Below are 288,358 nucleotides of genomic sequence, written 5' to 3'. Positions count from 1 at the left end.
TGCCAGGACTAGTGCTCCGCTACAGCTTGCATGAATGCCTGGGTTGGTGGAGCAATTTAGCTGTTTCCTTTTCCTTTAGGAGACCCTTACCCACAGCTGGAGTGAGTTGATTATCACTTCGGAGGGCTGGAGATGCCCATGTGCCACATTATGTATCCTATTCTGACTACTTTGTTTTCATTAGTTTTCTTTGTAGTTTTTATGCTGTAGTGCTAATTATATGCGCAGGTTCTGGTAAGCGTGAAAAGGTGCCAGTCTTTCTGTATGATCACAAAAGTGCTTTCTTTTCTGCTACCCAGTGGATTATCTACCAGGGAACAATTACACCCTGTTCCAAATTATTATGCAAATGATATTTTTCTCATTTACCTAAATAATTGATGTAAATAACAGTCAGCATAATTCTCATGTTATCAACTATTAACCCCTTCCCGTCGGGTAACGGCCAATGTCCGTCATTGGGGGAGACCCTTAACGCCGAGTGACGGACCTTGTCCGTCACGTGTTAAAATTAACCACAGATCGTCGCAATCGCTGGGTTAACGGTGCTCCAGTCTGCCTCTGTATTAGAGGCAGACTGGGAGCACCCGATCGTGCTACCCCTGCAGCAGTGCTCGCTCTGACAGGCTGTCAGAGCGAGCACATGTGCTGCATGTACTTACCTTTCGCCTCCCTGCACTTCCGGGTTCAGTGTGAAGTGCAGGGAGACGGATCATCAGTGATCTTCTCCCTGTTAAAAAAATAAAAAAATAAAGTTAATTTAAAATCCCACCCCCATTTACCCATTTTAATAAAAAATTAACCCCTTCCCTGCCAATTGATCACTGACTACAGTGATCAATAGGCAGGGTATACATTTTACTATGATCTGGTTAAGGATCTGAGGATTAACTTTTATTTATTTTTTTAACCCTCAGGGGTTCAATTTATTTAATTAATTTAAATATTTTATAATTATATATTTTGCTAGCTGGGGTGGGTGGGAGTTATGGGAAAGTGGGGAATTTACTGTTTGTGCTGCTTACTGCTAGTTAGAGGTTAACGGTAAAAAATAATTCGCTTATAAAAATGTTAAATCTGAAAAAAAAAGTTTTAAGAAAGTTTGGGAAAGTTTAAAAAAATTAATAAGCAAAACAAAAGTTTAAAAACTAGTTTTAAAAAGTAAGAAAAGTTTAAAAAAGTAAAAAAATACATTTAAAAACGCTCATTACCAGTACATCTGGAACAAACTAGAGAAAAAATTATCCCACGCTAAGGTTCAAAATACTCCTTTTGAATTACCCCAGAGTGTATTATTTAATAAATAGTATGTGTTTGTGGGGAAGTTTTAATAAACAACCTTCTAAACTTCTCCAAAATGGAACATGGACACAGCATAAAACTTCAAAGTTAGAAAAAAACTGAATGGCTGCGTCTCAAATGTGCCCCTTCAACATCCACATATTCCTGGCAAAGGTACATACGGGGGTATTGCTGTACTCAGACCACATAGCTGAGCAACATATGTACTATTATACAGTCGTAGCAAACATAAGGTTTGCAAAATATTCTGTGCAAACTCACTTTGTGTGTACAAAAAGGCAAAATAATGCTTATTACCACTACACTTGGTACAAGCTAGCGGAAAAATGATCCCACGCTAAGGTTAAAAATATGCCTTTTGAAATACCCTGGGATGTATTCTTTAAGAAATGGTATGGCTTCATGTGGTATTTGGATAATATAGCCTGGTAAAATACTCTAAAATGGGACATGGGCACAGCGTAAAAATTTAAAGTTTGAAAAAACTGGAATGGCTGTGTCCAAATGTGCCCCTCCGATGTCCACATATACCTGGCAAAGGTACAAATGGGGGTATTGCTGTACTCAGCCGACATAGCTGAGCAACATATGAAGTATTATACAGTCATAGCACACATACGATTTGCAAAATGGGGAAGAAAAAGGAGCTCTCTGCTGCCGAAAAGAGTGAAATAGTTCAATGCCTTGGATGAGGTATGAAAACATTAGATATTTCACAAAAACTTAAGCGTGATCATCGCACTATTAAGAGATTTGTGGCTGATTCAGAGCACAGAGGGGTTTGTGCAGATAAAGGCACATTGAGGAAGATTTCTGCCAGATCCATGCATCGGATCAAGAGAGCAGCTACTAAGATACCATTACATAGCAGCAAACAGATATTTGAATCTGCTGGTGCCTCTGGAGTCCCACATCAAGGTGTAAAGTCCTCCAGAGTCTTGCAACTGTGCATAAACCTTCTATTTGGTCTATATACAATTCCAATTGGCAGAAACTTATGTTTTATAAATCATCTGCATATACCACAAAATGAATATAATTCAGTACATAAAACTTGAAAAGTCCCAAATGAAAGTCTTTGTTTGATTGTTATTTTGTATCGCAGTGTCTCTTACTCAGTATTGATAGCGCCGGCTGAATAAAGCACCTGTGAATATGTTATACTTTAAGATTTTAAGAATTTAAGATAGATACAAAGTCCAAAATTGCAATGAATGGCAATTTAGTATAGATGAACTAAATGCCTTAATGGATGATCTCCCTTAAAAGATACTTCTGTTAATCTGAGTTGAAGGATAAAAACGTCTAAGATTTATTGTGCCAAAAACATAAAAGACTTAGAATTATAAAAATATAAAAATAATGGTGCAAAAATGAGGTAGGAGTACAGTCTGTTAGATCTCAGATAAAATAAAGTTAAAAACCTGTGATCCAGAACCGGATGGATGTGCGTGGAGGGACGCCCTACCTCACCAGAGGCTTGTAAACTCTCTTGTCGACAGTGATTTATATACCTTACATAAATTGTTAACAATCTACTCTTATTTTGATTTCATATGTATACAGGGAATCGTAAAGTGCTTATAAGATGAATTATAAACATATACAGTAATATATAGATCTATAAAAACAGTAAAAGTAATTATCACAGTAAAATTAGTATTACTGACTTGACGGTTATTATATATTTGTATTGGTTTACAAGGCTGCTGATTTTGTATATCATTTTGTCTTAATATCATCAAATTCATGTGTAATGCCTAAAAATAAATAAAAATACAAAATAAAAATAGAAATAAAACGAAGTATAAAAATAAAAAAATAAAATAAAACTGCTTTCTTTTCTGAATTAATGAAAGTGGTATATTCAGTTATTGGAAGAGTGAAACGGATAAAATGGATGGCCGATGGCAATACAAATTAGCTTCTGGCAACTTGTTCTGTCTTTACGATATTATTGACTTTTATAAACATATTCATTAGCTACATTGTAAATAACTGCATTTGGAATGTATCTATAATTCTTTCTAGTTTTTCCGAGATATTTCAAGTCGATAAAAGTGTGTGTGTGTGTGTGTGTGTGTATGTATATGTATATGTGTGTGTGTGTGTGTGTATATATATATATTGTAACAGATCCCTACCAACCTCTGGTGGATGTGAAACAAACCAGGGAATTACAACTTACACATCCATTCGTTCCATTCCTCTGTTCGTCTGGTTCCGTGCGAATTTCACGTGTAATGCAGAGGTGGCCGCCATTTCGGGACTTTCCACGTGTTCGCGGCCATCTTGTGTGCGAACAGCGGTGTTTGCCTGTAACCGCATGGAACTGAAAACGGATACGCAAACAGGCGAACACCGCTGAATCCTCCAGACCTCCATAAGTTCGTACGGAAACTACCGAACGTCCCCTCGTTCGGTAGTTATATGCAATCATCTATGGGGATTCCAGCGAACCCCGCGATTCGCATGGATGGCCAGAGTATCATACCTTTTTACCGTGCGAACGGAGACCGACCGCAAGGCCAAAACTCATGGAACTAATTTCGGCTAGTTGGTCTGTGCGGTCGGTCAAAACTTTGGAACGTTGTATCTCCCGAACTGTACATCCGAATGGGGTGATTTTTGGATATATTGTCCCCCTGAAGGAGAGCTATCCAGCGCTACCGGATTTAAAGCTGTACCCCCTGTTTTTGGGGTACATCCAGAACTGGTGGAAAAATGTGGACATTTTAATTGGGTTATGTAGTTATCTGAGGGGAGGAGACGTGGGGGTGTTACCATCTGTATTATTGGTTGTTTTCATCCTCCCCCTGGGAGTGTTCTGTGTGTATCTATTTCTAATAAAAAGCAGGCTGGGTGTTCCAGTCCTCAGTTCATCTTGACCCTTCAAAACGTAGCCTCGTCTCGTTCTTGGAAGGGGATTATTTGGGAATATTATTCTGCTCCTGTTTACAGCTGAACCTGCTCCTCACTCTGGATATCGTGGATGGGATTACATCAGCCTACCTCTCCACAGCAGCTTGCAGGGAAAAAGGACGTCTTCAACGGCAGAAACCCTCTCTCTATCGGGGTAGCCGTTACATTGGTTGGCAGCGGTGGGATGGTTCTTTTTGCCCAAGGAGCAAGTGCTGAATGGAGTCTCAGTATGCCAAGCTGAAAAGACCCACACTGAAAGATCTATTGGAAAATCGTGGTAGGAGTGCTAGTAACAGACCAAGGAGAGAGCTGATAGCTGACCTACTGGAGCTGGACGAAATGGATAGATCCATGGAGGTAACTGAACCCATTGCACCGGTCAGCGAGAACGATGTACTCACTGCTATTGTACAGCGAAGATTAGCATTATATCCGGAAAAGACCACGGAGCTATTAGACAGACTGTTCAAGAACGCAAAAGAGGAGATCGAGACTAAGAGGAGGCAAGACACGGAACATGTATTGGCGCAACAAGCTAGTACACATATAGTTCCTACGCCTCCTCCCGTTGCTGCAGGGAGGAAAATACCATTTACTGCATTTAAAGCGTTTGCAGAAAATGAGGAAGAGATTGATGGGTATTTGGCAGATTTTGAGCGGCAGTGCTCACTGCACCAGATACCCCCAGACCAATGGGTTACTATTCTGGCTGGAAAACTTTCAGGAAAAGCAAATGAGGCTTTTCGGGCACTCACGGCCGAAGATATCACACAATATCAGCGGGTGAAAGCCGCACTACTCACCCGATACGCAGTCACCCCAGAGGCGTATCGCCGTCGCTTCCGGGAGTCCAAAAAGAAGGCAGCGGACTCCCACATGGAATGGGCAAACAAGCTACAAAGGGTGGCATCACATTGGATGCAAGGGTGCAATGCTAACACCGGAGAGGAAGTGCTACAATTGTTCTTGATGGAACATTTCTTCCAAGATTTGGCGGCAGATACACAGGATTGGGTGAGAGATCGCCGCCCAGCCAACTTAAATGAGGCAGCACGACTAGCGGACGAATATGTGGAAACAAGAAAAGTGAGCCAAGGTACTACACGACCAGCACCTAGAACAGAGGCCCGCACCCCAACCTACGCTGCACGCACAGAATTCCGGGCCCCGGTACCCCCAGGACCTCCACGTCCTCAAGGGTCTAACAACCAGCCCCGGGAATCCTACAAAGTGACGTGTCATCGCTGCGGCAACCTGGGACATATTGCCCGTGTTTGCCCGTTGGGATCAGCCAATAATAACTGGAGGCGCACATCTAACACCGAAAGCCCATCTTCACGCCCCGCTGCTGCTCATTGCCTGGAAATTGAAGGGAGCCCTGAGGAATGCCTGGGAATATTATATGAGGCCAACCCCATACAAGCGGCTTCCCCAGATAATCGCCAGCACCACCGTCAGGAGGTGCGTGTAAATGGACAGATAGCACAAGGCCTAAGGGACACTGGCGCTACCATCACTTTAATACAAAAGCATCTGGTGAAACCAGAACTTGTGTCTAACCGTACTGTTGCTGTTCGGGTCGCAGGGGGGGCTGTTTTTCGCTTACCCACCGCCCGGGTACACTTGGATTGGGGAGTCGGGTCAGGAAAGACCACGGTGGGCATTATGGACAACCTACCCGCTGAGGTCGTGTTGGGCAATGATATTGGCCCTCTAGCCTCGGCCTTTTTACCCACTACTGCTGCGGCTTGCCCCGTGACCACCCGCTCACAGACCCGTATCGAGGACGATCCGCCAACAGGTCGGGAGACCCAGGTAAGCCACCGACAGACACCTAGCAATGACACTACAGATAGACCGCTAGCTTGGGACACCCCAGAGGAGTTTGGGAGGGAAACTAGACAGGACCCCACCCTCCGAAAGTACCGAGAACTAGCTGACAATAGAGGGGATGAGCGGGAACGTTTTATATGGGAGGGGGACCGATTATACAGATTAACCGAAGGCAGGAAGAGAGGCTGTGCTCCTTCGCAGAAGCGCCAATTAGTGGTACCTAGAAAGTACCGATTGGAGCTTCTCCGAATTGGCCACGACATCCCGTTAGCAGGACATCTAGGGGGTAACCGCACAACCTACAGAATCACTCAGACCTTCTTTTGGCCAGGAATCTCGAAGGACGTGCGCCGTTACTGTAGCACGTGTGATGTATGCCAGAGGGTGGGGAAGAGAGGGGATCATCCGAAAGCTCGACTGTCCCCTATGCCTGTGATCGAGGAACCATTTAGCAGGGTGGCAGTCGATCTAGTAGGACCCCTACCTAACCCCAGTCCCTCTGGTAAGAAATACATTCTTACCGTGGTGGACTATGCCACCCGCTACCCAGAAGCCGTCGCTCTGACGAATATCCAGGCTGACACTGTCGCCAGTGCGCTAGTCGGGATATTCACCAGAGTAGGATTTCCCCAGGAAATCTTGTCGGACAGAGGGACCCAGTTTACCGCAGACTTAACCCAGCAGTTGTGGAAGGTCTGTGGTATTAAGCCCCTACTTAGTTCACCGTACCACCCCCAGACTAACGGTCTCTGTGAACGCTTTAATGGTACCCTAAAGCAATTGCTACGGACCTTTACGGCGGAATACAGAGACTGGGAGCGATTTTTGCCACACCTCCTGTTTGCTTACCGGGAGGTACCGCAGGAGTCCACTGGGTTCTCTCCCTTTGAACTGCTCTATGGACGGAGGGTGCGAGGCCCCCTCGACCTCATCCGAGAGCACTGGGAGGGAGAGATGGAACACGAAGGTGTCCCCATCGTACCATATGTGCTAGAAATGCGGGACCGTATGGAACAGTTAGCCCGGATGGCCCGGGATCATCTCCATGCGGCCCAGGGTCGGCAGAAACATTGGTACGATCGGAACGCTAGGCTGAGAACATTCCAGGTAGGGCAGAAAGTTCTAGTACTTAAACCCGTTCGAGGAAATAAATTGCAGACCTCCTGGCAAGGCCCCTACAAAGTAGTCGCCCAGGTCTGTGACACCACCTATATCATTGCCAGTAGCAAGGACGAAAAGATACAGAAGTCCTTTCATATAAACCTATTAAAGGAATACCAAGAACGGCCCGAAGACATAGCCGCCATATGCATCCCCGCCACTGAGGACCCTGACAGTCTCCCCATCCCTGATCTATTAGCCAACCCCGAGTCCAAAACTCTGCTTAATACAGTACAGCTAGGGGAGCGATTAACTCCCACAGAACGAGAACAACTCCAACAACTACTAGTTGAAAAGAGATTAACCTTTTCCCAGGAGCCAGGTTACACACCTGTAGCGACCCATTACGTAGAAACCCCAGGACAAGCCCCGCTCCGACAAACTCCCTATAGAATTCCCGAGGCTGTAAAAGAAGAGATGAGGAAGGAGATTCAGGAAATGTTAAAACTAGGGGTTATAGAGCCATCCGACAGTCCCTGGGCATCTCCCGTCGTCCTAGTCCCCAAAAAGGACGGGACGACCCGGTTCTGTGTCGATTACCGACGCCTCAACGACCGAACTGTGACAGACGCATACCCCATGCCCCGAGTAGACGAGCTATTGGATCGCATTGCCAGGGGACGCTATCTGACCACCATTGACTTGTGCAAGGGGTACTGGCAGATTCCCCTGGCCAAGGACGCTATCCCTAAGTCGGCGTTTGTCACCCCGTTTGGCCTGTACCAGTTTAAGGTCATGCCTTTCGGGATGAAAAACGCCCCAGCTACTTTTCAGCGCTTAGTGGACCGCCTCCTTGATGGCTTCCAGGACTTCGCTTGCGCATACCTGGATGACATTGCGATCTATAGCGAGACTTGGGGGGAACACCTACAACACATAGAGACTGTGTTGGATCAGATTAGGGCCGCCGGCCTAACTCTAAAGCCGGAGAAGTGTAACTTTGGCATGGCTGAAGTCCAGTATTTGGGACACAGGGTGGGGTGTGGGAAACAACGACCAGAACCCGCTAAAGTAGAGGCCGTAGCCAATTGGCCCACACCCCACACTAAGACACAAGTGTTAGCATTTTTAGGGACAGCAGGGTACTACAGGAGATTTGTCCCTGACTACAGCGCCATCGCCAAACCCTTGACAGATTTAACAAAGAAGAATTTACCTAGAGTAGTCCTGTGGTCTCCCGCCTGTGAAACAGCATTCCAAACCTTGAAACAAGCCTTGATCAATGCACCTGTTTTATCTGCCCCCGTCCCTAACAAAAGATTTGTCGTCCACACAGATGCGTCCATGTACGGACTGGGGGCAGTGCTAAGCCAGGTCGGCGAAGACGGGGGCGAACACCCTGTCGCGTATCTCAGCAGAAAACTGTTACCTAGAGAAGTGAGTTACGCGGCAGTGGAAAAAGAGTGCTTAGCCCTGGTCTGGGCCCTAAAGAAATTAACCCCATATCTATATGGTCAAGAATTCACCTTAATTACTGATCATAACCCCCTTGTATGGCTGAACAGAGTAGCTGGAGATAATGGACGCTTACTGAGATGGAGTCTCGCACTACAGCCATACAATTTCTCCATCCAATACCGCCCTGGCAAGTTTAATGGGAACGCGGACGGTCTGTCCAGACAAACAGAACTATTGCCCTAACAAAGGACCGGACAGCCCCAAGTTGACCCGAAAAGGATCAATCCGGGTCTGCCGGAGTGTTCCACAAAAGGGGAGCAGTGTAACAGATCCCTACCAACCTCTGGTGGATGTGAAACAAACCAGGGAATTACAACTTACACATCCATTCGTTCCATTCCTCTGTTCGTCTGGTTCCGTGCGAATTTCACGTGTAATGCAGAGGTGGCCGCCATTTCGGGACTTTCCACGTGTTCGCGGCCATCTTGTGTGCGAACAGCGGTGTTTGCCTGTAACCGCATGGAACTGAAAACGGATACGCAAACAGGCGAACACCGCTGAATCCTCCAGACCTCCATAAGTTCGTACGGAAACTACCGAACGTCCCCTCGTTCGGTAGTTATATGCAATCATCTATGGGGATTCCAGCGAACCCCGCGATTCGCATGGATGGCCAGAGTATCATACCTTTTTACCGTGCGAACGGAGACCGACCGCAAGGCCAAAACTCATGGAACTAATTTCGGCTAGTTGGTCTGTGCGGTCGGTCAAAACTTTGGAACGTTGTATCTCCCGAACTGTACATCCGAATGGGGTGATTTTTGGATATATTGTCCCCCTGAAGGAGAGCTATCCAGCGCTACCGGATTTAAAGCTGTACCCCCTGTTTTTGGGGTACATCCAGAACTGGTGGAAAAATGTGGACATTTTAATTGGGTTATGTAGTTATCTGAGGGGAGGAGACGTGGGGGTGTTACCATCTGTATTATTGGTTGTTTTCATCCTCCCCCTGGGAGTGTTCTGTGTGTATCTATTTCTAATAAAAAGCAGGCTGGGTGTTCCAGTCCTCAGTTCATCTTGACCCTTCAAAACGTAGCCTCGTCTCGTTCTTGGAAGGGGATTATTTGGGAATATTATTCTGCTCCTGTTTACAGCTGAACCTGCTCCTCACTCTGGATATCGTGGATGGGATTACATCAGCCTACCTCTCCACAGCAGCTTGCAGGGAAAAAGGACGTCTTCAACGGCAGAAACCCTCTCTCTATCGGGGTAGCCGTTACATATATGTAACCTCGTGAGGGGACGACTGTAAATAGTCGATTTTTTTCTATAAAAGATAACCTTTATCAACTCACAATATATTATATTTGTTCATAATATATCCTTGTTTAAAATGTGCCCTATATAGCTCATATCACCTCCAATAGATATAGCAAAATAAGGTAAAATATAATGAAAATGTGGGACATCAACTGTACATTCAGGAAAGGTAAAAATACATAATAATTAGAAACAGATACTGGTTACAATGTGAATTGAGTTATCCTATTCATATATCAGAAAATGTTTCTAAGTGAGGTGCATAACTAAAGTTTTTCCAAATTATTCAATCTAAAGATACATCGTTCACACAACAGTTTGTACATTGGTGACTTATGAGATGATATTGGCTGTCTCTGACAGCTCCAACCTGTTATTGTAAGGGGTGCAGAAATCATGAATCAGTGAATAACCTACTTAGGTAAACCATCCTTAATCGCTGAAGTACCGAGACAGGTGATTTATGTGCAGGAAAAAGGATGGAAAAAAATTATTGAAGAAGGATAAAAATCATAACAGTAAAAATCTATGATGAATATAATCTAAAATGTGAAGTGATAATTTTAGTGCCCCCTAGATATCTCTTTAAGGGTTTATTAACTAAACAGTAACAATAGATGGATGAGTTTGAGGAATTTGCTCTATAGTGCATGTTGGAAGACTATAGCTCCCACATACAGCAGGTGGTGTGAGGGCATACTGGGACATCAGAGCAGTATTCCCTCTGTTCCTTGATTTCCTCCCCCATAAATATAAATCAGAAAGCAAGACCTACCTGAGGTGGAGCAAACCTTAAATATGGCCACTCCTTTTATGGTGTGGCATGTCTCTGGAGCCCCATCTGTGCTAAGTGCTGATGTCTGCTGCAGCTCCAACACATATAGGGACCTCTTCCTCTTTGCCACAGCATTCAGAAGTGGATCGGCGGGTAGGAGGCCAGGTATGTGTGTGGGCCGTGGTACACTGAAACGCGGCAAGCGCCATATTAACGTAGGCCCCACCCAATTCTTTTAGCCCCTGCAGTGACATTCTGTGTATAAGACGACACCCAATTTTAGATAAAAAAAATAATTGTAAAAAAATATCTTATACATGGAAAAATACGGTAATATGCAAATATCACCCTTTTATCTCGGTATTATTTGACATAAATAATAAATTATATGAAAATTATGTCAAAGAAAATTGGCACATTTTTTTTTTCAAGCATTTAATTTGCATTGGTGTATGAAATGATAAAGATGAAATCCCCAGTTAAACAAGCCCATACTAAAAATACCAAAACTGTTTAAATGTCAAATATAACATAAACTGGTATTTAATGGGTTAGTTTGACAGTGAGGAAGCCATCATCACAGTTTTGGTTTTTTTAATTATTCTGTTTATTTTTTCACTTGCTATATAATAAAAATGTAAATAGAGTTTTATAAACAGAACACTTCTATTATTTTGAAGCTTACAGTAGCCGCTTAATTAACATAACTAAAAGTGCGACTGAATCAAGGAAGAGTTATAGAGCTAAATGAAAAATGATCCATTTGTTAATTTGCTATGAAAGAATTTAGCATTTTCATGAGTGGCAAAAAAGAAATAAATGTTATGTAAGAACATTTGCAGGCAATCTCATGTACAGACTGTAATTAGCAAAATAATATAGTGGATACAAGATTACAGTTGTAATTATAAAATAGGAGACATTTAGCTTTATGTCTATATAACAACCGTAAGATGACTGACATTTGAAAAGGGAGAAGAAAAGGACAAGGCGACACAATGGCAAAATGTTTCAAAAAAATGTTTAATACAATGGTAAAATTAGAATAACATGAAATCGCACTGATTAGGTATTTGACAAAGTCATCATTTACTGATCTTCCAATAGAGTGATCATGTACCATTTCATAGTAAAGAGATTTCCCACATACAGCTTTATTGCGCTCACTCAATACTCAGTGGTGTATCCTGGTTTAGTAGCCACTTAGTCACAAACACTGGCCAAATATTAGTTTTTTGCTTTTTTCACACAAAACAAATATGAACGCTAACTTTGGCCAGTGTTTGTGACTAAGTGGCTACTAAAAAAGACTAAACATACCCCACGTTCAATACCTTGGGTTGTCTACTTTTTCAAATGGTATGCCATTATGGGGGTAATTCTCATTCCTGGGCTACCACACCGTCTCAAAGATAACATTACTAATCTGGCAAATTTCAATTTGAAAATGGAACGTTCTATATTTGACCCTGTAACTTTCCAAAACACCATAAAACCTGTTAATGGGGGGTACTGTTGTACCCGTGAGACATCGCTGATTACAAATATGTGCATTTTGTTGCAGTAAAACCTAACAGTATTATGACATTTACAGCTAAAATGTGAGGCGGAACTACAAATAAAAAAAAAAAAATCAAATTTCTCAGTTTTTTTTAATTTTATTCATAATAAATTGTTTCATATATAAATATTTTATATGAAATGAAAGCCCTGTTTCTCCTGAACAAAATGATATATAATAAGTGTGGGTGCATTTAATATGAAAGAGGTGAATTACGGTTGAACAGACATATAGCACAAATTCTAGTTTTTGTTTACGTTTTGTTTTGATCAGAACGTGCACTATTGACTCCGTCCTGAAGGGGTTAATATCAAACATAAGAATTGATTTCAAAATCCGCATTAAGACCTATCGGTATTAAAGTGTCCATGTTGAAAATCCACCTCATCTATGTTTTACTAAGAATATTATTTTTATCACCACCTCTCAAGTGGACCTTAATATGTTCAAATTCCAGGCCACATTTTTAGCAATTGAACATATAAGGTCCACTGGAGAGGTGGCGATAAAAACACTGGAAGCAGTGTGGAGGTCAGTGGGTATACAAACGTACATAGCGTCCCGCCCACACAGGGGATTTGTCTCACCTGACCACTGGTTACCCTGTCTCCTTACATAGGTCCTTTGACCCCTCCTCATGGGAGGGCCCTTATTCCCTTTCCCCTATAAAAGCGCAGAACACCTTTGGTTCTGTGCTCAGTTGTTTTGTTCATCCCTAGGAGTAAAGAGCCATCTTCTAAGGCATATTGTCTACCATTGTTTATGGAAAACCCTTGTGTATCCTATGTTCCTGCTTCCTGCTGATTCCCCTTTAAAGGACTTTTGCATATTTGACCTCACATTGGATTAACCCTTGCTACACTGATTCTCCTTTGGACTGCCTTACGTAGTGAAGTAAGTCTGGTAAAGGACTCTATTTTCTTTAGACATTTATTTGCACATTGAAATTACTTTACTGTTCCTTTATTTTTCTTTATTTTCTATGAAACCTGCATTTACGTTACAAATAAAAGACCTGTTAATTTGGTGACTGTGCTTGCCTACATCTCTGCATCCTTAGCCCATTCACCCAAACCCGTGACAGAATGTCACGAACCATCTGTAAATCTGTGTAGAACTTATTTTATTTATTTTTTGTAAATCTGTTTATTGAAGTGTAACAGTAGTTTCAGGTCGGCTCGCAGGCCCAAAAAAGATGCATTATTTCCAATGGGTAACAAGGTAGACAACAAGGTTCATAGTTCAATAAAGTACAATTAAACATAACATGTTACGTCATGGTTTACGGTTCCGGGTACTAGGCTATTTAAGTGAGTATTCGTAGCAAGTCATAGCACTCGTCTCGTTCACAGCAGTCAGTGAAGTTACACATGTTGTAAGCAATAATATAAGAGAGTGTATACCAAGCCACGTCCCAGTTCAGAGAATATATGTACGTGTGCGTATTTTCATTGTACAGTCCCTCAGGTGTCAGACATTGCTTGTACTCGTAACCCAAGTGTTTTAAGCATGGCTAACTTAACATATGTACAGACATCGCTTTAGGAAACATAGGGTAAATCGTACAATATCATGTCATAAGTAGGAGGGCCAGTTGATCTTCTAGTAAGGGACTGCCGACTCGAGTTAGGGAAAATAAAGTGGTAACGGTTTATGGTCGGGGAGTCCGTTGGGTCAAGTCGGGTGTGCATGCCCTAGTGTCGGGATCGGAGCTTCTTCAGCGTCTGGGGGGTGTATTAGATGGGCGTCTATCAGTGTTATGGTGCTTAAGTATCTTTTTCTGTTGAGATTATCAGCCCATTCCTCATCATTCCCCGACCCCGTAGTCCCCACTAGTGAGTATCCTAATCGTAGGAATCGTGTCAGAAGCGGGGACCGACCCATCCCCCGCGACCATCACCTGTAGCGGAGCTCGAGAGTTGTACATTAGGCTTTTCTACCCCCATGCCATCAGATCTACCCAGCGCCGTAAGATCGTATCAATAATTGCGTCCTGTCGGTGGTGACTTACTTTGTCACACGTACATATAATAAGCATCTGTCAGTCGGGGCATCAAGGGGTATGTTTTGTCCTGTTTATGTAACAGCCATGGTGGTACGCATCCCTGGAGACGGGGCTAGAAATCAGGGTCCAGTGTCCTTCATCAGGTCCCAGTCCGAGGGTCACTATCTGTTAGTGTCATTGTCCGTCATAATTCGTATGTCGTCATCTACCTGTCCAGTGTATGGTTCTACCAGTTCCGTTTCCGGGCAAGCCGATCCCCCGGTGACCCATAACATAGGGAGAAAGGAGGGAATTAGGGGGGGGGAGCATTGTAATCTGAGCAGCACTTCCTCGAGCGTCCGCCTCCTGTCGGTATCTGGCAATGTATAAGAACCACGGGGCCCACATTTTGGCGTGCTTGGTTCCCCTGCCCGTGATGGTGGCATGGGCTTCCTCTGCCCCCTGGATCTCTTCCACCCTGCGTATCCATTCTTGTTTAGTCGGTACCGTGGTCGTCTTCCAGTGGGCCGGGATGTTCGCTTTGGCGGCATTAAGCAAGTGTCGTAAGATCGATTTCTTGTATACTGAGATGGGCTGAGTGGAGATGTGTAGCAAGGCCAATTCCGCAGTCCAGTCCGGTATGTCTCCCAGGATAAGCTTCACCGTGGTTTTGATCAGGTCCCAGTAGGGAGCGATAACTCTGCACTCCCATCAGATATGGGATACCGTGCCTCGTTCTTCTTGGCATCTCCAGCAGACTGGGGAGTGGGATGAACAAATGTGGTGCAAAAACACCGGCGTCCTATACCATAGGGATATGAGTTTGTAGTTCATCTCCTGGTAGTAGGAGCTCATAGAGCTCTTATGTTGCCATAGCAACGCTAAATCCCATTGTTGAGTGGTGATTGTTCTCCCCAGCTGTCCTTCCGATTGCCGTTTAAACGCCATATGGGCAGGTGTGCCTCCGGTCAGCAGGTGTTGATACAGCGTCGAAAGTGCATGATCGAGGGTGGCCCCTTGGTCACAGAGTCTTTCGAACCACGTAAGGTCTCTACGTAAACGTTCGTTGTGTGGTATTGAGGCGTGGTAGTGTTTCAGTTGTAGGTATCGGAGTTGTAAAAGAGGTGTCCGCGGTCTGTCTGCCAGCAGTGAGGAGAAATCCCGCAGTTTTCCATCGGCAAGAACCGTATATATAGGTATATATTCGCGCGTACTTTTGATGGGCCACACTCCCACTGGGAGCCCTCCACCCAACTCTTCATTATGCGTGATTGGCAACATAGGGCTGGGTATTGGGGATACGTGAAATACAAGAAAAACACTATTTAACAGACAAGTGCCAAATTAGTGAAGGTGTGTAGCGCTGAAAAGTAGATTACTTACTCCCAAATTGTTGGGGATATAATAGTGTGCAAATGGCTGCAGAAAAAAAGGGAAAGGTATATAGTGCAACACTGTTAAATTAAAGTGGAAATATATATTCCAAATGGAAGCACTCACGTGGTCTAGAGCCTATTGTGGATTGGCTCTAATCACTTGCGCCTTTGTGCACTTAAGGTGGCACACACCTTATAGGTCCACGTGTAAGATGTTCCTCAGAAACATGTAAAACAAAGAGGTAGGGGGGGAGACAGGGAAAATTGCCCTGGTGCGGAAATCCTTAATCAGGTGAGGTATAGTGCAAACACATATAGATGGCTTCTCACCTTAAAAAGAGCCTATCACTTGGCTCTAAGTGTGTGAGTAGATGAGTCCAGTTCTGGGGTGACTCTACCCTTCTTTGAGCAGGATAAATGGTCCACCAATGTGTAGATTCAATAAAATTTATATTTATTCTATTAGTAAAAAACTTCTATAAAATAAGTTACAATACATACACAGTGGTGGTGAGTCCAAAGTCCAAAACGCGTTTCGCCGATTCTGTTCGGCTTTTTCAATTGGTAATATACTTCCTGCTCTTTCATACATATATATCCCTGTCTGAACACTGATTGGTTGCAGGAGATCGTGATACAGCCAATCACGAGTGCTCCTGTGGAAGAGGGGTGTGTAGCTTCAATGTGCCAATAATCTATCCCGTGTACGTGACGTCATCACGCACGCACACGCGTGCGCGTGACGTCACTTCCGGGAACCTGAAAAGTGTGTATACACCTCTATAGCCTTCTTGATCGGATCCCACTGGATACAGCAAACAGATATTTCTTCATATATTGCCTCCATAGTCCATAGTGCTTCATTATCCTTCATCAATATGGCGGATGGTTATGGCATTAGTGTCTTTATTCATTGTATTGATGTTCATGTCTCCATTTTAGTTATGGGCAAAGTCCTGGCATCACTCAATCCTTATAGTGAGTAGTTCCTAAAGCCATATGCTCATTATCAGAGCAAACAAGCAGATATAACAACATATAAAATAATTAGTATAGACATTGTTCCTATTAATACACTCTTATAAAAACATATTTTAATATAAATAGCATAAAATGGTGATGTGCAGAAATAAGCAATTGAGGACATAATTAATGTCCATAGGCTCTTATACAAGCCAGACCATACCAATATAAGTGCTAATCCACCCATTATTAGAATACAAATAGATCTTGACCCAAGATGATTGAATGAGCCACTGTTATGGATAAAAAATTATTAAAATAAATAAATATAGATAATAATTAATACAGGGCAAAAATAGTAGAAAATGTAAAAATATATATATTAAATTGATTATAAAAAGTGGCACAATTCAAAATCATCATTGAGTCCATGTGGTTGCATGGTATTAAGATTAAAAATCCACTGCATCTCTGTTTGTCCGATCAATTTTATGGGGTCCCCACCTCTCCAATTACCAATTACTTTTTGGATTCCCATAAATTTCAGCAGTGACGGGTCACTATTATGTTTATTCTTGAAGTGTAGGGACACACTGTGTTTTAGGAAACCATTTCTAATATTCCTAATGTGCTCTTGAATTCTTGTATTAAGTGTCCTCATCGTCCTCCCTATATAAGTCAGCCCGCATGGACAGCTGATCATGTAAATTACTTTAGTGGATTGGCAGGTAATAACTTGCTTAATTTTAAAATTTCTATTCACATCTTGTGGGTGATGGAACTCCTTTACCACTCTTCTTTTGCTCCTCGAGTTTTTACATGCTCCACACATGCCACAACCATAAAAACCATTAGATTCTTTAAAAAACTGACTTGTAGATTTTTTGGGGGGTATGTGATTCTTTACCAAATTGCTTTTTAAGTTTTGCACACCCCTATACACTATATTAGGTTTGTCCGGCAATATAGAATTAAGGGCAGGGTCATTTTTCAGTATTGGCCAATATCTCTGAATGATCTTTTTCAAATGCCTACTATTATGATTAAAGTCACAAATAAACTTCAGATTTTGTGATTCTGCATTATCAGTTTTCTCTTTATATTTAATTAGTTAATTCCTATCTTTTCCTTCGACCTCTTTAAAAGCTTTATTTAAAAGATCATCATCATCATAGCCTTTTTCCCTGAAATCGTTTAATATTTTCCCTGATTGCTCTTGGAACTTATGTTGTTCTTTTTGGAAAGTTCTAAAAAGTTCCCACAACAACAAGTGGATTTCATAATAGAAGGAATACACTGGATTTTAAACAATAATTATTTTTGGTATGGAGAACAATTTTATTTACAGACTTGTGGAACGGCGATGGGCACGAGGTTCGCACCCAGTTACGCGAATCTCTTTATGTCCCATTGGGAACAAGAATTCATCTATGGAGACCGTAGATGGGATGCGAAGCTCGTGACCTATCGCCGTTACATTGACGATATATTTTTTATCTGGGAAGGAAATGAGGAGTCACTGAACGTATTTTTAACCCATTTAAATACCAATGACTGGGGCATCAAACTTACGAGCCATTTTAGTAAAAACTCTGTAGAATTTTTAGACCTCAATATATATGTCGAACATAATGTTTTAAAGACTTGTACATATTTTAAAAAGGTCGACGTTAACAGCTACATAGGGGAGAAGAGCTGTCATTTCTCCCCGTGGCTGCTAAACGCTCCAAAAGCACAACTGTTAAGGATAAGAAGAAATTGTACAGAACAACATAAGTTCCAAGAGCAATCAGGGAAAATATTAAACGATTTCAGGGAAAAAGGCTATGATGATGATCTTTTAAATAAAGCTTTTAAAGAGGTCGAAGGAAAAGATAGGAATGAACTAATTAAATATAAAGAGAAAACTGATAATGCAGAATCACAAAATCTGAAGTTTATTTGTGACTTTAATCATAATAGTAGGCATTTGAAAAAGATCATTCAGAGATATTGGCCAATACTGAAAAATGACCCTGCCCTTAATTCTATATTGCCGGACAAACCTAATATAGTGTATAGGGGTGTGCAAAACTTAAAAAGCAATTTGGTAAAGAATCACATACCCCCCAAAAAATCTACAAGTCAGTTTTTTAAAGAATCTAATGGTTTTTATGGTTGTGGCATGTGTGGAGCATGTAAAAACTCGAGGAGCAAAAGAAGAGTGGTAAAGGAGTTCCATCACCCACAAGATGTGAATAGAAATTTTAAAATTAAGCAAGTTATTACCTGCCAATCCACTAAAGTAATTTACATGATCAGCTGTCCATGCGGGCTGACTTATATAGGGAGGACGATGAGGACACTTAATACAAGAATTCAAGAGCACATTAGGAATATTAGAAATGGTTTCCTAAAACACAGTGTGTCCCTACACTTCAAGAATAAACATAATAGTGACCCGTCACTGCTGAAATTTATGGGAATCCAAAAAGTAATTGGTAATTGGAGAGGTGGGGACCCCATAAAATTGATCGGACAAACAGAGATGCAGTGGATTTTTAATCTTAATACCATGCAACCACATGGACTCAATGATGATTTTGAATTGTGCCACTTTTTATAATCAATTTAATATATATATTTTTACATTTTCTACTATTTTTGCCCTGTATTAATTATTATCTATATTTATTTATTTTAATAATTTTTTATCCATAACAGTGGCTCATTCAATCATCTTGGGTCAAGATCTATTTGTATTCTAATAATGGGTGGATTAGCACTTATATTGGTATGGTCTGGCTTGTATAAGAGCCTATGGACATTAATTATGTCCTCAATTGCTTATTTCTGCACATCACCATTTTATGCTATTTATATTAAAATATGTTTTTATAAGAGTGTATTAATAGGAACAATGTCTATACTAATTATTTTATATGTTGTTATATCTGCTTGTTTGCTCTGATAATGAGCATATGGCTTTAGGAACTACTCACTATAAGGATTGAGTGATGCCAGGACTTTGCCCATAACTAAAATGGAGACATGAACATCAATACAATGAATAAAGACACTAATGCCATAACCATCCGCCATATTGATGAAGGATAATGAAGCACTATGGACTATGGAGGCAATATATGAAGAAATATCTGTTTGCTGTATCCAGTGGGATCCGATCAAGAAGGCTATAGAGGTGTATACACACTTTTCAGGTTCCCGGAAGTGACGTCACGCGCACGCGTGTGCGTGCGTGATGACGTCACGTACACGGGATAGATTATTGGCACATTGAAGCTACACACCCCTCTTCCACAGGAGCACTCGTGATTGGCTGTATCACGATCTCCTGCAACCAATCAGTGTTCAGACAGGGATATATATGTATGAAAGAGCAGGAAGTATATTACCAATTGAAAAAGCCGAACAGAATCGGCGAAACGCGTTTTGGACTTTGGACTCACCACCACTGTGTATGTATTGTAACTTATTTTATAGAAGTTTTTTACTAATAGAATAAATATAAATTTTATTGAATCTACACATTGGTGGACCATTTATCCTGCTCAAAGAAGGGTAGAGTCACCCCAGAACTGGACTCATCTACTCACACACTTAGAGCCAAGTGATAGGCTCTTTTTAAGGTGAGAAGCCATCTATATGTGTTTGCACTATACCTCACCTGATTAAGGATTTCCGCACCAGGGCAATTTTCCCTGTCTCCCCCCCTACCTCTTTGTTTTACATGTTTCTGAGGAACATCTTACACGTGGACCTATAAGGTGTGTGCCACCTTAAGTGCACAAAGGCGTAAGTGATTAGAGCCAATCCACAATAGGCTCTAGACCACGTGAGTGCTTCCATTTGGAATATATATTTCCACTTTAATTTAACAGTGTTGCACTATATACTTTTCCCTTTTTTTTCTGCAGCCATTTGCACACTATTATATCCCCAACAATTTGGGAGTAAGTAATCTACTTTCCAGCGCTACACACCTTCACTAATTTGGCACTTGTCTGTTAAATAGTGTTTTTCTTGTATTTGATGTAATAGGAATAGAGAGTTCCTATTTTTGTGTGAAAGCTGCTATAACTGAGAGCACTTTAATTTTTACTATTTTAAGCGCCTTATAACACAGAACACTTTGTATATTTATTGGGGATACGTGCTCCACCCCCTCAGTGCTTGCCAGCTAAGCAAGGTTTGTAGAGTCAATCCCTCATCAGTCGTCGAGGTGATCCGTCTCCCAGGCATTCCCCAGATCTTCACTTCCATTGCCCGGCCCATGAGGCCCGTGTCCAGGGCCACCCATTGTTTGGTCGGTGGTGTTAGGTGCCAGTCCATTATGCATTGAAGTACCGCTGCCTGATGGTACCTTTTAAAATCAGGTAGTGCCAGTCCGCCTTGTGTCCTATGTCGGCATAGGACGTCATGTCATATTCAAGATCGACCCCCGCGCCAGACATATTTAATCACCCCCGTTTTTAGGGCCGAGAAGAAAGTCACTGGTATGGCAAGGGGTATAGTTTGCATGAGATATAAAACCCTCGGAAGGATATTCATTTTAATCACAGCCACCCTGCCATGCCACGTGATATGTGGGTAAGACCAGTTAGCCATGTCCATCAGGATTTTCTTTAGGAGAGGTGTAAAGTTATGGTCATACATATCCTTTGGTTCCGTGGTCACCCAGACGCCTAAATACTTCATCTTGCCATAGCACCAATGGAACGCGAATTGTGATTCCAGGGCATGGAATTCCTCTGCAGGGAGCGAGATGTTGAGTGTCTCACATTTCGAAATGTTAAGTTTGAAGCCGGACATCCGTCCGAATCGGCTGAATTCTGAGAGGAGGCAAGGCAGTGTGACTCGAGGGTTGTGGACAAAAAAGAGAAGATCATCTGCGTAAGCAGCTACCTTGTGTTGTACACCCTGCCATGCGTAGCCCATGATGTTTGGGTTTTGCCTGATCGCCTGCAGGAGGGGTTCCAATTGGAGCGCGAACAGCAGTGGCGAGAGCGGGCATCCTTGCCTGGTGCCGTTGCGAATCGTGAAGTCGGCGGTTGTGGCACCATTAATCCGTACTGTCGCTCTAGGGTCCGTGTATAGGGCAGAAATCCACGTTAGAAGCCTCTCTCCGCAGCCTTGCCACTTCAGCGTCTCCATCATGTACGTCCAGTTGACCCGATCAAATGCCTTTTCCGCATCTGTCGATAGAAGCATCAATCGGGTCCCTCGTTTCCTAGCATGGTGTTGGATAGCGAAGAGCCTCAGTGTGCTGTCTCTGGCCTCCCTACCCGGGATGAACCCCGTCTGGTCCGCGTGTATCAAATCAGGTAGGAGATGTTTCAGGCGGGTCGCTAGAACCTTTGTAAACAATTTGGAGTCCAAATTTAGTAGTGAGATCGGGCGGTAGCTGCCGCACTGTAGAGGGTCCTTCCCCGGTTTAAGAAGTACGGTGATGGTAGCCGCCACCAATTCCCTGCCCAAGGTCCCCCCCTCATCTACTGCGTTAAGAGCATCAGTGAGCCGTGATAAGAGCAGTCCCGAGAAGTTTTCATAATATCCCAGGGAGATGCCATCTGGGCCAGGTGCTTTGCCGGTTTTGGACGATTTGAGGGCTGCTGCTATTTCTTCCACACTGATTGGTGCATCCAACATTGCCGCCGAGTCCCGGTCCATGATGTTCAGGGCCGTTTCAGACAGTCATGTATCGTCGAGCGATCCCGTGCAGCCTCGGCGCCTACGGTAGGCGGGTATAGGTTGTAGAGTTTCTCGTAAAAAATCCTGAATTCCTCTAGGATCTTATCTGGGAAGGGGGAGATCTCCCCCGTGGACAGGCGTATCTGGCGGATTTGCCTGTGTGGGACAGGGCCCTTCAGTAGTCGCGCAAGATATCTGCCGCCTTTATTAGCATGGGCATAATAAAAGCCTTTAGTACGTTGCACCGACCTTAGATGTCTTTTCAATAGAAGTGCCTTAAGTTTCCTCCTATGCTCCATTAGGTCGCCGTATACTGCATTTAGTTGGGATCTCTTGTGGCTACGTTCTAGCGTCGTGATTGCTTGGTGTAATTCAGTTAGTTCTTGCATAAATGCTTTCCGCTTCTGTGAGGCAAGGTGGATAAGTGTGCCGCGAATCACGCTCTTGTGAGCTTCCCATAGAGAGATCGGGGAAATATCCGGTGTATCGTTTTCCAGGAAGTATTGCTCCAACTCCTGACTTCTCTGCTCCTTGATGTGCGGGTCTAATAGCAGGGCTTCATTTAATCTCCAATTCCATCCCGCCGGTTTGAATAGGGGGGAGGTCAGCTCCATCTCAACAGAGCCGTGGTCCGACCAAGTAGCCGGGGCAATGTCAGCTCCCAGTAGGTGTGTAAGGCCCTCCCGAGTGATAAAGAGAGAGTCTATACGGGAATAGCGGTTGTGGAGTGCCGAATAGTAGGTGAAATCCTTCACCGAGGGGTGTAGTGCCCTCCAGCAATCAACTAATCTCAGATCCTCCATCGATTGTCAGATGGATTTAATAGTACGCTGTGATATGCAGCTATGTCCCGTCGAGGAGTCTAATATCGGGTCCAGTGGAGTGTTAAAATCGCCTCCTGCAATTAGGATGCCGTCCGAAAAGTCTTCCAACTGCTGAAGAGTGTTACGAAGGAAGGGAGCCTGCCTCTTGTTGGGTACATAGATGGAAGCTATCGTGTCAATCTTACCAGCTATAACTCCTTTAAGGAAGAGATACCTTCCCAACGAGTCCTGCATCCGATCCAATTCTTCAAATCCGAGATCAGCTGCTAGGAGAATGGCGACACCGGTTTTGTGCGACGTGGGGTGGTTACTGAAATAGTTACTGGGGTAATGGCGATTCCGTAACCTAGGCTGTGTCCCCTCCTTGAAGTGAGTCTCCTGGAGTAGGGCTATGGACACATGTTTTTTCCTCAGTTCTCTCAGCAGGTGTGTCCTGCGTTCTGGTATGTTGAGTCCTCTGCAGTTCTGTGTGACAATCTTCAGGGGCGTGGTGCGGTAGGCCATGGTTACCGGATCTGTCGGCGATTAAAGCACGTGAAAGCTCCAAGAAAGGCTCTCAGTCGGTAGGTCAGCTAGTACAATGCTCGAATGGGGAGAAAGGGATGAGGAGCAGAGATAGGGTGGTAGAGAGCGTTAGGTAGAAGGCAAGTGTGATAGTTAGAAGAATGAGTCAGGGGCCGGCGTCTCAGGCGCGGAACTGGTTATCTCTATGTTAGTTAAAAGGAGGTGTGTATCCCTGTCGTCGATACCCTCTCAGAGTTTGGACTAAATCCAAATCTATACCCCCCCTCCAAATCTATACTCCCCCTAACCGCCCCCTCAATGCTATGCCAATAGGGCAGGACGATCCCCGCTATAGGGCGTCAGCAGTGAAAAGATACATAAGCGTCAGGCGTTAGGTAAGCGAAGAATGCACTGAGTCTTATACAATCTGGTTGTTTCTAGAGGAACCCAGCATTCCCCAGGTGTCTCCCCCATACAGGGTACCTCCGTGTCACTCCCTCCCGGCATGGTCGGGACGTCCCCCATCAACCCGTGGGTCAAGTGTGTAAAGCAATGATGGTCAGGTTACATGCGTCAAGTTCCCTAGAGCATTAGCGTGTAAGGGAAGGGAGGGGGGAGGCCTGTACCTGCGGGATCGGGCGCTAGTTAGCAGTAGAGTGGGCCTTTCATGGGGTGTTTTCGTGAGCATAAGTATCAAGAGTGTAAGTAACAGATGTCAAGTGGATGTATTTACCGGTAGCTATAGGTGCACCTTCAGTAACAAACAGTTGCAACGGTCAATTGCATTTAACGTGATGTGCAGATCAGTACATGACAGCAAGTGAAGACATACGATAAAAATGAATACCACTAGACCTCCTCCTATGGTCCCCCCCCCACACCCCCACAGTGCTCCCACCAACCCACACCCCAATAGCAGGCCCCACATTTTCCCAGAATCTCATTAGCGGTGAGTCCCATCGCTTTAGTAGTGCGGAGTGGAAAGCTGCTTCACAGACCCGCCTCTCCCCCCACAGCCCCCCACCCAAGGATCTGCCAACCAACTCCACAGTGAGCAATATCATCGATCTGGAGTTCAAGTGTCTCACCGTGTGAACGGAGGGTTGGATGCATAAGTATGGCATACCCATCCATAAGCCCACCCACCCCGGTATCCCCCACCCCAGCCTTCAACAGAATGTCCCAAAGTACCTTAGGGTTCACTGTAGGCGAGTCTTGTTCCTCTCGGAGTAGTTGAGGTAGATGTGGGGACCCTGATCCCAATCAAAGAGAGAGGTACATGTTGCAGCGTCGGTGGTGTCCCGAGATATGAGCTGGAGCCGCCAGGAGAGATGTGGTGAGGAGCGCCATGCGGTTACCTGCAGAGGATGGAGGGAGCAGCAATTATTCCTCCGGAGATGTCGGCCTCCCATACCGTCCAGGTTGAGAGGCAGCGGGAGAACCTGCGGCCGTTGACGTGGTTCTCTCCGTGGTCTCGGGGGCAGGCCCAGCGTGCTCAGGATCCAGTTGGGGACTGTCTGTAATGGGAGGCCCAGTTCCCCCAGGAACCTCGGCACCTCCTCCGGCCATCTCAGGGTAATCCATCGGTTCTGGTGCCGTGCCATCAGAGCGAAGGGGAAGCCCCATTTGTAGACCACATTATGGTCCCTCGGCGTTGCTGTCACAGGGCGGAGGGCTCGCCTGGCGTCTAGGGTGATGGGGGACAGGTCGTTGTAGAGCGAGACCTGGGATCCCTGAAAGGGCCAGGAGGTCCTTTCCCGGGCCTTTACCATAACGTTATTCTTCACCCGGAAGGAGCTCAGGCAGCAAATAAGGTCCCTCGGGCCATCTTCCGCATTCCTAGGTCGCAGGGCCCTGTGGGCTCTGTCGAATTCAATTTGTGGTAGCAGTGTCGGCAGCATGATGGAACGGAAGAGCTCCTAGTGTGCCGCTTGTAATTGCTGTAGCGGGGGTTCGGCGGAGCGGAGCTCTCTCCTCACGCGGCCATCTTAGATGGAGCCGAAACCACGCCCCACCTGTAGAACTTATTTAAAGGAGAAAACTGAGATATTTATCTTAAGTTGTTTATTTACTCAAGGCTGAAATTAATCAACTAAATATACTCAAGTGCAAGTAAGTAAGTAAAACAGAATACTTCATGTATGGATTCTGAAGGATTTCACAAATATGCAACTAGTGGAGATGCTGAACGTCAATGCTGCACAGGAGGCACCACTAGTAGCCACATGAGGAGTGACCACTGAAGGTGTCCCTAGGCTGTAATGTAAACACTGCCTTTTCTCTGAATAGACAGTGTTTACAACACAAAATCAGTCCAGCAGGGACTGACTATACTCACCAGAACAAATACATTAAGCTGTAGTTGTTCTGGTGACTATATTGCGTGTCCAAAGCTCCTGCAATAAATCATTCTGTTTTTCTCTTCGGGTTGCTACTGCTGCTTTCACACAGATCCTGCCCCTCGTCCCTCCTTCCTCTTGCAAGCATTGCTTTTACTTAGGCTGAAGTCAAGCAGGAGAGATGCCAAGAGAAGTGTTTTCCTTCATGCACCTTGCAATCAGCACATACTGAATTGACTGACAGGAGAAGAAAGGCTGTTTTTAAATCAATTATTTTAAAGAGATCAGCTAGAACAATACATAGATTAAATGTGTATTCTTTACCATTTAAAATTAAATTGTATTGGTAATGACAGGTCATAAAAGGAAGAGCTGGTTCCTGAATATGATATGTCCTCCTCAAGTTCAATTAAAGTTTGAGAACGAAGTTGTAAATGGGTGTATTAGAGAAATTCCAGATAACAATACAGCCAGAAAATGTAAGCTTTAAGTTATAGAGATGGGTTCAACTCCTATGCACCATTATAACTATGTTTATTGTTATTGTGTCTTTTAGATTTTTTAGGATACATCTTGGATTTGTCTCATTGGTTTCATGAACAGATGCATTACAAACAGAAACAGGGTCATTCACTAAACACTGAAGCGTGAACTATAAAAAGCATTAAAATGGTTTAGCCAAAAAAGTATATGTGTGTGTGTGTATGTATATATATATATATATATATATATATACAATCCCACGTGTCCCGCACTCACAGCTCCCGGTCTTGTTAGTGCCTCAGTGCAGTCTCCGACCTTCGTATATAGTACCTTGATGGAGAGCACTCACAGGACTCAATATGTTTCAACAAAGTGCTTTTTATTTCAGCAACAGATAATCACATCCAAAGTGTCAGTGTCATCGTTTCAGTCCAACTGGACTTTTAACAAGACAAATGAACCATTTTAATATGTAATGCTCAAGTGTTCATTGGAGGGTGGGAAAGATGAAACCAGTGACATGTCTCTTTTCAAAAAACATCATCAGTGTAATTATTCCAACACTCCACAGGAGTTAATGATTAAGTATAGAAAAAAGAAAATAAAGTATATATAAATATATATATATATATATATATATATATATATATATATATATATATATATATATAAATCCAAAAGTAGATGGCTGCACTCACGGAATATTCGGTTAAAATATAGCTTTTATTCCATATCCATAAAATCGACGTTTCAGTCCCTCTTGTGGACTTTCATCAGGATTAAAAAATCATTAAACAACATTTTACTTATATAGGGATACAATTATTGAAATAAGTGTAATAACTCACCCCAGGTGTAAGTTTGGTGAAGTCCGGCGTTCTAGCCGTTGCATTGCGCCTGTGCGAGATAGTGCCCGCCCCCTTACGTGACGTGGTCACGTCATGACGCTTTCGTTAGTGCTACAATACGGAAGTGTATCAACCGTCACCATGGCAACCCTTTGCCGAGACCAAACCCGGTTAAAGTGCAAATGGCTGATGAATAGAGAGATAATATATGATAAACATAAAATATAACGGTGCAACAATGCCTAGATGTAATCTAGTGATAGTGGATACGTGAAACAGTGAATTTATAATATGCTGAAAAGCAGTCTATATATGTGGCCATACTGTTCATCTAAGTCACTGCAGTATAGAAAGTGCTTATGTGCAAGCAAAGTGCATGGTGCCTATAGTGCAAAGGGTGATAATAAAAGTGTTTAAACTTTTAAAGTGACAAAACATTGTGACAAATATTAAAGTGATGAAGTGGCTCCTATATACAATTTATATTTGCTATCACTGAGGCGGAAACTTTATACTTTTGTAAGGAAGAAGCTGACACCATTCTGTGGCAACAGACAAGTACGGATCTACCCCATAACCTGTCAGTAAAAGATGTCTACTTTAAACTCCTACGTTTATACAGGAAACAAATAGATCTAGATCTGCACGGCACTTTTTTGTCCGATTATTTCAAATCAAAGAGAATCCCAAGAGGATTCAGGATACATAATATCCCCACAATTGGACGGGCGAAGGCAGCGGTCTGTAAAGACTGGACCCACGTCCTCAATAAGGCGTCGTTTGACCTGATGCTCATTATTATCAAGGACATCAGAACAGACCTAATAGAAACTAATCAGAAAATCACTTCACTTGAAACAGAACATGCTTTGCTGCTAACAACGCCAGAAGGTATTAAGGCAGTACAAAAATTGAAGGAAGAGAGTTTAAGGTATAAAACAGAACTGATACATTTTAAAAAACAAAAATTTGAAAAGGTGACCCAGGACTATCTCGATCACAGAGTATATGGGTGGTTGACAGGGAGGTCCAATACCCAGAGACCCAGGAGACAGCGTAAGAGAATACAACGTCCTCCAATACCCACTATTGATATCACTTCGGGTGAGTCCGCTTCAGACACAGACAATCAAAATTCGAGTCAAGGAAATGCAACACCTTTTTTAGGTGCTGGGGAAAGTGGAGCGGTGACGAGAAGCCGAGACAGAGGAAACATAGAACAAGGACAAGGAGGGGACACAAAGGGAAGAAAATACATACAGGGGAAACCGCCACGCAGGAGATAATCCCCATATTCAATTTGTCACATAGAGCTCTAGATGTAGCAGACATAGACCTCCTTAGTAGGGGTCTATCGTTTGTGCCGACATCAAGAATGGATTCCTTTCAATGGAAAATTGAATTGCACAAATTTGGGAGAACTATGAGACTTAAGGAATAGTTCTCCAACTCACTTGAAACCATTGGGGATAGCACGGATAGAACAGGAGAGTCCTTCCGTGTGAAGTCCACTTTTGACCCTCTGTCACATAAGGCTTCCATTAAATCATTTTTATCAGTAATGAACAAGGATGCAGTGGGATATATGCAGCAAGATTACAACAAGAAACAAAATATAACGAAACAACAAAGGAAGGTCATCAAAAGTCTGGCTGAAGACCCTACAATCATAATAAGGTCAGCAGACAAGGGGGGAGGCATTGTTATTATGGATTATTCCTATTATGCCACAGAATTGAAAGCACAATTGTCCGACCGTAACACCTATGTACCATTGGAGAAAGACCCCACGAGGGATATCCAGAATAAAATTGATGACATCCTCAATATGGGCCTGATGGCAGGCTATATTGATCTAAAACTGCAACAGTTCCTTGCTAAACATTATCCACGAACACCTATAATATACACCATCCCCAAGATCCACAAGGATGCTAACCGACCGCCAGGACGCCCAATAGTTTCAGCAATTGGAGGCGTCCTAGAGCCTATTGCCAAGTGGCTAGACTACCTCTTCCAAGATCCAGTGAGACAGCTACATACCTGTATCAAGGATACGCCGACTCTCATTTCCAAGATCAAAGAAATACAATATATAGAACATAAACCTGTACTAATAACCATGGATGTACAAAGTTTGTATACAATAATACCGCATGAAGATGGCGTGGAAGCCATGCGGCAGGTGTTGTTAAGATCCACAGCGTATAAAGGTCCACCGGTAGAGTTCGTATTGGAACTTCTTATGCTCATACTTCAAAACAACTACTTCAGATTTGAAGAAACATGGTACCTTCAGATAGCTGGCACGTCTATGGGGTCAGCAATGGCACCCATGTACGCGAACGCATATATGTTCATCTATGAAGAGAAACTAATATTGGAACAATATAACAACAAGATTGTATCATACTACAGGTTTATCGATGATCTGCTTATTATCTGGAAAAAATCAACTGAAGAGGCACAAGAAATGGTCCGAGAGCTTAACTGTCTACCATCACCAGTTAGGTTCACGGCAGAAATCAGTACGGAAGAGGTACATTACTTGGATCTACGGATAGAGGTGGGAGAAACAAATCTTCATTACTCATTATACACTAAGCCCACTGATAGAAACACAATGTTACACTATCATAGCGCACACCCTAAAGCACTGCGAGACTCATTACCAAAGGCACAATTCCTAAGAGTCATCAGGAACAACTCGGATATGGTAACTATGGAAAGACAGATTACAGAGATGCGAAATAAGTTCTTACAAAGAGGCTATGATAGCCAGATTCTGGATAGAGCGCTCCAAGAAGCACAGTGTGCACGCGCCACAGAGAACAAGAACAAATCTACTGGACTCGTTTTTCCTATGTTATACCAACCAGCATCCCCGCAAGTAGCAGCATCAGTTAAAAAGAATTGGAAGATACTCATGAGTGATGAAACACTCCCGAAAGTATTTAAACAAGCTCCGATGATCTGCTTTAGAACAAATAGAAATTTAAGAGACCTTATTGTTCATACAGATCCAGTCAGAAGTTATCGAGCAATTTCCAAAGAACAAATAAGGGGGTCTGTTAGATGCCTGGGATGCGTCACATGCAGCCATATGATCCCGGCGAAGAAGTTTAACAATCCACACAATAATAAAGTGTACACCATCAAATTCACAATAACGTGTAAGACAACACACGTGATATATAAATTGAACTGTCCGTGTGGACTTTGCTATGTGGGAAAAACTGAAACGGCTGTGTGTGAGCGAATCAGGGGACGCAGGTCCAGCATACGGCTGGCCTACAGGGATGGCCAATCGTATAAGCCAGTGGCCAAACACTTTCTGGAACGTGGACACCCTTTAGCCGCACTTAAATTTGTGGCCATCGACCACATCCCGCTATCAAGAAGAGGGGGCGATAGAGGAAAGGTACTCCTCAATAGGGAGGCATACTGGATACACGAGCTGGACACTGTTTCTCCCAAGGGACTGAATGAGTCATTATCACTACATTCGTTTTTGTAAAGCATGAGATTTGCGTTAGCCCCTGATTGCATAATATATGATTTTGAACATACTATGCAGTATATGTGCTCTAATATTTTACAATTCCCAGATTTTACTAGTAACATGACGTAAAGTCATGATTTTATTAAAGACACGGAGGCTCCTATTATGCATATCTCTTTCTTTATTTCCTCAGCAGCAAAGATAGAGGAATATAAATATTATCAAAAAATGAAAGAAAAAACTGTACAGGCATAACAGGTAGCCAATCACATAACAGAGGAAGTAGCTATATAAGTCCTGTGTCTCCCACAATCCCCCTCTTTCTTGCGAAACCGAAGACCAGGTAAGAAAAACGATGTCCCACTTGATCCAAACAGGAAACGGGAAACAAAACGACAACTTCAAGCTAAAAAAGATAGAAAAATATGGTAATTTCCAAACTCAAAACTGTAGACTTACCAAACAGAAACGTGAGGGATCTACATGAAACAGGATTCTGAAATAGAAAATATATAAGATTAGAAATCAATATAAAACTGTCAAATCATCTAAGCATGACAAAAACTAGACGATACAAAACATGAACTCAATACAGACCTAATTGACAACATACTTGTATAGCATCGAAGCATCTCTAATCCCAAATCCACACCGGGAGGGTGGGAGGGAATAATACTCGCCTCCGTGTCTTTAATAAAATCATGACTTTACGTCATGTTACTAGTAAAATCTGGGAATTTTATTAAAGACACGGAGGCTCCTATTATGCAAGTTCAAAGCTGTGCTATCACTTGAGATGCGACGTGTTCAATTGGTCTGAAATAGAAGTCTCTGAAGGTCGACTCTCGGGACCAGTCCGCTGCGCGCATGATGTCCTCCAGGCGGCAACCAACTGTGGATGCCTTCAAAGCCATAGCACCCCGTACAGAATGAGGCGTAAAGACAGACGTGTCTATACCCGCTAGGGATAAAAGCCAACGAATCCAACGCGCCAGCGTCGGAGTCGATACTGGGCGATGAGGAGCCTTAAACGAAATGAATAGGGGATGGCGTTCAGATGAGCGCAACGTACGTGTAGCCTCTAGATAGGCCTTCAAACAATCCACCGGACAGAGTGCCGGACATAACGGGAATCTAGGATATACAAAGGATTTGGACGCCGACTTAGTTCTCCTAGATATGGTGAAAGTAACGCCATCCGGCGTAAACACAAAGGCACCCCAATCAAGAGCCCTAACATCGGAGACTCTCTTACAAGAGACCAGGCAAAACAGCATAACCATCTTGGAGGACAGTTGTTTAAGAGTCAAGTCCTGGTTAGGGTACCATTCCGACAGGAACCGCAACATAATGTTGACGTCCCAAAATGTCGAAAACCGCGACCTAGGCGGACGGACGAAGCGAATACCCTTGAGAAGACGGCATACAAAAGGATGTTTGCCGACGGGTAAACCTTCCAAACCACCATGACCGGCCGATATGGCCGAACGAAAAACATTGATAGTCCTGTACGCCTTGCCTGAGTCGAACAGGGCTGTAAGAAACCCCAGGATCAAATGGAGAGGGGCAGATATGGGATCCACTGCCCGTTCCACGCACCAATCAGACCAAGACTTCCATGCAGCTCGGTAAGCTGATCGCGTGCCCGGAGCCCAGGCGTTATCGAGGAGCAAGAGAGTTGACTGCGGAACGTCAGGGACAAGCCAGCGTCCCCTGAAAGGAACCATGCTACTAGGGGCAACTGGTGCTGGAGCACCAATTCGTGCGAGTTCCCATCCGGATCCAGAAGGAGGTTCTGAAAGTTCGGCAACAGACGAGGGAAGTCTATGGACAACTCCATCAAACGAGGGAACCACGGACGGGATCTCCACAGAGGGGTGATCAGAGCCAGACAACAGTCGTGACGAACCAGCTTTGAGATCGTACGAGCGATCATGTTGAATGGGGGAAAGGCATACAGGTGGCCTGGAGGCCATTCTTGAAGAAAGGCATCCGTCGCCACTGCCGCCGGGTCCGGTCTCCAACTGTAGAACTTCGGCAACTGAGTGTTCAGTCGAGATGCGAACAGGTCCATCTCGAACCGACCCCACAGCCTGGTTAAGCCTTGGAAGACCGAGGCGTGCAAACGCCAGTCTCCCGAGTCTCTCAAATGTCTGGAGTTCCAATCCGCACCTGAATTGTCCAGACCCGGAATATGTTCCGCCGTCACCGAAACGTTGTTTAGAAGGCAGAATTGCCAAAAGTCCTTCGCCAGCAGAGCCAACATCTTGGACTTGGTGCCGCCCAGGTGATTTATGTATCGGACTGCCGATACGTTGTCCAACTTGAGGAGAACACAACAGTTCGCCCTTCCAGGGGTAAGGCTGCGAATCGCAAAGGCCCCCGCCAGAAGTTCTAGGCAGTTGATGTGTAACGACTTCTCTGCATCGGACCATCTGCCCCCCGTGGAAATGTCGCCACAACGAGCCCCCCAGCCGTGCAAGCTGGCATCTGATTCTATGACCACGTCCGGAACGGAACCGAAAATTGCTTTCCCGTTCCAGGCTTCCATGTGTGCCAACCACCATACCAGCTCGTCTCTGGACTCCTCGTCCAGACAAATTCGGGATTCGTACGATCGACCCGAACGTAGGTGTGACCCCTTGAGCCGCTGGAGAGCCCGGTAATGCAAGGGGCCTGGGAATATCGCCTGAATGGAGGAGGCCAGCAGGCCGATGATCCTCGCCAACTGCCGGACTGACAAGTCCGAAGCACGAAGAGCTCGACGGAGCTCCTTCTGGATGGCTTTTATCTTGGATTCTGGCAAGTACAGGAACTGCCGTACGGAATCCACCTGGAACCCCAAAAACTCCATAGACTGGGCGGGTTTCAGGACCGACTTGTCCCAGTTTACCAGAAAACCTAGGTTCTGTAAGAGGTTGATCGTCCAGTCTAAATGCAACTTCAGGCACTCCAACGACTGGGACATGATTAGGATGTCGTCCAGGTAAATAATCAGTCGAACCCCTCGGGTACGGAGGAACGACACCACCGGCTTCATAACCTTGGTGAAACACCAAGGGGCCGAGGAGAGACCGAACGGAAGGCATGTAAAACGCCAACGCCGTCCGTGCCAGGTGAAGTGCAAGAAGTCCCTGGACTCCATCGCTATTGGAACCGTGAAGTACGCATCCTTCAGGTCCAATTTGGCCATCCAATCCTACTGTCTCAGAAGGTCTCTGAGACAATGAATGCCTTCCATTTGGAAATGCTGGTAGCGTAGGAAGGCGTTGAGAGGGCGAAGGTTTATCACTGGGCGGACACCGCCCCCTTTCTTGGGTACAAGGAAGAGATTGCTCGTAAAGCCTGGAGTGGCGAACGGCAATTCCTCGATGGCGCCCTTCGAGAACATCTCCGCGACTTCCGCGGAGATCATCGCGTCCTGCTCCTGTGGGAGGGACAATTCTCTGGAGTATACGTTTGAACAGGCAGGGAGACAAAATCTAGTTGGTAACCCTTTACGCATTGCAGAACCCAAGCATCTGAGGTTATAACTGCCCACCTTGGGTAGAATAAGGCTAGCCTCCCCGCCACCCGAACCTGATCGAGAAGGGAAGAAGGGGTACTCACCATAAGGGCGTCTGCCCGAAGACCCACCACGGGGGTATCTAGAGCCCCACGATCTCCCTCTAGCCGGGAAGAAAGGAGGTGTTTTCGGGTCCTGGAACCCTCGAGAGGGGAAAAAGGAACCTCTGTTGGCACGGAATGAGCCTCGGAAACCACGGCCGGGTGGACGGTTCCTGCTACGCCCGGCCCCACCGAAAACCTTGGGCGCGAAGACGCGCTTCATATTTGCCTGCGCCTTGTCGATAGCCGTAAAGGTTTTGACATAGGACCCCATGTCCTTCACAAAGGATGTGCCGAACAACATCCCCTCATCGGCTGAGTCAGGCTCAGCTACGGTCATAGCAGCCAACTTAGGGTCTATTTTCAACAGAATAGCCTTGCGTCTCTCGGAGGACATAGCCGTGTTGGCATTCCCCACAAGGCATATAGCTCGCTGGACCCACCCGATGGCCACGTCCATGTCCAGAACTGAGTCACCATTACGAGCGGCCTCAAGGAGCTCGTACAGCTTAGACAGGGGGCCCAGCGTATCCAGAATTTTATCCTGGCACCCTTTTAGGGAGTGATCAAGACCCTTTTTAGGCTTCCACCCAGATTTATTTAGAAATTGGGCGATTTGAGGGTCAACGTCAGGGGTCTTACAGGCAGCGCCAGGGAGGGAAGGCCGTGGGCATTCGGCACGTAATTTATTGCGGCCTTCCTTGGACAGAGGCGTGCGAATTCTCTTAGCCACATACTGGGCGATATGGTCCGGAGGGACCCATTCAGCAGACCGCGGGTGACGCAGGTCGTCCGGGTCAAACAGGGGGTTACCCTGTGGGTCTAAAAGCCCTTTTTCATTATCCCCAGCGGGGTCTGGCACTTTTCCACGGGGAATTTTTCTCGCCTGACTCGTCCTCCCCGTAGGAGTCATATTCCATAACATCGGAATCGTTGTCCACACTCCGGTCGGTATCCGACCCATCATCCAGGGCTCTAGCCCGTTTCCACAATCTAGCCTTTTTAGCCCGGCCAGGGGCTCTTGTGCGCGTGGGATGCGCGCTATCTGCGACCGCCAGAGGCGTGTCAATCATGGCAGGCAAAGCCTGCATCAAGGAGTGGGATCCGATATGTCTAGACTTTGCCTTCGCCTTACGGGCACCCGGCACAGTTTGGGCAGGGGAAGGGGACCCCACACCCAGGGGGTTAGGGGCAGCCATAGAAGGTAAAAGCACAGACTGAAGTGACTGGGCAAAAGAGGATGAGACAGTCCCCATAGCGGAGGCAATAGCCTTTTGAAGGGAGGAAGCCATAGTAGCTTCTAATAAGGCCTGGAGTTCCTGAGAGGCCACAGCGCCCTCAGGATTATCTATTGGGAAATCCTCAGAGGGGTCAGTAGGCCCATCCTTGCTATCCTGCATAATGAGGCACAAATAGAAGCAAAACGGAATACTAGAAATGGGTTGATTAACCCAGCAGAACAGAAAAAAGGCTAAACCTGATCGTTGGTGTAGCAAGGGGACCCGGAGCAAAGGGACCGACCGCACGGCAGAACAGGGTGATACGAATGACCGCCCAAAATGGCCGCCGCACGTGTCAGGGTGTGCCCGTGGACCGGCTCCAGGCGGGGGAAGGGGCGCGTGCACCTACCCGCGTGGGCACCCCGCGAGAGTGGAAAAAACTAGCACACTCAGCCGCGGTCACAGAGAAGGGCCACGCGGCCGAGATAGCGCCGAGAAGCGGCAACAGGGACGGTATGAGGGGAAAAACAGCCCGCGGCGGCGGGCAAAGCCCCCAGGGGAACCCCTAAATACACCAACGATGTAGGTACCAGATAGTAATCAACAATGAATAAAAACGACAATAATGAAACAAAGCATAATCAAAACATGAAGCACAAGTAAACAAAAATGCAATGAGTAGGAGAGCTCAAGTAAAATACTTAGCTGTCTGAGGAAGCAGCAAAGAAAGAGGGGGATTGTGGGAGACACAGGACTTATATAGCTACTTCCTCTGTTATGTGATTGGCTACCTGTTATGCCTGTACAGTTTTTTCTTTCATTTTTTGATAATATTTATATTCCTCTATCTTTGCTGCTGAGGAAATAAAGAAAGAGATATGCATAATAGGAGCCTCCGTGTCTTTAATAAAATTCTGGTTATACACACAATAGCCAATAATGGAGATCAAGTAATAATCAATAAGGTACAGAAATGGAATGCACAATAGTTTGTTGCATATGTATATGTGAATAGTAATTATCAATATACAGGGATAGTAGAGATCCTTCTCCATTGTTGGGCGATTTGTGTCGATTACCAGTAGTATTATTAGTTAGTTTTTAAATTATTTTATGTGATAATTTTAGTATGCATATGTATAGAGGTACGTTATTATTTCACTGATAGCAAATATAAATTGTATATAGGAGCCACTTCATCACTTTAATATTTGTCACAATGTTTTGTCACTTTAAAAGTTTAAACACTTTTATTATCACCCTTTGCACTATAGGCACCATGCACTTTGTTTGCACATAAGCACTTTCTATACTGCAGTGACTTAGATGAACAGTATGGCCACATATATAGACTGCTTTTCAGCATATTATAAATTCACTGTTTCACGTATCCACTATCACTAGATTACATCTAGGCATTGTTGCACCGTTATATTTTATGTTTATCATATATTATCTCTCTATTCATCAGCCATTTGCACTTTAACCGGGTTTGGTCTCGGCAAAGGGTTGCCATGGTGACGGTTGATACACTTCCGTATTGTAGCACTAACGAAAGCGTCATGACGTGACCACGTCACGTAAGGGGGCGGGCACTATCTCCACAGGCGCAATGCAACGGCTAGAACGCCGGACTTCACCAAACTTACACCTGGGGTGAGTTATTACACTTATTTCAATAATTGTATCCCTATATAAGTAAAATGTTGTTTAATGATTTTTTAATCCTGATGAAAGTCCACAAGAGGGACTGAAACGTCGATTTTATGGATATGGAATAAAAGCTATATTTTAACCGAATATTCCGTGAGTGCAGCCATCTACTTTTGGATTTATGGACATTTGGCCCTGGTAATGCACCCGGTTTTGACTGATTAAGCAAGGTTAGCTTGTGTGCAAGGTACAACCTATATTTTTTATATATATATATATATATATACACATCTATTTACACAATATAAGGATGGTTGTTGGGATATTGAGAGAGAGTATTATACGTAGTGATTGGAAAGGAAATGTCAATGTTATATCAAAGCGATATCTTGAGCGCCTACCAACAAATATACCCATAACAACCTAAGAGTCTAACTCCCAACACCGAGACCTTATCCCACGGTGTGCCAGTTAGTAGTAAGGAGTAAATAGGAAAAGTGAAACACCAAGTGATCACAGTGCCATTATGATATACAACAGCTTACTTCAGATAAATGCTGGTTACATTTGTAACAGAATATACAGCAACTGTCCATAATTATTATTCACTTTGTGTTTGTCAATACTGTCCTGCATAGATCTGTTGGTTCATACACGGAAGGTTGCTCCCTTTTTCGAGAATACATATTTCGAACGAAACCGAACAAAACGAAAAAGAGGTATGTTGCCAGTGGATTGGAATATTGAACAAGTGTTCATTAGATTTGATGCTGGTGGTAATAGAAGATGTGAGACAGGAACTTAAAAATTACTAAGTATAAAATAACCTTAACTACACCTAATTGTGATACTTTAATGCCAAAACTATCTGATGATTTAAAAAGCTATTAAATGGATTTGGTGAGATTTAAACCGCAAAAGCTAGATAAAGTACAGAATGATTATGCAGAACATAGGGTATATAAATGGCTGTCGGGGCATAATAATCAACCCTATCAAAGACCTTACCGACCACAGATAAGAAAACCTATTGGATCTACAGTGGATTTGACTTCGTGAGAGTCCACATCAGACACAGAAAATACCAGCTATCGAAGTGGGAAAATCCTAGCTAAATCGATCACTAGCAGTGATACCAATGTGGCTTTTTTAGAGCCAGGACTGTGTCTTACCAGAGAACCTTTAAATGTGGGGTTGCTGGGAAAAATAACTATAGGCTCAGAAGGGGAAGAAGTACCCCCAGAGGTCGACCTCCCAGAAGGTACTGGATAGCCCTGTTATTAACCTTTCACACAGAACTCTAACTGACATTGAAATTAACTTGCTGACTGAAATGTTGACACTGACACATTGGATGTGATTATCTGTTGCAGAAATAAAAAGCACTTTGTTGAAACATATTGAGTCCTGTGAGTGCTCTCCATTAAGGAACTATTTATATGCACATTATTATATTTATTTTCATTCTCCTAGAAATGTTTTGGTATTTTTAGAAAGCTCTATAAATTATGAATGCTTATTAATTCTAATTACAGTATTTGTTTCTTATTATGTATTACTCATGACAAACAGATAAATAAAAAAAGTTTCTTCTAACATTTATGTGTCCACTATTTTGATTTAATTTCTAAGGGCTGCTATGCTGTTCAAATTTGCCATTTACGGTCTAAGATTTATATTTCTAGTTTTGATTTTTGATGTCATGATTTTATTATTCTTTTTTTTTTTTTGCTTTCATTCTTATCTCAGACAATATCCTTCCAACTATCTTTCATTCAAACACTTCTGTGAGCTTTCCAAAAAGGTAAAGGAGGCAAGTGGCACCTGATGTATATAAGCTTGCTGTATATTTCTTATGATTTCTGTATCTCCATTACTTTTCCATGTGTCTACAGAATAGATTCAACGTTGATGATATCAAACTTTGAGGCATAAAAAGCTCCATTGATATCTGTAGAAAAAACAAATGCAATAGAAAAAAAATAAAGTGAATTTCTTGTTAGATGTGCTTGACTCTGTAAATATCCTGAATTTGAAAAGATAGTTTATATACCTGTCATGTACACACAACTTTTCATCAAATGATAGAGGAGATAAGTCATACACAGTAATTAAATTGATCATTCCTTGAGTGTGTCCTGCACTTTCTTAAAAGGATACTATAGGCATCAAAACTATTTTAACTTATAGTGAATCAGTTTTGGTATAAAGATCATGCCCCTGCAGTCTCACTGCTAAATTCTCTGCCATTTAGGAGTTAAATCACATTTGTTTCTGTTTATGCAGCCCTAACCACACCTCCCCTGGAAGAGACTCACATAGCCTGCATTGAAAAAAATGTGTTTCAATTTTAATTAAATTCTAAATTAAACATAATATGCAATAAAGGAGGTTTAAACATTAGATCTCTCTTTACAGGAAGTGTTTAGGAAGGCTGTGTAAGTCACATGCAGGGAGGAGTGACTAGGGCTGTATAAACAAAATGATTTAACTCCTAAATGGCAGAGAATAGCAGTGAGGCTGGAGGGACATAAGCTATACACCAATACCACTTCAGTAAGCTAAAGTTGTTCTGATGACTGTAGTGTCCCTTTAGTAAAAGAAGTATCCAAACTTTTTCACAATATAACAGATAAAATAGTACAGTGTAGTATACTAATTCATGGATATTCAATTCTTTCTACAGATTTATAATCTGATTGAAGTCTGCAACATTCCAAAGCATTTATTTTTTTTCAAGTTTATTTTAAACTACTCAATTTTAGCTTTAGCTATGTGTTAAAGGGACACTATAGTCACCTGAACAACTTTAGCTTAATGAAGCAGTTTTGGTGTATAGAACATGCCCCTGCAGCCTCACTGCTCAATCCTCTGCCATTTAGGAGTTAGATCACTTTGTTTATGAACCCTAGTCACACCTCCCTGCATGTGACTTGCACAGCCTTCCATAAACACTTCTTGTAAAGAGAGCCCTATTTAGGCTTTCTTTATTGCAAGTTCTGTTTAATTAAGATTTTCTTATCCCCTGCTATGTTAATAGCTTGCTAGACCCTGCAAGAGCCTCCTGTATGTGATTAAAGTTCAATTTAGAGATTGAGATACAATTATTTAATGTAAATTATATCTGTTTGAAAGTGAAACCAGTTTTTTTTTTCATGCAGGCTCTGTCAATCATAGCCAGGGGAGGTGTGGCTAAGGCTGCATAAACAGAAACCAAGTGATTTAACTCCTAAATGACAGTGAATTGAGCAGTGAAATTGCAGGGGAATGATCTATAAACTAAAATTGCTTTATTTAGCCAAAGTAATTTAGGTGACTATAGTGTTCCTTTAAGGACTATTATCCTGATGAAAGGCTCAATTTTGCTTTCTCCCAATTCTGACCAGTCTTTTACTTCCTCATAATGCAAATCATCCTCAAAACATGATAGTACCATTACTATAGTTCACCATGCAGATTATATTGTCAGGGTGATACGCAGTGTTGGCTCACTGCCACACATAACATTTTTTTACATTTACCATGACTCTCACCATTTACCACACGATTTTATGGTTTGTTTTTATTTCCCTCAGCAATGGCTTTCTACTGTCTATGAATCCATAAAACCCAACTTTTCTGAAGCATCTGGTTTATAGTTGTCTCTGTTTCTTCTATCTTAGCTGTACAGATGACCAACTGCTTCATGGTTACCTAGCCTTTATCCAGTCACAGAAGCTTGGTGGGCAGCCTTCTTTAGTTACAGTTGTGCCATATTCTTTCCATTTTTTTGAAAATCTATTTAAAGGTGCACCAAGAGATGTTTGTTTATACACAGGAGGACTCAATTCATATAAATGTATGACTACTAAGACAACTGGTTGTACTTTGAGCTTAGATATAGGTTATACAGCAGCAGAAGAGAATACATATGTGGCCAAAAAATGTCTGTGCTTGTTCTTTAACTAAAATTAGTTTCACAAAACAGATCTGTGTTCGTTCCTTTAAATATGTACAAAGCCGACATTATAGTGTAAATGAGAAAACATCCAAAAGGTGTGATTGTTATGACTTTGATATAGTTTTTAATTCACCAGCAGCCATTAACACGTCTATAATTATTAAATGATTGATAGTCATCAAGAACTGAATCACTTTCAGAGTGTATAAATTGAGGCAGAGGTAAAAATAAATTGCATGTTGGGAGATAAATTTGTAGTGAGATATTATTTACATGACAGACAACAACTGGTCTACTTGAATCTGATTAGTTAATAAAGTCAGAACCAAAAGCTCAGGAAGTGGTAAATAACAGAAAAGATGCTATCTGGCAACTCTCTTAAATACTAAACTCTTTTTAAAATAATTTTAACAAATATAAGACAAGCATCTTTTTTGCAACGATTAGAGGTTTGCCGTGAGGGGATAAAAGAAATTTCCATACATCCTTAGTTGTCGTACTTAGGAGGGACAGTCTCTATTGTAGGTCCAACTCATTCTGTCGCTTTTTTCTATCCTAATGTCCATCTTTTCTAGGAGCTCCACATCGTTGGTGTGTCTAAGTGTATCAGAGCTCCATAGCAATGTGTCATTAAACTACAGTAAATGCCTTTCAAAATAATTCTGTGTAAATAAGATATATTGATGTTTTTAAATAACATTTTGGTTGCCTAAGCTGTCATTAATAAGTCACTCACCTATGCATTTCTTAGCAGCCCTGGCTAGTAGCTTTGGTAATAGAACAACACTTCTTAGGAACTTCAATATAAACAAACAAAAGTAAGTCTTTAATTAGTAACCAAGTTTCTAGATAGAAAAGATATTTTCAGGAGAAAAAATAATTGAAATACATTTTATTCAACTGAATTATAACAAGTTAAATTATAATCACTGATTGCTATAAATCTAGAGAATAATCTAAGAGAGAAAACGAACAGGGTAAGAGATTAATTTGAGCATATCAATTTTGAATAATTTCATGATACATAAAAATTTACAAATGGTCACTAAAATAAGTGTTCATAAGCTGGCGTTTTATCTCCCTCCTTTATAATTGTGTAGGTTATTTAACTCCTTTACCATCAGTTATAATTCAGTGGAGATGGAACACTGTAAAGCGGCCCCCATTTGGTGCAATCTTGTCATCAAGTTTATGAAGACAAGTCCAGAGAGTGTGTAGCACTGCTTGTAGGAAGAGTGATTGCAGAGTGCAGATCTCCAGTGGAGCATATAATAGCGTGGGGTGACTTTGGAAAAGGAGTCCTCAGGAAGTTGTCAGCCTAATTCAGGCACTGGGCCAGTAAGAAACTGGATGATGTCCTTAAGGTGGCCCATGCCATCCTTCATTCAACTGAGCCAGAGCTGCACCCGAGCAGCCAGAGGTGCCTGCAGCAGGAGAGGTAGTTGGTGTATCTTGTGAGCATCCTAATTCAGACTTTGGGCTTTGAGTACATTGTGGAACATCTTCACATGCATGTTGCTCCCCTACTTCGGTACCTACTGAGTACCTCCACCAGGTCCGTTTCCTAACTGCTACCAGAGACTCTGGAGCATTTCAGTCCCAGTCGCCAAAGCTTGACTGGGGTCTCTGAGGTCCTCTTTCACTGGAGCAGACTATAGTGCTGATAGCTCAGGAGACCTTCTCTCCTGTAAAGCAGAGACTTTAGCTTTTCCCCACACATTAGACAAGTCTGAATACAGGGAGTAGAATGACTTTTATTGCACAGCCCTCAGCAATATTGAGTCTCCTTGCACAGGGTCTTCCATACAAATCAATGTACAGCACAATTGTTACACTCTGCCGCCACTCTATCTGGGGTCTCAATTACATTATAGTTGAATACAGGAGGCAGCTCATGCAACCCAAACTGGAGTTTCTCAGTTCCGGTCCAGTTAAAGATGTGTGAGGTGAAAGGAGGCTGTAGCCCTTTTAGGGAGTAAGACAAGAAGAAGAGTGTGGACAAATATGGTGTAGTATTTTTAGTGCATGTATATACAAGAAAGAAATGCCCTTACAGTATGTAGAGCTGAAGTTAGCTCTCCGTCTGTGCGCTTGGTCAGTACAATCCCCACCTGAGGATATATTTTAATCCAGTAGTAAGTCCTCCAACAGATATGTAAAATAAACATATGATAAAACCAAAACTAGTGCAGTATTTTATTAGGTAGAGGTAAGATTAAAATAAAGAAATACACTAACAGTGTATATAGTCTCCCACTACCTCAGAGAAAACAGCGTAGAGTGGTATAATCCCCATTTAAGGATCTGGTGCTTTTAGAGGCATATTGTGGTGTGTTGTATAGATAAAAACAAGAATTAAAAATGTAGTAATCACTGTTGTAGATAAAAATAACAAAAGTATAATAGAGGTACTTACTGCTGTTGAGTATAAGTGTGTTTTGCTCAGTTTCAGGTGCTATGTCGTAACCAGTGGCGTACATACTGGGGTCGCGGCTGCGACCGGGCCCGGCCCACCAGGGGGCCCAGCCGCCCTGCAACCCGGTATGTACGCCAGTGTGGCCAGCCTCTTCTCCTGGGGGGGCCCAGGAGCTGGCCACCTCAGGGCCCCCCGAGGCTGGCCCTGGTGTCACCGGGCAGGCTGGCGGGCGCGTGAGGGAGCACCAGGGCCCCATTGGTTGTGTGTACGCCACTGGTCATAACCAAAGGGGATGTAGGCTCTAAGGAAACAGTCAGGATAGGTCCAGGAATACTTTTTTTTAAATGTATTTATTGAAGAGAATGTTCTCTTTAAAAATCAAAGGTGTATATAGTAGTAAAAGCAATATAATGGGTTCAAAACACTAATAGTAAAAGCAGTATATACACCAACGTATTTCACCATAGAGGCTTTTTCAAAGTGTTTGGAAACCAACACCTGCCTTGCAAAGACTTCTCATCAAGCTGCATTGGAAAGTCTGTGATTGGGCAGCCTGGGTTAGAAGGGGAGATTTTGCAAAGGTTGCAATTAAGAGATCTACACCTTTTGCAAGCTGTTTTTAGATAGACCTCCAATGGGGAAAAAAATATGTATAATTAAATGTATGTGTTTTCATTTGGAGCATACCGTATTTATCGGCGTATAACACGCACTTTTTTCCCCTGAAAATAGGGGGAAAATCGTGGGTGCGTGTTATACGCCGATATCCCATAATTACTTACCTGTCCTGAAGCGTGGGCCGGCTTCACAGCTTGCACCGCGGTACAGGAACTTTAATTTCATGTTCCGGTTTCTGGCGGGACTGAAAGGAAGTGTGCACAATAGGAGGGGAGGGGAGGGGGGGGGAAGTACACTATGGGAGGGGAGGGGAGGGGAGGGGGGGGAAGTACACTATGGGAGGGGAGGGGGGGAGAATACTATGGGAGGGGGGGGAGAATGGGAGGGGAGGGGGAGAATACTATGGGAGGGGAGGGGGAAAATACTATGGGAGGGGGGAGAATACTATGGGAGGGGAGGGGGGGAGAATACTATGGGAGGAGAGGGAGGAATACTATGGGAGGGGAGGGGGGAATACTATGGGAGGGGAGGGGGGAATACTATGGGAGGGGAGGGGGGAGAATACTATGGGAGGTGAGGGGGAGAATACTATGGGAGGGGAGGGGGAGAATACTATGGGAGGGGAGGGGGGGAGAATACTATGGGAGGGGAGGGGGGGAGAATACTATGGGAGGGGAGGGGGGGAGAATACTATGGGAGGGGAGGGGGAGAATACTATGGGAGAGGAGGGGGGGAGAATACTATGGGAGGGGAGGGGGGAGAATACTATGGCAGGGGAGGGGGAGAATACTATGGGAGGGGAGGGGGGGAGAATACTATGGGAGGGGAGGGGGGAGAATACTATGGGAGGGGGGGGAATACTATGGAAAGGGGGGGACACTATGGGATGAGGGGGGAACACTATGGGATGAGGGGGGAATATTATGGGATGGGGGGGGATACTATGGGAGGGGGGGAAATTTCCTGGAATTTCTTTCTAAAAATGAGGTGTGTGTTATACGCCGGTGCGTGTTATACGCCGATAAATACGGTATTTACTAAACAGTTATTTTTTTTTTTCTATTTGGGCAGTGGAGTGTCCCTTTAACATTAGAAATAGTTGAGGTCACGAAATGATGTAGGACTCTGAGAGGGTGAAGCGTCCCATGGGTTTTGCGGGCCAGCCTTGTGAAGCAGTGGTTTCTTCCTTTCTTGATTCTAATGAGATCATTGTGTTCCAGGACCCCATTAAAAAATTAATCGTTGTAGGAAACAGACTGGGCAAGAGACTTTTGGAGTTACTGTAACCCAAGAAAGAGCTGTGGATTAAAAAGACAGATCGGGCATGGATAAGCCACCTGTGATGCATGGAGGAGAATCTGTTTAAATAGGAAGCCTTGTTCATACCACAGATAGAGATGGTTAAACAATACATTAACCCCTTAACGCCGTTACGGCGTGCTATGCCGTCACGGGTTAAGTGGGCTTTAAAGCCGTTATGACGGCATAGCACGCCGTAACGGCTTGCAGCCCCAGGAGGTAAGCTATACTTACCTCCGCCGCGATCCGCTTCGGGAGGACTGCCTCACAGCCCAGGCAGCCCTCCCACGGCAAATCAGGCCCCCGGGGGCCATGTGATCGCTCTCAAAGAGCGATCACATGGCCCCCTATAGCTGGCTGTGGATCTGCCAGCAGGGGGACTGTTTGAAATATCAGACAGTCCCCCTGCTGGTGGGAAGTATAAAAAATAAATAAAAGACAAGTGTAAAAATAAATTAAATATATTTTTATATATATATAATATGTATATATATTATATATATAATATATATACATATTATATATATGTAACGTCATACAAAGTGTATTTTAATATTAATATAAGTATATATATTAATATTAAAATACACTTAGAATGACGTTACATATATATAATATGTATATATATTATATATATAATAGATGTACATATATATATTATATATAAATACGTATAATTTAAATAATAAATAAATAAAATAATAAAATAAATAAATAAAATATTGAAACAAAATTTTATATAAATTATATATGCATATGTAATTTCATTCTAACTGTATTTTGTTATTAATATATATATATATCGGTAACAAAATACACTTAGAATGACATTCTCTATATATCTATATATATATAAAATACAAATAACCGCAAATATATATATATAGATAAATACATATAATTACATAAAAGATTACATTAGTATACACGTAGAATTTAAATACCTATAAATGCATATATATTAAAATTCTACATGTATATTTAAATAATCTTTTAACGTAATTATGTGATTTGATTAATTAAAATTTGATTGACATGCATGACAACACAGGGAGAAAGTGCAGAGAATTTAATTCGCAAGCACTATATTTGACCCTGTAACTCTCCAAGACACCATAAAAATTGTACATAGGGGGTACTGTTTTACTCGGGAGACTTCGCTGAACTCAAATATTCGTGTTTCAAACTGGTAAATTGTATTACAACGATGATATTTTAAGTAAAAGTGACGTTTTTTGCATTTTTTACAAGCGAACTGCACTTTTATGGTCTATATTATTGTTGTAATATGTTTTACTGTTTTAAAACACTAATATTTGTGTTTAGTGAAGTCTCCCGAGAATAACAGTACCCCCCATGTACAGGTTTTATGGTGTTTTGGAAAGTTAGAGAGTCACATATAAGGCTTGTATTTCATTTTTTTTCACATTGAAATTTGCCAGATTGGTTATGTTGCCTTTGAGAGCGTATGGTAGCCCAGGAATGAGAATTACCCCCATGATGGCATACCATTTGCAAAAGTAGACAACCCGAGGTATTGCAAGTGGGGTATGTCCAGTCTTTCTTAGTAGCCACTTAGTCACAAACACTGGCCAAATATTCGTTTTTTGCTTTTTTCACACAAAAACAAATATGAACGCTAACTTTGGCCAGTGTTTGTGACTAAGTGGCTACTAAAAAAGACTAAACATACCCCACTTTCAATACCTTGGTTTGTCTACTTTTTCAAATGGTATGCCATTATGGGGGTAATTCTCATTCCTGGGCTACCACACCGTCTCAAAGGTAACATTACCAATCTGGCAAATTTCAATTTGAAAATGTAATGTTCTATATTTGACCCTGTAACTTTCCAAAACAACATAAAACCTGTTAATGGGGGGTACTGTTGTACTCGTGAGACATCGCTGATTACAAATATGTGCATTTTTTTTGCAGTAAAACCTAACAGTATTATGACATTCACAGTTAAAATGTCAGACGGAAATGCAAATTTAAAAAAAAATCTTATTTTCTCACATTTTTTTTACTTTTATTCATAATAAATGATGTTCCATATATGAATAGTTAATGATAGATTAAAGCCCTGTTTCTCCTGAACAAAATGATATATAATAAGTGTGGGTGCATATAATTTGAAAGAGGGGAACTACGGGTGAACAGACATATAGCGCAAATTCCAGTTTTTGTTTACGTTTTGTTTTGATCAGAATGTGCACTATTGACTCCGTCCTGAAGGGGTTAAAGAAGCACATATAATGGACAAGTTAACTGCCCAAATCAGAGACACCTATCAGACATTTCTCAAGACGTGGGAACCCTGGGAAGACTACATAAATCACTGAGGGATCAGACCATACCCACAACATACCCCCAGCATACCTCCCTCCCCCCTGTATTACCCTACTTGTTCCTTATTCTTATCTTTCCTACTTCCCCTATATTTCTCACTAAAAACGAAAACCTCATGTATGGATGTGTATATGCAAGAGGCAGTCGACAAACTCAATGTACCGGTACTTTGGTAAAGACACAGCAGCTGTATGACGAGGTTATTAAGAATATGCAATATCGTTGTCGGACACCCTCGCAAGTCGAAACCGTACAACTTTGCGAACCATACCTAATAAAACTACTTGCGGGGTCCCTGCCAACGATGAAAGTAACATACCTTAATATACGTTGAACCTGTCTAGCTCAAGGAAATGCAATCACTATAACCGCTTGCTATGACCCTGTGAAAGTTATCACTGACTACCTGTAGCACATTCTGCACCTAAACAACCTGGTGAAAGAGGACGAAGAAGTCTGCGACGCTCCTATTCAACACCCTCGTCTGTACTTTAAGTTATAATCCATTGTACCAACAAATGTATGCATATGTCGCCCCCCTTTTCTTTTCTGTACAACCACCAATACATGATTGATAAATAAAGAATTAAAAAACAAAGGAAGCCTTGTTAAATGTGGAAGACACAAAGAGCCTGGGTAATAAAAGTAAGTGTAGTGGAATCTTCCCTTGTTAAAGCCATTATTGTTGGAAATATTGATAACTTTTACACATGAATTGGCCTTAAAGTATATTAAAGAGCTAAGGGTGATTTGAATACTCTACAAAGGTAATCCAAAAATAAGAATTCGTATATTTTGGAATTAAAATACGATTTGAGACTAAACATAAGAGAAGGGCAAGAGTTAATAATCATTCCAGGTGCTTCCTGTAAGGAAAATTACTTGTCCACCTTGTTTGAGTAATTTTTTATGTAAAATGTGGATAAGATTGTACTGCTACCATTAATGAGGTTAACACATTTGATGTTTGTTAAGTAGAGCATCATAGAAAGATAATTAACAGGCTGATTAAAATACAGTAATTGCTAAATTTTAGAAATATCCAAATTTATATTGTAACAGAAGAAAGATTTAAGGACATGGCAAATATAGAAAGAGTTGATATGAAACATAAATAGAAAAAAAGAAAGAAAACAGATTAGGGAGGCTATGAGTGAAAAATAATATCATCAATTTTTTTTCTCCCACTGTTGGTAAAAAAAAAATGATCTAATGCAAACATAATTTGGCCAAGAATCTGTATCATCTAATGAAACAGAACAGGAATATTTAACATCTGAGAGACTTAGTAATGCTCCAAATGCTGAACAACCTATTACTCAAGAGCATCTACAATTAAGCTTTGATAAACAGAGAGAACAGATCAAGCCAGATATGCAATTCTTCAAGAAATTAAAGAAATTAGCAGCTTAAAGAGCAGAGGCATGGTCTTGGAAAAGAACATTGAGGGGATGGCCTGTGAACTAAAAGAAGCGAGATATGAAATTCTAGAAGAAAAAAATAACTAATTTAGAGATAAAAGTCGTAAATACAGAAGATAGAGTGAAGAGTACAAGCTTGCGCATAAGGGGTATATCCAAAATAATGGGACAACAAAATAATGGGACAATAATTGAAAGAGCTCATAGGCTTTATAACCCCAAAAATGTTTCTGAAGGAACTCCAAGAGATATGATTGGTTCCAGACGTTTCTAATGAGGCAAAGAAGCATTTCGAAATAGTTCTTCTAAGGAGGAACAGTGGTTTCAAGATTTATTGGCATATATAAGACAAAAAAAAAAATCCCTGACGTTTTTAACTGAAACTCCAAGGAGCAAAGGAATAAACTATGCATGGGGTTTTCCTACAATATTTTTGGTGGAAAGAAAGATCTGTTATAAATGACTCTGTTAAAAATGCTCAAAATTGAAGAGAGAAAAACATAAATTAAGGAGAACTACATTACATTTTTAGTGGGGACTAAGATTTAAATTAAGTAAAACAACACTGATATATATTCTTAATTAAGTATAAATGGGTTATTTAAAAAAATTATTATTTTTTATTTTCTCACTTGAGGATTATGAGATGTTAAATTTGAGTTGGATTTTTAAAAATATATAAGGGGGATAAAGTAAATTCTAGGTATATAACTGAAAATAATAAGGTTTGTGTCTGATCATTTAAGAGTTCACAAGATAGACATTTTTTTTCTAGGATAGTTAGATTCTTGGAAATCACAAGGAGGTGAAAACTTAATTATATGTCTACAATAGGGGATACTTTCACAGAGGTATGATGTATATGAGAAAAGGAAACATGGATAAATTGATAAAGGATGTTAGGATTGATTCTAAAACTAAAGGCTCTTCTAGTGCAAGAAACTATAGGAAATTTAAGCTGCATGATGTATGATGCATTATGAAACCTAATGAAAGGGAATATAATTTTTTTTATGCAAGACTGGATATGATACTGACCAGAGATATGTTCATTGAGATGTGTATAGCAATTAAAATCAACAATATTCCATGGTCAGATCATGATTCAGTGACCTCGCAAACGAGAAGTGATTACAATCTAAACTATATAAACTGTAGTCTAAATGGATCACTTCTTAAAAATTTAGTGTATTGTTAAAGTAATAGGACAATTTTTCCAGGAAAATATGACAGAGAGGTGAATGGTTTACCTACAATGTGTAGTATGGGGGTAATTAATTAAACTATTACTTTAACAGAATAAATGAAGATCTAAGAAATTATCCAACCTTTACCTTCAATTATATAAAATAATAAGAGGAAATTCTAATATAATAGAAAATAAAATAACAGCTCAAATGAACAAACTGAAGAACAAAATAAAAAAAAGTAGAAAGTCAAAAATAGAAAGTTAACAAAATCCTGACCAAATTGAAACAAAAATGGTTTTATGTGGGTAACAAATTGGATAAGCTTTTGACAACCCAGCTTAAAAAATTAAATCTTTGATCCAGGATATCTGGACATCTTGCGTGAAAAAGGGGCGGATGCGGGCGATATTTTTAAGATGGAATCGACAGGTTTTAGCAACATACTGGATATGTGGCGCAGAGGTGAGGCCTGTAACAGATTCATCCGCACATAGAAATGTTTATGATGGAATTAACTGTCCTGACAGGAATAGTTGTTCCCAAAAGCAACCATGCACCCAAATACCTGATAAACCCAGCATGTCTAGGGACGCCGTCCGCTGCGGATCTATGTCACTTTATTGCCCCATGGCCGCCCACATTGATGACAACGTCAGCTTGCATTTGACATCACACGCGCGCTCGTTTTGGGGTCAAACCAATCGGAATAACTGGAGGGTTATTTAAACAAATTTTTACATTCTCTCATTGCCCTGTCGTGGTTTCTGCCCAAAGGTAATCCGAGAGTGCGTTACTGATCTTGATATTTTGGTATATGACTTTGACTTCGTTCTGACTTCCCTGATTTCTGGTATCCTTGACTTTTGGCTTTTTCTCATCATTGCGTCTGTATCCCTGACCTCAGCTAGTATTCTGACTATTCTTGGATCCGTTAAGTCCGGCCATCCTAAGGTCCGGTTAGACGTTATCCTTAGTCCTAGGTGTGATACAATTCTACGTGCTGGATCAATTAGTAATCCTGACAAGGCCAGGATCAAAGATAACACCAAGACAATGAGCTTGTGTCAGGGTACCTTTCGTGTGGGCACAGGATGTGACACACACTGAAGTCCTCTTGCAAGAGGCTGGAGACCTGCCCAGGCATTCTCCCACTGTCTCCAGCCGTTTTTGCGCCGGACGTGAACCCCCCTCCCCCCCCCTTTTTATGATGCGAAAAAGGGGCGTAGACAAAATGACGCTAATGATGTCACGGATCACCAAACCGTCCGAAAACTGATGTCTTGGGGGCGTGGCTATCATCCTAACCAGATACAGCCACAGTATAAAAGGGAGTTCTTGATTTAGGTTCCTTGCCCTGTTGTGGTTCTTCATAGTCCCAATAGCGCGTTGTATTTATTTGTATTTTCTGGTTTTTGACTTCGGCTTGCTTGACTATTCTCCTTTCTATTGTTCCTTTGACTCGGCTTGTGTACCTTTGTTCTTTCTGATCTCTGGCTCCCCTGACCTCGGCTCGTCCTGTTTATTCTCTATCTTTGTAACATCAACCCGGCCATTCTAAGGTCCGGTACGTTACTGCTTTTGTTTCATTCTGTGTTTAGTATCCCCACTATCCTGACAGCTTGCAAGAATGGACTGAGGCAAGTACCATCAACTTGCAGGGAAAGCGAAGGAGGAGGATCAGCACTATAAGGGGGAAAAATAAGAAGCTCAGTCTTAAAGAGATTGAGTTTCAGAAAGTGGGAGAACATCCAATCAGAAATTGAAGAAAGGCAAGCAGTGACTTGTTGCAGGTCCGCGGGGAGAGATCAGGGGAGGAGAGATATATCTGGGTGTGGTCGGCATACAGATAGTAGCGGAATACAAAGGAGTTAATGAGTTTGCCAGGAGAGGCAGTATAAAGAACAGAACAGTAGGGGATCAAGAACAGATCCTTGGGGGACTCCAACCGAGACAGGGCGAGAGGAGGGGGTGTTTTTGCAAAAGGAGACACTGAACAAACATAGTGAGAGATTGGAGGAGAACCAAGAGAGGACAGTGTCACAAAGACTGAGAGATTAAAGAATTTGGAGAAGGAGGACAAGTTCAACAGTGTCAAAGGCAGCAGAGAGGTCAAGAAGAATTAGTATGGAGTAGTGGCCTTTGGATTTGGCTGTGATTAGGTCATTTATAACTTTAATAAGACCAGTCTCAGTAGGGTGGAGGGGGCGAAAGCCAGATTGAAGAGGATCGAGGAGGGAGTTGGAATTTAGGAAGTGAGTCATATGAGTAAAGACAAGTCTTTCTAGAAGTTTTGAGGAAAAACGAAGCAGGGAAATGTGACGATAGTTAGAAGGGGAAGACGGGTCTGGGGATGGCTTTTGTAGGATGGGTACAACAGTAGCATGCTTAAGGAGAGCAGGGACAACACCCAATGAAAGAGAGCAGTTTAGGATGTGTGTTAAGGATGGTACAAGGCAAGGGGAGAGAGATCTGATAAGGTGGGAAGCTACTGGATCAAGCGGACAGGTGGTGGGAAGAGAGGAGAGGAGAAACAAAGCCACCTCATGTTCTGTAGCTGGGGAGAAGGCCTGTAGGGTAGGGAATGTACGGTCCATGTGTGGTTGTAAGAGGAAGGAGCAAACGGGGAAGCAATCTTTCAATCTTGTCAGTAAAAACTGAAGAGAGAGTTAAAAGTATTAAACTGATGCCGGGGATTGTGTGAGCATGAACTAACAAGTATAAAAGCAGAACATATTCGAAAGGCATTCCAAGAATTTTATGGTTCACTATATACCATCACAACAATATAAACAAGTAAATCACATATCAGGGAACATTAGAAGCAGAGGTTGATGTTTGTAACATTAATGTGTTCTTTAAATGAAGCTGTTATGGTGTATACATAGTGCCCCTGTAGTTTCACTGGTCAACTCTCATTTAACCATTAAATCACTTTGTTTATACAGCCCCAGCCACACCTCCCCTGGCTTTGACTCACAAAACCTCAGTAAAGGATTTCTGAAAAAAGAGTCATTTATTTTAGAGAACACAAACCAAACACGTCCTACATACCTACCACAACCAGCACATAATACACACACACTACATACAGACAGCACAAGCACACACACTACACAAGGTCAGCAGACACACACAATTACACAGAGCCAGCAAACACAATAGATATACTCTAAACACAGTCAGGACACAACACACACACACTCTTTCTCTGCATCCCCTGTGGAAGGTGGTTAAAACCAGTGTATTCGTATATTCTGCTGAAAAATGTGTTGGATTATGTGTCTGAGTGTGCATGTGTCTGGGGGTGTATCTCGGAGTATATATGTCTATTTATGTGTCTCCTTTTAGAGTACGCATCTGTGTGTGTTTATATATCTGGGAGTATGTGTTTGTGTGTCACCTGAACTAAATCATTTGCAACATGCCCACCTATTAGCCAACTTAAATTGTAAAGGTTGGGCATAGGATGTGAGCTTCCTATTTTACCAGAATTCAAACTCATACTCATACTCATAACAGAAGTCACATAGACATATAGGTATTTGTGTTAAATCAGCATTGAGCTATTATACCAGTCATTTGCTTCAAGGACTATTAACACTTTCACTGTATATTTGTTTATATCTGTAGATAACAAACAGACAAACACTGATAAATCCTCTCAGATACCCGGATCTATGGTGTGTTAGGGTTATGGAAATAGGTTAAGGTTATTTGATTTTCACTAATAATATATCTTGAAGATTACTAATCATTCCCCTTCATAGACTTTGATTGTAACAGTAATCACTTGAAATACCCTACCCTGCGTTTCTGTTCACTATACATTTGTTATTACGAGTAATTTAAGTTAGCATAAAATAACACTTTCCTACATCCATAAGGGTCAGTCAATGCCCTCATGTTCAAATTGTCTAAATTAATGAACATATGTAAAACTAAAAAAATCAAAATAAATAAAGCCAGATGGAGCCTTGCCTCCAGGAATATTCCATGAATTCTACCCCATAATATCTGTACAATTTAAAATAATGAGATGCTGAGATGTTTATAATACTGAATTAATTATATTACTCTTTGTAATTTAAAAAACAAAAAAACAAATATAACTATACAAAACAGGCATTGATAACAAATAATATATTTTTTTAAATATGATATATATATATATATATTGCATATTTCAAGCCAGCTTCAGTGGATGGGTGTTATCAAATATATATAATAGCAAGCTGTAATAATAACTATAATATTGTAATAATAGCTATGATTATTAATGACCTGAATGTGTCCATTGTAGTTACATAGGTAACTTGAGTGTTCAATGTTAAGACAACATATCATTTTCTTTTAAAGATACAATTTGTGCAGATGTAAGCAGCAGGCAAACGTCAAGTAGAACTTCAAGTAGTTCACAGGAAGGCGATTACATTAAGTTAATTGGTTATTCCAGCTGCTAGTTTTGACGTTTTGACTTCCCAGGTAAATCCTCACAGGTAAGCCCAAATATATAGCTATAGAATACAAGTTTACTAAAACTCACAGCTATTACAGAGAATACTGCCGAGGTGAAGCCCAACGACAGAAGATATGGAATGTGATGAAGTTCAGAACATTTGTAAGGATCTTGGTAGAGAGTGTATAATCAATATATAACAGAGAAATTACCATGCATCTGAGGTTTCCCAGCTTAGGAAGATCTACAACATTGGCTTCTAACATGTCAGTTTTGAGACTGCCCTTTTTAGAATAGAATTTTAGAGAAAGCTTTAAAATTAACAACATAATATCTATTTTTGCAAAATGTCTCTCTTTATCTACCTCTTTAAGTACACAGTTTCAGTTTGCTTGTTTTGCATTAAAGGGACACTCCAGGCACCCAGACCACTTCTGCCCATTGGAGTGGTCTGGGTGCCAACTCCCACAACTCCTAACCCTGCAACTGTAATTATTGCAGTTTTTTATAAACTGCAATAATTACCTTGCAGGGTTAACTCCACCTCTAGTGGCTGTCTACTAGACAGCCACTAGAGGTCACTTCCTCCTTCATAGCACAGGAAACCTGTGCTAGAGCGTCGCTGGACGTCCTCTCGCTGTGTGGGGACCTCCAGCGTCGCTCATTTCCCCATGGGAAAGCATTGAAATTGATCTGCTCTGATCTGCTCTGGCTGAAATTCCAGTCTGGAGGCTTCTGATTTCTCTGATTCAGATAGGAGAAAGGTAGACTAACTTCTACTAACAATGCCGATACTATTTAATTTAGAACAGGAAAAATCAAGTCCAGAAAAAGACAGGTTCAAGGATCATGGGGTACATGCTCCACAGAGACCCAGACATATATACAAACATAAGTTAGAATTGAATAAAGTCATCAATCTTTCAGATGTTGTATTGCTTCTACTCCATCATTTGACCTATTCAATTGGATTAAAGATATACATTTGTTTGGCCATGAATTGGCCTTACTAGGGCTGGATTTGCCACAAAGCCACAAGGGCATGGCTTCAGGGTGGCAGGCAAGAAAGGGGCAGAATGGCGGGTGAGGGATATGTATATATGTATAGGGCGGAGGTGCATTGAGGATACTGGCCTTCGGGCAGCAAGGAGGGTAAATCTGGCCCATTGCCTTGAACTAGTTATTTTGCTAAACAGGAGAAAATAAAAACCAAAACGTTGGCTCTTAGTATGAAGGACTACAAAACAATGTCTACATTACTAAAAGAACAACAAAATATTCAAACCCACACATATTTTAAACCTCCCACAAGTTTTACATAAAACTTTGGAGATATCACAAGTGTTGTTTTGTTTGTAGAAATGATGACAAGTGAAACTGAGATGATTGTAACTGGACTTGAGAGATCCAGTTTGAATCTTGCTAAAAATTAATAATTAACTCTTAAAGAATTGAGGGAAATGCCTGACTTAATTATATTGCCCTATGACAAAGGGGGCAGGCAGTTTTTTTGCAATGACCAAGCAGAACTTTCTGTCAATGTGCATGAAGAATTCGACAGATAAAGAAGGCTATAAAAAAAATAAACTTTCCAGGTATCCTATGATTGAAGTTTTTATTTTTCAGTGTATTGATTGTATTATTTTTGTATTGTATTGATTTATTGATTTTTAGCAAAGAGTACAGGGTACAGAGTGTGACACAATTACAGAAATATAACCAGCTGGATTAGAGAGCTGTACATGAACAACACAATGGAATGCCATTTAAATGTGTGACAATCGCTCAAATTTATAAAGCATTTTGCACCACATAATCTTTAACACAAAGCAGGTTTACGGGAGTTGCGTGCTAGCTCATAAACATGGACAATTTTCCTAACCATGAACAAACTGCCAAAGTGCTTCTACCAAGCATTGACAGTGTGGTAAATAACCAAGCAATCAAACATTTATTAACTTTGATGCCACAATGAAAATATTTTACACCTACTAATTTTACTTTAATGGTACAAAACAAGAAAGTGGTACCAAAAGAGTAGTGATGTGTTTATAAGTCAATGCAATTAAATCATTGTACTATTGATTAGAGATGTCCCGAATAGTTCGCTGGCGAATAGTTCCTGGCGAACATAGCTTGTTCGCATTCGCCACGGCCCCCTATTCGTCATCATTGAGTAAACTTTGACCCTGTACCTCACAGTCAGCAGACACATTCCAGCCAATCAGCAGCAGACCCTCCCTCCCAGACCCTCCCACCTTCTGGACAGCATCCATTTTAGATTCATTCGGAAGCTGCATTCTCAGTGTAGCTGCTGCTGAATTAATAGGGAAATCGATAGCTAGGCTAGTGTATTCAGTGTCCACTACAGTCCTGAAGGACTCATCTGATCTCTGCTGTAAGGACAGCACCCCAAAAAGCCCTTTTTAGGGCTAGAACATCAGTCTGCTTCTTTTTTTCCCCCTGTGTAATCTAATTGCAGTTGCCTGCCTGCCAGCGTGTGTGTCAGGCTCACAGCGTATACTGTGCCCACTTGCCCAGTGCCACCACTCATATCTGGTGTCACAATAGCTTGCATTTAAAAACAAACAAACTTTTTTGACTGTAATATAATAGCAGTTTCCTTCACACGTGTGCGTTTCAGGGCCTGCCAGGGCACAATGTCACACCAGTGCAACTCATATCTGGTGTAACAGTAGTGTACATTTAAAAAAAAAAAAAACTAGAAATTTGACTGTGAAATAACAGCAGTCAGTTTCCTTCACACGTGTGCGTTTCAGGGCCTGCCAGGGCACAGTGTCACACCCTTGCAACTCATATCTGGTGTAACAGTAGTGTACATTTAAAAAAAAAAAAAAACTAGAGATTTTTGCGATGTTCGGTCCGCCCCCTATTCGTCATCATTGAGTAAACCTTGACCCTGTACCTCACAGTCAGCAGACACATTCCAGCCAATCAGCAGCAGACCCTCCCTCCCAGACCCTCCCACCTCCTGGACAGCATCCATTTTAGATTCATTCGGAAGCTGCATTCTTAGTGAGAGGAGGGACAGTGTAGCTGCTGCTGATTTAATAGGGAAATCGATAGCTAGGCTTGTGTATTCAGTGTCCACTACAGTCCCGAAGGACTCATCTGATCTCTGCTGTAAGGACAGCACCCCAAAAAGCCCTTTTTAGGGCTAGAACATCAGTCTGCTTTTTTTCCTGTGTAATCTAATTGCAGTTGCCTGCCTGCCAGCGTGTGTGTCAGGCTCACAGCGTATACTGTGCCCACTTGCCCGGTGCCACCACTCATATCTGGTGTCACAATAGCTTGCATTTAAAAAAAAACAAAACTTTTTTGACTGTAATATAATAGCACACGTGTGCGTTTCAGGGCCTGCCAGGGCAGAGTGTCACACCAGTGCAACTCATATCTGGTGTAACAGTAGTGTACATTTGAAAAAAAAATACAATTTTAACTGTAATAGATTGAATAGCAGTTAGTTGTCTGCAAGCGTGTGTGTCAGGCCTACAGCGCCTACTCTGCCAATTTCTGCCAGTGCACAGTGCCACTCATATCTGTTGTCACAGTAGCTTGCACGCATAGTACCACTAATCGAAAAAAAAATGACAGGCAGAGGCAGGCCACCCCGCAGGGGCCGTCGTGGTTGTGATTCCCTTTGGCCCTAGAATAATGCTCAGTGTTCAGAGGTCACGTACCCTGAACTCAAAAAGTTCTGAGGACATAGTTGACTAGCTTACACAGGACACCCAATCTTCTACAGCTTCCGCTCGGAACCTTGACGCACCATCCTCCTCCAGCTTAACTTCGGGCACCTCTCAAGTTACCACTCGCCCGCCTGCCGCCACCACCAACACTAGCACCACAGCCACTTCACTTGATCTGTCAGAGGAGTTATTTACACATCAGTTGGAAGAAATGAGTGATGCGCAACCATTATTGCCAGAGGATGTAGATAACAGCGATATGTCTCAGTCAGGCAGCATTACACACATGGACGTACAGTGTGATGATGATGATGTTGTACCCGCTGCTGCTTCCTTCGTTGAGTTGTCAGATACAAGTGAAGCGGTTGATGATGACGATGCGTCCGTGGATGTCACGTGGGTGCCCGCTAGAAGAGAAGAAGAACAGCGGGAAAGTTCAGATGGGGAGACAGAAAGGAGGAGGAGACGAGTTGGAAGCAGGGGTAGGTCGTCGCAAGGAGCTAGTGGCACAGTCAGACAGCATGGATCGGCTCCCGGGGTCAGCCAGACAGCACGCCAATCAACGCATGCTGTTGCCACCACCAGAATGCCGTCATTGCAGAGCTCAGCAGTGTGGCATTTTTTTTGTGTGTGTCTGCCTCTGACAACAGCGATGCCATTTGCAACCTGTGACAAAAGAAACTGAGTCCAACACCCACCTAGGTACAACTGCATTGCAAAGGCACATGATCGCACATCACAAACACCTATGGGATCAACACATGAGTACAAGCAGCACACAAACTCAAAGCCGCCATCCTCCTCCTGGTCCAGCATCTTCAGCCACGTCAACCACTGCTGTCCTCCTTGCCCCCTCTCAACCATCCGCCACTCCGTCTCTCGCCTTGAGCAGTTCCTGCTCATCTGCCCACAGTCAGGTGTCTGTCAAGGACATGTTTGAGCGTAAGAAGCCAATGTCACAAAGTCACCCCCTTGCCCGGCATCTGACAGCTGGCTTGTCTGAACTCTTAGCCCGCCAGCTTTTACCATACAAGCTGGTGGAGTCTGAGGCGTTCCAAAAATGTGTAGCTATTGGGACACCGCAGTGGAAGGTACCCGGACGAAATTTCTTTGCACAAAAGGCAATCCCCAACCTGTACTCGATTGTGCAAAAGGAAATAATGGCATGTCTGGCACACAGTGTTGGGGCAAGGGTTCATCTGATCACTGATACCTGGTCTGTAAAGCATGGTCAGGGCAGGTATATCACCTACACTGCGCATTGGGTAAACCTGCTGACGGCTGCCAAGCATGGAATGCGTGGCTCTGCAGAGGAGTTGGTGACACCGTCACGACTTGCAGGCAGGCCTGCTGCCAACTCCTCTACTCCTCCTACTCCATCCTCTTCCATAACCTCCTTGGCTGAGTCCTCTTCTGCTGCTGCGTCTTGCTCCACATCAACGGCACCCCCGCAGCTCCCCAGGTACTATTCCACATCCCGGATACGGCAGTGTCACGCCGTCTTGGGGTTGACTTGCCTGAAAGCAGAGAGTCACACCGGACCAGCACTCCTGTCCGCCCTGAACGCACAGGTGGATCAGTGGCTGACTCCGCACCAACTGGAGATCGGCAAAGTGGTTTGTGACAACGGAAGAAATTTGTTGGCGGCATTGAATTTGGGCAAGTTGACACATGTGCCGTGCATGGCACATGTGTGTAATCTGATCGTACAACGCTTTGTGCATAAGTACCCAGGCTTACAGGACATCCTGAAGCAGGCCAGGAAGGTGTGTGGCCATTTCAGGCATTCCTACACGGCCATGGCGCACTTTTCAGATATCCAGCGGCGAAACAACATGCCAGTGATTTGCGACAGCCCGACACGTTGGAATTCAACACTCCTAATGTTCGACCGCCTGCTCCAACAAGAAAAAGCCGTTAACGACTATTTGTATGACTGGGGTGCTAGGACAGCCTCTGCGGAGCTGGGAATTTTTTGCCACGTTACTGGACGCTCATGCGCAATGCCTGTAGGCTCATGCGTCCGTTTGAGGAGTTGACAAACCTAGTCAGTCGCACCGAAGGCACCATCAGTGACATCATACCATTTGTTTTCTTCCTGGAGCGTGCCCTGCGAAGAGTGCTGGATCAGGCCGTAGATGAGCGTGAAGAGGAAGAGGAAGAGTTGTGGTCACCATCACCACCAGAAAAAGCCTTATCAGTATCGCTTGCTGGACCTGCGGCAACGCTGGAAGAGGATTGTGAGGAAGAGGAGTCAGAGGAGGAATGTGGCTTTGAGGAGGAGGAGGAAGACCAACCACAACAGGCATCCCAGGGTGCTCGTTGTCACCTAACTGGTACCCGTGGTGTTGTACGTGGCTGGGGGGAAGAACATACCTTCAGTGAGATCACTGAGGACGAGGAACGGGACATGAGTAGCTCGGCATCCAACCTTGTGCAAATGGGGTCTTTCATGCTGTCGTGCCTGTTGATGGACCCTCGTATAAAAAGGCTGAAGGAGAATGACCTGTATTGGGTGTCCACACTACTAGACCGCCGGTATAAGCAGAAAATGCCTAAAATGTTACCGAATTACCGCAAGTCGGAAAGGATGCAGCAGTTCCAAAATAAATTAAAAAGTATGCTTTACACAGCGTATAAGGGTGATGTCACAGCACAACGGGAATCTAACAGGGGAAGTAATCCTCCTCCTCCCACGACCACGCCGGCAAGGACAGGACGCTTTACAGACGTGTTGTTGATGGAGGACATGCGGAGCTTTTTAAGTCCTACGCATCGCCACAGCCCTTTGGGGTCCACCCTCAGAGAACGACTCGACCGACAGGTAGCAGACTACCTCGCCTTAACTGCAGATATCGACACTCTGAGGAGCGATGAACCCCTTGACTACTGGGTGTGCAGGCTTGACCTGTGGCCTGAGCTATCCCAATTTGCGATAGAACTTCTGGCCTGCCCCGCTTCAAGTGTCCTGTCAGAAAGGACCTACAGTGCAGCAGGAGGTATTGTCACTGAGAAGAGAAGTCGCCTAGGTCAAAAAAGTTTAGATTACCTCACCTTTATTAAGATGAATGAGGGATGGATCCCGAAGGGACTGACAGTGGGCGATACACTCGACTAAAAAAGGCCTGATGAGGGGGACGTAACAGGGATTAAACTGATAAGAATAGTACTACTTAACACACCCCTCCTATCTGGTGGCACATTAGATTACACGCACAGTGCCCCAAATTTGAAGTAGGAGGACCAACCAAGAATCTTTTTCCATCTCCCGGTTCCTAAAATCGATGCCATATACACGTCCCCCAATAGGGCATGTAACAGGGATTAAACTGATAAGAATAGTACTACTTAACACACCAATCCTATCTGGCGGCACATTAGATTGCACGTGCAGTGCTCCAAATTTGAAGTAGGAGGACCGACCAAGCATCTTTTTCCATCTCCCGGTTCCTAAAATCGATGCCATATACACGTCCCCTGATAGGGGACGTAACAGGGATTAAACTGATAGGAATAGTACTACTTAACACACCTTATAATAACGCAGAGAGAGGCAATGCAGAGAGAGGAGTCTGAAGAAGAGGAGTCAGAGGAGGAAGGTGGCTTTGAGGAGGTGGAAGACCAAACACAGCAGGCGTCCCAGGGGGCTTGTTGTCACCTTTCGGGGACCCTTGGTGTTGTACGTGGCTGGGTGGAGGAAGAGAGAGACCTTCAATGACATCAGTGAGGTCTAGGAACGGGACATGGCTAGCTTGGTATCCAACCTTGTGCAAATGGGGAGTTTGCGGTTGTGCAAATGGACTGTTTGCAGTTGTTTGCAGTGTGTTAAACGGGGAGTTTGGTTTGTCACTGTGAAGCGGGCGTAGCCCTTACACTACCTGATCGATACAATATCATACCTGATGTTTTAAAGCACGTTATTCCAAACAATTTAGGAATGTTAGGTGATTAAAACCAGACTCTGTATCAACTGTGTAATTTTTCATGGGAGTTTTGCCATGGATCCCCCTCCGGCATGCCACAGTCCAGGTGTTAGTCCCCTTGAAACAACTTTTCCATCACTATTGTGGCCAGAAAGAGTCCCTGTGGGTTTTAAAATTCGCCTGCCTATTGAAGTCTATGGCGGTTCGCCCGGTTCGCCCGTTCGCGAACATTTGCGGAAATTCGCGTTCGCCATACGCGAACGGAAAATTTTATGTTCGCGACATCTCTACTATTGATATATGTCCTGCAATCATAGCCACAACACCAAGCTTATAATAATAATGTTTACACGTCGTAGCTCATTGGTTCACTTAATAAACTGGGCAGCAAAAAAGTAGGTCCCATTGAATATCTGCTTTACCGCACACCACAAAAATTAAAGGATCACTATAGTGTCAGGAAAACAAACTCCTTTTCCTGACACTATATCATCCTTAGGACTCCCCCACCCTCAAGGCCCCCCTCCCTTGGCGCTGAATGGGTTAAAACCCCTAAATCTACTTACCTTTATCCAGCGCCAGGCTTCCTCGGCGCTGGTGACCTCTACTCCCCCGCCGACGTCAGCTCCCGAGTGGAGCGGAATGCGCAAACGCGTCAAGAGCCGTGCGCACATTCAAACAGTCCATAGGAAAGCATTACTCGATTTTCGCATCCAGCGTCACAGAAGCGCCTCTAGCGGCTGTCAGGAAGACAGCCACTAGAGGCTGGATTAACCCTGCAATGTAAACATAGCAGTTTCTCTGAAACTGCTATATTTTCATCTGAAGGGTTCAAACCTGGGGGACGTGGCACCCAGACCACTTCATTGAGCTGAAGTGGTCTGGGTGACTATAGTGTCCCTTTAAGCAATAAAATCTGCAAAACATAAAGCCGGATTAAGATTTCCAGGGCCCTATGAGGATGGCAAATTAGGGACTCTTCTTCTTACCCTTTGGCAGGATGAGTTATAATCCACAGGGTTCTGTCAAGGACATGCTGGGAAGCAGGATCCCTAGTGGTATGGGGTGGAAGCACTGTTGTCTGCACCTCTATGGGGTATCAGTTTAAGAGCTTCCTCACACTGAACACTCAGTCAATGTCTCAGAGCACTGGCTGTGGCTTTCTGAGTCATTAAGACTCTGCCTCCTTATGGTTAATGCGGCACTGGTAACTCCGTTAAGGTTTGCAATGAAAGTGCCACAGAATCCATAAATATGTACGACTTCATTTTCAAGAGTGAGCATTGTAATAACAATGCTATAATTGAGTTGCCTTCAAAAGTCAGCAATTCAAAATTCTGGTATGATTATGTACATCAATACAGTGTACCTCAATTCCATGTTCTTAAAGGTTGTACAAACACCTTAAAGTAGGTCCCATTGAATATCTGCTTTACCGCACACCACAAAAATGAAGCAATAAAATCTGCAAAACATAAAGCCGGATTAAGCTTTCCAGGGTCCTATGAGGATGGCAAATTAAGGACCCCTTCCTAGAGGTATGGACTATGTTCTGTTAATGGGGGTGGCTGACACTTCTATGTGTGTGGGGCAGACTGAGTGTTGTGTGCGAGAGTGTAGTGGCTGAGAGCTGTATGCGGGGAGGCTGAGTACGCCTGTTTGTACAGGTTGAGTATTATGTTTGGAGGGAACTATGATTTTTGTGTGTTAGGAGGCTGTGCTGTGTGGATTCTGAGTGTTAGGTATGATGGGGGAGGAGGTTGAGTGTGTGTATGAAAGCCTTGCCACACATCTTTACTTTTTTTTTTCCATTTGCCACTCTTCTGCTTACCCTTTGGCAGGATGGGTTATAATCCATGGAGTGCAGTCAAGGACATGCTGGGAAGCAGGATCCCTAGTGGTATGGGGTGGAAGCACTGTGGTCTGCACCTCTATTGGGTATCAGTTTGAGAGCTTCCTTACACACTGAACACTCAGTCAATGTCTCAGAGCACTGGCTGTGGCTTTCTGAGTCATTAAGACTCTGCCTCCTTATGGTTAATGCGGCACTGGTAACTCCGTTGAGGTTTGCAATGAAAGTGCCACAGAATACACAAAAATGTACGACTCGTTTTCAAGAGTGAGCATTGTAATAACAATGCTATAATTGAGTTGCCTTCAAAAGTCAGCAACATAAAATTCTGGTATGATTATGTACACCAATACAGTGTACCCCAATCCCATGTTCTTAAAGGTTGATAAACACCTTAATGGATTCTAGAAACGTGGACTTCAATTCCAGCCAAAAGAATGATAGAAGTCACAATGCACACCATTGTCAAGGCAACGAATCCCAAAGCGCTAGGTAACCCAAAGATGTGCAGTACTGCCATTCAGTGTTTCCACCCTTGCAGCTCATAGAGATGCATTGATTCAAGATGCTGATTGGCCAGTGCTGTGTTTGACCTGTTCTGGCTCTGCCCCTGATATGCCTCCTTGACAGCCTCAGCCAATCCTATGGGAAAGCATTGTGATTGGTTCGCAGAATCACTTCTGATGATGCCAGGCATGCAGGCAGGTCAGAACCAGCAGCAGCAGCAGCATTGAATACAAGTAAAATGTTACTATATTTAGGGAGGCCGAGAGTGAGCTGTGGTGTGGGGTCTATCTAAGTAATACTGCCAAGGTGTCCATATGGGACCAGATTGTCAGGGACACCAGATAAAAACAAATGTGGGACTTGTTTTGGTGCAGTTTTGGAAAGAAACAAAAGTCAAGAGAAGAGAAAAATAACAAGTTATTTCGAACAATCTAAGCTTGACTGACTCGTATGTCCCATTGTAAATGAAGAACACTAAATTCCACTTGAGAAATTAAGAATTGATTCATTAATAAGCCCACATGACTTGCATAATTGTTATTCGCTATTAAAAAAAGGCATATTTCCAGAGAGGGGAGCAGCAGATGTAGGACGTTTACGTTTCATGCCAATATGCAACTTCCTTGTGTATCTTTAGTTGCCATGGGAAAAGATGGTGCCATTAAAACCAGTGTTACACGGGCCTTGGGGTGTAAGAGATTTATTCACTTAAGTGAGACCTAAGCCCTGCAGTTCAGGTATAACTTCCAGCTCTCCTGGAGGAGGTGACAAATTCCTAGCGGACCTCAATTAAGTTGTCAAACCATTTGCAAAGTTTCACAATTTACACACAGGGTCTAAGGTGGGGCCCGCTTGCACAATAAACACTGAAGCATGCTGTAGTGGTTATGCTGCTTGCAATGTTTATTTAATAGTTTCAGCACTACACAGTCTTTGGACAGTTTCCTGATGTCCCAAAAAGCGACCATGGCAACAAACACGGGAGGGTGATACTGGGACCCTTCATTTATACAGCCCTGTTAGATCCAGGGGAGTTTAACCCCTTAAGGACCAAACTTCTGGAATAAAAGGGAATCATGACATGTCACACACGTCATGTGTCCTTAAGGGGTTAAAGGCCTGCATCTGCTCTGATCAATTTGTACCAGTTGGACTATTTCTTTTAAATATTTTGGCCCACATCGTGTTTTCACCTTTCTAGCCAAATTTCAGATTTACTAAATAAAACCCGATGAGACATTAGAATTAAGGAAACTACCAGCTACTTTAAAGCTTTCAGGAATATTATATAGATACCTTTGTGCAGCACACAAGAGGTGACAATGAATTAGAAAACCAGAACCTGCAGTTAATATTGAGTTATTTTTATTTTTACTTACTAGTGTGATTTGTTCATGTTGATATTATCAACCTTGCTCTACTATCTGGTTTTATTTTTTTTACTATTATGTATATTGACATAGATTGTGTTGTTTATTCATTGATTATGGTTTTTATGAATTTTAAAAAAAAATTATATTTTTTCCCCCCAATAAATAATATTTGAAACGAAACCCAGACCCAACACACACTGAGAGCTCCCCTTATCCCTTAGTGTGTGCTATGTTCCCTGTGGGGTACACATGCCCTTTCTCAGGAACCCGGGAGCGCGCCCGCGGTCTCACTCGTGACGTCGCGATGGAACCCCCCCTCCAACCAGGTCGCTCGCACGGTGCGACGTCACGTCCAGAACGGGAGCGCGCATCCTGAGGAGGAGGAGGAGGGAAGATGGCGACCTCAAACAATCCGCGGAAATTCAGTGAGAAAATAGCCCTGCACAACCAGAAGCAGGCGGAGGAGACCGCGGCCTTCGAGGAGGTGATGAAGGATCTGAGCATCACCCGTGCTGCCCGGGTAAGAGGGGGTCCTGGTCGGTGTGTGTGTGTGTGTGTGTGTGTGTGTGGAGGGGAGGGAGGAGGAGGTGGGCTGGGTGATGGTGATCAGGGAGGCTGCAGAGTGACTGACAGGGAGGGGGGCTCTGCTTGGCTTATTAGCTTACACCCCCGGGCAGGAGCAGCAAGGAGCCCCCAGCACTGTGATGGAGGGTGCCCCTGCAGGGCCCTGGAGGGAGGAGGGGAGGACAGGTCAGGGCTTGGCAGAGTGACCAGCAGGCCTGTCACTAGCAGCCCCTCCATCCACAGCATCCCTGCTGCTCCACAGCCCATCATCTACACCACCTGCACAGCCAAACCATGGCCCCTGGACAGCCAAACCATGGCCCCTGGACAGCCAAACCATGGCCCCTGGACAGCCAAACCATGGCCCCTGGACAGCCAAACCATGGCCCCTGGACAGCCAAACCATGGCCCCTGGACAGCCAAACCATGGCCCCTGGACAGCCAAACCATGGCCCCTGGACAGCCAAACCATGGCCCCTGGACAGCCAAACCATGGCCCCTGGACAGCCAAACCATGGCCCCTGGACAGCCAAACCATGGCCCCTGGACAGCCAAACCATGGCCCCTGGACAGCCAAACCATGGCCCCTGGACAGCCAAACCATGGCCCCTGGACAGCCAAACCATGGCCCCTGGACAGCCAAACCATGGCCCCTGGACAGCCAAACCATGGCCCCGGACTCCCTGCTCAGGTGCCAACCACTGCAGTGAGTGTCACTAATGCCAGCAGGACTGATCTCCCTGCACTGCTACTTGTTACATGCTCAGCCCAGCCATGGCTCCTCTCTCAGCACAGCTGGCCTGGCAGGTGCATGGCAAGCACACCTCCCTCCCATCTCATTCATGCAGGATGTTTGGGTAAAAAAATGCTGGCTGCATGGTGTCACTGGTTCCTATGCAACCCTGACTTGTGCAGTGATATTTTCACGTGTCCTGCATAAAGTGGCCAAGCATACCCTCATGTTTGCCATCCCAAACTGCAAAATGGCATTGCAAATGTTATTGCTCAGCTGTGCCACATTTTGAAAGAATGAATGTGGTGCAGGGGTAGCCATTCATTCTAAGCCGCTTCTAAATCATTATTACAACATAAGAAAATAGCAAGTGTTCTTTTGTTCCATATTTGTTTTTTGTTTTTCTATTCTCCTTTTATCATCAATGCTTGACAAACTGTACTTGCTTCTGCATAGTGTCAGATTTGGCAGTGGTTCTGTGACGGTGCATTTTGTATCATTAAATGCTGATTTATATCTTTAATATCTGTTCAGCTAGTGTAATGTTTCCTTTACTAACAGTGAACCGGGCCTGCAGAGTGCCACTTGCTGCATTGTTGTGCTATAGATTTTTTTTTTCTTTAGATCTATATTGAAACTGTACAGCTGGATTGTTGGAAAAATCATATATGGTATCTATTTGCAGAAATTGTTTGACTTGGTCAAATATTTTAGCTGTATAATAAAACTGTTAAGTCTACAAAGTGTTATGTCTGAATTGTTATTTGCATGCTAGATGTTTTAATTATGTGCATATGTGAAGTATTTATTATATCTTTTCAGCTGCTTTGTTTTTTCATGTAGAACATGTGGCCAATAGGTGTTCAGTCTTCCTGACAAATTTTAAGGATTACTGATCTTTATAAGAGTGTGGACAGTTGGTGTCTGACATGTTGGCAGATTCGTAAAAGTAACGCAAAATGCCACGTGATCATGTAAGGATTTCTTGGTTATACATCTATACTGTGTAAAACTCTGGTTTGGTGGTTTGAGTATTCAATATGGTGTTAGTGTCTGTAACTGTTTATCATGTAGTATTTAAGAGTGTTAGCTCCCAGCACAGTTTTCACAGACCCAGGTTTTCTCTCACTGGGGCAGATTTGACAACTATGATTAAACATTTATGCGATCCTTGAAGAATATTTTGAGAGGCACATTGGCTATGATAATATTGATTTTCTGTTTGTGCCTTTATGAATAAAGCAACATTCTTGAGGTCTCATTCAAAAATGTAATTAATTTAGAAACATATTTAATTTTAAACAGCAGCTATGAGTGATTGTGCTCTTGGCTGCACTCAAACTGCTCCTCTACGGTATAAACAACTTTTTTTTGCTATGTACCATTTGTTTTCCAGGCAGGATAACACTGCATGCCTCCCATAAGCAAAGATTTATGCCTCTTTCCTGGAAATGTTCATTTATGCCCACCTTGAGATCACTGGGATCCAGAAACGTAAAGGCCCATTTAACAGACAGAAAATGTGAACTTTACAAACTAATAGTGAATATATTGTTTAGGGGCTCCTTCCACTCACCTCAAAGATAACCTGAATGCTGACTATTGGCATATACTAGACCTCTGAGATGTGTTGGTGGAAAAGTTAATTGTTTAGAGACGTATTTTAAAGGATCACTACAACACACTGTAGTGGTTATGATGTTTTGGATGATTCCTTCAAAACCAATATACAAATACATATAATGTATGTTTATAGTTTAGTACTAGAATGCCAGACAACTGAATGTTGATCTTATTTGTTGAAGCTATATTACACCCTAACAGAACTAGATGTTTCATTTAGAGTTTTGATGTCTATAACAGATATTGTCTTCTAAATGTAATACACTCAAGCATGTCGTTCATATTTGCACTGTTGTTTGCAAAGCATGATGCAGTAATCTTTTAGGTTTCTAAACTGCAGTGCCTTGTGTTAATTGAAATCAATGATTAAAGGAACACTTAACACCTTAACCACTGCATTTTTCTGTAGTGTTTATGGTGTCAGGAATTCCCTTCCCCTCCACATTATAAGATTTTTCTTCAGGTGCCGCTCCCAGCCCCCATTGCTAACATTACTAAGCAGATACATTTCATTTGCTGAGAGAATTGGAATTGCATTCTTGGCACTACAGCATATTGTGATGCGTGTGGTACTTGGAATGGGATAGTTACATAAATACATGGTAGATAGCGGCATCTTATGTTTAGTTGCCCAATGTAGTGTCCATCAATTGTTAATCAGTTATCTACACTCAGCTTTAAAGTTGTCCATTTCCCCCCTTCTTTTTATGCATTACCAATATAAATAACAATACTTAAATACACAATGCAATATTTGAAGTTCATGCATTAATGTAAATCCACAGGATTTGTAGCTTGTATGGTCTCATCAATCTAGACTGCGACTAAGCCAATCGTGATATTTGCTTAACTTTCTATAGCACTTATGAGCTCATCGTATAAGCAGTGCTCTGTGGACACAACAAGAATATCTTTAGATTTTTAGTTCAGTTACTAGCTTTCTACTGTATAAACCTAACAACTGATCAACAATCCCTTGAAACTCTTTCTGTATAGCCTTTCAAGGAACGCTCAAAGTACTGGGCTTAGCTCAGTGAAGAGAGCCTCAGGCTCTTACAGAACAGTAGTGGAGACGGGAGTGGCACCAGGCAAACCCCAGGTAAAAGTCAAACCATTCTAAAATACTTTTTATATATTATTATTATTATTATTAATATTATTGCCATTTATATAGCGCCAACAGATTCCGTAGCGCTTTACAATATTTTGAGAGGGGGGATGTAACAATAAATAAGACAATTACAAGAAAACTTACAGGAATAATGGGTTGAAGAGGACCCTGCTCAAATGAGCTTACAGTCTATAGGAGGTGGGGTATTAGAAACATTAGGATAGGAAATATCAAGTAGGAGTGAAGCAGAGCTGGAGGAGAGAGCAAAGCACTATCCCATAGGAGAGCAAGAGACAGGTATGTAAGGGAGAGATTGCTCTGGGATGCCATACGCTTTCCTGAAGAGATGGGTTTTAAGGCCCTTCTTAAATGATTGAAGACTAAGGGAGAGTCTGATGGCAGTAGGCAAGTTATTCCATAGGAGAGGAGCCGCCCGTGAGAGGTCCTGCAAGCGTGAGTTGGCCGTACGGGTGCGAGCAGCGGTCAGGAGGTGGTCGCGGGCAGAGCGGAGGGTACGAGGAGGGGCATACCTCTGGATCAGTGAAGAGATATAAGAGGGGCTGGAATTGTTCAGTGCTTTAAATGTATGGGTTAGCACTTTGAATTGACTCCTATAGGATACAGGGAGCCAATGTAAGGAATGGCAGAGGGGCGAGGTGTGAGAGGACCGACTGGATAGGAAAATCAGTCAAGCTGCAGCATTCATTACAGACTGTAGCGGGGCAGTACGGCTTTTGGGGAGACCAATCAGGAGAGGGTTACAGTAATCCATGCGGGAAATTACTAGAGCATGGACAAGCTCCTTGGTAGCATCTTGCATAAGAAAGGGGCGGATGCGGGCTATGTTTTTGAGTTGGAACCTACAGGACTTGGCAACAAACTGGATGTGAGACTCAAAGGTGAGACCAGAGTCAAGTATGACGCCAAGACAGCGCGCTTGTAGGGATGGACTTATGTGGATATCACTGACTGAAGGGAGGGTGAGAGAGGAGGATCAGTATTAGGAGGAGGAAAGACAAGGAGTTCAGTTTTAGAGAGGTTAAGTTTGAGAAAGCGTGACGACATCCAGTCAGAGATGGAAGAGAGGCAAGCAGTGACACGTTGCAGGACGGCTGAGGAGAGGTATATCTGAGTGTCATCAGCGTACAGGTGGTAGTTGAATCCAAAAGAGGCAATAAGTTTTCCAAGAGAGGCAGTATAAAGAGAAAATAGAATGGGACCAAGGACAGAGCCTTGGGGAACTCCAACCGAGACAGGGCGAGGGGAGGAGGTATCCTTGGAAAAGGAGACACTAAATGAGCGTTGGGAGAGATAGGAGGAAAACCAAGAGAGGACAGAGTCACAGAGACCGAGTGATTGAAGAGTTTGAAGGAGGAGAGCATGATCAACTGTGTCAAAGGCAGCAGAGAGGTCAAGGAGAATTAATATGGAGTAGTGACCTTTGGATTTAGCGGAGATTAGGTCATTAGTCACTTTGATAAGAGCAGTCTCAGTAGAGTGGAGAGGGCGGAAGCCAGACTGAAGAGGGTCAAGGAGAGAGTTGGAATTAAGGAAGTGAGACACACGGGTAAAGACAAGTCTTTCCAAAAGCTTTGATGAGTAAGGGAGCAGGGATATGGGACGATAGTTAGAGGGGGAGGACGGGTCAAGAGATGTTTTTTTCAGGATAGGTATTACAGTGGCATGTTTAAGGTCAGCAGGAACAGTGCCAGAAGAGAGAGCAGTTAAAGATGTGTGTTAGGATAGGCACAAGACAAGGGGAGAGAGATCTGATGAGGTGAGATGGGACAGGATCAAGTGGGCAAGTGGTGGGGCGAGAGGAATGGAGAAGTGCAGCCACCTCTTGTTCAGTAGCTGGGGAGAAAGTCTGAAGGGTAGGGAAAGCATGATTTATGTGTGGTTGAGAAAGAGAACGGCAAGGAGGGGAGAATTGTTTCCTTAGCTGTTCAATCTTGTCAGTAAAGTAATCTGCAAAGCTATCAACCTTGAGGTGCACAACAGAAGGATGAGGACCTCCTTGTGACATGGCCGGTGCAAGAAAATTATACTAATAGTAATTTAGAACCGTAATGCAAGCACTGCTGGTTTGCAGCGGAAAAGCATTTTGAACATTATTCCTTAAACCCCCTAAAAATAAAACAAAAATAGCATTAAAAAAATAGTAAAACTCCCAGTATAACAAACCCATGTATTCGCATATACATCTGAAGCAATGTGGTTTTACATGAATTGCATCCTTTTTAAGCGTTTGATATGAACTTGACAAGTACAGTGGTACTCTGTTTACAAACGCCTCGATTAACATAATTTTCGGTTTACAAATGAAAATCCATTGGAAATAATGCCCCGGTTTACGAATTTGCAATCCGAAACATTTTTCCCAGGATGCATTGCACCTGGGAGGCTTATAGCGCTGCCCCCGTGCATGATGGAGTCTGTGGGTAGCACGTGGGGTCGAGTATGGAGGTATTGAAGCAGCTTTTGCATCGAATTTTGAAGCCACTCTGGAAATAGTTTGCAGCGGTTTTGGGAACTTGTTTGATGCATTTCTCAAGCGGTGGAAAGTTCGGGAGCTGAGCTTCATCGTTTGCATGCCTTTAACTGTGTGTTCTGCATTGTGGGTTAGTTTCCATGCCAGCTCATTTTGACTTTTTTGCTGACCTCCAGAATGGATTAATTAGTTTTCAATGCATTCCTATGGGAAACCATGTTTCGGTTTACAAATTTTTCGCCATAAAAAAAGTCCCGAAGAACGCATTAAATTTTTAAACCGAGGTACCACTGTACTATGAATATGGTATGCTCTTAAAGGGACACCCATTATCCCAACGAAAACATGCATGCATTTAATTATGCATCTTTTTTCATTGGAGATACTAGAGTATAAGCCGAGGCCCCTAATTTTACCCCCAAAAAACTGGGAAAAATTATTGACTAGGGTGGGAAATGCAGCAGCTACTGGTAAATTTCTAAATAAAATTAGATCCTAAAAATATATTAATTGAATATTTACAGTGTGTGTGTATATAATGAATGCAGTGTGTGTGTGTATGAGTGCAGTGTGTGTGATGCAGAGCCTTGGTGGGGGGTGGGCATTTTTATTATTTTTTTAATTATAATTTTAATTTTAATTTTTTTGTTATATTAATATTTTTTTTAATTTTATTATTAGTAATATTTTATTATTTAAATTTTTATAAATCTTTTCGTCCCCCTTCCCTTATTGATACATGGCAGGGAGGGGGGCTATCACTCCCTGTTGGTCCAGTGGTATTGACAGTTCATTGGAGGAGGGCTGGCAGAGAGCGCTTACCTCTCCTGCAGCTCCTGTCAGCTCCCTCCTCCTCCGCGACGGTTCTGGTCAGCTCCCTCTGCAAGTCCCAGTGTAAGTCTCGAGGCTGCACTATGAGCCCATGGCTCTCGCAAGATTTACACTGTGAGCTGACAGGGTAGCTGTCCGGACCGGCGCGGAGGAGAAGGGAGCTGCAGGAGAGGTAAGTAAACGCTCTCTGCCAGCCCCCCTCCTACACAGCCCCATTGTCTGTATTATGGCAATGTAAGTATATACAGACATTGACTAGAGTATAAGTCGAGTTGGGGTTTTTCAGCACAAAAAATGTGCTGAAAAACTCGACTTATACTCGAGTATATACGGTATCTAAAAACAGCTTGCAAAAGCTTCAGATTTCTTGACTGAAGCCTTTACAAGCCCTCTCTAACCCAACCCAGGCTTGCTGTTGGTTTTCAATCACAGACTTCTCAAAACAGCTCAATGAGAAGCTTTTTGCTAGGCAGGTGCTCTGGGCAACTACCTGTCTCTTGAGTTTAGGTCCACTGAGATAAACAACCTGATAGTAAAAGGAATGTTTGTTTTTTCACAAAATAATTGTACAGTACATGTGTATAATGATGTATATAATGTTAGAAATGTGGTACATCATAGAGGACTGTCTGATTAGTTTTATAAAAGTGCCAATTTCTGTTGAAATTTGTACTTTTAGTAAAATAAAATAAATTCTTCACATATAATGCTCTTCATAAGTCTGAAATGCTTTAGAGGTCTGGATTGTCGCTTTAATGCTTGTATTGACAAGACTGGCAGAGTGTCTTTAGCCACTTCCTGTGTTAGGGAGAGCTCTTTGTAGAAGTTGCGGAATCTGAGGATTTGTAGTAATTGCATGACTTTCAAATGTGAGGTGTTTTTGTGTTGATTTTGCATGTATTATATATCTAGTGCACTGAAGAGAGTTCAACTCCTGGCTTTGTAATTTAAATGCTATAGGTAATCTTTTGTAGTCAGAAACTTACGGAATAGTTCAAGCCTTGTGTCTACATTCAAGTATTTAGTTGTTTTTAACGTTGAAATAAAATGTCTAAAAATAGGATGTGCAATGCCCTAAATGCTTATATATATATATATATATATATATCTATCTCAATCGTGGTTTAAAGGAACCAAAGCTGTACTCTTAACGCTATAATGTCCCTCTATCCCCATGACCTTTTACGCTGGCAAAGGGTAAAAACCCTCTTTTAATTTACTTGATTCCAGCGCCGATGCCCCCAGAGAAATGTTTTACATAGCAGGATTTAGGGGGCAGTGACACTGCACCCAGACCAATTCAATGAGATGAAGTGATTTGGGTCGTTATAGTGTCCCATAAAATAATATTGAACATAAAATGTAATTTTTTTATGTTCATGTTAAGCTAGAATGAGTCTGCACTCGTCTGAGCCACCAATAAAGGGATCAGCTCTGCACTGAGGCTGGTAAACCTCAATATAGTAGAATCACAGATATGGTCCAGGCACTTAATGATGACTAAACGCCAGTGGTTGCCACTAAAGTTGTTCCTAGGCAGATATGTAAGCACTGCATTTTCTTTGAAAAGGCAGTGTTTACAGTGCTCAGCTTGCAGGGACAGACTATAGACACCAGAATCACTACATTAAGCTTTTGACTATAATGTTCCCTTAGCTAAAGTGCAAATCATGTTTCACTCACTACTTTACCTCTATGGACCATTGAGTGGATTATGTATTACTGGGATATTTTTCCCAGTGTAAATACCGTATTTATCGGCGTATAACACGCACCTCATTTTAAGAAGGAAATTTCCCCCCCTCCCATAGTGTCCCCCCCACCTCCCATAGTGTCCCCCCCACCTCCCATAGTGTCCCCCCCACCTCCCATAAAGTCCCCCCCACCTCCCATAGTGTCCCCCCCCACCTCCCATAGTGTACCCCCCACCTCCCATAGTGTCCCCCCACCTCCCATAGTGTCCCCCCCACCTCCCATAGTGTCCCCCCCACCTCCCATAGTGTCCCCCCACCTCCCATAGTGTCCCCCCACCTCCCATAGTGTCCCCCCACCTCCCATAGTGTCCCCCCACCTCCCATAGTGTCCCCCCACCTCCCATAGTGTCCCCCCACCTCCCATAGTGTCCCCCCACCTCCCATAGTGTCCCCCCACCTCCCATAGTGTCCCCCCACCTCCCATAGTGTCCCCCCACCTCCCATAGTGTCCCCCCACCTCCCATAGTGTCCCCCCACCTCCCATAGTGTCCCCCCACCTCCCATAGTGTCACCCCACCTCCCATAGTGTCACCCCACCTCCCATAGTGTCACCCCACCTCCCATAGTGTCACCCCACCTCCCATAGTGTCACCCCACCTCCCATAGTGTCACCCCACCTCCCATAGTGTCACCCCACCTCCCATAGTGTCACCCCACCTCCCATAGTGTCACCCCACCTCCCATAGTGTCACCCCACCTCCCATAGTGTCACCCCACCTCCCATAGTGTCACCCCACCTCCCATAGTGTCACCCCACCTCCCATAGTGTCACCCCACCTCCCATAGTGTCACCCCACCTCCCATAGTGTCACCCCACCTCCCATAGTGTCACCCCACCTCCCATAGTGTCACCCCACCTCCCATAGTGTCACCCCACCTCCCATAGTGTCACCCCACCTCCCATAGTGTCACCCCACCTCCCATAGTGTCACCCCACCTCCCATAGTGTCACCCCACCTCCCATAGTGTCACCCCACCTCCCATAGTGTCACCCCACCTCCCATAGTGTCACCCCACCTCCCATAGTGTCACCCCACCTCCCATAGTGTCACCCCACCTCCCATAGTGTCACCCCACCTCCCATAGTGTCACCCCACCTCCCATAGTGTCACCCCACCTCCCATAGTGTCACCCCACCTCCCATAGTGTCACCCCACCTCCCATAGTGTCACCCCACCTCCCATAGTGTCACCCCACCTCCCATAGTGTCACCCCACCTCCCATAGTGTCACCCCACCTCCCATAGTGTCACCCCACCTCCCATAGTGTCACCCCACCTCCCATAGTGTCACCCCACCTCCCATAGTGTCACCCCACCTCCCATAGTGTCACCCCACCTCCCATAGTGTCACCCCACCTCCCATAGTGTCACCCCACCTCCCATAGTGTCACCCCACCTCCCATAGTGTCACCCCACCTCCCATAGTGTCACCCCACCTCCCATAGTGTCACCCCACCTCCCATAGTGTCACCCCACCTCCCATAGTGTCACCCCACCTCCCATAGTGTCACCCCACCTCCCATAGTGTCACCCCACCTCCCATAGTGTCACCCCACCTCCCATAGTGTCACCCCACCTCCCATAGTGTCACCCCACCTCCCATAGTGTCACCCCACCTCCCATAGTGTCACCCCACCTCCCATAGTGTCACCCCACCTCCCATAGTGTCACCCCACCTCCCATAGTGTCACCCCACCTCCCATAGTGTCACCCCACCTCCCATAGTGTCACCCCACCTCCCATAGTGTCACCCCACCTCCCATAGTGTCACCCCACCTCCCATAGTGTCACCCCACCTCCCATAGTGTCACCCCACCTCCCATAGTGTCACCCCACCTCCCATAGTGTCACCCCACCTCCCATAGTGTCACCCCACCTCCCATAGTGTCACCCCACCTCCCATAGTGTCACCCCACCTCCCATAGTGTCACCCCACCTCCCATAGTGTCACCCCACCTCCCATAGTGTCACCCCACCTCCCATAGTGTCACCCCACCTCCCATAGTGTCCCACCTCCCATAGTGTCCCCCCCTCCCATAGTGTCCCCCCCTCCCATAGTGTCCCCCCTCCCATAGTGTCCCCCCTCCCATAGTGCCCCCCCTCCCATAGTGCCCCCCCTCCCATAGTGTCCCCCCCTCCCATAGTGTCCCCCCCTCCCATAGTGTCCCCCCTCCCATAGTGTCCCCCCTCCCATAGTGTCCCCCCCTCCCATAGTGTCCCCCCTCCCATAGTGTCCCCCCTCCCATAGTGTCCCCCCTCCCATAGTGTCCCCCCTCCCATAGTGTCCCCCCTCCCATAGTGTCCCCCCTCCCATAGTGTCCCCCCTCCCATAGTGTCCCCCCTCCCATAGTGTCCCCCCTCCCATAGTGTCCCCCCTCCCATAGTGTCCCCCCTCCCATAGTGTCCCCCCTCCCATAGTGTCCCCCCTCCCATAGTGTCCCCCCTCCCATAGTGTCCCCCCTCCCATAGTGTCCCCCCTCCCATAGTGTCCCCCCTCCCATAGTGTCCCCCCCTCCCATAGTGTCCCCCCCTCCCATAGTGTCCCCCCCTCCCATAGTGTCCCCCCCTCCCATAGTGTCCCCCCCTCCCATAGTGTCCCCCCTCCCATAGTGTCCCCCCCATAGTGTTCCCCCCCTTTCCATAGTGTTCCCCCCCTTTCCATAGTGTTCCCCCCCTTTCCATAGTGTTCCCCCCCTTTCCATAGTGTTCCCCCCCCTTTCCATAGTGTTCCCCCCCTTTCCATAGTGTTCCCCCCCTTTCCATAGTGTTCCCCCCCTTTCCATAGTGTTCCCCCCCTTTCCATAGTGTTCCCCCCCTTTCCATAGTGTTCCCCCCCTTTCCATAGTGTTCCCCCCCTTTCCATAGTGTTCCCCCCCCTTTCCATAGTGTTCCCCCCCTTTCCATAGTGTTCCCCCCCTTTCCATAGTGTTCCCCCCCTTTCCATAGTGTTCCCCCCCTTTCCATAGTGTTCCCCCCCTTTCCATAGTGTTCCCCCCCCTTTCCATAGTGTTCCCCCCCTTTCCATAGTGTTCCCCCCCCTTTCCATAGTGTTCCCCCCCCTTTCCATAGTGTTCCCCCCCCTTTCCATAGTGTTCCCCCCCCTTTCCATAGTGTTCCCCCCCCTTTCCATAGTGTTCCCCCCCCTTTCCATAGTGTTCCCCCCCCTTTCCATAGTGTTCCCCCCCCTTTCCATAGTGTTCCCCCCCCTTTCCATAGTGTCCCCCCCCCCTTTCCATAGTGTCCCCCCCCCTTTCCATAGTGTCCCCCCCCCCTTTCCATAGTGTCCCCCCCCCTTTCCATAGTGTTCCCCCCCCTTTCCATAGTATTTTCCTCCCCCCCCATAGTATTTTCCACCCCCTCCTATAGTGTTCTCCCCCCCCCTCCCATAGTGTCCCCCCCTCCCCTTGTCCCATAGTGCACTTTCCCTCCCCTTGTCCCATAATTACTTACCTGTCTTGAAGCGTGGGCCGGCTTCACGGAGTGCGCACTTCCTTTCAGTCTCGCCGGAAACCGGAAATTGAAGTTCCAGTACCGTGGTGCGCACTGAACACCGGCCCACGCTTCAAGACAGGTAAGTAAATCTTCACATTCGCTCCATAAGACGCACAGACATTTCCCCTCACTTTTGAGGGGGGAGAAAGTGCGTCTTATGGAGCGAAAAATATGTATATCGGCGTATAACACGCACACATAATTTGCCCCCTATTTTCAGGGAGAAAAAGTGTGTGTTATACGCCAATAAATACGGTACTTTCCCCAAATTACTATGTTTGCAAAGAATAATGGGGCACTAAACCGTAAACCTAGATGTCATTGAGATATTCGTGTAGTGGTATTTTATGCTGTTCTATACAAAACACAGTGACACAAAGTTGAAATAGAGTGCCAAGTATCTCTAAAGGCATTCCAGAAATTTTATTTTAGCACAAACTCAGAAATGTGATCAGTGTTTTTTTTTTTTTTTACATAAACATATAGTTTGTTGTCACAGACAGAATCTGTGGATGCAAACAGGAGTGGAAGTATAATTTTATCAAATGTTTGAGTAAACATTTGAGGTTTGATTGCTCTCTGAAAAGAGCAATTTTCCTTTTCTATATCATCAATCTAGATGATATATGGGCTGATGTGTCCTGCACATTCAGTGGAAGAACAAATGTGAAATATGCATTGTTCTTTAAAGCCAAGGTGGCTGTGGCCCTTCGGGGCTAGATTTGTGACAACTCTGATTTATTTGCACATAATTGCAATATAATTTTTAAAGGTAGAAGTAATGGTAGAAATACAAAGACACATTTTTAATGATAGTGTTATACTACCTATTTAGATGTATGCCCTCCCCCCAAGTAATAAGCAGATTGACTTAATTGACAATTCCAAGATTTTACTTGTAACATGACGTAAAGTCATGATTTTATTAATGACATGGAGGCGAGTATTATGCTTTCTTTTTCTTTATTAATCTCCTCAGCAGCAAACAAATTTTAACTTGAAAGAGAATAAAACGAAATAACATAAGTAATCTGCCTAACAGGGCAACCTATCATATACATTTATATACATTAAGTGTCTTGACCAATCCTCTAATTTCCTCTTTCTTTGTCCTTCTTGACGAAGATCAGCATTAACTTTCCATAACTTCTGCCGTTCTTCAGGATTAGTTTTAACGAAATTAAGCTGTGGAAACAAAGCGAGTATATGGTAAAATCTTAACTTCGGAACTTCGGAACTTTTCCCATTATGTTCCCTATGTCCTGTATAACTGTAGCTTATACTCGTTTTATATGTGTACATAAAAAAGGGGACGTTTCCTATGTCTTACAAAATTTATCTATTACTTACCACATGAGTGATCATTATGACCCTCTTTATTGTATGTACCACGCCCACCGGGTGGGTGGGTGGGAATAATACTCGCCTCCGTGTCATTAATAAAATCATGACTTTACGTCATGTTACTAGTAAAATCTTGGAATTTTATTAATGACACGGAGGCTCCTATTATGCTAGTTCAAAGCTTGGCCACTACTTGAAGTGAAATATCTTCAATTGGGTGAAAATAGAATTCCCTAAATGTCGATACTTGTGACCAATCCGCCGCCTTTAATATATCTTCGAGTCGACAACCAACTGTCGATGCTTTGGATGCCATGGCTCCTCTCAGTGAATGGGCTGAGAATTTTGATGTGTCAATTCCCGCTAGTGCTAACAAGTTCTTTACCCATCGTGCTAATGTGGGTGTGGATACTGGTAGAAAGGGGGATCGAAATTATATAAATAGTTGTCTCAACTCAGGTGTCCGTAGTTCCTGCATACGTTCCAGATACGAACGAAGACATTTCACTGGGCATAATGAGGGGTGTCCGGGATATCTCGGATAGGAGACCGATCTTGTATTGCATTTAGTTCTTCTCGTTATGGAGAAAGATACGCCCTCTGGGGTGAATGACATTGCGTCCCAGTCCAAGGCTCTCACGTCGGATATCCTCTTGCAGGACAGTAAGCACAAAAGTGTAATTAATTTCCAAGACAGGTATTTAAGGGATAGTTCTCCATTTGGTGTCCATTCCTCCAAGAAGTGTAGAACCACGTTGACATCCCAGAACGACAAATATCGTGTTTGTGGAGGTTTCTCAAAACGTATCCCTTTCATTAATCTACAAATGAAGGGGTGTTGTCTAATCGGAGAGCCCTCTAGACCCTGGTGTCCTGCCGAGATCGCCGACCTAAACACATTAATGGTACGGTACGCTTTTCCTTCTTCAAAAAGAGATGTCAAAAACTGTAGGACCTCCTTCAGAGATGCAGAAACTGGATCCACTGTCCGTTCCAGGCACCAGCTAGTCCACACACGCCATGCGGAGCCGTAGGCCGCTCTAGTCCCTGCTGCCCAAGACTTGTCCATGAGTCTTGTAACCGTCTGTGGAATGTCTGTGAGTGTCCAGGGGCTCCGGAAACCAACCATACTGTGAGTTGGAGCAGGCCCTGGTCGATTAAATTGTGTGAGGTTCCCCTCCGGGTCTAAGAGTAAGTCCGGTCTTGATGGTATTATTCGTGGAAAGTCGATTGCCATTTCCAGCAGTCGAGGGAACCAAGTTTGAGCGTTCCATAATGGAACCACTATCACTAGTGAACAGTTCTGTCTGCATAGGTATGCTAGTGTCCTGGATATGAGGTTGAATGGGGGGAATGCGTAGTGTTGAGACTTCGGCCACCTCTGTAGGAATGCATCTGTCCCCAAGGCTGTTGGATCCGGTCGCCAACTGAAGTACTGGGGTAGGTGGGTGTTCAGTCTGGATGCAAAGAGGTCTATGTCTAGCGGTCCCCATATTCTGTTTATCTGGCGAAAGGTTGAACGGAGAAGTTGCCAATCTCCCGGATCTCACAGGTATCTGGAATTCCAGTCTTCTTGTACATTGTCCAAGCCCGGAATGTGTTCGGCTGTCACCGCCATCTCGTTGTGCAGGCAGAACTGCCAAAAATCCTTCGCTAGGTTCGCTAGTTGCTTGGATTTGGTGCCCCCTAGATGATTGATATATCAGACTGCCGAGATGTTGTCCATGTGGAGTAGTATACAACATCTCCCTACAGTCGGGGAAAGGCTGCGCATGGCGAATGATCCTGCCAGAAGCTCCAGGCAATTTATGTGTAACTGGGATTCTTCCATGGACCATCTGCCACCGGTGGATATGTTGCCACAACGTGCACCCCAACCATGTAGGCTGGCATCCGATTCTATAATCAGGTCCGGACTGGTTCCGAATATCGCTCGTCCGTTCCACGCCTCCATATGATTTAGCCACCCACACTAGCTCTTCCCGTGATTCCATATCCAGGTCTAGTGTGGATTCGTATGAATGGCTGGATCTGAGGTGAGAGCCTTTTAGACGTTGTAGTGCACGGTAATGCAGGGGCCCTGGGAATATAATTTGTATTGAGGAAGCTAGTAGTCCTATTACCCGGGCTAGTTGTCAAATGTAAAGGGACTGAGCTCGTAATGTGCGTCTGATCTCTTTTTTGATGGCCTTCAATTTCGTTTCTGGGAGGGACAGGAATTGTGAGATGGCGTCGATCTGAAATCCCAGGAATTCTATCTGTTGTACCGGAGTGGTTATGGATTTCTCCCAATTTATCATAAAGCCCAGGGCCTCGCGTAACTGTATGGTCCCTTGTAGGTGGCTCAGTACTTGGTCTGGTGAGGATGCCATGATCAAAATATCGTCTAGATATATGATCATACGAATGCCTCGCGCTCTGAGAAAAGCTACCACAGGCTTCGTGAGTTTTGTGAAGCACCAAGGTGCTGAGGATAACCCGAAGGGTAGACATGTAAACCTCCAACAACGCCCTTACCATGTGAAGTGGAAGAGGTCCCAGTGTTCTTCCGCAATAGGGACGGTGAGATACGCTTTTGAGGTCTAACTTGACCATCCAATCTCCTTGTCGTAATAAGTCTCTGAGGCAATGAATGCCTTCCATTTTGAAGTGTTGATAGGTGAGAAACGCGTTGAGTTCCCATAAGTTTATAACTGGTCGCATACCCCCGCCTTTTTTGGCTACCAAAAATAGGTTGCTGGTAAAACCTGGGGTATCGTATGGGATCTCTTGGATCGCTTGTTTGGTGTGGAGTTCTGTAATCTCCTTGGCTAAGAGTTTGGCTTGGTCTGGGGGTAACGTCAGTTCCCGTGGGGCATGTGTTTGGAATGGGGTAGATATTAGGTCGAGGTGAAAACCCCTGACTGTGCTCAAAACCCATGCATCTTTGGTGATCTTGTCCCATGTGTGTGTAAATCTTGCCAGTCTGCCCCTTATATGTGACTGTGAAGGATGGTGAGATATTGTACTTACCGTAGGGACGTCTGTATGTTGATTGCCTACGGCTTCCCCGAGTTGTCCATGGACGTCCTCTGGATGGGAAGAAGGGCGCCGGTCGGGATTCCTGATAGTTGCAGGGTGCACCAAAAGAGCCTCTATGGATCCTGGGGGGACCCCTGTAGCCTCGGCCGGGTGGACGGCTCCTAGATCTCCCGGCCCCGTGTAAAATCTTGGGGCTGAATACCCGTTTTAGGTTGGCCTGTGCCTTGTCTAAAGTGGTGAAGGTTTTTACAAACGCTCCAATGTCCTTGACAAAGGAGTCTCCAAACAGCATCCCTTTTGCTGTTGGCCCGGGTTCTCTACTTGCCAAATTAATCAGCTTTGGCTCAATCTTTAGTAGAATAGATTTTCGGCGTTCCGCCGAAATGGCCGTGTTGGCATTACCCAACAGACAGATGATTTGCTGGACCCAACCAATGGCTTCATCGAAGTCCATGGTGGTCTCTCCCGCTTTAGCGGCTTCAAGTAACTCGTATAATTTCGTGGTTGGCCCCAGGGTGTCTAGTATTTTGTCCTGGCAGCTGTGGAGTGAGAACTCCAGTCCCCTCTTGGGCTTCCAGACAGATTTCGACAGGAATTGGGCGATATGGGGATCCACCATTGGGGTCTTGCATGCCAGGTCTGGGACTGATGGTCTTGGACACTCCGCTCGGAGTTTGTTCCTACTCTCGTTAGAGAGAGGAGTACGCATGCGGAGCGCCAAGTACTGCGCGATATGCGTCGGTGGATCCCACTCCGCCGAGCGAGGATGCTGGAGGTCGTCCGGGTCGAACAGGGGGTATCCCTGTGGGTCCCGAATACCATCCTCCATCCCTGTCGGCTCTTCCTGAGGGCTAGACTCCTTCTCTGAGTCGGAAGCCATCTCCTGATAAATATAGTCTGGGTCATCCGACACCAACTCCTCACTTTGGTCAGAGTCTGACCCTTCACATTGGGCCCGTGCCCGTTTCCAATTTCTGGCCGCTTGTGCCCGGCCAGTGGCTCTTGTGCGTGGCACCGCCATAGGCGGGTCAGTCAGGGCAGGTAATATCTGCATCAGTGGGAGAGGCATGTTTGGTCTTTGCCTTTGCCTTGCGGGCCGCAGGGACTGATGTATCAGTCTGGGCCGGTAGAGGTGGCTGTAACTCTGGGGGTTGTAAGAGTGCTTGCGCCAGGGAGTGTGAAATTGAGGAGGACATTGTCCCCATGGCCGATGCCAGGGCTCGCTGTACCGAACCGGCCATGGAAGACTCCAGGAGAGCCTGGAATTCCTGAGTGGGAAATATACCCAGGTCTAGGCCAGGGGAAGTCAAAGTAGCCTCGGTGTTAGGGCAACCAGGGCCCTCAGTTCTCTCCCCATGATTCTGCATCTTATAGGTTACGTACAGCAGAATGGCCGATTAGATGTAAATAAATGTGCCAGGGCAGGCAAAGTCAAAAATCTGGATTCTTTCACCAGTTTATGCAAACACTGGGTAGGTGAGTTCCCACTTTATTCATAATGGACTTAATATTTTTCTTGGTGAGGTACCTTTTAATTAGCACCTACCACACAGCCAGCAATAACTGTTCTGTGTACAGTGTTTTACAGGGAAAAAAAAGGGGGGGGGGGGAAAGAACCCTCAAGGGTTAAGAGAGTATACTGCAGAGCTAAATTAACCCTTAAGAAAAGAAAAGAGACCCAGGGGTTGATTAACCCCAAAATAATAATATTATTACAATAATACACTTGCGTTTATGGGGACAGCAGGATCCGAGCTAGGAGCCGTTCAGCCTTCCCGCGCTTCAGAAGGGAGAAGCGTGCCGAAGGTGAGTAGCTCCGCCCCCTCTGCAATGGCCGCGAGTGTGGGGAAGAGTGCTCGCGGTTGCAGACCGCCGGGCAGGGTAAGCCCGGGGAGAGGACAGTGTTGCTCGGCACCCGCGGAGTGTCTAAGCCGGCATGTTACAGTGGGGGAAAAACTAGTGAGACCCCCAGGCGCACGGCCGGTGCGGTCTCACAGCCTGTCAGACCCCTCTCAGCCCTGTGCGGACGGAGAGCACAGGGAGAGAGGGAAAAAGGTGTCTGGCACAAGTGCAGCAGGGTGGGAGACACTTCTTCACGGTGATCCCGCACAAGGGATACAAACAGCAATCGGCACAAACTATTTTCAATATAAATCCATCAATTAAAAACAGAAACATTTAATAAAATCTGTGGAGTACAATAAAATCTACTTAGCTGGTCTGAGGAGCAGCAAAGAAAGAGGAAATTAGAGGACTGGTCAAGACACTTAATTTATATAAATGTATATGATTGGCTGCCCTGTTGTTAGGCAGATTACTTATGTTATTTTGTTTTATTCTCTTTCGAGTTAAACATTTTTTGCTGCTGAGGAGATTAATAAAGAAAGCGAAAGTGTAATAGGAGCCTCCGTGTCATTAATAAAACCCCTGTTGTGTTGGTCTTTCTGTGGATGTCTCGCCATTATTAATGATCTCACACAATCCAATGCTTCCCCCATAGGGAAACTTTGTAGGGGATAAGTGCTTATGGTTCTGACATAACAGGGTTGATGTTCCAGGAGGGATAAGCTAAATGGCAAATGATTTAGGTAAACTAGAAAAATGGTCAGAGCTGTGGCAACTGACACTTAATGTGGATAAGTGCTAGATAATGCATCTTGGACGTAAAAACCAATTGCAGAGAATATTTGATACAGTCCTAATCTCAACATCTGAGGAAATTGATTTAGGGGTAATTATTTCAGATGACTTAAATGTAGGCAGACATTGAAATGGTAGAAGAATGATTGGCTGTATAGGGAGAGGTATTAGCACGTGAATGAGGGAAGTGCTCATGCAATTGTACAGAGCACTCATGAGACCTCACTTTATCTATTGTACTGGAGACCGTATCGTCAGAACGGTATTAATATTTTGGAGAGAGTTCTGAGAAGTGCTACTAAACAGGTTAAATGGAATAAAGGGAAACTGTAGTGCCAGGAAAACAAAGTTGTTATTATATTGGCACTAAAACTTCCTATAGTCCCCCCCCCCCCGCCCCCCACCCACTTGTTGCAATGCAGAAGAGGTTAAAAAAAACTACTTTTGATACCGGAGAAACTGACGGAAGCCAAGCACAGAGAGATGGACACAGGTTTCTTCAGGAAGGAAGAGATTCTTTATTGGATCACCGATCGGGACTCAGAGGGACTAGCGTCACCAAAATACAGCAAAGTCTGAGTACTGAATACATAGAGTACATTCCTTATATAGCACTGTAGCTCCTCCCACAATTAACTACACCCACACATACCCTTAACCTATTTAATAAATAGAGTCTAAACTCATCCATCCGGTCTAACCACGTGGCTCATCTGATACAAAGGAGAGGGACGCGTAATTCCAGTTCTTACATTCCTGCACCTGGTCAGTACAGTGATAACAGTATCTTAGCTACGTGTAATTAACTAACTGATACTACAAACACATATACATACATATGCCTTGTGGCAATCTTAGCCTGCTAAACTTGTATTTTACTGGAATTACATCACATTCCCCCCTTTGATGCCTCTGATATTTCACAATTACTTGAGGCATCACTTAACCTTGGTTTGCATATACCTCAGGTTACCATGAACCAGACCAGACTTATCTTATGATGTGAATCTTTTAACACTCATCTTCCTGCATTGGTTCTCCTTGATCTAGAGCCTTATACTTATATATCGCCATTATCTGTGCAGCAGCCTTCCTCTCTGCTATACTTCCTATCAGGCTTTGCACAGACCTAACTACTAAGGGTATAAGACACGGTAGGAGTAGACACAACAGTAAAATCAGTAGGACTCCACCTACCACTGCCTTAAGCCCTCCAAACCACTCATACCAGCTACCAAACCAACTACTTGGATTGTACCCTTTCCATACCTGAGTAGGCACATGCACTAGTTTAACCATATGGCTAGTAAGCTCAGCTATTGCTTGCCCTTCGTCATCTATTTGAAGACAGCAATTGCTCAGGTTAAACTTCCCACATACACCTCCCTCTACTGCCAAAAGGTAATCCAAGGCTAATCTATTTTGGTACACTGCTGTCCTCATCCTGGTATTATGCTTCGCTAGAAGATTGAGTGCTTGTGAGGTCTCATTAGTAATAATCTCAACCACCGCCTGTAATCTTATAATACGGTTGAGCATATAAATTGGGGTTCTATAACCAAAGGTACCATCTTCTGCCCACGTGGCTGGCCCATAATAATCTATGATACGCTGGGGAGGCCATTCATTATCTTCCCAGGTGCCTATCTCTAAGGGTCCCCTTTTCTTCCTATGATTCACATCATACACTTTAACACCTAAAGTCTCACCTGTTTCAATCGGTAACAAGAAGAAGGATGGTTTGAGCATACCCAACACACATGCCCCTTCCCAGTCCTGTGGCAACTCCGAATAGGCTTTCTTACCACAGATCCAGTACAAATTTGCTGGGGCTCTCCAGGTAGATGTGATGGATAAATCAAACCACACATCCTTTAAACTGGCATATCTAGCAAACGGGTTAGATGGTTCTGAGACATTTGAAGCCGACCACCAAGTTGTATTTTTAGTATCATCATCATAAGCTTTTTGCCCTAGACAAGTTAATTCTCCTACAGAAGTATTATACATTATTCCTTTCCTTGCTATGCAAACATAACCTATGATGGAGGTCTTTAATCTCCACTCAGATTTACCTCTAACACTCAAATGATAATCGGCTTGTGTAGATATTAGTTGGTCAACTGCCTCAGAACCGGACATTACCTCCTTTGCTTCCCAAGGCCATTGGTCTCCCATGTTAGTACCTCCACACACATAGCAGTTGGTAACATTAAGACTACCGGCAATACTTTCAGCTAGGTCAATGAACAGGTTTTTAGCGTTATGGGGGATCTTATTATCTATACTCATCTCTTCATAAAAGGAATGGTATACTTGATGAGTCTGGGAGGATACCGTATCAGTCTCTATTCCTATAAACAATAATGTCCCAGGATCTAAACCCGTCCCGTATATCTGAAACCCAAATAAATTTCCATACTTATCTAGGAACTTGTCGGGGTTATTAATAAGTATATGGACTGGGTTGCATTCCATAGACTTACAATAAGGGCTAGTCGGCAACTTAGTCACTATCATGTCTTTATCTACTGTCTGTCCCCAAGTCGCCCACCCCACACAAGACCAATATGGACAAAAGTTATAGTCTTTATTTGGGCATCTAGGACTCACATATTTATTTTTACTACTGGGACAAATATATTTATCATTAGACCCATACGTCCTCTCCCATCTAAGATCCCCACATACATTCCACGGTTTTCTACCACTTGATATCGCCTTACATGCATCAAATAGCAGAACACCCGAAGAATGTACGGATTCTAACACCGTCTTATTAATTAGGGTCCCCTGAGGATCTCCATTCCTGAGAGTCAACCAAATTGTACGAGGTTGATACTCTGGACTGAAGCACTTAGGTTCTCCTACTCCTAAATGGCACACACTATAGTCTATATTTAGGTATCTACATCTTGATACCTCTCCTTTACATTCGTATTGTGAATGCCAAATTAGGGTTTGGGAAATATGGTTACCTGTTCTCGTAGTCTTAATGCATACCTCACAGCTAGGAGTGTCGGTACCTCTACCTTCCTGAATATAAAAACACATATAAATAAACACAATCAAAAGCACATCTTTCGCCGTCATCCTCAGTCTTCGTCCGTGCGATGGAACCTCAGCTTCCAGGATGTGAGGGCTGCAGGGAATGGAGTTCTGCTCGTCTTCACAGGTGTCCCTTCGAGACTTTCCTGGCTTATACACTATGTGTTGGTAAGCGGACAGGCTTTATTATGGCCTTCTCACTCACACCTGTAACAATAAAATTTGTAATCCACAATAATTCCTCGTTACTCCGACTGAGTAGTGCGTTTCAACCGGATCTTGCAGGGATTCTCTGGATCTGCTGTAATTTGCCAAGAATCGACTGCTGCTGGTTTAACCCTGGAGTGATGTATCCACGGAGTTACTTCGGCTACTTTTATCGCTGTAGGGGTAGACAAAAGAACAACATAAGGACCTCTCCACTTGGGCCCTAACGGTACATTATTCCACTCTTTAATCCACACTTGGTCTCCTGGATGATAACTATGAACAGGGGGATAAATATTCACAGGTAATCTATCTTGTACCCATTTCTGTACCTCCTCCATAGTCTTACCCAACTCTACAACCTGCTGCCGGGTAATTCCTTCTCCCAACTGACTCAAGTCCCCCCTTAAGTTACCAAGTACGGGAGGTGGTCGCCCATACATGATTTCAAAAGGAGAGAGGCCCATCCTTCTGGTAGGGGTACTGCGGATTCGCAATAAAGCTATGGGTAAGAGAACGTTCCACTTAAGTTGGGTTTCCTGACACATTTTAGCCAACTGGTTCTTTATAGTTCTATTCATTCTCTCTACCTTACCAGAACTCTGGGGTCTATATGCAGTATGAAGCCTCCACTTTATACCAAGCATATGAGTCAGTTGTTGTAGGCACTGATGAACAAAAGCTGGACCATTGTCCGATCCTATAGAACAGGGTAGTCCATATCGGGGTATTATTTCTCGTAGCAGGAATCTTACAACTTCTCCTGCTTTCTCTGTACGAGTAGGACATGCTTCTACCCAGCCTGAATAGGTGCACACAATTACCAACAGGTAACGATGTCCACCCGATTTAGGCATTACTGTAAAGTCTATTTGTAGATCGGACATGGGGAGTCCCCCCATAAACTGGACTCCTGGTGGCTTTACTGGTCCTTGTCTTGCATTATTCTTAGCACACGTTACACATCTGCGTACAATGGCCTGAGTCAAGTTGGACAATCTTGGTATGTAGAAATGTTTCCTGAGAGATTCTTCAGTACTGTCTCTCCCAGAATGTGTCCCGTTGTGATAATTTTGGACAATTTCTACCGCTAGTGATGCTGGTATGACTATTCTTCCATCTTCTAGCTGATACCACTTGTTCTCCAAATACTTTCCCGGTTCAGTCTTTAACCACTCCTCTTCTTGAGCTGTATAAACTGGAGTCCATTGGGACAGTGGAGTTGGTATAAGAGCAGCTATATGCCCCACATACTCCTGTCTTCCTGATTCAGCAGCACGCTTAGCTGCACTATCTGCCATCCGATTTCCCTTGGTTACATCACCATCTCCTCTCAGATGCGCTCGACAATGTATGATACCGACTTCTTTCGGCTCCCACACTGCTTCCAATAGTTGTAGGATTTCAGCTGCGTACTTGATTTCTTTGCCTTCTGAATTCAGTAGTCCTCTTTCTTTATACAAAGCTCCGTGGGCATGAGTGGTTAAAAACGCATACTTAGAGTCCGTATAGATATTTACTCTTAAACCTTCAGCCAATTGTAACGCTCGTGTTAGTGCTATTAATTCTGCCTTTTGTGCTGATGTTCCTTTCGCCAGTGGCCGAGCTTCTATCACCTTGTCTATTGTTGTCACTGCATATCCTGCATAGCGGATCCCTTCTTTCACATAACTACTGCCGTCGGTGTAATATTGAACATCGGGGTTCTGGATGGGAAAATCACGAAGATCTGGTCTACTTGAAAATACTTCATCCATTACTTCCAAACAATCATGTTGACTTTCAGTAGGTTGCGGCAAAAGGGTAGCTGGATTTAAGGTGTTTACAGTCTCTAAATGCACTCTTGGGTTTTCACACAACATTGCTTGATACTTGGTCATACGGCTGTTACTAAACCAATGATTTCCTTTGTAATCCAACAACGTCTGTACTGCATGTGGGACTCGTACATAAAGTTCTTGACCCAGAGTGAGTTTATCGGCTTCAGCTACTAGCAGGGCGGCTGCAGCTACTGCTCTTAGACAAGGTGGAAGTCCGCTGGCCACTGCATCCAGTTGCTTAGACATGTAGGCAACAGGTCTTTGCCATGATCCCAAGTACTGTGTCAATACTCCCACAGCCATTCTTCTTTGCTCGTGTACATATAAGTAGAATGGTCGTGTGTGATCAGGTAGACCTAATGCTGGGGCACTCATCAAAGCCTTCTTCACATCTTCAAATGCCGTTTGCTGTTCTTGGGTCCATAAGAAGGGGTCGTGCTCTGTACCTTTGATGGCTGCGTACAGAGGTTTTGCCAGTATCGCATAGCTGGGAATCCATATCCTACAGAAGCCTGCTGCCCCCAAGAATTCTCGCACTTGTCTTCTATTCTTGGGTATTGGTATTTGGCAGACAGCTTCTTTTCTCTCTGGCCCCATAATCCTTTGACCTTCAGAGATATGGAATCCCAGATACTTGACAGTTGGCAAACACAACTGAGCCTTCTTCCTGGACACCTTGTATCCTGCCTTCCAGAGAATATGTAGTAGATCGTGCGTTGCTTGCTGACATTTTTCTTTTGTAACTGCTGCTATCAACAAGTCATCTACATATTGTAACAATACACATTCTCCTGGGATAGACTCGAAATCCAGTAGATCTTGACTTAGAGCTGAACCAAATAGGGTAGGTGAATTTTTAAACCCTTGGGGCAGTCTTGTCCAAGTCATTTGGCGTTTTGAGCCCGTTACAGCGTTCTCCCATTGGAAAGCGAAAATACATTGGCTTTCTGCGGCAATTCGGAGGCAAAAGAAGGCATCTTTGAGATCTAAGACTGTGAAGTAAGTAGCCCCGCCCGGAATTAAAGCAAGCAGGTTATATGGATTGGGTACAACTGGATGTATGCTAACAACCGCATCATTGACTGCTCTTAAGTCCTGTACAGGTCGATACTCATCTGTACCGGGCTTTTGAACAGGCAGCAATGGGGTGTTCCAGGGGGAAGTACAGAATTTTAGGATACCATACCGTATGAACTTATCCAGATAGGATTGGATGTTCTTCTTAGCCTTCTGCGGAATGTGATATTGTCTTAGGCTCACTGGATAAACCCCATGTTTCAGTTCAATTTTTATTGGTGGAATATTGCGGGCCAGTCCTGGTGGGTTGTTCTCTGCCCAAACTCCTGGTATGTTAAACAATGTCTCATCACTCCTAGGGTTTTGGCTAGTCAACACTGTATAAAGTCGCCACTCTTCTTCCTTTGGTACGGATAAAGTCATAATACCTGAAGGTCCATTAAACTTTAAGGATGTTGTTCCATTTGGTAGGAACGTAATCTGCGCTTGTAATTTTGATAGCATATCACGTCCCAGCAATTGGACTGGACATTCAGGCATATAAAGGAATTGGTGTTTTACCACGTGGCCTCCCAATGTACAGAGTCGACTTTTAAGAACCGGTTTTTCAGCACTTCTTCCAGTTGCTCCTATCACAGTAATAGTCCTTCCAGATGGAGGAGCAACTAGATTAGTCACCACTGAATGTTCAGCACCAGTGTCGATCATGAACGCACTCCTTTTCCCCCCTATTGATACATCGACCATAGGCTCCGCTCGACCAAGGGGGATGGAGCCCGGTCGGTATCAATAGTCCTCCATGACAGTGTCAGCCAATCCTACAAAGTCCCTACCTTCTCTATCGCGGGACCTTTGCGCTGCTGGAATATACCTGTCTTCCCTAACACTTCCTCTGTTCCCATTACTCCCTCTATAACCATTACTCCCTCCGGGGCCTCCTCTACCTCTCGCTCTACCTCTAAAGTTTCCGTAGCCTGCCCTGGGTTGGTCTCTCTCGTACTGCTCTCTTTGCGGACATTCGTTCCTCCAATGCCCTTCTTCCTTGCAATACGCGCATTGATCCCTACTCAAAGGCTCCCTACTCCATCTATTATTGCCTCTATCTGGGCCCCGTTTATCTACGCCTGCGATCGCTACCGCTAGCATATCAGCCTTTTTACGCATCTTGCGCTCTTCCTCTTTCTTACTTTCTGTATCCCTGTTCATATAGACCTTATTTGCTACCTCCATTAGTTGGGTGATGGACATACCTGCAAACCCTTCTAACTTTTGTAGCTTGCGCTTAATATCTCCGTATGCTTGGCTGACAAAGGCGGAGTTAACCATTCGGGAATTGTCTGCGTCTTCCGGATTAAAGGGGGTATACAAGCGGTATGCCTCCAATAATCGGTCATAAAAGACACTGGGCGCTTCATCGCTTTTCTGGATCACCTCAACTGTCTTCGACATGTTAATGGCTTTCTTTCCTCCGGCTTTCATGCCAGCAATTATAGCGTCTCTATAGGCTCTGAGTTGAACCATATCAGCACCATTTACGTTCCAATCGGGATCGGTGTTGGGATAGTGTGTCGCGGCCCATGCTGCTGGATTGGCTTGGTTCAAAGCACGGGCTCTATCCTCTAATGCTTTAATGGCTGCTTGATTTATTCTTGTCCTTTCCTCATTGTTAAATAAAGTCATTAGTAACTGCTGGCAATCAGCCCATGTCGGATTATGCGTCTGTACTATTGAGGTGAACAGATCAGTCATAGCTTGTGGTTTCTCAGTATACGAGGAATTATGGGTCTTCCAGTTTAAAAGATCGGTTGTGGTAAATGGGACATATACGAAGACTGGGTCAGCGTGTGCCATTTGACCTGCGGCATCGATATAAGCTGACCCGGGATTCAGACGAAGAGGCATCTGATAGTGCTTTAATTGTTGGGCACCAGTCAACTGTCGGGTTTGGATGGGGCTACGTAGAGAGGCGTCAGTCATGGGTTCCGGTCGGGGAGAGATAGGGTATGGGGATGTGGGAGGTAAATAAAACACTTCGAGCCGAGCTAGATGAAGCTTGACCGGAAGTCTGAAGTGGCGCCAAATCAGGATATTCGTTTCTAATGGGGGTGGATTCTGGTTCCGGAAGGGGAGATTTAGTACGAGGGGGGGTGGATCCTGTACTGGAGGAGGAAGCGGAAGTGGATGAGGGTAATGAGGGGAGGGGTGCAGGACTTCCTGCGTTTGCGTCACTTCTTCTTAACGGAAAGTAAGGGGGCGGCAAAGGGATCTCGGACTCAGGGGGCGTGTCCAAAATGGGCCTAACACCAGTCCTAGTGGACGAGCAAGTCCTAGCTACCATGAGGCGACACTGCTCCTCGTGGCATGTCTGGAGCCATTTTGGCGAGTCATTTACGGCCTGTCTCCAACAGTCAATATAAGGAAACTGGCCGTAAAGTTCAGGCCTACCCGATACAGCCACGTGTAAGCGCTGTACCAGAGTTGGATCCAAACTGCCACGTGGCGGCCATGCCGCAACCAAAGTAGGCCACTCCCTAGTACACAAAGTGACCAAACGTACAGGAGACATCTTTACCCCAAAATCACAAACTTTGAATCCCTTTTTAAAATTCTTAACCATACATCCTAAGGGATCCGGAATCGTTGACTGCGACGCACCCATACTTAACAATGGAACGTCGTCGACAACGAATACTATACACGCGTACTATTCAACAGTCACACCCGTTTCCTCTGGCAACAGCACCACGTGGTACGGTTACCAAGTGAAACGTACACAATAACAATAAACACTCAGGGAATTCCCGTACACACACAGCTGTTACACCAGTCACTATATAATCAATATTATGCCCTTTGGCGTAACTATACAGTCACCCACGCTATAATTCTCTATATACGAATTACCCGTCTATAACACACCCCAGTAACATCGTCTTTTACAAATAGCGGTTACAGTACGGTTAGCATAGGTCAAAGCACAAGTTAAGGTCACAATACAATTATTAGTGGTTATGGTGTTAAACATGCAATGGACGACAATGATTAGTACTTATTATATAATGTCAGTAAATATACAGGGTTATGGTACCGTGCACTATAATACAGCAACACACTATTAACACTCTCGCTAGACGGCTGAGCTCGCGCTATCTAACAAGATATACACTTTACTAAAACAATCGTTAACACATTTACAATTCCCAACTAAACTATTGGCCAGTACCTTGAATGGACTACCTAAAACTATATACACCCGTTTTGGTTAGCCACACTGCCCAATCACCACATATATAGCGAGCTAGAGAACCGAATTTACACAGGCGCCTCTTAGTCGCACTATCAAAAGTCTAGTGGGTTCCAAATTTACACGCCTTCCCACTTAGCCCAGATAGGATGAGAACTAGCGAACCGAATTTACACAGGCGCCGCTTAGTCTCCCGGTCCCTCCGACCTAGCGAACGTAATATACACCCTAGAACGCTAGTCTAGACAAGACACCGGTGTCCGGCTAGGGCTATTTACACCAGGACCCCGCCTGACTAACCAAATCAAACGGTCTGACTAAAGAGCGTTCGATCGAGCGGTGCGCCTTCGCTCCTTCCCTCCGACAGAGGGGGCAGATACACAGATTCAAAACCCCTTTGGGCCTACCGCACAATCGGTATACCCCTAGTGGGTCCTGCCGTCTAAAACAGCAGTTGTCTTACCTCCTCGTTCCTGAACCTGAGTTCACACTCATCGACGGGGACACCCCAGCACTTCTCACGTAGAGGCCGATGATCTCCTGGACAACAGACCAGTGGCGCCGAGACGAAGGGAGGTCCACGCAGAAGTTCAGGGGTGCAGCCGTAGAGAACGTGGGCAAAGATAGACCGTCTCACGCCTCTGCCTCTCAGCTACCGTTGAACGATGAGCTTCCCGGCCAATGCACCAAATGATACCGGAGAAACTGACGGAAGCCAAGCACAGAGAGATGGACACAGGTTTCTTCAGGAAGGAAGAGATTCTTTATTGGATCACCGATCGGGACTCAGAGGGACTAGCGTCACCAAAATACAGCAAAGTCTGAGTACTGAATACATAGAGTACATTCCTTATATAGCACTGTAGCTCCTCCCACAATTAACTACACCCACACATACCCTTAACCTATTTAATAAATAGAGTCTAAACTCATCCATCCGGTCTAACCACGTGGCTCATCTGATACAAAGGAGAGGGACGCGTAATTCCAGTTCTTACATTCCTGCACCTGGTCAGTACAGTGATAACAGTATCTTAGCTACGTGTAATTAACTAACTGATACTACAAACACATATACATACATATGCCTTGTGGCAATCTTAGCCTGCTAAACTTGTATTTTACTGGAATTACATCACACTTTCACTTACCCGAGTCTGGCAACCACTGACACCAGCCCAGACAGCCACTGGAGGTGGAGTAACCCCACAAAGCTAATTATTGCAGTTTATAACAAACTGTAATAATTAGCTTTGCATGGTTAAGGTGCTGGGACAGTGCACCTAGACCACTTTAATGAGCTGAAGTGGTCTGGGTGCCTATCGTGTCTCTAATGAATTGCAGGGTAAAACTTTCCAGGAAAGGTTAAAGGATCTTAACATGTATACCCGGGAGGAAAAACGACAGGGGGAATATGATAGAAACATTTAAATACATAACGTTAGTCAACACAGAAAAGGAAGAGCGTATATTTTAAAAGAAGATAAGCTACCACAACAAGAGGACATATTCTTAAATTAGAGGGGCAAAGGTTTAAAAATATCACTACTTTACAGAGAGGGGGTAGTGGATGCATGGAATAGCCTTCCAGCTGAAGTGGTAGATGTTAACACAGTGAGGGAGTGTCAGCATGCGTGGGATAGGCATAAGGCTATTCTAGATACAAGGCCATGGACTAATAAAAGTATTTAGAAAATTGGACAGAATAGGTGGGCTGAATTATTCTTATCTGCTGTCACTCTATGGTTCTATGTAACCTACCTCTCTAATTCTTTCCTGAACAGTCTCTGTCATTGGTTTTACAGTCACCAAATTATGGAGGAAAAAAGTTTGTAATTTATTTTTACTATGAATTGACAAATATTCTTTTGTAAGAGCCAATACCGATGGCCAGTAACTGGTACCAATATTCTGTTTGCTTTGCAAACATAAACAGTTTACACAAATCTGCCATTAACTGAATGTTTATTTTTTTCTTTTTGTACATCTTTCTTTTGAGTGGTAAATGCACAAAATATACATGCCAGTCAGATATGTTGTATGTTTATGTTTTAAAGAATATTTGTGTGTTTGTGTAGTGGATGCATATAGTATTACATTATTTAATAAATAATAAAACAAAATGATTCCCCCATAACTGCCTTTTACTTGTGGCCAGATAGAGGGACATTACACTTCCTAGTAGTCCAATTGCTTGGTGCAGGCTTCCAGGGGGTTTCACATTGAAGAGCAGGCAACTGGGAGCCAGCACACTATGTACTGTTTCTGGCAGGACCTACAACGAGAGAGAGGAGCTAAAGATAGTGTGTGCTGGGTCACCACCGCCCTCCCACCCTCTCTGCATTACCAGTATCATTATAAGCCAATACCGGTAACTGCCAAAATGCAGAATATTGTCTATTATATCAGCCAAACCGATAATCTGTCGATCACCAAGTTTTACAGTACTTTATTAGTGATATTATAAAGATCTATTTTTTGAGCTTTAAAGACACAATATGGCATAAACATTATTTCTGCTGAATGAAAATGCTGTTTATTAGGAAAAACATAATTTGGCCCTGGCTAAGAAGGATAGGGCATTAATAAATTCCTATCTGAGTGTAACAGATGTTAATACACCGTAGTCCTTGGAGGTTTTAGCACTTATGTACTTCAAATTATTTTTATACATTGTGTAATGCATGACCTATATACTTTTTCGCTATGTCTCTTTGACCTATTGACATTTGTCTTTGTAATACTATTAATCATTTTAAAAACTTCAAAAGTAAAAGTATTTGAAACCAAATTAATTTCTTTTAATTGATCACAAATAAAGCCATATTATGGCCACTGTTTTTATGTGTTGTTGGTACGGCTGTAGCTTGTGCCATACCTTCATAATGATCTAAAATGTGAGTCTTCTCCAGGAATGCGATAATGTTTCATAGAAGCATGTAATAGAAGAATTAAAGTGTTTGTTGTTGCTGTTGAAGAACATATAAAGATAAATGTTAATGATGGCATCTTATTATATTATGCCGTTGGTTTCAGGGGCTTAAAGCTAGTGATACATTTTAATATAATTTATAAAAAAGAGCAACAGCCAAAATCCCTACACCGTGCTTCGTTTTCATGAGAGCATCAAATGAGACAGGGCTATTCACAGAGCAATGAGGGAGCAGAGCAAGAAGAGTAGTAACATTTCAGCTCCCTCGCCACCCGCGTCCATCGTTCACAACTGCACTCTGCGTGAGGGCCCTAAGGTGGCAAAAGCTGAATGGACTCACTAACACCCAGGTGCCTGGACCAAATTCCTAGTCAACCTGGCACCTATTTGTCGAGCCCTCGGTTAGACTATCCTTTAAACACTTTTTTTTTTTTTTTTTTTTTATTATTATTAAATGCCACCCTTGGATGCATGCAATAACATTAAGTTTTTCTTTTACATTTAAACATCAACTCATTGGCACTTTGGCATCAATGAAAACTGCTGCTTCATATACAGTTCTTGCTTTTGAATGTGTGTTTCCTTTACCACATAACAACTTGATAATTATGTATACTGATTTTCTCCCATTGAGACTCAATTAGAATATACAAAATTAACCACTGAAAGAAAAAGCACACATAAAAAACACAGTAGTTATGTGACTATTCTCTAAAATTTTATAACTTGAAAGTTCTTCTTTTGATGGCTGTTATTTTGGCTTAACATTTTTTGAATTTCCATATATCTTGGTTTAGTGAATGCAACACCTTTTCAGTGCATAGTATTACTAAATATTGTCACCTTTTTAGAAGTGAATATAAATCTCTATAGCACACTCCACACAAAACAACTTTCTCAATTAAGGTTGGGGGCGGGGGCTCTAGTCAATGGGTGCTATTTTTTCTTTTTTGTTCACTTAAAGGGAATGGGGGGGCAGACATCTAAATAGTGAAAACACTATAGTGTTAGAAATTCATGTTTCAATTCCTAACACTATAATGTTCCTTTGAAGGATGCACTCCACGCTCATTGACCACTCAGCCAGTGAATACTGTATAGGGGCAAAATTGATATTGCTGAAGAGGAAACTGGAACTTGATCAAGTTTACATTGCAAACACCAAATAGTATTTTTTTTTTTTTTATCCAGTATGTTAAGATTGCCTGTATTACATCATTCTCTATTTCTCCGCCCTTTTCTTGGTTATGAATGCTCGTTTTAAGGTGTGTTAACTTTCATAATTTTAACCAGTCCAGTAATTTCAGTTTTATAATTGTTAGTTTCCTTTTGTGCTTAAGCTGTCTTTTTTTTGAGAAATTAATTCATACCATGCCAGATCATTCTTTCTGCTTGCCATTATTTTTAAAACAACAAAAATGCAAGTTCCTTCTTGTTCTGAGGTACTGCCTGTTACCGCCCTTATCTCTAGGACCTGCATAACACTTACCCTAGATTATGTTTAAGTGTGAAGTCAAAATTTGGTCTGTGTAAGTGTGTTGCGAATAAGCTTGACCAGGAACACCATGGAAGCAGGAAAATTCTCCAGTAAAGGTACAATTGTGGATGCATATGTCTAAAGACTGACCTCTCCATCCAAAATGAGTATTTTATATAGAGAAAATCAGGCCTTGTTGGAATTTCACTAACATTGCAACCCAGTCAAAAGCTATATTAAGACCAAATATGGACTAATTTGTCTTCGTATTTTTCCTATGCTTGGAAAAGCTTGACAAAAGACTGCTCTGTCTGTGGAGGGTCCTGAGGGACAGTGTTGCACAAGAGTAAAACGCTGATGTTGGCTCCTAGCAGCTGAAGAGAACCATCAAGAAGATAGACCTGTTCAGATAAGCATAACTCACCTTCCCCTGCATCCCTTTTCCACCACACTGCCAGTGGAGCAGTTACCATCGAGGGTCTTTGCAAATTATGAGCCTTTTTAACTGAAACATGGTACTAATTAAATTCTAATTAATAATCCATTGATTGGTAATTGAATACCAAAATTAGCACAATTGTCATTACATTCACATATGCAAGAAAATATGTTTGATCAAGAAAGGAATAATGGGGCCTTACAGACCCACTTAGAGATGCAACAAACACGTTTTTGGTGTTGGTTTGCCAAGATCTAGAAATTCTATAATTCAAAATTGATATCTATATTAAAAATATATTACTTTAAAAAATACCCTTTTTGTGAAATGTAATTCTTTCCTTCACTAAACATATATAATTGGAATGAGGGGTGAATGGAATGTGGGACAGTGCAACAAGTGAAATACAAACATGCATTCAGTGAAAGCCAATGAAGGTTTACTTCTCTGTTGTTTTTATTCCAGAGTGATACATTTTCTTGATTTGTAAATGTGGGGCTACTTCACCCTAAGCCAGGCTTCCCCCAACTCTGGCCCTCCAGATATTGCTGAACTACAACTGCCGTGATTCTCAGCCTATCTATTTCATTCATAGAAACATGGGAGTTGTAGTTCAGCAAAATCTGGAGAGCTGGAGTTTGGGGAAGCCTGCCCTAAGCCCTTAACCCCTTCAGGACACATGACATGTGTGACATGTCATGATTCCATTTTATTCCAGAAGTTTGGTCCTTTAGGGGTTAAGGACCAAGACACTCTTAAGATACAACACATTTGTAATAAAAGGCCCGTTTGCCACTTTTGCCTTGCTTCATTCTGCCACAATTTCACTTTTTCACCTCTGTTTAAGTGCATCAATACATATTATACTTCACCTTTTAAAGGAGACATATGACTTTCCTTTTGATACGTATACATAATATACGCAACTAAAGAAAACTAACTCAAAATAGATTCAAATGCCCAATATAGCTAAAATTTCAATAATTTTTGGAAGTAACAAAACATATTGTGCAAATGATGATCTGTCAATCCAATGCTTCCCACTATGGAGGCATTGGGAGGCTAGTGTGCATGTATGGCAAAACGCAGCACTGCCTTGTGCGAATCAGCATCTCATAGTGATGCATTGAATTGACTGAACCAAGCAGGTCCCTCAAGTAGCTGTCGTGAATTGCTGCCACTAGAGGTAGTCATAAGCTGCAGTGTAAGCCTGCAAGAACAGACTATATGCCCCACACACACTACAATAAGCTGTGGTTCTGGTGCCATTGTGCTACTTTAAACACCTTCTCTACTAATTATCACCTTAAACATATTGAGTCTTTAGGCACCGAAAACCTTATTAACATTGCAATATTATTGTTTACCTGGCCAGGATTCACTTTGTTTCTGTTTATGCAGCCCTAGCCACACCTCCCCTGGCTATGCATGAAATAAAAAACTGGTTTCATTTTCAAACAGATGTAATTTACCTTAAATAATTGTATCTCAATCTCTAAATTGAACTTTAATCACATACAGGATAGGGATCGACCGATATTGATTTTTTAGAGCCGATACCGATACCGATATTATGTGAACTTTCAGGCCGATAGCCGATATAATTTGCCGATATTCTGTACATTTACCATTTTGGAAAATAAAAAACTATTTCTAAAGGTAAATGCACAAAATATACATGCCACGTGTAGTGGATGCAGTGTGTTTAGACAGGGGAGCTGTGTATGTGTGTGTAGCGGATGCAGTGTGTGTGTAGCGGATGCAGTGTGTGTTTGTGTAGTGTGAGTGGTGTGGATGCAGTGTGTGTTTGTGTAGTGGATGCAGTGTGTATTTGTCTAGTGTTTATATAATGAAAGCAGCGTGTCTGTGTAGTGTGTGGGTAGTGTGCGTAAAGTGAATGCAGTGTGTGTAAAGTGAATGCTGTATATAGTAAATGCAAAGTGTGTGTGTTTGTGTAGTGTGTGCATATAAGGAATGCAGAGTGTGTGTATTTGTGTTGTGTGTGTATAGTGAATGTAGTGTGTTTATATAATGCAGAGTGTGTGTGTTTGTATAGTGTGTGTATATAATGCAGAGTGTGTGTGTGTAGTGTGCATTATATAAACACACTGCATTATATAAACACACTGTGTATATAATGCAGTGTGTTTGTGTAATGTTTATATAATGCAGTGTGTTTGTGTAATGTTTATATAATGCAGTGTGTTTGTGTAGTGTTTATATAATGCAGTGTGTTTGTATAGTGTGTGTATATAATGCAGTGTGTTTGTGTAGTGTGTGTGTATATAATGCAGTGTGCTTATATAATGCAGTGTGTTTGTATAGTGTGTAATACACACACTATACAAACACACTGCATTATATACACACACTGCATTATATACACACACACACACACACACTATACAAACACTGCATTATATACACACACTATACAAACACACTGAATTATCTACACAGTGTGTTTGTGTAGTGTATGTGTATAATAATAGTGTATGTGTGAGGGGGCATTTTTTTATAAAAATGTGTGTTTTTTTAATATATATTTAATTATTATTTATTTTTTGTTGTCCCCCCTCCCTGTTTGTTTCCTTGCCAGGGAGGGGGGATATGTTAATCCCTGGTGGTCCAGTGGCATTAGCTTAGCGAGGGGAGGAGGGGGGGTGGGGTGGGCAGCAAGCGTTTACTCACCTCCCAGCAGCTCCTCCAGCTCCCCAGTGTAAATCTCGCGAGACCCGCGGCCGTCAGAGCTGGCCGCGGGTCTCGCGAGATTTACACAGGGGAGCTGCTGGGAGGTGAGTAAACGCTTGCTGCCCGCCCCCCCAGGACCGCCGGGCGTGTACCGATAATCGGTCGATCCCTAATACAGGAGGCTCTTGCAGGGTGTAGCAAGCTATTAACATAGGGGATAAGAAAATCTTAATTAACCAGAACTTGCAATAAAGAAAGCCTAAATAGGGCTCTCTTTACAGGAAGTGTTTATGGAAGGCTGTGCAAGTCACATGCAGGTAGGTGTGACTAGGGTTCATAAACAAAGGGATTTAACTCCTAAATGGCAGAGGATTGAGCAGTGAGGCTGCAGGGGCATGTTCTATACACCAAAACTGCTTCATTAAGCTAAAGTTGTTCAGGTGACTATAGTGTCCCTTTAACTCCCAAATGACAGTGAATTGAGCAGTGAAATTGCAGGGGAATGATCTATACACTAAAACTGCTTTATTTAGCTAAAGTAATTTAGGTGACTATAGTGTTCCTTTAAGGCAGGTGCTCTGGGTGACTGCTGCCTTTTAAGTTTAGCTCCACCGAGATAACGAACAGGAAGTAACAGGATCTGTTGCCTGGGGTTGGTTAATTTATAAAAAATTATGCATTTCTATTGAAATCTGCATTCTTCATCAAACAAAAGAAAAGCACTCTTCACACACACAAAGCATTATAGCAAAGCTAAAGTGTAATGGGGTCTGGAGTGTCCCTTTAAGCACACTATATTCATGCAGCAATGGCATTCCTAAATTCACTATTCATGTAGTGATGGCATGCCTAAACACACAGTTCCAAATCTTAATTGTACAAATACTGAAATTAGCAGTGGGTTCACTACTGGAAAACTGAAAGATCATTACTGAGATAACAAATGCTTTGTTTCTGCTTTCCCAAATGCCGGTACATCATGTGTTTGCTAAATAAGTCCTCACCTACGGAAATAAACGTACAACTTCCGATGAAAGCGCATGAGCCATAGCCACATGAATGTGCCTACTTGAGCTATTCTCAAGTTTGGGTCCATATGCAAAATTGTGAATGTTGTTATCCGTAACAAAACAATGTTTTCCAGCTGCTCAAAATAGCCTACACACATCACTTCTGAATCTTACATTTACTTGCACACCCTTAATCTGATCATGTTGATAAAGATGGCTATCAGTGTGGGAGTATGCTGTTGCTATTAAGCTTCTTGTTGTTGTTTATCTGAAAACTTTACTAAACATTCTCTTAACCATAGTTATTTTTGGTGTCTCTTAAAGTAGAAATAATATAGTAACTGATGCCATGGTTTCTCATAAAACACAGTGTGCTTCTTGGAATGTAGGTAGTTATGTGGTCTTCATTGTATTTCTTGATAAGATTTTTTTTTTTTTTAGACTATTCATTGACTGATTCACACATTTGTTTTATCTGTTTTTATTATAGGTTTGGAAGCAAGCTTTTTGTTGCCACAAGATTTTAGTAATTTGGTTCTTAGCAGTGTGCGCTGCTGCATTTTCCTAATTACTAATTGCATAGGAGCACGCCATTTAATTTGTGCATTAGATCTTAAGGCATCATTATCCCCATAATAAAGAGTAAAAGGTGAATATATCTTTTACAATGTTTACAAGCAAACCCCAGCACATTTATTTGCCAATCAACTGTGTGTTTTCAGTCATTTACCTCTACTCCCTTTCTACACAGATAAGATTCCCCCCTCCCCGACCATTTTCATTGTTTGTTTTTTTTCCTCTCTGCTGCTGAATGTCTGAAGTAAGTTTTTTTTTAAACCAATCACTGTGTGGGCTTTTAAAAGGGAAAGCGGGTATTTTCTGAAAGGTACACCATAAAATAAAACCTTGAAACTCACCTATAACTTCCCTCACTTGTACTGTCCTGGCACAGTGAGATTTCTGTTCAGACTCTTTCCTACTTACAGAGCTAGGATAATAAAGTTGAAAAAAGAATCTCTAATTTCTTTACTCCACAATCACCAGGGGGTATGCTACAAAGAGAGTGAGCTTAAGTATAGTTACATAGTTACATAGCTGAAAAGAGACTTGCGTCCATCAAGTTCAGCCTTCCTCACATATGTTTTTGCTGTTGATCCAAAATAAGGCAAAAAAAATAGTCTCCAATTTTGCAGGAAAATAGGAAAAAAAATCCTTTGTGACCCCAAAATAGCAGTTAGATGTCTCCTTGGATCAAGCAGCTATTACCCCACTAATTAGAAATTATCTCCCTGTATGTTATGTTTTTGCAAGTATTTATCCAATTTCAGTTTAAACATCTGTATGGACTCTGATAAAACCACCTCTTCAGGCAGAGAATTCCATATCCGTATTACTCTTACTGTAAAAAAAAAACAAAAAAAAAAACCTTTTCTTTGCTGTAGATGAAATCTCCTTTCTTCCAGCCTAAACGTGTGACCTCGTGTCCTGTGTATAGCACTGTTTAGATTTCCAGATAATGGTTTTTACTGGCCCCCGAATATATTTGTATAATGTTATCATATCCCCTCTGAGGCGCTGTTTTTCCAAACTAAAGAGATTACCTTTATTCGTAATTAAAATGCTCCATTCCTTTTCTCAATTTTGTAGATCGTCTCTGCATTTTTTCTAGTGCTATGATATCCTTCTTTAAAACAGGTGCCCAGAATTGCACAGCATATTCAAGGTGTGGTCTTACCAGCGATTTATAAAGAGGCAAAATTATATTTTCATCCATAAAATGTATGCCCCTATTTATACATGACAAAACCTTACTGGCCTTAGTAACTTCAGACTGACTGCATTGCCTAATTTGTCTATAACCATTCCCAAATCCTTCTTGTGTGTGGTTAACCCTAATTCACTACCATTTAGGGTGTAAGTTGCTTGTGCATCCTTGACCCCCGAAGTGCATAACTTTGCCTTTCTCTACGTTAAATTTCATCTGCCATTTTAGTGCCCAATCTATCCAAATCCCTTTGCAGTGAAGCAATGTCCTGCTCACATTTTATCACTTTAGAGTTTTATGTCATTTGCAAACACCGAAACATGCCTATTTCAAGATCATTTATAAATGTTAAAAATAAGCGGTCCTAAAACAGAACCCTGAGGGACACCACTTATCACTTTTGTCCAGCCTGAAAATGTACCATTAATGACAACTAGTTGTACTCTATCCTTAAGCCAATGTTCTACCCAAGAACTAGAATATTCATCTAGACCATTTTTTTTGTTTGTTTGAAGACTAACCTATTGTGAGGAACCGTTTCAAATGCCTTGGCAAAATCCAAGTAGATCACATCCACTGCAACACCCCAATCTATACTTCTACTTCTTTGCAGAATGCAATTAGGTTAGTTTGACATGACCTTTGTTTCATAAAACCATGCTGATTATTGCTAATAACAAAGTTCTTCCCAATGAATTCCTGAATATTATCCCTTAATAGACCTTCAAATATCTTCCCAGTCACAGAAGTTAAGCTTACAGGTCTATAATTTCCAGGCAAGGATATTGAACCCGTTTTAAATATAGGAACAACATCTGCCTTCCTCCAATCCTCCGGTACAATACCTGAAACAAAAGAATCTTGAAAAATGAAATAGTGGTTTACTTATTTCCCTACTTAGCTCCTTAAGTACTCATGGGTGAATACTGTTAGGCCCCGGAGATTTATTTACATTCATTTTCTCTAACAGCTGTCTTAACTTGTGATTGGATAACTCAAGACATCTGCAAGTTTTTTGCAGCAATCATTTGCATATTGCTTGCCATAGAATCCTCATTAAAGGACCACTATAGGCACCCAGACCACTTCAGCTTAATGTAGTGGTCTGTGTGCCAGGTCCACCTAGGATTTCTGCTGTAAACATAGCAGTTTCAGAGAAACTGCTATGTTTACAAATGGGTTAATCCAGCCTCTAGTGGCTGTCTCATTGACAGCCGCTAGAGGTGCTTGCCGCGCATGCGCATTCAGACGATGACGGGGAAAGGAAGAGGAGAGTGATCACTATTTCCCAAATGCTCCCCTTCTTGAATGTTGGTCAAAAGATCAACATTGTTTGTTATAACGAGATCCAGACAAGCATCGTTTCTAGTTGGTGCTTGTACCAGTTGTGACATAAAGGTGTCATTTAACACATTCAAAAACCCGATTCCCCTTGCTGAAGTACTAGTCACTCTATCCCAATTTATGTCCAGGTAATTAAAATCTCCAATAATTAATGTGTTACCCCGATTTGTCAAGCAATCAGAAGGAGGGCGATGAATCCCCAAGCAGAGAATCATTTGGGCTTCCCCGTGAAATATGGACAAGAAGTTTACAAGTTAATGAGAAAATTACAACTGAAATCCAGAGAAACACTACGTTTAAAAAATAAATTTCACAATTAATACAAAAAGTACAGAATATTATAGACAGTTTATCTGGACTGGATTTCCAACAAGCAGAGCGTAAAGATCAAAATGCAAATTTAATCAAAAAACACAAGATACTTGAAAATAAAGTCTGTGATTTAGAGGATAGGCACCATAGGAACAACATACGGATTCGGAGTATATTGGAATTATACTAATAAATTAGAGGATTTCTTATATACATTTTGTTTCAAGCTCTGGAAACTAACCAAAAGGACAAAACAATGGATAGATTTCATAGTCTACCAAAGCCAAGAGGGATTCTTGATAGTGCTCCTAGAGACGCAATAATTTGTTTTCATCAGTAAAATTTCAAGGAGAAAGTTGTACAAAGAAACAGAAAATCAGTGGACAAAGCCAGAGTTTAAGGAGCTAAACATTTTCCCCGATCTGTCCTGGAATACTCGAAAAAGTAGATAATTCCTTAATACTGGAATATTAAGGAAAAATATGATCAAATACAACTGGTGTTACCTCACTAAATTAATTATATTACAAGAAAATAGAGTTAAAGGTTTTTCTGACGTTGGAAAAAGTGTGAACTTGGTTAAAAACACATTATATAAAATACTCATTTTTGGATACTCAGGGGATGGGTGGTGGGGGGAAGTGCTAGATATTAGGGTTTATCCACTACTTTATGTGACTTCTTTTTTTTTTTTGTATAATTTAACTTTGATGGAAAAGCAACATGGGGCAATAAAATAGTGAATAAAAGCACGGATGATTTAGTATGGTTCACATACAAATTGAAGATAGTATAACATATGAGAATGTACATAACTTATTTTGTTTGATTTATTCACAGAAATAGGGCCACTACGGTCAATTGAGTTTGCACGTCTATTTTGGGTTATTAGAAATCAATATAATTGATGAGAAATATAAAGTAAAGAGGGAAGGAAAGAGGAGGAGGGAAGAAAAAGGAAAGAAAAAATAGAATAGAGGAATTTTTTTTTGAGGGGGCGGGTTATAAAATTTACCATTGTTGAAAGAGCAATAGTTAGAGCACAGATGATTGATATTGAAAACATATGAAAATGTACATACCGTATATACTCGAGTATAAGCCGAGTTTTTCAGCACATTTTTTGTGCTGAAAAACCCCAACTCGGCTTATACTCGAGTTAGAGTCTGTATTATGGCAATTTGCATTGCCATAATACAGACAGGGGCTGTGGGGGCTGCAGAGAGATGTTACTTACCTTTCCTGCAGCTCCTGTCAGCTCTCTCCTCCTCCGCCGGTCCGTTCAGCTCTTCTGTCAGCTCCCAGTGTAAATCTCGCGAGAGCGGCTCTTGCGAGATTTACACTGGGAGCTGACCGAGGTGCTGAACGGACCGGCAGAGGAGGAGAGAGCTGACAGGAGCTGCAGGAAAGGTAAGTAACATCTCTCTGCAGCCCCCACAGCCCCCTCCTACACAGTGCCCATCCACTGGACCACCAGGGAAGGAGAGCCCCCCTCCCTGGCCAGCTAGCAAGCAGGGAGGGGGGCGAAAAAATGTATATATATTAATAATAATAAAAATAATAAAATAAAAAATAATAAAATAAAAAATAATAAAATAAAAAAATGTAATGAAACAAAAAAATATTAAAATAATAATTAAAAAATAAAAAATGCCCCCCCCCCCCACCAAGGCTCTGCATCACACTCTGCATTACACACACACATACACACACTGCATTCATACACACACTGCATTCATACACACACTGCATTCATACACACACTGCATTCATACACACACACTGCATTCATACACACACACTGCATTCATACACACACACTGCATTCATACACACACTGCATTCATACACACACTGCATTCATACACACACACACTGCATTCATACACACACACTGCATTCATACACACACACTGCATTATCATACACACACACTGCACTCATACACACTGCACTCATACACACTGCACTCATACACACTGCACTCATACACACTGCACTCATACACACAGCATTCATACACACACACTGCACTCATACACACAGCATTCATACACACACACACAGCATTCATACACACACACAGCATTCATACACACACACTGCACTCATACACACACACTGCACTCATACACACAGCATTCTCATACACACACACACTGCACTCATACACACAGCATTCATATACACACACACTGCACTCATACACACAGCATTCTCATACACACACACACTGCACTCATACACACAGCATTCATATACACACACACACACTGCACTCATACACAGCATTCTCATACACACACACACTGCACTCATACACACAGCATTCATATACACACACACACTGCACTCATACACAGCATTCTCATACACACACACACTGCACTCATACACACAGCATTCTCATACACACACACTGCATTCATTATATACACACACTGTAAATAAATATTCAATTTATATAGTTTTTTAAGGATCTAATTTTATTTAGAAATTTACCAGCAGCTGCTGCATTTCCCACCCTAGTCTTATACTCGAGTCAATAAGTTTTCCCAGTTTTTTGGGGTAAAATTAGGGGCCTCGGCTTATATTCGGGTCGGCTTATACTCGAGTATATACGGTAAGTTATGTTTGTATGAAATAGGATCTTGCACACCTATTTTACACCAATAGAAGCAAAAATAGCAACATGGGATAATAGAATAGTGAATAGAAGGCTAATAATAGAAGTTAATATATTTCATGAGAAAGATAAAATAATAATTATAGCCTTTTTTTAATTTTTTTTAAATTTTTTTTTATGGTAAGATTTACCATTATATAAAATCACACTAAAGAGAGGGGTATCAAATTAAAAAGGAACATCGAGTAATAGAACACTGCATAGGAGTAAACTATTTAATAAGACCATGAGTAATATGGTAACTAGATACACTATGATTTAGAGGATATTATATCATATGATGAGTTACATAATTCATTTGTTAGGTTTATTAATAGAATTAAGACTATTGTGCTTAATTTAATGTACACCTTTATCGTAGGTTAACATAAGGTATACTTTTTCTCTTATATAGGAGTTAAAAATAAGAAAAGTTGGTTAACCCCTTAAGGACTGAGCCAAATGTACACGTTGTGATCAAAACAAAACGTAAACAAAACCTGGAATTTGCTCTATATGTCTGTTCAGGCGTAATTCGCCTCTTTCATATTATGTGCACCCATACTTATTATATATCATTGTATTCAGGGGAAACGGGGCTTACATTTAACATCAAATATTTAGGTACGAAACATTTTAATATGAATAAAATATAAAAAAGGGAGAAAATAAGAGTTTTTTTTTTTTTAAAAATATTTACTTCTACGTGACATTTTAACTGTGAATGTCATAATACTGTTTGCTTTTACTGCAATAAAATACACATACAGTGGGACCTCGGTTTACAAACACCTCCGTTAACATAATTTTCGGTTTACAAATGAAAATCTATTGAAAATAATGCCTCGGTTTACAAATTCTCTTCGCAATTGAAAGCAAGTTTCCCCAGGATGCATTGCACCTGGGAGGTTTATAGCACCGCCCCTGCATGCTGGAGCCTGTGGGTAGCACGTGGCATCGAGTGTGTAAGTGTTGGAGAGGCTTTTGCATCGAGTTTTGGAGCCATTCTGGAAATTGTTTGCAGTTGTTCTGGGACTTTTTGGTGCATTTCTCAAGCTGTGGAAAGGTAGGGAGCTGAGCTTCGTTGTTCACATGCCTTTTATTGTGTGTTCTGCATTGTGGGTTGGTTTCCATGCCAGGTCATTTTGACTTTTTTTTCTGACCTCCAGAACGGATTAATTGGTTTTCAATGCATTCTTATGGGAAACCGCGTTTCGGTTTACAAATTTTTTCGCAGTAAGAAACGTCCCGGAGAATGCATTAAATTCATAAACCGAGGTCCTACCGTGTCTCACGTGTAAAACAGTACCCCCCTCCATGTACAGGTTTTATGGTGTTTTGGGAAGTTACAGGGTCAAACATAGCATGTTAAATTTTTCAGTTTTTTTCACATTAAAGTTCGTCAGATTGGTTACGTTGCCTTTGAGAGCGTATGGTAGCCCAGGAATAAGAATTACCCCCATGATGGCATACCATTTGCAAAAGTAGACAACCCAAGGTTTTGCAAATGGGGTATGTCCAGTCTTTTTTAGTAACTTGGTCACAAACACTAACCAAAGTTAGTGTTAATATTTGTTTGTGTGTGAAAAATGCAAAAAACTAATTTGAATGCCAATTTTGGCCAGTGTTTGTGACTAAGTGGCTACTAAAAAAGACTGGACATACCCAATTTGCCATACCTTGGGTTGTCTACTATTGCAAATGGTATGCCATCATGGGGGTAATTTTCATTCCTATATATATATATATATATATATTTTATTTTAAACTTTATCTTTAACTTTTATTTTACTATTTCCAGGCAGCAGGGGGAGTACCTGTCATTTTTTTTGCTTCCCAATTGGATAATACAAGACTGGATACCCTGCTTGTAGATTAGAATAACTTTTGAGAATCTATGTATCACTATGTCCACATCGTTTAAAAAAAAAAAATTATAATAATTTTTTTTGGTTGTCGCTCGCTAGCCCCGTAATATGAGTAGCCAAATGAATACCATTCTTAGCTGGCTTTGTTTCTATTGTGCATGTATTATAGGGTTATACATGCAGGTGTCTGGTTTGGGGATCTGGACACTAGGGTCAAAGGGTAGTTTAGGTTCTATAAAAGAACCATAATGTTGTGTATAATGTTTTATGGATGGTGTGAGCTCCCTGAAACTTTATTAAGACCAATAAAAGATGGTTAAAATGCTTTCCTTGAATGCACCAGGCCTGAATAAGCCACAAAAATGAGCAGCCCTGATTGAGCTTATTATAAAAAAAAAAAGAAAAGGTCCAATTATGCTTTATTCAGGAAACCCACTGGGTAAAATCAGAAAGGAATTTTTTTTATGGGGAAACAAATGGCCCATTTAATTAATGCTCCATCACAAGCAGGTAAAATAAGAGGGGTGGCCATTTGGATTAGTAGAGAAATATAATTTGAACTTATCCATCAAGAAATTGATTCGCAGGCAAGGTACATAATACTTATTTGTAAATTAGACAAGATTCTGTACACACTGGTGAATATCTATGGGCTGAATAAGGGTCAAATATTTATTTAATACAAAATACAATAGCTAAAGTTTAAAAAATGGCAGCGATAAGGTTAGAACAGAACTAACTATAGATGATTCTCTACGTAGAAAAGCCAAGGCCTTTTCCGCAATCATGAATAAATCAATACTATACGATGCTTGGAGAGTTTTCCATCCTATGGAGGAGTATACTCATTTTTTTTTTTTAGACACTGCTCTTATGACCGCATTGATTGGGTAATAACTAGCTAATGTTAGAAAAAAATAAAACTAGATATACAATCGGTGAGCTGGTCGCACCACAATGTAGTGGTTTGGGAAATAGATGATGGCAAAAATAAAGAGACTAAATAATTGGAAACTACAGGATAGTTTAATTTGTTAAATAGGCAGTATATAAGAACCATGACAAATTATTTCTTCCAATAAAATCAAGAGTCAACTAGTAGCAATAAGTCAATAAGTGGTGTGTGTGTGTGTGTGTATAAAGTGGTGATAAGAGGGCACCTGATTAAGCTGGCTTTATCAGAAAATAGAAAAAGACATGGTAATATGTAGACATTCCTGATTAAGTAATTGTTTTATCTCTCTTCCTTAGCCTCAAGTCATCATACATCCCTGTATGAAGGCCTTTTAATTTCACTCTGCTCTACCCGCCCACTCTGATTCCTTCTAACTATATTGTATGCTCTTCCAGCTATTGGGAACCATAGCCAATCACCTCCTCATTTCCTTCACATGCTATCAGCTGCTGCAGTTATACTATTAACTCTCTCTGCTATCACATACAAATCCCTCTGCTACCTCTTATCTCATCGGGCAGGGTCCTCTACCTGTTGTATCTGTACAATTTCCCAATTGTACAGTGCTGCGGAATTTGTTAGCGCTTTATAAATGCCAGTAATAAACAAGCTCTATAAAATGTATAAATTAAACCAGGATTCACCAAGTAAGGAAAGGGCTAAACAAAAATGCGTGAACTTACGGAGAAAATAAACAGACTTAAGATGGATAGAATAAATAGAAACCTAGAAAAACTAAAACAAACATGGTATGCCAAAAATAATAAAGTCAACAAATTCCCAACTAATAAAATAAAGAAAAAACAAGGTAAATAGAATAGAAAAAGATAGTTTATCAGAATGAGATATGCCTAGTCCCGGAAGAGATTGGTCAGGCATTTAATAAATATTACAGTTCCTTTTTATAATTTACCGATTTTGAAAAGGCAGGAACAAATGAAAAAATACTTACAAAATCTAGATATAAGGTACCAGAGGAGAAGCAGAACTTACTGAATGCCCCGATTCAAGGCTTAGAAATTGGTAAAGCATTTTACAAAAGGCCTAGCAAAAATGCATTATGCATGTAAAAAAAAAAAATTCCTATAATCTTTGAGAAATGGTCATGTCTCTTTTATGACACTAGCTCTACAGGATAATGTCTACATCAGCAGTTCCCAAACTGTGTGTTGGGGCGCTGCAACGGGCACACAGGGGCGCCACAAAATACTTCTCCAGTGCTATGATCATGGCACCGGGAACCGTGCCTCGCTCTGCCCTGCCGGCTTTGCTTGACCACTAGCACTGTAATGCTGGCAGGGGAGGGAGAGAGGATCCGGGGTAGCTCTAACCTGCAACTCTCGCAAGCTTGGAGTGTTACTGCGGTTAACATGGCAATGCTCCGAATCTCACAAGAGTGAACTCTAGCGTCTTGGACTATACCTCCCATGACGCTTTGCCAGCATTATGGGTGTAAGAGCATTGTGGGGGATGTAATCCGCAATATCTGGAGTGCCGAAGGTTGCCTATCCCTGTGCTAGAGTTCACTCTCACCGTTGGACCACCAGGGATTAGCACTGTCCCCCTCCAAAGCAATGGTAAGCAGGGAGGGTGATATGAAAATATATATACATATAGAGCCGATACCGATAATCTTTCAGGCCGGTAACTTACCAATATTCTGTACATTTACCATTTTGAAAAAACAAACTATTTCTAAAGGTAAATGCACAAAATATACATGCCACATGTAGGGGATCTGTGTGTGTGTAGTGGATGCAGTGTGTATTTGTGTAGTGTGTATATGTGTAGTGTGTGTGTATATAATGAATGCAGAGCGTGTTTGTGTAGTGTGTATAGTGAGTGTGTTTGTGTAGTGGTCGTAAAGTGAAGTGTGTGTGTATAGTGAATGCAGTAGGTTTGTGTAGTGTGTGTGTATAGTGAATGCAGAGTGTGTGTGTTTCTGTAGGTATGTAATTTGTGTAAATGGGGGTGGGGGGGCGTTTTCTATGCCAAAATTGGCGTTCAAATTAGTTTTTGTTTTTTTGCTGTGCAAGAAAAGACACAGGTTAGCTTGCAATGGCACTACAGCGAGAGCAGGCAAGACAAGTTACATGACCAAACAGTGAAATGGCATTTGACAATTCTACACGCTTTTATAATGAAAAATAAAAAAATCAAGCTAGGCAAATGTGTCTAAAACGCTGAATATATGCTGCAGCTAGGATACTCAAGACACGGATGGAACTTTCTGAATAATAAATGTTATTGAACATGCTAGGCAAACAGGAGAAAATAGAGACCACTGGAGCTGAACTAGCCACAGTAGTACTACATAGATCTGTGTGAGAATAAATGGAAGAAGAGTAATGTGTGGTAGGATAATTATGAAAGACAGAATGGTTTCATGGCATATCAAAAAAAAAAAAAAATAACGTGGTACTTATGTAGCAAATTTAGACTAAAATAAGTCTTAAGAAAACAAACAAGCTTAAGCACTATGTTTAGTGAACAGGAAAGTTTTTTTTTTTTTACCCAGTGCCTCAGCCAGATTTAAGCATATAGCTAGGCTCTTAGCAAATAAACAAGCTGAGTAACTTAAGAGTCTCAGAGCGTCCCTCAGCCCACGCCAGCAGCTGGTATGGTATTGTCCCCTAGAGTGGCCTTGTCGGTGTTGCTCAGAGGTAATGTCCACAGGTCGAAATTGTTTCTCCCAGCCAGGGTTTGTGTTTGATGGCCGCTGGAGGAAGGGGGGCATGCTGTGTTTTTGTGGGTTCGCCGTTCTGTTCAGGTGTTCCCGCTGCGTACCGATTTCCCGCCTCTTTGGCTCTGGGCCTTAGTGAGAGCCCTTGCCTTCTGTCCATGAAGCCTCCCAATTTTGGTTGTTGGCTCGTGGGCCCGCGGGTTCTCCTCATCCCAGGCGTCCCCACAGGTGTATGGACGGAATGGAGTAAACTCCCGGTGGGCTCCCAGCCCAGAAGAGTATTGGGCTGTCAGGATGGTAGCTTTGGGCATCCTCTTGACAGGTGATGCTGGCAGGAGAGATCTCGCTTTAGGTTTATGCCAGAACGCCTGGCAGATTGCTTCAAACTTGGTTTCAAAAACTTTCCTCCACTCTTGGGCTGGTAGGCCCAGGTTGCTCTGCTTTAGTTGCTGCTCGGCGGCCATCTTGGTAGTGCCATGCTGAATGCTTATGTGTCGCTCAGAGTCCGCTGGAGACGGTTCTGTTGCTGTACGGTAGTGCTTCATTCCAGCGGGGACTGGGATATCCCCCACCGGTCCAGAGGGGGGGTGACGGGGCTCCAGTGTAGTCGCTGTGAACACGTTTCCTCCGCCAGGGGATCGGCCGCCTCCCCCCAAAAACAGGCCGCGCGCCTTTGGGGGTCGCCAGGCCAGGGACAATGATGTGCCTGTCGGAGCTATAACCGGCTTAGTGTGTATGTAGATATGTCTCGCTTTTAGTTTCGTCGTGGTACCCGCTCTCAGACAGAATTCCCTTTGAATAATCTCAGGTTTGTCGGAGCTCTAGACAAACCCGTTTGAACAGCTTGAGTCAGGCCCCGCCCCCCAATTTTTTTTTTTTTTTGCATTTTTCACACACAAACAAATATGAAAACTAACTTTGGTTAGTGTTTGTGACCAAGTTACTAAAAAAGACTGGACATACCCCATTTGCAATACCTTGGGTTGTCTAACAGTTAAAAGTATTCCAGCAATAATATCGTCAGTGTAAGTGCCGATTGTGTGAAAAATGCAAAAAAAAGTCACTTTCACTGACAATCTCATCGTTGTAATACATTTTACGGTTTTGAAACACAAATATTTGTGTTCAGCTATGTCTCCCAAGTAAAACAGTACCCCATGTACATTTTTTTTTTGGTGTCTTGGAAAGTTATAGGGTTAAATATAGTGCTAGCAAATAAAATTCCCTATACTTTCAGCCTGGGTTGTCAGCCAGGTCCCGCAAATTGTAATTAATAAAAGGACATACACACTGCTCAAAAAAATAAAAGGAACACTTAAAGGACCACTCTAGGCACCCAGACGACTTCAGCTTAATGAAGTGGTCTGGGTGCCAGGTACCTCTAGGATTAACCCTTTTTTTTATAAACATAGCAGTTTCAGAGAAACTGCTATGTTTATAATGAGGGTTAATCCAGCCTCTAAATCCTCTAGTGGCTGTCTCATTGACAGCCGCTAGAGGCGCTTGCGTGCTTCTCACTGTGAAAATCACAGTGAGAGCACGCAAGCGTCCATAGGAAAGCATTGTAAATGCTTTCCTATGCGACCGGCTGAATGCGAGCGCGGCTCCTGCCGCGCATGCGCATTCAGCCGATGACGTCGCGATCAAGATGGAGAGGAGGAGGAAAGCTCCCCGCCCGGCGCTGGAAAAAGAGGTAAGTTTAACCCCTTCCTCTCTCCAGAGCCCGGCGGGAGGGGGTCCCTGAGGGTGGGGGCACCCTCAGGGTACTCTAGTGCCAGGAAAACGAGTGTTTTCCTGGCACTAGAGTGGTCCTTTAAACAACACAATGTAACTCCAAGTCAATCACACTTCTGTGAAATCAAACGGTCCACTTAGGAAGCAACACTGAGTGACAATCAATTTCACATGCTGTTGTGCAAATGGGATAGACAACAGGTGGAAATTATAGGCCATTAGCAAGACACCCCCAATAAAGGAGTGGTTCTGCAGGTGGTGACCACAGACCACTTCTCAGTTCCTATGCTTCCTGGCTGATGTTTTGGTCACTTTTGAATGCTGGCAGTGAAGCAAACCAGTAACCAATCTCATGCTGTTTCCTAAGTGGACAGTTTGATTTCACAGAAGTGTGATTGACTTGGAGTTACATTGTGTTGTTTAAGTGTTCCCTTTATTTTTTTGAGCTGTGTGTGTGTGTGTATATATATGTATATATATTATTTTTATTTATATATAGGTATACATATAGTGATATATACATATATACTTATGTATATAGATATATATTATTGTGTTCTACGTGTATTTTGATATCTATATATATATATATAATCAAAATACAGTTAGAACGAAATATATACACACATATATATTTTTTATTATTTGGTTTTTATTTTATTTTTTAACATTTTCATTTTTTATATATATATTTAATCAATATCATTCTACGTCTATTTTGATATTAATATATATATACATATTAAAATCTACTTAGACAGTGTGTGTGTGTGTGTATATATATATATATATATATATATACACACATGATCCAAGTATATTTTATTTGTAACTGTAATTTATTTTATTTTTAAGGGGTTAAGAGGGGATTTCACATCACTAGCTGACACACAGGCGTTTAGAGCCAGCCCCTTAAGGACGGCATAGAACGTCCTGCGGCATAGGGGTTAATGGGTTAAAGGGGGAAAAGGGGTTCCTGGGGCCTAAATATTGTTATTACAACTATAGTGTCAGGAATAAAACTATAGTGTTACTTGAAAACGACACTCCGGATCCTTAAAGTATTTTCATTTTACAAAAGGTGCAGATATCAATAGAAATAGGGTACAGTAAAATACAAAAAACAATATTAATACACAGACTATACCAAATTTAACATAGAACAGGTAAGACATATATAATCAACCATGACACATCCATTCTGTTTTGAGGTATGTAGAGAGGGATCTCTTAAAGGACTTTAGGCTTGGGGAAAATTGTGGCACTCTGTAGGAGGAGGAGGATCGGGCCGCTTTCTTTTTGTATTGAGGTAGACTAAATAAAGTGTTGGTACTGGATCGGAGGTTATATTAGGTGGGAACAGCCAAGGAGAGCATTTTGTTCAGGTAGGGCGGGAGTTTCCCAGAAAAGCTCTTAAACACAAGGCTGGAAAGATGAAGGGTGCGTCTGGGTTCCAGCGACAGCCAGTTTAGTTCTTTTAGCATGTCACAATGGTGGGTCCTGTAATTACATCTATGTATTATGTGTATTATGTGAAAAGAACAAATTCAGTATCTTGGAAAGTTAAAAAATAAAAATGGTAATAAACACAGGAGTAAAGTACATAAGTACATGTTGGTTTCACATAACAGGGAGACTGTTGTAATAATGAATAATTTGCTACCTTGTTTGTAATGAATCATGTAGTCCAGTGCACTTAGGCTCCCACTGACATTGCCAGTGTATTGATAAGTGTAGCTCTATACATACAGAAATCTCAATAGTGTCCTGCCATCTGGTGAAATTGTTAGCATAATTTCCAGTAAAATATCGATATTCAGCTGTGCACCAATTATGCAAATAAATAGTGAAGTTTATAAATGTACTTGATACTATATCAATGAGCAAATAATTTCAATACTGAAGTCCCTTTTTAACCCCTTAAGACCGGAGGGCGTACAATTACGTCCTTTTTAAAGCGGCTCTAAACGCCGCAGGACGTAATTGTACGCCCTCCGTTTTTTTGTTACTTACCCGGTCGCCGGCGATCCCACGGCGTGCATTTTTCACGCACAAACAGTCACGCACAAACAGCACTTACACGGACGATATTATTGCTGCAATACTTTTTACTGTTTTGAAACACAAATATTTGTGTTCAGCGAAGTCTCCCGAGTACAACAGTACCCCTCATGTACAGGTTTTATGGTGTTTTCAAAAGTTACAGCGTCAAATATAAGGCTTGTGTTTCATTTTTTTCACATTAAAATTCGCCAGATTGCTTACGTTGCCTTCATGACCCTATGGTAGCACAAGAATGAAAATTACCCCTATGATGGCATACTATTTGCAATAGTAGACAACCCAAGGTATTGCAAATGGGGTATGTCCAGTCTTTTTTAGTAGCCACTTAGTCACAAACACTGGCCAAAATTGGCGTTTTTTGCATTTTTCACACACAAACAAATTCTAACGCTAACTTTGGCCAGTGTTTGTGACCAAATAGCTACTAAAAAAGACTGGACATACCCCATTTGCAATACCTTGGGTCGTCTACTATTGCAAATGGTATGCCATTATGGGTGTAAATTTATTTCCTGGGCTACTATACAGTCTCAAAGGCAACGTAACCAATCTGGCGAATTTCAATTTCAAATGTAACACGCTATATTTGACCCTGTAACTTCCCAAAACACCATAAAACCTGTACATAGGGGGTACTGTTTTACACGTGAGACTTTGCTGAATACAAATATGTGTATTTTATTGCAGTAAAAGCAAACAGTATTATGACATTGACAGTTAAAATGTCATGTAGTACTAAAAAATTAAAAATAAATCTTATTTTCTCCCATTTTTTTCATATTAAATTATGTTTCATAGCTAAATATTGGATATTAAATGAAAGCCCTGTTTCCCCTGAATAAAATGATATATAATTAGGGGGGGTGCATTTAATATGAAAGAGGTGAATTACAGTTGGACAGACATATAGCGCAAATGCCAGGTTTTGTTTACATTTTGTTTCGTCCACAACTTGTACATTTGGCTCCGTCCTTAATAGATCAGCTGGACAACATTGTTGTTTTGATCAGTTTGTATGGTACTTTTCAAATTTCTAAGCACTGTTTTTACTCTTCTTTTAATTCTCCTGAGTTTATTTCAAAATAAAGACATTACTCAACTGAGGCACTCACAATCATTTCCGTTTCTATTATGTTTCTTGTAACAAAAATAAAAACAACTGTGCTTTATGGACTAATATAATAGTAAATTGCATCTATGATAGCTAGCCCTGTTGGTTAGAGTAAGATCTGTAGTTCATGGCTGATCTTCCTTTGTGATTGATAAATAAGTATCATTGTTATACAGTAATGTCTATTAATCAGCTAATTGTTTACAAAGTAAAGGGGAACTGTCCCTTCCCAGGATTTCTAGTATCTTATATTTTATCATGTTATTTTTTTTTTTTTTTGTCAATCTTTCTTTTATTGAAGCATATCAGATTGGGTACAAAATAGAGAGAGGGGAATGCAATATCTGGTACATTACAGGGTGAATACAGCGGTAGCTTAAACAGTTACATTTCCTGATAAAGGATGCTTCATTTTTTCTTTTTTTAGTGTTAACAAAAACGTGTTACTGTTAGCAGTAGTGCCCATCCTGATATATAGTTAGAGGGTGACAGTAGATTATGCAAAACTGGGGCACATAGCTAATGAGTAAAAAATAAGGTCGTATTAGTTATATTAACAGTATGAAATGCCATATACGAAACATCAAATAAAGTAAAAGATCGCGTTTCAACGCGTATTATGCTTGATGTTGCTCAAAATATGCTTATAATACTCTTGTAGTTTGCTTGATATATAGTAAAACGTTCTATTAGTTGCGTTGTAAGTGCCTAGCTGTATTATAACAATCAGCAACGTAGAATGACATTGCAAAACTTGAAATACACATATATGTTACAGAGTATAAGTTGCGGACAGCAAGGGCACCAATAGGTTAAATCTCGCTTGTATCCCAGCTAGTCTGGGGATAGTGAGTCTTGTGTTAGGTCTGCTTGACTAAAAGATTAAACATAGCTCGTGGAGCCTAGCTTTTAAGTAGCTTATTTAGTATGAGTGCACTAACGTAAGGAAGTTTAAGAAAAATACAATTAAAAATAAAGAGGAACATAAGAGTATAACATTCGCTGAGAGCTAGACTAGTCTAAGCATAGGTAGTCTATGGATTACGGATTATACATATGGTTATGACTATTTTAAGTGCTTCATCTGGCTGGCTTACAAATGTCCCGTAATATGGAGCTAGCAGCCGCTAAGCTCTCTTTAAGTCCCATGTTCAGGCAGATGCAGCTTGATGGCCCCTTATCAGCACTCAGCCGATTCCTGTGTTTAGTCTCTGCGCGACCCGCTCCGGTCGGTCTGTGATGGGGGCTTGGCGGTCGCCCTGAGGACAGCGGTGGGATAACTGCCGTTGTAGGACGCTGTCCTCCCTTCCTTTCGTGGAGGCTTTCCGCCAATGTCTGTCGCTGGCTTGAGTCTGTAGTGCTCGGAACACCATCTGTGGGGACGCCTGTCGCTGGTGGACGCTTTCCGTCGCTGCTGAGTGGTGAGTGGGCTTGTTGGTCCCGTTTTGGTGCATGCGAGACTGTGTAACAGGATTTGATGTTTTTTTCTCCGCTTCCCGCCACTTTGTCTCCCGGCTCCATCTCTGGCTGGAGGTCAGCCTGGAGGCCCGCGTTGCGTTGCTGCTCAGGCGCCGCCGTGTAGATGGCCGAATCCATGCCGCTGCTGCCTTCATGGCTAGGTAGAGGGACTGTCCCTTGTTGTGGAGCTTTGTCCGTAGGCTGTGGCATAGTCGGGCAAAAAACTCCTGGGTGTGCTTGGGTGGCTGAATGAGGGTGCCTCGTGGCGTCGGGCGTGCCATTGCCGCCATTTTGTTTTCGCTTTCGGTAACTCTGTGGGGTGCAATCATATTTGCTTGGTTGAAACGCTTTGTGGGGGTAACCGTCCCCAGCGGGGACCGGGATATCCCCCACCGGTCCGGAGGGGGGGGGTAGCAGGGCTGTAGTCAGCGCTCGTTTGTCGGGAATCGCGCCAGGGGGTCGGCCGTCTCCCCCAGGCCTCAGTCTCCGCTCGTAGGTAGGCCGCGTGGCCGGTCCGTGTGCCCTTTGTTTGCCGTGGTACATGACGGGTATCAGTATGCTCCCCATGCAGTCCTGCTCCGTTTGTGGGGCTTTGTGTACCGCTAACATGGGTAGGTTTTGCAGGATTCGCTGTTGTTCACTCGCTGATGCAGGAGCTCTCAGGAGACACGTCCGGCCATGTTGGCTGTCAGGCCCCGCCCCCCCCATATCTTGTTATTTTTAACAAAATTGATATCTGAAAAATAAAATTATAAATGGTTACTCCAAGCACCATTACCACTTCTGCTTTTAGAAGTGGTCATCCTATTAGGAGTCTTATGCTGCACATACTGACATGTTAGCACTTGTGAGGTTGGGGCATGTTACTACCCTGGGACACATGACTTTTGCACCCCACCCCACCCCACCATCTTTCCAGTGTGTGCCCTGGTAGTTCCAGTACTGACCTGGATTGTAAAGTCAATTGCAACATTTTTAAACACTGCAAGTACCACAACCACTACAGCACACATTTTGCACATTTTGGCACTTACTTGGGTCCTGCCATCGCCTGGGCTGTTTCTGATCTTCTCAGAACATTTATTTTGTCCCTTCTTTTTTCAGTTGATCTTGAGCATGGAAGCTACAAGCATTTTCAAATGTTTGTTTTTAAATTGTCTCCAAAATTTTTAAAACCTGAAAACCATTAGCTAAATGATCTAATTTGTGATGATATCCATTAAAGGCTTGTGTTCTCTCCACTTCCGTATTATCAGTTTAGTATTTGTCTATTATGTGTTGTGTTGTATGTTTATCAGAGTAATTACATCATTAAACTATATTTTGTCTGATGTGGAATAAAAACTTATTTGCTTTTAACCATTTCTGCAAAACCATAATAAACGAGTTTTAGGACGACGTTGTTCCTACAATTTCAAAGTTGTCTCTATCCTATTAAAATATATAACTATTCCCTTCTTCATAATTTGATAGTTGGTGCTTTGTAACTCAGAGCTGAACAGACACTTGTAGGTGGATGGCTGAGCTTATTGTGAGAAAAGTATTTCTAGTAGGACCATTGCGTAATTTTCTTTTGTGGTTTTTGGTCACCTAGAGATTACCAAACTTTTGCTGAACCCATCTTTGAGATGTTAAAGCGGTTGTGTCACTTTCTGTGTCACCTTCATATTTTCCAAAGACCCATGATGATAACATTGCCACTTTCTTTCTGGTGGCTGTGGGGTGCAGAGGAAGATACTTACCCGAACTTGTCCCTTGCATGCTCCTCCATCTTCTTCCACAAGGTCCTCTTCAGCTCCTGGTGCACCAGGAGCCGACGTAAGTGCTAGTTTAGCTTGAAATGCGACACTTGGGAGATTTAGCACACTGGGAGCCTGAATATGCTATAATTCGTATTTCTTTTTCTTTTCTTTTTTTTTTGTCAATCTTTATTTTTGAAGTGTATAAGAGGAACAAACAGTCTTGCATTACCCCAACAGCAGTAGCAAAAGAATCAAAGTACATAGCTAAACAGTTCACGGCATTTGTGAGTACAGCACATTTTATCGGTAGTAATAAAAAATAAAAAAAACAGGCTAAGTAAAGCATGTCCAGCTGTTAAGCAGCGCTGAGGTTTAGTAGAAGTGTATTAAGCTAACTAGACTTGCAAAACACGATAACTCTGATAATTAAGGGTGACAAGCTGAAATATTAGGAGAGTACAATCGAGAAGGGTAGCGTAATAATAAACAAAAAGCATAATAGCAGCGTATACAAAAAAGAGTAACCCCTGCTATACAGTAGTAAACATCTACTCCCGTCAACATAAAAATCTTGCTTATAGTAGGTTAAATCAAGAGTAATATAGATGCACCGATAAGGCTTTATACTAGTGGATGGACTGATCTCACATTTTATATAAGGCATCCCATAGGGAGTGCACAAGGTAGTAAGCATGTAAGAAAACTCCCAAGGCAAGCCATATTGACACAAGACAAGATTAACAGGCTGGTGGAGCCTCATACGAATGTGAATGTATTCTTAACATGGACAGGTGTTAAGCCTCTCTATAGATCGGCCCCTTTGATGGTTTAATGCCCTGCCATCTTAACTGTCAGCCTGGCAAACTAAGCAAAGAGAACACATGAGTGTAAAATAAAATAATTGCATAAATTAAGACAGTTGAGGCATTCAAGAGAAGACTAACATGAAATGTATGGACCCATTGTACAGCGCTACGGAACCTGATGGCGCTATATAAATATAATAATAATAATAATGAGGTGGAGCGAGTGAAACTCTGCAAAACTCCCTAATGAACAGCCCTAACCATCACTCGATGGGAATGTGGGGTTTACAAAACTGCTCTAAGGACTTAAAAAAGACTTACAAGTGACAGGTCCATTTTAGGAACAAACTAGGTAGACAATTTGTTTACATATAACACCCAGCCTTTGTTTGTTTTTTTGTTTTTGTATTCATTGCTGCTTGTCCTTAAAAGCATACCAGATAGAATACAATTAGTAAACATATTACAATTAATAGAATTTCACCAGATTCATAGTTTAAAAGTGACTTGTTAATTATATAATTGCCAAACATACCAGATGGCTTTAACACTGTGTCTGGAATAAACATTGAAAATAAGTCAGTGAAGTGCTTAGCTGACTAGGTTTAGGGCTATGCTGCTTCCCAGGGCCGGTGCAAGGATTTTGGTCAAAAACATTTTGCCGCGCCATTTGTTCTACACACTCTTGCAGACACGACATAGACTGACGCAAACACACTGAAGAATGCAGATACTGGCCCATGCAGACACATACCCGAACACACGGATACGTGCGGATACGTGGCCCATACTGCAGACATGCACAAACACAAATTCTTCACAAATAAACATTGTGATGTCCCATTGACCCATTTACCTTTCTTACATATATGACTGCTTTTCATGTGTTTAGGGAATAAGATCCATGAACTTGTGGCAATAATGGCAACTGATAGTGTAGATCTAGTCGCTGTTACTGAGACATGGTATAATGAGAAAAATGACTGGGACATAGCAATACCAGGGTACTCTTTATATAGAAAAGACAGGGTAGGCAAGAAAGGGGGAGGGGTGGCCCTGTATGTAAAGGATAGCATAAAATCTAGCCTAATAAAGGTTAGTGAGGCGCACAGAGTCCGTTTGGGTTACGTTAGAATTTGGTAATCACACAGTAACTCGTGTAGGTGTGATTTATAGGCCCCCAGGACAAATTGAAGAGTTAGATAATCTGCTAGTTGAAGAAATAGCTAAAATGACAATGAAGGGGGAAGTTATCATCATGGGTGACTTTAATCTTCCTGATGTGAATTGGAAAACAAAAATAGCTTCTTGTGCCAGGAGCACACATATTCTAAACTCCCTACTGGGATTGTCTCTAAAACAAGTCGTTGAGGAGCCAACTCGTAAAGAGGCCATACTAGATTTAGTGTTAACAAATGGAGATTTGGTATCAGATATTACTGTAGGTGAAAGTTTAGGATCCAGTGATCATCAGTCAGTGTGGTTTAATATAAGAACAGTGACTGAGTCACACCACACAAAAACAAAAGTTTTAGACTTTAGAAAAACAGACTTTTCTAAAATTAGAATATGTGTAAAGGAGTCATTATCAGACTGGAGCAATTTAAATGGAGTCCAAAAGAAATGGGATTATTTAAAAGTTGCACTACTGAAGGCAACAGAAAATTGCATTAGGCTTGTCAGTAAAAGCAAAAAATTCAAGAAACCACTGTGGTACTCCGCAGATGTGGCCAAAATAGTAAAAAACTAAAAGTTAGCATTTAGTAATTATAAAAAAACCCAGAGTGAGGAAGACAGAATGACCTATAAGATTAGGCAGAAAGAGGCTAAACAAGTTATAAGAGCTTCCAAATCACACACAGAAGAGAAAATAGCACAGTCAGTAAAAAAGGGGGACAAAACTTTTTTTAGATATATAAATGAGAAAAGAAAAGTAAAACAAGGATTAGTCAGATTAAAAACAAAAGAAGGAAGGTATGTAGATGAGGATAAAGGTCTAGCTGACTGCCTCAATGAATATTTTTGTTCGGTATTTACAGATGAAAATGAAGGAAAGGGACCTCAGTTAAGAAAATGGATAAATGAGTCATTTATTACACGTGGGTTTACAGAGGAAGAGGTTCTATTTCAACTGTCAAAAGTAAAGACAAATAAGTCAATGGGACCTGATGGAATACACCCAAAGCTATTAAAAGAGCTTAGTGGTGTATTAGCAAAACCATTAACAGATTTATTTAACCAATCATTGATAACAGGAGTAGTCCCAGAAGATTGGAAGTTAGCGAATGTTGTGCCCATTCACAAAAAAAGGTAATAGGGAGGAGTCGGGCAACTATAGGCCAGTAAGCCTTACTTCAGTAGTGGGGAAAGTGATGGAAACCATGTTAAAGGATAGGATTGTTGAACATCTAAAAACACATGGATTTCAAGATCAGAGACAACACGGGTTTACTTCAGGGAGATCATGCCAAACTAATCTTATTGATTTTTTTGATTGGGTAACTAAAATTATAGATCAGGGTTGTGCAGTAGACATTGCTTACCTAGATTTCAGTAAGGCTTTTGACACTGTTGCACATAGAAGGCTTATCAATAAACTACAATCTTTGAGTTTGGATTTCAATATTGTTGAATGGGTAAGGCAGTGGCTGAGTGACAGGCAACAGAGGGTTGTAGTCAATGGAGTATATTCGAAGCTTGGGCTTGTCACCAGTGGGGTACCTCAGGGATCTGTACTTGGACCCATTCTCTTTAATATTTTTATTAGTGATTTTGCAGAAGGTCTTGATGGTAAGGTGTGTCTTTTTGCGGATGATACTAAGATATGTAACAGGGTTGATGTTCCAGGAGGGATAAGCCAAATGGAAAATGATTTAGGTAAACTAGAAAAATGGTCAGAGTTGTGGCAACTGACATTTAATGTGGATAAGTGCAAGATAATGCATCTTGGACGTAAAAACCCAAGGGCAGAGTACAGAATATTTGATAGAGCCCTAACCTCAACATCTGAGGAAAGGGATTTAGGGGTGATTATTTCTGATGACTTAAAGGTAGGCAGACAATGTAATAGAGCAGCAGGAAATGCTAGCAGAATGCTTGGTTGTATAGGGAGAGGTATTAGCAGTAGAAAGAGGGAAGTGCTCATGCCATTGTACAGAACACTGGTGAGACCTCACTTGGAGTACTGTACACAGTACTGGAGACCCTATCTTCAAAAGGATATTGATACCTTAGAGAGAGTTCAAAGAAGGGCTACTAAACTGGTTCATGGATTGCAGGGTAAAACTTACCAGGAAAGGTTAAAGGATCTTAACATGTATAGCTTGGAGGAAAGACGAGACAGGGGGGATATGATAGAAACATTTAAATACATAAAGGGAATCAACACAGTAAAGGAGGAGACTATATTTAAAAGAAGAAAAACTACCACAACAAGAGGACAGTCTTAAATTAGAGGGACAAAGGTTTAAAAATAATATCAGGAAGTATTACTTTACTGAGAGGGTAGTGGATGCATGGAATAGCCTTCCTGCTGAAGTGGTAGAGGTTAACACAGTAAAGGAGTTTAAGCATGCGTGGGATAGGCATAAGGCTATTCTAACTATAAGATAAGCCCAGGGACTAATGAAAGTATTTAGAAAACTGGGCAGACTAGATGGGCCGAATGGTTCTTATCTGCCGTCACATTCTATGTTTCTATGTGTTCCTGGCTGCTTCACTGCACCTGGCCGCCTTCACCCCGTCTCAGCCCTGCCCCTGCTATGCACGATTTGTATAATTACTCAAACCTAGAGGGGCGGCCAAACGAGCAGAGCAGTAAAGCTCCTGCCGGCGCCCCCCTTTAAGCAGCGCCCTAGGCAGCCGCCTAGTTGTCCTATAGGAAGTGCCAGCCTTGCTTACTTATGTTTTGTAATGAGTGATAGGGATATATTAACACTTGTTAATGAATACTCTTAATACTCTTAATGCAGCAGCAGCACCTCCTGCTCTCTCAGATCCCCGCGATCACATGACCGCAGTAGCAGGCAATGGAGATGGCAGGGGGACTGCATGAGCTGTCAGGCATTCCCCTTTGTGCCTGAAAATAAAAATAGATTGGTAAAAAAATCACAAAAATGTTATATAGTAACAAAGTATTTAACCAGCAAAGGTACATTGATTACTCTGGTTTTCAAGTACGTCCTGGGGGTGTTGCCTTACTCCAGCATCCAGTGGTTGTTACTATTACCCAATTTATAAATATCTTAATATAAAAACATGTTATAAATATACACGTTGACTTTAAATATATATATTTAGATTCTGTGTTTTTATTTATGTATTCTTTTCACATAATTTATGTGATTTTACTAATTACAATTTGAGGGACATGCCTGATAACCCAGGCAGAAAGTCCAGAGAAATAAATTTGCAAGCCCTATATTTAACCCTCTAACTTTCCAAAACACCATAAAACGTGTACATGGGGTTACTGTTTTTGTTGTCAAACTTCACTGATGACAAATCTGAGTGTTTTGAAACAATAAAACATATCACGACGATGCTATCAGTGAAATGCAAAACAAAAACAAAAAAACAATATAAACTCTAACAATATGAATGGCTATCCCATTTTGAATACCCTGGGTTTTCTACTTTTGGTATGCCATGATTTGGGTAATTTTCATTCCTGGGCGGCCATACCATCTCCAAGGCAACATGGCCAGTCTGGCAAACTTCAATGTGTAATAACTGGGGAGAGCCCTGGATTTGACCCTGAAACTTTCCAAAACACCATAAATTCTGTACATGGGGGGTACTGTTGTACTCGTGAGACATTGCTGAACACAAATATTACAATAAAAGTAAACGGTATTGTGCCGTTCACAGTTAAAATGCCATGCAGAACTAAGAAAATAATAAATTCTTAATTTCTCACATTTTTTTAGATTTTATTCATATTAAATTATTTCATATCTTAATATGTGATGTGAAATGGAAGCCCTTGTTCTCGTGAACAAAATGGTTTATAAGTAGTGTGGGTGCATATAATATGAAAGGGGTTTCTGTTTTGATCAGAATGTGTACAATTGCCTCAGTCCTTAAGGGGTTAATCAGTGCAAATAACCAAACCATGAATAATGTGTTTGCAAATTAAAGGGACACTATAGTCACCAAAACAACGAGCTTAATGAAGCTATTTTGGTGCATATATAATGGTATAAAATCACTTATTTTATGCAGTCCTAGTCACACCGTCAGGCATGTGACTTGCACAGCCTTCCTAAACACTTTCTATAAAGCAGGGCTTAACAAATTTGCTTGGCATCTAGGAGCCAGCTAAAAAAGTTAGGAGCCAGGTTTTTCAACACCACAAATACAATTCCTAAAGGGACACTATAGTCACCAGAACCACTACAGCTTAATGTAGTTGTTCTGAAGCCTATATCCTGTTCCTGCATGCTTTTCAATTTAAATCCACCCAGCCTGTTTACCTTTGGAGAGCTGGAGTGGATAGGCTTTCCCTGGGGTCCGCCTGCCTGCCTCAGCCCTCCGTGAGCCGACTGCCTGACTAAGGCAGCTGGTCACCATTGGGGCTGAACAGGTTTACAAATCCCAGACGCCTGGGATTTGTCGAGCCCTGCTGTAAAGAGTCATGTCATGTTTACACTTCCTTTATTGCAGATTCTGTTTAATTTAGAATTTCTGAACTCTTGCTCTGTTAGTAGCTTGCTAGACTCTCCTTTGTAATACAGTTAAAGAGCAATTTACAGAGCAGGAGATGAAATTTTTTACATGTAGTTACATCTGATTGAACTTGAAACCATTTTTTCTTCTTCATGCAGCCTGTGTAGAGGAGGTGTGGCTAGGACCGCATTAACAGAAACAAAAATGATTTAACTCCTAAACAGTGGAGAATTGAGCAATTAGGGATGATCTATACACAATAACTTTAAAAAAAAAAAAAAAAAAAAAAGCTAAAGTTGTTTTGGTGACAATAGTTAAATAGTTGAACAAACATTAGAAATGTGATTTGGACTGCTTGCAATTATGATTGTTGGTATAATGTCTTCAGCATTTTAGAAGTATTGTGCAAAAAATGAAGCAGTATACTGTGAGGAGAATTTTTTTTTTTTTTTTTTTAATTATTTATTTTTACGTGCAGGAAAAATACAAAGCAACAAGCCATGCCACAACAGCATTTGCTAGTTTCATAGTCAAAATTGTGAAGACATTTGTGTGGCATAATATAACTGCTCATTTGATAGATTAATGTAAGTGTAGAAAGAGTGGGGTCAACATAACAGCTAAACGATAAGACAATAGCGTAATTCAGTTAATATGAACAAGCTGGTGATATTAAGGCATTATGGGGTCGCATGTTGAGCTGCAGTACGTTTTACCTATTCGGTGCTTAGTATAACAAGGCTACATTATTCACTGGGTCTGTACTGATCTGAAAATTGAGTTCTGGTTTTGAACTTACAGGGAACAGGCTTGTTTCACAGTATTAAAGGCATAGTGGGGGGTGAGCTGATAGTTAATGCCTCAATGAGTATAACTAAGATTCACATTATAATTGTAACACTAAGGGTCCTCCAGACCACAAGCGGCAATGCCACTAGGTGATTAAATTAAGTGTTAACTGCTGCCTTCTGTGTAGAGCAAGTTAAGATCTGGTAGGTAGGGGTGGGATTGAGGACCTTGTCCCGCTTAAACGTTGCAGGAGTAACTTAATGCATGAAAAGGAAAATAAGGTTATAACAGTTGCTGACATAATAAAAAGAAAAAAAAAATGCTAAGCGTGCATATTACACTCCCGGAGAGCTAGCCCTAAGATTCATCAGAACAATAAGGAGGCTCAGAGTAATATGGCCAAAGCGTCAGCCGATACCACAGTCCCGGCTTAGTAAGACTCCGGCACCGCTGCCAGGCAGGACAGTCTGAAGAGCTCCATTACCGCCTCTGGGTCTTCCATGGGTACCTTGTGTGAAGTAAGCGTGCTCTTGGCGGTGTGCTGGCATCTCTTCTCCCCAGGCTGATCTGTGGGCAGGTGTCTTTATTATTCCTCCTGATAAAGGGTCGAGGCCCCTCTGGACTCTTGCGGCGGCTTTGCGGGGCTTTGGGCGGCTAATGTGCCGAGCGTCCATCTTGGCTCCATGTCCCGTGCGCCTTGAGCGACCAGCTCTCCGGTACTTTCTTGGCTTCCGCCTTATGTGTAGAGGGTCTCGTGGAGCAGGCACCCCGTGTAGGGGTTTCAACATTGAGTAAGAACATTGTGAGCAGGTATGTTGCCCTAGAGAGTCTGGGGGAAGGCAATTCAGATGTTTGGTTACTTTTAGTTGTGTACCCCCTTTCTGCCCCCATCCGCCGCGGTGTGCAGGTGTGTTGCTGACTTGGCGGGGTGCTCGGGAATTTCGCCTGGGAGGCGGTCCGGTGTGTGCTGGGCTGCTGGGTCAGAGACCTGGCTGTGATCGGTTCGCCTGTTTGCTTGAGCTGTTGCCTTGCCTCCAGATTTGCCCAGAAGTTGGCGAAGTGGGGGTTCAGTCGGGTTAGGAACTTGTCGATGTAGGCCTCGGCTGAGGGAGCAGCTACAGCCATCGCCATTTTGCTCGCGTGGCGTTTTGCAATGCTGGGTACAGGAGGTACCGGTGGGTGCCCTCCTGGGACCGGGATTTCCCCATCCGGTCCGAAGGGGGGGGGGGGGGAGGTGCAGGAGTCCGCTTGAGTAGCTGTATTAGTGCCCGGAGAGCGGCCGTCCCTCCGGCGCCAGAAGTTTTTGTAGGCCGCACTGGGTGTCTGCGCTAACCAGATTGTCATCGATTTTAGTATCGATCGATTCTTCGTGATTACTGCTGTGCTGTGTGCGGTATTTCGCGGTTTGAGCTGCTGACTGGCGTGATTTATGAAGAGTTTTGTTGTGTGGAGCCCAGGAGTTCATGAAGCATGCTGCCATTCAGCTCGCCAGTCAGGCTCCGCCCCTGTGAGGAGAATTTTAATGGAGAAAATTCTTTAAAGGGACACTACAGTTACCAGCACAACTACAGCTTATTGTATTCGTATTTCTATGAGGAGATTCTGATTGGCCAGGGCTGGGTTTGGCTTGTGCTGTCTCTGCCTGTGCTGTCTCTGCCTCTGCCCCTGATCTGTCTTCTTGACATTCAGCCAAATCCATTGTTTCCCTATGGGAAAGCATGGTGATTGACACAGAACACCACTTCTGATGTCAGCCAAGCAGGCAGATCAGGGGCAGAGTCAGCAGCAGCAGACTGGAATAAATGTAACATTTTGTTATATTTAGGAGGGCAAGGGGGGCTAGATGGTTGTTTAAACACTATAGGGTAAGGAATACATGTTTAGGTTTAGGTGTAGAGTTTGAAAATCTCAAATCAATTATCTTAAAAGGTTACTAAAACCATCATGACCACATCAGCGATTTCAAATGGTCTTGGAGTCTATATGTGCAGAGTTTTGCTCTGAAATGCTGTACATACTGAGTTTAACACTTGTGCTGCTGGAGGTGTAACACCTTCTCCAACAGTGTCATTAACGCATTGTTGGCCAGCCCAGAACAATAGTGGATGGCGGGAGAAAAGAACACTGTGGGACAGGGGATGGCGGGAGAAAAGAACACTGTGGGACAGGGGATGGCGGGAGAAAAGAACACTGTGGGACAGGGGATGGCGGGAGAAAAGAACACTGTGGGACAGGGGATGGCGGGAGAAAAGAACACTGTGGGACAGGGGATGGCGGGAGAAAAGAACACTGTGGGACAGGGGATGGCGGGAGAAAAGAACACTGTGGGACAGGGGATGGCGGGAGAAAAGAACACTGTGGGACAGGGGATGGCGGGAGAAAAGAACACTGTGGGACAGGGGATGGCGGGAGAAAAGAACACTGTGGGACAGGGGATGGCGGGAGAAAAGAACACTGTGGGACAGGGGATGGCGGGAGAAAAGAACACTGTGGGACAGGGGATGGCGGGAGAAAAGAACACTGTGGGACAGGGGATGGCGGGAGAAAAGAACACTGTGGGACAGGGGATGGCGGGAGAAAAGAACACTGTGGGACAGGGGATGGCGGGAGAAAAGAACACTGTGGGACAGGGGATGGCGGGAGAAAAGAACACTGTGGGACAGGGGATGGCGGGAGAAAAGAACACTGTGGGACAGGGGATGGCGGGAGAAAAGAACACTGTGGGACAGGGGATGGCGGGAGAAAAGAACACTGTGGGACAGGGGATGGCGGGAGAAAAGAACACTGTGGGACAGGGGATGGCGGGAGAAAAGAACACTGTGGGACAGGGGATGGCGGGAGAAAAGAACACTGTGGGACAGGGGATGGCGGGAGAAAAGAACACTAAAAAAAGAGGGAGGGAAGAGGAACATTAAGGGGGTGGGGAGACTAAGGTACAGGGAAGGGAAAAGGAACACTGTGGTAGGGGGGACCACTAAAAGAGAAGGGAAGGTTTTTCATATTAGAATCATTAAATTCTAGAAAAAAAACTATTTTAAAATCATTTGGGGGAAAAAAGTCATTTTCGGTTTCGTTTTTCGGCCAAGGGCATCCTGAATTTTCGGTTTCGGCCCAGAATTTTCATTTCGGTGCATTCCTAAATAAAAACATGTATGCTTTACCGCAATCACCCTGTATAATAGGCCACAAATGTGTAAGACACTGTAATATTTATTATTCAAAAACAAATTATGAAAAACACGTTTTTTGTTTTTTTTTCTTTTTCCTTTCTATAAATGAAAAATGGCTAATACGTCCATTTCACATTTCTACTGTGCAGAGGTTTCTGAGAAATATGTAGGAGCTATGAGGGGGCTATATATATATATATATATATATATATATATCCATTGCATTGTCGCTTAAGAACGGCTTATTTCCTGGGGATTATTCCTTGTTCTTTTCATAATAAAAGTTGTTGCTGTTTGAGATTCTTGGATTTTTTTAAAAAATTGTATGTTGACAAAGAATGGGAGGGAATGTTAGTCAAAAGCGTGGTTGTGTTGTAATTCTGGCGTGCAGGTCACACAGCTGCTTTGTGGATGTTTGCTGACCTACAAAATGGAAAGAAGGTTTACAATATTTACTGATTCTAATGTTGCAGAGAATGTTAACAAGACATTTCAGAGGGACAGAAGGTGTGATGGGCAAATATAGCTAACATACATGTTTTGTTGTCTCATGAACTGAATAGCCATGGCTTCTAAATTGTGCCAACATTAACCTTTTGTGACCTTGATTTATTTCTTGTTATTTTAAGTGTACTTTTTAAGTGAACTTGCATCTGGAAAATGCATGAATCATACAGTCAGTTTAATAGATGCGTGCTTCTCATAATATTGTGCTACAAAATAATCACCAGCAAATATACAGTTAAAAGGATACTCTAAAAAAAATGCAATTTAACTACAGCTTAACTTAGTTATTTTGGTATCTATATCCTTTCACTGCATGCTTTTCAATGTAAACATTGCCTTTCAGAGGAGATGCTGATTGGTGCAGCTCAGTGTTTTCCTGAACATGCGCAGTATCCCCCAGTGGCTTAGCTGTGATCATAAAGATTGATTATCTCAGACATGGAGGTGGGACCAGCCGCGGCAAAAGACATGATATGAGAAAAAATTTTTTTGAGCAAAAACACATTTGGGGGGCAGGTACCTAAACAGACGCACTCTCAGCAATTAACTTTTTTTATTTTCTTTATTTGATTCCACCCAGTCTCCCTACATGTGAGAGAGCTGGAGTGGATCCTTTCCCTGGGGTCCAGTGGGGCTGCTCTCTAATTACTCTGCATATCTGCATGCTCTCTGTAGTGATGCCAGGGCCAGAGTGACATCATGTTCAGTAAACAGCACATGGTAAAGATTTTACCATTATAAAATACTCATTTTATGATGGTGGTGGGGGCAGTCATTTTTGTCCCCTCTTTGGTTGGGTGCACTTAATAACAACTTGCATACTTTAGCTCTGGACATTATTATTATGTTATTATTTATATAGCACCAACAAATTCTGCAGCGCTTTACAGTGGGTGGACGAACAGACATATGTAGTTGTAACCAGACAAGTTGGACTCACAGGAACAGAGGAGTTGAGGGCCCTGCTATGAGCTTTCATGCTAGAGGGCGTGGGGGTAAAGTGACACAAAAGGTAAGGATAGTATTAGACTAGTGACAGTTGCAAGAGAGGAATCCGTCTGGAGTTATAAACAGTTTAATTGATTCGCTTTTATGAAGAAGTGGGTTTTTAATGATTTTTTGAAGGAGTGGAGACTGGGTGAGCATCTAACGGAGGAGGGACGTGAGTTTCACAGACACGATGCAGCCCTCGAGAAGTCTTGGAGGCGAGAATCAGAGGTGGGAGTATGGACAGAAGATAGACGTAAGTCTTCAGCAAAGCGTAAGGGCCTAGATGGGACATACTTCTGTATTAGTGAGGATAGATAGGTGGGAGGAGCATTATGTAGAGTTTTGAAAGCAAGAACCAGAATTTTAAATTGAGCCCTATATCTTACAGGAAGCCAATGTAGGGACTGACAGAAGGGTGAGACATAGGCGGTGGGGGTGGACAGGAAGATGAGCCTCGCTGTCGCATTCATTATGGACTTTAACGGCACAAGTTGGGAGCACGTAAGACCATTGAGAAGTGGATTACAGTCGTCAAGGAGAGAAAGGACAATGGAATGGACCAGCACCTTAGTCGCATCTGGCGTTAAGTAGGGTCGGATGCGCGCAATGTTTTTGAGATGGAAACAACATAATTTGACGATAGACTGAACATGAGGCGTGCAGGAGAGGTCTGAGTCAAAGAGAACACCTAGGCAGCGAGCCTGCGTGGTGGAGCAGATGGTAGCACCGTTGACTTTGAGGCAGACAAAGGAGTAGTAACACTTGAGGGAGGAAAGACCAAAATTTCAGTTTTGGTCAAATTGAGTTTAAGGAAGTGGGCAGCCATCCAGTTAGAAATAGCAGAGAGGCAGTCAGAGACACTAGTCAAGAGGGAGAGATCTGGAGAGGACAGGTTGATTTGCGTGTCATCCACATAGAAATGATAATGGAAGCCAAAGGAGCTTACCAAGGGAGGCAGTATAGATAGAGAACAGTAGGGGACCAAGGACTGAACCTTGGGGGACATATCAAAAAGGTTCAGTTTTGGATCTTTAGTCATTAGCTGTATGGTGTGTTTTTTTTTTGTGTGCATTTTTTTTGGTCATTAAAGCGGTTTCCCACTATACAGAGCTTACAATGTCTTGCTGTGCAAGTCTAGTTGCACAGAATTGAATTCATTGACTGCAGTCAGATGTAGGTGTATTATAGTGAAAGTGCACAATAATGTGCAGCTCGTGTGGGTGTTATAGGGCTCTGTAGTAATGTGCCGTGTATTATAAAGCGCCACAGTAATGGATAAACAAAGTAAAATGTATTATGAAGTGTTCATCAACCTTAGATCAACGTTTCGACCCTTCAGGGTCTTTATCAAGATAATGATAGTGTACAATTTGTGCATATATATAACAATTAATAAATGTTAAACTTACCCCATCTGTGTGAAGTGATTCCTGTTAACTCGCCCAGTGCTGACCGTCAATGCGCGTGCGGGATGACTTGACATGACCGCGTATAAACAAAACATTACCATAGCAACCCAGCGCACCTCGGTGTGTGACATGCTACATGGAGGATAAAAAATGAAACTTTAGAGAAGAACACTGACAGACCCTATGTACTAGTTTAATAACAGGGATAAAAAATAAAAATATCCAATGCACAAAGTATATGAAGGAGGTTGTCTGCTATATGAAATGCGCTGGGTTGCTATGGTAATGTTTTGTTTATACGCGGTCATGTCACGTCATCGTGCACACGTCACCACGCACGCGCATTGACGGTCAGCACTGGGTGAGTAACGGGTAACAGCGTCAAATAACGGACCAAAAGTCAGTTTGGATTCCGGAGACCTCTAGTGGCTGTCTGTTAGACAGCCACAGAAGGCAGACTTAGAGCAGCAGTGTAAACATTGCAGTTCTCTGGTGCAAAAGGGTCACAGCACCCAGACCACTTCAATTAGCTGAAGGGGTCTGGGTGCCTACAGTGTCACTTTAAGGAATCATATTCGTGTTCATCTGCAAATGCGGTGTACATTTTACAGTGTGTGACAAATGTGGCTGCATTGGAGAAATTGGCCTTAAGTTGTATCTCAGAATGAATCTACACAGAAACTCAATCAAGAACCACAAGGAAAACGGATATTGTACCCCTGTTGGTCATCACTTCAACCAGACTGGTCACTCCATCCAAAACCTCAGGATTACAGTTCTTAAAGAGAATTTGAAAGACTCTCATGAGCAAAAGACATTTGAGATGAAAATGATTACACATTTCAACAGTTGAAATGAAGGACTTAATGTAGACTCTGGCTTTCTCACACACTACCAAAACTTTTTATAAACACGCACCTTATTATCTTATATAGTACTTTTTCAGTGTTCTCGCTTCAACTTAATTGGATCAATTTATATACATACATATATGCAGCTATATACTTGAATGCCTTGCTCTGCTGTTTTTTTTTTTTGTTTGGTTGTTCTTGGGGGGAGGGCAGAGGGGTTCTTTTCTTCTTTTTAACCAGATTATTTACTTCATTCTGGCTATTCTCCACCAGCCTGCACCTTTCACTTTCAGGCACATCTTCTGCTATTTATGACACCCCCCCTCACTCCCCTTCTCTAACATTAGTTGTTTTATGTGTTAAACTCTATCAGATTGAGTATTGCTTCAGACCTGAAGAAGAGAGGAAAACTCTTTGAAATATTATGTTAGTCCAATAGAAAAATTGTGTGATATGACCTCCACAAAAGATTCTGAGTGGGCATTTAAAAATTAGCTTAACAAAGAATCACATTTTTGCCTCATTTCATTTAATCCCTTAAGGACGGCGGGCGTTCTATGCCGTCCTTGGGGACCTGGCTGTAAACGTGGGTGTCCCCGCCGTCCTATTCACTTACCCGATCGTGGTGGTGGTGGGGGTGGGGGGGGGCCTCACCTGGCATCCCAGGGAGTCCCCCTGATTTTTTTCCGGCCCCCCTCATGATCACATGGACCATAGAAATGCCAGCAGGGAGAGTGCCTGTAATTGGTTTAAAAAAAAAAAAAAATGTTAAAAACCCAGTTTAACCCCTTAAGGACCAAACTTCTGGAATAAAAGGTAATCATGACATTTCACACATGTCATGTGTCCTTAAGGGGTTAAAATAAAATCTATACTTAGATCATATATATATATTTATTATATATATGATCTAAGTATAAATATATATATATATATATATATATATATATAATCTCCAAGAAATACCGGCACTCCAGGAATTCTCAATAATATACGTTTTCTTTATTCAGTTCAGGACGTCAACGTTTCAACTCCTCATGGAGCTTTCATCAGGACCTAAAAATATATACTTAGATCATATATATATATATTTATTATATATATGATCTAAGTATATATATATATATATATATATATATATATATATATACACATACACTGTATAAGTGTATTTTAATATATATATATATATATATATATGTAGCCAAGAGTACAAGATAGCACTCCAGGGACTTCCAAGTCGAATGAATAAAACTTGATTTTTATTTTGAGCTAATAAAAGCTAAGTTTTATTCATTCGACTTGGAAGTCCCTGGAGTGCTATCTTGTACTTTTGGCTGTATCTGTTTGCTGATGAGCATTACTATTTTTGTATATATATATATATATATATATATATATATATATATATATATATATATATATATATATATATATATATATATATATATATATATATATATATATATATATATATATAATATATATATATATATATATATATATATTACATATACATGTATGTATGTATGTATCTCAAAATACACATACAGTGATATTGATTAAATATCCAGCCACAAACAGTGGCCAAAATTATGTTCAAATTAGTTTTTTGCATTTTTCACACAAACAAATATTAACGCTAGTGTTTGTGACCAAGTGGCTACTAAAAATGGACATATCCCATTTGCAATACCTTGGGTTGTCTACTATTGCAAAATATGCCATCATGGGGGTAATTCTCATTCTTGGGCTAACATACGGTCTCAAAGGCAACGTAATAAATCTGGCGAATTTCAATGTGAAAAAACTGAAAAATGTAACATGCTATATCTGACCCTGTAACTTCTCAAAACACCATAAAACCTGTACATAGTGGGTACTGTTTTACAGGTGAGACATCGCTAAATACAAATATGTGTATTTTATTGCAGTAAAAGCAAACAGTATTATGACATTCACAGTTAAAATGTCATGTAGAACTAAAATGTTTTTAATTATTTTCTCCCTCCCTTTTTTTTTTTTTATATTCATATTAAATTATGTTTCATAGCTAAATATTTGATGTTAGATGAAAGCCCTGTTTCCCCTGAATAAAATTATATATAATAAGTGTGGGTGCATTTAATATGAAAGAGGTGAATTACGGTTGGACAGACATATAGTGCAAATGCTAGGTTTTGTTTGTTTTGATCACAACGTGTACATTTGTCTCAGTCCTTAACCACTTAAGGACCGGCCTGTTTTGGCCATGTTGTACGTTAAGGACCAGAGTGATTTTGAAACTTTTGTGGTGTTTGTTTTTAGCTGTAATTTTCTGCTCTCATATTTACAATTCCCATACAAATTATATATCGGGGTTTTTTTTCAGGACAAGAAGGGCTTTCTTTACATACCATAATTTGTATAATGTCATATATATTTTTTTTTTTGTCCTGAGTTTAAAAACACCCAGTGTTTACATGCTTTTTTTTTTTTTTTTGCAAGTTATAGGGCGATAAGTACAAGTAGGAAGTTGCTGTTTCAATATATATATATTTTAAATTTATCAATAGTGACATTGTAACACTGTTATCTATCATAAATCCCCGAATCACACCTCACATGTACATATTTTTTTAAAGTAGACAACCCAGGGTATTCAATATGGGGTATGTCCAGTCTTTTTTAGTAGCCACCTAGTCACAAACACTGGCCAAAGTTAGCATTTATATTTGTTTGTGTGTTAAAAATGCAAAAACGCTAACTTTGGCCAGTGTTTGTGACTAAGTTGTTACTTAAAAATACTGAACATACCCCATTTGCAATACCTTGGGTTGTCTTCTTTTGCAAATGGCATGCCATCATGTGGGTAATTCTCATTCCTGGGCTACCATACGCTCTCAAAGGCAACATAACCAATCTGACAAATTTCAAGAAAAAAAAAGTAAAATCAAGCCTTCTATTTGACCCTGTAACTTTCACAAACACTATAAAACCTCTACATGTGGGGTACTGTTATACTCAGGAGACTTCGCTGAACACAAATATCAGTGTTTCAGAACAGTAAAACGTATCACAGCAATAATATCAGTGAAAGTGGTGTTTGTGTGTGAAAAATGCAAAAAACTTCACTTTCACTGACCATCATCGCTGTGATGTTTTACTGTTTTGAAGTCTCCCGAGTAAAACAGTACCCCCCATGTACAGGTTTTAGGGTGTCATAGAAAGTTACAGGGTTAAACACACTGATAGAAAATTAAATTCTCTGGACTTTCGGCCTGGGTTGTCAGGCATGTCCCTCAAATTGCATTCAATAAAATTACTTAATTAGGTAAAAAATATTACAGAAATATGCACGTAGAATTTAAATATATATACATATTTGCATATTTATGTATATGGACATATGTATATTTCAGATTATTTTTATTTATACATATATATATATATATATATATATATATATATATATATATATATATATGCATCATTACATTCTTAAGTGTATTTTGATATATATATATATATGTATTTATATTTATATCAAAATACAGTTAGAATAAAATTACATATATAATTTTTTTAATAATTTTAATAAATTACATTTTTTAAATTTTTTTAATTTACATATTTATATTTTATAATTATATATACAATATATAGTATAATATATATATATATATATGTGTGTGTAATTTAATTATAAGTGTATATTTTTATATTGGTATATGTATATATAAATATAAAAATACACTTTGTTTGACATTATGTATATAAGTTATATATTCACAAGATTTACACAGGGGAGCTGCTGGGAAGGTAAGTAAGAGATTGATGCGGGCCCTCCAGAACCCTCGTGGTATGTATTATCGGCAATATCGGTATATCTATAGACCAATACCGATATATTGCTGAAAATACAGAATATCGGCCAGACCCATAATCGGTCGATCACTAAAGAGGACCCTGCTCAAACGAGCTTACAGTCTAGAGTTATAGTGCCTACAGTCTCCTGGCGCTGTCCTTCCATCTCCTCATAGGAATGCATTAAACTAAAAGGGGGTTCCCAGCAGCCCATCTCCTCAGTGCTGCTTAGACTAGACTATAGAGATATATTCTTAATAAACTACTGATCAAGACTGCGTTGGAATTTCAATTCAAAGATATGACAAAGTAGGGGCTTCTTTGAAGCCTGAGGTTGACAAAAGGCAGAGCTCCACAGTCATCTTTTGTCCAATACCAGCAGCCGTCAGAAATGAAGGCTGTGGGAATAATGGGCTCTATCTATGGAGGATCATGCTGTCTGGTGTATGCTCCATAAACCTCAGTGTTGTACTCCGGAGCAGAAGGGGACATCAAGATGAAGATGGCAGTGGCCGTAAACGACAGCCTAAGGTAAGTAAAACTTGCCTCCCCTTCCCTCTGCGGCCACCAGACCTACATTGCTCTGTCAGTTTCATGGGTCTTTGCGAAATTTGCAAAGATCCCCGAAAGTGACAGATCCGATTTCACTGAATGGAGGGATATTGCCAGAGATCTCCATGTGGTATAACTAATTCAATTAAGCCTCTGCAGGCAGTGTTCCTATTAAGTTACTAAGGTTTTTCAGATGGTCAGAATGTTCCCGGAGAGGTGGGCAGAAAATATTGGGAGATCTGTCTTGTGCAAATAAGCACACACATCACTGGTGTTAATAAAGTATGAAGCATACACTACATTTTGCATCATCAAAATCCTTGTCTCTGTCAGAAGACAATTCAAATTGGCATACATGGATTTCATTCTCAATCTGTAATTTGTGTAAATATTTTGTTTTATTTGGTTTAATATGAATACAGTTGCATTTATTTTGGTCCGGTTAAGTGTAGCATTTGTTTTTAGTGCTCCAAGCACTTTAAGTGATGAATGTCACTTTTAGTTACAGCTACAGAAGACCCAATATTTGCAGTTGGGACAGAATCGTGGTCAATACTATGGAGGATCTCTGCCAAACGTCAATCAGATTGGTAACAGTGCCATTGACCTGCCTTTCCAGGTGAGTATATCCTGCTACGTGTCTGTCTGTACGTGGAACATAAGAAGGCACTAAGGTGAACCTGTCACTAAAGATGGGCCGAGGACTGGTGGGGTGAACACAAGTTTCTTTTTTTTTTTTATAATAGCCATTTATCCCTCACGTGCTGTCACCAGTCCTCTGTGAGCTGATCTGTTTGCCATCATATGGAAGAACCAGTCCACTTCATAAAACAATATGCATATGAGGTCACATTAATAATATTGTCAAGGAGGGTTTAAGTCCATTTTTACCATGAGATATTCATCTGTTTAGAAATGTGTCTAGGTTAACTTAGTCCCACCTCTACCCACCCCCCTTTTTATTAAATTTGTTTTCAATGTGCACTTATTGCTGAAGACTATATTGGTGACAGTGACATTTTAGTCTTTCTTCCAAGACATTTAAAATTCAAGGATGCTAAGTGGTTGATGCAGATTAAATGAAAGCAAAGGTAAGCAGTGATTAATTACACAAAGAGAATTCTAATCCAAGGAGAAATTGAATTAGCAGAAATATTGGTTCCAAGTCACTTTATTTTTCCTCTAATGAGACATTACCAGGATGTACAAAACACATAAAAGTAGGTCATCATTACACTATGTTAAAGAAGCTTAATGAGAGAGGTCCATTTAATCTTACTTAGCAAATAATAACTATAGTGCCAGAAAAACAAACTCGTTTTCTTGGCCCCCCCACGCTCAGGGTCCCACTCTTGCCAGGCGGAAGGGGTTAAACTCTTACCTTTCTCCAGCGCCGGGACACTCTCCTTCCTCTTCCGACGTCAGCTCTGAATGCGCATGTGCGGCAAGAGCCGCGCGCACATTCAATCAGTCCATAGGAAAACATTTCTCAATGCTTTCCTATGGACGTAAGCGTTTACTCACTGTGATTTTCACAGTGAGAATCGTGGAAGCACCTCTAGCGGTTGTCAGTGAGACAGCCACTAGAGGCTGGATTAATCCTAGTGTAAGGAAACTATGTTTACAGCTGCAGGGTTAACCCTAGATGGAACTGGCACCCAGACCACTTCATTGAGCTGAAGTGGTCTGGGTGCCTATAGTGGTCCTTTAAGCGTTAAACTGTTTATGAACGCTTTTAACAACAAAGTATGTGCTCCAGTGCTATTCTGCTCTGCACCCCTGTCCTTTTACCATATTTTGATTTAGAGTTTTAGGTATCCGTTTATTCCTGGGGTTCCCTCAGTCGGCTGGGACCATTATTAGTGGCTCCAGACTGACACATCAGCTGCATGCAGCACTGAAAGACTCAGATACCCGGGTATCCCCTCTGTCAAGTGGGGGTACAATTAATGGCCTCAGACTGATAGAGGTCTCCCTCCTTCTTTCCATCCCATATTAATCGATGCTGGGCTTTGGTGAGTTTTAGGATTAGAGTTAGTTATTTAGTATTATAATTTAGTATTATAATTTGGTTTAGAATTGGGGTATTCATGCAGATCTAAATTGTTTAACCCCTTAGGGCACAGCTTTGGGTTTCTTGTTTTGTGCCTGATACCAATTTTGCATATTTGCTGTGTGTGTTCATCTGCAATTTTAATCTTCGTTATTTATTGCACCAACACATATTAGTGTTTTTAAAGAACAAAAATGGCTTTAATTGTATCTGACACACACACAAATTCTCTTTTATAAAAAATAAATAAAAAAATTCACAATTTTGGTTACAATAATAATGTGTGTATGATCAGTGCAGCTTAAGAAAAGTATTTCAAAATAAATGTATTTCCTTATTTACAGAGTACATCATATGTCTAAGATTTCAGTATTGTAAGTATTGTATTGGGTATTGTAAGGTTTACATATTGGGTCTTGTACTCATGACCAGTTGCTGAGTACAGTTAAGCTAATTTTTACAGTGGCACACATGAGATCTAAAAAATAGGCAGCAAATATACAATTTATATGTAAAAATAAAAATGAATAGCACACACTTTGGAAAATAAATGGTACAAATGCGATGCCTCAATGCTAAAAGTTAAACTATATGAGAAACCCTATGATGTCCACGTTTTGGAAATCGTATACATTTATGGAGTAATTTAAATGTGCGAGCAACTAAAATGCCCCAAAATGTACCATATACCCATCTTTACCATGTCAATTTACAAAAACATTTTTTGCTTTTTTTAAATGGCAAAGTATTTTTTTGCCCAGAAGATATAGCTGAGCACAATTTAGTGATTTTTTTTTTATTACAGTAGCACGCATCTAGTTTCCAAACTAAATCGCTAAATTGCAATGTGCGTGTAATGAAATACGAAAATAAAGTACCATAAACTCTGAAAGACGTGTGCTAAAAAGGCCGTTTAATAATGCTCAAAACATGACATATACCATGCAACATACCCCATTGTGTCTTCTTTTACAAATGGTAGGCTTTTGTGGGTTAATGTAAACGGTCAAACAGCTACATTGCGAAGTAGGCCAACATTCTGACTGTAAAAATTAAAATAGTTAAGTCTCTTATATGGCACTGTAACTTTCTAACATAGTGCCAAAGGCATACATTGGAATTATTGTTTTATTCGGAACAGTTTGCTTAACATAATGTGCAGGTTTTATCACTGTGGCACAAAACAGATTTTGAAATACCAAGCAATGCGAAACAAAATGGGCATGTAAGTAATGCCAATGTCTAGTTTCACAAATGGTAGATCTTTTGGGGTTAATATGAACAGTCAAACTGTTATAATTCTTCAAAATGAGACATAGGCCAATCAAATCCATTCAAAACTGTAAAAACTGGTGGTCATGTCTCTTATATGGCATATATTGAACACCATACAGGGTTTTGTACAGGAGTAGCACACATCACGTTTACGAAATACACTTAAAAAAAAAAGTGTGTTTTCAATAAGGGGGGGGAGGGGGGGGGGAAGGAAGAGGATGGGTTGAAATGGCTTATAAAAAGTGTCAAAACAACCTCAGGTAAATAGTTTGAGATGTCTACTTTATATAAATATATACTTTTGTGTGCAAATTTTGAAAAAACAAATTCTAAAATTGTTTCACATTGAATATTTTTTTGGGTAGTTACAGGTCACAAAATACTTGTTAGATATATGATGTACACTGTAAATAAGGAAATAAATACATTTATTTTGAATTACTTTTTCTTAAGTTGCACTAATTATGCAGACATTATTGTCACCAAAACTGTGAAAAACAGTCAGCCGACCTAATGCGCATGTGCGAAAATGGCCATGCTCACATTGGGATTTCCCCATCGAAAATCATTATTTAAAGTAGGGATGCACCGAAAACCGAAAATTCTGGGCCAAAACCAAAAATTCAGCATGCCCTTGGCCCAAAACTGAAAATGTTTTTTTGTTTTTTTTTCCTCAAATGATTGAAAAAGTTTTTTTCCTAAAATTTTAGTGTTCTTCCCCCCCCCCCCCCCCACACCGATCCGTAGTGTTCTCTCTCCCCCCTCCACCGTCCCGTAGTGTTCTCCACCGTCCCATAGTGTTCTCCCCCCCCTCCACCGTCCCATAGTGTTCTCCCCCCCTCCACCGTCCCATAGTGTTCTCCCCCCCTCCACCGTCCCATAGTGTTCTCCCCCCCTCCACCGTCCCATAGTGTTCTCCCCCCCATCACCGTCCCATAGTGTTCTCCCCCCATCACCGTCCCATAGTGTTCTCCCCCCTCCACCGTCCCATAGTGTTCTCCCCCCGTCCCATAGTGTTCTTCCCCCGTCCCATAGTGTTCTCCCCCCCGTCCCATAGTGTTCTCCCCCCCGTCCCATAGTGTTCTCCCCCCGTCCCATAGTGTTCTCCCCCCCGTCCCATAGTGTTCTCCCCCCGTCCCATAGTGTTCTCCCCCCCGTCCCATAGTGTTCTCCCCCGTCCCATAGTGTTCTCCCCCGTCCCATAGTGTTCTCCCCCGTCCCATAGTGTTCTCCCCCCCGTCCCATAGTGTTCTCCCCCCCGTCCCATAGTGTTCTCCCCCCCGTCCCATAGTGTTCTCCCCCCCGTCCCATAGTGTTCTCCCCCCCGTCCCATAGTGTTCTCCCCCCCGTCCCATAGTGTTCTCCCCCCCGTCCCATAGTGTTCTCCCCCCGTCCCATGGTGTTCTCCCCACCCCGTCCCATGGTGTTCTCCCCACCCCGTCCCATGGTGTTCTCCCCACCCCGTCCCATGGTGTTCTCCCCACCCCGTCCCATGGTGTTCTCCCCACCCCGTCCCATGGTGTTCTCCCCACCCCGTCCCATGGTGTTCTCCCCACCCCGTCCCATGGTGTTCTCCCCACCCCGTCCCATGGTGTTCTCCCCACCCCGTCCCATGGTGTTCTCCCCACCCCGTCCCATGGTGTTCTCCCCACCCCGTCCCATGGTGTTCTCCCCACCCCGTCCCATGGTGTTCTCCCCACCCCGTCCCATGGTGTTCTCCCCACCCCGTCCCATGGTGTTCTCCCCACCCCGTCCCATGGTGTTCTCCCCACCCCGTCCCATGGTGTTCTCCCCACCCCGTCCCATGGTGTTCTCCCCACCCCGTCCCATGGTGTTCTCCCCACCCCGTCCCATGGTGTTCTCCCCACCCCGTCCCATGGTGTTCTCCCCACCCCGTCCCATGGTGTTCTCCCCACCCCGTCCCATGGTGTTCTCCCCACCCCGTCCCATGGTGTTCTCCCCACCCCGTCCCATGGTGTTCTCCCCACCCCGTCCCATGGTGTTCTCCCCACCCCGTCCCATGGTGTTCTCCCCACCCCGTCCCATGGTGTTCTCCCCACCCCGTCCCATGGTGTTCTCCCCACCCCGTCCCATGGTGTTCTCCCCACCCCGTCCCATGGTGTTCTCCCCACCCCGTCCCATGGTGTTCTCCCCACCCCGTCCCATGGTGTTCTCCCCACCCCGTCCCATGGTGTTCTCCCCACCCCGTCCCATGGTGTTCTCCCCACCCCGTCCCATGGTGTTCTCCCCACCCCGTCCCATGGTGTTCTCCCCACCCCGTCCCATGGTGTTCTCCCCACCCCGTCCCATGGTGTTCTCCCCACCCCGTCCCATGGTGTTCTCCCCACCCCGTCCCATGGTGTTCTCCCCACCCCGTCCCATGGTGTTCTCCCCACCCCGTCCCATGGTGTTCTCCCCACCCCGTCCCATGGTGTTCTCCCCACCCCGTCCCATGGTGTTCTCCCCACCCCGTCCCATGGTGTTCTCCCCACCCCGTCCCATGGTGTTCTCCCCACCCCGTCCCATGGTGTTCTCCCCACCCCGTCCCATGGTGTTCTCCCCACCCCGTCCCATGGTGTTCTCCCCACCCCGTCCCATGGTGTTCTCCCCACCCCGTCCCATGGTGTTCTCCCCACCCCGTCCCATGGTGTTCTCCCCACCCCGTCCCATGGTGTTCTCCCCACCCCGTCCCATGGTGTTCTCCCCACCCCGTCCCATGGTGTTCTCCCCACCCCGTCCCATGGTGTTCTCCCCACCCCGTCCCATGGTGTTCTCCCCACCCCGTCCCATGGTGTTCTCCCCACCCCGTCCCATGGTGTTCTCCCCACCCCGTCCCATGGTGTTCTCCCCACCCCGTCCCATGGTGTTCTCCCCACCCCGTCCCATGGTGTTCTCCCCACCCCGTCCCATGGTGTTCTCCCCACCCCGTCCCATGGTGTTCTCCCCACCCCGTCCCATGGTGTTCTCCCCACCCCGTCCCATGGTGTTCTCCCCACCCCGTCCCATGGTGTTCTCCCCACCCCGTCCCATGGTGTTCTCCCCACCCCGTCCCATGGTGTTCTCCCCACCCCGTCCCATGGTGTTCTCCCCACCCCGTCCCATGGTGTTCTCCCCACCCCGTCCCATGGTGTTCTCCCCACCCCGTCCCATGGTGTTCTCCCCACCCCGTCCCATGGTGTTCTCCCCACCCCGTCCCATGGTGTTCTCCCCACCCCGTCCCATGGTGTTCTCCCCACCCCGTCCCATGGTGTTCTCCCCACCCCGTCCCATGGTGTTCTCCCCACCCCGTCCCATGGTGTTCTCCCCACCCCGTCCCATGGTGTTCTCCCCACCCCGTCCCATGGTGTTCTCCCCACCCCGTCCCATGGTGTTCTCCCCACCCCGTCCCATGGTGTTCTCCCCACCCCGTCCCATGGTGTTCTCCCCACCCCGTCCCATGGTGTTCTCCCCACCCCGTCCCATGGTGTTCTCCCCACCCCGTCCCATGGTGTTCTCCCCACCCCGTCCCATGGTGTTCTCCCCACCCCGTCCCATGGTGTTCTCCCCACCGTCCCATAGTGTTCTCCCCCCCCGTCCCATAGTGTTCTCCCCCCCGTCCCATAGTGTTCTCCCCCCCGTCCCATAGTGTTCTCCCCCCGTCCCACAGTGTTATCCCCCCCCTCGTCAGTCCCATAGGGTTCCTCCGCCCCCCTCGTCAGTCCCATAGGGTTCCTCCGCCCCCCTCCAGTCCCATAGGGTTCTTCCGCCCCCCGTCAGTCCCATAGGGTTCTTCCGCCCCCCGTCAGTCCCATAGGGTTCTTCCGCCCCCCGTCAGTCCCATAGGGTTCTTCCGCCCCCCGTCAGTCCCATAGGGTTCTTCCGCCCCCCGTCAGTCCCATAGGGTTCTTCCGCCCCCCCCGTCAGTCCCATAGGGTTCTTCCGCCCCCCCCGTCAGTCCCATAGGGTTCTTCCGCCCCCCCCGTCAGTCCCATAGGGTTCTTCCGCCCCCCCGTCAGTCCCATAGGGTTCTTCCGCCCCCCCGTCAGTCCCATAGGGTTCTTCCGCCCCCCCGTCAGTCCCATAGGGTTCTTCCGCCCCCCCGTCAGTCCCATAGGGTTCTTCCGCCCCCCGTCAGTCCCATAGGGTTCTTCCGCCCCCCGTCAGTCCCATAGGGTTCTTCCGCCCCCCGTCAGTCCCATAGGGTTCTTCCGCCCCCCGTCAGTCCCATAGGGTTCTTCCGCCCCCCGTCAGTCCCATAGGGTTCTTCCGCCCCCGTCAGTCCCATAGGGTTCTTCCGCCCCCCCGTCAGTCCCATAGGGTTCTTCCGCCCCCCGTCAGTCCCATAGGGTTCTTCCGCCCCCCGTCAGTCCCATAGGGTTCTTCCGCCCCCCGTCAGTCCCATAGGGTTCTTCCGCCCCCCGTCAGTCCCATAGGGTTCTTTCCCCGCCCCCCGTCAGTCCCATAGGGTTCTTTCCCCGCCCCCCGTCAGTCCCATAGGGTTCTTTCCCCGCCCCCCGTCAGTCCCATAGGGTTCTTTCCCCGCCCCCCGTCAGTCCCATAGGGTTCTTTCCCCGCCCCCGTCAGTCCCATAGGGTTCTTTCCCCGCCCCCCGTCAGTCCCATAGGGTTCTTTCCCCACCCCCCGTCCCATAGTGTTCTTTCCCCACCCCCCCGTCCCATAGTGTTCTTTCCCCACCCCCCCGTCCCATAGTGTTCTTTCCCCACCCCCCCGTCCCATAGTGTTCTTTCCCCACCCCCCCGTCCCATAGTGTTCTTTCCCCACCCCCCGTCCCATAGTGTTCTTTCCCCACCCCCGTCCCATAGTGTTCTTTCCCCACCCCCGTCCCATAGTGTTCTTTCCCCACCCCCCCGTCCCATAGTGTTCTTTCCCCACCCCCCCGTCCCATAGTGTTCTTTCCCCACCCCCCCGTCCCATAGTGTTCTTTCCCCACCCCCCCGTCCCATAGTGTTCTTTCCCCACCCCCCCGTCCCATAGTGTTCTTTCCCCACCCCCCCCGTCCCATAGTGTTCTTTCCCCACCCCCCGTCCCATAGTGTTCTCCTTTACCCCCCGTCCCATAGTGTTCTCCTTTACCCCCCGTCCCATAGTGTTCTCCTTTACCCCCCGTCCCATAGTGTTCTCCTTTACCCCCCGTCCCATAGTGTTCTCCTTTACCCCCCGTCCCATAGTGTTCTCCTTTACCCCCCGTCCCATAGTGTTCTCCTTTACCCCCCGTCCCATAGTGTTCTCCTTTACCCCCGTCCCATAGTGTTCTCCTTTACCCCCCGTCCCATAGTGTTCTCCTTTACCCCCCGTCCCATAGTGTCCTTTACCCCCCCCCCCGTCCCATAGTGTTCGTCCCCCCCGTCCCATAGTGTTCTCCCACCCCCTTCCCTGTCCCACAGTGTTCTCCCACCCCCTCCCCTGTCCCATAAGTTTGAGAGATACTGCACCATTATCTCCCTATTTATCTATTTTTCCAGATATTTGTCATACTAAGTATTCTGTATCCCTTATTTTAAGGGTAAGTTCATTTAATATGACCCCCAGTCAAATACAGTCCTTAAAGGGTCAGCACAGTATAATAGCAGTCCATAAGCCCCAACTCAGTCCCTTAAAGGGCCATGTCTCCCAGGGGCCATAGTCAGCAGGTAGGAGGCAGGCAGCCAGGCCCCTCCAATGCCCAGTGGCGAGGCGGGTTCCGCCACATTTCTCCCCTTTCCCATTAAGACTATCCAGACTCCAGACCTCCAGTCGGTCTGGGGCTCTGATAGTTGGCCGGCCTTTCTCCAATGGTGTAGTTGTCCATATGGCCCCCTGCCACTTGTGCCCAGTTGTAGATCCATGGCTTGGGGAAAAAGTAACCAGGGTGCCCTCTCCCCTGGTTGAACAAAGCTGTTGTTGGGGGAAAAGGGGTAACAGGCTCTTCTCTCTGCGACCCCCTCTCTTGTTGTAGGGGAAAAACGACTGTCTCCCCATCCAATACTTTGCCTTGCTGTTGGGGAACAGAGCAGACTGTCTCTACCCCCGGTGGTGCAGATGCAGAGACTACGGTCCCATCTACACTGTTGTGGGGCTTAACATCTCCCCTTGGTGGGTTAGGTTGTCGCTGGGGAGAGGGGGTAACAAACTCCTCTCCCTTACACACTCCCAGCCGCTGGGGAGCAGGGCTGACCCTCTGTACTCCCTGTAGGCAGGCGCAGAGACCACGGTCCCATCTGCGCTGGTGAGGGGCTCACTGTCTCCCCTTGGTGAGCTGCGCTGCCGCCGGGGAGAGGGAATAACAAACTCCTCTCCCTTACACACCTTCAGCCGCTGGGGAGAGGGGATAACAGGCTCCTCTCCCTGAACCGTAGACTGCCGCTGGGGAGCCGGGCTGACCATCCGTACTCCCTGTAGCTTGGGCGCAGAGACCACGGTCCCATCTGCGCTGGTGAGGGGCTTAGTGTCTCCCCTTGGTGGGCTAGGCTGCCGCTGGGGAGAGGGGGTAACAAACTCCTCTCCCTTACACACTTCCAGCCGCTGGGGAGCAAGGACGGCACCTTCAGCTCCCTGAAACACACACTGCCGCTGGGGAGGAAGGACGACACCTTCAGCTCCCTTTTTGTCCAAATCTGCTAGGTACTGCAGGAACTCTGTCGTTAATTTCTTCACGAACTGCACAATTTCCTCAGAGGGGTTGGGTCCATAGAAAGCCAGCCGCATGGCAACCTCTTTGTCCAACCGCTCCTGAGTGTAGCCAGGCGCCATGCTTGCCCTGCCGACGTTGGTTCCTTTGTAGATAGGGGCACTGTACGGATACTAGCGTTACCCTCACTTTGTAAATCCACGAACGGTGTCTCTGAGCTGCTTTACCTCGCACTAGGACGCCATCCCACCGCTTGCCACCAATGTAACGGATCGCCTGGCACCCCGACTGGGTACCTCCGTTAAAGGATGCTCCTAGCGTTTCCTGAGGACTCCAAGCACTCTGGCAGACACCACAATCACCGTATCGGAGAAGCATATGAATCCTCTCAAGCCTCTGAATGCTGTAGACAGTTGAATAGGAACCATACGAATAGGTTTGCACTCCTAGCAGTCAAACTGAAACAGCATGCAATAAATCCTCCCCCAAGAAGGAGACGACACTTCACTTTGAGGGTTAAAACAGGAACTCTGGACTGGCACATCCAGCCTGGCTTTCATTTCCATCTCAAACATATAAGTTTTCCTGTATAAAAAAGGCTAAGTCCCGTTCGAAGTGTTGCCGGTACTTCGACTTTAGTCGAAATGTCGAAGTGGAGCCGATGGTAAGGGTCGGCGGTGTTCGAAGTTAAAATGGCCGCCGACACGTGGTCTTTTGTCCGATGCCGGTCACTTCAACTGCTTCGACTGTGTCCGAAGTACCAATCTTTCCCCAAAGTATTTAAAGGGCTAGGAACAGTATTATACAATCCATTATGCCCAAATACAGTCCTTAAAGGGTCAGCACAGTATAATAGCACTCCATAAGCCCCAACTCAGTCCCTTAAAGGGCAATGTCTCCCAGGGGCCATAGTCAGCAGGTAGGAGGCAGGCAGCCAGGCCCCTCCAATGCCCAGTGGCGAGGCGGGTTCCGCCACAATTACATTAATTGAATATTTACTTACAGTGTGTGTATATAATGAATGCTGTGTGTGTGTTTTGTGTAGTGTGTGTATATAATGAATGCAGTGTGTGTTTGTGTGTAGTGTGTAAATAATGAATGCAGAATTTGTCTGTGTATATAATGCAGTGTGTTTGCATGAGTGTGTGTGTGTTTGTATGAGTGTGTGTGTGTTTGTATGAGTGTGTGTGTGTGTTTGTATGAGTGTGTGTGTGTGTTTGTATGAGTGTGTGTGTTTGTATGAGTGTGTGTGTGTGTTTGTATGAGTGTGTGTGTGTGTTTGTATGAGTGTGTGTGTTTGTATGAGTGTGTGTGTGTTTGTATGAGTGTGTGTGTGTGTTTGTATGAGTGTGTGTGTGTGTTTGTATGAGTGTGTGTGTGTGTGTTTGTATGAGTGTGTGTGTGTTTGTATGAGTGTGTGTGTGTTTGTATGAGTGTGTGTGTGTGTGTGTGTGTTTGTATGTGTGTGTGTGTTTGTATGTGTGTGTGTGTTTGTATGAGTGTGTGTGTGTGTGTGTTTGTATGAGTGTGTGTGTGTTTGTATGAGTGTGTGTGTGTGTGTGTTTGTATGAGTGTGTGTGTGTGTGTGTTTGTATGAGTGTGTGTGTGTGTGTGTTTGTATGAGTGTGTGTGTGTGTGTGTTTGTATGAGTGTGTGTGTGTGTGTTTGTATGAGTGAGTGTGTGTGTGTTTGTATGAGTGTGTGTGTGTGTTTGTATGAGTGTGTGTGTATATAATGCAGAGTGTGTGCATTATATACAAACACACACTCTGCATTATACACACACACTCTGTGTGTGTGTATAATGCAGTATGTCAGCTCCCTTCACCTCAGTGCAGCTCCCCTGTCAGCTCCCAGTGTAAATGTTGCGACACCGGCGGCCGTCAGAGCGTTGCCACCGGTTACCGTGGCAACGTTCCGCGCGGCACGCAGACCACCAGATTTACACTGGGAGTTGACAGGGGATCTGCACAGATGTGAAGGGAGCTGACCAGAGCTGCTACAAAGGTATGTAACAGCTTGCTGCCGGCTCCCCCCCTGCACAGCCCATGCCACTGGACCACCAGGGATTAAGATAGACCCCTCCCTGACCAGGTAACGAGCAGGGAGGGGAGACAAAAATAAAAATAATAAAATAACAAAAAAAATTATATTAAAATAAAAAAATTTTATATATTTTTTAAATAATAAAAATGCCCTCCCCCCACCCAGTTCACCCAGTTCACACACACACACACACACACACACACACTCTGCATTCACACACACACACACTCTGCATTCACACACACACACACTCAGCATTATATACACACAGAGCGTGTGTGTAAATAATGCAGAGTGTGTTTGTATGACTGTGTGTGTATATAATGCACACACATACAAATACACACACTCATACAAACACACACTCTGCATTATATACAGGATTATGTTCCAGGATCTTACCTAGGTAAAATCTGTCAAAATTCTAAAAATCACAGAATTTCATAGCCCCAAGTTTTACTCTCGACTTATCCACGAGGCATAGCATATTTCACAATTGTTGGTCACAAAACTGCACTTGACTTATAGACGAGATCGACTTATACACGAGTATATACGGTAAGTCTTGCGAGACCCGAAAAACTCTGCTTATATTCGAGTATATACGGTATGGGTGCCCCCCTTCTCAGATCACTGGAAAATCTCCAAGACACAGACAAGTAGATTGATACAGTAGCCCAGACTTGTGCCTCCTGTCTCTGAGCTCTGCAGGCAGTTCCTTTGACATCCTGGCTTTTTTTTGTACTCTTTTAAGCATTTATTGCTGTGATACCTTATATAGACAGGTGTGTGCCTTTCCAAATCCCGTCCAATTAGTAGAATGTGAGCTAAATTTCTAGTGTTATAGCAAAGCCTCTGAATACTTATTTCCTAGCCATATCCATGGTAGCACAACAATGGATAGCTCCTCCCTATCCCTAATTAGACAGGGGCCTAATTAAAACAAAAGGTATAAGTACCCCTCCCACCCTCAGTCTTTATGTTCCTGTCCTATCCCTAGAGCAGACTTAGTAATTTTAAGACTAGAAAATGTTTATTTTTTGCTTACCTGAAGGTCATTTTTTTCTACCTCAAGGGAGTTCAGCCTCTTTTCCTTGGAAAGCTTCAGGATACAGCCCTGTTCAAAGGTGTTCCCTGAAGATACCCCTTTAGTGACCGGGGGTTTTACTTGCTGTGGCCCATGGGGTAGTAAGTATTTTCTACAGTGACCGAAGGGGTAGCAGGTTGGGTATGCACATACTGAGCATATGGATTTAATGTGCTGTGACCCTCGGAGTAGCAAGATTATGCCATTACCCTTTTACCTGTAGTGACGCTGCTACCCCATGGATTTACTTGCTGTGACCCTATGGGTAGGAAGATTATGCAGTTATTATTTATATAGCGCCAGAAAATTTCGTAGCACTGTACCATCACACTATTATTGATTTTTATCACGACCAAGGGATAGCAGGCTTGGCATGCACATACAGAACATATATGTTCCCCCCCATATATAACCCCCTTCTACCCTTCATCGGTTTCATCTGAACGTTAAGAGTTTCATTTTAATTTTATTAATCTTATTTCTAGGCCTCTGTTTCTTCTAATATAGCTGCTGGAATCACTTATTCCTACGCCTGTGTGCATTTTAATATAGCCGCTGGATTCACGTATTCCTAGGCCTCTGTGCATTTTAACATAGTCGCTGGATTCACTTATTCCTAGGCCTCTTTAGCTTTTAATATAGCCGCTGAATTCACTTATTTCAAGGCCTATATGGCTTTTAATATAGCTGCTCGATTCACTTATTCCAAGGCCTATATGGCTTTTAATATAGCTGCTCGATTCACTTATTCCAAGGCCTATATGGCTTTTAATATAGCTGCTCGATTCACTTATTCCTTGTGTACCTTCCTGGTTTAACACGTTATTCTTATTCCTATGTGCCTTTTAATACAGCTACTGAGTTCACTTATTTTCTGCCTTTTAATATGTTTTTGCGGCCCTTCTTCGCTCTATTCCCTTTTTCTAGGCCCCTGTGGCTTGTGAAGTAAAATTGTTTTTTATACCTTGTGATTTTATGCGTTTGCGGCTATCCGCCACTTTTTCTTCTTTGTGCTTTCGCTACAATTTTATTATACGTTCCTAAACTTTCTATACATATTCGCGGCCATTCACGTTTTTTCCTCTGTGTTCAATCCCCGCGAATGTGCATGTGTATTCTGAAATGTTAGTCCAGTTGCGGTGGTTGTAGTGTCTTATTGGCTCCATTTTTTAAGCAACATAAGCTTAAAAAAAAATTATTTTAGGTTTTTCCCTATATTAAATAAGTAGATTTGTGTGTCGTTTTAATCATATTTAGAAATATATACCGGTGTGTGTATATATATATATATATTTTTTTTTTTTTTTTTTAGGGCTCTAAAATCTTCACCCCTTTTAACCAGGAGACTCTTATTTCTTTATAATTGCTTAATATTAAGTTAGCTTTATCGGTTAAACTAGCATCGGTCAGAAGGATAGGATATCAGAAGGGTTACTGCTCATTCAGATAATTGCCTTTCTCCATTAAGCATTATAGGACCAAATCCATTGATGCTCAGTTAGGCAGGATGGTGCTCTTTGTTTCCGTCTAGTCACCATCACTGTCCACCCTATGTTTTGAGATGGTCTCATTTCCTGCTGTGCTGGGTAATAGGATTCTGTATGTCACTACTTGTGTGCGCTCGCCTTGCAAGGAAGGAAAACATAATTTAAATATTTACTGAGAAATTAATTTCCTTTCTGATGGTGAGAAGAGAGCCCTTCATTGTGCCTTCTTTTCTGCTTGGCTAAACTTAGAACTGAGGATTTTAGATGAAGGGTTAGATGGGGAAGAGCGTAATAAATCCTTGCATTATGGTTGGTTCTACTTTATTCCATATATCATTACTCTTGGCCTCTCACCAGAGATCATTTAATTTGTCTGGTAAGAATGGAATTTAATTCAACAGACATTTTGTAATCATTTCAATATATGGCAATTCATATAGAATTTATATATTTTTTCTAACATAAAATGTTTGCATTTTAAATACCTCTGTCATTCTGCTTTGACGGTCTTTGGAAATCTTATCATGTGGCTTTTCCACAAAGAGTAATATCCCTTGGTTTCAGAGTATTGTAAGATAAATAATCAAAACTATGAAAAATGCTTTCTGTTGTGTAACATTTGTAACTAAGATCATAACTGTTGTTTTATTTTAACAGAGATGGCATATACCCTTTGATTATAACACAAAGCACCTATGTGTATGCATTTAAATAAAAAAACACATAATTGATTGCTTATGTTTTTTTTTTATACTGAAATATACACACAATATACACACACAAGAAGTCACTTTTATTGTCGACAACAATTGTATTCATAAGCACAATAACAGGGGGTCACAACCAGTACAATGGGTTACTGCCCTGGCGCTTCTGGGTCAGGGAGATAATTTAATGAAGTATTGCTAACTTTATACAATCCCTAGACAGCAGGGTGCCATAATAATAAAACATGTAAAACCATACTTTCCACATACGTGATATGTACATATCATAGATCGTTAGATAGGTCTCGTTCCCCCAAGCGAATTGTACACACCCGTATTGGATGTGCCCCAGAAATCGTCGAATGAAGTTGGACAGCAGGCTGCCGTGGCTAGATGCAGGTCTTCGACAGTCTGTTTTCTGCATTAGAGAAAAGGGGGCTTTCCCATTGCTCTTAGGTCACATTTTTTGGCTTGTCTCTCCTCTACCTCCTTTACAAAGAGTGCTCTCCTGGTGTTAAATTGAGGGAGTAGGAACGGCTCATAGATACAACAGGCCACGGCAGTGGACCAGGCTGACTTACAGTTCCATGCAATTGCAGTCTGGTTCGGCTGTGTGTCTCTCGTGCACTTTCTGGTGATTTGAATTTCATTTTAATCTCCTTTTATATTTTTAACAGTGTAATTGCTCAAATTATCTGCCATTTGGAAGGGAAATTACTTGGTTTATGCAGCCCTAGTTACACCCCCTGCATATGACCTACATACTTCATGTAAAGAGAGATCTAATCTTTACACTTCCTCTACAGGTCTGTTTTAACTTGAATGTCTTATATCCTTCTCTGGTAATAGCCTGATAGAGACTGCAAAGGCATCCTGTGTGTGCTTAACCCCTTAAGGACACATGACATGTGTGACATGTCATGATTCCCTTTTATTCCAGAAGTTTGGTCCTTAAGGGGTTAAAGTTAAAATAACAGAGCAGAAAATAGAAACTTTTCGTATCTGATTGAAAATGAGAACATGTTTTCATGTTGGTTGTGTGAGACAAAGCCAGGGGATATGTGGGTATGGCAACAGAAATAAAAGTTAATTTTAATTAATGGTCAATAACTTTCAATTTACATCATGATTTTTAAACGTAAAGACTCATCCATGCTGGTTGTTATAATTTTAATATTTCCATGCAGATGAAGATTTCATATTAAATGGACACTATAGTCACCAGAACAACTGCAGCTTAATGTTGTTCTGGTGAGTATAATCATTGCATTCAGGCATTTTTATGCAAACACTACCTTTTCAGTGAAAAGGCAGTGTTTACATTGCCCCTAGGGACACCTCCATGTGACCACTCCTCAGATGGCCACTGGAGGTGCTTCCTGGCTCAGTGCTGCACCTTAGGCAGCAGTGCCGCACCTTAGGCAGCAGTGCCATTCAGCGTCTGTGCATGATGGGGACGTTGAATTTTCCTCATAGAGTTGCATTATTTCAGTGCATCTCTGAGGAGGTGCTGATTGGCAAAAAATGTGTTTGGCCCTGCCCCTTGCCAATTTCAGCCAATCCAATGCTTTTCCCATGGGTAAAGGATTGGATTGGCTAAAAATCGGCAATTTATGTCACCGGGGGGAGGGGGAAACCTAAATGATGGGTTAAACACTATAGGGTCAGGAATACATGTTTGTGTTCCTGACCCTATCGTGTTCCTTTAAGAACAATAACCTTTTCATGTTGTTTTAACAGCTATATCAGTACTGATTTTTTTTGTATATAATTAGAAATAGATAATTCAATTATTGCAAGGAGAACTATCTCCAGTTTTAAAGGTTAATCACTTATATTTGGAGAACAATATTCATGCATTTTCTTAAACGTAAATGCTTGTTAACTGTAGTGGTTAAACAAAATATCTTTAAAAATGGGAACTGCCACAGTTTGCCCTCTTATCTGGGTCGATGCCAGTCTGCAAGCCTTCCCTTATGCTGGGTCCTATGCACTTGGCAAAGCTGGATGCCAATCCTGTTGGTCATTCTTTGGCTGAGAGCTTCAGCTGAGCACACTCAGTCAATGCAAAGAATATGCACAGAATTGACATTGGCCAGCCTAGAAGTCATGTTTTGGGCTTGCTAATGGAGTAGAAATGCAGCTGCTGAGGTGGAATTGCACTTCTGACAGCAATATAAAATATCTCTCACAATGGCTGTGAGGCCTAAATACCAGTGAGGTTGCATTAAAAGGAAGTAAATAAAATCCAGTGTTGGGAAAAAAAAAAATAAGGATTGCAAATACCCGGTGTGTAGAAATTGCATGAAATGGAAAGAGGGCTGTATAGGACTAAAAGTAGCACAAAAAAATAGACTAGGAGGAGAAAAGGAAACAAAGCTGAAATGCCAACAAAACCTGAAAGGCCAACATGAATGTTCAGTGGCGCAGCTAGATGTATATATCAACCAGAAGTGTCCCGAGCCAGTTACAGTATATCCACATATGACTTGCAAGGGCAGTGAACCCTGCATTAACCGAAACATCTAGATTTTAAATATGAACTGGTATTGCATCGTCCCCCAACAGGTACACATAGTCTTTTCCATTTAGTAAATGCTTCATATAATGAAGAATTGAGTCCTCAACTGTCTGGCAACTGTTAAAGGGACGCTAAGCACAAAATCAACTTTAGCTTGATGAAGTGGTTTTGGTTTGGTGCGCTTTCTTTCTATAACATTTTAAATCCTATAATACAAGGAGTACATTATTGTTTAGAATCAAATGCTTTTGAAAATGTAGTATGACCTGCTAAATTCTGTCCTAGTTGAAATAGGAGTCCCAGATATTGAGACCAGGATTTTAAAGTGCAATGAAATGTCATGGTCGCCCATGCTGTCAGTAGGGTGTAAAAATTATGCAAGGGTTTAAAGACTGAAATTTAAGAGATCTTTACCTTAAAAGAGTAAAAATAATTAAATATTTAGCCAAGTTGGAGATTACTTACCACACTCTTGTTTTGGTGATAACTGTTTTCAGCTCACCACTGCACTCTGGGTACACATCATTGTCCTTGAGTATTGATAGAGCATGCATCTAATACAGAGGTAATACTACATCTCCACTGCAACCAAATTACAGTTACAAAATAAAATGAGTAATTGAACACATCTACTGGCTCTTTTTCCAGGCAAGCATTAAACTGATAGTATTAAAGTTTCAACATTTTATTTCATACTTGTGTGTCCGCTCAAAAATGTCCCTGTTTTTTCTCACCTGTATAACGTTGAGGATATATATACTACTAACAACTCTTAAAAGGACACTGTAGGCATCCAGACCACTTCAGTTAATTGAAGTAGTCTGGGTGCTGTGACCCTTTTGCACTTAGTGCTGCAATGTAAAACATTACAGTTCCAGAGAATTGCAATGTTTACATTGTAGCTCTAAGTCTGTCCTCTGTGACTAACAGCCAGTAGAGGTCTTCCGGAATCCAAACGGACTTTTAGTCCGTTATCTGACGCTGGACGTCCTCACGGACCTCCAGCGTCCGGTTTTCTCTTATAGGAAAGCATTAAAAATTCCAAAGAACTTTCCCACGCTGTGTAAAATGACTAGCACTCTTGTTGAATTCCAAGCCAACCAATCAGAGTGCTCTGAGTCAAATTGCAGGGCGTGGGGAGGCTTTATTAGCCTTCACCCGCACTGCGGAGCTCAGTCTGTGCCGTGCCCTCGCCGGGATGGATTAATTTTTTAGCGTTTTTTGGGGTTTTTTTTTGCGCTCAGGTTTTTTATGTAACTTTTTTTACAAGCTAGGGTCCTCTAGACACCTTCTTGTTATTTATAGCCCACACCCGCTGCTCAGGGGTGGAGGCCGAGGGGGAGGACAATAGGTGTGTGTGTGTGTCTCCACCCCTCACCCCCTCAACCCCCCCCAATTCTCCCCTTCAGTTTAATAGCCCCTACTCGTGCGGCTCGGGGGGAGGAGGGGGGTACGTAAGTGTTTTGTAAACATGCGGCAGATTTTAGTCTCCCTTATGCTATTATGTGGGTCATATTGACCCCACTGGAGTGAGGGAGGACATGGGGGGGCTTAGGAAGTGGCAGGGGGCACTGCTCCCTGCCGCTTCCATTTTTACATTTTACAAGGAGGGAGCTGTGCATCGGTAGCTCCCTTCTTGTAATAAACTGAACGAACAAACAAACACTGATATTCGGTGTTTGTTTGTGTGACATTTCTATTCATTCATTAGTCTTTCTGACGAATTAAGGAATAGATGAAATTCCTGTTCGCATGTCCAAGTGTTTAACTGGGCATGTGCGGGAATTTCATAGCGCTATCTAATGTTAGTAGATGACGTTTCCCACAGGGACTTCGTCTCCCCACACAAAGATGGTGGCGCCCAGAACCTAGATCCGGGCACAAAATAAAGTTTAAAAACTAGGTAATATGGGTGGCTTAGGGGCATTTGGGAGTGGCTAGGGGGTCAATTAGATGTAGTGGAGTCGGGCCATGACCGTGCCGCTTTAACAATGAAAGGAATTCGTTGCAAATAGGCATATACCATACTGTGGGAGATTAAATTAACCCTAAATGAAATTTGAGCAGTAGATCTTGTTATACACTTAAAAAAAAATTATTGCTGAACGTGTTTGCTATAAAAGGTATATATTATGTATTGAGAGCTAGCTCATTACCTTAAATAGAATATAACGTATAAGCCTTGGTGACTTAACCTCCTTTGGTTGAAATAAGAACTTTAAAAAAGCCCCTGACAAAAATGTGGTTTCTCATCTAAATGTTGCTAACCAGAGGCACATAAGTATTTATATCCTGCTAAATAAAGCTTTCACTAATAAAATAGAGACTAAAGAAATCAATATATCAGGGGCACTATTCGTATTAGTGGATTTTATAAAGTGTGTGTAGAGATACAAGGCTTCTCAATATCAATCTGTCGGGAAATATAAGCAATCCTGTCTTGCTAAATGAATACCCAAATGTTTTGACTTACTAGATCTGTTGCCATACATTCATTCAAATTAAGAATTTGCTAAAGCACACATTCAAATGTATACACACACACACATCACTGTAAACATCTCAGTGGTACAGAGTGTCCCATAAAAGTCAAAAGAAATAATTTCAAGCAGTAACCAAGCCAGGAACATGGAAAGGTCATAAACCTGCATGCAAAAATACAAGTAAGATTTCAGGTAACATTCATGGAGTTTGCTATAGGATGGATCGACTCGTCTATGTATGTAATACGAGATGAAACTTGTGCAATTCAAGATGCATGCAAAACTGAAATTGCTTATTTTTTACTACAGGATGTAAATAGGGCTTCATTGCATTGTGACTAATGCAAGGAGCATAGATGATTATATTGCATATAATTGTATAAAATTGATTTACTTTGAAGATAAGGCTATATTTAATCAGAATTTTAACCTATTGTATGGTCAATTCCTGCCAGGTGATTGGCACTTTTCATGTAAAATATTTTGAAAGTGAAATGTTAATACATCCTTTGCATATTCACCTTTTGATGCATTTACCAATAAAGTTTTTGTTTTTCAGACCCCTTTTCAGTCCTCTGGATTGGACACAAGTAGAACAACTCGGCATCATGGTCTCGTGGACAGGGTTTATAGAGACAGAAATCGCCTCGGATCCCCTCACAGAAGACCTTTGTCTGTGGATAAACATGGACGGCAAATATCCTTGTGAAGAAAACAAAAATGCTCCCCCTTGTCTCATTGGGGTTGACTTTGTTGCACTATATATGAACTGTAATATCTCTTCAATCAAAAATAACTCTCTAAACACTTGTTTATACACTGATCAGCCATAACATTAAAACCACCTGCCTAATATCATATATGTCCCTCTTGTGCTGCCGAAATAGCTCTGCTTTGAGGCATGGACGCCACTAGACCTCTGATCGTGTCCTGTGGTATCTGGCACTAAGACATTAACAGCATGCAAGGTTGCATGGATTGCATTTGTTATTCCAGCACATCCCACGGGTACTCAATCAAATTGAGATCTGGGGGACTTTGGAGGCCAAAGCAACACCTTGAACTCTTGTCATGTTCTTTAAACCATTCCTGAATAATGTATGCAGTGTGGCAGGGTGCATTATCCTGCTGAAAGAGGTGACTGCCATTAGGGCACGCCATTGCCATGACTGGGTGTTCGTAGTCTGCAACAATCATTAGGTAGGTTGTACATGTGCCTCAGCCCGACTACATTCTTCCTATAGTGCATCTTACTGCCATCTTTCTCCCTAGGTAAGCAACATCTCATGTCTCCATTGAAGGCACTTTCAATGGTCGACACGGTCATCATGGGCACTCTGACCAGTCTTCGTTATGCAGAACCATATACAGCAATCTGCAATGCCCAGTGTGTTCTGACACCTTTCTATCATAGCCAGCATTAATATTTTTGGAAATTTAAGTCACAGTAGCTCTTCTTTATGATCGGATCAGACAAGCTAGCTTTTGCTCCCCTTGTGTATCTTTGACGCTGGTTCACCGGTTGACCTTCCTTGCACCACTTTTGATAGGTACTTACCTTGGAGATGCTCTGACCTAATCCTCTAGCCATCACTATTTTGCCTTTGTAAAAGTCACACTGGCCCATTTTTGTTTTTTAGCTTCCAACACATGAAAATCAAGAACTGACTGTTCACTCTCTGTCTTGTATATCTCACCCCTTCACAGGTACCATTGTGACATTATAATCGATGTTACGCACTTCACCTATCAGTGGTTTTATTGTTGCAGCCGATCAGTCTATATCCATCAATGTACGACAAAATCACACAATAATTATTTATTCGGATCAGTTTAGTGTTTCATCCTACTGAGTTTTATAGACGAGTAGGCCAGAATTCCTCCACAACAATGTGTGACTGATGAAGTCATTCAGCAAACGATTACTTCAAGTTATTGTTGCTAAAGGTGGTTCTAAGAGCTGTTGAATTATAAGACGTACTTAGTTTTTCACACATGGCTTCTTCATTTTAGCTTTAAGTTTGTTCAATTATGACACGATGTAATATGTCGTGTGTTGTTGTTGTCCCCTTTGATGAGATTTTTGGCGAAATGCGTGTGTCAGGGGCTCTGGTTTCCTTTCATTATATTAGAATGTTCGGCTAATATGCCAGTTCATTGTTACTTTTTACTGTAGGAAGCACTTCTGCACCATTTCATACCACTAATTTATTTCATCATCACGTCGCTGACTGGGTTTGTCTATGTGATTCAGAAGATAGTTATTTAGATCGGTGCCCTTGATGGCACGAGCTAGAGTTTATCAGTTGTTACATTTCTCTAAATATTTTTACTACCTTCCGGGTTACTTGTTATATTTAATGCTGCAGGTACCAGTTTCCGATCTGTCTGCTTCCCTATATTTAAATGATTGCTCTGATATTTTGTATATGTGTTGCAACTTGTACCTGTATTACCTATGACTCATTGAAAAGAGGTTCGGCTGAGTTATACACCTTCTGGGACTTCGCTGTTTTACTTGTATACTAGAGTTAAACATTGTAAGATTAAGTAATTTTTTTAACACTATTGTCCAGCTTTTGCATGTGCATCCATTGGCCAAGTTGCACACATTAACTTATAATACCACTCCTGATGTTAGACTACAAATTGACCTCGAATTTTAGATAAATCTGTATTTAGCGCCAAAAAATTCCGCAGCGTTGATCAATGGGTGGACTAACAGACACGTATTTGTAACCAGACTAGTTGGACACACAGAAACAGAGTGATTGAGGGCCCCGCTTAATGAGCTTGCATGCTGAAGGGAGTGGGGTGTAGTGACAAAAGGTAACGGCAGGGTAGAAAAGTAGGTTGCTAGGATAGTATTCACTGAGGGCCTAGTGTTTTGTTTTGCTGACAGTTGCAGGAGAGGAATCGGGGTGCGGGAAGAGAAAGCTGTTGACAGTTTAATTTAAATGCTTTCCTGAAGAAGTAAGTTTTCAAAGTTTTTTTTTTTTTGTAGGAGTGGAGACTGGTGGAAGTCTAACAGAGAGGGTATGGGTGCAGCCCTAGAGAAGATGATGAGAATCGGAGGTAGGAGTATGAACAGAGGTTAGACATAGGTCTTCGGCAGAGCGTAGGTGCTAGACGGGACATATTTGTGTATTAGGATAGGTAGGAGCAGCATTGTGTAGAGATTTGTAAGCAAGTACCAGGATCTTAAATTAAGCCCTATATTTTACAGGAAGCCAATGTAGGAACTGGCAGAGGGGAGAGGTGTGGGCGGACCGGAAGATGAGCCTTGCCACCACATTCATTATAGATTGTTACCGAGCAAGTTGGGAACACTTAAAGGATCACTGTAGGGTCAGGAACCTCAACCATGTATTCCTGACCCTATAGTGTTAACCCCACCATATAGCCCCCCTGGGCCCCTCATGCATCCAAAAAATATAGTAAAAATCTTACTGTATTCAAGCCTGAAGCTGTAAATCTGCATGCTGTTAGACTCAGAAAAACAAGTAGTCTGCTGACATGTGGTAGCCTGATCCAATTACAGTGCTTCCCCATAGGATTGGCTGAGACTGACAAAGAGGCAGATCAGGGGCAGAGCCAGCATAATTCAAAGACAGCCCTGGCCAATCAGCATCTCCTCAGTTCAGTGTCTGCATGCAGAGGGAGGGGATACGCGTTATGTCCAATCAATCGCCAAATCCTGCCGCTTCCATCTCAAAAACATGAGGGGTGAAGTAGAGATCAGAGTCAAAGAGAACACCTTATGCAGTGAACCTGCAAGGTAGAGCTGATGGTAGTGACATTGACTTGGAGGGAAACAGACAAGGGAGTAGCAACACTTGAGGAAGGGAAGACCAGAAGTTCTGTTTTAGTCAGGTTGTTTAAGGAAATTGGCAACCATCCAGTTGGAAATAGCAGAGAGGCAGTCAGACACGAGTCATGAGGGGTGGTGAGAAATCAGGGGAGGACAGGTAAATTTGTGTCATCCACACATAAAAATCTTACTGGAAGCCGAAGGATCTAATGAGTTTACCAAGGGAGGCAAATTGAAAACAAAAGGGGGTCAAGGAAAGACCCTTGAGAACCACCAACAGATAGGGATTGGGGAGAAGCTATGCAATAGAAAGAAACACTGAAAGAGCACCAGTAGAGAGCGGTATCTCATAGACCGAGAGTATGGAGCATGAAGATGCGATAGTTCCTTATCCTAATTTTTTTTTCATATTTTTCCTTTTTCTTTTCATATTTATACTGTATAACATACTTTGTTGGTACATTCTGCAAGAGTAACATGCATACTTGCGTGTTTACTTATCTTGCAGGTAAACAGTCAATCATCAGTTTTCATAATTTTTGGAGTTCAACTCCCATTCCAAGCACTGCTTAATAAGTAGACAAATATTGATCCTCATTTCAAGGTTAGATGCTAAGTTTCAGGGTTACCCACTTTTAGGAGTGTCCCTCGAGATCTAGTTTTTTCTGTCTTTTTTTTTTTTGTTTGTTTGTCATGTGTTGTTAATCTGAGGTTACATTTACCGAATATTAAGATCTGCTTAGGGACAGATGATTATGTCCTGGTATGTAAAACCATAGAATTCAAAGAGGGTGTACTCCGACGCCCCCTCCATGACTGTATAAGCCATGTCTTGCTTACGGGCCCAAGGAATATGTATCCGTGCCTTGTGCACTTTTTTTGAGGAAGATAAAAGAGGACATTAAAATACCTTCTATTTTCCACAATGTTGGTGATAGGTTCAACTTCGTTTTTTATTTAATTTTGCGCTTTATGAATGAGAAATTGATGCCTTTGTAAGCTTTGCGATTGCTAAATGTTTGCTCTGCATCATCATACTTAAAGTTAGAAAGCTGCATTATTAAGGTCTTTTGGCACTCTAGCTATGACACTAGAGCTAGAAATCAGATTGATTTGTTTCTAAGCAGCATGCTTAGAGTGTAAGCAATAACCTAATCTGTCAAAATACCTCTTGCTGCATATTATAGATCCAAAGATTCCATTCGACTTCTTGTGAAATTGTGGCAGTCAGTATTGTGTTGCTATTTACCCACAGTGCAGAAGCCCATGAACATGAATTAGTACATATAATGCACATACATGACATGTATTCTCAGTGATCATTAAACTACATTAGTTAACCCCTTAAGGACTGGACAGTTTTTGCGATGTTGTACATTTGCGACCAGGCCTCTTTTTACACTTTTGTGGTGTTTGTGTTTAGTTGTAATTTTCCGCTCTCTCATTTACTGTTCCCATCCAAATTATATATTGTTTTTTTCAAGACAAAAAAGGCTTTCTTTACATACCATTATTTATATAATCTCATGTAATTTAATTTTAAAAAACAAACAAATATGATGAAAAATTTAAAAAAATACATGTTTTTTTGACTTTTACTTGAAAAATCTTTTACTCATCTACAAAAGCGAATAAAAAAAACTGCTAAATAGATTAAAAATATAGTCCTGAGTTTTAAAATACCCAGTGTTTACATGCCTTTTTGCTTTTTTTTTTGCAAACATATATTTTTTCAAATTTATCAATAGTGACATTGTAACACTATTATCTGTCAAAAGTCTCTGAATAACACCCCACATGTACATATTTTTTTTAAAGTAGACAAACCAGGGTATTCAATATAGGGTATGTCCAGTCTTTTTTAGTAGCCACCTAGTCGCAAACACTGGCCAAAGTTAGCGTTCATATTTGTTTTCTGTGTGAAAAAACAAAAAAACTAAATTGAACGCTAATTTTGGCCAGTGTTTGTGACTAAGTGGCTACTAAAAAAGACTGAACATATACCCCATTTGCAATACCTTTTGTTGTCTTCTTTTGCAAATGGTATGCCATCATGGGGGTAATTCTCAATCCTAGGCTACCATACGCTCTCAAAGGCAACATAACCAACCTGGCCATTTTCAATGTAAAAATATTTGACCCATATATTTGACCCTGTAACTTTCAAAAACGCTATAAAATCTGTACATGGGGGGTACTGTTATACTCGGGAGACTTTATTGAACACAAATATTAGTGTTTCTGTGGCGAAACCGACCTCGCCACGTGTCCTTGGATGGGTGCTGCTTGCCCGCCTCTGGACCATAGACCGGACTTTATGTGAATGTGTTAACCAGATAGCTATGCTATTGGAGCCCATTCGTGTAGTTAAAGACTTCGGCTCCATGGTAATTGAACTGTGTGAATAGGATCTGCGCGCTATTCGGTAGTTTGGTGCGCTCAGATCCCAGCTATCTGGGGATATGTGAAATGTCTGTGTGTTATGTGTAAAAGGTGACTTTATGTATTTTAAAGTGTTTTACTGTCTTTGTGTCCCCATGTGCTCAATGGAGTCTGTCTTTGCCCTGGGAGGTAATTAGATTACTTCTACCTTGTCTCCAGGAGAGAGGGCTCTGTAAAACCGGTCTGAGCCGGAAAAACAATCTGGCAGGGGTTTTAAAAGATACTTTACTAACTTTTGAACCCCTGGTCTGATTCATGCCATTTTTAATATGTCGTTCCCCTGAATTGATTGATTGTGGATATGTATTTTTATGTGAATGTGATGTATGGTTTTAGAGTTATGAAAGTTGGGTAGAAAGTATGTTTTAACTGTATGTATAATTGAGTTTCCTCTCAGGATAAGGGGAGGGAATATGTGGGATGTAACTGATGTGTGAGTGGTTGTTTTATACCTCCCTGTGGGCGGACCTGTATTTTGTAACAACTGCAATAAAAACCAGGCTGGGTGTGCCAGCACCTCAGATTCTGCTTGACCCTCAAACCGATGTGTCGTCTCGTTTTTGGGGGAATTGGAATGTATGCGGACTGCCAGGAGTGTAAGCGGATTGTATGCTTTTCCTGTTCGGCTGATTCCAGGGTTCGTGTGTTTCCAGTTCGGGAGTTTCCAGAATTCGTACAGTTTGCAGTTCGGGAGATTGGTGCTTGCAGTAGCTGCTGGTCTAGGAAAAAGGGGATTAGCGCCTAAACGATTTTTATCCCCTTTTGAGCAAAACGGTCCGTTACAGTTTCAAAACAGGAAAACATATCACAACAATTATATCATCAGTAAAAGTGCTGTTTGTGTGTGAAAAATGCGAAACAAAGTCACTTTCACTGACAATATCATCGCTGTGATAGGTTTTACTGTTTTGAATCACTAATATTTGTGTTCAGTGAAGTCTCCCGAGTAAAACGGTACCCCCCATGTACAGGTTTTAGGGTGTCACAGAAAGTTACAGGGTAAAATACAGTGCTAGCAAATTAGTCTCTGGAATTTCGGCCTGGGTTGGCAGGCAGGTCCCTCAAATTGCAATTAATAAAATTACTTAATTATGTAAAAATATTACATAAATATGCACGTAGAATTTAAATATATATGCATATTTATATATTTGAAGTCTACGTGTATATTTATATAATTATGTAATTTTGTATATGGACATATGTATATTTCGTATTATTTTTATTTATTTATATATACATAGATATATATCCAATTTCATTCTAAGTGTATTTTGATATAAATATATATATTTTAATATCAAAATACAGTTAGAATAAAATTTCATATAGATATGTAATTTTTTTAAATTTTTATTATTTTTAATTTTTTTAATTTAATTTACTTATTTGTATTTTATAATATATATATATATATATATATATATACACAATATATATAGTTATTATATATATACGTGTGTAATTTAATTATAAGTGTATTTTTATATTAATATATGTACATATTAATATAAAAATACACTTAGTATGATATTATATATGATATATAGACATATATTATATAAATATAATATATGTCTATATATCATATATATATATACACATATATAATAATTTTTTATTTTTATTAACATGTACCTTTATTTATTTTTTATGATTTTACAGTTGCAGGGAGACTGCCTGTCAGCACAGACAGTCCCCCTGCAGGCAGACAGATTGACACCTATTGTGACCATGTGGTCGCCCTGTTGAGCGATCACATGGCCCCAGGGGTCCTAATCCGCCATGGGAAGACTGTCTGGGCTGCAGACAGTCTCCCCACACCGGGAGCAACGCCGATCGCCGCCGGGGGAACGACGGCGATCGGGTAAGTACATTGCAAAAATGCCGATGACGGTCTTGAACCGTCCTCGGTCGCTAAGGGGTTAATACTGCATGTTTCCCATGTTTTTGTTTTGTGGCTAGTACAATAGCCTACTTTTTGACCAGAGTCAAGTGATGAATAAATGAAGATACAGAATGGCAAATTCAATCACATTGAGAATTGTTACAAGAATATAAACATAAATTTGGACCAAGCAGGAAGCCTTAACCCCTTCAGGACGGAGTCAATAGTGCACGTTCTGATCAAAACAAAACGTAAACAAAAACTAGAATTTGCTCTAAATGTCTGTTCACCCATAGTTCCCCTCTTTCATATTATATGCACCCACACTTATTATATATCATTTTGTTCAGGAGAAAAAGGGCTTTAATTTACCATTAACTATTCATATATGGAACATAATTTATTATGAATAAAATAGAAAAAACTGTGAGAAATTAGATTTTTTTTTTTAAATGTGTAGTTCCGCCTCACATTTTAGCTGTAAATGTCATAATACTGTTTTTTTACTGCAACAAAATGCACATACATATTTGTAATCAGCGATGTCTCACGAGTACAACAGTACCCCCCATTAACAGGTTTTATGGTGTTTTGGAAAGTTACAGGGTCAAATATAGAACGTTCCATTTTCAAATTGAAATTTGCCAGATTAGTAATGTTACCTTTGAGACGGTGTGGTAGCCCAGGAATGAGAATTACCCCCATAATGGCATACCATTTGAAAAAGTAGACAAGCCAAGGTATTGAAAGTGGGGTATGGTTTAGTCTTTTTTAGTAGCCACTTAGTCACAAACACTGGCCAAAGTTAGTGTTAATATTTGTTTTTGTAATATAATAATGGGGATGGCATGGAACGCCGTAACGGCGTTAACGGGTTAATGGAACACTATTGAAATACAAACACATGTTCCCGACTCTATAGTTTTAAAGTACACTGTGCAGCATTAACCCAGGAAGCACCTCTAGTGGTAGTCTGACTGCTACTAGAGATGTTCCCATATAGTAGTATAAACGCTGCCTTTTCTCTGAAGGTTTACATTAAGAAACCTGTAGGGACACGATGTAGACACTAGTACAACTTCATTAAGCTGTAGTTATTCTGAGGACAATAGTGTCCCTTTGTGTTTGCATCCCCCTCCTCCGACCACAATGAGTGTTAAAAACCCTTTATCCACTTTCCCTGATTACTGGCTCCGTCCCTGTCGTCAGAGAGAGAGGAAATTGAATGTGCATGTGTGGTGAGTGCTGCATGTGCGTTAGGCCTTCACCAAAGGAAAGCATTGAATCAGTGCTTTCCTATGTGGATTTTCAAGAAGCTGGGTGTCATGCAGAGCATCTCTAGTGGCTGTCTTGGAAATTCCCTTCCTCCATAAGGGTTAGGAGTAACCCTTTAACCCTGCAAAGTAGATGTTGCAGATTCTCTACATTTCTTTACATTGCAACGTTAAGGGAACAGGGACACTGAATCTAGATCACGTCAATGAGATGAAGTGTTTTGGGTGCTTATAAGTGTCCCTTTTATGTACAGTTTTTTTTATTTAGATATTTCTTTAACCACATAGTTTCAGGAAGAATAGCTGTTATGTGATAATGCAGTGTAGCTTGATGCCAAGTAGCTTTTGCAGATGCTTTTTCAGCTGAACATTTTAGGTCCAATCAAAACAGGTACTTTGAAGTGAGGGCAAGTACTACTAAACCATAGGGTTTTTTTTATTTATATATATATATATATATATATATATATATATATATATATATATATATATATATATATTGGGCTTATGGTATATGGCTGTAAGCTTTCTGCCCCCAAGCTGATAAATTGCAAGTATTTGTGAAAAAATACATATGCTGGCAGAGATAGTTGTACACTGCAAACTGTTTGTGTAAATGTAAAATTAATTAAAGAGCTTTATTTAACCTGATGTTTCTCAACAAGTAGAAATATACCTGAATGGAATAAAATGTATCAGTTCCTCTGAAAGCCACTACATGGATTTGCACAGCCCTTGGCAAAACTCCATTTAAAGCTCTCTCATCAACATTTCTCTTCAGTCCAATGTCCCATCATTTTCACCTCCTCTACAAACCCCTGCAGATTACAAAAAAAGGTAGCTTTATATTGCAAAACGAAGTAATCCTCACTTATAAATGGCCACATATCAAATAACAGCTGCAGTCCTCTATTTAGAAGTATATGCATAAGAAATGCTTGAATGTATAAGTTTTTTCCAAATATAACAGGCTTTTGTGTTATTTTTGTACATAGTTTGCCTTAAATTCACCTTTCATGTCAATATCTGCAATAGTTTTCCTTGTTTTTATGAATTTGTCACTACTTTGCTTAAGAAATAAATAGCAAGAACAGGTGCTGAACATTATGAATATGTAAATTTGCGCAGTCCCTTCTTATTATTTACATGCTGCCCTTTCATGTTTTTGAATTGTGTTTATATTTAATATGGTTTGGGTTTTAGTGGGTTGATGAAATTATTCCTTAACTCATTGCACCACGTAGACAGTTGTCCCTATGGCTCTGTGTATTTATCACCTCCGCCTGATACTAGCTGGAGACGGTAGGTATACTGCTTTTTGCTGTTTTGTGTCTACTTTTGGATTTTTATAAATTCTGATTGCTATTTATAAAGTAACATCATATTCTGTAATTTTGTCCATTAAGAGAACTCTTGCAGATAATTTTAAATACAGTGGAACATTACACGGATAAAGCCGGGTTGAGAGTGCTGCTTCTCCAAGCTTTTACTTATAGAACACTACTAGCCCTGGAATTGTTATTGAACTGTATCTGATCCTTCCCTTGGTGTGAAATTCTGTATTATTAAATGAATTTCCCTGTCCCTAAAAAAGCTACAAGCCCCCTCTTCTGTGACATGTGAAAAGCTTAAAAAGAGCTGTCTTCTAAACTCTGTGTTTTTCATGCAGTAAGAGCAGGCTGGGTAACAATAGAAAAACACATTATTTCAGTAGGCACTTTTAGTGTGCAGAGAGCTCCTAAAAACCATTAAAAAGTAGAGGGACAATATAGACATTAGCTTAATGGAGTGGTTTTGGAGTATTAATCATGCCCCTGCATTCTCACTGCTCAATTCTCTGCCAATCAGGAGTTATATCACCGTGCTTATTCAGCCTTATTCAGATCTCCCTGCATGGTATTTCCTAAACACTTCCTGTAAAGAGAGATCTGATGTTTACAGTGTTCAACTAAAGTTCAATTTACAGAGCAGATTTCTAAAGCAAGTTAACATGTGATTGAAAATGAAACCCTTTTTTCATGGAGGCTGTGTGAGGCACAGCCAGGGGAGGTGTTGCTAGGGCTGCATGGACAGAAACAAGTGTTTTAACTCCTTCAGGGCAGATGATTGAGTATGGAGGGACATGATAAAAAAAAACTGCTTCAATAATATAAAGTTGTTTTGATGCATATAGTGTTCCTCTAACGCTGAGATCGGACCATGAAGAGAGCAACAGCAGATGACATACCTTATAGATAATTTCCCAGTAATGCCCACAGTGGGTCAAATGTGACTGATAACGCTGTCTTTGGTGGGGCCTCTGGAGCATCAAATAAAGTTTGACTGGGCAGGTTTTTTTATGGTGTTTCTTAACACCAGAGTCCCCATGGCTGTCTTGGATTTATACAATTCTTTATTTGGGTAAGGATATGTCGGTTAATACAAATCTTTTTAATTCTGTCTGCGTAGTAGCATAACCAAGGGAAAAATTATTTCTCTCATTGAGGTTGTCACACACATTGGCATTTACAAAGGTTCTTTTAAATGCTATTGTCCATGTTTGTAAACCAGGGATTGCAGGAGGACTAGTCTGGATGATATCTTGGTCACTGCAAGAAAATATCCCTTGTGCAACGGCTTTCAATCTGTTGTACCCCTTTACCCAAGCAGATACTTTATGTGTAAAACTGTTACTCCACCCTTTTATACTTGACTCCCCCCCCCCCCCCTTTTTTTTTTTACTCTTCTTTTCTGAAGTGTGCCAACGTATTCCATCTTTCTGCAACTTTTTATTCCTCTTTTGGCACTTTTTTTTTGTTTTTGTTATGGGGTTTTTTGCATCATGAACTGACCTATATTACATTCTCAAAAATAAGACTTGCAATTTGAAGGATTTTTTTTATTATTATTATTAATAAATACAGTGACAACTGTTTATCTGTCTCAGAAACCCCACCGATCTGATAGTGGCAGAAACATTTGTCCTGAAGAAATGGCCCACTTTTGCACCCCCCCCCCTTTTTTTTTATTTTTTTTTTTATATATTTTGCAAGTGATAATTTTGTGGGGACACAATTTTTTTTTTTTTTTTTTTTTAGTTTGTTTACCTTTGGCCTGACCGGCTCTAAAGCAAAGATGTTTTAAAACTACATCTACCATGGTGCTTTCTCATTCTAAAGGCATGCAATGCATCATGGGAGCTGTAGTTCTACAACATCTCTGGGGATCTACCTTTTGGGCACCCCTACTCTAGAGGCACTTCTATACTGAAGACTTGTAATTATTGCATTATTTTTATTTTAGTTATACTTCTATGTCATTTTAGGACTAACTCAGATTCTGCATTGCATCAAAGTACAATGAATCCTAGTCAACAAGAAGCTTTTAGTGGAAGCTCGCAAGATATACATCAGAAACGAGGTAATATAAAAATGTCTTTAAGATGGCAGTTTCCCCCCCCAAAATAGTACGCATTTACACATTTCTGTAAGTTTAATGTTTCTTTACTGTCAGTTTTTGAGATACATTGACCAATGATCTGAAATAGGCATTGAAAGCCATGTATCAGTGTTTGCAGATGAGACAAAACTTGTAAAGTAATAAAATGTGAGCAGGATATTGCTTTGCTGCAGAGGGATTTGGATAGATTGGGGGACTGGGCACTAAAATGGCAGATGAAATTTAACGTAGATAAATGCAAAGTTATGCACTTCGGGATTAAGAATGCACAAGCAACTAACACATTAAATGGTAGTGAATTAGGGATAACCACACACGAGAAGGATTTGGGAATTGTTATAGACGGCAAATTAGGCAGCAATATGCAATGTCAATCTGCAGTTGCTAAAGCCAGTAAGGTTTGTATAAATAGGGGCATAAATTCTCGGGATGAAAATATAATTTTGCCTCTTTATAAATCGCTGGTAAGACCACACCTTGAATATGCTGTGCAATTTTGGGCGCCTGTTCTAAAGAAAGATATCATGGCACTAGAAAAAGTCCAGAGACGAGCTACAAAATTGCTAAAAGGAATGGCGCATTTTAGTTATGAAGAAAGGTTAAAAAAATTAAACCTGTTTAGTTTGGAAAAATGGCGCCTGAGAGGGGATATGATAACTTTATACAAATATATTCAGGGGCCAGTACAAACCTTTATCTGGAAATCTATTCATAAACAGGGCTATACATAGGACACGAGGTCACACATTTAGGCTGGAAGAAAGGAGATTTCATCTAAGGCAAAGAAAAGGTTTTTATACAGTAAGAGCAATAGGGATATGGAATTCTCTGCCTGAAGAGGTGGTTTTGTCAGAGTCACTACAGATGTTTAAACTGCAATTGGATAAATACTTCCAAAAACATAACATACAGGGATATAATTTCTAATTAGTGGGGTAATAGCTGCTTGATCCAAGGAGACATCTGACTGGTATTTTGGGGTCAAGAAGGAATTTTTTCCTAGTTTGTGGCAAAATTGGAAGCGCTTCAGACTAGGTTTTTTGCCTTCTTTTGGATCAACAGCAACAAAATATGTGAGGAAGGCTGAACATGATGGATGCAAGTCTCTTTTCAGCTATGTAACTTATTTGTATCAATGCGTGTGTTACTAAGTACGCTAGGCAATGTTGTATATAACATAAGTCTTGCTTTTACAAGACCATATTACCAGACTCATGCAGGAAGCACATTGCACCACAACTAGACACACACACACACACATCCAGTCCTGAAAGGGAGTGTGACCTGTGGACTAAAAAAAATGATTTTACTTACTGAATCTCAAAGTGACTTGGGAAGCATCACTACTTGCATAAAGTTCCCATATATAAATTATCTCCTTGCATGTTAAAAATATTTTTTCATTACTGATGGTAAGCTGTGTTATCTTGTTAAATTGTTATATAGTAAAACTGATTATTTTTCTTTTTTACCAGTGCTATTACTATCGGTCCCAGGCATGGAAGATAATTCCTCTGAAGCTGATAAAGCCCTAAACAAACAAGGATGGGACACAAAGAAGGTAGTTTCATGTTTTTGCAAACATTGATCAGTTTCACTGCTATTGAACATTGTAGGGCAAGTTTTGGATTAAAGGACCACTATTAGGCACCCAGACCACTTCAGCTTAATGAAGTGGTCTGGTTGCCAGGTCCAGCTAGGATTAACCCTTTCTTCTATAAACATAGCAGTTTCCGAAAAACTGCTATGTGTATAATAGGGTTAATCCAGCCTCTAGTGGCTGTCTCATTGACAGCCGCTAGAGGCGCTTCCGCACTTCTCACTGATTTTCACAGTGAAAAGACGACAGCATTGATAATGCTTTCCTATAGACTGGCTGAATGCGCGCGTGGCTCGTGTCGCTCATGCACATTCAGCCGATGACGAGGAGGAGAGTCCCCCACCCGGCGCTGGAAAAAGAGGTAAATTTAACCCCTTCCACCCCTTAGAGCCCGGCGGGAGGGGGACCCCGAGGGTGGAGACACCCTCAGGGCACTATAGTGCCACAAAAACAAGTGTGATTTCCTGGCACTATAGTGGTCCTTTAAAGTATGAATAAAAGTCGGCATGTCTCTCTGCGTCTTTTTATATGTTATCGGTCTTTCTCTGCAACTTATGCTTTTACTTTACTAGCTTTCATCTCTTTATCTCTACTAGACATACATCAATTCGTTAATTAACAAAAATGTTTACTTTGTTTTTGAATAGGTGAAATGTTTACGTTTGTTGCGTAATTCAAGGCCCAATTAAGAATGGTTTCCAGGTTTACTAGACATTTTATAAAAACAACTGCCAGAATATACAAGTTTAATGTAGGGACCCTGCACATAAGAAGAATTAAAGCATGTTAAGCCACACAAGTGAGCAGGCTTTTAATTCCTCTTTTCTTGCTGTGATATAAAGCACGGCTTGACAAATTTGTTTGGAATCTAGGAGCCAACTAAAAAAGTTAGGAGACAGTTATTTTCAACGAGAAAATGCAATTCTTAAAGGGACATTATAGTCACCAGAACCACTACAGCTTGATTTAGTTGTTCTGGTGTCTATAGCCTGTCCCTGCAGGCTTTTCAGTATAAGCACTGCATTTTCAGTAAAAACCCAGGGTTTACATTGCTGTTTAGTAACACCTCTAGTGACAGTCACGGAGATGGCCACTAGAGTCCTAGGTCACTGCTGCACCTCGTGCAGCACCCACTTTTAGTGTCTCCATTTTCTGCATGTAGGTGCTAAAAGCTCCTTATTGAGATTGATTAATTTAATGCATCTCTATGAGGAGATGTGGATTGGCACAATTGCTGCACATGCACAAAACCCTCCCAATGCTTTCCTAAAGTAAAGCATTGGTTTAGCTGAGATCATAAAGATTCAAAATCTCAGCCGTGGAGGTGGAACCAGCCACTGTGAAACTGGCACGGCGTGGAAAAAAAGGTGAGTAAAAACAACTTCCTCATGCGATCAGAGTGGGCAGGTACCAAAACGTGCACACGTACACACTCTGACAGACTCACATACACACGCTGACAACATGCTTGCACGCAGACACTCTGATGGGCTCACACACACGCACTCTGGCAGGCACACACACACACACACTTACATTTTCGTTTTAATTAAACCCCACTCAACCTTCTTAGCTTTAAGAGGCTGAGTGGCGGCAGGTAGGTACCTACGGGCACACGCACTTGGGATTTGTCGAGCACTGGTATAAGGCTATAATAATGAATACTTGTTAAGTTCATTAAAGGATCATTCAGTGGCATATATGCAAATTAAGATTGTCTCACCACTCTTCATTTTTACGAAACTTTAAGTATAGTGCTTTCTATCCCAGTTTCCTTAGCTAAACACTAAACTTTTAGATTGTTTTTCTTATTAGAACATTTCTCATGATATAGGCCAGTGATGCCTAACCTTGACACCATAAATAGTTTCTGGACTACATTTCCCATGACGCTCAGCTAGTTTTCATTGATATAGGCTACTCCAGTGGTTCCCAAACTTTTTAGGTTGAAGGCGCCCTTAATATTTCAATATTTTTCCAAGGCACCCCAAGTCAAAAAAAGTTCTAGGTTGTATATCTGTACAGCGCAGCGTCATATAATGGGCCCCTAATCTTGGGAGTGACACTGGTAGATTATTTAAATAGTACTATAGTCACCTGTACAACTTTAGCTTTATGAAGCAGTTTTGGTGTATAGATCATGCCCCTCCAGCCTCACTGCTCAATCCTCTGCCATTTAGGAGTTAAATCCCTTTGTTTATGAACCCTAGTCACACCTCCCTGCATGTGACTTGCACAGCCTTCCATAAACACTTCCTGTAAAGAGAGCCCTATTTGGGCTTTCTTTATTGCAAGTTCTGTTTCATTAAGATTTTCTTATCCCCTGCTATGTTAATAGCTTGCTAGACCCTGCAAGAGCCTCCTGTATGGGATTAAAGTTCAATTTAGAGATTGAGATACAATTATTTAAGGTAAATTACATCTGTTTGAAAGTGAAACCAGTTTTTTTTTCATGCAGGCTCTGTCAATCATAGCCAGGGGAGGTGTGGCTAGGGCTGCATAAACAGAAACAAAGTGATTTAACTCCTAAATGACAGTGAATTGAGCAGTGAAATTGCAGGGGAATGATCTATACACTAAAACTGCTTTATTTAGCTAAAGTAATTTAGGTGACTATAGTGTTTCTTTAAAGAAACAATCCAGGCACCATAACCACTACATTATGTTGTGTGTGTGTGTGTGTGTTGCTATATATATATATATATATATATATGTATATGTGTGTGTGTGTGGGGGGGGAATTTGTGCATGAGGGGTACAGGGGTGTGTGTGTGGGGGGTAGTGTGTGTGTATTGGAGGTATTGTGTGGTGTGGGGGAGCTGATGTGGGGTTGTCAGAATATTTATATCGGCAGACATTTTGAGCTAAGATAGAAATTAAGTGTCTACTGACAGTCACACTTAAAACAGAGCGGACTCCATTTTGGATCTTCAGGCTAACAAGGACACATCATTTCTTGCGATCTGTAACTAGCCAAACAAGGCTGAGCTTAGGAATGCGTTATATAAACAAAGGAATGAAGTCTCAGAAAAGATGGGGGTGGAATACAACCCAGAGACTAGTATATATATATATGTGTGTGTGTGTGTGTGTGTGTGTGTGTGTGTGTGTGTGTGTGTGTATATATATATATATATATATATATATACATTTTTCTATTCCACTAATATTTATTAAATAATATGATATTTCTTCCTGAATATTTATCCATGAATGGTCTATATTATTAACATAATACTGATTACACTTATTTTACTGTTATATTAATTACATATATAGTGGTTAGATGTGTGTATATATATATATATATATATATATATATAAGTATATATATATATGTATATATATATGTATATATATATATGTATATATATATGTATATGTATGTGTATATATATATATATATATATATATACACGCACATCTAACCACTATATATGTAATTAATATAATAGTAAAATAAGTGTAATCAGTATTATGTTAATACCGTATATACTCGAGTATAAGCCGACCCGAATATAAGCCGAGGCCCCTAATTTTACCCCCCAAAAATGGGAAAACTTATTGACTCGAGTATAAGACTAGGGTGAGAAATGCAGCAGCTACTTTTCTAAAATTCTAAATAAAATTAGATCCTAAAAAAAATATATTAATTGAATATTTATTTACAGTGTGTGCATAATGAATGCAGTGTGTGTGTATGAATGCAGTGTGTGTGTATGAATGCAGTGTGTGTGTATGAATGCAGTGTGTGTGTATGAATGCAGTGTGTGTGCATGAATGCAGTGTGTGTGCATGAATGCAGTGTGTGTGTATGAATGCAGTGTGTGTGCATGAATGCAGTGTGTGTGCATGAATGCAGTGTGTGTGCATGAATGCAGTGTGTGTGCATGAATGCAGTGTGTGTGCATGAATGCAGTGTGTGTGTATGAGTGCAGCGTGTGTATGAGTGCAGCGTGTGTGTATGAATGCAGTGTGTGTATGTTGCAGAGCCTTGGTGGGGGGTGGGCAATTTTTTATTTTTTTTTATTATTTTAATTTTTTTTTATTATTTATTATTATTATTTTTTTTAATTTAATTATTATTTATTTTTTTATTATTATTTATTATTTAATTATTATTTTTTTTATTATTACTATCTTTTTTTTTTCCGTCCCCCCTCCCTGCTTGATACATAGCAGGGAGGGGGGCTCTCCTTCCCTGCTGGTCCAGCATTGGTAGTTCAGTGGGGGGGAGGAAGGGGGCTGTCAGAGCTGTTACTTACCTGTCCTGCAGCTCCTGTCAGCTCTCTCCTCCTCCGCGCCGTCCGTTCAGCTCCCTCTGTCAGCTCCCAGTGTAAGTCTCGCGAGAGCCGCGGCTCTCACGAGATTTACACTGGGAGCTGACCGAGGTGCTGAATGGACGGCGCGGAGGAGGAGAGAGCTGACAGGAGCTGCAGGAGAGGTAAGTAAGATCTCTGCAGCCCCCACAGCCCCAGTCTGTATTATGGCAATGCAAATTGCCATAATACAGACTATTGACTCGAGTATAAGCCGAGTTGGGTTTTTTTAGCACAGAAAATGTGCTAAAAAACTCGGCTTATACTCGAGTATATACGGTAATATAGACCATTCATGAAGAAATATCATATTATTTAATAAATATTAGTGGAATAGAAAAATGTCTCACAGCTTCACTAGAAAGCCAGACACTAGTGATACAGATAGATAAAAAATATATATATATGGGCTGCGCCAAAATGGAGGCAGGTACTCCAGTAAAATATCGCTAGGATACCGGTGGATAGTCGTGAATACTTGATTAGGTTTCTTGATAGAGGTAGGTGCGTCTGGTGTTGACCGTTCAGTATATGGAAATACAAGAGAGGTAGAGGCGACCAATGTTGCAGTATGTAAAATTCAAAGTGCAATAAATAACAGAAATAGAGAACTCACATTCGGTAGAGCTATGGCCAGCTCTGGTGTGAATCGCGTACAGCGGTATTGTTATAGTATTCTTTTAAGCAAACCAATAAGTTTGAATGACTATCTGTTCCTGACCAAATTAGAGATGATTAAATTGCGTATACGCAGAAGTAAATTCACACTGACACGAGGTTCAGGTTGAATGAAAGAACTTCAGAAAATGTAATGGCATCTGTTAAAAAGTGGGTGCGCAGACCCTTATAAAGGCAAAATTACATCATTGAAAGAAATCAAGATATGAGCAAGAAAACCTTATCAATTGGCTGAGGTGTAAAGTGGTTAGTTAAATGCCCTCCCTGCTGGGTGTTACATCTTTATGTCATAGCTGACGTCATGACGAGCTCCTCCAGGTTTCAGCACCATCTTGCTGGCACGAGGAGCTCACTCGATGGGAGGGGGCTTTTGGCAGCTATCCATTTTGAGCAACTGGCACGTTAGTCTTTCAAGGTTAGTTCTTCAAGGCCTTTTTAGCAATTATACATTTTATTAAGACTATCTGCTACAATGTTTCACTTAACAGGATCCTAGCATTTCCTGCTGACACACTATTTTTATGGACAAAGCATTCTTGTAAGATTTAAACTATGAGGCCTATAGAGGGAATATGAGAGTATAGTATTAAAGGGGCCCAGTAAGGGTATAGTTTATAAGGGCCTAATAATTCTACTACAGACCCCCCTATAAAATGTTAATTACTAAAAAGATGAACTTTATTTGTTAATATCAGAAGATTTGTTAGCCCAAAGACACATAAACCCCATGACCGCTAACTTGGTGTTAATGCAAAGTGCAAGTCTATCCCTTATCTGACCCTAACAGGCTGCAGCTCATCCGTCAGTACGGCTCTCGAACACTTCACTCCATGGGTATCCCGTGGTGGCTTGTCCACCACTTCTCCACACGGTAGACTGACCCATACAGACGGAAGCTGTCCCTTAGCTGTCCCTTCCTAGAATTTCCGCACTTCATCATCATAAGGGAGAGTTTGTAGCGGAATACAGGGCGATGTCAGATCTTGAACACCAATTTCCAGATTAGTAAAGGTTGGTGTCGTTTGGTCAACAGTCTTCTGTAGGAACTTTCTGAGGCATGGGAGGACACAACGAACGAGAAGAGCAAAGATAAAAAGAAAAATTAGTAGAGCCATACCAATATGAACTAAAGCTTTCTGCCAACCAGTCATCCAACCAAACCATTTGTCCCAGGGGTCTGTCATCCCAGAATTCCTTTTCAACTCTTCTGAGAGTGTATTTAATTTTTCTATGGCCAGGGTGACCTTACCATTAGGGCCTGTGTTTTCTGGAATGTAAGTGCAACAAGTCATGGTGTCGGGTAGTATTTTACATACATCCCCCTTCTCGGCCAGAATCATGTCTAAGGCCAGTCTGTTCTGGAAGGTCATCTGGGATGTGGCTTGTAATTGTTCGGCTAAACCCTGGAGGGCATCCCTAGTGTAATTAACAAAGCGCTGTTGGTTGTAATAGATATAATTTATCCAGTTAAGGTTTTTATTGGCAGTGACTATAGTGAATTGTGATTCAAAACCCACTGCAACTTCATCTCTAGCTTTAAATTCATTAGGTACCCCCCTAGGCACCCCAGTGGCATCTATGTGAATGTGTGGGTCGAAGCTGCCTTTTACTGGGGTTTCACGCTTGACTCTGGTTGATGTTTGTGGAGGTTCATGAATGTCAGGATGATTATCAGAAATAATGTGTATGGGCATGATAACTTTAACTAGGGTACACTCTCCCCACCACTCAGACTCCAGTCTAGACCTTAACTGTAAATCCCCGCATAACCAGTAGATATCTCCTAGTGACCTGGTATGGTGTTGTAACAGGCGCGTAGGAACAGTTCTGTAGGTGGCACAATAACCTTTGGAAAAGTTACCCATGAATTTACCAATACCATCATACATGGTGTAACAAGTGTAATTACCTTTATAGATTGTGATTCCATCTGGGGGTTTGACATTTCCTTCTAAGAGAGGGTACTCTGCTGTCCATGCTCTGCAGAGGGACTGGTTGGAACCATAATTAAAGGCAAAAAGACTTAGAAAACAAATTTCTATTTCTAAAGGGATAGTTAAGGGGACGGTGCCTAAATGGGGTCGGGCACCTCCACATACATAACAGGCGGTTCTATTATGCCCATTTACAACAACTATAAACTGACCCAATGCTTTCCCTATAGAAAAATAATAAAAGGCTAACATGCACATCTGTCTGAACAGGCCTCTAACGCTATCCCTGACTCTCTCCTTTTTCCCCTATTCATTTTTATATATAGCATAGCTCAAAATATAATGCCTACATACATCACAAATATACATTATCACAATTTTATGTCTTGCAAAAGGGATAAACTTATTTTACTCTTCGCTGATAATGTATTAAAAACATACAAAATGGGGGGCGGGGCCTGGCCGCCGAGCTAGCCGGTCGCACCTCACAACAGCTCCGGCAAATCTTGGCTTAAAAACTTACAATATGGATCGGTTGAACTCCCCTCGTTGACCTACCGCGGTGGGCTGGCACCTATGGAGACACTGGACCCGGGGAGAGGCTTGCAGCTGCTGTTTTAGTCCCCCGGTGGGGTACGCATTGCTCCTTTTGGATGAGGCCTACTCAGGCGGTGAGTGAGGCGGACGGCCGCCGCCCACTATCCTGCCCAATGCTACTCAGCCAGGCTCCTTCGGCTGGGCGACCTGGGCCCTGTTCCCCCCCCCTCTGGGCCGGTGGGGGTGATCCCGGCCTGCACCCTGTACGCCCTGTGGCTCCTGCTACATCGGAGCTTTTGAGTACCCGACAGCCGCCAAACCACAACTCTGACCGCACCTAAAATGGTGGCGCAGCGACCCTGCTGGCTCACACGAGCGCCTCTGGCTTCCAAGGGGACGGTACCCTCCAGAATCCCACGCAAGCACTGCACGCCTGCAGAAATGGATCAATGCCAACTGACCCACAGCCTCAGTGATAGCTGTACAAGCGATACCACGACAAAAAGGCGGGAGCGACTACCTGCTAACTAGCAAAGCACTGACCCATCGCTCCATCGCTCCAGACCCCTCGGACCTGCCCAGATGACTTGCACACCATAACTCCAACCCGAGGAGCTGACCTACACCGCCTCCATCACGACGCAGTGAAACCAGTTAGCCGGACTGCAGGGAGTAGGCACCAGACTGCTGGAGGAAAGCGGTGGAAGAGAACTCCACATCACAGCACCAAACAATTCTGGACTCACTGGGGGAGTGAAGCCTGCATAACTCACCTCCTTGGGGTTCAAGTACCTGGCAGCATGCCGCTGGGGTGCTCTTATACTCCAAAAGTCATATAGTTTTAAGCGAAGGACCTCAGGACTCTACCTGCATACTAAGCGTAATTAGCAAGGGCAACAGCTTAAGGGCATAATTTAGCAACAGCTAACTCATGAGTGAATATCATAGTACTAAAGCTCGCAAGCTTGTGTTACAATAGATAAGTGATTACTAGTACTGTTTTATAAAATGTGCACTACATTTACAATCTTAAGCGCACTTAGCTGGTTATACGCATGTCTAGCCTAGCCTGTTATGCCATAAAAATGATGCCTAGAAGCCTGATATCTCCATGTAACATAAAAAACAAAAATGTGCTGATTGCCCGGCTATTGTTATATTGCAAACCATAATGCCAACCTAGCACCATAAAGCGATGATCACCTTACTATAATATAACGATTTCTCTGTTTAACCAAAGCCTGTTATAACTATATAAAAATGTGCAATGTCTCATGCCACTGTCAAACGTATGTGCATCCACAAACACGCTGTTGTGGCGTATGTCAATAATATGTAATAAACTGCACAACAAAAATAAAGAATTAAAAAAAATAAAATAAAAAAAAAAATAAACCAGAGCAGCTTAAACAAATAAATAACAAAAAAAAAAATAAAAAACATACAAAATAGACAAATAACATTGTTTTCGGCGAGATAAATTAAAAAAATAATGGCGATTTTTTTGTTAAGCTTTATAAATAGCTATACGTTAAGCTACCTTTTTTCGTTTCCAGTTTCTGGCTGTTAATGTACTTGCTGCTAGTAACAGATCTGGAATCAATACACTATAATGCCCAAAGTCTCGACTTAAATGTATATGCAATAATAAAATATCTGGGCTTACATCAAAAATTATGTTAGTCAGTTATTGAATCTTGGAGGCTATCATTTTCCAATAAAGACAGATTGGAACACACTCCCACCTCCATAGTTTATGCTAGTATCTAAGTCCTTATTCCATTTGTTAATAGTTAGGCGTATAATGTTTTCTGGTTCCTTTTCAATTTGATCAAAACATTTTGAGACCAATCTTTAATTGTATTACCATTAAATTAAATTATTGAAACTCTCTAATTTTTCCCTTTAGTAATTATAACTTTCCTGTTCATAATATGTGGGATTCAAGGAAAACAGCATGTCTTAAGATAGGATGAGCATGATAGGAGTAGGTCTTATGATCGAGGCAGCCATGACAGGGGCAAGGAAGGAAGTGACAGGACAGGATGTAAGGGCGGAAGTGACATCACTGATATGGTAAGGGCAGAAGTGACATCAGTGGTATGGTAATGGCAGAAGTGACATCAGTGGTATGGTAATTAGGTGGAGGTCACGGGACTGGCTGTGCCAACCTCCTTTTGTACTAGGCTGACATACTTTCAACATTACACTATATTATGACTAATAAAATAAATCAGAGAAGCAACATTCTGTTCGGCAAAATGAAATACTAAACTATGGACAGACTTGACGGATTAAATAAGACAGCTGTGAATATTATACATTTAACAGCCCGTAAAGCTGTCTCTAGAAACATGTACTTTAAGATAACATGATGCAAAATAAACTCACGGAATTCAACCAATTTCCCTTATCATCCTCCAGCCATTAATCACTTCACATACTAACTTAACAACTTTGCATATTCCCTCTATCCTTGTAGCAGATTCATTTTCCTAACCTCCGTAATCATATACACCAGTCTTTACTTTGCACCGCGAAAGAAAATACAGCGCCTCGTGAGCGAGTCTCCCCCACAATCCTCACTGCCTTATCACAAAACACAATATATATAAAGCGCTACGGAATCTGTTGGCGTCATATAAATGGCAACAACAATAACAATATACAAACCCTAGAAACCTCTTTTACGACACATCACTCCTTAACCATCCTATCAACTCCTATGTAAATAACAAAATACACAATTAGAATATTTTCTAGCAAAAATTCCATTGCTAACTCTTATCAGTAGCTCTGAATAACTCTACGGAACACAAATCTGAATCGTAGGCATGTCACACCCCTCCCTCCTCCCCCCCGTGTCTCACAGAAGGCAAGAAGGGAGGGGTGGGAGGAGAGAGAGAGAGAAACAAGAGGGACTGCAAGCATGAAATTTTAACCATGTCAGCGCTGGAAGGACAGTTACGTTACAATTATTGCAAGCAAAGAGACACAAAAACACATTTACCCATACTATAGCAGAAAGTAATATGGCCATGTACACATTAGAACAATGCGCATATAAACAGTAAAACACAGCAAATAACTCCTGATCCAGTCAGGTCAATCATAATATAGTAATAATCTCAGTGAAACTCAATACAAAACCCCAACCCTCTATAGGGTGGTCCTCTGCCATCTAATGGCTAACACAAAATACAAAAACCCCACAGCATTTAAGATTGGGGTAGGGTGGGGACCAGGGATGGTGACCGTGGTCAGCTACATTTCGGTCATTACTGACGGGATGTTGGGCGTGGTCACCTCCTGGACATAATAATGTAATAATAGGGCGCTGGCTGGGAGAACTTCCCAGTAACACAATTATTATAATAAACATACAATCTTAAACTTTGTGATCAACCTCTTGCTGAATAGCCTTCACTACTCGGTACCAGGCTACCGCTGTACGGATCAAATCATGGTCTAACAGCTTGCTTTTCTTTTCTGTCAGTAACTTACGCCAGCTCTCTGGCTGCAACCTACTGCACGGAGGTACGGCAATTCCACACACTTTAGCAATTTATCAACTTGCTTAACCATCTCTTCTCCTTTTTACGGCAATTCCACATACTTTAGCAATCTTATCAACTTGCTTAACCATCTCCTCTCCTTCTCTATCTTCAACCAGATCATATGCTAACCAACCCTTATTGGGTTTATCTAGATTCTGTCCCATCTTCCCTATACAAGGCGTCCCAGATATAGAGAAAGAAAGAGGAACAGAATGTCTACAGTGCTCGACTGCTACGTAAGAATAAGTTCCTATGTACGTCTTCCCAAAACGTAGACTAGTCACTGATTCCGCCTACCCAAGGTAGCCGCGGATTGGAGCGTGGCAAGAAGTGTGTGACCAATCACTTCTCTCATCAGAAAAAGTGAAATAGGAGGGGAAAGTGCAAATAGTACAGAGAGTGAGATAAAAGTAAACACAGGAATCTGTGTGACAGACAATTAAGACAACATTTCAGTGTAAATACAGTGCATGCATCACAGTTCAAATAAGTTCAACAATAATCCCTTTCCGTTATTCATGTGGCAGAAGCCACCTATCTCAATCCCGTAGTGTCCCCGCTCGGGGAATGACTGCAGATTAGCCGCACTACCTGTCGGCAACGGAACACAGCAACACCGGCCCGAGTTCCGTACACCTCCCTCGTTACAGTGGTTCGGACCCGTAACCACCTCTACCTTACTCCCGTAGTGTCTCTGTTGCGGAACTACCCGCAAGTCACACTACCACGTGGTAATGGAGACAGCAATGCCTGCCCGAATCCAATCCCACCAACAAAGAAAAATTGGAATGCCACCAGCCTCAGCACTCAAGGCTGGAGGGTACCAGCTAAAATTGGAATGCCACCAGTCCCGGCACTCGAGGCTGGAGGGTACCACCTCTCTGCAAGCAGAGTAATGTGTGCACAATGAGGCTAGCTCAGCTGTCAAAGTGACACCTATGGGAAACCCCCAGGAGGCAGTGAGTCTACACCCCTCCACAGATTCCCCCCCTCTTTTTCCTTACTGCCGTAGCTACTCGGCACCTAAAAGAGGAAAACAGGCAAACAGAAGATCCCCAGGAAAACTTCCACAGATCCACCCCCCTCTTTCCTTACAGCCACAGCCACGTGGCTCCTAAAAGGGGTAAACAGGCAATCACTCAACCCGGGCACATAAACTAGAGACAAAACAATTCAAACACACTCAGGCAACAGATAGTCAACAGGTAAGGTACAGGGGTCTCTGGGCAAGATATTACCTGACTTTTATGTCCTCTCGGCAGCCGATCTCAGACGCTGGGGCAGGTCAATCACAGGGGGCTGGAACATACCGGCCAGGTGCTGCAGCAAACTCTACCGTGTATTCAGAGGTGATCAATCTCCTTCCTTCCCCCAGGATTCATCCACCCCGCGTCTTCTTGGACGGCTGCCATAGCAGGGCATAACCCAGCCCCCACGTTGATGCGCCAAATGTTATAGTATTCTTTTAAGCAAACCAATAAGTTTGAATGACTATCTGTTCCTGACCAAATTAGAGATGATTAAATTGCGTATACGCAGAAGTAAATTCACACTGACACGAGGTTCAGGTTAAATGAAAGAACTTCAGAAAATGTAATGGCATCTGTTAAAAAGTGGGTGCGCAGACCCTTATAAAGGCAAAATTACATCATTGAAAGAAATCAAGATATGAGCAAGAAAACATTATCAATTGGCTGAGGTGTAAAGTGGTTAGTTAAATGCCCTCCCTGCTGGGTGTTACATCTTTATGTCATAGCTGACGTCATGACGAGCTCCTCCAGGTTTCAGCACCATCTTGCTGGCACGAGGAGCTCACTCGATGGAAGGGGGCTTTTGGCAGCTATCCATTTTGAGCAACTGGCACATTAGTCTTTCAAGGTTAGTTCTTCAAGGCCTTTTTAGCAATTATACATTTTATTAAGACTATCTGCTACAATGTTTCACTTAACAGGATCCTAGCATTTCCTGCTGACACACTATTTCTATGGACAAAGCATTCTTGTAAGATTTAAACTATGAGGCCTATAGAGGGAATATGAGAGTATAGTATTAAAGGGGCCCAGTAAGGGTATAGTTTATAAGGGCCTAATAATTCTACAACAGTATAATCCCCACTTATGGGATATGTAGGGGAGGGGTCTCCGTCAACACCGTCTGGTAGTCCAAAACTCGGAAAAGAAAATAGAAAGCAACAATAGTGCTCTCAATTGTGATGGGGCTCAGTGTGCAATAGGTAGAGACGGTAAAGAACTCGCATTTGAGGGAGCTATGGCCAGCTCTGGTTTGGATAGCGTACAGCGGTATAATCCCCGCTTATGGGATATGTAGCGGCAGTACGTCCGTTAGCACTGTCTGGTAGTCCAAAGCTCCAAAAGAGAAGAGTAAAAAGCAACAATAGTGCTCTCAATTGTGATGGGATAAGAGTAAAATAGAAGATAAAATAATACTCACAAAGATAGAGCAGAGGTACTGCTCTATGAATAGGCGTTGGTGGTATGATCCCCACCTGGGATTTCTTGGAGTACTTTAACAGTAGAATTGCCAGTGGAAGTAAAAGTAACCAGGAACGTTAAAATGCCAGGAATAAGTAAAAAAGTTTAAAGCGCATAGAGAGTGCAATAAAAAGAGGATTGGTACGGTGAGGTAACCAAAAAACTTTTATTGTTCTAAAATACACAGTAAAATACATGAGTAAATAACCATAAACGCGTTTCACCATAAGTGATAAATAACACAGTAATTCATTTTACTTTCTAAATTTTACAAGGTCCCATTGTAAGAAATAGGGTGAAATTAAGGTTAGGAGGTGTCAAAATTAGAAATACGATCAAAATCGCCGATGCTGTGTCTAGGGTAAACGCTTGCAAATTTGAGTTATATTGGCCATTTAGATAAGCCAAAATTAACGTCAAAATCGTCATCAAAATTAGTTAACCCTTTTCAGGACAAGAAAGTTTGGTGATGTAAGGGCGCCATCTACTGACCAAAATCTAGATGGTGGTCTGTTGGTTAGCGACGCCTTCAGGGCCCTATAGGTCCGATCAACTACTGACGTACAGAGAGTCTGGCCCTTTAAAAAGTAAGGACAATGGGAAGAGGGGGGACTGAGGAGAGAGATTCAGGACACTCTGGGACTAACACTCAACTCTCATACTCTTTGACTGACTGTACTCAAGAAACTTTCAACTTTCAAACTCTCTTTGACTCAATTCCCCAAACCAACACTACTTTCTCTATCACATGCACACCTCCATACAATCATAACCAACCATACCTCCATTCAAGTTCCTGGGACAAATCATCTGATGAGAACATCTACATAACTGGTAATTATGCTGGTTTTATTTAATTAATTTAAATTAATTTAAATATTACTCATAGCAGGAATATATGCCTGGATAAATCTTAGATTTCAATAATTAAAAATCTTGGTTAACTAAGGAATATATTGTTATGAAAATTCCATTACTGCAGGTGGAATGAAAGTAACGATATATTAATAATATATTTATCACAAGTTAGCATACTGCTGTTTTTATCCAGATGTATTGATTTGCTCTGAAATAAGATAGCATATCTATTTAGGCAAATTAAAATTCAGCTAAAATTTAACCTGGTAGATGATTTTTATTGGATGGTTCTAGGAATGGTTATGAACATTAATTGAAAATTGCATGAGAATAGGATATTATATGCCTAGGAGGATCTAGCCAGCATTGAAAGAGTTACTCAGTTGATCTGTTAGCCAAGATTTTATTGCTTCTCGTTGCTTTCAGAGGAATTCTTTGTTCTGTGTGAAGTTTTACTTTCTCTTTAAGTGAGGTATTGTCACAATAAATTATATTTTTATAAAAAAAATTGTGATTTATTGTATGGAGTAAAATCCTCATAATGATCGTTCTCTAAGATCTAAGATAATTAAAAATAGTGGGTAATTCTCGAGATATCAATTTTGATATAATAAAATTATTAAATTTATTTTGCATAATTTTTATGAAAATATTATTTTTAATATTTTTGCCCCATAAATATCCCCACAGGGTGTGGGGGTAGGAGGGCAAATTAATAAATATATACTATACTATAAAAAATAAAAATGAAATCCCCCCCTCCCAGCTTACTTTTGCCTGGGAGGGGGGACATTTCCTGCAATCCCTGGTGGCCCCTGTGGTGAGAGTGGACTCTAGCAACGTCAGGAGTTGCTAGAGTTCACTCTCGTGAGACTGAACCTCCCTCCCTGCCGGCTGTCAGCAAAGTGCTAGCAGGCTGGAGAGGGAGATCTCTGATCTCCCCTCCGGTCCTGCAGAGCCGAGAGGGGAGAGCACAGTTCCCGGTGCTATCATCATAGTACTTGGAAAATAACTTGCATTGCGGCACACAGTTTGGGAACCGCTGGGCTATTCATTAAAATAGCAATTTATTTGCAGTTTTTTTGTGAGTCATTCTCCAGAGGATACTTTGTATGGAAGAAGATTCAGCTTAGATCAAAAATGCTTTTTTTTCCAGGGCCAAAAAAAGTAATTCCGAATTAGGTTGGTTTTTATATACCATTTTAAGGGAAAAAGGTTTGCGTTGTTACTCAAAGTGGTACTTAAAGGGATTCTTCGGTCACCATAACAAAGGGTAAACTGTACTCAAACGGTTTAACCCCTTAAGGACACATGACATGTGCCATGTCATGATTCCCTTTATTCCAGAAGTTTGGTCCTTAAGGGGTTAAACTCAGAGGTTGCCTCCAGCATTGATCTCCAAGTCCCTCCAAACCGCCAGTTGGTATCAGGCGTCTGGATCTGAGTTACAGGAATGGCAGAGTGCCGCCAGGCAGGAGCACTGCTGGCTAGATAGTAAGCCGACGTTCTAGGCCTATCGATAGCTTTTTTTTTTTTCTTCAAATGAATGAGGAGCGACAGATTGGCTTAGAGGATCAGCTAACTGCTCTAGCCAATCAGTGACGTCCCTGTCCGGTGGCACTCCACACTTCCTGTAACTCGGATTCTAGAAGCCGGATGCCACCTAGGGGACTTTGAGATCGGTACTGGAGGCAGCTTTTGGGGTTATACTGTACAAGAACAGCTTAACCCCATAAGGTAAAAGTGTGCTCGGGGGCTTCCTAGCACCATAACTATTTCATTTAGAAGTAGTAGTTATGGTGACAGGAGTATCCATTTGATAGGACATATGGCTAATTGTATTTGTGGTGAGTATATTCATTCCCTTCAGGCTTTTTGCAGTAAACACTGTCTTTTCAGAGATAATGCAATGTTTACATTACAGCCTAGGGGTACCTCCACTGGCCACCCCCTGGAGACACTGAACTTTCTTACTTGATTCAATACATCTCTATGAGGAGATGCTGATTGACCAGGGCTATGTTTGGTTTGTGCTGGCTCTGCCCTCTGCCTCCTTGACCGTCTCTGCAAATCCAGCGCTTTCCTATGTGAAAGCATTGTGATTGACTTTGGATCAACACTTCTGATGTCAGCCAAGCAGGCAGATAGGGGAGAGGTGTAGGCAGAGTCAGCAGCAGCAGACTGGAATTAAAGTAAGATTTTGCCATATTTATGGAGTCAAGGGGTATCGATAGTGTTTTTAACACTATAGGGTCAGGTTTACATGTTTGTGTTTCTGACCCTATAGTGTTCCTTAAAGTTATAACGCTTAGATATAAACTGTTTTCTCAAGTTATAGAGGGATTTAAGAAGACTATCTAAGCTCTAAAATCAAACGCTGTGTCTTTTGTTTGGAAATGTAAAACATTGCCATTGCAGAGTGGTAATATTTGCATTTTGCTTAAAACAAGACTCTACATTCAGCATCATTACAATGATGACCTGATGAGTCCGAATGCCACTATGCTTCTAAGCATTGGATTGATGGGACACGTTGATGCTGCACATTCACCATAGATCCCACTAATGCGTATCTGTGAGTGGAGAGCCTGTCGAGAGGCTATCCTGGATTATAAAGTGAGCCTTTAAGGCTTTTTTCACTTTTGTTTTTTTTTGTTATTTAAGTGTGTGGCTGAATATAAAACAGTAAAGCAACACATCTTATTTGAAAAAATTATATATTTTATTTAAGTTTGAGTGTTCTTAAGAATAGTTAGTCTAAATTGGATAGAATAATGTATCAAACTGAAATTACACATGGTATTCAATAAGTAGCAATTCAAGTTTTCTGTTATGTGTGTCATTCTTTTTCTACACACCCCCTAGGGACCTGCAAGCTGTTCGCTTTACCCTCTAGTACTATTTGGGATGCCTTGGGCTGTGGCAAAGTGCTTACCTGCTGTTTATAGTTATGCTTTTGGGAGTAGATGTTTCTGATTCTGAGCTGCCTATAGGGATGTAAAGTTTTCAGTACTAGCAAATATACACTCAATGAAAGTGGTCATTATGATCTATGGATATGTTCAATGAAAAAAATTTTTTCAGTGAAAATAAGCCAACAAAACCAGGAAGTAACAGGACCTGTTGTCTGCTTGAAAAAACAGGGGGTGTAACCAGTAAAATTTATCAAGGTGTCAATGTTTTATTGAAATCTGCAATATTTCCAAAATGGAAGAAAAGGACAAACTCTTCACACATAAAACTTGTCAGCAAGCTAAAGTGCTTTAGGGGTCTAGAGTGTACTTTTAATGTTCAATTGTAAAGTAAATATAAAATGAATGCAGCACTTTTAAATACCTGCAGTGGTGAGAACATGTATACACAAATAAATAACTGTTCTCTCTCTTTTTTTCTCTCAAAGCATAAAAATGAAAAAGACAACCAATATTGTTTAAATACCGCTCCAAGCAATCAGGCAATGTGCCTATAAAGGGGTGACGCCTCCCTTACCAATATAGCACATTCTCAACCACACAAAAATAGTTCACGATAAATACATGTTTATTTAGAACATCCAAAGTTAACATCTATGGTTTGTGAAATCACTAGCCGTTTACTTTGTATGATGGTGAGACTAATGGCATATGCTCCATGAGCAATTGAGTTGATTACTTATATATGCACCATCAAAGAGGTTTATCTGCCCTAAAAAGTGGTTTATTTGTGCTCTCTCTGTCTTTATATGCATTGGGAGTTGTGTATAATAAACTTGAAGATTTACTTAGAAGTTTGAGAGAGTTTTATTTTTGATGAAAAACACAAATGACTTGACAGCATGTCCATATAAGCTCTCGCTTGTGTGAATAAGATTCTAGCAATTCTCAGTTGTGTTGTGTAAAAGCAATATAACACTATTGGTTGTCTTTTTTTTTTTTTACTTTAAGAGAAAGAGTACAGAATCTAAGGAAAGTGGTATTTATTTATGTATACATGTTCCATGACTGGGGTTATTTTAAAGTGCTGCATTCATTTTATAGTTGCTTTTTCGTGCCCCCTAGGGACACCTCCAGTAGCCACACTCCTCAGGTGGCCACTGGAGGTGCTTCCTGTGGCAGTGCTGCACAGTGTCCAGCTCTGCATGAAGATGCTGAATTTTCCTCATCGAGATACATTGATTAAATTGATATGACCTAAGGGGGAAAGGGTGGGGCAGCCCCCTAAATGGTGATTTTTAACACTGCAGGGTCAGGAAAGGAATACACATTTGTGTTCCTTTAAGCTCAAGGTTATTTATATGTTTGTTTTTAGTTGTCTGCTGTGTGTATATATACGTGTGTGTGTGTGTGTGTATGTGTGTATATATGTATGTGTATATATATATATATATATATTAGCAAAATGATGGTGACTTTCACTCTCATAATTTAATCACTTTTTTTGTTACCAAAACATTTTAGTAGTGAATGTTTTAAAATTGTGCATTTATATTCTTGCTTCGCTGTCATCCTCCGTTGTTTATAAAAAAACATGTTTATGATTGTTGGAATTACAGATTCTTGGAACTGCAGAAGTGCTACAGATGATCTTTGTATGTATGTTTATGTACAGTTTGACTTTCTGTTTGTAATCACAAGAATGTGAAATTTAGAACGAAGCAACATGTTGCATAAAAATCTGACACTAAGTGGTTTGATCAAAACATAGAGCCAAGTACAGATAGCTCTTGTTTATTTTGCAATAAAAGTCCTTAAAAAAACACTTTTTTTCACTTTACCATTTCATCTGAATTTTGACAATGTAAGTCGCTGAAAGTAACATTAGTACACATTTCTCTAAGAATAACCCACACAACTCCTTTATGCATTTCTATCATAATGCACTAATAATATTTCAAGTTCTACAAACCAGATAGTGGATGTAATTCCTCTACAGATCTTGGTCCACTAGTTGTTTTCAGTTGGAGTTCTGTGCATAACTCTTATAATGTATGCATTGTTATCCCCATGGAATCCCTGTATTGATTTATTCACCCCCCTAGCCTTTATCACATTATAGTGCTTCTGATAAAGCAGCTCTTTAATTTTAATGACTGGTAGCAGTCCATATAGCAGAATGCCTAAAGAATACTTACATGAACGTATTTATATTACCGTAAACATTGCCAGAGAATGTTTTAAATAAACATTGGAATGCTTTATTGGTTTATCAAGCAGATAAATTAGTGCTTTTCAAAAGTCACGTTTTAATGTGCTAATGACAAAGCAGTCCATATTATGATGAACTGCTGAACCTTTATTTATTGCAACTTAATACCCTTTTTATGTTTTTTTTCTATTCAGACAGGCTCTTCAAGGCCTAAATCATGTGAAGTTCCTGGAATAAAGTAAGTTGATGTGTATAATGACAGTACTATGTTAGAAGTCTGTATTATTTCAGCTGCAGATCACGGTTGCATTTGAAAACATTCATTTAGTACATTTATTTAATTTGCTTTTTTAGACAGAAGGCTTAAATACCAAATGGCTTCATGTACTAATTTAATAAACAGAGGTGAATAAAAACTGAATTGTAAAACCCAGGCTAAAATATTCAATAGGTATCTATAGCCAAGTTAAAGGGACATGCATCACTTTGAGACAATTGTCTCATTCAAAAAAAGCTTTCTCTTTGAATGAGACCATTACCTCACTCTGTAGGCTGACAAAAGCAGGTAAATGTGCTTTTTTCAGATTTACCTTCTGCTTATTTTTTATGCTTTCCACACCCACATGAAAGGAACACTGCTCTAACCAATCAGTGTCCTATCCCTAGGAATGTTTGAAAAGTGAATCGAACATGCCTGATATATTTACACATGTGCATTTGGAAGATCTCTTTAACTGACAGGGGGAGAAGAGAGGGAGTCTGGTCAGTGTGATTCATGAAGTGCTGGCTCCGATGTTTCTCTCTCCTGCTGTTGCACAATGATTGCCCTGTTTTAGTCATTAGTTGGATGAAACTGACAAATCTCCCATAGCTCAGAGGCGTCCGGACCAATTTTATAGTAAGTTTATAAATGTTTTACATATTTTTAAGTTTTTATTGCTTTATTTTAGTTTGTATGTATGTATGTATATATATATATATATATATATATATATATATATATATATTTTTTTTTTTTTTGTGTGTGTTTGCTTGCTGCTTTACAGAAATTATTGTCAAGTGATTCATAATATGTTAAAGAATTTTTCCAAATCATCTGTTTTGCCTAACTTTTGCAATTTGTTTTTCACTTCAATACCAATCTTCTGTTTAGTAAACCCTAAAATCTTTAGTCTATATGGGCACCAAGAGGAGATAAATAGCACATTTCTAAAATACTTGGGAGATGGATTTTTAAGCTATTTGTTTACTGTACTTTTTACTGTACTTAAGAAGTCTTCCACCTTCTCTTATGTTTATTAATAATTTCTCATCAAATTAGTTTTTATTTTTAAAGTTAAACATTTTATCATTTTCTTAAAGTAGTAACAATGCAGGAAGAGTTAATATTTTTATGGGCATGATTGGACATTTGAAGCTATGAATGTGTTAATTTTCACTGCATTCATGCATGCTTATTCATTTCTCCAGGATTTTCTTTCAGTTTGGTACCTAAATTCTCTCTGTGGTGCCAATGCCTAACAAATATTTTTACAACAATGCTCTGCCTTTTGAGAAAAATATTTCACCCTACCAGGCTATATGTGCGTGTCCTGTTAAAGGGACATGCATCACTTCACATTTTTTGTATTAAAGCAAACACTTTAAAAAAAAATTATACCAAAAAAAAAGCAATGCAAGAAAAAACTTGATAAGTACGCAATAAACATTTTTATAAACTTACTAAAAACTTGGTCAAATTGTATTGGTAAACAAAAAACAAACTATAATTCCTGGAAAACCAGAGAAAAATAGACAGGTGGATTGGCGCTGTTGGTAAAGGTAAACAAAGCAACTACTCCCAAGTGCCAAATAATCACCAAAAGGCACTATATACACATAACAAAAGGTAAGAGACAGAAGTTTAGGGAGGTGCAAGAGATAAAACAGTAAATATACTTATAATAGGTGACTCTCTGGATCAACCTGAAAATAAAAAAGTGTACATAGCATAATACTGTAACACTTTTAAACAAAATATTTGTGTGATAAATTTGTAAAAGTAAAGCTTTTTTACCTGAATCCAATTTTGCTGTGATATTTCGTGGTGTGGGAGAAAGCACCTTACTACAGACAACAGTGGAGATAGCGTGAATAAGCTTATTATTTAAAGCCTTCATAGTTAGAGCCTGCTTCTTAAGGCTCTACAGATCGTGAGTGACCCATTACCTCCGATATATTTTGTTTAAAAGTGTTACAGTATTATGCTATGTTCACTTTTTTATTTTTAGGTTGATCCAGAGAGTCACCTATTATAAGTATATTTACTGTTTTATCTCTTGCACCTCCCTGAACTTCTCTCTTACCTTTTCAAATTGTATTGGTGATCGTGCCTTTGGGCGTTTCTTTAGCCTTCCTCTTCCAGCCTTACCCACACACTAATCCAGTCAAGTCCAGACCATTAACAACCAACAGGACATTATTGTGAAGCAGCAGCAAGCTCCTCGTTTTTCCTACACTGACTAACATAGCAGGGACAGACAAACCTCCTCTTCATGATTAAACTGATCAGACTCCCTCTCTTCTCCTGTGGTCAAGTTGTTGCCAGGTGAAGAAATATTCCAACTGCACATGTGTAAAGGCATGTCCCATGCACTTTTCCAGCATTCCTAGGGATAGGGCACTTAGCTGGCTGTCCTCTCAAAGACAGTCTGCTAACAGTGTCTGCTTTTTGGATTACTTTGCAACATTAAAGAGCATGGACATCAGAACAGGTTGTTGGCTAGATTTATTATATCATATCCCCCTGGCCTATATTATTCCTAAGACCGTCCTAAAACCCTTGATAAAATTGGCAGTTATTTTTTTCTATAACTTGAATATTTACATTGTAGTTTCTCTTTGACCGTAACTCATTGTAGTGCTACTGCTTTTATAACATAGTTTTTTATAGGTATAAGTTTGGATTGCATGAGCACTCTTTTAGAGAAAATTTACAATTTAGTATTGGGTAAATGCTTTTATACTTATTTTGCATGGAGTGTCATGCTCCCTATCTTCAGAGTTCAGAATGGGCTGGATCAGTGAGGTCAGAGGAGAGGAATTTTACTTTTGCCTTTGACCTTCTTCCATCCAGCTTGTGAGTGCATTTCTCACAGAAATGTTGATCGAGATTTGATGCCATAAACATCATTAAACTAGCAGTGCTTTCGCTATTTGGGAGACCTGTGCGTGATTTCGTGTAATTGGTTTTGTTTATGTAGTGGCATTTATACTTTGTTTGAATAGTATCAGACCTATATTGTATGGGGGTGGAGGGGGTTATGAATATGTTATTTGTATTTTTTACATAGTATGTTTCTTTGCATGGGGTAACCCAAGACTAGTTACATTTTGAACGCATAAAAACAGATGCTAAAATAAAATATTCAAGATTAAAATTTCTTGCATATTCTTCATAATTCCAGACCAGAAAGTGTTAAACAGCTCTCAGGCAAATTTGTCTCCTCCCTGAAACCAATAATATATTTGCAATTGTTTTCGTGTCTATGTACTTTACAGCAGCAGTTTCGTTCATGAAGATGCAAATACAAAATGTTGTGGAAAGAAACGCAAAACAGAGTGTAGGAAGTCATGGACAGTGTAGTTCCTTGCACCGTAACCTGTGCAAAATACAAATGCTTGTTAGGATGCTTACAGTCCTTTTAAGGAAAATATGTTTATAAAAATGTCAGTGAAAATCATTTACATTATGTGTTGCTTCAATGATGTATCCTACTTATCTCGCACAGCTTGTTTATGTGTCAATGCTTAGCGTAAATCACTTTTTTTATCCAATATATGTTTGGTTTTTGTATAATTTATGCAAATTAATAATGTTGACATACAGAATTTAATTGATCCAAATATGAGAATTTACCAAAGAATTAAATTTAGTATAATATTTAAATACTTATATATTTTTGTATTATTATTATATAAATGTGTTAATATTTATTTTCCTTCTTTTTTGGTGAAGTATTTATCCTTCTTCAGACCAGGAAAACACTACAAGCCTGATTCCTGCTGCACATAACACAGGGGGTTCACTTCCTGACCTGACAAACATCCACTTCCCTCCTCCATTATCAATTCCTTTAGACCCAGATGAGTCCTCCTTCCCAACTCTGAGTAACTCTAACAGCACTGGAAACCTTTCATCCAATTTAACACACTTGGGCATCAGCGCTGCCAATTCGGGTAAGCATTGCCATAACGTTTTATATATACAATATGGGATAGAGTAGAGACACCACAACACTATTACACATCAATCACCAATCTGAAATCGTAACATGTACAGACCTTCCCAAGCACAAGGAACTCACCACCTGAGACTTCTTTATCTTCATACGATTGCAAATTTATCCTTGTTGGTTAAGCAGGCTAGCACAGGTTAATTTAGCTCAGGTTTCATTTTAAATATGTAATTAATTCCTTGCTATATTTCTTTATAACTTCTGAAAATGTATTGAAATACTAGCGAATAACAAATCTTTTTGTTATTTTCTTTAGTTTCGTTTTCCTTTTAAATTATTAAACGCAAAACAAAGGAATTTTTTTTTTTTTTGTATATTTAATGTTGTGTTATGTATGCAAATATGGCATTAAAAGGAAGCCCTATTTCTCCTTTAAGAAATAATATTTCTATGGGAGCATTTAAACAGGGGGAAATAGTGGTAGATTGAATGCATGGCAAAAGTGCTAAAAAGGCCTTGGTCACAAATGTGTTGGATCTTGGTCCTTAAGGGGTTAATAACACACATGAGGTTATTGAACGCTCTAGAAAGCTGTTAACCTAGCATGAGATAAATTCTAAATTAAACAAACTGTGCAGTAAGGGAAGCTAAAACATGTTGACTTCTCCCCCCTTCCCTCCCAGTAAGTGTATAAAGAGGCTGTATGAGTCACAGGACATGTGGATATGGCTGCCTTAACAAAGTCATTTAACTTCTAAATGACAGATAATTGAGCGGTGAGACTACAGGGACATGATCTATATACCGTAACTGCTTCATTGAGCTAAATGTCCTTTGGTGCTTAGAGTGACCTTTTAATTGGAAATGCTGTTTTAATGACAGGATGATATTTCAAAGTATATGCCAGCCTTTTATATTCTACCTTTTCTTTTACTGACAATGTCTACCGAAGTGTTTGTGGAGTGAATTTGTCCACATAACAGGCAGTGAAAGGTTGAACAGCCCCTCATATGCATTGAGGGGAGGCACCAGTGGGCACAAACAATTCAGTATGTTTTGTTAGTGTGATTCTTAAAAAAACAAACAAAAACAAAAAAACAGGTGAGATTTGGGAATAGCCATTTCCCATGTGTGGAGCTTACGCTGCAACATGAGATCATAAGCAGATTTTTCACTTTACTCTGTTAAAAAATATAGGCATATTATTATTATAATATTTATATAGTGCCAGCAAGTTCCGTAGTGCTGTGCAGTGGCATACACAGTCTTCTTTTATTTCACTTATTGTTTGTCGCTCCCAAACCATCTGTTGCAGATTTTATGTTTGTAACTTATTTATGACTGTCTAATAGCATCCGCACAGCCTTGCTGGTACTAGTTACCTGCTTAATTAACAAATAGCAAACAAATTCCTACTTGCATCCCCCAATAAAACCATGTTCCTTACCAGACCTCTTCATTTTATGCCTGTACTGCATGTGGGACAGACTTGAAACTTGCACTATTTCCTAGTTGAACAGAGTCTATGGCTGATGGTGGCGGCAGGTACAGGCCTGTTTTGGGGATTATCTGCTGCAGGTTTCAGACGTTTAAGCAACATTCTAAACATAGCTCTGCTTTTAATACTCTCTAGTAATGCCTTGGGGCCGCGTCCCATTCCTCTGATGGAAATCACAGACCCATGAGGCAGTGATAAAACCTGGATTGGTCAGAGGAGCGGGTGTAATGCTTGCTTGGGTAGTGTATGCGTTTCACCAGTTCCCAGAGACCTTACTAATTCAAAATGTCTTTAGGCATTTAGATTCTGCTTGGTCTGTCAGACCACAGGGTGTGATTCAATACAGAGTCAATCTGACACTGCCCCATCCTCCTCCACTTGTCTCACTGCCCAAGATAGAGCTTCTTATAAATACAAACATCTGGCTTGACCTCTTTGCCAAGCAGCAGCAAGAAAACCACTGTAATCAATGTTCCAAAGAAACGCTGGATAAATATAAAAAGCAAAAAAAAAGTTGGTCTTTCTTATCTAGGTTCAGACCGATTTGCCAAGTTTTTATTTTTTTTATTTTAGTTCACATCTCAGCTCCTTTTAGAATATGATTTTAGTTTTTTTCCTCAGGTCAATGTTCTTCACAAAATGAATCCTCTTCCTCCAGCGAGGAAGATGTAAAATTGTGAACAATAGTTTTTACTGAAGAAAAGAGGTTTGCTACATTGTATTAATTTGATAAGAAAATGTGGAAAATGATGTTGAAGAAGAACCATTACTAAAGAGTCAAAGGTTACCAATGCCTTAGATTATTGAACATTATGAAGGAGAGAGAGAATTAAAAAAATTAGCTTTTATCACTGAGCATTTTGAAATAATTTTTTTTTTTTTTTTTTTTTTTTTAAATCTGCGAAATTAAGATTATGTATTTATTTTGAATGGGATTTATTAGCAAAGGTGTATGTGCCAATGGCACAACTAGCTAAAAAAAAAAAAAAACTTTGCCCATTGAGGATACACCAAATCTTTGTGGCCAGATGAACAAAAAAGCACATCTTGTCATCTTGCACAAGAGTCTCAAGCATCAACACATCAAGCGAAAGTCAAGTACATTTTTGGAATATCAGTAGCCAAGGCAGAGAGGATCTGCATTCAGAGTCTAGAGGAATTACTTGCAGGAGAATGCTTAGCAGATCTTTTACTTTAAGCTGGCTAATAAATTATTGTCAGAGGAAATCCTAAACTTATCAGCAAAAAGCATTGTTCTGGCCGCTGTAGCAAAACTGGCAATTTGGCTTAACAGTTGGCCTGCGTACACAGCCTCTAAGAATGCGTTGTGTAAATGATGCATTGAGAAAGGAAAATTGTTGGTTCTCATTTAGAAAAATTCATAAAACCGATGTTAGTTCCAAAAAAAAACATTACCACAGGATATAAATTCTTCTTGATGGGAAAAAAAAAAGGATATATTTCAAGGCTTCAGAATTCATTTTATATAGAGGACTAGACAGGTTTAACCTTTGCAGACGAACATAGGATGAAAGAACAAAAGATTGAGTATATTAAGTTACATAACAAAATAGATGTACCGTAAGTTATGATGCCAGACCCAGTGTGAGGAAATCATCATCATCATCTTTTTTTACAAATATTGGCAAGAAACAACAACCACAAAGTGGTATTAAATATTGTGAAGAATGGATTAAAATATTCAATTTGTCAGTAAACCAAAACAACAATTTTTTTCCACAAACTAGAAAAGAAAAGCCATTCTGACAGAGATCTAAAAGTTAATGTCAAAAGGCATAGTGGCAAGTCTCAATATTCACAAGAGGACTGTTCCTGGTAGAAAAGCCAGGTGTATCATTCAAACCCATTCTGGACTTGAAACCTTTGAACCCCCCAAAAAAATTATGAAAGCAATTAGATTCCCTAAGTTTGTTTGGCAATATATTTAACCCATGGAGTAGAGATCTGCTGACACTTGTCAGTTGTTGTATAAAACTATTTTACCTATTACTTATTCCAGTGACAGCTGAATGAATAATATTTTTGCTATTTGCAATCAGGTCTAATTTTGCACTTCTCGCTTTGCTCTCTTTAACTCACAGGTTTTTTTTGTTTTTTTAACCAAAATCATGGTCGTGTTGGTTACATATTTCAGACATGACACAATCTTCTATAGTGCCATTCATAGACAGTTGACACATGTCACATTTAAATGCCTTCAACATTACAGTTGGTTTATAAATGTGAAGAAGTCCAAGCTCTTTTAATTGGGCAAAGGTCGATATATAAGAACTACAAGAAGCCATCATAAAATTCAGGAACAGAACAGAAGATTTAGACTTATTTAGAATTATTTTGATTCTGGGAGAAATACTTAAAGGGACACTGTAGGCACCAAGACCACTTCAGCTCATTGAAGTGGTCTGGGTGCAATGTCCCACATCCCTCAACCCTACAGTGGTAATTATTGTAGTTTCTGAGAAATTGCACTAATTACCTGCAAGGGTTAAGTCCTCCTCTAGAAGCTGTCTACCAGGCAGCCACTAGAGGGACTTCCGGGTACTTAGGCGACCTTTGGTTGCCTAAATGACGCTGAACGTAGCGTGAGGACTTCCAGCGTCACAGAAACCTCCATAGGAAAGCATTGATTAATGCTTTCCTATAGGGAAGTCCTAATGGGATCGCGGCCATTGCCCCGCATGCGCATAAGGTCTCCCACGCCGACTGATGTTGGCGGGGAGGAGCGTGGGCAAAGCCTGACCCAGCAACGAGGGACATTGGCGCTGGATTCAGATAAGTGGCTGAAGGGGGGGAACTGTAGGAACATATAGTGCTTGGGAAACTGCTTTGTTTGCCTGGCATTATAGAATCTCTTTAAAAGTATAGATTTGGTTTAAAAAAAACTAAAAATCAGAATTTCATAGAAAGGGTGTATAATTTTACAAAACTGTATGGGAATGAGATGCCACAAAAAAGTTTGTTTACAAAACTTATCAGACTGACCAAAGGCAACTTATGGAAAATTCCAAAAACTGATTTAAATCTTAGAGATGTTTAGTCTAACAGCATAGATTCTGTAAGGACGATCCTTTCTGCACAAGGTTTAGATCAATCTCTTGCTCCAGTCAACCAGTAGATCCACTTTTAAAGTTTACTATAAAATCTGGAACATATTTTTCCTTGGTGCAATCAGACAAATTTTAGTGTCATTCCTCAGATTCAAACATTTTTGCAAAAATGATTTTGGGAAAGGCCTGAGTGTCTACTTACTTAAGGTGCAAACATTTGCCTCGAGTCATTTATTTGATTAAAAATGTGGCCTCCAATGCATTAAAACGCAGATTTTGCAAACTATATGGTTTGTGTGTCCTTGCATCATTTCATCATGCCACCTGAATTTGATCTTTAATGCCATTTGTTTTCCACCATTTGTACCAATTTCATATTGTTCTTTTTCCATCCTCTCAATAAAAGCAGCCCTCATGTTGGCCAAAAGAACAAGAGAAACTCAGATTTTCCTCTATGTACAATTTTTCACCCTGATAACTTGTACGATAAATTTTGCTCCAGTCATTAGGCATTCTACAATCAATCAGAAGATTGCTCTCCCCATTTTTTACAAAGCAAAAGCTCATAAGGAAAATAAAAAAAAATGTTCACGGATTGGATGTCTAGAGAATTCAGAATGCCTTTTTCTTAACTTCAGTGGTCAGCATATATATATATAAATTCTCGATGGCTGAATTTAATGAAAAATTATTTCATGATATAATGTAGAAACAAATAACTTATTTGCAGCTTTACGTTAAGGGTTATAGTTGCAAATTTGGGATATAATTTAAGACCAAAATAGCCCCATCCCAGGAGATCATTGAGCTTCCCCACAGTTTGTATCCCTAATGCTATAGTGTTCCTGCAGCTGAGCTCCCTATTTGTCGGCAATACAGTGGCAAGAAAAAGTATGTGAATCCTTTTTTAAATGACTGTGTTTATGTACAAAATCTGTTATATTGTTCATGCAGTAGTCCACAAACACATTCTGTTTAAAGTAATAAAACACAAATTATTGTATTGCTCTTGTACATACTGAATATATCATTCAAATATTCACAATATCTGTTTGAAAAAGTGAAACCCTGGACTAATGACTTTAACAAAAACTATTTAGAGTTCGAAATTGGCAAAGCTGGTTTCCAATTATTTTTCAAGTTTATCTTAAAGAGCTTACATATGTCCACTGTAAGACAAATTGTCTGTGCATGGATCCAATTTAGTACAGTGGCTACTCTCCCCAGAAGTGGCCATACAGTGAAGATGAATCAAAGGGCACACCGAACAATACTCAATAAGAAAAAAAAAGGTGTCAACTAAAGAGTTATGGAACTGGCTGCCAACTGTGTTCATGAGTCTACTATGATTGAACAAGCATCGTGTCAATGGCAGGACAACACAAACGAAGCCACTACTTCAAAAAATTTTTTTTAAAAATTAATAATAGGCCTAAAGTTTGCCAAAGATAGCCCTGACACTCCACAGTGCTACTTGGAAAATGTTTTGTGGATTGATGAAACTAATGTTGATTAATTTGGGGAGAACCCTCAGCACTTCATAAAGGGCACCGTATACCAGCGTAAAAAACTCATCCCGAACGTTAAGTACAGTGGAGGGAACAGCATGATGTGGAGCTGCTGTTCTGCTTCAGTGCTTCAGGGCCTGAATACCTTGCCATAATCAAGGAAAAAGATAGCAGGATGGAAACAATATTTTAGTTTCTCCTCCATCAATGCATTGCATGCACTATCTGTGCCTGGACTGAATTTACTTGTGATGTCAGTTGCTAAATCTTTAAATAAATTTAAAGTAACAATCCAAGCACCATAACCACTACAGTATAGTAGGAGTGCCCTGGCGTAAGTATTCAAACCATTTGCTATTTTATTCTGCCACTGGTGGAAATCTAGTTACATAAGTAGAACTCTAGTTATTTAAGTAGTACTCACATTTGCAAAGCATTTTATTGGACAGGTCCGACAAACCAAAGGAAACTGTGTCTGTCTTATAATGTTACTTACTTTGGCATTTCCACTGAAGCTATTACAATGATTACCTGAGATCTAAGTAGGTCCTTTAACCCCTTAAGGATACATGACATGTGTGACATGTCATGATTCCCTTTTATTCCAGATGTTTGGTCCTTAAGGGGTTAAAGATATTCTAAAGCAAGTAACTCTCTCCACTGTCTCTAGATGCCATACAGTTGTTTAATACCTTCTGTTTGTTTCTTTCTAATATAGGAATGACAACAACGCAAGGGACGGTCACAGGGTCATCTCAGCATCGGCAGTCTTCTGTTAGCCCACTGTCATTAAATTCTGACTCCAGAAGGCAGCAGTCTCAGCAAATGTCTCCAACAATGTCTCCCCTTTCACCTATAACTCAGGTACTTTTAAAATACCATTTCATTACCTTCATGGTATCTGCTTCACACTCAAGCATGCAGGTTCTTGTTTTCATATGTAACCTATAAAGGGAATTTTGACTGCTGTAATTTTTTTTCTTTCTTTAAAAATTAAATCGGTCTTTCCTAGGTAGCCGTGTGGGAACCTCTCTGTCCCACCTGAGCCAACAAACACTGCTTCGACAATGTTTATATAACTGTATATTACACATATCAATGTATTTCAATCATAAACTTACGTTGCTGTTTAAATCATTTTTAGAGTGGCAAGTTCACATTAAATTAGAAAATTGTGAAAAAGTGAAGCCAGTTTTTTTTATTTTTTTTATTTTTTTTTTTGTACAATGCCACTGCAAAGATATTTTACTGTATTTGTTTTTCCTACTTGGATATTAAGTCTGTATTCTCCTGTTTTTTGCTGAGATTTCCAGATATTGCGTTTATGATCACTTCTTGCTTGCTTGTCCTATTTTGTTGGTTGTGATGTCGCTATTTTTGCTAAAACTGTGAGGGAAGGCTGTTTTGTAAAAACAATAAGTACTAATTTCAAGATCTTCTTTTTAAATCAAACCTTACCACAAGTTTAGTCTCTTACTCAGAATGCAAACTTATTTATTTTTGCAGGCAGTGGCAATGGATGCATTATCTCTTGATCAGCAATTACCCCCCTACACCTTTTTTACACAGCAAAGTTCACAGCAGCAAACACAAATGCCAAGCGGCCTGTCCCAGAATTCTTCATTAATGCAGGGCTCTGGTTTACAAAGGGGGTCACAGCTCCCTCCCCTTACAGTCACTATATCAACATCAGTCCCCCAGTCTCCTACAGGAAACCAGACTCCAACCTCCCTGGCTATAGACATCAACTCGGTAAGTGGATTGCAAAGTAATGTAAGGATTACAGCATGCTAGCACACTGATTAGCATTGTGTTAAATGAGTAGCTGCAGGGTGAAAATCTTTTTTCCTAAGAAAACCATGTAACAGAATAAAAACATACCTTTGTTTGTGTCTTTGAGTCTATCCGGGTGACAACTAAGGTTAAATTTCTCACATATACTCCCAGATGTATTGTCCTCTTAATCCAGTTGTTCAGTTAAATAGGTAAAAAATTAATTTCTGTCCATGTAGACAAAGCTCGAAGCACTAATAGAAGAAACGTTGACGTGGTTTGCTTGCATCCAATGGTGAAATGCTTTCTCTTTCTTTTCCTCTAACCAGTTTGGTTAGCACAATGCACAGATTCAAATTTGATTCTGCATAAACTGATATGCATTTGCTGCCCAATACGTTTGGTTATTTTGTGAAGGCTTGCATAACTTTGAATTTATACAGTCTAAAGTTAGAAAATAACACACAGAAATTTTGATGTAGTTTAGACTGCACGGTTTGTAAGAAAATGCCACTCCACCTTATTGATTGTCTTAAGTGTATTTATGGAGTGCACAATTATGAGACAATATGAAAATATATTTCACTGTTTGGGGTAATAATTGAAATTTGTAGTCGTATACTAGTCAGGTATTAAAATTACTTCACCTCAAGCCGTAGCAGAGACACCGGGAGTGAATTTCATGTCACCTGGGCAAAAAAAAAATTCCCCAGGTTTAGGGCATATGGGTTGCAAAATAGGTCATAACATAAAACAGCACTAAAATCACTTAAAAATGGAAATAATCAAGACAAAAGAAAAAACAAAAATCTCCAAATGTACATAAAGGTAGCCAATATAAAACCGTTATGGCTGTATACGAGCCCAAAGGTTTTTTTTTATGTGGCAAAATTGAAGCTGAGGTCAGCAGAGTAAACACGAACCAAACAGAAAACTTTGTCCTTTTAAAAAGGGTTATACCACATGATTAGCCCAGCTTGCCAGTATTGCGTGGAGGTTTCATTAGGATTATGCAGAAGAGTGGTTGAAATTGCTTCTAAAGATTCAGTAGTTTTGGTGTTTGCTGGATACGATGGGCACTCAAGTTCGGTGTGATATCACAGGATGTAACAAAGCAGTGCATAGTTTAGTTAACTACCGTATATACTCGAGTATAAGCCGACCCGAATATAAGCCGAGGCCCCTAATTTTACCCCAAAAAACTGGGAAAATTTATTGACTCGAGTATAAGACTAGGGTGGAAAATGCAGCAGCTACTGGTAAATTTCTAAATAAAATTAGATCCTAAAAAAGTTATATTAACTGAATATTTATTTACAGTGTGTGTATATAATGAATGCTGTGTGTGTGTGAATGCAGTGTGTATATAATGAATGGAGTGCAGTGCGTGTATATGAGTGCAGTGCGTGTATATGAGTGCAGTGCGTGTATATGAGTGCAGTGCGTGTATATGAGTGCAGTGTGTGTATAATGAATGCAGTGCAGTGTGTATGCAGTGTGTATGTATGAGTGCAGTGTGTATGTATGAATGCAGTGTGTATGTATGAATGGAGTGTGTGTGTATGAGTGCAGTGTGTATATAATGAATGCAGTGCAGTGTGTGTATGTGAGTGCAGTGTGTATATAATGAATGGAGTGCAGTGTGTATATAATGAATGGAGTGCAGTGTGTATATAATGAATGCAGTGCAGTGTGTATATAATGAATGCAGTGCAGTGTGTGTATGAGTGCAGTGTGAATGCAGTGTGTGTGTGTGTGTATGAATGCAGTGTGTGTATATAATGAATGCAGTGCAGTGTGTGTATGAGTGTGTGTATGAATGCAGTGTGTGAGTGCAGAGCATTGGTGGGGGTGGGCATTTTATTAATTATTGTAATATATATTTTTTTAATGTTATTATTTTTGTATTATTATTATTATTTTTTTTTTTTTTTCGTCCCCCCTCCCTGCTTGTTAGCTGGCCAGGGAGGGGGGCTCTCACTCCCTGGTGGTCCAGTGGATGGGCTGTAGGAGGGGGGCTGTCAGGAAGCTGTAACTTACCTTCACCGCAGCTCCTGTCAGCTCCCTTCTCTCTCCTCCGTCCGTGCAGCTCCCAGGTCAGCTTCCTCTGCAACTCTCGCGGCCGCGCGGAGCGTTGCCACGGTAACCCGTGGCAACGCTCTGACCCCGCGGCTCTCGCGAGAGTTGCAGAGGAAGCTGACCTGGGAGCTGCACGGACGGAGGAGAGAGAAGGGAGCTGACAGGAGCTGCGGTGAAGGTAAGTTACAGCTTCCTGACAGCCCCCGGTCCTTGTCTGTATTATGGCAATGAAAATTGCCATAATACAGACAACTGACTCGAGTATAAGACGAGTGAGTGTTTTTCAGCACAAAAAATGTGCTGAAAAACTCGTCTTATACTCGAGTATATACGGTACTTTGGAATTCAGCTTTGGAAATCTGTACGTTGATCCCTGTAGTGGTGGGTTCTCAGTTTAGGCCTGTCTGAGGATTTCTCTTTCCTAAAATGTGTATATCTTTGGGGAACCCAATACCATGTCTCCAGCCCAGTGTGAGCACTCTCGCAGATTATATAATATAAAAGAATAGAAATGGGCACTGGTATGAGGTCCAAGGCAGATTATTATTAGAATTTATACAGCAACGTTTCGTCTCAAAAGGAGTCTTTTTCAAACATGAAAAAGGCTCTTTCTGCACCAAAATATTGTATCCTGTACAATAATATTTGCCTTGGACCTCATACCATTTCTCTGTCCTGTCTTTTGTATTAAGAAATGAGGTGGAACAAATTCTTGTGAGTAATAACTAATGACTCATTTTATGTGGTGTCCTATACTGTTACATGAAGTTAGAATGCTATTTATGTTACCAATAGGTTTAAATCTGTTTTTTTACAACTTCTCACTTGTCGTCTTTAAATATTTGATCAACCGAATTAATTTTTTAGTAAGGTTTGCATGTTTGTGAGAAATTAATATGCATGACGCTTGTCAGAAATACATTACATATGTCTTTTCATTTTTTTCCCTGTGTTTAAACGGCAATACTGAAATGCTTTTGATGTGAAATTACTCTACGCCAGTAGTTATGACATTGGGGCTTTTCTGTCTTGTAGTGTGTGCGTGTTTGCTTTTGAAATAATGACTGAGTAAGGAAATAATAAGCCAATACCAAGAGTGAAAACATGAATTGTTTTCAAGGATCTTTTTTTTCTTTCTTTTTTTCATTTGCAAATGTGTTTATGCTCAATTCAGCTTCAATTGTAAAATTGATCTTTAGATATGTGATTGTGGTTATTATTTTGCATGCAATGCTGATTAAAGGGGCACTATAACCACCACACTCCCAGTTTGCTTCCAGTTTTTGAGTGGTTTTATCAACACCAATAGGGGCACTCCCAGTACCTAAAATTATTCTTTCTGCTTGGCTAATATTATTAGTCAGGTCCTAACTTTAAACCATAGTGATAAACTGAAAGCTCTGGGGGCAGGTTAGCACAGCACTGCCCTTTTATGGCACGTTGACAATTTGAATTAGGTTATTATCAAATATTCTGTGTTTTCCACAACTCCTACCAATGCGGTACACAATTGCAACTCTTTAAAGTGTTCTACTTCACTTAAGAGAAACCATTATTTTCTGTCGAGGTTTGTATGACAACACCTTCTGTGTAAATGAGTGTAAGATTTGTTTCTTTTCAAAAGTTTTTTTTATTATTAAAAAATATTCAATAATAATGACAATAACATTGTATGAATTACAGATTGACTTAACAAAAAAATAAATATATATATATACGGAAATAATAAAAAAAATCACTGGGAAAATAATTAATACATGTTTCCAGTATTCATTGCATATGTAGATGATATTATTTGTATTTTAGTCATTGTGCCAATTATGCAGTATATAAAACAACATACAAAAAGATCTCATATCTAATTTGTCTAGTTTTGTTTTATTATATTAAAAAAATGGATAATTATCTATTTTAGTGTTTAGTCAAGTGAGGTAAGTGTTAAAGTGAATCTTTTTCTGATGTCCCGCTCCCAGTGTCCCCATTCCATACTTCTTACCAAACAAAGTTGGATTTGCAGCCCACAGGTTAAAAGAAAATGCTGCTTTAAAAAAAACAAAAAACAAAAAACTATGTGAATGTTTGCTTACTTGTAGGTAGAGATATCAGTGTTTTGAGAGATTTGCCCTTGGAAGGAAAATTGTATTCAATTGTGTACTCTGTTTTCAAACTTGTTCAAGTGGTTCTCCAATTTATGGCAGCCAAGGATAGCTGTGCTTGCTGTGGTTCTGAAACCATTACAAGCACAGTTATCCTTGCCTGCCATAACTTGGGGAATTGTGTAGATATATCTATCTCTAGGTAACTTGCAACGTGTTTAACACCATCCTGGACTTGAAGATCTTAAACATTTTTTGGAACCATTGTTTTGAGATGGAAACTTGTCTTTATTGTGAGATGATCCAAAATTCTCTTTAAGTTTGTATTCCATTCTAGGATGTTCCATATTTAGATTTTTTTTGGAAGGTGTTGGGTATCCTTATTGCTTTTGTCAGAGCTTTAAATAAGTCTGTTGCCTATACACAGACAACATTGTTGTGGGATTTTGCAGAATTTTGGAAACATAAACATTTTAATGTCCTAGTTTCAAAACAGCTGTTGGTCCCTAAATCTGAAGAACTCCTCTCTGGTTCCAATCACAAGGGCTAAATTCTTAGAACTTTGTTACACTAATGGTTTTCCTTATGCATTTGCAAATTAGAAATCTTGTGTGGCATTGGAGAGGTTTTCAGCCTCTTGGGGAAAAAAACAACGCTGATGGCTACCATCAACCGAGATCTTGTGCTTTTCATCAATTGAAATTACCACATCAAAACTATTTTCTGAAATAATGGAGCATGATGCACTAAGATGATTCCCTCAGGGTTTCTGTACTTAAGAACCAGCTCAGTACTAAGAGTGAATCCATGAAAATCTAATGAATAACCACGTATATTAGTATTTTATATTTCTTACTAGGCAGATTTCTTGTTTTATTGTTTATATATGTATATTTTTTATATTGCATACAATTCTGTTTATGGTAAATTAATGTTGATCTACTGGTCCTTTTTTTGTCTACTAGACAGCCACTAGAGGTCACTTCCTGAATCATAGCAAAGATTTTCTTTGCTAGAATGTCGCTGGACGTCCTCACGCTGTGTGAGGACCTCCAGCGTTGCTCATTTCCTCATAGCTTTCCTATGGGGAGCGCTAATGCGCATAAGCGGCATTGCCACGCATGCGCATTAGGTCTCCTCGGCCACTGGGCGGGATCAGTCTCGCCCACCAGCCGACGGAGACAGTAGGAGGAGCGGCGCGGAGGAGGAGGAGGAGAGAGCGACGAGGGACATCACCCCTTTTCACCCCTTCAGCAACTGGGGATTGGGTGGTGGGAGGGAGAGGGTACCTCCAGTGGCGTTTTCCTTTAAATACAAAGCTCCAAATTATTTTTTTTTAAACTAAAAGCTATTCAGCACCAGTGGTGCTCTCAGGGTTTCTGTACTTAAGAACCAGCTCAGTACTAAGAGTGAATCCATGAAAATCTAATGAATAACCACATACTGTATATTAGTATTTTATATTTCTTACTAGGCAGATTTCTTGTTTTATTGTTTATATATGTATATTTTTTATATTGCATACAATTCTGTTTATGGTAAATTAATGTTGATCTACCGGTCCTTTTTTTTTTTTTTTTTTTTTTTTATATATAATATATATAATATGCTTTGTCTAGTCTTGGTACATATATTGCCATATTTTTGTTTTCTAATTAATTTTAAAGCACATGCAAACAATGTTTTATTTCACAGACTCCTCCTGTTTTCCTGAGTTCTAAACTGTTTGTATTCCTGCAATTTTAACTTGTTTGAAAGATTTTATTGACGTACCCTGCAAAATGACATTGCACCATTTTGTTTCACGTTTTATCTTTGTGGCTAATGCATGTGAATAATGCAGCATAGCCACTTTTTTTTTTTTTTTTACCGTTTATAAAATCTGCTAGATTTAAAGGACCACTATAGGCACCCTGACCACTTCAGCTCAATTAAGTGGTCTGGGTGCCAGGTCCATCTAGGGTTAACCCTGCCTGCAGTAAACATAGCAGTTTCAAAGAAACTGCTATGTTTACAATAGGGTTAATCAAGCCTCTAGTGGCTGTCTCATTGATAGCCGCTAGAGGCGCTTCTTACTGTGATTTTCACAGTGAGAAGACGCCAGCGTCCATAGGAAAGCATTGAGAATGCTTTCCTATGGACTGACTGCACGCGTGGCTCTTGCCGCGCATGTGCATTCAGCCGAAGAGGGAGGAGAGTCCCCAGCGCTGAGGGAGCCTGGTGCTGGAGAAAGGTAAGTGTTTAGCCCCTTCCTCCCCTTAGAGCCTGAGGTTGAGGGGGACCTACAGACCATATAGTGCCAGGAAAACAAGTTTGTTACTATAGTGGTCCTTTAAATGCAGTATGTTGGACTTTCACATCTGTTCATTTCTGTAGTTGTAATTATACCATGATCATTAGTTGCTGTGCGTGTCTTTGTAATGTGTTACAACTGGCAGGAAATCTTTGTGGTATTTCACAAAACCTATGTTGTTTCCTCTTATTTCTGTTATTTTGCTCCCAAGATGGTGTGAATTTAGTTGTCTGTAGAAGTGTCTGGGTGTTGTTAAGCAACAGATTTCCCTTTTTTAGATAGTCACTTTTTATTGAGGTTAATGCACTCATAAAGAGTAAGCAATGCTGATACAAATTAAAGCACAAATGAAATATTTCTCAGAGGCACAAAATATTTTTACCACATTTTATAAAGATAAGGAGACTGCGGAAGCAAATATGGTACATGTAGATAAAGAAAAATACCACTGAGATTCAAGCACAATATAGAGAATCATGTGCACAGTGAGGTGAGACTCCTTAAAAATTGTTCCCAGATGTATTTCCTGGGAGAATCTTGCATGGCACACATAGTAGTGCCAACTAGAGATCCTCCATGGGTGTGAGCCGGACACAAAAGATATTACCCACAAGGCTATTGGCCCAGGTAAGTGGCGGTGAGCAGTGGATATCCTCAATATCTGGAGATTTTATTTATTTTTTGCTGAGAACACCCTTGTCTAGGTTTGCCTAGAACAGGGGTAGGCAACCTTCGGCTCTACAGATGTTTTGGACTACATCTCCCATAATGCTTTTACAGCCATATTGCTGGCAAAGCATCAAGGGAGATGTAGTCCACAACATCTGTAGAGCCGACGGTTGCCTACCCCTGGCCTAGAATCAAAGCTTGGACAAGTGTATCCACTTGTGAGGGCAGCAATGCCAAGGATTGTTGTTGGGCAGCATTGTATTCAGTGGCCATTTTGGAAACTATTCTGTAGGATATAATCAAGAGCCTGAAATTGGCTGCATCCACCGACCACGGGTAGTGCTAGTAGGCCTCAGTCGGAAAGTTAAAATGGTAATCCAGATGTGGACCCCAAGCTCACTGTGCCTAGATAGGCATCAGCTACACGTCATTGACTAGAAGGCCGAAACGATCGTCTGTGGTTGCTGTATCTCTCATGCAATGTTAACTTGCCGTCATTTCGGTACTGGACTGCCATTACCAGTGTGATCAGTCTTATATGGTTTGGAATATGTTTTCGCTGTAATCGCACAAGTGAGCGAAACATATTTTTTGAGACCTGAGCGCGGATTACCAAAGGGCAAGCTACTGAGTTTCTCTAAGGTTTTGTCTGTTCTCAGAGTTCTTATGTTCTTTGTTTTTGTTGCTTAGTCAGAACGTTCATAGGAAACACCTGGCAATTCCAAAATAACTCCAGCAATAAAGGTAAGTTTAGCCGCTGTAGGCAGTTGTTAAGCTCATGTTGTAGACTTCATTTTAAACATTGTCTGAGCTCCTCCAACCTGTTGTCTTGATCGATCAGCAGTCAAGGTCCACACCGCACATATTTACTTTTTTATGCTTCACTATATAATTTTGCATTACTCTACACCATTCTAATATGGGAGATGTTTCCTATCTATTTATGCACACAATAATTAAATGCACACAATAATTTGTGCTGCTGAAACATAAATTAATTAGGATTTAAAGGGACACTTTATTCATCAAAGCAGTCTGATTTTTGCACAGGTTGTGGTGCAAGGAGCTCCCTTGTCTCTTTGCTCATTTTAGCTTAAAACTGCAGTGATTGTACCTTTTGTAGTGCCTTTTTTTTAATAATGGTTTTTGTTTTATTTTTCTCGAAAGCATCTAACAAATATAAGGAACAGGATTCCAACTTGAAACACCAGTCCAAATGCAGAAGAAAATAGTTGCAGTTAGAAATACACATGGATACTTAAAATTTCAAATATGTAGACCATATTTGTAAAACAACCCAAAATTAGGCCACACAAGTGGTGGAAACAAGAACTACAAAAGAGAGGAAAAAAGGAAAGCAGAGGGGGATAAGAGAAAAAAATAATGAAACAAGAGTGTTGGTATATTCTAAATAGGGGGAGTATCAGTCTAGGTGACCATTTCTTCAGAAAAGAATTGTATGAATATTGGACAGCAGCTGTAAGTTTCCATTTGACAGTGCCAGATTGTACATTGCAACCAGTCTTGTTCCTGTACATATAGTCAAACTTACAAAATATATTGCTAGGGGGTTAATGTTTCCTGTTGAGCGGAGTGGTCCGAGGTTCCAGTGGACACCTCAGTGTAGGAGACACCCTTGGACCAGTGTGGGCAAGCACAGCACCTGAGTCATAAACATTATTATTATTATTACATTCTATAGTGTCAGAGGTTGCTCTGACGAAGCTGTTGGTATACCTGTTAGAAACGAGCAAAACAAGCAAGCATTCTGTTATGTAAAAATATGTATAAATATTTTTAACTTTCACTCATGCAAAATAGTAAGGTGGATGCATGAATCGCCATAGTTCGATTTACTGAACAGAAGTAGCAAGATTAAAACTTGGTCTTGGAAAAACCTCAGTGATTACTATATTACTTTCCTCCTTTGTGGTTCATGTATTATATCAGCTCCCTATTCCTTCAATTTCACACTCTTTCCCCTAACTGCGTTTTCAGACACAATGTACTCTCTCCACTATCTGCATACTAACCTCCACTTTGTTTTTGATATGGTACAAATATGTGTGCAAATATAGCCGTGGTGGATGATAATTCTTGTTTGTCTGCTGTGAGGTTATTTTGCTCAGCTGATTTGTACCTTTGACAGAATGATTATATGAATTGCCAAACCAAATTACCATCGTTCATTATCTTTCACGGTCACTGTGGGATGCTGTTTACTGTAATGTCTGGGACTAAAGTGGGCATGTTGGTGTCCAACTCATAATATGGATCCTTTTAATTAGTGGACCTTAGAGATATGCTAATTATTTAGGGCTTCTGGACAACTATTGTGCATGAATTTTGGACAACTACTAGGAGGTGATCTGCAGTTTCATATTGACTATATCATAGCACCCATATGTACATGTAAGATTTTAAAACATTATTATTTTAGGGAGTGTGTTTAAATTCAAGAATGAGTAAATAAAATATATGTTAATCAGTGATCATCTGTAAAGATTACTAGCAAGGAGAAAGATCGAAAATGGACTTGTGCCTCGTATTATAAAGCACAGCCTTGAAAAACCTGTCTAGGAATAAAAGTTTTACAGTTCTAAACACAATTACCTAATCTGGAGCAAATATTTAGTATGCACTGTTCAAGCCATGGATGAAAATAGTAGTCCAACTAATCAACTATATTGTAATGTGTATGAAGTGTAATTACTAGTAAGCTAGGAATTTTTACTTTTTCACAGGTGAGTGGTCTAATCAAAACTCCCAGCCCTGGTCATGCCTATCCAAGTGATACTTATGTGTCTTAAGGTTAATAGATGCGAAAAGAGACCATTGGCATCTGTGCATATATTCATCTAACAATTCAGTGGTATTTAACTCTGTGTTGTTCTATAGGCCTCCCTCCAGCAGTACCGCAGTAATGCTGGATCCCCAGCCAACCAGTCTCCCACTTCTCCTGTCTCCAATCAAGGCTTCTCTCCAGGCAGCTCCCCTCAAGTAAGGCAAATGTGCCTTGGTTTTGTGTAGGCTTTGAGTCTTACCATTACTGCCCCATGGTCTGTCATTGTACCTGTTGTGTGCTCCATGAATACTGTCCCATCTTGTTGCGTAGTATCCATAATTAGTTTTGTGAGTCTTGTTGAAGGTGCTTTGTAGTCTTTGTTGTAAGTGGATGATCTTCAAGCAGTCCTTTGGGAGACCTCTTCAAGTTATCTGTCTTCAAAGAGGATGAAAAATCCAAAGGATTCTTCTTCACATGCATTTCTCCAGCAAGTCAATCTTTAACAAGATCTAAAGGGTTTTAAGATGAAAAGAGTGAATTATACATATTTACAGTTGTTACATCAAGAAGTGATTTACATCTATACTCATGTTTTAGATCTTGAAAGCTGAGCACTTGTGCTGTACTGCTGATTGAATAAAATTAAACTATATTTATAATAAACTTCGCTAGAAATAAAAGGGCAGTTTCACAGTGTAGTGACCTTTTCATACAGCTAAATGAGTGTTTCTATGTGCATTTCCATTTAATATACATAAGTCGAGTATAATTGAATGTTTAATAGATTTCCCATTAATTCGTTTCTATACACTTTCATTGGTTTTAGGAAATTTGGAGTTAACAGAAAAGTAGTTGTAACTTATGTCAGTAATTATTACTAATTTGTACATCACGTTGATAACGTTACACAAATAAGCATTTATACAGTTTAAATTGAGAAGGGGGATAGTGACCGTGCAAGTAACACCTTCAACATCGGGCAATTAGACAAGTTTTGTGATGTTTCTATCCTCAAGTTGAACTTGACGGCATTTGTCTGTCCTTCCTACACTACTTTTCATTAAACTGTGACTTGATTAGTTTTACAAAATAAAATTCTAATATCTTTTCAATCTGTCAGTCAGGCAGCCGGAATACTAGCTTTGTTCATTTTATTCAAGTTATCCTTGCAGCGTGACCTGAGCCAAGGCCATGCACATGCATGGTCAACTGATCACGTTCACTCTTCCTATATGATGAATGGAACTTCAGCTGGTGGTAAACTACTTATTTCTATATATCATTACTGGATCAGAGTTTATGGAATAACATCAGAGCCAATAGATAACAATGAGACCCTCCTGATTGGTGCGTCTTCCTGATGAAAGAGGACTTCTGCCTGGAGCAGCAGTCAGCATCTCTAAGCTCTGTGATATTTATCAAACTAGTTGCACATTTCCTCACACTTACACATAAATCAGAAAGTCACATGCAAAATTCCCAATCATGAATCCGAAATAAACTGAATAAATTAAATAATAATAATTAAAATAAATTACATAATCATGGATCTAAAAATATATATTTTTTCGTGTGCATTTGACATGGGTATGGGGAGTTAAAAACGCAGAGCTCACAGCAAATTGATTCCTTTGTTACAAAAAAGTTTCCTGAAGAGCCTATCTTTGCTTCTGGGAATCAGAGGGCCTTTTGATAAACAAAGAAAGGTTAGACTGTGCAGTAAATCCAGTTACTGGTTCCTAAAACAAAAGTAATTTGTTACTTTAAAAAAAAAAAAAAAACTCTAAATTTTCTAACCATTTTTAAAGTAAATGAAAAATTGTTTACGAGAATAAAGACTATTACCAGTCTAAGAAACGAACCAACGATAAACAATCTGTCACACACAGTAAGATTCGTTTATTTTCAGTCTATAATATGAAAACCAATTACATTAACCGTAATCTGCAAATAAATGCAACTCAACAAACGTATTAAATGTGTAGAAACGTTTGAATAAATATATGGTTGGTACCTGCTAAAGCCTGGAAGACACGAATATTTGCTTGTAGGCAATCTTATAATCGTATTATATAGTAGAACTGCCTGCATATACAGTGTTTGGTAAGCTTTGAGATAATTGTTTTCTTTATTTGATATACCTTGGAAACACAAATGTGAGCCGATGGGTTATTCAACCTTCTACTCACTTATTTAATATATATATATATGTATATATATATATGTATATATATATATATATATATGTATATATATATATATGTGTGTGTATATATATATATATATATATATATATATATGTATATATATATATATATATATACACACACCCTCTGTGATTTATCCATTAATGAGTAAGGGTAAAATATTTAGTGCATTTTCTAGTTACCCAGTGTGATGTACCTCAGTAGGCACGAGACTCTTGAATGGTGTACTAACAAACCATCCTTTCAAGTTGTGCACTCTAACGCAGTGGAAACTGGCATTCATTGCTATATTCCTTATAATAGCAGCCAACCTACCCATACACTGAAGTCAAAGTACTTATGCCAGCCATATAGGAAGATCTGAAAAACTGGTCATTCTGTCTTCCATATATTCTCAACATTCATTAAAGGATTTTTAGATGTCAGAATAAACCACAGACTCATTAAGTTACATTCATATATGCTCATCAGACAAGCAAATATTTGATATTTGATTCCCGCTGAATAAATATATTGATGCATTGTAGCAGCATCTTTTGCTGAATGTTGATATGTTTATCTTTATCTTAATCATGCATGCCTGCTTTAACATCAGTGTGCTGGAGTGTATGAGGAAGGTTTGCTCCATAACAATGTGTTACAGTCACCTGGAAGATACTACTAATCATTGTTTTTATAATAGGTGGTAACACCCCCACTCCCAAGCAACGGCTATACATGATACTAAACCTGATCGTTAAAACTAGAAAAAACTTAACCCAGAAAGGCATCTTCTAAAATGTTCAATCGATTATATTTATTATAAGTAGGTAGATAGTACAGAGTGCAAAAACAATTACAAGGACACTGGTCATATCGGTCAGTGCTCCTTACAGTGTTTTGCTGTTTGTTATGCTTATATTACATCTGTTCATTTCTCAAAATGCTTGCGTAAAGTAGGCTTTTCCCCAGATTTCTACTAGCCCTAGCTCTGTAACCAGCTCAAATGCATTTTTTTGTTATAGAATGCTATCTTATGACTTATATGTGTGAAGATTTCAGGTTCGTATCTGGTCCCCCACCAGAGATATTCAGCCTGAAATTGAGAATGAATGTTTAAAAAAAAAAAAAAACTTTTTTAAATCAATTGCAGTTTCTTGCCCCAATAAAATAGTCTCAAACCTGAAATGTTCTACATGCACACTACTTACTTAAGAGTCCCCTAAAAATAATTTGGACTAAGACACAAATTATAAATTGACCTTAAAAGTAGAACTTTTGAGCATTACAATCAGTCAGAAATTTCAGGGATCACTTGAGATGGATTACACTGCAATAAAATAATTTTAAAAATGTAGATTTTTGTTTACATGATGTGGGTAGTGAGGCTGTGCGAGTTTCAGCCAGGGGAAGTGTGATAACAGCTGCATAAACAAAGAAATGTAATTCTTCAATAACAGAGAACTGAAAAATGAGAATGTATGGGCATGATCTATACACAAAAACCACTTAATTGAGCTACATTTATTTGGGGGTTTATAGTCTCCCTTTAAACAAGTAAAATAAAATACAGCTAAAACCTGTCTCCATAACAGTGCTGATGCAAAGTTCTACCTGCAGCCCAGTCCTAATGTCACTCCCCTTGCAAGATGGAGATGAATGTCTGGGAAGGCAGGCTGTGGGGAGGACTTGAATGGCACATCAGACATCCAAACAGACATCCCAAAAGCACTGCATTAGAGGAAGTTACACCTCTGACAGTAAACGGGTTAAACTCCATATACAGACTCCAGGTACCATGACCACTTAAAATCTTTGAAATGGTTATGGTGCTTGGAAGTAACCCTTTAATCCCCAATTTACCTTGCATGGTACTGTGGAAAGAAACACACGAGTACTTGTGCTTGTATGACATTTCTTTGCAGATTACTGAGAGCCATATGTTTGTACAGGTTTTTCAATTGTGCTGAACACTATTCGTCCAGTAAATGATTCAGTGCATTTACGGGGATGAAGGAATTACGTACTGTAATTTCCAGAGAAGTCAACGTTCCCACTTTATATTCTGTGATTTTCCTGTCTCTATATAGGGATAGAGTAGTGTTACATTAATCACTGTGAATGGCATCAGTTTGTAAAGTGAAATTTAACCTGTTACAGAAGTATTGGGTTAGGGGTACAAGAATTGGATTTTTTTTTGTCTCCCTTATCAGGGTCTGAAATATTAGTATAGGAGAAATTATATCAAACACACAGAAGGTGTGGGAAAAAATAAATGATGAAGACCACCTGCACTGTTTATGACCTATACAAATACTTTGAGAGATGGCTGAATTATGTGACGCTATTGGTATCAGGTTACACAGACTCACTCCGGACACAGGTCATAGAAAAACAAACCGTTATTTACTCATAGCTCGGCTACGGTCTCATCAGCCTATACTTATTATAAAAAAAGCATTAACTACGTATTTAGCATTTCTATCATTCCTACACATGCACCCTGGGTCTGAGTCGTTTTGCAACTGTCTAAAAGTGTCAGCACAGTGTAAACATGTCTGTGGGATAATGCACACACAGTATATGTACAATAAAACACGAAAACAGTGTTTATGTTATTATATTACTTTTATATATTACTTTTTACTATGTTACTTATATAAGGGGATTAGGGGAACTCCCCTTTTAAGGTGTGCAGCCGTTCTAAACTATATTTCTCTGTGGCTACGTAGCGCTGACTCTTCACCCCATTCCTTTTTATTAGTATATGTACAATGGCTGCTATTGGCCTGGACTGAATGAAAAGAGTTAAATTGGTAAATTGAGCTTTTATGGGCTATATTTTGTTTCATGCTGCCTGTGTGTACACATGATTGGAGGGGCATGGGTTAATTACCAGCACTAAGTAAAGTACATGTAAAACCACACCACGCATTTCACCATTAAAACATTGAATATCCAATGTTTTCATAAACCGTGAAATTGTCATCTGGAGTTGGTTGCTGTAGTTAATACTTTCTGAATACTGTATACACGGGCAGTTTTATTTACATGAGCAGATTACAAGATTGCTCAACATGTCTACATCTCAGATTGTAGTAATTCACAAACTGAGGATACCGCACTCACACTTGGCAATCCAGGTGCTTATCAGGTTGGCAAAACCCAGTTTAGTCGATCAAATAAATTAGGTCCAGGCACTCAGGACTCTGTGTAGGCCAAAATGTTGCATTTTTTTGTTTGTTCCAATAAACCTGCCTTTCTGCAGCAATCCTGAGTGCCTGGACCTAATTTGTTTTAGATATCAGATTGCAACATTTTAACTAATTTTTATTATTACTAATCTCCAAGTTAATACACATTTGTGTGTATTAGATAATTACTCTTAAGATGTCTTTAAAGTTTATTTTATATTTAATGCAGACTCTGCATAGAATAGTCCAACTTTGTCTTTATGTCCTTTGCTTTCTGACCTTCTCTCAGCCCAATTATAAAGCTTAAGTCCAACATCCAATTAGGAAAATCTTTAGCTTTATTAACTGTCTTAAAGAGCATTCAAAGCTTCCATCTCGACCTTGTAAATGTGTCTGTGTATTTCAAATCACAAAAAAAGTGGCTTAAAAAAATTTCACTTGGCACATACCATTTTCTTGGCATATTATCTAGGTGTAGAAGCAGGATGTTTCAAGGTTACTGTGATTAAGGTTTACTGATGTTACAATGCAGTGTGTGTTCAAAGTGTGAAGACAACATAAGGGCAATCCGGAAACCATATGATGGTGTTAAATGTGTGTGACATCTATAAATTAAATTGGCTTTTGAATAGGTATTTTCATTTATATATCCATTACTCCACTCCAATGCAGGTTACATAGCTAAAATAAAAATTTAATGATGCAAAGACCTGGACGCATTAAAAAGGATTTATTTTATAAATGAGTAATTAAAGTAGTAACGCTTTAGATAACTTCCCCTGGAAGCAAGGTTTAGGTATGGATGTTTATAAATCTTATCCTGGAAATATAGGAACCAATGTGACTAAAATATGTGCAGAACCCCCTTCATAACAAATCCTCCAAAAATCTACAATGATTTGTCAATCTAAACAATCCAGCATTGGCCGAGGTTTTGGAAGAGTTAAATAAAACCTTTTTTAGTTTTTTAACCCCATGCCTAATGTTCCTGTTATCCCCATTTTCATTTATACTTATCTACATGTCTCTTTACAAATGCTAATAAAAAAATTGAGAAGTACTGTGTCCAATAATCAATCAGGGAAAAATATACTGTGCCATAATATCTGTTGGTTGTGTGCAAGTTTGCCTACATTACAGGACACATTTGGCAAGCAGTTGTTGGTAGCAGCCATTAGATTTTAGTATAACTGATGTTTCTAGTTACACTGTGTGATAACATAATTTGAAATGTTTTAAACGGGGATTAAAGTGGAACGGTCACTGCGGAGATTGCACCATTGAATTAAACTTTGAAAATCACCTATAACATATGTTAACCTTTTTCATGTGATGCTTTGTTTTTTTATTTTTCAATTGTATATTAAGGATTTAGCAAGTGACACCATTATACAGTTCAGTTCTGGCACAGCCAGGGCACAAAATGCAAATGAGGGGTACAAAAATATTCTTTAATTTTCTCTTCTGCGATTTATGTTCAAGGACTGAAAAAGGTTGGCAGACAAAGGGCAACATTTAAAAAACAATGACAGGAGCAAAAGTAAGAAGGCATAATTGAGGTGTGGACTTATACATATTTAAAAACTCACAAAAAATGTGAAAAAATTGTTAAATATAAGGGACAAGTAAGCAAACTACGACAAATTCTGAGAAGGGGCAGTTCCCCTTTAAATGATAGAGATCTCACAAATGCAGATGACCATTTGTACATTAGTTTCACTATTCTATCCTTATGCATGGTATGTTGCAAAACCAAAATTAATGCTCTGTTTACTGTAAATTATGCAATTTTCATACTAAAAGTACATTAACAATATTTGTCAATAATAAAGGATGGTATAAGTGAGGTGACTGAGTTAATTTTGTAGGTAAAGGCAGATGATGTATTTCTAAAAACATCCTTTATTGGAAAGTGTTAACTTTCCAAGTGAAAGCATGCTAAATAACATATAACACAATACGTTTTAAGAGAATGGATAGAAGTATGAATAATAAGGGCTACCACAATCCAGTCTGTTGTCCAATGTGTGTAAAACCTGTGATTTTTTTTTAATAATCAATTTGGCAATGTTTTCTGTCGTGTCTGTTAAAGAGTAAATATTGGAAGTATGCAATATGTATCTTTGATGCTTGTTTTATTCAATGGAGTTGAGATAAACCTGATGTCACCGAAAGCTCTTGGTGAGCTCCATCCAAACTCCCAGTAGGGTAGTCCTGCCTTTAACGCAACATAATTGGCTATTGAACTTACACAGCTTGTATTTACTTTTGGATTCCTAAGAGGAATCACCATAGGAATTATGATATTCTTCTGTATATTTCTTTGTTCATAATGTTTTCTAGAGTTGAACTATTATGTACTGGACATGACCTGTACACAGTGTGTGTAAAGGATTATGATCTTGAGGTTTCATATCTTTCTTTACCCTGCCGTGACATATTGTAGATATGAAGACCGCTGCTTTAGAACAAAATAATTGAATGTCTTACATTTTATATTGTCTGTTTCTTTTTGTACTTTCATCTTGTGCTTTAAAACCTTGCCTCACTTGTGCCAAAGGTTGTGCTCTGTGGTGGTACACCTGTGTAATATGTGTTACATTATAATCTTTTGCAAGAAATGGTTTCGCTATCAATTATGTAAAGCATAGTTACAATTAATAATTAAAATAAATGTTATGTGTGCACAAGTAGATGTCATAAAGTGTTGAAAATTACTTGGGTATAGTTTTTACAATTTTAGTAGGATGGATACAATTCCTGTTTGACTGCTAGAGGGGGGGGGAGGGGGGAAGGACACTTTAGTCCCCTAAACACTTTATTTTGCTGATCTTATTTTATGAGTGCCAATTTCATTAGTTAACGTCCTTCTGGCTATCAATAAGACCGACAAGAAGGTTTCCTGCTTACTTGTTTTGAACTACTAGATGTTTTTCTATGAGAAGCACTCTGTTGGTGGAATCTGGTGATTAAGTCTAATGTGCCATATCTCTTTGAGAATCATTGGGTTGGACTGGAGATAAGCCCAGTCTTTTTTGCTAACTTTCTCAATGGGGAGCTGCTAACCTGAGGCTTTGTGATTTTTCAGAATTTTTTAACCATTCATTAATGATTTAACTAATTCAGGTAAGATGGCGTCTAGAACCTCCACACACCATAACAACTTAGTTGCAGTAAAAATGTTAGGGTGGCCAGAGTGGTCTTTTAAATAGCATGGTAACACAATAGATCTTCCCTTGCTTTAAAATTACACATTGAGTATATTATTATTGCAGTTCAAACACTGCAGCTGTAAATATAAAGTTACCGGTAATTGTAAAATCAAAGAATGTGCCATTAAAGCCATCTATGCATTTTTATCACACCACCTAAATGTTACAAAAATAGAATTTCCAAATTGTTTGAAATATTGCAAGATCTTGGATACCTTATCTGTGAAGGTCTCTGGAGATATCCTACTTATTTTGATGAATGCTTAAATAAAAAATAAAATTGGTTATGTTTACATACATTTATTTCAATTAGATATCTCTGGACAGCAAGCTATACAGACAATTGCCATTTTTTTGCAATACTTGTTTGCTTCTTATATATGCTATGCAATTCTTACTTCTGTTTATTCATATGACTGTAATATTCCTGTTCTGCAATTTACAACCTGCCTATTTTTGTTTTTAGCATTCAATCCTTGGAAGTATGTTTGGTGACTCTTATTATGACCAGCAGATGAATACACGGCAAGCTAATGCCCTTTCTCACCAGGTAAAGTAATGCACATGGATCATTTATCTCTTGTTCACTGTTGTATGTAAACTCACTTATACCTGTCATTGTTGCTTATTTAAATGCTATGTGCTTTAAATGTTTTATTATTTGAAAGAAAAAACGTTAAGTAGAAGGGGCAAGTTTAATGGAGTAGCTTGTTAGAGAATCCTATAAATATTGGTTCCTGTCTGATTTTTTACAAAAAAAAGCATTTAATCTAACTAGGAAAAATACTGATTTTTTTTCCCCTTGAGCTGGTCAATTAATATACAGTACAAAGTATCACATGAAAAGTTTACCGCACCAGAAACAGTTGATACATGTCCAGGACTGGTTGAGCAGTTTTTTAGTTTTTTTTTATTAATGGTATAGGTCAATAAGTGATGATGGTAAAAGAATTGCAGTAGCATGTACTTCAGTATAGATTAGGTGCAGTGTGCATGAAAATCAGGACAAAGGAAGTACAATAATGTAAAAGCATGATCTGATGCTTGCTTCACAGTGGTTATATTTTGAGTGAGCAGCTCACTTAAAAAGGACGGTGAGCTGACGATGTTCTGAATAGATTGGTTTTCGTGGCTTCTAGTTTTCACTCAGTGTTAATATTAAGAAGTATTCATCTAGCATGCCTTCTCTTTGCTGACTTGGAACTTGAGAAATATTGTGCCCCAGCCACTTTTAGGTAAGGAAAAGAGAGAGAGAAAATTTTGAGTCAGTGCAGGTGAAAGGGACAAAGATATGACCTTTATGATGGATGAACATATAACAATATATAAGATGGGGAAAATAATTGGTGAGCATTAAGGTTTAGAAGGATATGTACATGATGATAGAACACTAGCATGAGGTTTAGTAGTGTAAATAACATTTAGGGTTTTAAACTAAAGCGACACTTGTCAGGAATTCATAATGAATTTCAAATTGAACCCCAAAGTAACAAAACTGGACGCTTAGCTGACTTGGAAAGTTTTCTCAGTTTGGTTGCAATTCATTTTGAATCTTTGAATGCCTAATAGTTCTGACTTACAAACCCTGTTTGTAAATCAATTGAAGATGGATAGCTGGAAATTCTTGCAGCAGTAGGCCTATAATATTCCTGTTACTATGGTTCAGCATGAAAAATATTTGTGTTACAGTAGTTAAGCCTGTGAAGATAAATGCAGAAATAGAGAGCACAGAAAAAGAATCGATGTCTGTTTGCCATGTTTCACTGAAAGTCACTATTGATGTGAGTTGTGATGGACAGAAAAGAGTCCTGGTTTACCACTTTGATGCTTCTTCAAATCCAGAAAAAGACAGCATGTCATTTGTGTTAGAAAATCTGCAAAAGTGAATGTTAGTAGTCAAGATCTACAGAAATCTACAGAATATGGAGTGAATAAGGTAGAAGAGATAAAGTAACTACATAATATATGTCTAGACAAGTCTTGTTGGAGAGTAGATTTGGTCAGTGTCATAGTTACCAGTCATAGTTGGATTATAAACTTTGTTGTTTTAGAAGAAGAAAAAAAAAGGAAATGTATTCTTTATCGCAGATCTTTTTCGTTTTTATTTTCTGTTGAAATAGGGAACAGGATTAAAATACTGTTATTACTTTGACAAGTTATTGTGGGCTAATGCATTAATAAATGCTCCATATTTACAAAAAAAATTACAAAAGCAGTACTTTAGAGTAAAGTGCACACTGTGAGCTTACATCCATTAGTACAGTCATGAAGCGGAGAAACAGTCGGAAAATCCCACATTTCTGTCATTTACTTGAACAGCTGTTAACCCGGTTTTATAGGTAATATTAACTGAATCGTTTGCAGTCAGTTTTCTGCCATCTCCATTTAGATTTGCCATTATATATAGTCTTGAGTTAAAGATAAAGGTAAACAGGTAAAAGAAAAGTGTTCTGCATTTTTGGACTGGGAAACAAACTACTATATTCTCCAGCTTTGCACCAGAATTGCTCTTAACACAGAACCATTCTTTACATTTGCTTTGCTTGATCCAGTGTTTAGAAGCATGTGCTTTGGAACTGGATTTTTCCTCCTCATTCTGACTAATAAAACAGCATACCTGGAAACTATAAACCTATGAGCATAACCTATTTGACTGTTATTATTTGAAGGCTTTTAAAGGGATATTCAGGAATTCATATGGAACAACAATGTTGGAAATCAGCAAGGGTCTATAAAACATAGATCATGTCAAATCAACTTAAAGTAATACTCTTATTTCAGGAATACAAACAAATCTTGATGATCTCAGCCTCTCCATTGCTTACCCATAGGAAAGCACTGGGGAATATTGCACATGCGCAGCAAAACTCTGCATAGCACTGATCAGCATCTCCTCATAGAGATGTATTAAACTAATGCATATCTATGGGAAACATTCATCGTCTCCATGCAAAGCCTTGCAATGTTGAATGCCAGTGCCACTGATCTAGGAATCACATCAAGTAGCCATCTGAGTGAAAAGCAGTGTTTACATTTAAAAACCTGCATGGACAGGATATAGACACCAGAACCACTACATTAAGCGGTAGTGATTCTGGTTACTATGGTGTCATTTTAACTGCATCCTACGAAGAAGTAAGTAGTATTATTGACCAGGCTATTGCAGTAAATGTGATCTACATGGGTTTTGCCAGGGCATTCAATATGGTTCTACATAAGAAGTCAATGATTAAATTAAATCGGTCTAGCTGAAAATTCTTGGTCTTGGGTAGAACATTGATTTAATGATGGCGTACAAAGAGTTGTCATTAAAGGTACATTTTCAAATTGGACAAAAGTTTCAAGTCGTGTCCTTTCTGGGTTCTGTCTGGGATCACTTTTACTCAACTTATTTATTAGTGATCTTGAAGTATACATTTAAAGTCATGTGTTAGTGTTTACAGATGGCACAAAAGTAGGACAGGTAATATAGTGTGATCATAGGTAAATCGTTATGTGCAACTAGTTTTTTTTTTTGTTTCGTTTATTACTTGTTTGCAATGTGAAATGTCTGTCATCAACTTTATTGTATTATTTATATGGTTTGGTTACTATGAAGTTTTAAAACTGTAAACGTTATCTTGGTGTGTGTATGTAAATATGCAGAGACAGACACAATGTCTTATACTGAAATAGAGCCAATATATTTTCATTTCAAGCTAGGATGCTTGGGAACTTTTTATGGATTATAGACACAGTGTTGCTCCTCATGTGACTTGCATTACAAGTCACAGTAAAAGAGAAACCACATACTTGGCTCTATATACCATGTAACATTTTAAAGCGGATCTGTCACCGTCTGGGGACTTTGCATAATTTCCAAGGCCCCCGTGTGGTGACATTGCAGCTGGGTGGAGGAAGGGGGCAGGCAAAGATGAGTTTTACTTGCCTAAACCTGTCACTCGGAGGCGTCGTTGTCCCCTTCCATCTTCTCCTCTTCTGTTCCTGGTGCTGTGAATGCCAGTAGTCGACGTTAGTGCTTTACTCTCACACTGAGGTCTGTGGAAGCTCCTGCGAGATCACGGGATTCCTCCATAGAAAGGGCTTAATTTCCCTGCAGTCGTCACTGGGGGAAATAACAGGCTTGACGGTGTTAGCTCTGCATAGTGTAAATCTTTTTCAGTATAACTTTTGACTGGATTGGAATTTCAGTGAAATTCCATCATAGTCAATCTGAATATTTCATAAAGATTCTATTTTTATGAAATATTAATTTTGGTTAGGGAAGGCAACGGTGTCACTTTAATATGTATGTATGCTTTTTGCCTCTGGCAGATAATGTGGGGTACGAAGAAAGCACACAAAGATGTCCATATTTGTAATTGATATCAACATTGTATACATTAATATAGATCAATAAATAGCAATAAAGCACCATGATCTCTTTTGCTGTTTCATTTCCAGCTTGAACAGTTTAACATGATTGAAAATGCAATTAGTTCCAACAGTCTGTACAGTCCATGCTCAACCCTTAACTACTCTCAGGCAGCCATGATGGGACTTACAAGTAGCCACAGTAGCTTACATGACTCTCAACAACTTAATTACTCCAGTCATGGAAACATCCCCAACATCATCCTCACAGGTAAGCTGTGTTCTGTAGTAGGTGACCGTATCATTCCTTTTATTCAACTGGTGTGGGTACAGATCCTGACCGTTTTTGTCATGGTGATCTGTGAATTTTGTGTATATATATATATATATATATATATATATATATATATCAGAAAGGGCCTCACTCCAAGGTCTTTGTAGTAGTTTTCATGTAAAATTTTACTTTTATTCAATCCATAAAAAGTCAACGTTTCAGCCCCCACATGGAGCTTTCATCAGGACAAGAAATAAAATACAAGTGTGCATATACAAGAATAAGAATATTTCCTGGAGTGCAAGCCCTTGTTATACATATACATAAACACAAATACATACACACACACACCAGTCAAGCAATAAAACTTGCTTTTCCCACAGAAATCTCACTTTAACAGTGCTCTCACTACTGCAAGGGTGGTTCACTGGCACATAATTATGAGTAAAAAATGTGGTTCTTTGTTGAGCTCATTTGCATACGCCTACCCAGAATCCCCTGCAGTTGTGAGAGCACTGTTAAAGTGAGATTTCTGTGGGAAAAGAAAGTCTTATGGCTTGACTGATGTGTGTATTTGTGTTTCGCAGTATATTCATTTTTTTTGATACTGGTATTAAAATCAAAGGATCATTCCAGGTCCAATCCACCTTATATATTTAAATAGTTACTTTGAAATCAAGTAAAAAATAGTTTAGGAGATAATGGTTACATATGTTTTGGAATATAGTAGCTCATTAAAACAAAATAAAAAAGCTTTTAGCTTAAGCTTCTCTTATAAGTATCAATCCTAGTTTGGGACTTCAATACAAATCTTTTTTCCTATATTAAGTAATAACTATTTTTCTTGTTTTCTTCATTAGTAACAGGAGAGTCTCCTCCCAGTTTATCCAAGGAACTGACCAATTCATTGGCAGGAGTTGGAGATGTGAGTTTTGACTCAGATTCACAGTTTCCTCTGGATGAACTGAAAATTGATCCTTTAACCTTGGATGGACTTCACATGCTTAATGACCCAGATATGGTCCTGACTGACCCTGCCACAGAAGACACTTTCAGGATGGATCGACTGTAGAGTGGAAACACTATGCCAGGAAATATAATGCTGCCCATTTCCCCAGCTGAGCATAAACGTTCAGTGGGCTAGCCATGTCTAAGGCAACTGCTGAGAGGTGTCGCTCTGTGATGTACAATGAGTAAAAACCTTGATGTCCTAAGCTTGCAATGCTAAGAATCCCTCATTGTGCGCCATGTTTTAGCTCTTTCAATCCCCACTGCATTTTAACGAAGGAGGATTATATCGGAGAATGCCCATTTGCTTCCAAATTCCAACATGCATTTAATATTTTGTCCATTAGGAATATTCCTTCCATTTTCATCTTTTTGGGAAAATGGAAGATAAGATCTGATTACTAGAAAACCATGACCTTTTTTGAATGCTTTACCCATTTATATATCGTCATCAAGCATTTCAACCTTCCTGAAACCTGACAGTCAAACGGTGATGAACCCCCAGCATATCCTGAGAAATTTCAATTGCATTTTGCAGATGGGTTGTAATCACACCTCCAAAATTCTGAGCCTGAAATTCTAGATGCATATGTAAGCTGTCGGAGAGCACACACTGTTGTCTTGTTAATGAAGGCATTTGTGGACTTTTGCATTGTGGATTCATACACAACTAAACCTTTGTCATGCTGAGCTAATGAGCTATTTCATACTCTGCTTTTTCTTTAAGTTTTCTTTTCTCTGTTTTGTTTTACATTGGTTCCTGTCAGGAAGGCAAGCATTAGTCTAAATACTTGTATTTATTATATATATATATATATATATATATATATATATATATATATATATATATATTGTTGGTTTTGTTTTTAACATATGGAGTGTACTGATAATTCTTTATTACTCCACTGCCACATTGCAGCACTGTCTTATATCTGCATACAGATAGCTTGCCCAGTGGATGAATGTTCCTGCTACAGATATATGTGGGTGGCATAATGTCCACACATGCTTGAATCCTGGTGGGCACACGTAGCCTTTCATTCTTCCAAAGTTGGTGGCATAAGCGCCAAATCTGTTGGTCACTAGTAATATATTGTGTCTTACTGGAAAGTATTTAAATGCTCATTCATGTTTGTATGTGTCTGTTACTATAACACACATTTATATTTGTTGCAGAATGCTAAAATGGAAAGTTAAATGCTTTTGTAATTCCCCTATATTTCATTCTAGAGAAACGTGCAGGCTCCATTAATTTTAGTTATGACACAAATTACACATACAAACCCGTGTACAAATTAAATGTCATTTTTAGTTTTTAAAAGTGGGAAATTAATGCAACAACCTGATACTTGTCATTTCTTGTTTGTTTATGTGCTAATTGAACCGTCACAGCATGCCATTGTAGGTTTTATTGAGAAATGGAGTGAATAGATTTGGCATTGTGCATATAATGCAGCGATGTGTCCATGGAGGTGCTGACAAATGTGTACAAAATGTGGCTAGCTATACATATATAATTTTTAAAGAGAGAGTGGCTGTGTCACAATGTGAAATAGAAAAACATCTGCTAAATGTTAAGGAATCTGGATTTATATAAACATAGGTGTGAGGCATTGCTACACCCCACTATTTTATTATTAGCTCACGCACCAAAAACATGCTTGAGCAAATTAGTGGTTAATATATATATATATACATACACACACTATGCAACAAACACACATAGACATGAACCAGTTTGAGAACCTCCCGCAGTGGGTGCTGATCAATAGGAATGGGTTAGTGTGATTTAAAAGGATGACATAATGTCAAAAAGCAAGCCAATGTAAGAGAATAATCTTTATATTCCCAGTCCTAATTTTATTTGTTCATAATAAGGTTTTCAGGTTGATGAACAAGAGCACATGGGTCTTCTTGTATAGTAAAGCAAACAGCTGTCAGACTGGGTGTCTTGTAATGTGCAACAGAATTGCAACTCTATTTTTTTGTTCTTGTGGGATTGAAGGGAAAATGTGTGTTCTGCATGTGTTTATTTTTATTCAACCCCAATAAACAATATTTGTGTGTTTGCTGGGGTGAAATATCAAGCATATGGAAATATGGTAAGTTTACCTCCCTTGGCTAAACAGGTAATGAATTAGCTGTACAAGTCTAGCAATCTAAATGTTACCTTGGTTCCATGTGCTCTTATTTGCAATTTGGCACAAATTTCAACAACGCCAGGCACAAGGTATATTGACAAAATTAGATACTGCATCTAATGCCCTTTCTGCCTTTTTGAGGTGGTAGCAATGACATTGTCAGTTTTCTGTTACTATTAAGAAAAGGTGTCTGTTTTTTTTTTTTGTTTTTTTCATATCTTCAGATCTACACAAAGAGGTTCAATGTCGGTTCTCCTCTTGCAGAAACAAAATAATATAAACAGGTGCTGGATCCTACACGTGGATAAATGATATATTTTAGTATTCATATTGCTTTATTCTGAATGTTTCTGACTTGGAAGATTCACAGTAGCTGTGTCAGGACAGAATAAAAAATATCAAATGTGTTTTATGCCTTAAAGGGCCGTGCATCATGATTTCCCCCATCTCCGTTTCAGATCAGTACACTAATGACATAAATAGGGAATCTTTGTGCAGCAGCCCGACATGGATCCTATTTTGCATGACACACTGATCAGACTCCCTTTCTTCTCCTTCTGTCCGGATGTTGCTAAGTGAAGAAATCTTCCAACTTCAAATATGTAAATCTGTCAGGTATGCCACATGCACTTTTTCAGCATTCTTAGGGATAGAACACTAATTGGTTAGTTAAGTATTCCCCCCTGGAGTGGGTGTGGAAAGCATAAGAAAGAATAAGCAGATGGTTGTCTCAAAGTGATGTGTCCCTTAAATGCTATTCATCTGAAGTACTGAGGCACAAAACGCATTGGACAATTTTTTTCTTCTATTCTCTGAATCCCCTCTAAGTATTCCTAATCCCTTATACTCAGAATAAAGTAACAATATTCACACTTATCAAATCTAATTTATACCCAGCATGTTTGCAATAGGCATCTATATACAAGACTTACATGAATATCTATTTTTCTGATGTAATTATGTCCTAGTCTTAAAGGGTTAAAACCTTGTAATATTAAGAGTGGTGTACAGCCTGGAAGCACTGCACGCAGTTAATTACATGAAAACTTTAATTCCTATGTTGACAGACATTACTCGTATTATGTACATTTGGGGTTAATCTATCAAATCCACGTTATTCATTTTACAGTGCTGACTCCTACTAAGACAGGAACGGGATTATTATTGGGTATCAGAGAAATACTAAACAAAATGAGAAACATTTTTCAAGATATGGCAGATTATGTATTTTTGCAGGTGTTCTAATGTAGCACAGACAATCTACGCAGCATAACGTGTAGATTTTACCTTATTTGCCTTTAATTCAGGTTGTGGCAGACATTAAATATGCCCCTATTGTGTATTCAGATGTGCATAATTTTCTCATTTATTTATCCACCACCTCCAAGATTATAAAACAATATAAAGTCGTACATTATATAAAAATAGGTTGTTCTACATTATCATATGATTATTTAGGTATTTAAGATGTACCTACTTAATCATGAAGAAATGTTAATGCATTACTCACTAACACTCCAAAACCATTGAATATAACTCAGTTGTTATTAACTAAAACTGCTGGAAGCCTATGTGCAGTACAAAGATTTGCTTGCAACATAAGTGAGTAATTACCACCGCATGCCAATTTCTTACAGGCTGTAAATATTTAGACTAGACATATTATAGGGAATTTGTTCTGTGGAATTTATTCAGAGTTAAAGGAGCCACGGCAAATTATACCAATAGGAAATGGTACATTGGCAACAAAATGTAATATTTACATTTCACAAAAAATAGATTGAAATATGTCAACGTTTTCTTATTTTTAATGCTACACTCCAAAGTTGACTTTCAACATTTGTTTGCGTTTTTATTTTAAACATTCAGTTGCTATCATTTTATTTTCTTGGACTTGAATAGTAAAACCAAAGACTTTTCCACTTAATTGATTATACATGTAGTGCCAAGGTAATCAGTGTATTAAATTTATGGATCGTATCTGAAAAATGTAGTTGGAAATAACTTTTAGGCATTCGAATAGGCATCTGGAATATCTGTTCGTGCCAACACAGGATGACTACATGTGAATTATTTCTAAATATCAGTTTGTAAGTCAAAGTTTTAAAAAGGCGCAATCAGTAGGAACATTCATTCTATAAGATAACCTTATTGTTTCTGTTTGTATAGAGTGGTTTTAAATGGGCTTAATCAGTCACTAGCGTTTGTATGCTTAATGGGACAGTTAGTAAACATAATTATTTTTAGTACTATTTCATAAAAAAAATCGATTTGTACATTTGTTTCACGTAATTTGGCCTGAAGAATAGTTGTGTAGCATTTTATTTGAAATTGTCCAAGTTGAGCCATGTCATTACTCAACACCTACAACGTCTAATGAAAAAGACAGAAATAAGCGCTCTCTTCTTAAGAGTGAGCTGCAGTTCACCAACAAGGTGTTCCCTCAACCTTGTGAGAAGTGGACAAATATAGCAAAAAGGTGAACAGCGCTAATAACAGGAAAAAATACATATGTATAGTGAAATACTGGCCAACGAAGTAACTTGAAATAAAGAACAACATACAATAATGGTACAGTATGTATAAACAATATAACTAGACAAAATAGAGGTGTTAAATTTACACTCGCACTTTTAAGAGCTATATCAGCTCGGTATTAGAAGCCTGTATGGAATAATCCCCGTCTGTGGATTTCTTGGTATTCAAGATTGTTGATGGTCTTATAGGTATAGATGTTGGTTATATGTAAAACAGAAATAAAATACACCACATGGTATAGTATGTATGTATAAAATAATTCAGTAAAATGGATAATCCTACTTACATATACTAGAGCAAGGACCTGCTCTAGTTTGGAGAGCTTCAGGTGGAACAATCCCCACCTCGGGATATAATGGACCCAGGTATAGCAGCAAAGCAATGATGAGTAGGAAGGAGGACCAGAGAGATGACTGGATATATATAAAAATGTATACTTTATTACAATTAGTAAAAAGTGAAAATTACAAACTGTAAAACCAGTCCAGATAAAGTCCAAAATTCTTCCTCACTTGACGCGTTTCGCCAAAGCTTTTTCAAAAGTGAATGCTTGCTGCTTGGGGTCCTTGCGATTAAATACCTTCTATGATGGTGAAGATCGATTCCGCTGTGTATAATCCGTCATTTCCGGTTTCGTCAAAGTGGCATGGGCGGAAGTCCTCCGAACGCCATTTTAAGTGTGGGCAATTGGCGAGAAAGTTCAAAATAGGGCTCAGAGGTATGGAGATTAGAGAATATATAATAATCAAATCAGATATTTTAAATAGTTGCAGTACTAAACATGTATAAGGTATACAAGTAACACAGAAAATATAACTTTTTAATTCTAACTTCGTCATAATGACGTAAACGGAAATGTTCCGGCCACCATTTTTAATATGGGCTATTGTCCAAAAAAGGAATCAAAGGTTAAAAAACCGGAAGAAAAACATTTTCTAAATACAAAAAAAACATATATATACAAATAGGAAAGATATGAAGTAAAACAATGTGAGAAATACAGTCAATATCTACATAAAAGAATATAGACACCCTTTTTATTCTTATAAAAAATGAACCAGGTCGAATTCTATGTTGAGCCCATTTGGGTGGAGGGTATCTAAACGATAAACCCACTCCATTTCTAATTTTCCTATATTTCTAATAATATCACCTCCTCTCCAGTGTGGTTTATATTTAGTAATACCCAGAAATTTTAAAAGACCATGATCTTTATTGTGCTGTAAAAAATGTGCGGATACAGAGTGGTTTTTGTAGCCTTTTTCAATATTGTGGCAGTGTTCACTAATCCTTACTTTCAGAGGTCTTATTGTTCTTCCAACATATTGTAGTCCGCATGGACATTCTAATACATAGACTACGTTGTTGCTATTGCACGTTATAATCTCATTAATATTAAACAGTTTATTTCTTTTTGACTTAAATTCTGATGTGCATTTATCCATTTTATGTGTTTTTCTACATGATATACATGTATTGCATCTAAAAAAACCTTTATTGATAGTTACAAAATAATTTTTTTGCGTATTCTGATTTCTAGTAAAAAAAAATTGTGAGTTGTAAATTACTCAGACTGAAAAGAAATTGTTCAGAAGCATCAGTATTCCGCACTCAAGCCACAAATATGAAGAAAGTTTATAAAAAAAAAGGCTATAACGCTAAGAAAATAGACAAAACAATAATGTCAATAGATGAAACACAGAGAGAATCACTATTGCTCCAGAAACCACCTAAGGATCCTCAAACTAATAAATTCACCCTCCCCCTTATATTTGATTATAATAATAAAAATAAACACATCAAAAAAATAATTAATAAAAACTGGCATTTACTCAAAGAGGATCCAATATTAAACAAAGCCCTACCAAATAAACCCTCTATAATATTTAAAGGTGCACCTAATTTAAAATTACAACTCACAAAATGTTTTACTAGAAATCAGAATACACAAAAAAATAATGTTTTAACTAATAATAAAGTTTTTTTTTAGATGCAATACATGTATATCATGTAGAAAAACACATAAAATGGATAAATGCACATCAGAATTTAAGTCAAATAGAAATAAAAAACTGTTTAATTTTAATGAGATTATAACGTGCAATAGCAACAACGTAGTCTATGTATTAGAATGTCCATGCGGACTACAATACGTTGGAAGAACAATAAGACCTCAGAAAGTAAGAATTAGTGAACACTGCCGCAATATTGAAAAAGGCTTCAAAAACCACTCTGTATCCGCACATTTTTTACAGCACAATAAAGATCATGGTCTTTTAAAATTTCTGGGTATTACTAAATATAAACTACACTGGAAAGGAGGTGATATTATTAGAAATATAGGAAAATTAGAAATGGAGTGGGTTTATCGTTTAGATACCCTCCACCCAAATGGGCTCAACATAGAATTCGACTTGGTTCATTTTTTATAAGAATTAATAAAAAGGGTGTCTATATTCTTTTATGTAGATATTGACTGTATTTCTCACATTGTTTTACTTCATATCTTTCCTATTTGTATATAAATGTTTTTTTTGTATTTAGAATGTTTTTCTTCCGTTTTTTTTAACCTTTGATTCCTTTTTTGGACAATAGCCCATATTAAAAATGGCGGCCGGAACATTTCCGTTTACGTCATTATGACAAAGTTAGAATTAAAAAGTTATATTTTCTGTTACTTGGACTTTCTCGCCAATTGCCCACACTTAAAATGGCGTTCGGAGGACTTCTGCCCATGCCACTTTGACGAAACCGGAAATGACTGATTATACACAGCAGAATCGATCTTCACCATCATAGAAGGTATTTAATCTCAAGGACCCCAAGCAGCAAGCATTCACTTTTCAAAAAGCTTCGGCGAAACGCGTCAAGTGAGGAAGAATTTTGGACTTTTATATCTGGACTGGTTTTACAGTTTGTAATTTTCACTTTTTACTAATTGTAATAAAGTATACATTTTTATACATATCCAGTCATCTCTCTGGTCCTCCTTCCTATTCATCATTGCTTTGCTGCTATACCTGGGTCCATTATATCCCGAGGTGGGGATTGTTCCACCTGAAGCTCTCCAAACTAGAGCAGGTCCTTGCTCTAGTATATGTAAGTAGGATTATCCATTTTACTAAATTATTTTATACATACATACTATACCATGTGGTGTATTTTATTTCTGTTTTACATATAACGAACATCTATACCTATAAGCCCATCAACAATCTTGAATACCAAGAAATCCACAGACGGGGATTATTCCGTCCAGGCTTCTAATACCAAGCTGATATAGCTCTTAAAAGTGTGAGTGTAAATTTAACACCTCTATTTTGTCTAGTTATATTGTTTATACATACTGTACCATTATTGTATTTTGTTCTTTTTTTCAAGTTACTTTGTTGGCTAGTATTTCACTATACGTATGTATTTTTCTTATTATTAGCGCTGTTCACCTTTTTGCTATATTTGTCCACCTACAACGTCTAGTATATGTTATACTTCTCTTTTGTATGTTTACTTATTTTGATGTATGGATCAGCGGGTTTAGAAACATAATGTTGCTGCTTTATTAGGCATAACATGTCCAATTTGTCCAACTGATTTGTTGGACTGACTAAGGACAGTGCCCAAAACCATTATGTTGTCTGTTACAATGTGAAAAAAATGCTCTTTTTGTGGGAACATCTGCTATTTTAAGCTGGTTTGGTTATACTTTTGAGTGTAATATAGATATACTGCAGTACAGTTTTGTGAATCCACTTTATAGTCACATCTTGCTGTTCTTTAGCAAGACAGTCATTTCTTACTGTTCTGTAGGTTTAAACTCAAGTTCTCATACATAGCTTCATGTACACAAATCATTTTTTTTTTTTCTTGAAATATTTTTTTTTGTTAAATATTATTCATCTCAAGTACATAGCTAAGTTAGAATGGTATACGTTTGCTGTGCATTCAAGTTAATTTCTGCAAAAAAAAAAATGAATGTTTTAAGTCTTACAATTTACAGTAGTGCCCCATAGGTTAGCTTTCAATGAATATATATTTAAGTATTCTATAGCTCCATAATGTTTAATGTACTGATATATCCTGTACTTACAATTTTGCGGCCCTATCATTTTGCATTTAATGTATAACATGGGTTCCCAAAAGGTAGATCCCCAGATGTTGAAGAACTACAGCTTCCATGATGCTTTGTCATTCTAAAGGAGTGCAAAGCATTATGGGGGTTGTAGTTTTACAACATCTGAGGAATCTCCCTTTTGTACAGATTTGGTGTATAATATACTGACATGAACAGTTTAGTTATGTTTCCAAACTTATATTATGTACATCATGAAAGAAACCTTTCAGCCCCTGATTCCTTCAATTCTCAAAGGGAATGCCCAGTATGTCATAGAACAGGCATAGGCAACCTTCGGCCCTCCAGGTGTTTTGGAATACACCTCCCATGATGCTTTGCCAGCATTATGGGTGTGAGCGAATTACGGGGGATGTAGTCCACAACATCAGGAGTGCCGAAGATTGCCTACCCCTGTCCTAGAAATACCTTGTCTGCAGGGATTTCTAAGATATGTATTTCAACACTCTAACAAATTTGCTCATGAAAAATTAGCAAGCATTTCTAGTAGATGCATTCATGTTTTTTCATCAGTGGAGCCAGTCCAGTTAGGTAATCACTCACAGAAAGCAGTGGTAGAAAAGGTTAATGAGAATGTGTATCGTGAGGTCACTGAAAGGATTGGTAGCTGTACTTACTGTTGCAAATAATTGCAGTTATAAGCAGTATTTATAGACTGGGTAGAGGGTGCATCTTTAACCAAGACAGATGCAAACTGTTATGGTCCTAGGAGAGCCCACTTTAAGAAAATGAATTCCAGAAAATTATTATTAAAACAAGAATCTCTTCAGAAGTGTTATGTTGAATTAGTAAGACATTCCAATTGAAGTCATGTGTGGCATACGTGTGCAATGAAATCAATAAAGTAATTCACTAAACTGGTCATTGTGAGCAATTTATGAGGAAATAGCACATTTTGGGCCTGTATTACTGAATTGGTCATATATTCAAGCTCTTCTATTGCTCCAGTTTGACTTCTTTGCTTAAAAATATAATAGAATTTTGTGTGGTTATAATGTCCCTCTCGAATGCGCATTATAGGATTTGGAATTAGTTTCATACACTGATCTCACCATGACTGAGCATGTGAGATAAAGCAGGAATGTGGTAGATTTTTTTTTTGTTTTTATATTTAAAAAGTCATTGACAATATATGTATTTCTTTTATTACATCTATTTCAATTTTTTGAAAAAAATATTTGTTTTAAAACTGGAAATTCAATTATTTGCCCACTTATCTGATTGAGCATTTTTAAATTATCTTGCTGTTGAAGTAGTTGAATCAATTAACTGTTTGGAAAAACGTGACTATCCTAAGATAAAACTTATGTTGAACTCACTGCAATGTAAACCAAGCACAGATTTTTGCCGTTTAATAAAGCAATTAAACGCCAGGTTTCAGGAAAGTTGGTGCTTTATATTGGCATCCTTACATTGGAAGAAGAACATGGTATTCTGGTGTGCAGGCAACCGTTATCTTTATCTCTTAGAAGCATCATCAGATTTTGCAATGTATGTATAATCTATAATTTGAAACATGATTAGTACAAATCTGTGATCAGAACATTAAACATGTCTGCTCTCTGTAGGGCTACTATTGCTTAAACATATTATTTAAGAATAGGTGGTGAATGGCAGAATACCTACAGGTCTCCCAATTGTCCCACTTTTGGGGTTAAGTCACACCGTCCTAATTTAGTTCCCTGGTTCCCGCAACTGGGGACACTCCGAACTGTCCTTGGGCAGCACAGTGAAAAGGCATCATTGTACAGGCTCTAGATAAGTTCTCTCGGCACGGCTTGCATACTGGGGGCCAGTCTGAAGGCTGGCACAGTTCTTAAGTAGATGGCCTTCCCATTATGGGTGTCACCTCCAACACAAGTTGCATCACTGCAACGCTCCCTTGAAGGCCTGCCCATCCGCCTGAAATCCATACCTCCAAATGTTGGAAGGTATGTAACTGTCATTTAAGGCGGGTGCTCCATCACAAGAAAGATAGTACATATCCTCCTCCCCTCTTAAAACCCAATATATTTCTAGGGCAGTCCAAATTCGTTCATGTATGTCAAATGCTGCATTAACATTCACCAGTGAAATCAGTAGGCTTGAATGGGAATTTCTCCTCTTCTTTGTGTTTTCTCTTTGCTGACTGCTAGATGGTAGGGAGAAAGCTTATAACAATGAGTGACAGGGAGCCGTGTCTCAGGATAAAGTGGTGTTGATTTCTATATCAGAGTTGAATTTTCACACCTCACAAACACATATTTGTTAAAGGAACAAGTAAACATAATATAAAAAAAAAACTTGGACTTCACAGTTATCTTTCTCTGTAAACAAAACCATTTGTAATAAAGAAGAAAAAAATTCTCCTGTTAAAAAGAAATGGAACACATTTTCTCTAGATTGTGGTCAGAACACATTTCTCATGATGTTATCTCGTGAGTGACATCACAAAACTGTTTACATTATGACAATGCTTTCACTGATAAAATGCTAATGTGTACACTTATTCAAGGAGGTAAAGTGAATACATAATACTATTGTTGCTAAAGGAATTGACAACCCTACTTGCAAGAGCTTTTATGATATAGGACGAGACTGTAAACTAATTTTCAGTTGCCTAAATGTGTGTACTTTAAATAGGGCTTCCTTTTATTTTGGTTCATCTTATTAAGGTGTATAAGAGATAATAGGGTAGATGTTTACCCCCTTTACATTTTGACATTCTTGTCTGGAATACTTTTGAGATTTTATCACCTGGTTCCAAGGAGACATAGCGAAAGGATTTATTAGAAGGATTGAGGCATTATTACTGTAAAAAAAAAAAAAGTTTGAAGACGTGTTTTCTAACTTGTAAGAAACACTCATGCTATTGTAAGTTTTAAGGACTTACACAGTGACATGAAGGTATTAATATTGCATAGAAGAATTTAGACACAGTGAGTGCTTTCGGTTGTAAAGGGTAATGTAAACATTTAAAGTAAAAACATTTTTAATTATTATAAAGGGAGTTAATTTCACCAATTTTTTTTAGGTATTTTGTTACCTATACTCGGCCATTAGATAAGAATATATTTTCTACAACATGCTATTTTAAAAAGGGTTTTGTTTGCAGTATGTAAATTAAGGAAAAATATTAAACTGGTTAAATTAACTATACTTCCTACCACACACAGTTAAAACCGCCTGTACAATTATGGTATTTGACATAAAATTGAAAAAAACTAACAAAAAAAAAAACTTAAGAGTACAAAGATTATTTTTGTCTGTCAACTAAAAAAAGATATATATTTTTGTCACAATTTGGAATTGTGTAAAATTAAGGAAAATGACAGTTATATCCATTGCTCGGATCATATTTGTCATTAATGTAATTTTTATTTTTAATATATACTTTGTTAGACATAACACTTTTTTTTTATCCATTACTATTATGTAAGTAATGTTGAGTTCATGATTTATTTTTATTTTTTATATATAGACTTTTTGTTTTGTCTGAACATATGCTGCTCTGTTTAATGTTTTGCATTTTTTTTGGCTAAAGGTTGGGCAGTGGGTTGGGTTGGCTAAGGGGTGGGGGTGGGTTTAAAAATGAGACTGTTGAATTAGCCTACATTTGGAAAATAAGTGGTATTTACAATGCTGTAATATACCTAAACAAAAAATAACTGTGATTTGATATAAAATAATGCAAGTCTTTGCAATGTATTATGATGTATGGAGACGGGAGAGCTGCTTTATTTAGAATTGTGCATAATGTGTACTCTTTTTAAAGAATTATTGTATGCTGTGTGCATGAAATACATGCATAGGCTCTGAAAAATGAAGTGTCTGCTTTTATTATGTAAAAACTGCATGTTTGTAAAATCATCGCCACCACCATTTCTTAAGAACATGTACAGTCACAGCAGGATCTTGGAAAATGCATAAATAAATCACCCCATAATCTTCCTTTAAAAAAAAAAAAAAAAAAACACACCACAAATGTGTGCCTAGAATCCTGGTACATTTGTTTTGTATCCATAGAATTTATTTCCCTGAATTTTACTGTACTCCACAGAATCTGGGTGAGACTGATATGCAATCGGCATTCCTTTTAATGCTTAAAGATATACGTCTTAAATGTAATAACTGAAAAATTGTAAAAAATACAAATATATATTTCTTTAAGAGATTATATAGACAGAAAAGTTTTAAAAAAATCCACTCAAACCAGCATGGTACAAAAAAAACATTAAAAAAAAAACCTCCAACTGTACATTGAAGAAAAAAAAGTCTGAATAAATATTCTAAATATCGAATGTTGAAGTGTGAATGAAAATAGTTGTTTTTTTTCTTACTTTTCTTTCCTGTTTCATAATGAGCCTGTCACTGTGAGGTTGATGTGAAAGATCTAATGTTTTACATGTTTGTTTTAAAAAAACAAAAGAAAAAAAAGTGCTGTGTTGTCCAATGTAATTTTAGTTTTCTTATTTATACGGCGTAGAATAGGCATGAATGCATGTGCATTTTCTATGCTGGCACGGCAACATTATCTGTGTATTATAAATCATTTTTACCTTTTTAAAGCAATCATTGTGTGAAATTTATATCTTGCAAAACAAACACTATATTACGTCCTATACATTTGTGTTTTTTATTTATTTATTTTTTCTGTTTATATATTTTTTATGGGAATGAAAATGGAAAAAAGGGGGCTGTTTGTTTTTACTGTGGTGTTTCTTGCCTTATATGTAGGCTTCACAGATTTACAAAATAAAAACTATAAAGGGGATATGAAGTTTGCATTATTTTATTTAAAAGCAAAACAAGAACATTATTAAGTAACAAATATCTGTCCCCAAGTGTATGTAGATACCCATTTTTGTTTACTGGTATGCTGCTAAATGCAATATATATATATATATAAATATATACACAATATCTTGATGGAGAGCACTCAAAGGACTCGAAATGTATTTCAAATAGTGCTTTTTATTTAAGCATCAAATCTTTGGATAACAGTGTGTGACAAGATATTGTACATATTTAAGCCGGGGATCGCACCAAGGCAACAACAAGACCGGGAACTGTGAGTGCGGGACATGGATTTGTGTGTGTGTGTGTGTGTGTGTATATATATATATATTTATATATATTTATTAGTTGGGGGGGTTCTTGTTTTTTTTTCTTTCTTTAAACCTTGTAAGGACTGAGCCAATTTCCCAACCTCTGAACAAAACCTAAACTTCATGCTATGTGTTTGTTCTAACTTAATTTAAGGGTTTATATGTGCACCATAGAAATAAACAGACATATATGTCTTTCTTATAAGATCTTCTTTATCCTACCTAATGCAGCATTAAGTACAAACAAAATGCTAAAATTGGGAAAAGATGGAAACATTTTCAGTTTCATATATAAATTACAGATGGTCCAGCATGCTGTCTCTGACAATTACACAGTGATATGTGCTAGGCAGCTAGCAAAGCCCAATGCCAATCACAGTAAGCAGGGGGTCATGCAGGGAGACATTGACAGGTTCTTTTCAGACTTTGGGGGTCTCCCTTAGACTAGTGGAAGCTTATAATCACATGGGGATTTAAATGCATTTAAAGGGTTGTATAAAGGACTCGCATTGAGCATGGCTTGCTTATCTCAGCCCTGGTGAGAGCAACGATTTTAACCCTGCTCACCAATGTCCTTAAAGGATAAAACCCAACATAATGCCGTATTACATATTAGGTATTCTATAGTTCCATCCTGTTTCACCACACTAATTTGAACAAATGCAACATTTGAGTTTGCAAGTAGATGAAGTTTCAGACTGAAAGGAAGATCAGTAGCATACCGTCCATTCCAGCAGTGTTGAAATGATGTTATGCAAACAAAATTACAGGGTCAAAACAAGTAGAAAATTGAAACTCCCAACATTTAGTGCAACGAAGGAGTTTGGTGCAAATGTATAAATTTGTTCAATGTATTACACTCACAATAACGGACCTTGACATACTTAAAGAACGATATTGATTTACCAGCTGTTTAAAGCATAAATATAATGAGCTTGTTGCTGTGTGCAAACCCTCAATCAAATTCATTATACAGAAGAGAAACCCCATAGTGTGGAGAAAAAGAAACACTATAGGGTCAGGAACTCAAACATGTATTTCTCACCTTATAGTGTTCAAACCACCATCATGGCCCCCTAAATATAGTAAAATCGTACTTTTGTTCAAGTCTGCAGCTGCTAGCTCTGCCCCTAATCTGCCTGCTTGGCTGACATCAGAAGTGTTGTTCTGAGCCGATCACAATGGTTTCCCATAGGATTGGCTACGCTTGTCAAGGAGGGAGAGCCAAACACAGCCTTGGCCAATAAGCACCTCGTCATATGTACGATAAATGTATTGAATCAATGCATCTCTATGAGGAAAGTTCAGTTCCTCTGTGCAGAGCATGGAGAAAATTCAGCACTTCCACAGGAAGCACCTCTAGTAGCCATCTGAGTAGTGACCAGTGGCGTTATCTCTAGGCTGTAATGTAAACACTGCATTTTCTCTGAAAAGACAGTGTTTACTGCTAAAGTCCTGAAGGGAATGATTATACTCAACAGAACAAATACAGTAAGCTGTAGTTGTTCTGGTGACTATAGTGTCTTAGGGCACTGTAATGACCAGTGGGCGAAGTGCAATGCAAGAAACCATAAAACGTAACATTTTCTAGACCAGGTCTAAAGTACCTCACTTATGTCAATCCTACTACTGGATAAAGATAAGAGTGACGTGAACATCAGACATCTCACAATATTCAGTATGCTGACCATGCCCGGAAAATCCTCTTATGTAGTCCAGGCTTCCACATTAGTGGATCATGGGAGCAGCCGCAAACACGTGACCGCACAATGTAGCATAAATAATTGAATGATCTTGTATCCCATGAGAGTACTTATGAGTTATCCAAAGTGCAAAAACTCAAATAGAGCCAGATTAAGGTTACCCAGAGCCATTGGCAGGGTGCCAAATTGGGCCCCCTCTTAGAGCCCTGAGCTGTATTTCTGGTGTGTCTTGACTGAGTGTTGTGCGTGGCGGAGGTTTAGATCTGTATGGGGGAGGCTGAGTGTGTATCTCTCCTCCTCCCCCCCCCCCCTTTTTTTTCCTTGCTTACCTTCCCTTGTGGTCCAGTGTAATGTCAGCATGATCCCAGTTGGAGAGCTCCATTGTTTCCATCAATATTGTGTGCAGACCACTTTTTAGGAGCATCCTCGTGTTTATAGTGCTCAGTCAATGATTCAGCGCTAACTGTTACACTTTTATTCATCAAGAAGAACCAGTAGACTACGAGGTCACTCTTGGTACGTACCAAAACGCTGAGAGGAGGCACAGGGCTCTGCAGGTCTTATGGTCTCCCAGCCACCTTTAGAAGGGTCCTCTCAGTACCAAAGCTTTAGGCCCAGGCAGAGGACTACTGGGCCCAAGGCGGTTGCTTTGGTCAAGGGTAATCCGGCTTTGTAGTCAGAGTGCAATGCAGAGATTAATAGTCTACATGTATACTTCACATGTACTGTAAACTTTATCAAGACAAAAAAAAGCTATGTTTATTAAAGCAGCTCTGTCACAAAAAAATAACTTTATGCAATCTGCTTTATGTGTCTGATTGTCTAATTTTTTTGCACACATTTTCATAAAATAAAAAAATTTACTAAATTTTCTTATGTATAGCAGTTGAGTTGGCAAAACGTGACAGTAGGAAAACACAGAAGAGCAAACCGCAGACGTGTGCAGAAGAGAACAAAATGGCTTCACACAAATATCGAAAATGTAATAAAATAAATTGTCATGGGGGAGTGTTTTTAACCATTAAAATACAGTTGCCATAAGAAAATGAAGACTCAAAATAAAAACAAAAAAAAACATTGTAACATCTTCTAAAGGCTTCAGAAGTACGTTGTGATTTGTCAACAGTTGCGTATGTCTACAACCAATAAACAGCATAGCTGCATTTGCGCAGTAAATGTAAATATTTTGTGAGGATATTTTTCTTGACTATTTTCCAGTAGCACTGATCGAAAGGTGGGCTTCTCCAGGGCACTTGCATAAGAAGTTATTCTTTATTTTCCCCTGTAGCAATGAAAGAGAGATTAGCCAATGCAGAGAATGAAGGGAAAATACTAAATTAGATGGCAACAGTGGACAAGAAGACTTCACTGCAGAATATTGAGTTGGAGGCAGGGAAAACTTTTGGAAACAAATGACTTTTCTTTTTCAATCCATGACCCTGCAGTCTGGCAGTCATCTACTGCGTCAGCCTAAGGTGGTGGACAGCATGTGTAGAATTGACATTTAGGAATTTTGTAATATAGGCCATCAATATAGTCTGAAATGTCCATTCACTGACTTGGCTGTGGGGAAAATAAAGGTGATGAGGAGGAAGATCTCCACGTTTTTCAAACATCTGACAGCTGAGCACTTCTTCCTAAGACTTCCAGGGATATTAAGAAAAAAACATTGGCATGGTAATCATTGTAATCTGAAATTACCATAAGAAAAATGGCAAGCAGCAAATGTGAAGTCACCTTTTCTTCAAATCTCATAAAACATACAAGTCTCTGTTTAGAGCTTAAATCTCATTTATTCTCCTGATAGTATTGATGACTTATCAGTTGGGTAGATTTGATTAGATAAAAACCTGTGTTACTTAACATCTTCCTAGAGAACTCCTGCTGTACCTGCAGCCAGAACTTGGTAATAAAACATTTGTGGCTCTAACAAATAAGAATTGGATAAAAGAGTTAAGTTAACATCAGAAATCTAAATAAACAAGTTATCATAAATCTGGGCTAGAAAGACTGAGATATATAACTGAACTATTGGACATATTTGGTCAATATTGGAACAGATGTAATTAGGAGCCTACCATAAAAATCTTGGTGAAATTTGATTACCTTTTTTTTTTTTTATTTTATGGCAAGACAGGAGGCTTCATATTTGCTTAATCTTTCTTTACTGAACCTCCCAGCAGCAAAGAAATAGTTAACAGTAGTGTAAAACAATTCAACCAATCAGTGTATATCAGTATTATATGGCATTATGAAGCTCCTCCCAATTCCTCTTTCTTTGCTGCTTGCCTCCCAGGTGAGTCTATTCCAATTATAGTGCTATAACTTTATGCCTTTAATACTGATTTTGATCTACCTTTTATATTATTTGATTATTTATTTATTCATAGTCTCTATCTCACCCTTTCAACATATGTCCATTTGGTGTTTTTTTCCATACACATCACAGACTCTTGTCCTTAGCTTATTTTATTGATATTTTCAAATTTTTATTTACCCAGCGTTTCTCTTTTAATCACAGATTTTTTCTGCGATTTATTTCCCAGGCTATCACTTAGTTTTTAGCCTGATTTTTCCCAGCCGCGGTATTTCTCCGTTTTAAACACCGCGGCTGGTTTCTATCACTGCATTCAATAACTGCATCGGACTCCAATTCCCAGGAGTCCGCGGCTCAGTCTTTCGCGCCTTTTTTCCGGCTCCCCCCTTCCCGCGTCTGTATACTTACTAGACGCGCTTCTTCCCGCCTTCTGTTAGCGGCGGCCATTTTCTGCGCGGTCTCTTCGTCTCTCGGCGCGCTTGCACCCTCTACCGCCGGATCCGGTAAGTACAACGTTTATTTATTTTCTAGCACTTTTAAAGTGCCAATACCCTTTTTTCAGTTTTTCATTTAGTTTATTTTTTCTCCTTACAGGTTTCAAATAACAATATACCTGCAGTATTATTATTAATAAAGTGGCCTTTGTGGGTGACCCCCACCTTATAATTCTATTACTCTGTACTTGAGTATTTATTGTGGGTGACCCCACCTCGATAACCATTCAGGTGTCCCCCACCGCCATTCAAGGGTGACCCCCACGTCTACTAATTAGTGTTTAAAGCGATACAACACTTATTTCATATTAAGACATAACCACCTGTCTAATTACTTTTAGTGGTGAAACCCACTTACTATTATTACAGTGGTACAACCCACTTGTGTATTTTAGTGGTAACCCCACTATTTATTATTGTGCCGGCCTTTACTCCTTTATTGCGCTAATATCTTGGGTGACCCCCAATTTAAAATATTTTACTTAATACTGTTGGGTGATCCCCATTTTATACGATATTTCTTAACTTTTGACTATTGGTCAAATTTCTCCAAGACAACCATGTCTGATAATACCGAGCCAGCGATTTCACAAGAACTTAGAGCTTGGCTGGTCTCTACTATTGCCGAAACTATTCCCAAGGCATTAGCAGCCTTCCAGGATAGGACTTCTACCGAAGTCAACCCTACCACATGCTTGCTTAAAGATTCCGAGGACTCCCAGCCCTCAGATCAAGAAACCACACGCAAGTGCCCCTGGAAAGGGGATAGTAGGTCTGCTGGCAAGGGCAAGGCTCCTGCCAAACCCCTGAAATTGTCTGTCTCTCAACCCGCCCAGGTAACCTCCAATCCCCTAGAGGGCTCTCCATTCCACACGGGCGATATGGTTGAAGACTATTACCTTGGCTATTCCGATGAGGACCCCTCGGCGAATGCGCTAGGGAATACCTCATCGGAATTTGTCAAGGAGACCTTCCTTATGCCAAAAGACAATGATACTAAAGCAACTACGCAGAAGGGAACCGACTCAGACATCCTTCTGGATGCTTCAGGTGTCCCCTTTTTTGATCCCAGAATCATCAGGCATCCACGATCAGCAGAAATGTCCCCACCGGACCATATCGCTAACTTCTATAAGATGTGGTTACGCAAACCACTTGATAAAGAAATCAGGGCCTAACTCAGAGCAGAGTGCCCTCGACCTACCATCCCAAATAAAGTAGCTCTCACACCAGAGTTCGACCCGTTATTTGTAACCTTCCTCACTAAGACTGGGAAGGATCCCCGCAAGGGAATTGAACAGGGCCTCAAGACAGCCCAAGATAAACTTCTGGACATATCTGGTCCAATTGTCCAAATCTTCATTCTGGCTGACGAAGCCATAACCAGTGGGGAGTTTGATCCCAATACAGTTAGAGAATGGGCCCAGAGAGCCTTATGTCTCCTGGGCAACGCAAATGTGGCTATATCCACTGAGAGGCGCAGGGTGGCACTATACAAGCTAGATGCTAAACTAACCGATCTGAGCTCCCGAGAACTGGGACCAGAGGCCAAATGTTTTATTATTTGGAGACTCATTTATGAAGGATCTCTCCAAACATGTTGCTGTATTTACTACACTCAATAAGGCCCAATAATCACTACGCAGGGTTTTTCGCTCCCAGTCAACTCGTTTTTTTGGGAGAGCTGGACGTTTTAGAGGCCGAACGAACAGCAGAGCTGCCTTCACAGGCTACAGGCCTCACCCAACAGAGAGCTATTGGCTATCGGGACAACCCTGACCATATCACAGGCAGTTATTCACAAACAGAGGATCCATCCGGGGACGTGGTTCTGCCTCCCTACGCGGAAGAACTGCTCAAGGTAATCAACCTTCCTTTTTTAAACACGCCTATTGCAGGCCGACTAACCCATTTTTTCCCACAGTGGGAGTTACTGTCACAAGACCTATGGGTCCTACACACAGTCCAAGGGTTCACAATAGACTTTCTCTCCACTCCCTTCCAGGACACACCTCCTACACCACTACAGATGTCCACATCAGACAATCTGACACTGCAAACAGAATTTCACAAACTCTTACAAAAAGGGGCAATAGAAAAATCCCCTTTTCCTCAAACTTTTCTCAGCAACATATTTTTGGTCCACAAAAAAACTGGAGACCTAAGTCCAATCATCAATTTGAAAGACCTGAATCGCTTCGTCAGGTACCGTCACTTCAAGATGGAAGGCATCCATCTTCTCAGGGACCTCCTTTGCGTGGGAGATTGGTTCTCCAGATTCGATCTCAAAGACACATATCTCACAGTCCCTATTGCTCGCAATCATCAAGCTTTTCTCCAATTTCTCTGGCAGGACGAAATCTGGCAATTCACATGCCTCCCGTTCAGCCTTTGTTCCGCACCATGGTGTTTCACCAAACTGATGAAACCAGTAATGGCGTTACTCCGATCTCAAGGGATTCGGTCCATCATATATTTGGACGACATCCTGATAATGGCTCAGGATTCAGACCTCTTGCACAAACACACGGACATGACGACAGCCTTGCTCCAAAACCTAGGGTTTGTGATCCATTTTCAGAAATGGTCCCTCGAACCTTCTCAAAAGGTCCAATTTCTCGGATTCCTAATCGATTCCATACAGGCGATCCTACAACTCCCCTCCACAAAGGTAAAATCTATAAAGAAAGAGAGAAACTATTGTCAGCCCACCAGATTCGCCTACGCGACCTGGCCCATACCATAGGCCTTTTGTCCGCCTCTATCCAGGCCATTTACCCGGGACCCTTACACTACCGAGCCACGCAACTGCTCAAAACACACTATCTACACCGATCCACTTCCTACGATCAGTACATTTTCCTGACAGACGAAGTTCGGATAGAACTTCACTGGTGGCTTCACAACATGGAAGCCTGGAATGGCAAAGCCATTTTCGGATCGCAACCGGATTTAATTCTGGAATCCGATGCCAGTCTTCTGGGATGGGGCGCCACGTGCGCCAACAAGTCCACCGGGGGTCTATGGTCCCCCTCGGAACGAGCTCTGCACATCAATTGCCTAGAATTGATTGCAGGATCTTTTGCGATTCGCAGTTTCGCAAAAGATTGTTTCAATTGTTCACTAGTACTGCGCATGGACAACGTCTCTGCAGTGCGTTATGTGAATCGGCTAGGAGGTTCCCGGTCCAAACTACTATCAGACCTTACCAAGGAACTCTATCAGTTCTGCCTAGAACGGAATTTATCCATCAGGGCGGAATACCTTCCGGGCACGGACAACTTAGTCGCAGACTGGTTCTCTCGCCATTGGAGAGATGTGAGCGACTGGCAATTGGATCCCCGCTTGTTCTATCAAATTCTTTGTCTTCGCGGGCCCCTCACTCTGGACTTGTTCGCATCGTGACTGAATTGCCAGACCGAAGCCTTTATCAGCTGGCTTCCAGATCCCCAATCCTGGGCAGTCGATGCCTTCCTACACCCTTGGCCGGAGACAGGAGCCTATGCTTTCCCGCCTTTCTCCATGATCCAACGCACCCTTTACCGGGTCAAAGCCCTAGTAGTGACAATAGTCATTGTCACTCCGTTATGGAGAGCACAGACTTGGTTCCCAACCTTATTAGAAATGTCAGCGAAGTGCCCAATCTTACTACCCCGATCCCCCGACATCCTCCAGAATCCAGCAGGGCATTGTCACCCGCTCGCTCTTCAAGGACGACTCCAACTTGTAGCCTGGACCGTTTCAGGGGATCCTGGAATGTCTCAGGACTTTCGGAGACAGCTCAGGCGCTCCTATGGGACTCCTGGGCCCCAGGCACTAGACGAGCTTACCTCGCTGCATGGCGAGCATGGGTCAGCTGGTGTCTGGAAAGGGACACCGATCCCTTTTCAGCTCCTTTGACGATAATCCTTAATTTCCTGTCTACCTTATTCGATTAAGGCAAGTCCTATAGATCGATTAATGTCTTTAGATCAGCCATATCCGCGGCTCACAATCCTATTGACAACGCATCAATAGGAAAACACCCCTCAGTTTGTAGACTGTTACGTGGGATCAGGCTAGCCAGACCCCCTCTGCCTAAATACTCTAATTTCTGGGATGTCGCTCAGGTTTTTTCCTTCTTAGAATCTTGGCCCTCTAATGAGAACTTGACGTTACGTCAACTCTCTGCCAAACTAGCCTTACTCCTATGTCTAGTATCCTTCCGTAGGGTCTCCGACATTAGAGCATTCGATTTCCACTCTATAGTTTTCTCACCGGAGGGCATTACATTTCGCATCACTAGGCGAACTAAGACCAACTCTTCCTCTGTATTCTACCCCTATTTTCCCAGTAGACAGTCACTCTGTGTGGCGCTGTGCTTAAGGCACTATATAGCTGCCACAACCACTCTGCGTTCCCCTACAGGACCCCTTCTCGTGTCCTATGTCAAGCCACATAAACCAGTGTCCATCCCCACAATTGCACGGTGGATCAGATGGATACTAACCCAAGCCAGCATCGACCCCTCCTTTGGTGCGCACTCAGTCAGAGGAGCAGCCGCATCCTCAGCCTTTCGTGCAGGTAGCTCTCTCTCAGACATCTTATCGTCGGCAGACTGGTCCAGGGAATCCACCTTTCGGACATTCTACTTCAAACCTAGGCCACACGCTGCATCTTCCATTATACAGGAGCGTTAAAACAGCAAATATGAAGCCTCCTGTCTTGCCATAAAATTAGGGATTATTCTAGCCCTAGTGACTGAATAATCTAAATTTTATTAACGACAGGAGGCGAATATTTTCCCACTCTTGTCTCCAGTACCAGTTCGACCCACCCTGAGGTAAGTTACACCCTCCTACTCGAGATGTCTCACTCATCATCTGTCAATTGTCAGGTTTACACTTCATCACTCTAACTAATTTTATATACTTCACATCATTTCCATGAAATACATTGAAACTATCTGTCACTCCCTACTATACGTGCTATAAACTTGCACTCACCTAGTATGAGAACCTATACTCTCATGATTTTCTCTTTTTCTCCTTTAGTGTGAAGAATCCTAACGCTTACTTGTAACATATGGATTCACCAACACATTCAAAGTTTACATGGTTGACTACATCAGGACCACAACTTAGTCCACAGTTCCAGTTTCCAGTTTACATGGTTGATACTCAATACTGTCGGCTACAGCAAGAAAGAGGAATTGGGAGACGCTTCATAATGCCATATAATACTGATATACACTCTGATTGGTTGAATTGTTTTACACTACTGTTAACTATTTCTTTGCTGCTGGGAGGTTCAGTAAAGAAAGATTAAGCAAATATTCTCCTCCTGTCGTTAATAAAATTTAGATTATTCAGTCACTAGGGCTAGAATAATCCCTAATTCTTTATTTTTGCTGTGCACATTAGAACAGTAACGCCTGCAATGCCACGACAGCAGAGGCACGCATACATTTGTCAACATAGCAACAACATGGCATTTGGAAAATCTGCATATTTTTTGCAATATTCGTAATCAGGCAAATATGTCTTACCAATAAACTGAAACTAGACAGATAAGTATTGGATAGTGTATAGACATAAGAATAACATATTTGTGAGAGCCACTGGGTTGCTATTAACTATAGGGTTACATTACTGTTTGTATAGAGAGCATAGTGAAAGGACAAGATATGGTGTGTCATTGAGTATTAAAGAATAATTAGGTAAGTAACGTGCTATACTAGCTGTCATGTGGAGTACTAGAGATGCTATTAGGCACTAAACAGGAAAGAAAGAAAGCACTAGTATGACATAAAATAAAAGCTTATTTCTCATCATGGGTCAGAAATGTCCGCAGTGCCTAAGTAGCTAATATCAATGATAGCCAGTCTGCAGTGCCACAACCTCCCACCTCCTCCAGCCTGTGCCTTAAATATTAATACTTGAATTCTGATTCTGGGTTTTTGTATCTGGATTCACAAACATGAAAATACTTATTTAATAGTGTTTTTCATAACAGAAATTTAGCTAAACCGTGTTTTAAGTTGTTGTTTGTTTTTTTTTTATCCGTTTTTTTGTGGGTAATCAAGGCACCCGTTTATTTGCCTTGGTGGTAGCAGCTTTTGATAGTTGCATTAAGTATAATCATTATTTTTGTTCTAGTGCAGACAAATAGCAAGTCACACTGAACCACAAATATATGAAAATGAAGAGATACAGGGAGTGCAGAATTATTAGGCAAGTTGTATTTTTGAGGATTCATTTTATTATTGAACAACAACCATGTTCTCAATGAACCCAAAAAACTCATTAATATCAAAGCTGAATATTTTTGGAAGTAGTTTTTAGTTTGTTTTTAGTTTTAGCTATTTTAGGGGGATATCTGTGTGTGCAGGTGACTATTACTGTGCATAATTATTAGGCAACTTAACAAAAAACAAATATATACCCATTTCAATTATTTATTTTTACCAGTGAAACCAATATAACATCTCAACATTCACAAATATACATTTCTGACATTCAAAAACAAAAACAAATCAGTGACCAATATAGCCACCTTTCTTTGCAAGGACACTCAAAAGCCTGCCATCCATGGATTCTGTCGGTGTTTTGATCTGTTCACCATCAACATTGCATGCAGCAGCAACCACAGCCTCCCAGACACTGTTCAGAGAGGTGTACTGTTTTCCCTCCTTGTAAATGTCACATTTGATGATGGACCACAGGTTCTCAATGGGGTTCAGATCAGGTGAACAAGGAGGCCATGTCATTAGATTTTCTTCTTTTATACCCTTTTTTGCCAGCCACGCTGTGGAGTACTTGGACGTGTGTGATGGAGCATTGTCCTGCATGAAAATCATGTTTTTCTTGAAGGATGCAGACTTCTTCCTGTACCACTGCTTGAAGAAGGTGTCTCCCAGAAACTGGCAGTAGGACTGGGAGTTGAGCTTGACTCCATCCTCAACCCGAAAAGGCCCCACAAGCTCATCTTTGATGATACCAGCCCAAACCAGTACTCCACCTCCACCTTGCTGGCGTCTGAGTCGGACTGGAGCTCTCTGCCCTTTACCAATCCAGCCACGGGCCCATCCATCTGGCCCATCAAGACTCACTCTCATTTCATCAGTCCATAAAACCTTAGAAAAATCAGTCTTGAGATATTTCTTGGCCCAGTCTTGACGTTTCAGCTTGTGTGTCTTGTTCAGTGGTGGTCGTCTTTCAGCCTTTCTTACCTTGGCCATGTCTCTGAGTATTGCACACCTTGTGCTTTTGGGCACTCCAGTGATGTTGCAGCTCTGAAATATGGCCAAACTGGTGGCAAGTGGCATCTTGGCAGCTGCACGCTTGACTTTTCTCAGTTCATGGGCAGTTATTTTGCGCCTTGGTTTCTCCACACGCTTCTTGCGACCCTGTTGACTATTTTGAATGAAACGCTTGATTGTTCGATGATCACGCTTCAGAAGCTTTGCAATTTTAAGAGTGCTGCATCCCTCTGCAAGATATCTCACTATTTTTGACTTTTCTGAGCCTGTCAAGTCCTTCTTTTGACCCATTTTGCCAAAGGAAAGGAAGTTGCCTAATAATTATGCACACCTGATATAGGGTGTTGATGTCATTAGACCACACCCCTTCTCATTACAGAGATGCACATCACCTAATATGCTTAATTGGTAGTAGGCTTTCGAGCCTATACAGCTTGGAGTAAGACAACATGCATAAAGAGGATGATGTGGTCAAAATACTCATTTGCCTAATAATTCTGCACTCCCTGTAGATACACATATTCATACATACAGCATGAGAACAGGTATTTGGGGACAGAGTAGGATATGGTCACTTATACAGCCCCATTGCCAGCTAGTCATAAATGACCATGGTTTCTCAGTGTGAGAAACCTGGATCTGCCACTAGTGTGGATCCTTTAAGCGCAACACACAACTTAGTAGCAGCCACATATTTTGGTCATCACTTATCTGTTCATTGCTTTGTGGGTCTTCTCTAAGTCTAACGGTAAAAGTCCTTTCTAACTATAAACTTGCCTACAACCCTACAGAAAGTCAACCTGTGACTGTCAATAGTTTGGTCCTTCTTTGAGAAGGTCATTCTCCAAACCAGGTTGATAATCCAAGCTGGACTCCTAGTCCAAGTTTTATTAGGTCAAAAAGCCTGCAACCTCATTTAAGTCTGCATGAATGTGCTCAACATTACAACTCTTGGCACCCTTGAGTATGCCTGATTTTTTTTTTTTTTCCTTGGGTCTTGGTCATTCTCCACAGGAGATTATTGGGTTTTGAGTACTGTGACTTTGAGCTAGCATTTAAGCTTTTGTTCCAATACTCCACAGGACCATTTTCATGTATATCAGGATTCCAGAGACCTTGTTTTGGCCCAGTCCCTGCTGCACCTAGTGTTGAACATGAAACTCATTGCATTGATTGCTCTGAACCCCTTTTGTAAGATTTAGAAAAAAAAATAGGCTTTTACTAAAATCTTTTTGTATTCCTAAAGAAGGATACCTTATTAAAACCAATACTGAATATCGATATCTACCTTCTATTTGGGGTCTTTGAGGTCAGTTCTCCCTCTCCCTCTCTGCAAAAAGGTTCTTTCCTGACCAATGTGGATCTACATGATACTTATATTTATATCAATCCTGATCACAATCCTCTCCACCTCATTGTTTTCTTGGAATTTCATTACTGGTTTGTGATGGTGCAATTTGATCTAGCAGCAGCTTCACAAATCTAATGCTTAAATTTGACCATCAATCACAAAACATGTAAATCAAGAAAATAATCAAGCACATTGCATAGCAACTTGTATAATCATCCTGATCCAAACATATTTCATTGGATCATAGTTCTTCTAGAAAGTACACTGAAAGTATATGCAAAAAATTATAATTGGAGATTTCAAAAATTATAGATTTTCAACAACAGAACTTATTTAAACTAATCACATCAATATAGGAACAAGTGTGTTGCACCCACAGAGTATTGACACACCCGACTGTCCCGTATCTTCTAACTATAATCATCAACCTGCAAACGGTAAAACCAAAATAGAAAATTAACATTGAACAGAAATGCTTCAAAGGTTTAATGCAATACTCAAAAAAGGCTTATCAATCAAGTACAGATACCAGTTGGAAGATGCCTACTTATCCTTTGGACCACAAGACTCCAAAGTATGGATCCAATATAGCTCCCTTTTCGTTGGTAACATTTCCCAATCACTTCCACTTGCCTATTATAAACTTATTGTAAATTTTAACTGAGAAACACTGTGATTGCATGTTGCAAACGGTTTTGGGACAAGTAACTCATTCTTGTGCTTTTGTGTAGTCATTTATTTTGATGGTAGTGTCCCCATATTGCAAACCACAAGGGCATTTGATGTAATATAAATAGATATGTAGCAGCAACAATCCTGCCAGTGTTCTCTCTTCCTGGCTAAAGAATTGATGATAGTTCACAGTAGTTAGATGGTTGTATATACCAGCAATGCTGTTGAAGCTCAGTGCGCTGGTAATTGCTAAACCTGTCACAACCCTAATTAACGAATCCTGTCTGGATACATACCCAAACTTTGGAAGACTGCGAGAGTAGTGCCTATCCATAAAAGTGGTAACGCTACTTTGGTTTCTAACTATCACCCAATATCATTGCTTCCGGTATTGTCAAAAACCTTAGAAAAATGCATCCATACACAACTATGCGAGTTTTACCAACAATCTATCTGACCCCTGATCAAACAGGTTTTCGCCCGAATCACTCCGCTACAACTGTCGTCTTAAAAGTTTGCAATGACATCCAAACTTTTTGTATTTTATTGTACCCTATTGTATTAATGCAATGTTTTGTGGACCCAGGACATTCTTGAATCAAGAGAAATCTCAATTTATCTTTCTTTGTAAAATATTTTATAAATAAATATGAAAGACAAAACAGTACAAACAAAAATTCAATTGTGGAGTGTCTTTCTGCATAGTGCCCTGAAAAGAGCCACTTACATTCTTTACATTATCTCAGAGATTATGTGCCTGGGCGAAACAATCCCCATCTGATGGCATATCCTATGTCCTCCTCTATAGAATGTAAGGTCTTCTTCGGACAAGTAATCAAACCTTGAATAATGGTACAGATTTCACTTTCACAGTTCAGGGGTGGTTAGCAGCAACACATGTAAATAAAAGTACAAAACATAGTGCTCTGTATAAACAAAACCATACAGGAAGAGAAATGGACATTACTCGCTTTTCCCACAGCAATCTGAGGGTATTGCTCAATCCTTAGAACCTTACTGGAGCAACTCCCCACTATGTATATTACCAGGAGAGGTGTATCACAGATGAAAAGGTGTCCAGGAGCAGAAAAATAAGTATCCAGGGGCAAAAATTTAAAATGAACTTTATTTAGAACTATAAAACAATAAAGGATTATGAACTACTAACATGTTTCACCTCATATAAAGGTTTTTTTTTTGTTTGTTTGTTTGTTTTAAAGTGTGCACAAAATCCCCATGTAAACAGTGCACACGTACCGGGCCATCTATCTGATCTAAAAGAAAACATGATTCATCAGATGAAGAAACCTTCTTCCATTGATCCATGTCTAGTTCTGACACCCATTGAAGGCACTCTCAACAGTGGACAGTGGTCACGATGAGCACTCAGACCTGTCTGTGGCTGTGCAGCCCCAAACTCATCAAACTGCAATGTACTATGTTTTCTGACACCTTTCTATAATGGCCAACATTACATTTTTCAAAATTTCTGTGGTCCAGACTGGCCTGCCTTCACTCCCCACTTGCATCAATGAGCCTTGGGCGCACATGACCCTGGCGTCGGTCCACCAGTTGTCCTTCCTTGCACTAGGAAGTTAGCTAGTAACTACTGCATACCAGGAACACCCCACAAGACTTGCCATTTTGGAGAAGCTCTGACCGCGTCCGTCAAGTTCATCCTTTCTCACATCAGTTTTTGCTGTTGATCCAAAAGAAGGCAAAAAAACTGTTTAAGTCACTTCCAATTTTGCAACAAACTAGGAAAAAAGAGCCTTATTGATCCCAGAATGGCAGTCAGATGTTTCTTTGGATCAAGAAGCTATTACCTCACAAATTAGGAATTATATCCTTGAATATTATGTGCTTGCAAGTATTCATTCAATTGCTGTTGAAATATCTGTACAGACTCTGATAAAACCACCTCTTCAAGCAGAGAATTCCATATCATTTTGTTCTTACTGTAAGAAAACCCTTTCCTTAGACTAAATCTCCCTTCTTCCTGTCTAAATGTGTGACCTTGTGTCCTATGTATAGCCCTGTTTATGAATAAATTTCAAGGCAATGGTTTGTGTTTTCCCTGGATATATTTGTATAATTCACCCTCTGATGTGCTGTTTTTCTAAAGTAAAGAGATTTAGGTTTGTTTACCCTTTCTCCTTAACTAAAATATTCCATTCCTTTTAATAATTTTTTAGCCAGACTCTGAATTTTATCAAGTGCCATTTATTCTTCTTTAGAACTGGTGCCCAAAATTGCACGGCATATTTAAGGTGTTGTTTTACCTGTGATTTATAAAGAGACAAAATTATATTTTAATCCCAAAAATAAATGACCCTATTTATACATGACAAAGCCTTACTGGCCATAGCAACTGCCCATTGACATTAAACATTAGCAATACACCCAAAAAATAAGGTGAGCTGTCTTTAAATTCTCAATACTTACTAAAAAATGTTTTTACATATACAAGGATTGTTGATTGTTAAAAAAATTATTTAAGATACCTTTATATTTAATAAAGCGCATGCAAATTTAAGACAAATATATAACAAAGTGTTAAAAACCAAGATACATTAACGTGCTACAAACCAAGGTACATTAAAGTGCTTTAAAACTACAATGGAACCTCTGAACTCAAACGGTCCTACCCTCGAACAATTCGGAAGTCGAACAGAAATTTTGAGTAAAAAATGTCTCGGTATGCGAATGATCTTCGGTACCCAAACAAATTACTTAACATTCACCTCTATGGTAGCCTCGTTGGTAAACTCATTAGTATGACGCATCACCATTCCATTTTGTTAGGAAACAGCTCCATTCTGTCAGCAAACAGCTCCATTCAGTCTACTAATACAGCTCCTTTCGGTAAGCAAACAGCTCCATTCAGTCAGCAGATCTCAATTCTGTCAGCAAACAGCTCCATTATGTTGGCAGAGCTACATTATGTAAGCAAGCAGCTCCATTTAATTCTAATGTGAAATTTGTGTTAAAATGCTGTCATTTTGGGGGTCTGGAAGTGACTAATCAAATTTACATTGATTCTTATGGGAAATGTTGATTCGGTTCTCGAACAGCTTTCTGGAACGGATTAAGTTGGAGTTCCGAGGTTCCACTGTAGTGCAATATGTGCATATGTGTTTAGAAATCATTTACAGCATATCGCAAATTATTTTCATAAATATGCAAAAAGAAAAACGCTTTAATACTATTACAAAATTGCAAATCACTGTTAAGGTTAAAAGCCACTCCCAAGTGTGGAGCAGGTAGAGACTGCTCAGGCTACCGGTGCGCTCAGACTCCTCTTAATGCACACTTGAACTTGTATTACCAGCATGTGAGGGTAAAAGGTAGAAAACAGCAACAGCTTTATTTTCAATCTTTAATTCTAGCCGAATTTTAAAAACCGCCTTCACATAATGGAAGAAAACTCAGGTTGAAAGATCTCCCAGTTCCCTGTTGCAGTTGCCAGCTTATCTGCAGATTTTGGTGTTAATCAGAGGCGGGCAATGAAGTTAGACGTGACGTAATGATGTTTTGCCGACCAATCAGCTTCTTCAGATCTGGGATCCTTGTTATGCTATTTTTTAAAAGGTTCAGAAACACTGTTGTTGTTGAAAACCCTTTGAAATATTGTTAATATATTGTTTTATACAAGGAGCAAATAGTTTGTCCTACAAGGACAAATTAAAAGATAAATGATATTTCAACTAAAACTCTCTAATGTAACATTTTTCCTCTGTATACTTTGTTTTAAATTTCACACCCTTAAGGGTTTTATTTGTACAATATCTACAACTTTCACGTTTGTTAAATGCATAAAAACCTCTTTTACCTTAATCCTATTTTGGGATGATTATGGGTTAATAATCATTTTAAAATTTGGTGCTCCTCTAAAAGTAATGAGAGGTTTATCTGGTATTATTTTACATCATTCTTTATTCTTTTTTTAAAACAAAGTTTATTTATAATTAATTTCATCTCCAAAAGTACATAGATATATGGAACAATGCCTTAGAGAGATTTGCAGTAGAAATTATGAATATTGTTTTGTCTTGTAGAGTGGAAGCATTGTCTCACCTTAATAAAGAAATTTAAGAAATTAATATGGCGGTTTGAATATGTCCTGACCAGAAGTACCGCCATGTTGGGGGTGACATATGTATACCCAGTCCAGACCATATATAGAAATGGGTGTATCCCACTAACAACATGTGTGATTAATTATGTCTTTATGTTTTATTAATATTGTGACATATATAAACTGTTTTATTTGCATTGTAACATTCAGCAGCACCTGAGGAAGACCATATGTTGTGGTTGAAAAGCGTTGTGCATTCTTGTTTGTTTTTTATAACATATAGTAATAAAATTACTTAAAATAATATCTCCAAGTTAATAGTTCCTGATTTCAACTTTCCACCATCTGGAAAACATACTTACAGTGGGACTCATCTTATGGAGAAAGGCTGTCTATGTCCTTGTCCTTAAAGGAGACATACATGCTCTATAAGTTCAGAAACAACTTTAATGGGCTCAAAAAATTGTGAGTGTTTTGAGTTCTGAACCTCCCTCTTATTCAATATATATACAGATTACACTATGTTCTGTTTTGTTTATATTTTTGTATAGGTAAATTATACCATCCTTTAAGGAAATTTATGCTGTCCTTTATCAAGTGAACTATATATTTATGGTAACAACTTTCCTTTTTTTTGTGTGTGTGCACTTTCACCTTATATCCTTTGTTTGTATCCTTGCTTTAAGTATATAAAGTGACAATATACTTGGGTGATCTAGCAGCACTATACTCGTATATCCCTCAGCGCCACCTGTATCTTGTTTATCATTGTTTTTATATGATATATTTCTGTGGAAGAAAACACTGACAATTTGCATTTAAATCGAATTTCTGGTGTTAGACCAATCATTAAACATTATTCTCGGACTTTGGAGGTAGTTAAATTACATTGGCAGCAAGGCTTGGGCAGATCTGAGGAAGAAAATTGGTAATTGAAACGCATCATCATTCCTCGCGTCTACAGTCATTGCTCCGCCTCATGAAAGAAACCAGAGTTCTGATGAAAGCCCAAAGCTGCAGATAAGCCGGCAACTGCAACAGGAGACTGGGATATCAATGAACCGCCTTTATGTTCTGTTTTAAGGCTGTTTTTAAAATTATTCTAGAAATAAAGATTGAATATAAAGTTGCTGCTGCTGTTTTCTACCTTTTACCCTCACATGCTGTGAGGATATCTATGGGGTGATAAATATAAAAAATAATATTTTCATAAAAAATTATTAAAAAATAATTTTTATTATATCAAAAATTTATATCATGGCACTGTTCCCTGATTAATGATTTAAATAAGAGAATTACCCACTATTTTAATTCTCTTAGATCCTAGAGGAAGTTTCACCAGAAGATTTTTATTCCACACATTAATCACAAATAAATTATAAAAATATAATTTATAGTGACAATAATAATATAAATAATATATGTAACATGCGTGACAATCCGTGGAATATTTAGCTAAAGCATAAGTATACAATATGGCAGTGGTTTAACACAATATAGACAGCTAAAAACAACAGTTATATGCACAGTTGTCATCAGCTTAAGATTTACGACAGGACACTCCACTTAGAAACCAAATTCACAGAGAAGACAGAACTTCACAGCAGGCCAGCTTAAAGCAATAAAAACTTTGGCTGACAGTCAAATCACACATTTTTCCAGGGGAGGCTGGGGGGGGGGGCATAATTGTAATGACATCCATGCTTGGTCCCTTTTGACAATGTCATGAAGGGGAGGAGCATAGTCATTATCACATAAAGCCATGGTGAATAGCATTTTCACAACTATGGTGTCAGGAATACATGTTTGTATTCCTGACACTATAGTGTTCCTTTAAGCAAATTAAAGGAACATTCTGGTCACCATAACAACTTCATCTAAATGTAAATGCTATGATGCCAGGAAGCCCCTGGGTGCTCTTTTTCCTTTTAAGGGGTTAAACCGCTCTCAAATGGTTTAACCCCAAAGGCTTCCTCCAGCTCCAGATTTCCAGGTCGCTCAGTGGTATTCAGCTTCTGAAACGGAGTGTCAGAAAGTGCAGACTGATGTCAGGCACGGGTGCTACAGATTGGCTAGAGTGGTCAGTTGATGCTTTAAGCCAATCACTAGTTCCCGGTTCATAAAAATGTTTTACTTTTTTATGAATGGGGAGCTACTGATTGGCTTAGAGTGCCAGCTGACCGCTCTAGCCAATCAGCGACACCACTCCCCAGCGGCCCTCTGTGCTTCCTGACACTCAGTAAATAAAAGTGAACACATTAACACTGATATTTTTTTACCTGGGGAGATGAGAAGGTCCAAAGTTTCCCTGCCAGGCCCAGGTACCAAAGCCTTATGATGTGGTGTCCAGAATAAAGTGGAGGGTACACTTCACATGTCCTTCCTGCTCCAATCTCCTTTTCTTCTCCTTCATGTGACACAGTCTTCTTTTTCTTCTGACACTGTCTTCTCTCCTCCTTGGCTCCTTCTGCTCCTTTACCTTTCTGCTACTTTCTGCTTATTGTGCTCTTCCTTCTGCTCCTGTCTCTCTCTGATCTTTCTGCTCCTTGCAGACCCTTTCTGCTCCTTCTCCTACTTTACCTTTGTGCTCCTTGCGGTCCCTTTCATTGGTGGCAAATTTGGTGGCAAATTTTATTCGGAAGAGCTCCAAACGTGCCATTAAATGAACAATACGTTGTGGGTTGCAAAGTCTGCAAGAACCCTCCAGTCTCAGATCATACCGATTTTGATCACTCTGTAGACATCATGCTGGGTTATCGATTATTTAAAAAGCCACCTATAATAAACCTATTGCTTTTCTAGGGGTCTGGTTCAGCACAGTTGTGAGCAAGGTCTTTCTTGTATAGGTAGCACAATAGAGACTGGTCAAGAAGGTCATCAAAATCAATCAGGCACATCTGTCTCTGATAAGCCATTTACCAGCATGTTGGAGCTGGTGTCTTTTTTTATTTTCTTTAAGTAATCTTTATTGTTTCTTTCTTTATACAAAAAAAAATGATCACAATGACAACAAGGATACAAAAACAAAGTTACAGAAAAGGAAACAAACAGTATCTTTAATGACTGTTTTTGGTAAGTAGGCATAGTAAAATTTACCTTAAGAACCTCAGAGGATCATTCTTCCAACATTTGTGTCCAGGTTTAAACCCCTGGTAGCAAAAAGATCTTAATTTTCCATACACTATTAAACTCATATGGTGGAGCCAGCATAATATTCTAAGAACATGGTTTCCAGTGGCACAAGTTGGCTGGTTAAAATTGGAAGAGGTTGAGGAGCCCAGTGGGATGTGCACAATGTCTAAACTAAAAGCAACTTTTCGGTCTCTTGTGTAATTTCAAAATGGACAATCACCTTGCAGTTCTCTACGTCAACAAACAAAAGGAAAAACAAAAAAGTATTTGACTTGTTTAAGACTTGGGCTCAGAAGAATTAGTTAGGGTTTTCAGCTATCTACTTTTCAGCTCAAGCTAACTCCAGTATGGACTACCTCAGAAGACACCATATTGACAGATTTGAGTGGCAGTTGAATCCATACATTTTCAAAAGAATATTCCAGATAATAAGTATTCCTGAAGTAAACTATATGGCCTCCTTTTCCGTTTGCCAACTACTAGTATTTATTTCCTGTGAATTTTACACTCAAGTAGTGGCGACCAACAATCTGTCCTGCCAATGGAGTTTTTGTCTAGTATGTGTTTTCCCTATCATTTGTCTAATCCAGAGAACCCTAAAGCATATCTAAAAAAGGAAGCAGCATCCTCTTTTGGCCCTTAATATATCCATAATATGGATCGTGTTTGCAGACTAAAGAGAACGATTAAAGGTAAGGATGAAAACTTTGCTGTAACTTTTCCAGTGATTTCTCTCTCCAGATTTGAGAAAGGCTCCTTCTAAGTCCAAGTATCAGCTCTGTCGACCCTAACCGGAAGACAACGCCCATCTCTTCTCAGTTTATCACAGCAATTGGGAATGTGAGACCTCCTATCAAGAATTTAGCCCGTCCTTGAGGTTTGCTGCTGGTCTTGAGATGTTTTCCCTATTTAAGGGAAGGAAAGACACATCTGACATCCCCTTATTTCTGGGAGTAAAGTATCAGAAAAGCAGGGCTTTTCTTCTTGGAAGCCTTACACCATTTTTTCTCTGACAAGGTGCAGCATGGGTTTCATGGTAATATGACTGGGTTCTGTGGTGATGTGAGGATTATGAGGATGGCTTGAGAGGGTTATGGCAGTGGGAGTGGTGATAATGTGGTACACAGAGCACTCCCGTATTGCCAGAGCAGGCTTTGCTGGTATATTGCAGAATGGTTGGCTGCTCAGAGCATCTGCACTGACTCTACAGCTCCTTTTGCTGCCCTGTACTGGTGGCGGGAGCTGGTATTGATGTCACCTCAGCCCCAACATTAGAACAGCTCTGCAGAGAGTTGTGTAGTCAGTGTACAGCTCTTCACTGGACACCAGGTATGATTTAAATAAAAATCAAGTGTGTGTGTGCATGTGTGCTAATATGCGTGGGCAGTTTTCCTAACCACAGGGTGTTCGATATGCCTCTGAGTGAGCTGGCTATCAAGTCATTATGATTACAAATCTGCAAAAAAATAAATATATATATATTGATAAATGGGCTACGAAAGAAATGTTAAATAAAAAAACCAACAACAAACTATTGAATAAATAGAAATGTATGGTGTAAAATATAAATGCATAACTCACTGTTTTGCTTTTGTTTTAATTCAGTGTGAGTTAATTGTTCTTAGGGAAATGTTCACATTAAATTATTATAACACATTTTGAAAGTATCAGTAATTTACCTTTATTTGCACAGCAGGTGATTTTTCTCCCTCCATGTCTGTAATTTAGCAGTTTCACCCACACACATTGGTTGAGTCAGCGCAGGACAAAGGCTACAAGAGGATTATTAGAATTCTATGGTAATAACTGTTTGTATTCAGCACAAACGGAGATAAAACTCCTACACAAATATTGTAATAGCTCCTGGCCTGGACATTCATTTCTGAAACTTATAGAGACAGTGAATTATTGAATAAAAGGCTAATTCAGCCTCCACATATATTATTTATGTTTAGAAATGTTAGTCGTTTTTAGAGATGCTCTATCAAATTACAGGCAGTTAATCCTTCCTTCCAACACTGAGATTTTCACATTTTGAAATACAACCTGGGACGCAGTTAACAATGACATTGAATATTTAAAGCACACGTGCACCTGCCGTTATTACAGGTCTGGTTTGATTGTAGATGCATATTTTTTTAATTATTATTTTGTTTTTTATTAAGAGACATTATAAAGACTGCTTGCCCATCGTTCGTCTTGTAATGGGAATGTAGTGAGTAAAGCGATTATGAAATAGAAGCAATAACAATATGACTGTGGAGGAAGTCAGATGCAAAGTGAGACTTTCTCCAGCAGTGTTCAGCAGTTCTAGAACCTTTTTGGAGGTAACGGGTCAGCTTGGTGTGCCAGGTATCGGATCGATCACAATATGTGTCCATTTATGACAGCGACTCTCTCTCCCAATCACGTGTGGTGTTCCCCAAGATGTGTACATTTGAGGATTTTGTGTACATTTGTGTACATTTGAGGATTTTGCCTCATGTCTGCAAATCCTCAAATGTACACATGTACGCAGACAACACAGTAATATATGCAAGAAAATCCAATCTACCGCAGCTTAAGGCTGTGCTCCAAGACCGGTTCACAGAGGTAGAAAAGTGGATCGCAAAAAAATAAACACTGACAAAACTATCATAATGATCTTTGGAATAGTACCTATATTACACAAATTACAAAATTCCCATTGTAACGGACCGTTTTGCTTACAAGAGGATAAAACCCAGTTTAGGCGATATCCCCCTTTTCCATAGACCAGCAGCTACTGCAAGCACCAATCTCCCGGACTGCAAACTGTACAAATCTTCCAACTCCCGAACTGGAAACACACGAACCCTGGAATAGCTGAACAGGAAAAGCATATAATCCGTTTACACTCCTGGCAGTCAGCATACAATCCAGGGGTCAAGTCCTGGGGAAAAAAGTGTGGGAACTCACCCAAGATTCGCCCCTCCCCCGCCCCCACCCCCCCAATTTTTTTTTTTAAATTACACTCCTATGCATATAGTGCAGAGTGTGTATAATAAATGTAGTGCTTTCTAGTGAATGCAGAGTATGAATAATGAATGTAGTGTGTTTGCAGTGAGTGCAGAGTGTGTATAATGAATGTAGTGTGTCTGTAGTGAGTGCAGTGTATATAATAAATGTAGTGTGTTTGTAGTGATGGCAGAGTGTGTATAATGAATGTAGTGTGTTTGTAGTGATGGCAGAGTGTGTATAATGAATGTAGTGTGTTTGTAGTGAGTACAGAGTGTGTATAATGAATATAGTGTGTTTGTTGTGAGTGCAGTGTGTATAATAAATGTAGTGTGTTTGTAGTGAGTGCAGAGTGTGTATAATGAATGTAGTGTGTCTGTTGTGAGTGCAGTGTATATAATAAATGTAGTGTGTTTGTAGTGAGTGCAGAGTGTGTATAATGAATGCAGTGTGTTTGTAGTGAATGCAGAGTATGAATAATGAATGTAGTGTGTTTATAGTGAGTGAAAAGTGTGTATAATGAATGTAGTGTGTTTGTAGTAAGTGCAGATTGTGTATAATAAATGTGGTGTGTTTGTAGTGAACTGCAGAATGTGTATAATGAATGTAGTTTGTGTAGTGAGTGCAGTATGTAGAATGAATGTACTGTGTTGTAGTGAGTGCAATGTGTGTATAATGAATGTAGTGTGTTTGTAATGAGTGCAGAGTGTGTATAATGAATGTAGTGTGTTTGTAGTAAGTGCAGATTGTGTATAATGAATGCAGTGTGTGTGTGCTGGATGATGTGTGTGTGTGTGTGTGTGTGTATGTGTGCTGAATGATGTGTGTGTGTGTGCTGGATGATGTGTGTGTGTGTGTGTGTGCTGGATGATGTGTGTGTGTTGGATTGTGTGTGTGTGTGTGTGTGTGCGCTGGATGATGTGTGTGTGTTGGATTGTGTGTGTGTGTGTGTGTGTGTGTGTGCTGGATGATGTGTGTGTGTTGGATTGTGTGTGTGTGTTCTGGATGATGTGTGTGTGTTGGATTGTGTGTGTGTGCTGGATGATGTGTGTGTGTGTGCTGGATGATGTGTGTGTGTGCGTGTGCGCGTGTGTGTGTGTGTGCGCTGGATGATGTGTGTGTGTGTGTGTGTATGTGTGCTGAATGATGTGTGTGTGTGTGCTGGATGATGTGTGTGTGTGTGTGTGTGCTGGATGATGTGTGTGTGTTGGATTGTGTGTGTGTGTGTGTGTGTGCGCTGGATGATGTGTGTGTGTTGGATTGTGTGTGTGTGTGTGTGTGTGTGCTGGATGATGTGTGTGTGTTGGATTGTGTGTGTGTGTTCTGGATGATGTGTGTGTGTTGGATTGTGTGTGTGTGCTGGATGATGTGTGTGTGTGTGTGTGCTGGATGATGTGTGTTTGTGCGTGTGCGCGTGTGTGTGTGTGTGCGCTGGATGATGTGTGTGTGTGTGTGTGCTGGATGATGTGTGTGTGCTGGATGATGTGTGTGTGTGTGTGCTGGATGATGTGTGTGTGTGTGTGTGCTGGATGATGTGTGTGTGTGCTGGATGATGTGTGTGTGTGTGTGTGTGTGTGTGCTGGATGATGTGTGGGTGTGTGTGTGCGCTGGATGATGTGTGTGTGTGTGTGCTGGATTATGTGTGTGTGTGTGTGCTGGATGATGTGTGTGTGTGTGTGTGCTGGATGATGTGTGTGTGTGCTGGATGATGTGTGTGTGTGTGTGTATGTGTGTGCTGGATGATGTGTGGGTGTGTGTGTGCTGGATGATGTGTGTGTGTGTGTGTGTGTGCTGGTTGATGTGTGTGTGTGCTGGATGGTGTGGGTGTGTGTGTGTGCTGGACGATGTGTGTGTGTTGGATTGTGTGTGTGTGCACTGGATGATGGGAGGAAGCATTTTTTTTTTAACTTTATGTGTGTATATTTTTTGTATTTTATTCCCCCCTCCCTGCTTCTTACCTTGTCAGGGAGGGGGGAGATCGCCTGGTGGTCCGGTGGAGGAAGGCAGCCGCTGCACACAGAGACCATCACACGCTGTGTTCCCTCTCCAGCTCTAACTCTCGCGAGACTCGCCTGTGCGCAGCGTTGCCATGGTAACCCGTGGCAACGCTCTGACAGCCGGGTCTCGCGAGAGTTAGAGCTGGAGAGGGAACACAGCGTGTGATGGCCCCTGTTTGCAGGTAGCAGGGCTCGAGTCCTGCAGGATCACTAGCGGGAACGGCGTTCCTGCTTTGGAAAAAGTGCAGGAACGCCGTTCCCATGCGTTCCTGCAGGACTCGAGCCCTGATACAATCCAATTCCCCCAAAAACGAGACGACACATCGGTTTGAGGGTCAAGCAGAATCTGAGGTCTGGAACACCCAGCCTGGTTTTTATTACAGTTGTGCACATACAGGACACACCCAGGGGGAGGCATAAAACAACCAATCAAGTAACAGTACAACCCACACATCCCCTCCCCTCAGATAAGAAATTAACATAATTATTACATACAGTAAAAATACAGTTTCCACACATACTCTGTAACTTTAAAACCATACATCGCATTCTCATAAAAATACATATCCACAATCAATCCATTCAGGGGAACAACATATTAATAATTAATAATTAAAAATGGCATGAATCAGACCAGGGGTTCAAAAGTTAGTAAAAGTATCTTTTGTTCCCCCTGGCTGGCAGTATTTTAATCTGCTCAAACAGGAAAAGTAAAACATCCCCACAATGCATCCTGGCTTCCTCCCTTCTACCCTGGAGATAATTGGAGAAGTAATCCAATTATCTCCCAGGTCAAAGACAAAACTCCATTACACATGTGGGGACCTAAATACAGGATTATGTTTTAAAATATATAAAGTCACTTTTATTACACCAAACACAGACATGTTACATATCCCCAGATAGCTCAGGTCTGCGTGCACATTATTAGGTGAATGGCACGCAGACCACACAAATACAGTTTATTTGCCATGGAGCCAAAGTCTTTCCCATAGTCTTTCATTATATGAATAGGCTCCACGGCATAGCTATCTGGGGGTATCACTGCTCACACAGGGCAAGTACCGAATGGCCCCACTGTGTTTAAAAGGCCAGAATGAGTGACATGCACTCTGTTAGGGCCGAATACGTTTTGTAAAAGGGCCCAATCTCCCAGGGCCATAGTCCAAAGGAAAGAGGCGGGCAAGCAGCCCCCTCCAAGCACACGTGGCGAGGTCGGTTTCGCCACACCCATCTATGCATTAAAACAAAATGAAATAGCACACTGACCGCAGTACACTCTTTCAAATACTTGGGTATGTTGTTAGACCCCAATTTATCTTTTGGCCTGCACATAGAAAAACCTGCATCTAAACTGTATCCAAAACTAGGTGCCCTGTACAGAAACAAATCCTTGTTACTTGCTGTTACTTTTACTTTTATTTTTAATATTAATAAATTGTATTTTACAGCATTTACTAAGTAGTGGATCTCCTACTGCTTCCTGCATCTTTACAAAGAAGGGGAGTGCCTCCCTTAAAGGCACAGGGGCGTTTATCTATGAGCCTAGTATTACTGGCTCTATTCCAGGTGAACAAACACTTGTACAGTCACTTTGAATGCTCCCTTATCCAAACATATTTGCACTAGGATATTTTGTGTTTTGTCTCCTAATATCCATATATCTGTGAACTGTACACCTGGAGAAGGTCTGGTATTACCATATATGCCCAAGGTGTTGTGATTTGAGCCAATCTCCAGGCTCTATACCATGTGAGTTGGATATATACCCTCTCTATACTATATCCAGACTTCACTGGCATACTGCACCATGATGTGTCTAATTCTTTTATTCTAGGCCATTTTTTGTCCTGTATATCCCCATAGTGGGAGATTTGTCATTTGACTCCCCCAATGATAACAAGGGGTAAGATATCTATCTTAGCGCTCCACTGAGTGACCTTTGCTGTGGTGGTACGGCCCTCTAAGTTCACTTTCTTTTCACTTATCTATCTGTGTAGGATTGGGATACCTGCACGTGTGTTGAGCTGCTGTATTAATATTTGTATTATCACTAAGCGCTTGTTCACATAATACACAGAGCACTTTTTTTTTAAATCCTGCCTAAGCCCTACAGTAAATGAAAAGATTGTAAAATGCTGATCATTGATTGTGAGGATGCAGTATATGCACCTGCACCGCAAACCCACCTTAATAAACGTAATATATTGTATAACTCGTTCTGCCGATTTGCGCTACAATGTAATTACAGGACCCACAATTGTGACATGCTAAAAGAACAAAACTGGCTGTCGCTGAAATCCAGACGCACCCTTCATCTTTCAGCCTTGTGTTTAAGAGCTTTTCTGGGAAGCTCCCACCCTACCTGAGCAGAATGCTCTCCTCGGCTGTTCCCACCTCCTATAATGTGGGGATATTTATGGGATAATAATAGTAAACAGAGAGAATTACCCACTATTTTAATTCTCAGATCCAAAGATCGTTATCATTATAAGTGAAATGTATTCCATATAAAGAAAATCACAATTTGTTTATAAAAATAGATACAATTTTATTTTTAACAATTTAAATAATAATAATGAGTAACATGTGTGATAATAATCAATGGAAATTCAGTATAACATGAATATGCAATACAATTGGTAATATAAAAACATTTCCCAACGGCTAAGACAATCTTAATTGTCAAGAAGATTTATGACTTTCACAGAGACAAAGAAAAAGTTTCACAGAGAGAAGAGAATTCCTTAGAGTGCAGCGTTAAGTCGTAAAAGCTTTAGCTGACAGAATAACCCTTTCAATGCTGGCGAGACCTCTTCTAGGCATTTAAGATCTATTCTTATATAATTTTAAATAAAATAAAATTTTACCAGTTCATTAGCCATTTCCTTGAATTCATCTAATGAGAAATCTGAATAATTCTACAAGCTAATATTTTTATTAATTTGCCTAAACAGATATTTAATCTTATTTTATAGCAAATCAATACAGCTGGATAAATGTCACGATATGCTAACATGTGATATGTCACATTAATACATAATTATCCTAATTCCATCTGCAGAATGGAATGGTTATAATATATATATTTTTTAGTTAATTAAGATTTCTGAATATCAAAATCTGATCGTGATTTTATCCAGTCATATATCATGCTACTAGAAAATATTAATTAATTTAAATTAATTAATTGAAGCCAGTATATTTACCAGTTAATAGATATTTTCACCAGATGTTCTCAGGTAGCTAAGTGTCAAGGAATGTTTCTCTGTCTTTTCTTTCTTAGCCTGCTTCCGACTCTTTTGCCCCCGACTGCTTTCTCTGCTCTTGATCTTTGATTGCCTTTGAATGCCGATTGCCTGATTCTCTTTGAATTCCCCTCTCTTCTCTTTGTCTTAACTTTTAAAGGGACAGATTCTCTGTTCGTCACTGGCTAATAACCCAATGGGAACACTGTGGGTGTGGTTCCTTTCTAGATAACCATTTTAGTATTTGGACTCTAGATGGCAGTCTTGTCCCACTAAACATACCTATACAGGAAAGAGTTAACTTTTCCTGGTGGCTATTTTGACGTAATTTTCGTTATCTTTATGGTTACTATAAGTTAAATATCCTTTCACTTCAAAGGGTCTTTCTCAGACTATGTGTCTCCATTTTCTGTAGTAATTCCTAATATGACAGTTCTTCAACTATTTCTGACCCCTTCAATACAATGGGAATCTATTAGATATAGAAAGTAAAATTTAATTATTTAATCTTCTCTGTCACCTATGTCTGGGTTTAGAATTTATTCTATTCCATTAGCAATTAGACAGTCTCTTATCACTTGGTTTGTTTATACTATACATTCCATTAGCTCTGGCCAAGCTTTAGAGAAAGGATAGAAATTTTGTGTCTTTTGTTAACTTGAAAATAACAAAATGGAGTCTGGTCTGTTCAAAGTGACTTCAGAATATACACTTTGTATTTCTGTCATAGCACAAAATGTCTGCCGATATAAATACCCTGACAATAACCTCCGATCAAGTACCAGCACTTTATTTAGCCTACCTCAATAGAAAAAGAAAAGCGGACCGATCCTCCTTCTCCTACAGAGTGCCGCAATTATGGAACGCCCTCCTGCACGCTTTTCAAACCTTCCCCCAAGCCTAAAGTCCTTTAAGAGATCCCTGTCTACATATCTCAAAACAGAATGCACCTGTCATGGTTGATTATATATTTCCTACCTGTTCTATGTTAAATTCTGTATATATTGTGTATTAATATTGTTTTTGTATTTTATTGTACCCTATTGTATCAATGCAATGTTTTGTGGACCCAGGACATACTTGAAAACCAGAGAAATCATGTATCATTCCTGGTAAAATATTTTATAAATAAATAAATACATTTATGGCTAGATGGAAGCACCAAGTTTCTAATTCCATGCATAACTTTTTAGCATGAAAAATTAATAATGTGGGGGGGGGGGAGGAGGGGAGGGGGTGGGACCAGACCGCCGAGCTGGACGGTCGCAAGCCTAAGCAGTTCCTGCAATTCACTGAAATTTACTCTCTAAAACCATGTCTTACCGTCTAAAATCAGACCGCCAGAGCAGATACCCAGAGCTGAGAGACTGCTGGACCCGGTGAGAGGCTAGCTCACTGAGCTTTAGTCCCCCGGAGGGAGAAAAACATGTCGCCCTTCTCCTGTGTTGAGTGGGGTGGACGGCCGCTGACCCACTATCCTGCACCACAGAACCCAGCCATGGGTACAGATCAGCCAGGGTGCCCGACCGCCACACCTAAAATAGCGGGCGCCATGTGTGCAGACGGCAAAGGTAAAACCTGCTCCCATCTCACGCTCACAGCCAACAAGGTGGCTCAAACCTCCCGGTCATGCTGCATGGAGAGACGGCGAAACCAGCTCCAAACCTCGCAGCCACGCAAAACAAAGTTAAGCTACACAGGCGATTCAAGAGAGTGGGATACAATGGCTGCACTGAGCAGCCGCCACACAAAGAAAAGAACATACTCGCCTGAAGTGAAAGCGCCAAGCAACCAAGCAAGACACCTTTGCTGGAAGACGATCCGGCAGCCACCTACAACCCGGCCTGCACCGGGATGGACCGGTAAGCGGCAGGATTCCGAGGAATACACCAGGCTCCCGATCAAGGAGGACACCAGCCGGTGGAGGATCAGGGGAGGCAAGCACAATAAAATACAGCGGCAACACTGGAAATTCCATCGAGATCCAAAAAATAAAACATGGACATCTTGCTCTGATGCCTGCTTGGAAGGACACTTGCCCCCTGCTAACAAGACACAGCAGAGCAGGCATCGGGTAAATACAAGACTGCCCCTATCTGAAAAACCTTGAGCCCGCAGGATACCGACGTCTTCCCACTGAGGCAGCCCGGGAAACCCCGATCAACCCCGATCAACCAGGGTTACAAACGCGTTCAACTCTTTGGTTTATCTAAAAATGTCCTAACTAGACCTAGCCTACAGGCGATCCTCTATCTTGTTTTAATTACTGACCACACAGAGAGTATAGCATTAAATATCTTAATCCTGCAACATTCAGCTTATAAGCCTAAATTTGTTAAAGTTGTAAGCACAAACTAAAAATGCGCTACTGTTAATGCCACTGTTTAGCCTGTTTAATATTATTATTATTATTATTATTTTATTATTTATATAGCGCCAACAAATTCCGTAGCGCTGTACAATGGGTGGACTAACAGACACATAATTGAGATCAGACCACTGGACGTACAGGAACAGAGGGGGTTGAGGGCCCTGCTCAATGAGCTTACATGCTAGAGGGAGTGGGGTATAGTGACACAAAGGGTTAAAGTAGGGGAATTAAATAGTTTGTTAGAGAAGGGTTTATTGAGTGCTTGGTAGGTCATTTTTGACAGTTGCAGGAAAGGAGTCATGGGGTGGGGGATGAGAAGCCTGCTGAAGGTTTAATTGATACGCTTTAATGAAGAAGTGAGTTTTCAAAGATTTTTTGAAGGAGTGGAGGCTGGGTGAAAGTCTGATTGAGGAGGGAAGGGAGTTCCACAGAATAGGTGCAGCCCTAGAGAAGTCTTGAAGGCGAGCATCAGAGGTGGGGATCCGGGCAGAGGATAGGCGTAGGTCTTGGGCTGAGCGCAGGGGTCTCGACGGGACATACTTGTGTATGAGGGAGGATAGGTATGTTGGAGCAGCATTATGTAGGAATTTGTAAGCAAGCACCAGAATTTTGAAATGGGCCCTATATCTAACTGGAAGCCAATGCAGGGACTGACAGAGCGTAGAGGCGTGGGAGGTGCGACCGGACAGGAAAATAAGCCTCGCAGCCGCATTCATTATAGATTGCAGTGGTGCAAGCTGGGAACATGTAAGACTGGTGAGAATGGGGATTGCAGTAGTCGAGGCGAGAGAGAACAACAGCATGAACCAGTATCTTAGCCGCGTCCGGCGTTAGATATGGGCGGATGCGTGCTATGTTCTTGAGTTGGAAGCGACAGGATTTGACTATCGATTGGACATGGGGAGTAAAAGAGAGGTCAGAATCGAAAAGAACCCCAAGGCAGTGAGCCTGTGAGGTAGAGGTGATAGTAGCACCGTTGACTTGGATGGAGACAGACACAGGAGTAGCAGCACTTGAGGGAGGAAAAACTAGAAGTTCTGTTTTGGACAGGTTGAGTTTAAGGAAGTGAGCAGCCATCCAGTTGGAAATAGCAGAGAGGCAGTCAGAAACACGAGTCAAGGTGGGCGGAGAGAGATCAGGGGAGGACAGGTAGATTTGTGTGTCATCTGCATATAAATGATATTGGAAGCCAAAGGAGCTGATGAGTTTACCAAGGGAGGCAGTATAGATAGAGAACAATAGGGGGCCGAGGACAGAACCTTGGGGGATGCCGACAGAGAGGGGTTGGAGAGAAGAGGCAGAACCAGAGAAAGAAACACTGAAAGGGTGCTGGGAGAGGTAGGAGGAGCACCAGGAGAGAGCAGTATCCCGTAGACCAAAGTTACGAAGAATGTGAAGAAGCTGTTGATGATCAACAGTGTCAAAGGCGGCAGAAAGATCAGGGAGGATTAGGATAGAGTATTGGCCGTGAGATTTAGCAGCAATTAAGTCGTTGGATACTTTGGTCACAGCAGTTTCGACAGAGTGACCAGCGCGGAATCCAGACTGAAGGGGGTCAAGCAGAGAGTTGGATTCGAGAAAGTCCGTCAATCTGGCGTACACAACTCTCTCAAGGATCTTGGAGGCATATGGCAGTAGCGAGATAGGGCGGTAGTTGGATGGGGAGTTGGGATCAAGGTTGGGCTTTTACAGAATCGGGGTTACGGTTGCATGTTTGAAGGGTGAGGGAAATGTGCCAGAGGAAAGGGAGAGATTGAAAATGCTAGCAAGAGGAAGAGCAAGAGAGGGAGACAAAGTGCGGATGAGATGCGAGGGAATTGGATCGAGGGAGCAAGTGGTGGGGCGGGAGGACAGGAGCAGAGCAGAAACATCTTGTGCTGTAGCAGTTGCAAATGTGCATAGGATGGCAGGGGGAGTGGGGTTGGGTGATGTAATGGTAGGGGTAGGAGAGAGATTAGAGATCTCTTTCCTGATTGTAGAGATCTTCTCAGTGAAATGAGATGCAAAATTTGTGTCGGACAAGGTGGTGGAAGGAGGGGGAGTCACAGGGCGAAGAAGAGCATCAAAAGTGTGAAACAGGTGTTTGGGTTGATGGGACAGTGTGCTTATGAGGGTTTTGAAGTAGTTTACTTTTGTAGAGGAAAGAGCCATGATGTAGGAGCGCAGCATAAATTTATAGTGGACAAAGTCAGATGCAGAGTGCAGCGTTCAGCAGTTCTGGAACATTTTTGGAGGTAACGGGTCAGCTTAGTGTGCCAGGGTTGTAGTTGGGGGCGCTTGCTGCGTTTAACTGTAGGAGGTGCCATGATGTCTTGAGAGGAGAGAGTGGAGTTGTAGAGTGAGGTTGCAGAGTTAGGGCAGTTGAGATTTGAGATGGGTAAATCTAAAATGGATGCTGTTCAGGAGGTGGGAGGGTCTGGGAGGGAAGGTCTGCTGCTGATTGGCTGGAATGTGTCTGCTGACTGTGAGGTACAGGGTCAAAGTGGATAGAGTATTGGCCGTGAGATTTAGCAGCAATTAAGTAGTTGGATACTTTGGTCACAGCAGTTTCGACAGAGTGACCAGCGCGGAATCCAGACTGAAGGGGGTCAAGCCCTCCCTCCCAGACCCTGCCACCTCCTGGACAGCATCCATTTTAGATTTACCCATCTCAAATCTCAACTGCCCTAACTCTGCAACCTCACTCTACAACTCCACTCTCTCCTCTCAACTTGACATCATGGCACCTCCTACAGTTAAATGCAGCAAGTGCCCCCAACTACAACGCTGGCACTCCTACCCCTATCATTACATCACCCAACCCCACTCCCCCTGCCATCCTATGCACATTTGCACCTGCTACAGCACAAGAGGTTTTTGCTCTGCTCCTGTCCTCCCGCCCCACCACTTGCTCCCTCGATCCTATTCCCTCGCATCTCATCCGCACTTTATCTCCCTCTCTTGCTCTTCCTCTTGCTAGCATTTTCAATCTCTCCCTTTCCTCTGGCACATTTCCCTATAATATGCAAATGTATGCTGATTAGAGATGTCCCGAACAGTTCGCTGGCGAATAGTTCCTGGCGAACGTAGCTCGTTCGCGTTCGCCACGGACGGCGAACATATGCGATGTTCGGTCCACCCCCTATTCGTCATCATTGAGTAAACTTTGACCCTGTACCTCACAGTCAGCAGACACATTCCAGCCAATCAGCAGCAGACCCTCCCTCCCAGACCCTCCCGCCTCCAGGACAGTATCCATTTTAGATTCATTCGGAAGCTGCATTCTTTTTTTTTTCTGTATTTTTTTTCTGTATTTTTTTTAGACAGAAGTGTGTTATATTTGAGCATGCTAGGCTGAACGTGCATATATCATGGCTAGTTGCACTGAGGGTATGAGTATATAGCAGTACATTGTTGTGAAAGATGGCTGTCATGTTTAGGGTGTAGCTTGCACGTTATCAACTGTGTATTTATATCAGCAGCTCCACCACTAGTTATAAATCAAGTGTGAGTCGCACCATGAGATGAGACTAGTGAATAACATAATACATGAACGGTTAAGGTAAAGGCTTGTAAGGAACTACGGCAATAAAATGAAAATAATGACATGTTTAAACGCTTGCTACTTTACGATTAGTTAATGTGCAGAGAGCAGTTCATATGATCAAAGGCATGGTGTGGAGGATCGGCTATAGTGGAACATGCTGCTGTTTACTGCTTGTGCTCATCCGATCCCTTCTGGGTGCCAGGTGCAGACCCTGGGAGTCCCTGATACCTGGAACAACAAAGGCAAGTCTCTGGCTGAGTGCCGGGTTCGCGGCTTGAGGTGGTGGAAGCTTGTTTTGTCGGGTGGTCGGATCTGTCCCGGTGGTGCTTCACGTCCGGTGCCGGATTGTGGTGGCTTAAGGTGGAGGCGAGTGCTTGACGTGGGGCAGGCTCTGCATTTCTGTTTGTGCCTCCGGTCCCGTCTTCGATGCCTTTTGCGTTGGTGGATTTTAATGGGGACTGCTTTGCTTAGCTGTGGTGGAGCTTGTTGGGGCTGTGGTGGAGCTTGTTGGGGCTTCCTGCTTGTTATTTGCTTCCAAAATTGATTAAAGAGTCTGTCCAGCTTAGACTCAATATCCTGCCATGCTTTGCTGGAGGACACGTGGCTGCCGCCATATTGGGAGAGTCGCAGATGAGTATGTCAGCCTGGGCGGCTGTGCTCTGTTCCTCCATTAGCTCCAGACAGCCTCTCAGGGGTGGACCGGGATAACCCCCACCGGTCCGAGGGGGGGGTAACGGAGCTCCTGCCGGGAAGTAGCTGCTCCTGGGCATCCCAGGATCGGGAGATCGGCCGCCTCTCCCGCCTGGTGAGCACCAGGCCACACTTGCCACGCGGAGGTAAGTAAGACTCTGTCGAGTTGCTGACCACTATTAAGCATGTCGGGTCGGTCAGGTAGGAGCAACATTGCTGCGTCATCCCCTTCATCCCAGGGGGCTTGTTGTCACCTTTCGGGGACCCTTGGTGTTGTACGTGGCTGGGTGGAGGAAGAGACCTTCAATGATATCAGTGATGACAAGGAACGGGACATGGCTAGCTTGGTATCCAACCTTGTGCAAATGGGGAGTTTGCGGTTGTGCAAATGGACTGTTTGCGGTTGTTTGCAGTGCGTTAAACAGGGAGTTTGGTCTGTCACTGTGAAGCGGGCGTAACCCTTACACTACCTGATCGATACAACATCATACCTGATGTTTTAAAGCACGTTATTCCAAACAATTTAGGAATGTTAGGTGATTTATGCCCTTTATGGTTAAAACCAGACTCTGCATCAACTATGTAATTTTCCATGGGAGTTTTGCCATGGATCCCCCTCCGGCATGCCACAGTCCAGGTGTTAGTCCCCTTGAAACAACTTTTCCATCACTATTGTGGCCAGAAAGAGTCCCTGTGGATTTAAAAATTTGCCTGCCTATTGAAGTCTATGGCGGTTCGCCCCGTTCGCGAACATTTGCGGAAGTTCGCGTTCGCCATTTGCAAACGGAAAATTTTATGTTCGCGACATCTCTAATGCTGATACATAAATACTATAAAATGAGGCTGTTATTTTCAGGAAATGCTGGACCATGATGTGATATCCCTATATTGTGCAACTCTTGTGCATTCCCCTTCTTCATACTGTACCGTACAAAACATATGTCTCAATAAAATAAAGAATTAAACAAAAAAAGAAAAAAAGAAAAATCAATAATGTGCAGCACATATAAAGTTATAGGTACGATGGCCACATGAAATGTCAAATCCATGAAGGCATGTCATTACCGGAACTTACTCACTCAGTGTCAAAGAACTTCTGAAACAGGACTCTCATACACAATTGTGTGCCAAGATAGATTACATTTAAGTAATTGAGTATAAAAAAAAACAGTAGAGATCATAACCACTTCAAAGACAACAATGTGCCAAGTATGACATGAGATTAATTGGTTTACCTAACCTTTGGTTATTAAAGGTACGTTCCAAGCAGCAGACCCACCACAAGCTACTGTAGTGCTTATTGTGCCAGGAAGAGGGAAAACAAGGAAAAAACAAGTTTACATACCGTATACATACTTTTAGGTACGTGGTTTTGAGTTTGTACCTGCAACAGTATATATTTTGTATCTGCAACTTACATGTTTGTTTATTAGCACTGTAAATAAACAGTACTTTAAAAAAATTAATAAACTGCAATAATTACCTTTCAGGGTTAACTCCACCTCTAGTGGCTGTCTATAGACAGCCACTATAGGGACTTCCAGGTCGTTAGGTGACTTTTGGTCACCTAACACACATGGACGTCCTCACGCTATGTGTGAGGACATCTAGCGTCAACCAAAACCCTCATAGGAAACCCCATAGGGGAAGAACTAATGTGAACACGGCAATTTCTGCGCATGCGCGTTAGGTCACCCCCCTGCCGGCTGATGACGGTGGGCGAGGAGTAGCACTGGACTCTGGTTAAGTAACAGAAGGGGTTTGTAACCCCTTCTGCACCATGGAGGAGGGGAGTTGACATAGGGGGTCACTATAGGGACAGGAGAACAACTTTTTTTCTTGGAACTATAGTTTCACTTTCACCCCTTAAGGACACATGACATGTGTGACATGTCATGATTCCCTTTTATTCCAGAAGTTTGGTCCTTAAGGGGTTAAAGGGACACTCCAGGCACCACAACAAATTAATCTTAATTAAGTTGTTATGGTGCCAGGAGGCCCACGGAGGCACTCTTACATCAAGCGTTTAAACCGTTCTTGAACATTTTAACCCTAAAGCTGCCTCCAGCAGCGATCTCCACTCCACCCCAAGTGGCATCTGCCTAATGAAATTTCAGATTCAGGAAACGCAGAGTTCCACAGGGCAGGGGTGCCACTCATTGGCTGGGAGTGGTCAACTGATGCTCTCTGACAATCAGTGACACTCCATCCATAAAACTGGCCAGTAGTCTAACTATTCTGATGTAACTTGCATAAGACTGGAATGGACAGCAGGGATAGAGACAAATTGAATACTGCTGGCCTGTCCTGCACAGACAGGCCAAATGGGGATTTGTGCAACACAAATTGTTTAAACTGTTGGCTTCCTTATGCTCCCCATATATTATTGCCAACTCTGTAAGGAAAGAGTCAGACCCCTGGTCACTAAAAGGGGTACACCAATGGAGACACATTTAAACTGGGCTGTGTATAATGTATGATGAATTTTTAAAAACAGTGAAGCTGAGCTATTTAAAAAATGCCCTGGTATGACTCGCATAAAGGAAGCATAGAGATTGTCCTAGTCATACTAACGGTGTTTAACCTTCTTTTTTTTTGTTGTGAGTGGAGGGCGCTAACCTGTTAATACTGCCACGGTTTGATCAAGAGAGGTGTTTGCTGTGGTTATGAGGCAGTTTAACATTTTGTCATCTGGATTAATAAATGTGTGGGTTAATAATGAGTTTAGGGTTTATTTCATAATGTTACAAAAAATAAATGGGTGGGAGGGACACTATTATAACCCCCTCATATTCCCTCACACCATAGGTGGCAGAATAAGCATGAACAGAAAAAAAAACTAAAATATATAAATAAATAAAAACACACGCATGCACACGTCACCCTAATTCAAAAGGAAAAATGAGACTGCTCAGAGGTCCACCATACCCCTCAACCATGTTAGAAGAAGCTGTTGCTTTACACCCACTCACAGCTCCGTTGCCTGTGGGAAGGGGTTAAATTACAGGCCAATACATTCTTTTATTCACATTCCCACACATGCTAAGTAATTCATATTGTCTAGGTGAGAACACAGTATGGTGGGGGTGGGGGTGGGGGGGGTGCTGGTTGGAGGTGAGAGGCACAGTGTGCGATTTCTTTCATCTTCATGGAAACAGCAAACCGCGTGGAAGGAAAATAAAATGAAGTGCGACACATTTTCATCGGGTGCAATGACTGATAATGTATTCATGATGACAAAGTTTCAGCAAGAACATTAATCAGAGAAACGTCTCCTAACACAACAGGGATGATATTTCAATTTACTTTTAAGGCAACATCTCATTCAACCTTTAAATGTAAGGCACACACATGACAATGCTTCACGGTATCTAGAACTGTACTGTAGTTAGCATATTTTAAAATATGCCAAATAAAAATTTTCACATTAAATGGACACTCGCAGTTGATTTACTTTACATTGATATTTTCAGTTGTTTTTTTTTTTTATGAAAATAGTTAAATGGTTAGGTAGCATATTGCAACATAATGTAATGATTACCAATAAAAAGGTTGGGAAATAAAAAGAGGAGACTTGAGACATAAAGGAAAGGGAATCCTCAGGTATATCATGGTATGAGAGGTGAGGCTTACACTTGTTTTAGCATTTGAAAGGAGGCTCTGCTTTATGATCCATGCACATTTGCCAGATTGCTCAGTTAGCAAGTGAACAGAGTTGGTTGTCCCACTAGGCCATCAAGGTCATGGCCTTGGAGCAGTAAATGGGTACGTAGCAGTGGAGACTCATCCATAGGATACGGTTTTTGTTGCAATAAACAAATTATAAAATTAAACTATATAATTGTTTTTTCATTCTGTTGGACATTTAAACGTTTTTTGTGTGTAAACTTACACCTCTGTGTCTCTTTGATCAGGAAACCTTTTGATGTCCTTTTAATTACAAGTACTGTGGTTTCCCTTCCCTCCTACTTATTAATGGCTCTCTATTGCTGCTAGGCTGAGTAAAACAAGTCATGACCAGAACTTTGGTAATTTTTGTAAAAAAGTCCAAAACTAAGACTACCTGTTATAAGAAAGGTTTAAATTACCATCATTGGATGTCTGATACATACTTGATGCCCCAATGCCTCTTTTTCAGATGCATATATGCAACCCCTTAAAGGGCAGGCCTGCATACTTTTACCAGGCTCGAACCAGGTGGTGGAGTTAAGAGACCTCCAATTCCATTTTACCTCCACCCCTCAGTTCATAGGTGTATGCCTTTACAGGCTTTTCCTTCTGTTGCCCAGCTTTGCCATCTCTCCATTCCTCAATCTTATCCCCTCCTGTGAACATTCTTTTATGCAGGATCCCCTTAGATAGGACCACCCACAGGGAGTTACAAAACAACCAATCACACACGTACATTACTGAAAAAACTCCCAGCAATTACACACAAAATCCTCCCCTCTGCCTGTGATATAATTATGTTACACAATGGTTTAACATAATTATCACAGACAGTAAAATTACAGTTTTTACACCATATTCATAACTTCTAAAATATACATCACATTCACATAAAAATTATATATTCACAATCAATCCATTCAGGTGAACAACATATCAAAAAATGGCATGAATCAGACCAGGGGTTCAGAAGTTAGTAAAGTATCTTTAGGGGCCTGGCTGGCAACATGGTTATCTGGCCCAAACCGGTTTTACAGAGCCCTCTATCCTGGAGACAATGGGAAAATAATCCAATTATATCCAGGGATAGAGGCAGACTCCATTAACCACATGGTTACAGTAAAACACTAAAATACAATAAAATACATAATATTACATTTGTCACATAACATATATACATGTAACCCATCCCCAGATAGCTTGGATCTGAGCCCTCAATATATGCAAACAGCTCTCAGATCCCACCAATACAGTCAAATCGCCATACACACTAGGTCCATAGTCATGGGGCAGAAGGCTGGCAATTAGGCTTCTCCATAACACAGGGAAGCAGGGCAATTTGTCAAATAAAATAACAGTTACAAATAGCAGTTTGTAACAACATTTACTCATAATAAGAATGCATTCAGATCCTTCAAAAAGCCGTACAGTGAGGGAAAAAAAGTTTTTGATCCCCTGCTGATTTTGAACGTTTGTCTACTGACAAAGAAATTATCAGTCTATAATATTAATGGTAGGTGTATGTTAACACTGAGAGACAGAATAACAAAACAAAAATCCAGAAAAACGCATGTCAAAAAAGTTATAAATTAGGGGCGTGTCCTGGCGGTGGTGCTGAGCGGACGCATGTATTGAGCGCTCTGCTCCGATGAGACCCACAGGAGTCATTAGGCGATCACAGCCGAAAATAAATTAGGGGCAACATATACCCCAAGTCAGCATGTCACAAGCCAAAGGGAAGAGGCAAGCGGACAAGGCGGAAAATAACGCATTTTTTACCTCAAGGACGCCACAGGGGAAGCAGGCCTCGGTGCTGGAGGTAATCCAAGATGGCGCCGACGAACCTGCTGAACAGCATAGTAAGTCCCTAGACAATGAAAGCCCTATGCAGGTAGTGCGGACACTGCTGGAGGAGATGTCTGCCAGGTTTGAAAACAGCTTTAAAACAACAATAGGGGCCATGCATAAAGATATCCAAGAGCTTGAGGTGAGAACAACCGGGACAGAAACCAAAATGGCGGAGCTGGCTGAAGCACACAAAGGCCTGGAAGAAGAGGTGACGGAGCTCCATAACCAAATGAAAACGTATGAACTGAAACTTGCTGACATGGAGGATAGGGCCCGCAGAAATAACCTGCGAATACATGGGATAAATGAGGAAGTGGGGCAAGCAGAATTGGCAGCTTACATGAATAGCATGTTGAAAAAGCTGGCACCTGATATACCACCAGATCAGCTACTTATGGACAGATACCATAGAACAGCTAAACCCAGCTTCCTACCCCAAGACACCCCGAGAGATGTCCTCGTAAAAATGCACTATTATCACGTAAAAGAGGTGGTGCTCCAAACGAGCCGGGCGAAGAGGAACCTCCCAGAACCCTATGGGGGGGTTAATGATATTTGCGGACATATCAACATATACGTTAAAAAGAAGGAGAGAATTTAAAAGTATCACGGAACAGCTCA

At 41.0% G+C, this 288,358-nt stretch overlaps 1 protein-coding gene across 2 annotated transcripts; it reads left to right on the top strand.

Moving 5' to 3' along the window:
- The first annotated feature begins 66,692 nt into the window (after nt 1-66,692).
- CRTC1 (CREB regulated transcription coactivator 1) lies at nt 66,693-233,306 on the top strand. 2 transcript variants are annotated; one of them, XM_063455400.1, is made up of 14 exons: nt 66,693-66,842; nt 142,603-142,719; nt 162,925-163,062; nt 173,021-173,082; nt 175,085-175,179; nt 176,694-176,779; nt 196,512-196,555; nt 200,315-200,535; nt 207,327-207,472; nt 208,115-208,360; nt 218,417-218,518; nt 227,362-227,445; nt 231,339-231,519; nt 232,383-233,306. In XM_063455400.1, the coding sequence occupies exons 1-14, from the start codon at nt 66,717-66,719 to the stop codon at nt 232,592-232,594; spliced, it is 1,860 nt and encodes a 619-aa protein (XP_063311470.1). In that variant the 5' UTR covers nt 66,693-66,716; the 3' UTR covers nt 232,595-233,306. The 2 variants fall into 2 exon arrangements, with proteins under 2 accessions (XP_063311470.1, XP_063311472.1); XM_063455402.1 differs by lacking the exon at nt 218,417-218,518.
- Nucleotides 233,307-288,358: the final 55,052 nt, after the last annotated feature.

This window comes from Pelobates fuscus, chromosome 5 (genome assembly GCF_036172605.1).
Source record: "Pelobates fuscus isolate aPelFus1 chromosome 5, aPelFus1.pri, whole genome shotgun sequence".
Classification (NCBI taxonomy): domain Eukaryota; kingdom Metazoa; phylum Chordata; class Amphibia; order Anura; family Pelobatidae; genus Pelobates; species Pelobates fuscus.
The sequence above is the reverse complement of the archived record's forward strand: the minus strand, read 5'-3'. Positions and strand labels throughout refer to the sequence as shown.

What these genes read in the sequence shown, in the direction of transcription:
- CRTC1 (XM_063455400.1), top strand. Translation starts at nt 66,717, where the DNA reads ATGGCGACCTCAAACAATCCGCGGAAATTCAGTGAGAAAATAGCCCTG. An exon ending in TGGATAAACATGGACGGCAA is followed by an intron (nt 163,063 to 173,020) that starts ATATCCTTGTGA and finishes TCATTGCACCAC; the next exon opens with GTAGACAGTTGTCCCTATGG. An exon ending in AGATATACATCAGAAACGAG is followed by an intron (nt 175,180 to 176,693) that starts GTAATATAAAAA and finishes CTTTTTTACCAG; the next exon opens with TGCTATTACTATCGGTCCCA.